The sequence below is a fragment of the Aquila chrysaetos genome, chromosome 17 (genome assembly GCF_900496995.4).
Source record: "Aquila chrysaetos chrysaetos chromosome 17, bAquChr1.4, whole genome shotgun sequence".
NCBI classification, from domain to species: Eukaryota; Metazoa; Chordata; class Aves; order Accipitriformes; family Accipitridae; genus Aquila; species Aquila chrysaetos.
In genome coordinates, this window is record NC_044020.1 from 25994505 (window position 1) to 26282862 (window position 288358).

Consider the following 288358-nt stretch of genomic DNA (forward strand, 5'->3'; position numbering starts at 1 on the left):
TTTCTAAAGCTGGAAGTGATGCAGGAAACTCCTCCTTCTACCTCTCCTTTTCTATTGCATTTTTAAAATCACTTCATTTGTTATGTATCATAGCAAGAGGGCAAATATGGGGAAATATACCCGGTGAAAAGATCCTTCCATAACCTTCCCTTCAACAAAGAAAGAGCAAAACCACAGACTGCGCCACCTTGGTCCCAGTCCTTGAGGCGGTTCTCTTTGCATGTCCCGAGCAGCGATCGCGACTGTGACCGTGCAGTTTCACGTGCCTTTCAAATCAGGCATTAGCGCCGGGCGACGCAGGCTGGCATTCACTTTATTTTCGAGATTAACTTCCAGATCCAGAGGGAGCAGCTGATACTTAACCGTTCCTTAAGCTTGCATCGCCGAAGAGTTTGAGCGCGAAAGCTCACCTCAAATGGACTGAGCGCTCAGCCCTCTCCCCGTCTTCCCGCTCCAGTATTTGCCGTGCTCCTCCCCAGTCCCGCAGACCCCCCCCCAAGCCCTGCTTCACCATGAGCGGGAACGGGTCACCTCTCTGCTTCACACCCCCTCACAGGGCGCCCGCAGCGTCCACCAGCAGCCGGCTGCCAACCTGGAAGAAAGACAAGTCGCGGCGTTTCGACACGAGTGCCAGAATCACTCGGGTACGCCGAGTTTTTCTCCTACGTCATGGGCTTAACGCTCTGCACTACCTTTGTGCTCCGTGCAGGCAGAGAGGGCAGAAGTTAGCGGCGAGGCGAGGCGAGGCGAGGCGAGGTGAGGAAACCCTTCGGCGGACGCCGGCGCCGCCGCTTTCCCGCCTCAGCCCTCAGCGCTCCCTCAGCCGCAGGCCCCGCCCACCGCCTTCGGTTTCGATTCCTCCCGAGCCCGCCCGGGCGGCGGCCGCCGAGTCCCGCCCCGCCTCCCGGGCTCGTCCCGTCCCGTCGCTTCGCGTCCGGCTGAGGCGAAGGGAGGACGATGAGCGACCCGGCGGTGTGCTGCTTCCTCACCAAGACCCTGTGCGCCCATGGCGGGCGGCTGGGGCTGCCGGAGCTCCGAGAGCGCATCGGTCTCTCGGCGCAGCAGCTGGAGGAGACGCTGTCGGCGGTGGGGCCCCAGCGGTTCCTGGTGCTGCGGGACGGCGGCGGCGGCGGCGCGGAGGTCCTGGCCGTGTCGGCCGTGCGGACCTGCGTCCGCAAGGAGTGCTGGGGCTGCGAGCGGCTGCACCTCTGCAAGCTCCACCTCATGGGAAGGTGCAACCTGGGGCCCAGGTGAGCGCCGGGGCGGGGGGGGGCACCCCCACACCCCCACACCCGAACCCCGCCGGGCCTCTCCCCGCAACCGGCCGCCCCCGGTTCTCCCGCTCACCGGGAAGCCCCTTCTGCCCCGGCTCCCCGCAGGAGGAGAGAGGCCCGGTGTCCGTCCCCCCCCGCCCCCGGGTACAGCCCCGTATCGGCGAAGGATGTTCTCGGTGTGCTTGCTAGGAGCCCCAAGCGAGCGCGGTCGGTTTCGGTTTTCGGAAGCCCGGTTTTCTTTGTGTCCTGGGTTCGGCTGGGATAAAGTTCGTTTTCGCAAGAAGGGACGCAAGCAGGATGGCTGACCCGAGGGGATATTCGATACCATGTGACGTCATGCTCGGTATAAACCGCGGGGGGGGGGGGGAAATCGCAGCTCGGGAACGGGCTGAGCATCGGGTTCCGAGCGGTGAGCAATGGTGCTGTGCATCACTCGCTTCATATTATCTTTTATGGGTAGTATCGGTATTGTTTCTTCCCTCCGCGTTGCCCTGTTGTACAGTCCTTATCTCAACCCGCAGGTTTTTACCTTTTTCTTCCTGCTCTCCTCCCTGTCCCACTGGGGCGGGGGGGAAGGAGCAGTGAGCACCCACATGGTGCTTAGTTGCCGGCTGGGCCTAAACCATGATGCTTTGTCAGTATGATGTGGGGGTTTTTTTTGGTTGGGTTTTTTTTTTTTTTTTTGGTGTTAAAGCCGCTTGCCTACCTATATTTCTCTAGTAAGAAAAAAGCAAAGCGCTAGTGTTGTCCCGAAATGGGGTTCCTCACCCGGTGCGCGAAGAGCCTATTACACACAGAGCTGAGATATTTATGTCATGTCTGCGCAGAGGCAGGTGCCAGGTGGTGACTCCACAGATCTAGCACACCTTGCTGAACACGCAGCAGGGTTTAAACGTTCAGAGCAACAGTTACCAGTACTTTTACAGTTCCACTTTGTCACCCTTGCTCCTGGTTCTCGAGAGCTTGGTCTCCACTTCCAAGCCGCGGCATCCTCCTTTTTTACTGCTCGTGTTCAGTGAGTGTCCTGGTTTCAGCTGGGATAGAGTTAATTGTCTTCCTAGTAGCTGGTACAGTGCTATGTTTTTGAGTTTGGTATGAGAAGAATGTTGATAACACACTGATGTTTTCAGTTGTTGCTAAGTAGTGTTTTGTCTGAAGTCAAGGATTTTTCAGCTTCTGATGCCCAGCCAGCAAGAAGGCTGGAGGGGCACAGAAGCTGGGAGGGGACGCAGCCAGGGCAGCTGACCCAAACCGGCCAAAGGGGTATTCCATACCATGGGACGTCATGCCCAGTATATAAACTGGGGGGAGTGGGGGTGGAGGGAGTGCCACTCAGGGACTAACTGGGTGTCAGTCGGCGGGTGGTGAGCAATTGCATTGTACATCACTTGTATATTCCAATCCTTTTATTATTACTATTGTCATTTTATTAGTGTTACCATTATCATTATTAGTTTCCTTTTTTTCTGTTCTATTAAACTGTTCCTATCTCAACCCATGAGTTTTACTTTTTTTTTTTTTTTCCAGATTCCCTCCCCCAGGCCGCTGGGTGGGGGGGAAGTGAGCGAGCTGCTCTGTGGTGCTTAGTTGCTGGCTGGGGTTAAACCACAACAGTGAGGAAGGGGCTTCTGTTGGTAGGGGGCTTTCCCTACCCAAGGATGGGGTTTTTACTGTTAATTAGGATAGTTCACTCAAAGTTCAAGTAGCTGAACTTGATTTTATCAGTAGTAGAGTACCCCTTGTGCTTATCTGGGTGCTCCTGTATGTCAGGGCTCCTTTACTCCTTACAGAGGTGAAGTAGCATTCTTTTTTTATTTCTTGCATATCTCCAACATTATCATGCTGTCTGGTTTCCTTCTGGAAAGTTATGAGCGTTTAATTTTGCTGCAAGTCACTGCTCCACATACAGCCGTTTCTCTGAGAAGCAGTGTTTAATTTCCCATGTACATCAGTCCCGTTCTCTGGACATACAGAGAACTCGTAGGAAGGCTAGGCCCGGCAGCTTCTCTAGGCACAGACTGGCCAAAGGGAGTACCTAGATTAAAAAAATAACGATAAAGGAGGCAAAAAAACAAATGTAGAAGTGAAAACCAGAAGCTTTTCAGTGACAATCAACGGCAGCAGTGAGCTCTGTTGGAAGAATTCACAGTTTAAGCCCCGAAGCCGCAGGTCTTGCGCTGTTGCAGTGTTAATAAAATGCTGATACCCCACCAGATTCTTCCTCTTCTGCCCCAGCAAAATAGCTCGCTCTGCGCTTGGGTCTGAAAAACATGGAGGGGAAAGGCCACATCTATCTCAGGTCCTAGCAAAGTATTAGGACACTAGGATTTTCTCACTGTTTCTCTCTTTACTGACGGTACGATAAGCTTCCATGTTATTCACTGTTAGAAATACCTTAAAATGCATGTAGGCACTTGTGCTGGATGACTCCATGTGAACTAAAATGTGCAATGAGGTGATTCCCTTTGTAATGACAAACGATTCTGTCCTCTCAATAGCACTAAGTATTTAAAATCACCTTTGTATAGGCTAATAATTAATAATTATTTTATAATAATTTTATAATGATATAATTGCTATATATTACATTATTGTTGTATTATAATATATAATATAATTATTATATAATTATTATATACTCAATGAGTATGCCTTTTGTGGGAGGGAGGTTGATTAAAATGAAGGGGCAGAAATACTGCTAGGTGGACCACATGGATCAAGACAATATTTTTTAACTGATAAGATAAAATCTAGCCTTGCTTCCAGATCTTGCATCTTTTTTGTTTTAGAATCTCTGGAAAGATAAAGTGTCTGTGCAAGTTACTGGGGTCTTCCTATTTAGTGGAATCAGGATTTTAGTCCAGTTAAACCTGTTTTTAACTTGTGTCTGGCAAGTAACTTTTCACTGCTTTTTTTTCTAAATGTGTTATTAAACTCAGCTGATTAGTTATCATTGTATTTGTGGACTGTTTCAACCTTTGACTTAGAAATACATGCTCAACTGATGTAGATCACTGTGTGCCTGTTGGTGGAATCTGAAGTTAACTGTGGAGGAATGCTGGTGGTGGCTCCCACCTCAAATACTCTGTAGCTCACCTACCTTCATAGCCATTAATCAAGTGCCTACAGAATCTAATATCCTTAGGATATTGTTTCTCAGGAGCAAAGATGGCACACTTCTGCCCTTCAGACTTTGCATTCTTGTTTATTTGCTTACAAAGCACTGTGTCCAACAGGTAGCAGGGGGTCGGGGCGAAATGACTACACAAGGGCCTGTACAGAAGGATTGGATCAGACACAGCATGAGGTAAAAAAGCTTTCACAAGGGGAGTTTCAGGAGTTAACTAGAGGTGAAAGGGATAAGGGGAGCAGAGACCTGAGTCTGATAGATTAACAGGTACTTTTATTGGTTGAGTACCTCTAGTCTTAAGGCTGTATCAAATCATGCTTTTGAAGAGCAAGATGTAAGGAAGCTGTATTTTGCTGCGTTGATTCATGCACAGGTTGACTATGTTTCTCCTCTTATTATTTATTTGCAGTATCTTTTCAAATAGATGCAAAAAAAATTGCAATCTCTCTAGTTCATACTCGCTTCAGACATTTTTCTTGGGTTAGTGGCACCAGCGTCTTTGCTATTGTCATTTAATTGCTTTTTTATCCAAAACTCAGAAGTTAATGAACTTGGGGTTTTAGGTCTGGTTTGTTTTCTTTTGTTTAAACTTCCCTGCCAGTAAAGATAACAAATTGTGTTGTTTTCAGCTTCATTATCTCTCTGTTTTGTGCTCTCAGATTCTTGCATCTTTTTTTACATTCCATCTCTGGGGCAAAAACCTTTTACGTTCACAAAATCAAGGGTGCTGCAACTTTCACCGTTATTGATGTATTCCTCTAAAATTAGCTTTCCCTCTAGCTGTTCTGGTCGTGTCACTTGACTTGCCTCTTACTGGAGGGGAAGGAAGTGTGGGGTAGTCAGACTTGGCTTCAAATCTGTGCTGCTAGCTTTCTTAAAAGTGGTCTGGCCACATTAATGTTTAAAATGGGGATAATAATGCTACTGTATTTCACAGAGTTATTATGCTGTTTGGTCCATTTTCTAGCTAATTACAGAGATGTTCACCGGGACTTTTGCCAAACTACCTTTCTCCCCATGGCTTTTCTCAAGTTGCATGTTATCTGAGGTACTTCTTTAAATCAACTTGACAGAAGATGTAAACATTGATATTTCTGTGTATTTTCTTGCAGATCTTGTAAGTACTTGCACGACATCATCAATGCGGAGAACAAAAAAGTTCTAAAGACCCATGAGTTGTCTGGCCTTAATGAGGATGAGCTGCGAGTCCTGCTTCTCCAGAATGACCCTTTCCTCCTCCCTGATGTGAGTTGTACTGATTTCTTAAGAGAAGCTTTTGTTAATGAGGAATGGGAGAGGGCGAGTGAGAATATGGAGTTCTGATCTCAACTTCAAGCTGTTAAGATATGTAACAGTAGTCTGAAGTTTAGTCTGAATGAAGTATGAATGGGAACGGCTGTGTGTGAAAGCACCAGAAGAAACAATATAGAGCCAGAGTTGTGAAAGTGCTGTGTACTTATAACCAAAAAAATAACAGCAATAAAACTGTTAAACACTGAGAATTGAGTTGCTTACATAAATACCAGAAGGCTTGCACCTGGATAAGTCCATGTCATCTCTGACTTGTCAGCAGAAGACCTGCTGTCTGACAGCAGGCAGTGGACAGCAAGGCTACAGCCTGTTTTGCGTGCCATTCCTGTTATCCCAACAGGATAGCCATAAAGTTAGTCAAAACAAGCGAATAAAAAAAGTCAGCAACTTCACCAGAGATTTACAGACATTGAGGTAAGCAAGGCGTAGGTGAAAGATCACAACAGTTGTACATGCTTACAGGATAAAAGGCCTGACAAAAAACCAGTTTGTTGGCTCTTCTCCAAGAGATGATGGAGACTTGGAAGCAGGGCCCCTTTCCTTTTCCAGCCTATGTAGGTGTCGTGGTTTAACCCCAGCCACCAACTAAGCACCATGCAGCTGCTTGCTCACTCCTCCCTCCCCCTGGTGGCATCGGGAAGAGAATCAGAAAAAAAAAAAAAGTAAAACTCATAGATTGAGATAAGAACAGTTTAATAATTGAAATAAAATATAATATAATAATAATAATAGTAGTAGTAATGAAAAGCAAGATAACAATAGGAGGGAGAAACAGAACCCAAGAAAGACAAGTGATGCACAATGCAATTGCTCGCCACCCGCTGACTGATGCCCAGCTAGCCCTCAAGCAGCGATGGGATCCCCCCAGCCAATTCCATCCAGTTTATATGCTGAGCATGATGTTCTGTGGTATGGAATATCCCTTTGGCTAGTTCGAGTCAGCTGTCCAGGCTATGCTCCCTCCCAGCTTCTTGTCTACCTCCTCCCTGGTTTGTGTCCTTGGCTTAGGATAAGCACTACTTAGCAACAACTAAAACATCAGTGTGTTATCAACATTATTCTGGTGCTAATGCCAAAACACAGCACTGTACCAGCTACTAGGAAGAAAATTAACTCTATCCCTGCTGAAATCAGGACAGTAGGCCTGCACATTTTGGTTCTTGAGGGTAAGAAAAATCTGTAAGAAAATGACCAAGTGACTGCAGTCAGTTTTGTGTAAAATCTGCCCCTTCCAAAGTGCACTGAGTTTTTGCACACTAATTTTCTATGAGGCAGCCTTTGTCTTGTTTGTATGCAAGTCACTGATTTTGTTAAATTAGGCTGAACAATCCATTCTGGTTCTGCATGTGTGTATAAGGGCAATGATATCTTCAAGATACGGCTGTTTCAAAGCCATGAATATTCTGTTCTGGCTACAGCTGGTTAAGAAATTACCAGAGTACTGCCTGTTACCCTTGTCTTTTGGAGTTTATAATCGCCACAGATCTGTTGGCATAACAATTCTATTGTTTTCTTATTCCCTGCTGCGACAGTGCTGGGCTTTGACAAAATAGATTTTTTTTTTTTTTTTTAAGTGTTTTAAAATATGTTGTGCTGGCAGATTCAAGTAGTATGGTGGTGATGAGCGAGGAGGGTTAATAATATCTTTGTCCCGCTCAGCTGTATCTAAAACTTAAGTGTTTCTTGTTTAATTACTCCCAATAATGAGCAGATACCAACCGTCATTGACTGGTATTACTCTTAAGCTCTTATCTATAGATCTGTTCAGCCCTCACTGCTGGCAGGCATCATTAATTAGCTCTAATCAAGCACCTTAACTCCTATTATGGAGTAACATAGCAGAAACAACAGAAAACAGTGATTTATGCAGGCCATTTATAAACGTGAGAGCTGGGGAGAGGGGTGTGAAAGCTGACTTGGCTGTTTCTTGCTTAGAAATGCCGACTGGCTGTGTGCTGACAAATAGCATGTATGAAGTTCTCAAGCAAGAGGAAACTTTGGTCTTTTGTGACCCGAACTGGGGTCCAGGGTGAGAAAAACACAACAGCACTCCCAAATCAGGGGTTTTTACACTTTCTCTCACCTTCTTTCTGGCTCTCCTTTTTTTTGTTTCTTGGCAAATGCAAGGGGCAGTGTGCTTTCTTGATGTAGCTAAACAGTGGATTCCTTATTTAGCTGAGGCAGCACTTTGTTCTGGTTTGGTAGTTTATTCTGATGCTCCCGTGTAAAAATTTCATCATGCATACTAATATTATCTTTTAATGCATCTTCCTCTAGATACCCTACAAAATTGCTCTCAACCAGATTCAGTGTCTAAATCTCTGGGAGCTTCACTTTGTAAATTAAGTGGCTGGTATCTCCACTACCCTAAAGTGACATTTTGTGTAATGGGTGCCCCAGACAAAATGTTTGTATTTTTAGTACCCTCTCAGCTTTTACCCAGTTCTGTATTTTAGTTGCTTTTTTTTTTTTTTTTTTTTTGGTACTCTCTTGAGCAGGAAAATGGAAGCACAAAAGCAATTCCTGTGCTCTGGCCCCCCAAACCAGTGTCTGACATAAGTCTTATGCTTTTTTTGATATTTCTTAAACCAGCTTCAGGCTGTGTGACAAACTATCCTCTCTGCTTCTGGTTTTGATTAGTGGTGTTCCTGGAGGAGAAAGTTTCTAGAAAGGAGAGGATATTAAAGTTAAGGGGGAAAGTCTGGGTTGCGGAAAGACCTATTAAGGAAGCAGTGATTTTAAGTTTTTCTAGAAACACCCAGACAACTATATTATTCCTTCCAACCAAGGGACTACTGTACAATTTTGTATCATAGCCCTTAGTTTGTGCTTGATTGTCTGTCTCTGGTGGGTGTTGGACTAACTGTTTCCAGCTCAGTAACTTGAACAGTTATCTCCACTTAGAGGGTGGAAAAACAAATTGCATGTTTAAAGCCTTAACTCACTATTCTTGTTAGGTAGGCACTTAGATAAGCCATGTACGTTTTAGATGAAGGTAACACTTTGAGTGGTATCAGGCCCCCAAGACAGAGCAACATTCTTCAACTGAGGAAGACCCTCCCTTGGCAGTGATGTAAGATTTGAGTTCTTTAGTGACTGAAGTTGCAAAACATCTCCACAAGACTGTTTGTTATTACCTAGCACTTGCATTTGGTCTTGATACATAGATCTTAGAGGGCTCTGTAGTCGATAAGCCTTTCTGCATTCTCCTTGGACAAAGTTGGGACAATGAAGGAGAGAAAAATGAAGTGACTTACCCAAAATTCTGGAGTCAGTGAATAATTGCTTTGCGTTGGCAGGTGCAGGTACTTTTGAATCTCACTAAGAAAGGCACATGATGCTTAAGATAAATAGCTTGTTATTACTAAAGGTTATAATGAGAATAAATATTAGGTGTCCCTTCTGATGTCATGGGAACCCACAACAATACAGCATCAGACAGAACTATCCGGTAGGACCATGGCTTGCTGTGCAGAATTCCCATCCATGTTGAGGTTCAGCACCCTTGCTGTTCTTCACATCTTTATAATTTTTTTTTTTTTTTGGGGGGGGGGGAACAACCCCCCCCAAAACTCCTCCAAAAAACCCCAAAGCTATTGGTCTTCTATCCATATAAAACTGAACATTCTAGATGGTACACCGAGGTTCACTGAGAGCATTATGCTCTTATGCATCTCTATAGGAACAAGCTCTTACAAACAGTACATGCAGGTTGTATTGTTAAAGGCAGTTCATGCTAATGGCATGGTATGTGCTTTCATTATGTGGCTGTCACTAATGATAATGTATGGGCCCCTGCAACCGAGGCCTACAGGTAAACTGGAAGTCGCTGTCTTCTCATTATGTTTTTCACAGTGGCCTGCTACATGAGCTGAAAATAGGTCCAAAATTAATTTTCCAAAATTTATTTTCCTAATACAAAAGAGTGATTAAGCTACTGGAAGAGGAGTTCAGCAAAGTGCCACTCAGATGATGAAGGGACTGGAGCATCTGTCACATGAGGACAGGCTGAGAGAGCTGGCTCTGTTTAGCCTGGAGAAGTGAAGGCTCGGGGATCTCATCAATGTTGACAAACACCTGAAGGGGAACGTGTAAAGAGGACAGAGCCAGGCTCTTCTCAATGATGCCTGGGACTAGAGATGATGGGCACAAACTGAAACACAGGACGCTCCCTCTGAACATCAGGAAATGCTTTTTTACTGTGAGGGTGACTGAGCAGTGGCACAGGTTGCCCAGAGAGGTTGTGGAGTCTCCGTCCCTTGGGAGTATTCAAAAGCCGCCTGGACACAGTCCTGGACAAGCAGCTGTAGGTGGGCCTGCAGGGGAATCTCTGCTCGGGCACCTGGAGCACCTCTTCCCCTTCCTTCTTGTTACCTTGGTGTCTGCAGGGCTGTTTCTCACACTTTCCCCACCCACTCCCCCTCACTACTGTGTAGCGTTTTTCCCTTTCCTAAATATGTTTTCCCAGAGGTGCCACCAGCTTGGCCGATGGGCTCAGCCATGTCCTGCAGTGGGTCTGTTGGAGCCGGCCGTGTCCGGCATGAGGCAGCACCTGGCTTCTTATCACAGAGGCCACCCCTGTCTGCCAGCACCTTCCATGGGTACCCAACAGATTGTAGCACCACTGATAGCATTTTGTGATGCAGTTAAGCTTAAATATATAAATAATAGTCATAATTGCAAGGGGTAAATGGAAAGTTGTGATACGGTTGCACAAACAGGGTGCAGGAAAACATGTAGAAGTAAAACCTGCAAGATATCTGATAGAACTAAAATCCTGCAGAGCACGCAGGAAGGCTATGTGATGGAAGCAGAATAATCCAGTAGAACAAGCAAAACTAGAACAAGTCCAGATCCCAAAAATAAGATGTCAAAAGCAAATGAGAGCATTCTTTGGGGTGTTAAGGGCAGAAAAGCAAGAAGCACCCACAATGAGAGAGGGAAGATGGGGAAGAAAAAAGACAACCCCCTTCGGTTTCTGCTTCTCTCGGAGGCTAAGAATCATCAAGGATAGTAGCCATCAGTGCTCACTGAAATTATATCAGTTCCATGGCTTTGTATGCTCCCACCTAATTTAGAGTAAGTTTGTGAAGGCTAATTGTTCTGTACATGATACTGACAGATAGCGACGATGAACTCACCTTTGGCAATGGGTATCATTAGTGAATATGAATCCAGTAAAGTGTTGTTTTGCAATTGAAACTGGCCTGATGTTTCAGTCTTTTTAACACTGCCATCCCAGCAATCTTTAATTCCCTAGTTGACACGTAAATCTATATATATTCAATAGCAACACAGCATAAAACCTGTTCCTGTTGCTTGGAACAGGGTTTGGGAGAGGATCTGTGACAGTTCTGGTGCGATGTTGAGGCAGCCTGCCAGGCAGCTGTGTGTCCTCCTCAAAGCAGGTTCCTTGTTACGGGCTGCCGCTCTGTGCTGCAGGAGCAGAAGTGTTGCTGTGGTGCTTGGTGGACAATATGAAGGAGTTTTTGGTGTGTGATTTGTTCCCTGGGTCCAATGCACTGCATATCTCTTTTTTTGGTGAGTAGAGGAATAAAGAAGTGTGTTGCTTTTTCCGTATGTACTCTAATCTCAAAGCGTTCTTCATACCATTTTTAGATGCCCAAATCTTCAATGCGGAATGAGCTTTACAAATAAGAAGTGCAAATGCAGTTTCAGCTCCATGAAATAATACCTTATTTGACACAATATACATGTTTTTATGGAGACACTAGTTCTTTGCTCTTTGTTATGGTTTTGGTTTGAGTTGTTGTTGGTTTTGTTTCTGTTTTTCTCTTTTTTTAATAGAATAACTGTAAAACATTCAGTTGTTATGCAACTGTCTTGCTTAGGAGTGCCAAAAATGAATGCTTGTTAGATTGGCTTTTCTTTTTCTTGGAAAAAAAACTCTGCACAACTTCAAAATTGAAAATGCATGAGTCAGCTGAAAATGCTGGCTCTTCTGTGCAAGAAATTGGAATTAAAGAAGTCCAGATTAAAGAAGTCACAATGAACACATGCCTTTTAGTCACCGTTTTTCTGCTGTTAAAGCTGCATGCCTATAGAACAAAGAAAAAAATTACTGATTTTAATGTGCTTTTCCATTTCGTGTTGTATCTATCCCTCCCCACTTCTAGGTCTGCCAGTTTTACAACAGAAAAGATAACACCTGCAGCCAGCAAAACAACTGCAACAGGCTTCATATTTGTCGACACTTTCTCCAAGGGGAATGTAGATTTGTTCCATGCAAGAGGTCCCATAACCTCTTGGATACTCATGCATTGAGAGTGTTGGAAACTGGAGGTGTCGATAGGAATATAGCTTCAAACATCCAAGCTATATGTGATCACAAGCATGTGGAATTCAACAAGGAACTCAAGAAGGGGAAGAGTAAGTTGTAAGAAACACTGTTTAAATAGGATTCTGAGTTTGATAAGAGGTAGAAGCTGTTCCTGGCTTACCTCACAGCTAAACCCCATCATCCTTTCTATGCTTTCAGTACACAATTACAAACCAAGAGAAAATCCATTGAAAAAAACGACAGTTAGCAGTGTTAAAGATTCGATGATGCATTTGCAGACAGTGGACTCCACACTGCATGTGCCACCTTCAGAAGGTAAATATCTAGATAAGTACCAACAGCTTCCATGTGGAACCAGCTTTCCTATTTCCTCTCTTACAACATGTATATATCTTTTCCCCTTCTGCCATTGATCTGCTTTCAGGAATGGAGTAACTCATGGCTGAGTCATGTGGAAGGGAGAGCTGCATTACTGTTGTCTAAAATGCTGCATGCAGAATTGCTATTGAGTGTGTGCCGGTAACAGTGACTAGCTGGGATTTGTAACTGTTACTGCTGATCTTTTGTATCAGCAGTGGAGTACCAGTGGAAAATTACATGTGTGATGGACATAATCCTCAACACACAAATTGGGATGTTGCCAGCTAGCTGAAGTTTTGGTCTAGCAGTGCTGTTCATTCAGTCTTTTCATGCAGGTCCCAGTAGCAATGTACCTGGTCAGAGCCAACACCAGTTGCCAACAGGAGCTGGAAATAAAGACAAAGGTATGGATTGTTTCTAACCCTCCAGTCTTGAGATCAGTTGTTGTCACTGGGATTTGGTTTCATACAGCCCTAGAGCTCCCTGTGGCAGTTGGAGTGCAGTTTATGTGCTTACCCTACCATATGCTGAAAGCCATAGTACCAGACGGCCTGCAGAGGAATGTTGAGATTTCTGCCCAAGCATTGTGCAGCACAATGGGGAGTAGTCTGGGATTGATCTCTGTACTGTTCTGGACACATTGCTTCCTTCCTGGGAAGGAGATAGAGTTGTATCCATGCATGTAATACCTCTCCTTGCCTTCTGTCCCCAGGGAATAGATATAGCTTTGTCAGTAGAGCAGTTGTCTTGCTATTCACTCACTGGAAGGTATATCAACTCGTAAATCTCCTGTCCTCCTGGGCAGAAGGGCCTTAGCTTTAAAGCCTGTCAGAGTCCAATACTCTCTGAACAGGTTCTTTTAGATATTCCACGCATGGAGGGTATAATGTTTAATATCAAATTTACTTATTTGAAGATAGTTGATGTTACCTCAGTGTTGTGGGTTAACCACGGTGGGCAGCTAGGCGCCACACAGCCACTTGCTCACTTCCCCTGACCCCCAGTGGGACAGGGGAAGAGGAGAGAAAGAATAAAAGCAAGAAAACTTGAGGGCCAAGATGGGTTGGGAGCAGGGGCGGGAAGCAAAGGGTAAGTGGAAGAAGAAAGAAGAAAACAAAGCAAAACAAGTGATGCAAAGGCAGTCATTCACCACCTCCCATGAACAGGCTGAAGCCCAGCCAGTTCCTGAGCAAAAGGTAGCTAACCCTCCTAAACTTTTATTGCTGAGCATAATGTTATGTGGCATGGACTATATCTTCGGTTAGTTTGGGTCCTCTGCCCGTTGTGTCCCCTCCCAACCTATTGTGCACCCCCAGTCTATTCATTGGAGGGGCAGAGAGAGAAACAGAGAAGGCCTTGAAGCAGTGCAAACACTGTTGAGCAAAAGCTAGGGCATCACTGTGTTATCAGCATTGTTTTGGTCAAAAATGTAAAACACAGCATCATATGAGCAGCTATGAAGAAAATTAACTCTATCCTAGCCAGGCCCAGTACAATGAGATTTCTGATGTAGCAGAGTGATGCAAAGTACACTGGAAACAAAATAGAAATGTTAAGTTACTCTTGCCAAAATATAGCAATTGCAATACACCGTTCAATCAGAATACCAATGTGATTCCCATTACAGGTCTGTGTAATATGCTCACCGCCACGATGCTGGGTGTCCCCAGTCCCCAGGAAGGAATACGTGTGTTGAAGCCAGCTCAAACCCGTTGCTCTCTTTGAAATTCTTTTGTTAGCTGTTTAGTTCTTATACCCTTGTGTTGACCTGAGCCCTGCATTCACTGCCCCCATGCTGGTCTGGCTAACTGTGGAGAAATGTTTATACCACCGGTTGATCCACTCAGCTGACATAGCCAGTTATCTACAGCAGAGGCCACCCTCTGGTCCCCTTTGTGTTGAGACCAAGTCAGCTTCTTTGCAACAGCCATGGTCGGTCACAGCCCGCATTACTCTCTGAGCTTCACGGGCACATTGCCCTTGGCCTTTGCCCTTGGCCATCTCCACTGAGCCTTCTTCCATTGTAGGGGTTATTGGTCAGTCACAAAGCCCTAAATCATGCAGTGGGCTGTACAGGGGATAGTCAGATCGTGAAAGTGCTTGACTTGGCTACTGCAGTCAACTCCTTGTTATTTCTGGGATGAAATACCAAATGCCATGTCTTTCTTTTAAAGTTGTATTTTAGTAGGGCCAATAAGGACTCATGTGTTCCTTCCCATAGATAAGAAAGACGATTCCTCTGCTAAAGCTTCAAAGGATAACAAACAAGATAAGTGTGATGAGATATGTGTGTTCTATGTCTGGAAGTACTGCAGACATAAAGGTAAGCTTTACAAAAAGTAATGTTATCTTCAGAGAGCAGGGTCTGCAGAGGCACTCCCTGCTCAATGGCTCAGGCTAGTGGTGGCATATAGAGTGGCAGTGGCAATTGTGCCTTTTCGCTCATTTGCTTTGTTTCCAAGTTACTAATAAACACCGTCAGAATTACAAACATAATCAGAGGAAAGTCAAGTGGATACACTTAAACCCTTTCTCCTCTAGATGATCCATCTATGGCCTATTTCAACCTTTTTGATGGGGGCAAGCTTTGGGTATGTTTCTGTGGCAAAAACCCTTCAAGTGTTAAATGTTACACTTTCTGTAACTATTAGATCAATTTAAGAGCTGGCCTTATGCTGTCATCATTGACAACTGGTAACAATATGTCATCCTTTGTTCTTGCTGTATCCTATGTACATCAGACAATAGCCATATTCTCCCCCATTAAGTCCTTTAAAAAGTGATCTGAGCTGTTAAAATGTCTTAAGAAAACAAAGCAGTTGTACCAGCTAAGCTAAAGATAAATCTAGTCCATCATCTGTCTGGCAGTGGCCAATAACAGAGGTCTGGGGGAAAAATCTAAGTATAAACAATTGTATTCAAGGGCTGTCCCTGAATGGTTGCTTAACCCCCAGGTTAGGCTTTTCCTTGGTTATGAGGAGGTACCATGAGATTTTTTCTTTCAGTGAACTTGCCCAGTCACTTTCTAAAGGACTATTCCTTTTCTGACCACCTGGTCTTGGTAAAAGATCCACTTAAATTAGATCAGACTGTGTTTGCTTTTGCTTAGGATGTAGATAGTAAGTTGCCTCAAAACTGTTTGGTCTGAAATGTTTTTGTGTATTTAGCATTTCTGTAGTGGGTTTGTGTTCTGGTAAAGATGCAGTTCTCCAGTCAGAAACTCCTTTTCTGAGAGGCAGATGAGTAAGTTACTTTAGGGCTTGATAATACCTCTTCTTAACCATTACTTTGAAGAGAGACAGTACTTTAAAAAAAATAAATTATTTCTTTTATGGCCATTTTATGGATCACAGAAATGAAATCTGGCCGAGAGAGACCAAGTGTGTTTTGTCTACAGCTTTTCAAGTTAATTTAAGCACAGTGCTTTCAAGACAGGGTGCACTCCAGCCCTGTTAACAAAAAGAATGAAAAAAGGAGTGAATGATACTGTCTTCATAACTGGGGTTAGTTTCCATATGATCTGTGGTCAGATACATCAGGGGGCAGGAATGGTGAAACTCCTTTTGGCTCTGTCTGTGCAGCAGCTACTCCAGCCTCGTGTCACATTTCTCAGACTCTCTGCTTCTTTAGGGCCAGGCTTGAGGCTTAAATTTATGAACTTTTGGACCTTCATAATATCAATGTTGTACCCAGGTGCTAACTGTGGAGGTCAGGCTCAAAGCAGCTCTCCTGTGACCACCAAATAGCCAGACTCAAATAATGGTTGGAGAGTTAGTGTGCTTTACCATGCCATGTTTGGCTCAAGAGTTGTAAATAAGAGGTTTGGTCCATACTCGGGTGTGGAGTGTACATCAGCTTCCCCCAGCAGGGAGGCCTGGAGGTCAGCTTCTGCCTGTATCCAGCAGGATGTACACATGCAGGGGTGTTAAGCAGGTCTGGGCTCAAACATGCAGACCTACATGCATTGAAAACATAGATGATGTAAAAAAACCCCCACGAGTCTTCCTCTTCCTGTGTGAAGTGTATATAGCACTGCTGCAGGTCTTGCACACAAGGCAGTTGAAAGTTGCTCCTTCCCATTTTCTGAGAAGTGAAGCAACAATTCCAATAGTGCCTAGCAGTGTTGTTAGTAGGGCAGTGTGCTACCTGTTCAGGGGTGAGTGTAGGGTCCCTCTTGGGGGATGTTCTGTGGAGTATTGCAGTCCTTTATGCTGCCTCATTTGTTGGGCTGGACCTAAAAAAAAACATTCAGGCCTTGGTAACCACCCCATAAAGACTAAAGGAAAGAGAGAACCAAATCTATCAGAGTGCTTATGTGACATGTAGACTAGACTTTTTGCAGCTGAGAAACATGGTGGTGTGACACATGGGCACACACTTATCTGTGGCACGGCTCTCCCAGCTGCCAATGTTGTGTATCAGCAAAGGGAAGGTTGTGGTTTCTTTGAAATGTGTTTGGCAGTATAAGAGCTTATGCTGCTTTTCTAGGTAAGGCTAGAGAAACGCACACCCCTATTGTTCAAACATATTTCTATTTTCAGCACTCTGTCTTTATTGCTTATACCAAAGCCCAAGAGATAAAGCCAGAGTGTAAAAAATGCTTCTTCCTTTTTTTTTTCCTTGTCTTGCTCTCTGTGTTATGATTGCAGAGCTCTTGATTATGTCTGATCTCATTACAGATAAATGCAGATTTGTTCATTACCATTTGCCATATCGATGGCAGGTATATAATGGGATCACCTGGAATGACCTTTCCATGACGGAGGAGATTGAAAAGGCCTATTGTGACCCAAAAAACAGCAGGTATGATGATGCTGGACTGCTTGCTTAGAGTACTGTGGTTGAGCCCCTGAGGAAAAACTCTTGTTTTCTTCCTAAAGATGTCTGACTTCCATAACTTCTGATTACTGAGCTGCTCAGAATCTGGGAGGATGTACAAATGAGAATTTTTCTTTTAAAAAAACCCAAAAGTAAAAGTGATTGCATGGAAATATCACCCCATTCTTGTCTTCTAAGAATAACACAGTATCTTGCATTTAAAACTCTATACAGTGTAAAAAGAAATGGGTGGAATTTAGTGCTTAGAATATTAGTATATCAGATAATGAATCATAACTTATAAATAATAATTAAGTTGGGCCTTTTAACAACAGTTCAGAGCTGGTCCTTCTCTAGGCTGTTCCTCTCCTAATACAGCTAGCATCTATAATAATACTATAATATAATAATATCTATAATGTGCCTAGGTAAATTTTATTAAATGCCCTTTGTGTAAGCAGCCCATCTTTTTCTTTTTCCTTAAGAAAGTGCATTTTCCCTTTAACTCCTTTCTGAAAGCCCCACTGTAAGTCATTGGATTTGTAGGGGACCCCAAGTATGGCCTCAATAAAATGGTATAGCTGTTTTGGCCCATGCCTCTTCAGTCAGCAGGTGATTTTGATTTGCAGCTTGACTAGGCTGCTGGATGGTGCAAATCACAAGCAAGATTCCCAAGAGGAGGCTACTTTCAAAGTCTTTCTGCCTGAGAGTTAATTTTCTCAAGCCTCCCAGGAGTAAGAGCCCAGGTGGCTCCAGTGATGAATCCTGTTTACAGAAGTCACAGCTGTGATTGCATCCTCTGTAACCACAGAAAAAGAACAAAGTTGATAAGCTGCAGGTGCTTGCTGGCAAACTCAGTCAGGTACTTACCAACTTCTATTTTTGTACTGAGAAAAACTGTAACCATGCTTATTTATTGCAGAAATACCTCTTGCCACATTGTACATGTAGCCCCAGACTGTCTGTAAAGCTGGCAGTGCAACATCTGGCTAGCGACTGAGATGGCATTCAGTGTCTTACAGGTCACAGTTCACTTCTGAAGACTGGAAACAGTTTTCAGAGCTGCCATGCATGCGGTGGGAAATACTCTTATTTTGGGCCTAATTAAGTTCAGGCAGTCACATTATATTAAAGAAAATTGCACCATCTTAAACTGGGGATTAGAGGATAAAATATATACTGTTAAATATAATAAACCTGAATTTGTCCTTACAGCATACCAGCTAAGAACATTAATTTTCAGACAATGACATGCTGTTCTTCTTCGCTTCGACGCCTCTCTACACCGTCATCAGTCACAAAACCCACATTGTTATTGACTACACAGTGGATTTGGTATTGGAAGAATGACCAAGCCCAGTGGATTGAATATGGGCAACAGGTGAGTCCACATCCTGTGCTTTGAATCACTTCTGAAGAAATGCTTGGAGCCTCTCCCCCCCCCCCAACTCCCCTTTACTCAGCAAGGTTAATTAAGTAAGTGCTTGTGCCTGAGTTTTACAGTGTCAAGTAAGGCAGTGAAGCTACAGATGTTCGTAACAGATGTGATAAAATGTTGACAGGCTGGAGGGGAGGGAACATGCTTTATCTCCTTGCAGTGAGGTTCAGTACGAGTGATTGTCTGTCTTTGTGTCTGGGTGATTTGTTGTAACTACTTTCCTGACAAAGATCTTGTTGGCAAATACAGGAAAGCAAAATTCCTTTTTTTCAGCTTGTGTTGATCAGGCTGTTTTTGACGATGCATGCTGGCTTCTCTAGTCAGATTCCCTTCTGGAGTTGTCCATGGCTTCTACACAGATTTAACATGTATACACTGTCCTTGAGATATATTGCCTTTTAAATTATTCAGGAAGTAGCCTTGCCTCTCTTCTAAGCATTGTCCTGCTTCCTTGAACGTGCAAGGACTGCTGTGCTCTCTCAGATCAAATGTTACCTTTCTCCCTGGGTGGCCAAATCCTCTTTGAGAGAGTGATCTATGTGAAAAATGCAGCAAAAGAAATAAATAAGTAATCTCTCCTTCCCCCAGCACAGATGAGTCTTCCCCATGTGGTTTACAGTGTAGCGGCACAACTGGCAGAACACAAAGGTGATCCAGGGATGTGGAAAAGTACGCAGGGAAAGATGATGAATATAGTGGCTCTAGCAATGGTGGGCTTTTGATTTCAGTAGGCAGCTTAAATGGAAAGCATCTCCATCAACATACCCTCATATTTTACATTATTTTGTACATTAGAGAATTATACTTGCATCATGGTTTAACCCTGGTGTTGCAGAGCAAATTTAGAATCTGCTGACTACACCAGTTTGTTGCGGGGGAGGCTTTAGACCATTTAAAGAACCACCATGAAAGGTAGCAGCAAAAGTAGTTTGAAGTAGAATGTTGTAAAAGTGAGACTTAACAAAGTCTGATGGCAAGGTTCACTCTATTACTTATTGCACAGAGGATATAATAATAATTCAAAGTTACCAATACAAAATCTCGGTATACTATAATACAAGGTTATGCATGATATCGATCACTTACCAAAGATCTGTGATCGGTAAGGGGTGTCTCACCCTCAAGGAGTAACGTTGAGAGGTGTCCCAGCTCAAGGGGAGGTCACCGCTGTGCAGCCCACACCTTAGCAGGGATTGCTAAAAAAAAAGCTCACTCAGGCTGTCAGATTTATGGAATGAAGTGGTTGGCTCATAATCAAATTGCACACGGTGAAAAAGGTAAGCATGAGACTCCTTGTACCCACAACTTCCTTTGTTCCTTGACAAATTAATCTTGGAAGAAGCACTGGCTATTCATGTGTTAATCACATGATCGGTGTTCCGGTTTCCAAGCTTATGCATCAATGCTCACCATGTCACCCTGTTCTTGTGGGGGGTTTCAGAGAACAGGTTGGAACTAGAGAAGTTCATGGCCTGGTCTTGGCCTAGGCCTTTACTTCCCTGGGAGCCTGAATCAAACTAACACTAGTTTGGTCAAGGAGTTGAGTGCATCCGTCACACCTGGCCGGCGACTAAGCCCCACGGAGCCACTCGCTCACTCCTCCACAGTGGGATGGGGGAGAGAATTGGAAGAGTAAAAGTAAGAAAACTCATGGGCTGAGATAAAGACAGTTTAATAGGTAAAGCAAAAGCCGTGCACGTAAGCAAAGCAAAACAAGGAATCCATTCACCACTTCCCATGGGCAGGCAGGTGTTCAGCCACCTCCAGGACAACAGGGCTCCATCACACTTAATGGTGACTTGGGAAGACAAACGCCGTCACTCCGAATGTCCCCCCTTCCTCCTTCTTCCCCCAGTTTTATGTACTGAGCATGACATCATATGGTGTGGAATATCCCTTGGGTCAGTTGGGGTCAGCTGTCCTGGCTGTGTTCCCTCCCAACTCCTTGTGCCCCCCAGCCTACTCGCTGGTGGAGTGTGGTGAGAGAAGCAGAAGAGGCCTCAACTCTGTGTAAGCACTGCTTAGCAGTAACAAAAAACATCCCTGTGTTATCAACACTGTTTTCAGCACAAATCCAAAACATAACCCCATACTAGCTACTGTGAAGAAATTTAACTCTATACCAGCCAAAACCAGTACAACTTGTTACAGAACTAATGGGATACATGTGTGTCCGTCATTACTAATTATGTATTTGTGTGTATGTTATGTGCGTCTGGTAATCGCATTTTAGGCCATGATAGTTCTGGGTAGATTTCTTCTTCATCCTACTCTTTGCCTCTTCTTTCCCTCTACCCAAACTAGTTATCCAGGGTTTAGTCCTGTTGTGTTTACTCATTACTCTTCTTTCTCTTTTTTTCCTCTTGCTCCCCCAAAGGGAGAAGGGAATAGTGTGAACTCGCCATCTTCTGCTATTATTGAGAATTTGTATCTAGCAGATCCAGATGCCACCATATCTTTCCAGGCTGGCTCACATCATTACCAGCTCAATTTTAAAGGTACTCATTTTAAAGGTTCTCATTTACAACTATGCAGTGCTTTACAAAGACTAACCTGCCAGCTATCCCAGCTTTTAGAAGCTATGACTTCTTTTACTAATACTACCAGATTTACTGATTGGAAGGGGAGGTGAGGTAGTGATGGCCCAGAGGAAATTCCTTACAAAAGTAACCTTCCCCCTTATTCCTTGACAATATTCAGACTCACATTGGACCAGAAGTAAAAAGACTTGTAGTCTTCACATAAAGTCATAGTAAACCTTAAGTAAAGTGAGTTAACCCTATGGATACTAAAAATGAAAAATCAGGCATCTTCCTGTGCTGCTGGAGCAATATTTAAAGAGCATGAATGACTTAAGGGAGCAAACAAGGTAGGCACAGGATAAATACCAGAGTTACAGGAAGGACAAGAACCTTAAGTAGGCTTTGTGCAACTATTCTTCAGCAGATAGAATTGACAATGAATATGCACTTCTCATTAATGAATGACTCTCATTAATTAATGACCCCATCTTGTAGACTTATTCATGACTTTTTCTTTTGCCTTCTCTTTTCTCCTCAAGAAATGACCCAGACAAACATCTCTTTTAAAACTCGAAGAAAGGTCTGCAGGCGACCGAAGTTTGTGTCTTCTGAAGATGTGCAGAAGATAAGGAAAGGGTAAAAGATTCTCTCTAAGTTGTTGTGTTTTCGTATTTCAGAAGTAATTATAAGGCAAAACAGCTGCCAGTGCTGGCAGTAATTGTGCAAAGAATGCAGCTGTTGCTAGAAGAAAACATATCCATTTGACTGAACAGAAGCTATATCACAAACTGCCAGCTTGGTGCATCACCTGGTTTCTGTGGTACATGTTACTCCAGATACCACATCCACAGGACTGGTGCTAGACAGTTGTTTCTTAAAAAAGCAAGTGAAAGAGGACCGTGGCAATTGAATGGCTGCATGCAAGGCCCAGCTCACAGGCTGAGGCTGTTTCCCAGTTTTTGTGGTTTATTTTGTTTATTTTTAAATGTAGGAATTAGCCAAAGGGGATGCTGCCAATTTGACTGTTCAGAGCAGTACTGGAATTACTAACAGTTTGGTTTCTGTCTGTTTGCAAACAGCCAGAGGGATTCTTCTATTCCAAATCAAGTCTGTCCTGTCCACTGGGATCAATCTGCACTGCCTGACTTGGGATACAAGGTATCTTCCCCCTTCTCCCCCACCTCCCCCGGCCTTGTAATTCTGATGGAAAGGCACGATTCAAAGGAGGAGGATGCTTAACTGAAGCAATTGTAACTGGGTAGATGCTAAAAAGCGACAGGAGTGTTCTCTTGAGTGGCTGTGCTAAAGATCTAGGTGATCTCCCAAGAGCTCCTGAAAAAGGTGCTAAATTCCCATGAACTTCATCTGTATTTTAGGCATCTATTTACACGCAAAACCAAAACTCACCAAATTCAAGACAATTTTTGTTTTTTTTTTTTTCTGTTAAAAATGAAAAAATGGCTTATTTTGGTGACTTAGTGGACCAGTTAAGCAAGGGGCTTCTATGAAGCGTGTATTTCTTCTGGGCTGAGACAAAGCCCTTTCTGTGTAGGCTGTTAAAAAGCCATCCTATAATAATACCATCATGGCTGTTGGTGGATAAAGTTTGGACTGGAGATTTAGGAAAGGGGATCTCTATGTGCTCTTTCAAGTCACCCAGTACTGTCACATACATCACAGATCTGAGCACAGACCATGGCCTCAAGGAATGGCAGTAATAAAGAGTTACAGCTAATAATATCAAAAAACATTTGCAGTGATCTCTTCAACAAAACAAAACAAACCCCTGTCAGCCCAAAGTCTATGTTCCTGTTTGGTCTACCAAGACCAAAAATGTGCAGGTGGTTTTTAAATTACTAGGTCTAATGGTATTAAGCAGCAGTCCTTCTGGAAGAGCAAAACAGACTGTGGAAATACTACAGTATGCTATAAAAAAGGCTTTTGAGTGTTATACTTGTCTTTGTTTATAGTGGCTTTGACCCTGATTAAGGAACAGCACATAACGTGGAGCATAAGAGGTTTTCCTTGTTGACTGTGTCACAGAATCTTCTGTGATGCTGACCAACTTGTATTGGCACAGATATCTTGATGGCTAGGGACAGGACAGAAGTAATATCATATTTCCAGACTGGGAATTCTTTCTGGCTAGTTTCAGTTGACAGAGAGCTCCATTGCTATTCTCACTCTTTGTATTTTATTTTCCCTGGTGTAATTACATTGGCAGTGGCAGGAGAACCAAGTATCATGTCTCTTAGTTTCCGTAGGCTGATTCCTGTAATTCTGCTTTGTGCTGAATGTTTCATTTTACCCTGACTACCCTCTTGTGTGGGATTATGCCTTACTCGGTGTAATGCCAGTATCTGGCCATGCGTGTATATAGCAAATTCATCTACAGTTCTGATGAAAAATCAATGGATAAAATTTAAGTCAACTGCTCTGTACATTAGCTCACTTCAAATAGCTGGTTTTCACAATTAGCAAAAACCCCTAGTTTTTCAAGTCTGTAAAAGTGTCAGGTGTCCAGCACCTGCTGAATGAACTAATAATGAGTTTGTGTGGGAATCTGGCCGCCAGACCTTTTGAAGATTTGGGCCTGTGATATTTTGAGCTCTGTCAAAATAATAAAGGGTATAGCTAATCAGCTCTTCCCTTGGCTTATCAGCAGCTTAACTGATTAACATAAGATTAAATTTTTCAAAAGAATGCCGGGAAGACAGGTAGCTCATTTCTCTTCAGGCCTCGGAGTTGCATGTACCTTAACTGCTTCCCTTATTTACTCTGAAGACTTCAGTCTGAATTTTAGTTGAGTCTGTTTTTTCAGGTGTTTCTGGAGTCACTGAGGTGATTGTGAGAGGCTTTGGAATGCGATGTGCAGATCCATGGTATCGCTGGTGGTACTTGTGGGGATGTGTGAAATAGAAGGATCATCTTGTTCCCCAGAGCTCAGTTTGCTTGCTGAGTTGGCACCTAAGAAAACCATCTCTTAATTTGTAAACTGAGTGCCTTTCATAGGAAAGGAAAAGTTAATTCTGTACCTAAACAGTGACAAAGCCCATAGTACCTGTTGGTGCTAAAAGTGAAAGCCTGGTCTAGATTAAATATTTCTGTGGGGTCCTAAGCTCAGTTTTTTGCAGTAGGTAATATTGGCACTGGCTGGGATTCTGTATGCATGTGGTGACCATTGTAAGATCTGACAATTACGACTTGATGAGTTCCCTTCTCTTTAGACATTGACGAATAATCGTGGCAAAATTTGCTGTGCTGGAAGTGATCCATCTTAAAAAGGAACACCTATATGAGATAGGGAGGAAGTCATCTTTGCTTAAAAAGAGCAGCTCTGGTTTGGTAACATTGCTTATTTTTTGAGCGTTGCAGTGTCTTAGTCTGTAAGTCATTTAGAATCATAGTTCTATAGAAAGTAGAGTGTATGAAATGCACAATGGAAATTGGTAACACCAATTGGAAAGTTGGTGTGAATGTCTTCTGTCTTTGTTTAACAGAAAAAGTGGAATTAGTAGTTGGTAAGCTTTTCAAAGGCAAAAAAAAAAAAGAATCGATACTGTCTTGGAACTTCATGCTGGGTTTTAAATTGTATCTTTAATGTATGACAGAGAAATGTGTGCAACGAATGTGTGGTTTTATGTCAGAGGATTAGTCTTTGTGTGGCTGCTATGTTGCTGAATCCTGACACGCATGCCAAAGATTGCTGTTCTGTAACAGGAATGGGCACTGATGCAACGTGAAGAGTCTGTGTACTTCATTAGTTCTGGCTGAGTCACTGTCACTAATACAAACTATGCTGCTTCCAAAACCTAAGTTAACCAGAGATCACGGTTTGATATCACAGACCGCTGTTCTTGTACAGTCATGCGCTAATAGAAATTATTGTCAGGGCTGTGATTCTTTCTCTGCCTCAGAAACTCCACTCCTTGCTAGTGGGTTAGCAAATGCTTATGCTCTCTAGGAATTTTCCTTTTTAGGTCTGAAGATGAAGAGCTAAAGAAGTTACGTTGTTACGAAGCATCAACCTGCAATAGCAATGTGGTGTTACCCTTTATTAGTAGGGGAAGCCTCCTTGGGGAAATAAGGACAATCCCACAAAGTTTTCATTCAAAAGAGAACTGGCTTTGTTGCTTGGGAGGCCATCATATGATAAAATAATTGAAGTACCTTTCTTACAGGATTAGGCCTTGTACCATGTGGCTGACCCTCTGTTTTACCCAGAAAAGTTACGGTTCCTCAGTAAATAGATGCAGCATAGCAAAAGCATAGTTGTAGTCCAAATACGAATTGTTTATGTATAAATGAAAGATGTAGTACTGAAATACAGTGACATAATTTTAATCTTGTAGGTGATGGTGAGCAACTTGAGCTGTGGTGTCACAGAGTATGCAGACAATAAATACTTGCCCATCCAAATTGTTTTATGTGTTGTAAAGAAGCTTTGGAAAATACTCTTGTATTAAGACATGGGAAACTTCATTCAACCTTGTAAAAGCTTTTTAATAAATTCAAAGAAATAATTCTTCCTTGTGCAGCTGACTTTATACTTAATCCCTAGAAGACTTTCCTATGATAGGCCTCTTCGTCAGTGAGTACTTAATGCACAAGTTGGACATGGTATCCAGAAAAACACTTCTTTATTTATATGCAGCTGTGAAATATAAGTCCTATTTTATCTCCTCGCTAAACTCAGCCTTCTAAAATGTGGAGCTTTTGCCTGACAGATTAAGATGTTGGCATCATATTACCTCCTAGGATGACCGCAGCTTTCCTGCTTAAAACACATCTTTGATATGTGGAATGTTGAGTATTTCAATTTAAGTCATTTTGAGTCCCCACTAGGCTTAGGCAGCAGTAAAGTGGAAAGTATTACCAAGTGACCTCAGTCTGCCAGCATTATGCATTTTCAGTCAAGTTTATGGGAGATAAGTGTCTATTCTAGAAGATTAAAGACAGATATTACTTTGGAGAAAAAAATGGAAAATTTATGCATGACATAGGCAAGTAGAAGAGCTCGAATCATGTTTTATGTTTTGCCTTACCTTTTCTTTGGGGAAAAATGTGCATTTCTTGATGGATTTTTAAACACAATAAGCATGGATAAATAGACGTTGTTTCCTTTAGGAAAGGAGGAGATGTATTTGCTTAAGCAGGTATTTAGTGTAACATTCCTATTAGAATCTTAATTGTTCTCTTATGTGTAGAAATGTAGCTTTTTTTTTTTTTTTTCCTTAAGTCTGTATTTAAGTGCAACTTTCCAAGTTTTAATTTGGAAAGTTAAGGAGCTACGATGCTGGGTGGTTGTATGTATTTTGTTTGTTTCATCTTTAGTAGCTGAAGCTCCCTTAAATGTCTGGTTACAAATGATACTGTTATCGTAACATCTTTTGTTCTTGATCAGCTTTATATATAACACTGATATTATCTGCAGTAATCAGTCAAGTTTTCTTTTTTTTAAATTGCCGTTTCATTGAGATTTAAAGTTACAAGTGTCAACTCTTACTTGGAGATGTAAAACATTTAATTGATCCTTTCGCTTTGAGCATCCTTCCTGAAGAGAGGTGAGGTGTCCTTGCAAAGCAGGAGTGACATACTGATTTACATATTAAGTGTCTGTCCTAATTATTCGCATAGTCACGATCCAAAGCATTAAATTAACCTTCGCAAGTATAGTTTGGGGACCCTTCTGAAAGTGTATGTGCTGTAATTAGGCTTCTGCATGTTATGAGCTAACTGAAGGCTCATGTCTTCTTTTCCTTTTTGTTTCTATTTTATAGGCAGTGGAGGTCAGTAATACAACCTCTGAATACAACAGAATAAAGCAACTGTTTCATCAGACTATGAAAAGCTACAAGGTCCTTAAAATACAGAGGATTCAGAATCCATCCCTCTGGAAAGTGTTTCAGTGGTTAGTATTTGTTTCCACATCCTTATGGGGAGGGAGTCTCCAAGAGCTGGTGTCCTGTAGCTACTTCCTAGGAAAGAAAAGACTTTACCACCTCTGCTTTAACATGACTGGTATTTCCTTCTTAGGAGCAGTTTCAGGAGTGAAATTAAGTGTCTAAGGCCTTGCAGAGAATGAGATGCTCCTGGGGGGGGGTTCCCTTTGCATGGCTCCTTGGAAGATGGGGGGAGGGGTATGGACAGAAGGACATGAATGACGCAAAATTGGGATGAGGATACCCACAGTAATGTGAAATAGTGTATTGATTGACTTGGGGACTGAACAGTAACTGCCTGCTGCGCATATGTTCTGTCTGTTAACAAAAGTTTATCCATTAGAACATATGAAATACTTGCTAAAAAAGAAGTGGGCAAGGGTAAAGTGTGCTTGGGTCTGTCTCTCTCTCTTTTTTTTTTTTTTTTTTTTTTTTCCCCCCCCCCCCAGTCAGATTTATTTAAGGCTTTCTCAAGAGTTTGAGTACCCTTGCTGAATTAAGTCAGTATTCACTGAGAAAGAGTCCTTGTGCTTTAACTTAATGGTCCCTGAGTACCTGAGCTCCTTTCTGGTTTTTAACATCTGCATCAGTGATACTGAACTCCAGGTACTTACACCAAGCTAGATACCAACAGTTTTGAGCTGGTGCTATTGACAGTAAACGACCATGTTCAAGTTACTTTGGTAGTAGATTAAGGTGTTGCATAGAACAGTTGTCTAGTTTAAAACAAAAGCAGATACCTAATAGAAGTGTTCAAGGAATGTATGGAATGGTAATGGAGAAAAATACTGCTCAAATAAGTACTTTCACCTGTGAAGTGACTGAAGCCAGGAAGCTATCACTAATAATTTCATAAAACCTCTTCATCTAGCAAAACTTAAGACACTTAAAAACATGTGGTAGTGCATACTCTTTATCCTCCTCCAAAGAGATAATTAAGCTAACCAGGCAGAGTTTAACACTGTCAAGTTCGCAATCAACAAGTTTCAGTTCATTGCTCCTAACTTCTCATTTATGCTGTTTACAAGTTGGAAGGATTCTCCCCTCTCCCTGGCTCTGTTTACTTGGTAGCTGATAACTTCCTGAAGAATATCACTGTCTTATCCACTTTGACAGCTTCTGAAAACCTGCGGGATGTCTGGATGCTGTGAAATAGTGATGGGAGGTACTAGTTGAGCCTTCCGTTACGATTCCTCTTTTGACACCGGTCATAGCCCAGTCTGACTCTGGCCTCAATCAGGAAGGTCTTCAGTGGTGAGGGAAGGCTCAGTTTCTCTCCTGGCTCTGTCTCCTCGGCTGCACTGATCTCACCGAGGGGCAGGAGCTCAGGGCGTGTGGCAGTCTGGGTTCACTAGGGGAATGAAGAACAAGCTGCCTCTAGTGCTTACCCACTGCTGGAGCGTGGAGGCTCTGCGGTTAGTACAACCTCCGCTCCCCAGAGAGTTTGGGGCTGGGAAGGGACAAGAGACATTAAAGCAGAACTAGTAGGACCCTACAGAAGAGCAAAAGGTTGGTACAGTGGGGGCTGTAATAGTGTCAATGCTTACTTAAATTCACTGAAGAAAGCCAGAATGACCTAGAATTGCTGGGCAGTGGTATCAATATATTGCTCATTGTGTAATTGTTCATCATACTGCTAGTCTGTTTCATCTTCCAAGCTGAGAGAGGAGAAAGCAGACTGGAAATCTCATCCAGCTGATATTTACATGTACATTATATCCTTTTTTTTTGAAAAAAAACCCTTTCTCCCTTTTCTTCCATGGCTCACGCTCTTCTCCCCTGCATTTTTCTTTTAGGCAAAAGGAGCAGATGAAAAGGGAAAATGGAGGGAAGGAAGTAAGTGAAAGGCTCCTTTTCCACGGAACCAAGATCTCCTTCGTGGAAGCCATCTGTGTTCACAACTTTGACTGGAGAATTTGTGGAAGCAATGGAACTAACTATGGAAAGGGTATGTAGGAAGTGACTCTGTGTGTTAGATGTCTACTTAGACTCCCCTGATACTAGAGCAATCAAAGTTTTGAAGTCTTTAACTATAGAGGGTGGGGAAAAAAACAAAAAAAAGGCAGGAATTGGTATTATGATCTTCCTTCCCTCTGGAGAGGACAAGGATTTGCTTTGTGCAGGGATAAGTCTTTTCACAAGGTGTTAAGAGAATTAATGTAGTGATTTGAAAAGCCTCTGTTGCTGTAGGTGGGATCTTCTGAAGGCACAAGGTCATAATTTGAACTTGCTGGAGAAATAACACACATACCTGTAGTGTTTTTATGTTTGGGTTTTTTAAAAATTATTCCTAAAATAGCAAATTCTGAATGGAAATTATGAGGCAAAATCCATTCTCTTGTAAAAATTCCTATGGTATTATGTAAACTGAGTAAGAGGAGACCTGAAAGTTGGGTCAAATACCTCCTGAAAAACAAGGGGATGCTCAGTTTTTGCTGTGACTTTATACATATTCCTTGTAACCATGTTTTCATATCATTTTCTAGGAAGTTACTTTGCTAGAGATGCTTCCTATTCCCATGCATACTGTCAGCCTGCAGTGAAGACAAACATCATGTTCGTGGCTCGTGTATTGGTTGGAGATTATGTTAAAGGCAATGCAGCCTATGTTCGCCCCCCGATAAAGTCCGTTGATGGGCTTCGGTTTTATGACAGCTGTGTGGACAATGAGTTAAATCCATCCATTTTTGTTGTGTTTGAAAAATACCAGATTTACCCAGAGTATACGATAGAGTATAAGGAGGAAGCAGAAAAATGCATTGTATCTTAGAGGGATCAGAGCTGTTTGTATCCCTCATCTTATTTTCCGTACTGCAGGTGTTGTCATACTTGGCGACTTCTTTCTTTTTAACGCAATCCTTTGGAATGTTAATCCAAAGAATTTCTGTATTGTGGAGGATTGGTAAAACAGATGTTACATCTGTTTAGACTAATTGCCTTGTCTTCTCCTCTTCCTCTCTTAAATGAAGCATAGACATTTGGGTAACCATAGCAGAAAAATCAGAATCGTGGGATGGGAAATTGAAAGTTATGACTTCTGTGGGCAAATAATTGTAAATGCATTTTCTTAGAAATAGAGTAGAGAGGATTTCTCTTTGCAAACAGTTCAGTTAAGAGAAAAATTAGCAGTACAGTAGTTTTTAAGCAAACTCTCAAGTTTTTAGTAGTCAAAGATTCTTTTCAGTGCAGAATACAGCTGTTCTTGACCCTATCACAATTCTAAACAAGTCAGCGTATGTAAGAATGACTTGACTTAGTTTTCAAAGTTAACGCTTTGCTTGTTAATGCTGAAACTAGTTTCAAGTTTAAAATGGTAAAACAAAAAAATAAAAAGCTTATTTTAAATCCATGTTGTAAGTGCTCAAGTGGAGAAGTTTCATCTGTACAATGGCAGCTACTGTTTGGATCAGAAAATTGTTGGATCAGAAACTTTTTGCAGATCCACAGTAACTTGCTGTGTGACCTACACAAAAATAGAGCTCAAGTGAAACTGTAAAAGTCACAACATATGAATAAGCAGGTACTAATATTTGGAGGTTTGGCTGCAACTAATGGCCGTAAGTATATAAAAACTGTGTCACAACGAGCCAGACTTTCAAGTGAATGCGGCCACGTATTTTCTCAATGTGAGCATTTGCTAAGCAAATGCTATAGGACAGGAGAAACATCTTAATCATTGATATTTTCTGTCCTATTTGTATACGTTAATTTTCATTTTTCCAGAAATATGATATGACTGGAAGAGACCAGTTATGTTCTCTCGAGGCCAGTGGTAGAACTGCTGTCCTAAGACACTTTGTGTATGTGTTTTGTTGCCCACATTGTGCTGGGCAACTCTCTGAGAACTCACAAGTGCAGTTCCTCTTCGTGTTTTGACGTCGCTGTGGGTGGTCCTGGATACTGCTTCCCTGGGTCTGTTTTTTTGATACACTTGCTTTGTCTTTGTCAATGATGTACAAACCTACTAACAGTGGTTAAGTTCTTTTTTATTAACTTACATGCTTTTTGTTGTCCCAAAAAGAAAATATAGAAACTCTGTGAGAGTTTCTACTGGATTTTAATACGGAGTTTGTAAGTTAATCGAACTGAAGACCCTCTGTACAAAGATGTCTCATTCAGGCAGCCTAGCTGTTAAGAGGGAAACTGTTGCTGAGGACAGAGGAGCAGTTAACTTTTGCTTTCAGAAAAGCTTTACAGTAACACAAATAGCCTCCCAATTATTTGCATCTTCGATACAAATCTGTCAAACACTTATACTACTCAAAGTTTGCAAGTTACCAAGAAGATGGGGAAATGTATGAAACTAGGAAATCTTATTAAAATTACTGTCGTAGAACTAAATGAAAACGTAAGTCAGTAATGCATTAAAAGATGAAGATTTTAGCACTTTTTAAGATCTCTCTCACTTTTGCTTGCCTATAGAGTTCCTGAATCATTGAGTTTTGCCATATTTGCAAATAAAATGTTTTCACTCACTTTTTGTTTGTTAGTGTGCAGTTTGTCTCCATACATAAACTTATAGCACAACTAAACAGACCTAGTGAACTAACCACTTAATACATGTGCTGAGTGTCTTCCTCCCACACAGTGCTGCACTTCCCCCCACCCCCGTAAGCTACAAGACAGGCAAGTGTACGGAGAATGCCAGTGAGATGCTGACAACTTAAGATCAGTCCAAATCACAAAATCTAGAGGAAGAACAAGGGAAGAAATGGCAACTCCAGTGATGTGCTTCGCACTGTCAAAACTGCACTTCCATAGGTCTGGCTAGGGGTACAACTCTCTCGTGCACAGGATATTGGCTATTTAATTGGTGGCCGGGTTGGACTGTAGATGAGAGCTGCTCTGGGGAAGGAAGACAAGAACTTCAGTCTGGGTAACTAAGCTGAAGAGGGAAGAAAGCTAGAAAAAACATACTGTGAATGCAGGAGGATGGAGCACAAAGGAAAAATGGTTCTCCCACCTACTGGCACTTCAGCCTCTTCCTAACTGATGCCAAGAAAAACACCTTGCAAGAGAAATGCCATGCTTGCCACAGGCTGACAGTAATCCTTTGCCCTTTGAGATGGTAAAAGGCATAGTGTGTGAGAGGAAAGGAATAAATCCTTGTGTGGCAGCTGTGTAGCCACTGGGCTGAATTATGGTTCCAGTTGTTGCTGCAACAAGCCAGCTTCAAGGTAAGACCAAATCAAAGTGTGTTTTCATGATAACCAACAGAATTTTGGAAGTAATTTTTTTTCATTCCTAGTGACTGAGCAGAAACCATATTGGCTTTTTTCTGACAATCCTAGCACTGCATATTGAGACTGCCACTTGTGGGCCATGTTTTTGTCTGAAATAATATAGCCTATGTGTGATAATAGCACTTTGATTTGTCACTGCTGATGCTTTTCTTGGATTTCTGGGTTGGCTAAAAGCAGGCTATTGACTGCCCTGCTGTATCTGCCTCACTCACTAGCCTTATATTATAATCTGATTAATGGCTTTCAGGGAATTCAATAGATGCAGAACAAGCTTGTTCAGAAAAGGCTAAAAATGCATTTGCTAAGGGTACATTCTGTATTTAATCCAGTAACTTCACCTTCTTCTAGGCATGGCATTATAGGGGCTATTCATGAGCACAGATACTGCTGCTCTTGACTTCTGGATGCCTTCTTTTTGTTCCTGTCTTTAAACTGAGGGAATAACTACTTGTCATGTTTCAAGATACAGAAAGAGTTTAGAGAACAGCACCACAGAAACAGAATGCGTTATGAGCAGCACCACTGTAAATTTTTTATTTAAAAAAAAAAAAATCTTAGCAAGTTTGTTGCACTTTTATCTCTGAATATAATTTTTTTTTTTCCAGTCTTCCCCTGTGAGCTGGTGTGCCAACCAGCTAGTTTGCTTACAATGAAGCATAGGCCAGATGCAATCCTAGCAGTCAGGTGGTCAGCAGCTCTCTTAGTTGTGTCTCCTCCCTCCACCCCGCCCAAAACCCTTCAAGTATTAAGAGGGAGAGTGGTTTGAGGTATCTGTGAAATGGAATGCTGTGAGCAGAGTTTCCTAGCCCCTGCAAGGCTCTGAGGCTTTGTTTTGCTTCCCGGCTCATTCAAGCCTCTGCAAAAAAAGATGCCATGTTGGCAACGGGTCTGAAGAAGCGAAAGCTGTGAATGCGCAGCCCTCTGGCACAGCTGCTCTTTGGGTTCTTGCATCTCAAAGACGAGGCAGCTGCGAGTGGGAGTCTGCAAGACAAATGCAACGCCATTTTTCAGGAAAAAGACTTGAGGCCTCAGAACAAGCCCGTTCGCTGCTGCCAAGTGTTGTTGTGGCCTGTGAGACTGCATGGTGGCTGTACGCAGGTAAGCACAATATCCTCTTGAAAGGCCTTGGTCAGTAGCTGTGCACACAAAGAAGGTATCACTTGCAGAGGTTCCTGCAGCTGACTGAGGCCTTTATTTTGTATTTGAAAAGATCTGTACATATGCCTTTATCAGGAAAACATGGGTTGAAAACTTGTTGAAAAAAACATGCTTCGCCCCGGGTTAATAAATCTGGTCTTGATTTGCGAACAAAAAAAATGACTCGAAACCAACATACCTGCTATGGTAGCTGGTCATGATACCACTGATGCTGTGGTGCGCTTTCTTCACCAACAAAACTAAGAAGCTGTAGTACTGGAGGGCTTTGGGGTTGAGCGGCAGGAGCCTAGGCAAGGCCTTAGATGATGGGTGACAGCTGTGCTTTCACAGCAGCCTCCTCCTACATGTACCACTGATCACCATGGTCGGTTTTAGTACAGCTTAAGAGCTCTAACAGTCTAAACCAGACAAGTCTTTAAAAGAATTGTTAATGGGTCCTAAAAGCTAGACCCACTGTAGCAAAGACTTTCTAAAGAACTTTTTGGTTCAGCTTGCTTGATGTTAACAGAATTGTTACAAATACTGCAGTACTAGGTCTGACAGTAGTGAAGTCCAACAGAACATCACCAGCCCCCTGTTTTACTGCACTGAGCTACAAGAAACAGCTAACGCTGAAGAAGCTGTAGAGGTAACTGAGCTGATGGTATACATGGTCTCAGCACAGATGACTTAAGAAAGCAGTTCAGAAAAGACTTGTAAAGTGGGAGTATTGCCCTTGCAGCCACGCTGGGGATCATGCTAAAACACCGTTGAAGTTAAAAGTAGATGTTTCCTGATGTAACGCTGGCAGGGAGTTACTGCCCAGGCTCAAATTCTGATGCACAGCACAAAGGACTATTACCTACCTCTGCCCCTCTTAATCCAGAAAAAGAAGTGCCATGGAGGCTGGGAGGGATGGCCTGCTAACTTTAATGGGTGTGGCAAAGATAGAACAAAAGCAAGGACGGGGCTGTGTTTGTATTTGCACAACCTGTGCAAAACCAGTATCTCTCTTGTAAGCAGCAGATGTTCGTACAAAGTTTGTATCAACTGCTTTTCAACTGCTCTGCTTAGATATAAAAAGGTGAGCTTTTAGGAGTCTGCATGATCCTTGGTCAAGTCTTCCTCTGCTTGTTGTTCTTCTATTGTTCTTCCCACTGAGCCACCTGCTTGTTAATTAGTTTCCATAATGGTAATTGAAAATGAGTCAGCATAGCATGGTGAAGCAAGACAGAATGGTTTGAGTATTCTGGATAAAAATAAGGGGAAGATACAGCAGAAAACTAGAAGTTCTCATTTATGGGCAAAATGTGTAGTACTAGTTGAATGAAAAAGCTTCTAGTCACATTCATGGAAGCAAAGAGAATGTATACTGTTATGGGTTTATGAAATTAAGCTATTATAAATAATCCATTTAAAAGCTTCATCCATACATGCAAAGAAGTCATACTTGCTCTCAACTGAGTACAGCTTTGAATTTATTGATGTAAAGCAGGCAAAATTCTAAATCACATTATATCAAAAGTACTACAAATGTCATTCTTAAATTTGTGTAGCAATGGATCACAAACTACGTGCTTCATAAACAGCCAGCGGATTTCTCAGGCTTTTCTCAGGCCCTAATAAGACTTGTTTATATTCCTTGAGTAAAAAGGTATCCCTCTAAAGTCATTGCTTGAAATGCACTGATTAAAAATAAGAGTAAAAATCTAGTATAACTTTAGCACAGAGTGAGCCAATCAATCACGGTCATGGCTGGACAGATAAAGCAGTGATGAAGCTGAAGAACAGGGAACTCTGTCCGCAGGATTCAAAAGGCTGCAGGCAAGGATGCAATACCCTTATCTGGTTTCACAAATTATCGCTGATTTAAAAGTAAACTATTTTTTCCTCAAGTGAGGGCTAGGGGAAGAAGGGTGGCAGCAAGGCATGTCCATGTCTTATTCCTCTACGCAGGAACTCCAGGGGCAGTGCAGGGGCAGCTATGAAAGTCAAAAGGAAACTGTATGTGGGATGGGGCTGCTGTGGGACATGGGGAAGGGCCTGAGCTGGATGGGAAGGAGAGGCAGGCATGTGTGTGTCTAGGAGAGCTTGCAGATATGATACCAAAGCCAGAGCTTGGGCAGTTGAAGAGTGTGGTACTTCTCTTTGAGAAGAAGAGGAGGCATTAGTTCAGTTTTGGTTTGAAATATCATCTTTCCCTTCACTAGGGATTTCTGGATTACTGTTGCAAGACAATCCATTAGCTCAGCTATGCTGCAGGAATCCAGAGGCACCAGAACTTCACAGAGGTACATGGCTCGTATTGTGCCTCATTTGCAGCACCAAAGCTCGTCACATCACTTGTGCTGGCACAAAGCTTTGTGTCAGTTCCCCTTAGCTCTCTTTCTATGGTGGAAGCTCCCTTCCAGTCTTCACCTCCTCTGAGATACCTCTATAAAGTGTGTGCTTTAACATTGGTTTCAAACTCTGCTTTGCTAACATGCAGGGACTTGTGCTATTGAGATGGTAGTAAGGCCTGACTTCCCAAAAGCTCAGATAACCACAAAGACACCAGTCCAAACTACCATTCAGAGATGGTACTGTTTTAGTTGAAATCCAGGCTGCTGCTTTTTTTCTGAAAGATTTATAGGTGCCAAGCAAGTACCTGTGTTAGAATAGTTGCCGTCAGCTATTATCCCTCTCGTCTGGTTTCATTCACATAGTAATTTCAGAAAGCTCTGAGTCACTATACTGAAAAGAAAAAGTTTAACAATTTATGAGAGGGAGTTTAAAAACAAGTACCTGGAAAGAGATCCTGAATGCAGACAAGGCAAGATCTGTAATGCCAGAGTCTGTGACCCATGCCTGAATGGACTGGAAGCTTGATATGGAATTCAATTTATGCCTTGTGACCCACACCTGAATGGACTGGAAGCTTGATATGGAATTCAATTTATGCCTGTATTGGCTCTGGCCCCATACTTTCCTGTTAGCTAGCTTAAAAGGCCCATTTGAATTACCAGAGCAGCTTACTGATTATTTAACATATTAACAAAGTAACAAGTTGGGCCAATGAATGATTGAAACCCAGGCACTGTTACTGTACTGTATATAATCAGGGTCAGAGGGAACTTTCAGAAAAATATACCAGAAAAGCAGTGTCCCAGGATGCTTCAGAAAGCTGTGCATTATCAGCAGGTTATCTTCTTCCCTTGTGAAATCATCTAAGATACAACCTCCTGAAACGCAACAGCTGTATATTTTTTTTTTAAGGAAATTGTCACCAGATCTCTGACTCATAGGGTACTCTTACCTACTCTGAATTTCTAGCACAGTTTACAGCACAGCACCCCTCCACTCCCTGCACCCAGACTTTGATGACTGGTAAGCTTATTGCTATTTCAGCTGAAGCACTGAGGAAAGACTTAGGCCACTGAATGAACGGCTGCTGCCTTCCTAATAAGTCGCTCCGTCATTGGTGAATTTGGTCTCATCACATCACGTTCTCTCAGGAGGCACCTGAGAAAGGAGAAGAGGTAGGAGAGAAACGGGAACGTCATGAGTACAACATCATTTTTCCTGTGAGATCACCACCAGTATCCTTGTAAGAGGAGGAAAACAGTACGTAAAGACCTGCTCTTGACGTGCAGGTTTCCCTTACTGGAAACATTTGGCCTTGGCAGTAAGTTTAGGCAGAACAGCGTTGTTTTCAGTCCTGACAGGGACTGAAAATGAGCACCCAGAGATCAGAGTGCATAGAAGAATCATTTTGATGTTGTATCTAATTTTTATGTTTCAAAGAGGCCTCAGGAGGGGAACAGGCAAGGCTTCATGCTGTCTTAGGATCCATTCTTTTAAGTGCAGAGGCAATACATTTCAACAGAACTCAATATGGGTGAATAAGCAACATTTATGATTTCTACCAAACGAGGCTCTTGTGATTTGTACTAAGGCAAGCTCGCATATCACACTCTGCAAATCTTATTTCCCAACAAAGCAGATGTCATCATTAGGACAGATTTGCTTTTCAGAACTTCACAGAAGTTTAGCAGTCCATCAAGTACACTGATGAACAGGCAGAAGGCCACATTTTAAGACAGAACCATTTGAAAATCAACTGCCCTTGAACAAATACAGATCATTCATCCAGACCACAAGAGTGTACTTTTGGAATTGGAAGCTATTGTACTTTTTATCCTAGTTAAATGTTGCCACATTTAACACAACTGCTTGCATATAATTTTAGCCATAACTTACTGGTTTTAGTATACTTGCTGCTACTTACTCTTAGTAACAGTACTACTTCCACAAATATTTATCAGGAAAAATACTCACCTTGCAAGATTTTGTTTGGCTTGTGATTTAGAATTTAAAGCAGCATGAATCAATAACTGGCTGAAAACATCTCTCTGAAAAAAGAAGTCAGCAAAAATACAAAGTAATAAGTAACTTATTAAGTATTGCTGGTTACAATGTCTTGTTTACCAAATTATTAAAACCATTGAGGAAGGAAACATATTGACAAGAAAAATTAAATAGCCAACACTGCTAATAAGTGTTTGCAAACAGGATTCAGTCAAAAGCACAGTTTAACTTTTCACTTTCTAAGAAAGAAGGGTTGTTAATACTGTAAGTGCCTAATGAAGGCTACTGAGAGAGGATTAAGTTGCATCAAAAAGTCTTTTATTGATCTCCTTTACCTGAGCATTACTGCCTCCTAGTTGGATTAGTTGATAACGGATCGGGTACAGGAGGTCTACAGCTTTGTCACAATTTCCATTTTCAAACTCTACAAAAGCCTGGCACAGTGGCAACCCCAAACTAGGAGCCAGGGAAAGCTCATGGTCTTCACAAGGTGCTCTGTAGAATGAGAAAGTGGTTAACTCCCGTAAGAAGTCAAATTATAAATACGCATATTTCAGTCCCAGTCTGTCACTGCCTGCAGACAGAATTTTGTTTTTTTTACCGTACAAAGCCTGATGTTTCAGGTACTTTATTTAGATAATATCCTTTGGTGTGGTTATGTTACTTTCACCTTTTTGTTACCCATCAGTCAATCAGTTTTCATTCTTCTGAACATATCCACAAAAGGCACAAGCCCAACCCCTCCTGCCAGTTTGGGCTAGAAAAGTGAGAAAACTGCACAGTTTCTCTTCTGATGATCTCACCAGAACATCCTACTGCTAGTTCTTTGACTGTCCTTATCTCTGCCAAAAGTGGCAATCAGTCTCTTGCAAACAGCTTCAAACAACAATCTTGCAAAACAGCTCGCCACACAGCACAGTGCCTCAACCATCTTTGTAATATAAACTGCATTCCCATGGACAGCTCTGAAAGTCTGCTCTTTTATTCTAACTGTGACAGACTGCTTTTAGGCCCACAAACAGCAATGGATTTTAGCTAGCTCTTAAGTTATTTTTCTTTTCTTTTTTAGTGCTTGTATCCTAACCCATCTAAGAGTGGAAGAGGCTTATAGCATGACAATATGCCTGCAGAAGAACGTATACATTCTAGCAGGCATCCTTGCCAATATTAAAAAAAAAAAAAAAAAAAAAAAAAAGTAAAAGTGCAAGTAACCAAACTGTAGCTCTTTGGTCTACAGGAAATACCTGCACGGGACAATGTGGAATTGTGTTTTTCCACTGCTACAGAAGAAGCTGACAGTGATGGGGCCTTTGGGGAAGTGCCATTTCAGTGCCAAAAGGGTGGTTGGCAATAGCAGGAGAGGAAGGCTTTCTACCCCAAGTAATAAAAATTATTCCTGAGAATACAGAGCACAGTTTGATGCTATAAATTCCATCTGTATTTTTCTGTAAATTTTCCAATTAAATCTTTAACATTGAGGAACCTTAGTCACTGACTTCTGTTTTGAGTGCTTGCAACAACAGCCAAGAGTCACACTCCCACACTAGTACCTTAAATTTACCAAAGACAGACCATATTCTGTGCTCTCCTTCTTGAGTCAGTATTACAAATTTCCCATTTCTTCCACTAGGTCAATGTTGATTTTTCAGTATGCAGCGTTGCCCTATGTGTTTGTTTAAGGAATGATAAAATATGGCATCCTGGAGAATTAGAAGTGCACAACAGATGTGCATTTTAAGTAAGTAGTTTGAGATAGTTAATGATAAAAACCATGAAACAATTCTTCATTTAAACATTTGTTCCAGCTCTCTGAGATATTGCAGAGATGGAAGACTGATTTTTTTTTTTTTCCCTTTCTCTTGCAACTGATCTGAAGTACGGATTCATGAAGAACAACGTATCTTGTATCTCTTGCATGAACTAACATTTCTGTCCATGAAAATAAGCATGTGATACCAACCACCAGAGAGCGCCATGGAATACTTCACAAAAAAAATTCTTGTCAACTTCACATTGCAAAGGCTAGGGAAAAATTTCAATGAAAAGCCAAGAATGACTATTGTTTGTGCCAAAGGTTTATGACTGCTTTTTTAACAGATACAAAATGCATCTTGGGTATCATTTAGCTATTACATATTTGTGATACACATAAATTAAGCCATTAATCCAATCATTAATGTAATCCCTTCATCTCACAGTATTTTCTCAAATAATAAAATTAAAGTTTGTAATACTTCAAACTACAGCTAAAAATGTACAGCTGTATTACTACAAAAGGCTGAACACATAGGCAAAAGGAAGCACTGGGTGAAAGGATAAGTACCATATGTTTATTAAAGCTTCCCTGAAGTGGTGTGCATGTGCAGTTTTATATACTTTATATATACTTATATATATTTACATACTTATATAAAAGATATTTGCCTTTTCCTACTTTAGTCAAATCTGACATGCTTAGGCTTGACTTGACAGTTTTTTATTTTCTTAAGTATTCTTAAAAATTACATTTATTTTTCATTATTTTTGATTGATAGGTATTATAGTCAGGAACAGTGACAATTTCAGGTTCTCCTTCCTTCTCTTTTAAGGCAAGGAAAGCAACAGATGCTGGAACAGAGTTAAAACAGGGTGTGGGAGGGCAAGAAATTGCATTTAAAGCATCTATATATCAACCCCTTCAAAAAATCAAGGCAATTTACAGTCATTTAATACATAAGGGAACACCAAAAAACATTATTTAGATAAAATACTTAAATATTCAAATTTGTCAAATAGTTTAATTTGAAAGCAAAATATTCTCTATTATTACTTTAGCAGTACTTGAAATTCAATTTCCTGCAGCGGTACTTCACAACACATCAAAGAGTAGCTGTTAGAATATCACTACCAACTAATGCTCTATTATTAAAGAACCTTTTAAACCAGAGCAAAAAAGAACTACCATAGATAGCTGACATATATTGTAGAATGCCCTCACTAATATACAGGTGAAGTACTTTATTCATTGTACGTAACATAGCTTAGCGTGAACCCATTAAAAGGAAATATACAGCAACTATTCAGTTAGTGTCCATGACCTCAAACATAAGAGATTTCTGCTTAACAAGATCAGAAACCACTCTAGACATTAACTCAAAAAATAAATAGAGATCTCCTAACTGGAGATTGGCCTACTTAAACCAGACATGTCCCAGTGACGTGCTAAAGCAGAGAGGAGCGTGTTGTAGTGCCTCGGCAAGCCAGAGACATTATTGCCTTGAAGTTCAGAGGACAAAATATTTATTGAATGCAATACTTTAATTCACTTGCTTACTTGGCAGCTTCCTGAAGAGTTGTTAAAAGCTCATCAGTAGTTTTGTGGTCTTTGGCTCCAAGTGAGGACATCAAGATGTGTGCATCATTGAACAGAAGAATGTGATCTTTGGTGTGCTTCTTTGTAAGCTTGAGAACATTGCTCCACCTGTCTCCAAGCTTTACACCTAAGAGTAAAAAATATTTTTCTCAATAAAAATAGCACATGCAAAAGCATGACTTTGCAATATACTTTCAGTCACCCAGCATAAACAGCATTTCTACTAAACTCAAGAAAACATTCCCTGATATGGCAAAATTTATACAGTAATGCACAGCTGCAGCCTGCCGTATTTGGGCAAAGAGTTTATTGACTGTCAGTAATTCATCATCAACATTCTAGATTGCATTATGTGAGGTTCTGGCTTTATTATGAGATTGCTCATGTCTTCTTGGAGATGATGCTCACAATGAGCCATCTGTAGCAATCAAAAAACAGAGTGATAAGATTGATTTCATAAACAAACACAATGCATCATTAGTGTTTTAGCAGAATACCGTGAAAATAATGTCCATCCATCTTCCCCCCACTTCATGAACTCTAAACACTAGCTTAAAAAAGTTACGGAAAAATGCCACTGAGTTAGCAGAGTACACAAAAGCCAGAGGCTAATAGATGTGTACTAGCTATTTCAATCAGTATCAAAATAGAAAGTTAAGAATCTAACTTGAAATTTACTTCAAGGAAGCTCTACAGCTTTTTAGAGGCTTATGTACTTGATTGTTCAGCCTCAAATCACCAGGGACAATAGAAGTGAATTTGTCAAAAAAGAAATATGTGACCCATGCAAGCTTGAGCTGAATGAAATACCATACTGGCATGGAAAAAAACAAAAGGCCTTGGGAAGAAGAAAGGTTATGGACTTTATTATGAATTTCACATTGAGGCTTTTCTCAAGAGCAAAATTTTCTTCTGTAACAGAAGATTTCTTCTGTAACACTGACCAAACTTGCTCTGTAAGTATATTTAAATACTTCTCCAACATGCAAGGCAGGGGAAGGGGGGAGGCAAAAAGAAAACTGTTCCCTTTACAGTTTTAAAAAAAGAATGGCAGGTGGATATCCTACCTTCCAGATGAAGTCTGTACAGCATCGAACAGTTGTCTACTACATCCAGCATGCTTCCACTTGACAGACACCGGGGAGCAATCTGTAATCACACGTATTCATACGCTGCCCAACGGATGTGCTACTGGGAACTTATTCAGATAATCAAGCTTATTTTCACAGTACAGAATTAATTTTATCTCTTTTTTTCATTCAAAATACCTGTTTTGCAATAGCCCTAATTGCATCTTTCCTCAACACAGCAATTTCCAATGACTAACACTTATATTGCTTCATTTGTGGTGTTTTTCCTGTTTTAAAGTTAAACTCAGTAAGTTATGGAAAGTCACCAAGGTTGGTTTTTTTTTTTTTTTTCCAAAACAGTGCCATAAATATTACTTAATTTTGCCAAGTTTAGTAGATAGGAGTCTGCCCAGTAGCTTTCTTAATGCTTGCATTATTTTTATAATCCTTGCAAAGATATGTTATCTTATCTAATTTGATATTGCTTATTTACAGAGATTGTTTTGAAATCCAGACAGTAAAGAACTATAATAAATTAACTAGGAATGAAAAGACATGCTTCTGTTGATTTAGTACCTAACATGCAAAATCAGTTCTTTGTAAAGGTAACTTGACTTTATCAGAAAATTATTTTACATCCTTTTAAAAAGCATGAAAGAAACATGGACAGAATGGACAACAGGACCAACAGTGCTATTGTAGCTCTTTCAAGCACATGTGTAAGAAACACTTGAACTATATAACACGGAAGTCTTTTGGGCATCTTACCCAAAACTGTTGAGAAACAGTTTCCCTAAAAAACTGTAATAGATGTAAACAATATATATACATATATGGCACACTATGATAGGTTTCGATCTCGTACAGAACGAAGAAAGCATGTATCATGGTCTTAAGCACGTTCTCAGTAAAGAAAAAAAGGCCCCTACTCACATGATTGTCATAAATTGTCAAGGCAGCCTCATATTCACCCTGTAAAAGCAAACGAGGACTACATGATTAACATTCAGATACAGTAACCAAAAGTGAATGGTAGTAACCGAAGATATACGTACAATTAATAGACGTCATAATACTACTTCGCAATTGCTTCATGACTTAATCAAAACAAACCAAGTCAAAGAAACCTTGAGATATTAAAAGAAAGAATGGAGTTCAAGATAAACCAGGATTTTCTAAGCAAAATAATCAGTATGTTTAGGTTTCATTTAATAATAGGTACCAATACTGGTATAAGTTATGCATGAAGGAGAAAGACAAGGTATTACCTCTCATTCTAATGTTCCTTTCAGGGATTTTTGCAAAAATTAGTGCATCCCACGGTGTATGCAAAGAGGTAGGAAGAAAAATAATTTTAAGCAGGCTACAAAAGAGTTGTATAGATAGAAGGTGGCAAAATAAACAAGCTGTTAAGACTACTATCGAGAATTACACTCATTCTATGTTAATAATACTGAAGACAAGCAAGTTACTCTGTTTTCTGACCAAAGTACACTGCCTTCTCAATGATGTCACATTTGTCTCCCTGTTGAACTGAACCCCACAAGGGCTAAGCATTATTAAATCCAAGGAGATTCTGCATTGCAACCTGACAGGTTGGGTAAAATTGCAACCATTTTTTAAAGGGTTTCAATAATAAGAATTAGTAACATTAATAATTAATAACATTGGTGACCAAATTTAGAGCTTACTGCCTTTTTCTTTTAGTCAGCAAATTTTTGGGCCAGCAAATGAGTATTGAATTTGAAGATAATTTTGTCTAATTTTCATCTGAAAATTAGAGATCCAAGTTTATCTTTCTATCAAATAACTTTGCCAAGTGTAATTAGTGAGACTATTTGATCTTCAGACATACAATAATCTCACAGCAATTTTTCAACATTCTAACAAAGATACTAGAACTTTGACCAACGTAATCAAATCTTCTCAAAATAACTGTAATACAGGACTAGCTTGTAAAAATGGCATTGTGCTATTTTATAAAAACATCCCTTTAAATAACTGAAAAAAACCCTACAAGTGTTCGGTCTGCCTTTTAAATAGCATTAGGTGAATGATCTATCTGCACCATAAAACACCTATATGAAAATATCTCATACCTTTTCAATGAAGTATAAAGCCCAGTGCCAGTAATTATGGCAAGCAAGCATATCACTGTTCTGGGGGGTGGGGAAAAAAAAAAAAAAAAAAAAAGAAAATATTATTTACAAAATAACTTCCCATGTAAACTTATGTAGTTAGATTTCTCTTTCCTTTTTCAGCAAAACTGATTATTTCATGAGACAGAAGATAAAAGAACTTTAAATCAGCTGGCCAGGATACCTTCTCATTTGATACATTTGTCCTTGCAGCTATTCAGGGAGACACCTCAAAAACAAGGTTTTCCCCCACATCATTTTCCAGAGAAGAATTTAACTTGGATGTCTCAGAATTCACCTTTCTGCAGCACTTCTTTTTTCTTAGGAAAATAACCCCACATCTATAAGAAGAGTAAGATTTGTCTCATCTGAAATTTAGGCGTCTTGCCTAAAGTAACCTGGATAGATCATGGAGAGAGATACCCACCTTATGAGGGCCATTCATCCCACCCATCTAGACACCTATCTCAGACAGAGAGGAATCACTTCTTAAACATACGTTTTACTACGGACTACAGAAGCTGCACTAGATACCAAACACACTGGCAGTTCATCAGATGAGATGAGTATTTGCTGGACTGTACCAACTTTGTACTGTCACTTTCAGCAGGCACCAGAACTTCAAATACTCTTCCCTAGCCTGCACTTCAAGACAATGTCATTGCGGTTCATTTCTGTGAGTGCATTGAGAATAGACAAACAGGAATATAATTCCATAATCCTGTGGTGAAAATTAAAATACCAGAAAGGTTCTCCCCTCTCCTCCCGTTCTCTCCCAGTGCTGTAGTTAAACTTAATGTTCTCACAAGTGGAAAAAGCGTCTTCATTTTCATGGTGACAACAGTAACACCCACTTTCAGGAAGCACAAAGGTTCCCAGTGAATGTCAAAGCTTTATGGTGCTAAGATAAACATTCTGGTAATCTTTACTTTTTAATATTAAATCACAAACCAAACCTGAGCAACCGAAGTAGTTAAGTGCTTGGCATAAACCTGATAATACCAAGTTTAATATCATACTACCATTCCAAATGTCATACAAACAAGAACATGGGGTTACCACACTAAATAAAACAAAACCTTTTTACTGCTGCCGATTTTGAGATTAAATTGCTAAAGGAGAAGTGGGCTTCTAGGTAACTAAAATAAACAAAAGCAGGCTATGGGAACTCACCACAACAGCTCAGGAGAAAAACCATTGCCATTTAATAACAAACAGCACTGCCAGAGAGGTCCCCTCTGGTAAGATAATTCTTCCCCTTTTGATTTTGTGCTGAAATATACATAAAAACCAAAAGGCATCTGATTTTTTTGGGGGGTGGAGGAACAAACAAAATAAAGTACTCTGTAAAGAAAACCTGTACAAAATCTTTGCCCCTTTTATTGGGAGGGAGGAAGATGAATTAAAAGCAACAGAAGGAGCCTGAATACTGTGGCAGTACAAATAGAGATCCTGGTCATTAAAGGAAAATAAATAAAAATTTCAAATCACCAGGCCAAATACAAGTAATTTTACTAAAGCCCTTAGAGAGACCTGCTTTTTTGCATGCGCTTACAGTTTAATGCTCTGTGTTCATGATGTTTAAGATGAAAAATACTGCACAAAAGAAGTGATTATACACATTATCATTATGACAATGTCAGCTGTTACAAATCTTAACTATACTGGGTCAGGCTTGAAGGTACATTAGACAATTCTACTTACTAATCTAGCACTTTATTTGGATAAAGGGTACAAATCACAGAGGCATGCAACTATTTTAAGAAACAGAGTTAAAAAATCGATCCAAAAGTCACTGATGGGAGGTTTTTTTAAAGTGTCACCCAAACTGTAAGTCCCCTGCATCATTGTTTCATTAAAACTAATATATTAAAGGACAAAACGCTTTCTGGGAAATGACAGATATGAACCTCAAGCAAGGGTTTTCTGCCTGCACTTCCAAGCTTGATATCTGAATGCTTAACTTAGAAAGTGCAAAATAAACAGTCCTTCTAGTCTCATTATCCAGCCCTGCTCTTTGGGTGAGGTGGAATGGTCAGTCTAAAATAGACTCTTGTGGGTTCTAACAAATTCAAACCTCACAGCCTTCTGCTCTGAATATAACATACTTAATCATTGGGAAAACCCATGCTGTCCAACACAAATAAAAATTAAGTTCCACTTACAGCAAAGGACCGTATAACAGACTAATTAACCTGTTCAATACTCTGAGAGATACTCGAATATGTTGGATATATAAAGTAACTTCAGTACACTAGAAAAGAGACAAAAGCATAATTTCTCTTTTCCTTACAGTTGACCTTTAAAAATCCTTCCCCAGCCAGAAGCAAACAAATATTTTATAAGTCTTCTAAAACATTTGATTTGACTGTGTCATTTCACACCTCATCTTAGGTTCCCATGAAGAGAATTAGCCAGGTTCATCAACTCTCAGTGCTCATCTCAGTCTAAGCAAAAAGCTTGTGAAACTATCAGCAGTCACTTTACTTTTACAACCACTCAATAAATCACATATATATAAATCACATATCAATAAATCACAATTTTCACATCTGACGTTTCGCCTGTCTGCAACGGCCATGTCTTTATGAGATGTAAAATACCTAATCAGCTCCACCAGGAAAAAGAAACTGCATGCACACATACAAATCACACACTTGTTGAAAAGCAGTATTTATTACAATATTCCCAGCTAAAATAAGGCAGTGTGAGAGGACAGATTTTGTGTGAATCCTGGCCTACTGACACCTTTGTAATCTCAGCAGTCGTAGTAACGATGACTTATGAGGGACACATACTGTGGACCACTTTTAATATCCAATATTTTCCTGCCTCATGCTTCAAAAGTAGCATGGACAGTAACAGCACCTCAGGTGATGGTTTCTTCTACTATGTAAACTCTGCATTGCTTGTAACATATCTGCAGATAGGAAGGAACTGCATGCAGAGGAATCAAGAACTTGGCTCAAGGAGATAAAGAGGACCTAGAAAGAGCTTTTTCAGACATGCTACAAGAATGTTTACCTTCCAGTTGGTTTCCGTTTCCTTCATAAATTCTAACCCTTTCTTCACCTCTGCTTTCATTTCATTTACGTGAGCTATAGTATGAACAGACCATGCATCTGTCTGATTTATAGCCAAAGCCTATGAGTGAAAAAAGGGAAAACGTGATGAAGCTTACAAACTTGCAAATAACAATATTTACCACTGCTGATACAGAAGCAAAAGACTACTTTTTACTTGCTGCATGTTAAGTACATCTCTGTACCACTCCAACTAACCACAGCCAGGAAGTTTGATTTGGACAGAAAAGGAAGAAAATGTTTATTGGCTGACATCACTTCCCACCTTCTACTGCATAAAGATGAACACCTGCAAAACACTTTAAAATGCAGGCTTTGATGAAGATTATCAATGACATTTTCTTTCACAGACATGCATCAATATCAGCAATGAAAGAATTGCATGCACAGGCACAATATATTCCAGGACATAGTGCCTTGCAGGTAATCATTTCTTCTTCAAGAACATGGCCAGCTCTTGAGTATTCAGCAAATTCCTCTTTCTTGCTCCAACAACTCCCACTAGCTTTTAGGCGTTTTGTGAGGTTAGTCACTAACCTAGTAAATGTTAAATGTTAATATTTAGTGTTTGTTGTCACTTTCAGCAATTTGATGTAACAGAAGTTTGGCAAAAACACCCATTAGAGATTAATTGTATCCAAGACTCCTGGACGACAGGGATAATCCTAAGGACTGGAGAAAGTCAAGTATAATTACTATCTTCATAAGAAGGAAACAGGTCAGCTAATATGGATCCCCAGGAACATTGTACAGTTAATTGTTCAATAATCCAGGAACAGGCTTCTGGGAACAAAGGGAGGAGGAAACTAAACAGGATGGATTGTCAAGAGCAGATTACATCACACCAATCCAACATTCTTTCGCAGCAGTAAACAGCCAATTATACACGGGGGAAACAGCAGATGGGATAATATATGGATTTTATAGGGGTGTTCTGAGACCATCTGACAAGGCATGCTCATAAGCAATTGAAGGAGATACAGTCAAGATGAAACTGCCATGGTATGGCATAGATGTGGAAATCCTTCTAAGGAATAGTTATCAATAGTTTCTTATGAAAGTCTGTGAACATTTCCATGCTGAGCTTTATCTCTTTGCTACTACTAACAACTGGGGTGATGGAAAGAGTCAGTTCATGGCATTCGTGCAAACCACCCCCTACAGATAGGGACCATGTTTAAGAATTCTAAAACTTTTTAGCACCAACAGCAGGCAGTTTACCTCACGGGCAAGCTCCTCAGCACGATCGAAAAAGTTTGTTTCCATGAGTCCAAAAGAGTAGTAGCCCTTCACATAGCTAAACAAAAGGGGAAAAAACAGCACGTCATCCATTTAGAACTAGATTTAATCTAGGACTGAAAAACATATTAGAAATAGCATTTAACTCAAAACAGTCCTTACAGTGCAAGTTACAATGAGGGTTCAAGTTTGCAGAATACAAGTTCTTAGAGGAAATGAGAGGCCTGAGACACCAGCATGGGAAACAAGATGCACATCACCAGGGTTTTGAGAACTGACATTTACATCTTTGGGTAAGCTGGAACTAAGAGCTGCACAGAACAATCTGCTGATCTCCATTACAGTTGCAAGATGCAGAATCTGAAGGTTGGAAGCAAGACAGTGCTGTCACCAAAGTTATCTGAGCGTCTTGAAGGCAACACAAGTGTAGCCTTCTGCACTTTCTGCAGTGCCCACAAAACCACAGGAGAGTACTTTTATATGAAGTGGCCCTTTAAAACTGGTTGTAAAGCATCCCCACTAAGACATAAAGGTCCAAAGTAAAGGGAAATTAGGGATGTTATATGCTCTTACGCACATAGTTGATGCAGTCATTTTAAGTAGTATTTAACTGCTGTTGTACTTGCAGATTCATAAATTGCAAAATACCACAGGATATGTTTCTGCTTCTCAAAATATCTGCTGGGGTTTTGGTTTTAAAATCCTAAGGCAAAGGAACTACTAAAACATGTGGGGTATGTTGCAACTGATTTATTTCATGGATTGAGATGAATAAAAGTTGATTTTTTTTTTTTTTTTGCCAACGTATCAATTCAAGTATAACTCTACACGCCTGTAAGTTTGAGGACAAGGGGTACTTGCCAGGTTTTTATATTTCAAGAAATGCTTGGCTTACGGGTGTTTACTGTTGCTTTAGAATTAAGTGGACAACAACCTGCACTTTTGTAGCATTGTGACTAGAAAAATTTATAAAAATGCAGTCAGAACTGCTAAGTTGTCTTACTTCCCCAACAAATGAAACCAGCATATTGTAGTTAAAAAGAACTAAGGGGTTTAGATTTTTCTGAGTTGAGGTAACACAGCTGGAAAAATGAGACTCCTGACACTACCCTCTGTGCCATGAGATTGTGGCGTACCTAAGTTAGCTTCACTATTATGTTAGCATTCAGTCTGTATTCTCTGCACTGTTTGTGGAAGAAAAAAAGGAGACAAGGTTGTGCTGGCTATGGAGGTACAGTGCATTGGTGTACAGCACCATTCATAAAACATTCAGAAAGTTATGGTTGCCTGTGGATTGTCTATTCACCTATCTCTAAATGTTAAATGTATGTCTTGACTTATAATTTAATGTTAATTTTTACATAAAGTTAAAAGATTTCAAATAATTTAGCAGGTCTTAAAAATAATCTTTTAAATTATCCCAAGTTAGTTTTTATTAACAATTCACTTGTCAATAGATTCAGACTATCCTGAATTAACTTTGGGAAACTGAAACTTTCAGGACTGAACTAAAGAAATTTTTAAAAATTCTACCTTCCTGTCAGTCTTTGCTGCACCAGCTGTTATGGTATATCCCTAAGTTTTATTTCACAACTACATTTTGGTATTCCAAGTTACAACTCCTTTCTTCCTTCCACTGATGTGCTCTATCACCCACAACGTGAGCCCCAAGTAAAAAACTGGACCCATAAAAGCCTGAAGGAGTTTTGCCACCGCCCTCAGTGAGGGCATGGTTTTATCTTGTGTGTTACATGCCATGTGCTATATTTGACAGCAAAATTTACTAACTAAGCCACAGCTCACTTAAGAAAAAATCCTCAACAACAGGGTCAACAGGGATACAGGAAAGATGTTCTAGCTGTGGTCAGGTTTGATTCACTGCTAAGCCCTTGATTTTGTCTACATGTCTGTTTCCAACAGATCCTGTTATTCAGATGTGTCCAAACTTAAAAATCACAGAGTATGTGCACACCAGATAAAAAGCAATTTTCAAAATGAAGCATGACCCACCTGCTTAGTGGTATATCAGGTGTCCAGAAAGGATAAACCCGGGCAACAGAATCTCGCATCTGTATATGATATCCGAGGTAGAAATAAGTGTCCTGGGAAAATTTGAGGGCTAGCAAGTCAGTTGGGTAGCTTTGCAGAATCTGTTCCCATAGATCACAAGCTTTTGGAAGCCGGCTAGAAGTAGAAAATTATTTTGATTGCTGACAGAAGGCACACTTACCTGCCTCTACTGTTAGTTCTAGACTCATGCTATTCTGAAAAATAGAAAATTCAACATCAAATGATGTTTTCCTTTTTCCTTGAAGGAATTTCTTAGTCTTTTTTAAAGTAATGGCATTATCTTCACTGAGCACCTTTTGGGAAATCTTTTGAAAGAAATGTCCTTGGGTTACAACAAGTCACTGTAACACACAAGGAAAATGAAACAAGCTTACACCATATATCTAAAGATTTTCCTACAGGGTTGAACAGTTTTTACAGAGACCTACCATAATTAATCTAACTTCACATGCGCAAAGACACCTTCCCTCTCCTCTAGTGGGAATCAAACCCACACTAACAGGGCTTCAGTAGCTTCCTCTTTACTTTTGCTAAGAAGTATGTGAGGTAAATCCATGCTCACCTTTTTGTTTGACAAACAAATAACAGAAGTGAATCATTAGCCCATACTTTCTGCAGTGCACATAAATTCATCATATTGAATGGAATGGTGAGCCTCTACAGCACTTCTGACACCCTGCTATCTCCCTGTTTTACAGAGGAAATAGGTTTTGACACAGGGAGGCAACAGAGAAAAGAAAAGCCTGTTTGTAGCTTTGCTTCTGTGGATCCACGTCTGTGTTATATTGGACCTCACTGTAGTCAAATACTTAGTTTCCTAGTTCTAAACCATATATTCCACTGATGGATCTATGACAGGTTTAAAACATGGAGTGCTTAATGATACAAAGCGGTGGCAATAGGGCACTTCCCCTCCTATGGTGCTGCTCACTAACTAGTCATGGAGCTTCCAGTTTGGAGAGATAAATTCAAGAACAACCACTGACATCTCATCCTGATCCTTTGCTAAATGTCAGCTAACGTCAGGCAACACTACTACCAACTATCGCTTCCACCTGTGGTAGCTAAAACTCTTCACAGTCCTTTAAATGGGATGACAGTGGACTCACCCACTGGCAAACATGTCCAACGCTGATACATGAAGCCTCTCCCGCTCAGTTAGTGGCTGTGATTTTGAAAGCATCATCATTGTTCTCATCGCACTGTCCAGCTCTTTGTTGAGCCGCACTGAACTTCCAGTGCCAATCAGCTCCAAACCATTAGCAATGACATGTCCCATTGCTACAGAAAACAGCACATTACAGGTTGAGCTGTACAGCATTACATTCATTACTATATAAACACAAGGGGGAGTTGTTTATTTTAAACAAGACTGACTTGTAGTCACAGGGGTCCAGAAAGTCTCATAAGCCTGAAGTTCTTAGAGGCTTTTCATGACAGCCAGTTAAAAAGAATTGAAAAGAGAAGAAAAAACCCCACACAAAACCATCCCAGCCTGCTCTAGATTCTGAAGAAGTTTTACAGAATTCTATAAGCCACCATCTTCCCCTTGCATAAACAAAGTAAGTTAAACACCAAGACACCAAGTATCATCCAGCACTTTCCATGCTGAGAATTAAAGGTCGTACGCACTAAAATTTGGATCTGCAGCTTTTAACTTGGAGAGACATCCCTCAATACCTCCAAGGCTCTCATTATTGGTCCAGGTTGCATACTGTAAGAGAGACAGAGAGGGAGAGGGTCAGAGGAATCCCCAATAATGTTGGGCTTCTTTTTGTTCTCCCAGGCATTTAAAATTCAAAAGTAACCAAGGCAAATGACTAAAAGACAAACATTGCATTCAGATAGGGTTAGCGTAGTAGGAAAACAGAAAAACTGTTTTCTTTAAGATAGTTTAGCCTCCAGCAGAGCTAATAACCCTGGATTTCTATGTGGTTTATGTCAACTGGTTGATTCTCCAGTGTCAAGTAGGATGAGCATGCTGGCTGAGGTCTTCCCCACAGCTGCAGCATCCGGCATAGCCCTCTGCTGCAAAGGTTTTCTGCTGCCTACTAACAGCTGAACTCCTGTGGCAGCCTGATTTGAGGCTCTCCCAGCTGCTAAGAAATTTAAGTATCAACTACAGCAAAGACTGTTGCATGCACCAGTCCCTTCAAATCACATTTTCTTACACTTTTCAGTCATACCTGCGTCAGTGCAGCATCAAATAGTTTACAGGCTTCATTGCTAGTCGTAGACAGGACAAGTCCAGCATCCTGCCAGGCCTGCACAACAAACAAATACAAACCTGCTCATTTTAAGCACTCATTTTCCAGACTATGCCAACAGATTTTCAAATTGATAGTGTTCTGATATTTTTCATCAGCTATGCTTTTTTTTTAAAAAAAAGGAAAAGCTGGAAGGACAATGTGAGCAGACACACAAACCTTTTGTTCAGTGTAGTTACATCTGAAGACTCAATTAGTTGGGGCTAGCAGTGGGAATAAAGCAACAAATTATAAAGTGTAATAGAAGATCTTGATGGCTCACTCACCTCATAATGAGAGACCCATTCTTAATTCATTACAACTCAACTTTTGGCTAGTCCCTCTGCTGCAGACACACCTCATGTGAAGTAGAGACATGGTAAAATAAAACCCTGTTCATTTATAACTGAAATCAATACCTTAAGTAACTTGCAGGCTAAACAGCCTGGCAGAGCAAATCCACCAAGTTGCTGGAGTTAAACCAACAAAGAACTCGGACCACAGATTTGTACACAAGCCTTACAAAAAGGAAGAACACGGGCATTTGATAAAGCTAAAATGCAAAACTTGATCAGGCTGCCATAGTTTCTTAACAAGCTATGTCACACTGACTGAGGTGCTACATCTCCTGGCTAGCTGCTGGAGAATGAAAAGAGTTCATGTGGCAGATATGCAGTTTACTCAATGGTAGAATTAAGCTGCAGCAGCTACAGCACCCTGGTTCATGGCTGTCTCCACGACTGCTCTCTTAAGTAACTCAGGCAACAAAATGAAAAATCCAATCCCTCTTTCAAAATGCTTAACTTATTCATGTGGGTGTCTACAGCAAACAGGCATGTAATCTCTAGTTGCTTGCACGGGATAGCCACACAACGACAAAGCCTGCCATCTCACAAGCTGAGGTGCTTCCCTTGGCAACCTATTCAGATATTTTTAGTAACGTTTGGGTTTATTTCTACTAATCACTCTCCATTCAGTGTTCCTATACTGCACCCATCATTGCCTCCAATATTGTAAGCTTCTCAAGCACAGATTAATCTTCAGCACAAAATATTCATTCTTGTTTAAGCATAAACACATTTGAGGAGCTGCCCCCATCACTTCAGCATCACTTTTATTGCAGTACACAGAAGGTACAGGATAGACATAAAAAAAGACCTGGGGCAAAGCCAATTCAGACTCCTCCTAATGGGGGATTAGTCCTTGCGGAAGCTGCAAGAATTCAGCTTGTCTCGTTTTACACTTCAACGTATTTCCTGATTCTAATGACCCAACTGTCAAAAATTTTAAGTAACCAGGCAAAGACATCTTTGTTAATATATCCTAAAGCTTTCCTACTGCGATTGGATTAAAGGCTCACATTCCAACAGCTCAAGCACTTGAGTGTTCAAATTACAAGCCTGAAAGACTAGACCTGAATATAAAATTACAAATTTTCTTTACAATTCATACTATACCCAGAAATAGCGTAAAGAGAAAAGTTTAGAGGGTAACAAGGTTAGGCCTGCTACTTACAGGCTACCTTTCAAGGTGCCCTGCAAAATAGGCCAGGAACCACTTTCATCACCAGTCATCAAAAACAAGCTCTGTTTGAAGCAGCTCTCTGCCACTGCCCGTTTTGCACAAAAGCTTGAGGTACTTGCCAAGTAGAAAATGTCATCCCATTTTGAGGACATTTGTTAATGCTATGATTCACAGGAATGAAAACATCTGTGTGTAAGCAGTAGAAAAAAGAGCAGAACAAGGGTTAGTAAAAAAGGCCTGCATCCATCACTAAGGACACTGCTGATCTAGTTGAGGTACATACTATTTCTATCCATTCTAGAAAGCCTCTGCTCTGCTAAGGCTACAGCCCGCATAACTCACTCCTTACTGGAAGATTCCCACTCTGGCAACAGGAGGATGGCAGCAAGGCTGCATCACATCATGTATGCCACCACTCTTCCTGTTAGCACAGCAGGACAATGGGCTACAGGGAAGAACCACCCCATAACAGCTGCTGACTCCTAAAAGACATAAAAGATCTGCTCCAAACCTAATGTGTTGCTCTCAAAGGAACCAAAGAGCAACTGGGAGCACAGAAGAGCCAGCACCCTTTGTCCTCTGGGTCGTACACAAGTGGCCCTGCCCAGACTACCTGGGACACTCATGTCTTGGGGCCTGTCTGTGCTTAGGTATCAGACTGTGACTGAGGAAATCCACAAGAGAGGGAATGTGATCAAGTAAAACTTAGCCTGGAGAGTTTGTAAAACAATTATCACCTCCCCTTCCCACAGAGGCTGCCTTTGAGTTCTGCTACACTAATTTCCCACAACCTTCCTCTCTAACTCCAGAAGAGACTCTTCTCTGCGGTGCCTCTCAGAGGAGAGCGCCGTGGCCTTGGCTCTTCTTACTGGTTCTTGGCAAGACCAAAGCCTTGCCCTTTCTCCTGCTTTAAGATGAGAGTTTAGTCACGGGATCTGGTGACTGTTCATTTGTAATTTTTTTCCCTGCTAGAATCCCAGCTGGCTCTGAGAAACCTGCTCTTTGCGTGTTGTTGTTAGCACATCCTCTGTTACTCCTGTGGCAGCTCTCCGGCACTCATGAACCTATGACACTCTCACAAAATCTTCAAGAATTCGTTTTTACCTCCCCCTGCCTAATTAACCAAAAAATAACAACAAAAGGAGTGACAAGAGAGAATGAACTTCATCGGGAAGAAAGCACGCAAATGACTAATCAGTAGCTAGCTCCTGCAGACAGATTTTGAACCTTTGGACTTGAAGGTGTTTCAGAGTTAAGAGCAGGCCTGACCCACGTTTGAGGCCCACAGAAAGGGCAGGTGAGCACCCGTGGGCCCAGTCTGCACTACGAACAAGACCCGCAGATATTCAGACACGGGTGTGCCTCCCTCGTGGGAGGGCAGGGTGCGGAGACTCGTCCCCATTTCCAGCCCCCGCCGAGTGTAAGGTTACGGGGGCGTTAAGGGAGGTGAGCTCCCAACAGAGGCCTCACCACACCGGGGCTGGCTCTTCGCGCCCTCCCGGCCGCCTCAGCTCCCCTCCCGCCAGCAGCCCCCCCCCCCCCAGCCCGGCTCCCGGCCTCCCCAAAGCCGGCACGGGAGGACACCGCCCGCCCGAAGGACGCACACCCGCCGGCCCCGGGCGCCCGTCAGGAGCAGGGGCGGCGGGCAGAGCAGCCGCAGCACCCCGCGCTCGGGTCGCTGCGGCGGGGCCGGGCCGGGCCGGGCCGGGCGCCTCACGTCCCGCTCCGCCTCGGACCAGCCCTCACCTTGCAGTCCCTCAGCGGCGCCATGACCCCCCCACAGCGGCTCCGCTGCCGCCGTCCTCCGGGTCCGCGCCTCCCGCCCCCGCCGGAGGAGGAGCCGGGGCCGGGCCAGCGGCGGGCGGGGCGGCAGGGAGGGCTGGGCGCGGGTCGGTCCGTTGGCAGCGGCTCCCTCCCGAGCCTCCGGGCTACCGAGGGTGGCCGCGGTGCTGCCGACGGATGCGTTTCGTGTAGATTATTGGCCCCGAAATACTTGTTTCTTGTGGCAGCGGGCGCATCCGCGCTCGATCCGCCGTTTCTGAAGTTCAATACCTTTCTTACCAGCTGTGCCGGGGAGGAGGACGGCGAGCAGGCTCCCGTCTCCTCGGAGCCCTTCTCCAGCAGTTGGGAGTCGCCAGCTGTCAGCCTCCGTCAGGTTGCCCTACAATGGCTGCGCTCCCTCCGCTCCTTCAGCTCCTACAGCCATGACAGCGCTTCACCTCCTCCTCCTCCTCCTCCTCCTCCAGCCGCTCGGCTGCTGCTCCCGAGGCTCGGGGGCCTCCTCTCCCCGTCTCCAGCCACCACCCCTGCTGGTCACCTGCTGGGGCCCTCACGGACAAGTCTCTCAACGGCAGGACAACGAGCGTTGGGTCTCATGCCTGTGGAACAGCATCATGAACCTGCGTTACCAGCCCGCCCCAGGAGCAAGACCAGAGGCAGAGGGGAAAGAGGGGCGGCCACCACCCCCACCCCACTGCTTTTGGTACCTGAACTCGGCCCGGGTGAAGAACACCTCGCGCTGGTCAGGCCAGGTCACGCTGCAGACAGGTCTCCTACCAGGAAGCGCTCCTCCACCCATGGCCTCCAGCCTCCTTACAGTGCAATGCTCGTCTGCTTCATGCGCCGCACCCGAGTGCTTTCACCACAACGTGAGCATCGAGGTGTCTGGGCAGGATGTGCGCCTGTTCGTGCTTTGGCCACAGACGCACCTGATCCACGCACGGCAGCCAGTAGAGCTGGGCTGGTGCGCGCGCCTCAAGAGTGCCAGCTGGCAGTACCGCTTCAGCAGCCAGGGAGGCAGCCCCTCTACCCTTCTCCTTCCCAGCAGTCAGCATCAAGACACGCCGCCGACTGCTATCTACCCAACAGCCGAGCTGCAACAGACCTGTGCTACCTACTACAGCTACCGCGTGACTGTGCGCTACAGGCAACACGGCCTCCATGTTGCTTCGGTCAGCATCGAGCAGATGCCTCAGATAAGCCTCAGCCTCTCTCTCAAGGTAGAGCCTGACTTGCTGCATATCCTCAGCGTCAGCTCCAAGCTCCTTAGTTTTCCTCAACAGCCCCTCAGCCTCTCCTGGAGGCTTCAGCCCCTTACCCCAAGGACACTGGCTTACAGACTGGTGGACATGCAGGCTATAGGAGGTTGGCTCCGTTCCTACAGTTCCTTTACTCTGCAGAGCAACTTCTGTGCCATTTCCTCACCTCAGAGCCTGGGTGAGATGGTGGTGGCCAGCATTTACTTTCACGTTGATGGAAAGAGGTTCGAGGAATTGACGGGAGAACTACATCTACTCAACGGTACCCTGAGCCTAATTGCAGGAAGAGAAACTCCCACCCGTGTCAACCTTCACCCAGGGAAGACCAACAGTAGCACTTACATTTTCAGGTACAACCATGGAATGTTTTACACAACCAAAGAAAACAACAGCCCTATTTCCACAGATGGCCCTAACACACGTACTGTGTTCTACCAACACAAGGAGCTCTCCTACTTACTCTCCATAGAGTTTGTGGCCTTCCAGTGGTACAGGTTCAATATGTACCTTTATATGAATCAGAAGAGAGCTTTGTTTAGGTCTCTGGCAGAAAGAGACCTTGAAGTCCATGTTTTCAGCAGCAGTCATCCTTCTTTTCTGCAGAGCTTTGCTTATTTACTGTGGTTTATCCCTGCTCAACATCCGATGCTACAATGCGAGTGGACCTTCCATCTGCAGCTTTTTGGAACACAAAAAGACCACCTTCTCCAGAATAGCACGTACACATACAACGATCACGTAAGAAATGCCACACGTTTTGTCCGTCGCTCTGCTTTACCATTTGATCCAGAGAAATACACAGGGTTTGTGGCAAAAGTGAACTGTACCAGAAGTACACTAACACCGGCTCTTTTAAGAGTCAGAGTCAACAACTATGCTGCAAAAACCATAGAAGCACCAGTGTCTTGCCAGAAAGAAGCCTGTTACATAGACACCGTGCAGATTCAGAAACCTGTTCTTCATACCTCTGTCCTGCGCCAGAAAAGGGGGACATCATTTTACCTCTTTGTCAGATTACTAGTAGACTGCAACGTTGGTATATCTATCAACCCCCTGTGGCGAATCTACCCTGTTCGGGACACAACAACTATTCCGGACTGGACAAGACCAATAAACTCTTCTTCGATGTATGGCGTAGAAATGATACACTTAACTGTTCCCAGTTTTACTTTAGATTATGGGTTGTATCTGTTTTATTTCACTGTTGCGATAACCCCAATTAGGACCACAACAGTCCTCAGGGGCTCAGACAAAGTTTATGTTCAGATTGAGAGCACTGACCTAGTGGCAAATATTGCAGGAGGCACATTCCGCACAGTGGGTTTTTCTGATAATTGGACCCTTGATGGCTCTGCTTCCTATGATCCTGATTCACAGGAAGGACTAAAGGGAATCACATTTACTTGGTACTGCACTAAAGAGGTATCAGACTATAAAAACATGAAAGTCAGCCCAGGAAAGAGATGCCATCCGGCCCAGAGGGATTTGAAATGGTTAACATTCTCAGGTCCAGTTCAAGCAATGCCACCAGAATCCCTTCCAGGAAATACCGTATACTACTTTCGTCTAGCAATTCAAAAGGATAGAAGGAGGAGTTATGCCGACCAAACTGTAGATGTGCAGCCTGGCTCCCCACTCCTTCTGGACGTGGCATGCCTTGAAAACTGTGGTAGCACTCTAATTCCAACAGAGAGATTTACCTTGTCTGGAAAATGCCTAAACTGTAGAACAAACAGCCAGCCAGTCTACTACTGGTCCCTTTTTTCAGAAAACTCTACAGAAATTAGCTTTGACTGGTCTTCCAGAACCTCAACGGGGAGGTCTGGGTCGTACCTGTCTATACATGCTCTGACTTTTACAAAGACTGCACATCGATCCTACATACTTCTGTTAAAAGTAACTACCTGGGATGGTAGGTCTTCAATCTACAGACACACATTTAAGGTAAATTCTCCTCCTAGGGCTGGCAAGTGTACCATCAACCCACACCGGGGTACAGCCTTTCTGACAAAATTTGTTGTTCAATGCAGTGGATTTTCTGACAGCAATTTACCTCTGACATATAAAGTGATAGTAGCTTCCAATGTACCCAAAACTACCAAAATAACTTCTGTGGAGGAAAATACATTTGGCACAATTCTGTACTTTGGCTATCAGCCTAAAACTCCTCCATCTTTTCTCCCAATTGGAGTGCCCTCTCAGAAGTACACCTTGACACTTTACGTTCAAGTCCGTGATTCCCTTGGGGCGTTTACCCAAGTGAGTTTATATGTCCGTGTGTGGAACCCAGTTAACAGTCGACCACTAGCTGTTGTGTTTCATGAACTGCTGGCCTCAGTGAGCGGTTTGAGTGCACCGATGACGTCTTATCTCCAGACTGGAGATTATTTTAGCGCGGGTTATTTGGCTTATCTGGCAGCCTCAGTCTTAAACTATATTAAAGCCCCGCCAACTCTCCAGCTCCCTAAGGCTCAGTTTCGGGAAAGCCTGATTAAAACAGCCCTGAATATTTCAGTTGAGAGCACAATGGAAATCAACCAGGTAGTTGCTTCTCTTTCTCAAGTCACAGAGGAAGCCAATGAAGTGAACGTTAGGTCACAAGACCTTGCCATTAAGAAACTGACAGAAGTAACTGGAGTGCTGAAGATACAGAGGAATGAGAGCCATTGGTCTGAGCAAGCAGAAATTCAGACCAGTGGAATACTAAGATGCTTGTCCAACATTCTGAGAGCTGCTCTTCTGCATCGCAGGAATGTCAATGTAAGTGGAGTTAAACAAGCCTTCTCCATCATGGAAAATTTAACGGAGATAGTTTTCCAGGGCAAAGTCCCTGGAGAAACAGAAACTCTAATGGAAACAAAACACTGGAATATCACTCTGAAGAAAGATGAAACCCGGAACATTGCAAATGCTTTCTCTACCAGAAACGCCTGCAGGAATTGCTTTTATCCATCACTGAAAAAGGGAAATTATTCAGGATTGCCCCATGATGCCGTGATTTCCACTGCCCTTTTTGAGTTTGATGAGAACCCCTTCCCTTGGTTAGGTTACACATCAGAAATCGCAACAATGGTCTTGGGGTTTAAAATGGCAGAGACCAAGGCTAATGGGGATCTACTAGGGATCGTGCCTGAAGGAGCAGAGATAACCATTGCTAGGAAAGATAAGGAATCTTCAACTTTTCAGTTAGCAATGGGACCCGACAAAACACAAGCTTACACAACTGGAGGATTTAGTTTTGAAGTCAGCAGAAATACCAAGAGCGTATACATCCAGATCCTGACAAAACTAAAAGTTACTTTCAAGTTGCTAGTGTTTACAGGTGCCAACGTCACTCATGCTCATCCCATAGCTTCATTTGCTGCTTTTCACAATATGCCAACAGTTGCAAGCAAAAATGAGACAGCTAGCGCTGACTGTAACATTAAGGCTCCCTATATTATCTGTCTCCCAGAGTCATTGCTGACAGCCACAGGTCAAGGAAGCAGTACAGACACTCATAACATCTCCATTGTCTTGCTGACACCCTATGTTGTAAGGTATCAAACCCAGAGACTGGTAAGCATACACATTTTTAGTGATCAGTGCTTATTTCTGGATGGAGTTCAAAGTCTGTGGAGGGAAGACACATGCAGGCTTGGCTCCATGACCGACTGGCAGAGGGTACATTGTGTCTGCAATATGAAGCGGAGTCGCAGAAGCCTGTCAGTCCACACTGCATCAAATGCATCCACGTTCGACATCAGGTTCCTGGCAGCCAAAGTAATAGTTACCCCCAACACAGTAGATCTAGGAAAAACCCTGATAGCAGACATACCTAAAAACCCAGTGACCCTCTTAACAGTGCTCTTTATTTTTGCCATCTACTTTCTTTTGTCCCTCTGGGCCATAAGGAAAGACAGGGCTGAGAGGTACAGCAAAGACAAGATTATAGTTCTGCCAGACAATGACCCCTTTGATAAAGTGAGCTTTTTGGTCACTTTATACACAGGCAGTCGCTGGGGAGCTGGAACCAAAGCAGATGTCTTTCTTCAGCTCATCGGCCAGAATGGCATGAGTGACGTCCATTGTTTACAGCACCCAGATTTTCCATCTTTCCAACAAGGAAGCACTGATTGCTTTCTGCTAACTACTAAGAAAGACTTGGGAGACATTTGTTCCTTCAGGGTCTGGCACAATAACAAGGGCCCATCTCCAAGCTGGTTCTTAAGCAGAGCCAAAGTTGAGAATACGTCCACCAGGAAGACCTGGTTCTTTATGTGCAGGAAATGGCTTTCTCTTGACAAGGGCGATCACTTACTAGAAAGGACATTTGCTGTCACAAATCCGAAGACACCTCTGCCCAGAATCGACTATTTTTTGATTAAACTTGCCAACAGCCTGACAGAGGGCCATCTGTGGTTCTCGATTTTTGCTCACGTTCTAACTGGTACTTTCAGCAGGCTCCAAAGGTTGTCTTCATGTTTAGCAATATTATTATTAAACTTGCTTGTTAACATTATGTTCTTTAATGCTGGCAAGAAAGAAGAATCTCCAATACACTTGAGGTATTTGAGATCAATAACAGTAGGAATTGAATGTGCTTTGCTTACCATACCTGTGGAAATGATTATAATTGCCTTATTTAAGTACTCCCTGAAGGACCCTTCTCCTCGTGGTGTGGCTCAGATGGACCCAAAGCTAAGTTCACCCCTCCCGTCTGGAAATCTTAAGAACTGGAAGGAACCTTTGCAAAAATTGTACCTTTCAGAAACTTCAGCACAATCAAGGAATTTTAGTCCCTCAGAGAACCTTCCTGGTCCCAGCAAATCACAGAGCCCACCATGTTCCAGAAAGACAAGAAGCAAGGGAGCTCCCCAAAACTGGAGTAATTGCACAGTTTCTGAAAGAGATGCAAATGTAATTGGAACAGAGGAGCAGATGATAACCGCAAATTCCCCTCCAATGGCCAAGGCTTGCCCAAGAAGACAACCATCAAATTTCAATTTTAGTAATAATCACGCAGAAGAAGGGGGCAACTTTCAGAAAGAAAGGAAACCAGGCATTGCCTCCACGTCCTTTCACAAGAGACCGCACGTAGTTTTTTGGTGGTGGTGCGTCTATCTCTCATGGGCACTAGTTATAGTTGTCACTGGGCTATCATCATTTTTCATTGTGTTATATGGTTTGTCTTACGGCTATCAGACTTCACTAGAGTGGCTTTTAGCATCTGCAACCTCCTTTATTGAGAATGTGTTTCTCCTTTCAATTCTAAAAATCAGTTTCTTCTCAGCTATGAGTACAATTCGTCCAAAGTACTGTGAAAACATCACATGGTTAACTCAGAAAAAGTATCCTGAGATTAAGCTGGCTAAAGAAACGATGAGTGCCGATGAGATGAGAGAGTTGCACTTGAAACTCGCTAAAGTCAGAGGCACCAAGCAGTATAAGCCTTTAGAAGCTGATGAAATTGCAAACATGCTGAAAAGGGCAAAAATTAAAGTCAAGGCATTTATTTTCACAAGAGGTTTCATCAGTCACTTTGTCTTTTTAACTCTGCTATTAAATTTTGCCTATTCCACTGAGAATGCCAACAGTTTCCACTACAACCGATTCATCCATAACCAATTCTCTCCACGACTCTCCACTGTAGATAAGCTAGAACATATCTACGTGTGGGTGAAAGACTTATTCTTGCCTTTGATCCACAATGACATTCAGCCAACCTTTTTTCCCGAGAGCTGGTCCAAAATCATTGGTTTGCCTAGAATGAGGCAAGTGCGGGCTAAAGGTACTGAGAAAAAATGCTTCCATCCTCACAGCTATGTAAATAACTTTGTGATCAGTAAAAGCCACTGTCTTCACAAATATGGCAGTGACATCCCAGAGAAAGGTGACTACGCTGGCGCTTGGACAAAGGTTACCAACCAGTCCGTTTCCAAGGATGCCAGCAGTTATGGTGGGTTCACTTATGAGCAAAACAGGACTCTGTGGACGTATTATTCATACGGAGATTTGCACACATATGGACCAGCAGGATACACGTTTTACTTTTTCCCTGAAGAAGGAAGACCTAATTCAACGACAAGGCTGGATGCTCTACAACAGAGCAACTGGCTTGATGAAAAGACATGGGCTGTGATCATTGAACTAACTACATTCAACTCAGATGCAGCTCTCTTTTGCACCATCTCGGTCATATTTGAAATGTCTCATTTGGGGATCATAAAACCAAGTTTGTCAGTACACTCTTTTGCACTCCCCATTTTTCATCAGCAAACTAAAGCTCAAATGTTTGTGTTTGTAATTACTCTTGCCTTTCTGTTCATTTACATTGCAGATGAGCTTTACATCATAAGCCAAGAAAAAAAAGATTATATTAAAAGCATTTCCAATATAATCAACTTTGGCTTAAAATCAGCATTCCTCCTTTTTGTTTTTTTAAAGGTCATAAAGTTTAAGGTGGGAGCAGATATAGTGAAGTTTTACTTACTTCATCCAAATGACTTTATTCATTTTCATGCAGTTTCTCATTTAGACAAGATTTTAAGGATTACTATGGGCTTTTTAGCATTTCTTGTAGTTTTGAAAACTCTAAAATATTCTCAATTCTTTTATGACGTACGCCTGGCACAAAGATCAATCTTGGCAGCCCTTCCTGGAATCTCCTCAATGGCCCTCTTAGTGGTGGTGTACTTCTTTGTATTTATGGCTTTTGGCTACCTTGTGTTTGGGCAACATGAATGGAATTACAATAACATGATCCACTCAGCTCAGACCATATTCTCTTACTGTGTCTCAGCTTTCAGAGATACCGCATTTTCATCCAACAGGTTGCTGGGTGGTCTTTTCCTAGCCTCTTTCATGCTGGTGATGATCTGTGTCTTGATCAATCTCTTCCAAGCTGTTATTATGTCTGCCTATGGAGATATGAAACAACCTGTATATGAAGAACCATCTGATGAAGCACAAGCGGTTACTTTTGTATTGCAAAGGCTCAGAAGTATATTTTATCTTCTGATCTGTAAAACATCCAAAACCAGCGAGCCTGATCTTTTTCACAGTGTACTCTACGGGCAGCCTGACAGAAGACATCAGCGACATTTGGGGCTCAAGAACAGAAAAATAAATGGAAAAAAAATGGTTTATCTTGTCATATAAGCAAGGAAAGATTTTGTATTCAAGATCACCTTTACTCTATAATACCTGCATTTCAAAGACGTGCTCATAAATAAATTATTTACTTTTAAGACTTTTTAACGTTCAACCACCTACTAGTGATTGTGTTCAGATTTCCTCCAGACTATTTTGCCTCAATTTCAGTGGCACTTGGCTGTCATGGTATGGTGGGTTGACCCCGGCTGGCAGGTAAGCCCCCACCTAGCTGCTCGCTCACTCCCCTCCCAGCACCATGAGGAGAGACTCCAAGGGCAAAAGTGAGAAAAAAACCCCCGAGGGTCGAGATAAGGGCAGTGTAAGAAGTGAAGGGGGGAAAAAAAACCCCAAACCCACAAGCGATGCAAAAGCGGTCACTCACCACCTGCAGACGGATGGCTGCCCTGCCAGTCTCCGAGTAAAAGTTACTTTCAAAAAACTTTCCTCGCTCCAGTTTTCTTGCTAAGCACGACCTTCTAGCTGATGCCATTACTAACTCCACGCCAGCCAGAGCCGGCACACACAGGGACTGATGTCAGGGAGGCGATGCATAAGGAGTTACCTCAGGATTCTGAGCAGGACTCTCGCCTCTCGCTGAGCGCGTGTTAATATAAGAGCAAAACCGGCCTGAGGTCTGAAAACGCTGGAAAATCCTTCCTACGCGGAGCGCAAGGGGTAAAAAAAGGGTGTCGCCCATCGGCCCTCAGTCCCTTGCTCCTCGCTGCAGTGGGGCGCAGCGGCCAGGCACGACCTGAGGTTTCCAAAGCCAAAACTCTATCCCGCCCTCCGAGCACCTTGACCTCCAGGGACTTTCGGGATCGGAGGAGGAGGAGGAGGAGGAGGAGGAGGCGGCGGAGGAGGCGGAGGCGGGCGGGACGCCGCCGCGCAGGCGCACAGCGCCACCTGCCGCCGGCGCACGGCCCGGCGCGGCGCGGCGCGTCCGTCGGCGTCGCGGGGCGCTGGCCCTTTAAGGAGGGAGGAAGGGCGCCGGGCCCTGCCGCCGCAGCGGCGGGAAGCGGGAAGCGGCCTGGTGGCGGGCCGCTGACGGCCGCGGCGGCCCCGGGGGGTGCCGCGCAGTTCGGGTGGGTGGAAAGCCGGGGTTCCGCGCCGTGGCGGCCCGTGGGTGGCTGTGGCTGAAGCGGGCGGCGGCCTTTCCCGCCCTCCCCCCGGGGGAGGAGCAGGCGGGCCCTCAGTGTAGAGGCTGCGCGGGAAAGCCGAGCTCCGGGGGAACGGTGGCCGCTAGTAGTTAATATTATTCAAAATAAAAGGAGTGAATCTTTAAGCTCTCCTCAGCGGACCGCCTGCCCTGGGATGTCAAAACGGTTTTTCTTTTCTCCTGACCAGCCGGGATCCCTCTCTGGAAGCCGGTGTCCCTCCTGAGGACAGGACGCGCGCTGGCTCAACCGAAGGCGACGAGTCGACGAAGCCTGGCTGCAGAGGCGGGAGAGCAGAGTTCAGACCCCCGCTTTGCTGGGAGCGGGAAGGGTTTAACACCCGCAAAACCTGCGCTTCCCGCCTCCGGAGCGCCTTTTAAGTTATACTGAGTGGAGGGACCTTCCCCTTGAAACCGCAGAAGCAAAGGTGAGAAGAGTCCGGGTCACGACAGAGCGTGAGGGTGTTCTGCTGACCACAGGGGCTGCTTAACGGGAGACACTCATGATTCTGGATCTAGAGCCAAAGCTTGGTTCTGATTTTTTTTTTTTTTTTTTTTCCTGCGCAAGGGTTTTAGTGGAAAGTATATTCTTTGTTCAATTGAATGTAGCGGCCACAGATTGCTTTTTCTGAGGTACTTTGTGAGTTGAGATTGGAGCTACAGGATGCAGCCTCGAAGGGGACTGGGGAGAGGATTCCAGGGAAGCTCAGTGCTGTTTGAGGGGACTGCTTTTGGACGCACACAGAGAAGGAGCTTTAAGGAGTCTAGGGAACTTAAGGGAAACCCTTGTTTCCTGTCATATGTAGGTATTTCCAATATGAGGTTGCACTTGAACAAGGTGGTGGTGGGATCACAGCTTTGGACTCATAGAGCCATGGAAACAATCAAGAACTGAACTCCTCTTGAAAAATGAGGGGGAGGTAAGAAGTTTGCAAGATGTATGAGAGATGGGATACCAAAGTTTCTCTCTGAATCTGTTCTGAGAACCCAAATAAATATCTCTATCTCAGTGATGCTAGAAATGGCCTCTCTGCTTAAGGAGAGAGGTTGATCGTGTGGCTTTTCTTCACACTTAATCCAGGCTTGCTCACTGACCTATCAGTTGTCCCTAAGGCACTTGGGTGGTAGGAGTCTCTATAAACACTGCAAAATGCCATCAAAATAAAGCCAGTTGTGCCTTGGGCAATCTATCTCTTGAGCTGTCTTCCATGTCTAGGCTTCTGTGAGTCAAAGAATTGGATTTATGTACTAGCAGTTAGTTATACCAGTACTCATGTGTTTGTGCATTGGTTATGGTTTTTTCCAGTTAGGGTTGTTCCCCTTCTGTAATGTTATCAATATACCACCTTGAAGGGACCACTAGAAGTATATCAGTGCAAAGATACCACATGCTGATTAATTTCCCTTAATTGGTATAGTTTACAAGTTGTATTGGTATGAACCCCTTTTTGTCAGCATAACTAATTATAACATGAAAATGGTACACTACTTTAATTGTATCCTTACAATTGAAATGGTATGTTTTATATAAACAAAATTTAAGAACTCATGCTTCTGGATCCCATGCCAAAAAATGTTTTCCTCATGCCTTAATTTCCCACGTAAAGGGAGAAGCTTGCCAGGCAAAGTAGCAGTTACAATGAGAACATTACTTTATATCTTGTCTCACTTTTTGTCTTGCCTCAAATAGAGTCAAGATGTACATCTGTCATCTCTACAAATATGACAAGGTTATATCAAGAACAGGGGAGGATCCCCTGAAAGGTTTATTCTGCACAGATGCAGCATTCTGGGATTCCCTGGAGGTGTACTGACCAAAGAAGGTTTTTATTTGATGATAATGGTAGGAAAAGATTTGGATCCCGCTGTTAACCTGACTTGGCACGGAGATTTACTCCCCAGGCTTGTTGAGATGATAAACTTTCTAGCCTGTACGTTACCTTTGCACTGGCCTGTTTGCTAAAGTAGTGCTTTTACTGGCACAAAAATCAATAAACCAAAAAAGCTATAAAGAGCCCCAAAACTCCCAATAGATAAGCACAAACCTGAGAGTTGGAGTAAGAAAGAAATTAGTTATCTGTGTGACTGTAACAGTTTGGGGTTCTTTGTTTTTTTCTCTAGGCCAGGATAAAGCAAGAGAAGGTCAGTGAGTGTTTTGTTATGTTCCTTTTCTCAATGCCTGGTGAAAGCATTTTTCACCTGCCCTTTCTGTTTTTTTTTTTTACTGGCCAGCAAACACATGAGCAATGCTGCCTCCTATAAAGTCTCCTTCTGCCTACATGCAAAAAGGAAACATGCATTTAAATCTGTAACAAACATCACAGCGTTCTTAAGCCTTATCTATCTCTATAGCTATAGACAGTACTTTTAAAAAGTCTTAACGTAAACATACGGCATATAAAACTTGTATCAAGACCCCATCAATTCTGCTACTTAATTAGCTCCACTCTGCAGTCCACAATTTCCTCTTGGACCTCAGTGAAATCTTAGTCAGACCCATCTATGCTTGCTGAACAGACAGAGATCTGAAGCCAAAGGAAAGTTACTTACTTAAATATCTGTGATGCATTGAAGATGCTGCTAATTCTGACTGGATTTTGAGCTTCTTGGGCAAAAAGACAGAACTGCAAAGATTTTGCATGTCTGCCCTCCTAGCATATGACCCAGTAGGAGCAGTCCACAATGGTTATAGTGAATTCTAGGATCCACACATCTCCAGCCATGATTAAATTTGTCACATGTGAAAAACCCACCTTCTTCCTGTTTTACCCATGATAAATAGAGCAGTAAATTTGTCCAAAAGAACTTCTGGAAGGAAACAGCATAAGCACACACACTCTGGAGAACAGACTGTGCAGAGCATGAACAAAAGAAATGGCCTGTCTATGCTAAAACATGTCTCCAGCTGTCTAAGAACAAGTATCATTTCTCTGTCCTACAGAAAATTATGGAAGTGGTTCTTGTATATGTGCCTTGATACCTATTTGATGAAAGTATAAGGTGTTGAAAGAAGTAAGTGCAGCCTTAGTACCTGCATATTTTTTAGGCAAAGTAATCCAAGTACTGGTTGGGAAGCAAAGTCTTTCTGAGAGGAGCAAACAGACTAACCTGAAAATGTGCTAAAAATTCACAGTGTTTGTGCCTGGCTGAATTCACATTATTTCATATTGCTACGTGGCTAGAAAACAGAAATTTACCATATGGGTAAGTCAGGAAGTCTTGAAGCTGCTAGCACCTGACTGAAGGACTAATTTGCACTCTAAACTGTAATCAAAAGGGCAAAACCGAAATGACCTCTGTGTGAAAGTGTGAAACAAGGCACCTATTTGTAAATTCTTGTGACGGAACTCCCAGCAAGTGCCCTGGAAAAGAAAACTTTCTAAGGGTTGAGTGACAGTGGACTTCTTTGCTTTATCAGCCGTGCTGGAAATAACCTCTTTTTGGTGTTTTCTTGTGCTCACTGTTCACAATAGCTGGGATAACTTGAGGAACATGTCTTTCAGAGGAAATGGGCATGCCTGTAAGAAGGTGTATGGGGCTATGTGCATGAGAAAGTTATATCTATAGTTGGTACGGGTCTTTCTTTATTCTCAGGCTTTCTTGAAGCTGACGCTCTTTACCCCATACCCTCCACCCCTCCAGTAGTTTTGTATTTTCTTTTCTTTTTTGAAGGTTTTGCTTTACTTATTATGCAGTCTTCAACCTGAGCTCAGTCCTAACAAACTGAGAGCCTCAGTCACGCTTTACTGGAAAGAATTCTCTTCCCCAAGTATATTAATACTGAACATCTTGCTGGTCACAGGGGAAAGTAGGCACTGGCTGTCACAGCAAGGACATCGTAACATGCAACCCCACATAGTGGGGGCCGAGTATTTCCTTACACTACCGACTTTGCTTTCTGTAGGGAGATAAATCACTGGAGCTGTATTTCTTTCTTTAAGGATTATGTCAAGTTGCAGTGTCTTATTTCCCGAAACACTGTTAGCCTCTCCTCATGTATTTCCACAAAATCTTGGTGTTCCTATTTTTAGACTCTGTTGGAAAGTGTTGCACTAAGTTTAGATTGTGCTTAACCAAGCTGATACTTTCAATGGTAGACGTGTGGCTCCCCGTAACTTTTCTTAAAGGACAACTTAAAAGGAATCATCATCGCTTATATATTAATAGAGCCTTACTGACTTATTCTTCCCCCCTATGGATATTAGTCTAACAAAGCTATTAATAGGGAGCTACAATTTGGAAGGAAGACAAAATCAGTTCAGAGCAGGGGTAACCTATGGCCATAGCATGCTTATTTATTGCTGCTATACCAGAACAGAGATTTAGTGAAATCAGGTCTGGTTTTCCCCGTTTTGGCAAGGAATAACTGTAATCCAGAACTAATGTTCACTTCAGCAAACACTTCAGCGTTACCTCCTCTCCAGTAAGTCCCTGTAACTGTGCTGTGAGAAGAGCAACAAGCTTGCATTGCCTTCCTTTAATTTCTAGGTCATTTTACGTATAGAATGTTAGAATGGCATCGTGGATGGTGATGTGATAAGCTTTGTACTCTGCTTAGGAAAGCCTGTTGGAAGAGAAGGAGAAGAAAGAGCAATGAGGGGGATCGAGCAGAAAACCAGATATGAACATAGATACATTTTGGGGGAAGGAAAGGAAGAACTAATGACACTGTAGTTCTCCCTCCTCTGTCAGGTTGTTGTTCTGTTACACAGCAAAGACATCCACCATTGGCTGTGCCTCTGCAACCAGACATGGAGATGGCCTCTACTATGCATGCTTGGGCAGCTTGCTTTTACTTTCTTCTGTCATTCAGTCTTACTGTGTGATCCACTTAGCTGGGCTTTTACAACTGAGTCACTCTAAACAGCTGAGGTGCTGAAACAAGAATTCCCTGCAGCTAGTAAGTGATACTGCCAGTCACCGGGGCTGTACGGGTCCGATGTGTCCACTAGAGGACAGTGGTATACACCGGTTAATGCCTTCTTGCAGCATTCCTGTGTGAAGCTGTTAAATTTTCAACTAATTTGAGATTCTTCGTTATGAAATGCTGTCATATCCAGAGCTGGCTGCCTGCCATATTCAAGTAAGGATTACTTGGGTTAGATTTTATTTTTAAGTGTTGGTTTCTCAGCTTTGTTAAATCATGCATCTTATCAATAGATGCCTTTTTGAGGTTCATCTTGTGTTCATAAAGCCTTTTACCTAAGGAAGGATTTTGATTTGCTTGTCTGTATTTCTCTTTCTTCTGACACACCCTGTTCAAACATTCCCTACAACTGTTCAGAAAACATGCTCGCTCACATCTATGACCACCTAGGCTGTTTATCCTACTGTGACGGGGAATCCACATAAGCTGTCATTAAAAAGCAGGGCTTGGGGCCTGCTATATGACCCATAGCTAGAGAGAAGCCTGTGTGCTGCAGTGATCTCGGTTCCTTCAGAGCAGAGAGAGCATAGCAACACCAGCACAATCCCCCCAGCCTGAAGGGAGGAGTTGCTGCAACAAGTCAAGGTTTAATTCAATCAAGTGATCTTTGGGAGAGGTAATGCAGGTAAAAGTTCCAAATGACCATGCTTGGTGAAATTGCATTCCTGGGCTAATTTGTTATGCTGAACCCAAGGTAACCCACCTCAAAGGAAGAGCAGGGAGGCAGCCAACAGGTGACCTAAACATGCCTTCAGGGCAATAACATGAAGGAACTGGAGGGAGAGAGTTGTTCAGCTGGGGATTAACTAGCAAGTAAGAAGGTTCTGCTGTTTCATCTATTACCTGAGCAATTAGGCAACAGATAATTTTTCTGAAGGAGCTGAGTATATTCCTGGTGCTGTAATGTATTTAAATTTATATCACACTAAACACTGCAAAATAACTTGGCATTTACCAGGCTATGAACTCAGTGGCTCCCACCCTTCTATTAGAGAGCAGTCCTTCCCATAGAGAATCAAGCTGTGAATATTTTAATAGGTCATCCTCATCAACAGTGGATACTGCAGGAAAATCTTGGCAGGTAAAAGAAACAAGGTTTAATTGGAGAGGATTAAAGGCGTGTCAATGTTGGTTTTATCTGACACCCTTTCAAATCAAAGTCTACGTCTGTTCTAGGCAGTTTGTTTCTTACATAGTTTCTCTAGTTTATCAGTGACTCAGAAATACATGAGTCTCCTGTGGAGTATTAAGAGGGGCTTAACCTATGCATTGTAAAGACTTGTGCTAATGAGGTTTGAAGCAAAGAAAATCAGATTACTTATCTGTGCCACTACTTTGCCACTGACCCTGACAATTTAATGGTGATTTATTATTTCTGGCATGCCTTCCAGGCCTGTTAGCAGAATGCTCCGAGCAGAACTGCCCTGAAGTTTTTAGGAGTCCCCAGAGAACTGCACTGAGAGCCATTTCCCCACATCCATATCATGTATCAGTCACAGGCAGCATGGAGAAACACTCTTATAGCACTATCTAACCCGCGCCTTTCTTTTACTGCAATTATTTCCTTAGTATGGCATTCAAATCTGTGTGCTATACCTTTTGCCGTGACACGTGGGCCAACCTCACACACGTCCTGCAGCATTCTGGGCTTGACTTGGCAGGTTTCTGCTGAGTGTGCTAGTTCAGTGTTTGCTTCGTAATCAAGCATGTGTGGGTAGCCCTGTTCTTTTCAGAAGGGCTATGCATGTGCTTAAAGTAAGTATGTGTTTTAAGTACCTTGCGGCTTCCAGCCAAAATGGCAAACACTTGGGCAGAATTCAGTTCTAAACAAGCTGTTCTAAAAGACTGCTTCAGTACATACCAGCCAGCCAGATATTTGACATGTTACTGGGACATGGTGCTGCTTCAAAGCTTTTCAAGGAAAAGAGAAAAAGCCAGTGGTAGCACTGGGGATGATTTGAGTCACTTGAGGTCACAAATTTGCCTGTCATTATTATGAAGGGATTAGTGCCCTGGACTTTTATATCCTCAAGAGATTCTTCATCCTGTTGTTGGTATGCTAGAAAGAAATGAGTTCTCAGTCATGCTTCATATGTCTGCTTGGAGGGGAGGCAGACACCTTGTCATAGTTGTCATATCAGGCAGCTTGCTAAGATGGTGTACAGGGCTAAACCAATGAGCTTACTTTGTGATAAAACCACAGTCGAGACAGACATTGGTTTATCCCAGAATTGCTTCTGTGCATTTGCTATCTGACATAAAGATACAGTTCTTTTAATTGCATACGAGCTTTCCGGAAGTACAAGAAGCTTTGTGAGAGAGTGCATCTAGGACTCGTCTGCTTGGTGGTTTAGACTAAAGGTGTGAAGCACATGCATAAACTAAAAGCTTATAACATTTACCATTAACTTTCTTTCTTCAGAAGGAAAATGGCTTTACTTTGTTATATAGCAAACTTTAGTTCTCAGTGGGAGCATTCACTCTGAAATCTGTACGTTCCTTAACTTCACACCTTGAGTTAGTGACCTTAACTTTCCCAGGTGCTGCTATGTAGACAAGCTCTCAGGACAAATGATGTTCCCAGTGAAATAAAACTTGGTACAGCTGATATCAGTGACTTGTAAGCTGGGAGTAAAATGGAAGGCATCATAAATTCATCTGTGCCTTGCAGGGAGTATCATATGCTTTTCAACTGGCATAGCCAAAAACCTGTTTGTACATAGATATCATTCCTTCCCAGTGGTAGTCACTGAACAGATTCTGCTCTACATGCCAATGGTCTATAAGACAGCAGGTGTTTCTATATCTAACGTACTTCAGCTCTGAACCCAGGGCTGTTATTTTGACTTGGAATCAGGACACATTCATTCCAAAGTGTATGATCCTTACTGCCATAAATACTCTTTTTTGTTGTTGTTGTTCTTAGTGTTTTGCATTATTTTAAATAAAAGATCACCATGATGGTCTTCTCTATTTGATTCAAGTGACTTTCCATACTCTACCTCTGTGGGGTTAATTATTTCCCCTTTTTAAAAAGGATTGATTACAAAAAATTGCATATAATGTTCTGGACTGAATCTCATTCAGACAGGTGGGTGTCTTGGTATTGCTACTGACTACCTACAGAAAAGATAAATTTAGGTATGTTTGGGGGACTTATCTGGTAATCCTAAAATGCAGGGTTCAAAAAGCAGGCTTTTTAGTTGAGTTTGTATATAGTTTGAAGAATCCCAGTTGTAATAAACAGGGAGAAATAGGTAGCTTGTATATGCCTTATATCTAAGTGAAAAATCTGAAAGCACTTTAGTTAATTAAATTCTCTCAAGTGTCCCTGTGAGGTAGGGAAAATACATGATATCTAAGGGTTACATCACTTTTGAAAAAATGTAGTTGCCTAAGGTATTCACGAGTTGGATTTATTTATTAAACCAGTATGCAGCCCCATTTGTGTTACATCTGAAGAACTCCCTGTACTACTGAAATGCCAGGAATGGCAGTGGAAAGGCTGATGGTGAAGGAATGATGGGGTAAGGGAGATTATTCCCAAAATTAAGTTTCAGGATTTAACAGGTTAGGGCTTTCTGAACTGGGTGTCTGTTATGAAGCCTCTGTAACCTCTGAGGATCTTGGGGCTCCCTGTTCTTCTGGAACATTAGATGACAAGTCATCACAACTCTGCTTCACCTTGCCCCTAATTCACCTTAGCAGCATATGTCTCTAAGGATTCAGTTTCACCACATAGGGTGAGCAGAAATAGCAGCTTACTGTCATTGAAAGAGGGAAATACAGGTCCCTCATCTCAGCCCTCCCTTTCTCCTGGCTGTGCAGTTTTGCCTCTTACCTTGTACTACTGTTAGCAGTTGTTGGATTCCTCTGCAAGCCAATTTAGTTCCCTAAAACAAGAGAAAAAAGACATTGGAAGGCAAAAAAAAAAGGCTAGTTATTTTATTTGTTACTACATTAGTAACTAGTGTGATGCAGTAAGAGTGAAACCACAGACCAAGGTGTTTGATGTTGGATACCAGTTGCCCACTCTCTGTTTCGGGATGTTTCAGCTTACCTCTGGTCCTAACCTGTAGACTGCATGGCCATTAGTTGGGCATTCAGGTTGGAGTGTATTAGGTGTGCTTCTGGAGCGCACCTTTCAGTTTAGTTTCATCTGAAACTGTTGGGTTTGTGTGCTTTAAGACTGCTCCATGATGCAAACCAAGTGCGGTAAGCGGGGCCAGTCAGGCAATTTGTTCCCAAAGAAAACCCCTGAGCTGAGCTAAAACATAAATAGAGACATGGCCTTAGTGAACTGAATCAGCTCTGCCAGGGGAGGGTATGGCTGCAAAGCTAGAAGAGTGGGAATGACCTGCTGTCCTTTGGCAGGCTGTGTATCTGCTCAGCTGTGAGCACACACAACCTAACAGCTGAGATATTGCCCAAATCCAAGTTCTTAGTGCTCACCTCCCTAACCGCTTGATGCCAGCTCTACTTCACTTAAAAAAGCTGACAGGTTTGCAGCAGAAAACTGCATGCCATGAAAAGTGTGAGGGCTTTTAGCTAAAAGATTGAGTTTTCTTGCTAACTGCACAAGAAAATGCTGCAAGTGAGCAAAGATACTGAACTTGCAAACAAGCCATCACATTTCATTCATGGATGGGTACAATTTTGAGGCATGTATACGGTTAGCTGTGTTTGATCGGATCGTGTGTACATACCAAAATCAGTCCTAAAAGCATACTTGCCACACCATGCTTTTTGAAAAACTCAGGGTGTGACTCTCAACTGAAGTGGTATTATGAAGGGTAAGCTCCCAAATGTAAATCAATAGCCAAGATTTTAAACAAGTCATCTTGTAAGCACCAAAGCTGATGAAGCATGGCTTCCTATGTTTTGTATCTCATGACTGATGGCTACACCTTCGTAATGCGTGTCTGAAGTCTTTCAGACAGATGGACAGTAGCTTTCCTATGTGCAGATTCTCTGATTTATAGAAATATATGGGTATCTTCCATGAGGATAAAGCAGAGTCTCCCTGTTCAGCCTATTTTCATAAAAGTTATAGGACCCAAACTTTTTTAAAGGTACCTCTTCCTCTGTCCTGTGTGGCTCAAATGGGCCAACACTCTATCTAGGCACAGGGTGATTATGTCAGCCTCATTTCCATAGGAAGCCAGATAAGAACAGGGAGCCAGGGTTAAGCTTCCAAAACTCTATTCGAAGGTGAACCAGAAGCAAAGAAAAGGATGTAGTAAATCAGTGCAACACATACCTTTCTGGTACCTGCCTCCTGAGCGGGGTCCCAGACCCTTTCACGGCTCTGTTTGTAGTTTGTAGGAAGAGACAGGCATTGCAGAGCTGGATTGGGATTCTGCACAGCAGATAGGGAGGTGTTTCCTGGGAAGCACTTGGGGAGCATAGGCCTCGATTGAGGACAGGGTTTGCCATATCACAGCCATGTGCTTCATTACCTAAATTATTTTACGGATCAAGTTCCAAATTAATAGGTGAACTTTATAGTTAGGCTACCAGGCTGCAATTTCTAAACGTATCTAAGGAATTTGGAAATGTAACTGGGACATGGGAAACCAACTTGATTTGGGAGAAAAGATTTACTAATCAAGGTCTGCAGTGGTCAATTTTCCATTGGATTTTAGTTTGCATAGCCAGATATCCCACATCAGTTTAATCTTCTTGTGGGCATGTTCCCAGTATTGCATTTTGGAGCTGAAAGATTTTGTGTTTCTTGTAGGTAGCTTAAAGATGGATGCTGCCAAAGAAGTTCAGCCCACAGGAGAGTTCACATGTCAGCTATGTGGCTTAACAGCTCCATACACGTACTATGGGCAGAAGCCACCGAACACACGCTCTATTGTGTAAGTACAGTCTTTCATATTACGGACTTCATTTATGCTATGAGCATTAGAAGCCTTGTATTGTGGAACGACATGCACTGCATGAACCCAATAACATGCCATATTGCCTCTGAATATGAGGCTTGGTACTTAAAGTGACCTTCTTTTTCCAAAGGGGAGAAATGTTAAAAATTGTCAGCATTGATAGGAAAGACAAAAAAATCAACTTTCCAATCCTGCTTCAATACCATGCAAAGATTTCTATTTAACCTATTTCCTAACCCCACTATTTACCTATACCATTATTTTCTTACTAGAATACTGTTGACTGTCAGCCTAGCATTTCTGGGAATAGCCCTTTCCTCACAGCTGTGTCAGCTGGGCAACTTGTAAACACTGCATGAATTAAATACGTATGGTAAAAACAGTTCTTAAGAGCTGTTTGACATGACATGGAGTTTTGAACAGCAATGCTTTTTTGCATGAATTAGACAATTCTTTGGCAGATTGTATGCCATTGAAGTATGTGGAAATTTAGTACATATTTACATTTTGGTAGAGCAAAGCCTTTTTCATCTCCGTTAAGTAGGGATGGTTTGACCAGAAACTATGCAGTTACAACTTTGTCTGCAGACATTAAACTCCCCATAAAAGAAAGCACTTTTAGCTTTAAATCTGTAGCTCTGTTGAGGCCATCCTGGTCAATGAACCCATCAGGCAAACACGGTCAGGAACTTACTGAAACTGGAAGTCAGGCATGTACTCAGCATTTCACTCCACTAGGACTGCTCAGTTTCTTATAAAATGGAAACAGCTGTTGACCACCACACCTGCCTGGGCTGTTTTCCTTGGGCAGCTGTATTTTTATCATTCCAAATCCCATGGTGCTACTGGTTTTCCCTCTTCTACTCAGCAGAGCAATGGCCCACTTTTGATCAGGTCCATTCCTAAAGAGCCTGAATCGAAGCTGAACACGAACCTTAACTTTAGGTTATCCAAGCTCAGTGTTAACATCTCGGCTTTATTTGGATTGCTGACACTCAAAAAGCAAAACAATAATCCTGAAGCACAACACTTCTGTACGTGCATATAAGAAATAGCTTTACACACTATCTTTATTGGCTTGCTTTCTGGCCTACTCACATGTCCTAAATGCAGTGCTGCAGGAAACATATGCCAGACATGAAGGCTTGTACGGTGGCCAGGTCTCTACTCTGATGATGACTACATTAAGACTGTGAATCTTGCAAGGGAAACTTTGCAAAGGTAATCCAGTCTTTGTACACTAGCAGACTTGTTGACAAGGTGATCTGCCATGTTAAGATGCCTGATCTTTCCTAACAATGGAAGCCTTGAGCTATATCATTTTTTTGTTTGAGTGGAGAGGAAAAGGAAAAAGGAATACACTCATAGACACACACATATGTGTGTGTGTGTATGTAGACAAGGAGAAGGCAGTATGAGTTAAGAGAATACCTTTTAAATATATATTGTACTCCATATTACTACAGAATCCAAGTTTACGTCCAAGAATAAGCCAGCCTTGCAGGGTGCCCTGTGCAGACACCCAACTGACTTCTGTAATACTTTGCCTGGAGCTCCTTAGTCTTTCCCAAGCAGGTTGCCAAATTATTAATAAATGCACTCCCTTAATACCCTGGGGCAAACAGTACAGTCTGTGACATAAAGTAAGCATATTTCAGGTCACGGCAATGCTGTGGCAGTAGCTCCTGCTTTCAGGAGGTGGGAACCTTAGCTTTACAGCAGTGACATAACGAAGAGCAATAAAAACTTTTTATTTTATACTCACATGCACACAGCTTTGGAAGAGAACTTCTAATTAGAAGCTGTGCAACTGAAATGATAACTTGACAAGGTACTGAAGCTGGCCATGCTAAGGAGTGCCTGTCATAAAAATGGAAGATAAAAAAATACTTTAAGGTAGAGCACTCAGAAAAACCTAGTAAGAAAACATTGAGAGGATCACCCATTGCCGTAATTTTGGAAGATAGAAAGTGCAGTATAGGACTGAAGGCAGCCACAGTGTTGGTTTTGAAGAGGAAGGGAGCTGCATAGCTGCTACATTGCTTCATGTACAACACCAGGCCAAGCAAATCAAGTAGAAAGGGCTGATACCTTTTCAGCCTCTACAATTTCCCCACTTTGACTCCCCCCTACTGTGAAATCTACCCTTAAAAGCCTGAAATTATTCTCTTATAGGCTTTTGGAAGAAAGCTATGTCATGAAGGATCCTTTCACCCCTGACAAGGACAAATTCCTCATCCTTGGGTCTCACTGCAGTTTGTGTAGAAGATCAGTGTGCGTTGGTACAGTAAGTAACGAGCAAAACAAGCTTCTTGAATCATTTCTTTTTGTTCCAGTCCTGGTGACATGTTAGAGAAAGACCAAACAGCAAAAACCCAAACAGCCTATTTTTAAGGCAAGCTAATTGTATGTTCTCGTGGATTCCCCCAGATAAAGCTCTTTTTGTATTAAATGAAAATGATCAGCAACTTTAAGTGTTCTGTTTACAGATAAGCACAGCCCAGCCTCACAAACACAATGAGTGCTCTTTTCCACTTCCCTAGCACAAGGAAATGCAAGGGAGATCACATACCACTTCAAGACCTTTAAGGTTCAATAGATCCTACTATACCAGCAGTAGGTTTTTTTTTTTTCTGTAAAGGAAATATAAATGTCCATGGATTGTTAGGTTTGCATCCACAGCACAGGGCTGCCATCCTATTTGCAAAAGCTAATGTGGAAAGTGAGCAGGGAGGAGAGTGGTGCAATGCCATGATAGCTCTCTGAAAAAGAATGAATTTGAGTAGCAGCTGGTAGACAACCTTAAAACTATGAAATCTGAGTGCGGTCTAGAAAGGTGGCATAAAATTACAGTTGTTTTAATTCCTTCTACTCAGTGCAGAACTGGCCCCTTTGTTTGCTGTGAGTTCAAAGCAAAAATGAAGACAAGTTATTATGCAATTATCAGTGTCTGGAGGCTGTACTGTGCTGCTTTGAGGCAGTACAATGAATTGAGGAAACTTAGGTTCCACTCCTTTCCCTCAGCAAGCCAGTTCTGTGGTTGAAAGAGACTCGGGACTCATGCAGCAGTCAGGACTCATGCATGACTCAACCCATGGGGAGATATCACCTGATTGATTGTTTACATGGACAACAGCATGTATTTGTTACACCAGACACCATTGCCCTAATATCAGCCAGATCCTGGCCCTCTCTTTCAAAGTGGTTGTTTGCTATCCTAGAGTAACGTGCTTAAATCTAGAGTGCAGCTAATAGCATGAGCTATTAGCAAGAGCACACCTTGGTCTTAAGTGTCAGCTTTAGCAGTTTTCAAATTCAACCTTTTCAGCCCATTCTGTAATCGCAGTGGTTTGGGGCCAGCTCCAGTGACATGATCCTTACTGCAAGTAGCTAGTAGAGGGAGTTTTAAAACAAACAGACCTGCTAAAGACTTGGTGAAGATGCAGAATTTTTTTTCATGTTTGGTGACCAGCTCTAGTTCTGGTGGGACAAAGTAACACCTCTGACCTCCTCAGAGCATGAGGTGTGATAATCTGAGCAACTGAGACAGCTCATATGCCAATGCCAGACAGTTTCTGTGTGGGGACTTGAGGAAATTCTCTTGAGCAAAACAAAGCGTCAAATTACACTGACAAAATTTAGAGGGGTGGACAGACACAGCCAAAAGGAAAGTGGCACACTTGGACAAGTTTAGCTGCTATTCTGACTTGCAGGGAGTTAGGACCAAGGATGGATTTGGTCCACTGTCCTAAGAGGAGCGTGCAATAGCACCTTTCTCCTGATTAGGTTTGTTTCCTATTTCTGAAGTCTCTTCTGTCATTTAAATGAATGAAAATCACAAAAAGGTCAGACTAGGGCTTGCAACTGAGATTTTTTTTTTTTCCTTTCTGGAACTACCTGAGGACTATGTGGGAGTCAGATGAAGTGCCAGTGCTCTCTGGTTACATCTTTGATAGCTGGGCTCAAGTTTCCAGAGCAAAGTAGCTCAAGGCAGTTGTGTGGAGACAAAGCTCACATGTGAGCAAGATCTTCCTAGTGACAATGGCCCTGTCTTGGCTGGTAGTTGACTAACTCCCACACATAGCCAGAGGAAGAGGCAAGTGCAGCTAGTCAGATAGTTTGGACTTACTTATGAGCTTGATTCCTGCCCTGACATGTCAGGTTTATCCCTCCTTTTTAACAGCAGAGGATTAGCAACTCAGACACATTTTGGGCAAACTTGAGCACATTAAGCTATTTTCATTCCCAAATGAAGTGTCTTGAATTTATGAAGGATTCAACAGATATTTCCAAGTCTGGCAGTTACATCTGTCGGAAATACAGCATTTCAGCCTCTCGGTATCTTTCCACACAGTGTGCATTTCTGAATGAAGGTGGGTCTTTTTCTTTTAAAAGATTTATTAATTGTTTCAGTTTATCTAGGGCATGGCAATGTAAAGAGGATATTAGCAGTGAGCTAATAGAAGTCTCTTCTAATCTTTTTGACATTCCTGCCTATTGTGGAAATATGTCAATCATTTACTTCTTGTTATCTGAGTCTTCAAGATTCCCCTGATGGTATCACTCAAAGCAAAACCTTGATTGTAAATAATTAGAATAAATTTCTTACCAAACTGGCCAGGCCAGATAGTGAATCACACATATGACTATGGTTTCAAAATGTATTTAGCAATACAGCTTAGGTAACATTGAAAGAGATCTGCAGAAATGATAATTAGTACTTTAAACACCCACACCACAAAGTAGGTAAACACATACTATTCCTCTTTCATGTAGGGAAAATTAAAAATCCAGAGGAGTAAAAACTTATCCAAGGCAGCAGAGAGCCGAAGTTAGGATAATATCTCTGTGGATTGGTTTTGGTTCGGGCTTGTGCCTGACCGAAATAGATCAACTCAGGCCTGCACTGACTGTTTCCATAATGTTACAACATAAGAATTGAAGCTGAAGAAAATCATGCTTTCTTGGGCCCCTTTGGCAGTGAAGCTAGACCAATTCACTGTGAAGTTTTCAGTGACTTCAGTACTTTCATATTTATGTTAATTGAAAATAGTACTAGACTAACCTGTAGCAAAATTAAGACTTTTCTGACCTTCGATTTGGCAAAGGAATGGGATTTAATTTGCTAGCTTTTGTATCTAAGGAGACTTAGATACAGATCAGATTTTAAGCTTTCATGAGACAACCCATGCTAGCTGAAGTGTCGTTCTTTTCAGTTGCTGTGCCAATAAGAGTCAGGACTTAGCAACCGTTTTGTATAATGCTCGTAAACTCACTTCAAACATGCTCTTAAGTTGCACTCAGTTAATTTACTCCAGTCAGCTTGCAGCGTATATCACCCTACTGAACCAACCTTTAGTACAGTGTATTGGTAAGTGCCATTATTTCTGTTCCAACTGGAAATAATTCTAATTATTATCTGTAATATCTTAAAACATATCAAAACCCCACAAAAAGGAAGATAATAAAAATGCTTTTTAGGAAGGTTGAGTGCCCTTCTTCCTGTTTCCCTTTCAGAAAAGGCAAAAGGAAATTATATAATCTGACCATATTAGTCATTTAAAACTGTTATTTCTTTTTTATTGCAACACTTACTAAACATAGGAAAAGAAAAGAGGTGGTTTTTGGAGAAGAAAGGAGGAAAGGAAGCAAGTTTCATCCCTTACTACTCACCTCAGTAGAAGGTGACTAAACACTGACCTTGGATGTGATTGTGGGTATTAAGTGATAAACGTAGTACTACAGCTACTTTCCACTCAACTTCCAGTCACGCGCGGCCAATCCTGGACATGGTTAGGCAGAACCTTTCCTTTACATAGTTTCCTTTACAAGTGTGATAAAGATACCATCCCTGTACATATTACTTTCAGACATGATCCGTGTCAAAATAAAAATAAACTCTGGCAGCATACTTTGGCCGCTCAGTTTTGCCTGAATTGGACTATTAAGTTTGAAATTGAAATGGCCTCCTCCTGCCTTCGTCACAGAAGGGGTGAAACATATTAAAGAATTATCCAGTTAAACACAGAACCCTATCAGGATAATGGTCAAAGAAGGGCTTGACTATACGAAATAAGTGTAATTTGTAGAGCTTTAAAACGACAACTAGGCTGAATAATCCCATGACAGGGAGGAGGACTAAGGGTACATGGAAATGGAAACAGTGCCCAGATGTGCAATGGTTCATATCCATGATTTGCCTAAGTCCCACTGGCCAAAATCAGCAAAAGTTGGCTACTCATTTCAGCTAAAAGAATGCAAGTTGAGCACCTGTATATATGTGTGAGGAGCTACGTCTTAACGTCAGAGTTCCCCATCTGCAAAACAGGGGGAAAAGCCTCTCCCCTCCTTTGCCGTTGCCCAGTGGTGCAGTGTCCATCACTGTGGAGGCGTGAACTTAACCTGGGTGCGGGGGGAGCTGTGTGCCGTTTTGCAATACAAACAAGAATAGCAGGGCCAACTTAAACTCTAATCTTCCCTTTTTAATTGGCAGCTTAAAGTATTAAGGATACCAAGAGACAAAAAACAATAGGCTCTGGAGGTTGTGCAACTGAAATCCAGTTTCAGGGCTTTTCAGATACCAAGGCCTCACACTAGCTCTGACTATGGAGGTGCCTGGCAGTTAGTGCAGAAAAGGACAATAGATGAAGAGAAGCTGTTCCTCAGGCTTGAAAGTCGCACAGAAGTAGGCCGATTGTGATTTTGATATAATCATCTGCTGAATCTACTGCTGAAGTCCAGATAGGGACATGGGAAACAAAAGCAAGAACAGAAACACATAAATATCCAAGCCAACCCCCAGAGAAAGGCCAGCCACAAATGACCATGGCAAGAGGAAAACTTTGCTATTTTTAGTTAAAATGCATGGAATCCATTACTCCCCAAAAGATGTCCTGATCCATCTAAACTAATGTCTTTATTCATGCTTAAATCCCCAAGAATAATCCATCAGCAATACCAGCTCCAGCTTACCCATTAAATCCTATTTGGAATTTAGTGATCAGCACGCCAGGATAACCATGGACTTCAGTCTCACTGCAGGGCAAAGGAATAATGCATTAATAAGCTTCTCTTCCAGTTGTCCAAACTCTACTGCAAATAGATTAAAACATTCCATCAGTTTTGCTTCTTCCTATTCAATAACTAGTATCTGGTTAGAGCTAACTGGTTGAAAAATAAATATTGGGTCTGTAACACTTGCTAACCAAACCAACTGTGAACGAAACATGTCAGATCATAGTGTCATTCCATTTCAAGGGCAGGGAAAATACCTTCTTTGTGCACACAGCTTTTGTACTTTGCCATCATGAATTCAGAGAAGAGACATCAGCTCAAGCTTTAGTACCATGTGTGTTTTTAGGTTTTAATCAGTGAGTACATTTATTCAAGGTAAAGGTGGGTAATGGATGAAATCTCAGTTGAATTGTCTCAGCTGAATTAAATTCATTTAGCTATTCTGGTTATTGGACACCTCTCTCATATTGATAGTATATTTATACTTTTCAGTATTCTCCTAGGGGAATAGAGGCACACAGATTAATAGAAAAAAGAGTAGGTTTTGGGGGAGTTAGAGAAGAAAATGCAGCTAAAGTCTGTGACAGCCTACAGCCCCTTGCCTACATTCTTTGTACTTGTGTTGGCCTTTAGGCCATTTTTGCGGAGATTGGCAAGGAAGAGCGTTCTGAGACTTCAAGTCTCACATACCAGTGCAGGAACTTGGAAGATCCTCCCAGGAGGGAGAAATATTTGTAAGCTAAGACTTAGCTTTAGAGGAAAACTTCACTATTTAGGTAAAACCCATGGAATCCATTACTCCCAGAAAGATGTCCTGATCCATCTGTACTGATGCCTTTATTCATGTTTAACTCTCCAAGAATAATCCATCAGCAACACCAGCTCTAGCTTACCCATTAAATCCTGTTTGGAGTTTAGTGATCATGCCAGAAGAACCGTGAATGGTGCTCAAAAGAGAAGCCAGTTGTAAGGAAATGTGTTCCTGTTCTCTGTAGCAGTGAGCTGATGAAGGTCACTTCTTTAAAAGGAGCAACATGACTGTTGATTTGGTTAGTGATTGTTACAGACCCAGTTTTTATTTTTCACCCAGTTAGTTCTAACCAGATGTTAGAATTACTGAACAGGAAGAAGCAAAATTCCTGGAATATTTCAACCTAGAAGAAGAATTTAATTTAGAAGAATTCTAAATATAAATGTGGTGTAATGAGACTAGAACTTAAACAGTTCCATTTTGTGTATCCCGCTAATAATGTTATTTTCTTTACAGGAATGTAGTCTGTTCTACTCCAAAAGGTTCTGCCTCCCCTGCGTGAATGAAAACCTAAAGGCCTTTCCTTTGGAAATACAAGAAGATATGGATAAAAGGAAGCCCCAACAAAAATCCTTCCCCTGTAAAAAAAAGGATTCAAGAACATAAATACTTGAAGGACCAAGAGAGACAGTTCTTTGGCTGGGGTTTCTCCTCTCTCCTTTTGGAGACTATCATGTTGCTCCTTTTAAAGAAGTGACCTTCATCAGCTCACTACTACAGAACACAGTAGCACATTTCCTTACAATTGGCTTGGCTTCAAACATCATCGTGCAGTGATTGCAGTGCCAGCAGTATGGCCTTAAGGTGTTGAAGAGCCAGAAAGAAAGGCAGACAAGCCTGTTGTCACCACGTAAAACGCATGTAGTAAAAAACTAAACAGCATATAGCATAGGAACCATGTCCAAATTTTCACATTTGTTATTTTAATGTTTTGTGTTGTTCTTGACACTCCTACAGTGTTATGAAAATCCAAGACAGATTTATCTGGCTTAATTTAGTATACATCCAAGAAAGTCAGTATACACCGATTGTTAACCTGACAGTGCTGTCCTGATAACATTACAGTAGGCAAGGAATTCAAAGCTTTCTTTTTAAGTCTAAAATAAGAATGTTATGAGAAAATGTCACAGATAGCCACAGAAATATCTAGATTCTTTAAGATTATAATCTCAATACTATCACAGCATTAAGACTTCTGAAGTTAGGTGTTATAGTAAAATACCAATATAATAAAACAAAACAAAACAAAAAAAAAAGATGCTTACAGGTCACTTGCAGTCACTTTCCACTCAATCTTCCAGCCCATGTCAATACAGCAACAGGAGAGGACCCTTAATATGTATAGTTCATTCTTTAAGAGTAAAGCTGACTTCCTTTTCACTGTCATGTCAGTTAGTTAATCTGGAAATAGAAAAGTTCAGTTAATAAGCTCAATTCTTTGCAGAACTGGACGGTTAAACTGTAGCTAGAATAGGGATTTCAGAAACATAGTTTCAGTCAAAAAAGTGTAAAAAATTGTTAAGAGAAACAGCAGTTTGTTTAGCTCAAAAATTAGCTTCACAATTATCTGTGTTGACTTTGTCTTAATTACAAGGAAGATTTAGGTGGCATTTGTGTAAAACTACTTAGTCACACACCTTAAGGATATGTCTAGAGTGATCCCTAATCACCAAATCATGTTATTTACTCAAGCTTTTGTTGGTCATTGGTTCAGAACCTGTTAATGCCTTGATTAACATCTCCTCTTTTCTCAACTCTTCCATCCATATCATTTGTCATATGTCAACATCTAAACTTGATCATTTTAATAGAATGAACCATGTGTCTGTTAAAAGAAATCAACATTATTTCAATGAGTTATATTTATTTCTTTAAGACATTTGAGTGTCCTAAAATCGATCTTTTTTTTTTTTTCCCCTGAACATAATATACTGGTGTCCTCTGTTGAGGACTAGAATTTCTTGCAGTTACTAGAGGAGCAATAATGGACCCATTAGTATCCTTTTCAAGCTCTAGGTGCTTTACGACATAAAATACATATACATCTTTAATTGGGGGGGAAAAAAGATATGTGTTAGAAGTCAACATTTCAGATTCCTTTTTGCAGTAAGGAGACTATGCTTTGAAAGAAAGTGATATTAAACTTATTTAAAATGGGTGGTATTAAATTTCAAGTTTCATGTTAGACACACCAACTTTAAAAGCTCTAGTGTATCTATCTATCTGCTCTGTACAAACAACAGAGGCATATCCTGTGCTAAAACCACAACTGTAAAGAAAATGAGAGATGCTAGAAAGAGAATCACAGCACTTTTCCATCTTAAAATTGTAGTCTTATAATCAAGCTGACAAAAAGCAACATAGTTATGTGAGATCACATATTATGTTTATACCAGTAAATGTCTTTCTAAAAACATTTTATTTCCTGTATTTCACAATGTTTGCAACAGATTTTAAAAGCCTGGCTAGTGCAGTGCCCATCTAAATGAGAATGTCCTTTTCAGTTTTATGATAGGCAAGTCTGTCTTGGGACTGGGAGATGCACCCAGTAACATGCTGGGAAGGATGTAGTGTCTCTGAGCTGTTTTCCCTCCTGTTCAACCTCCTCTGTGCCCTTTAAGAAAAATGCAGTTAACTAACTCATTTATTCACAATCATTATCTTTGCCAACATGCCATGATAGAAGAATCATTTAAAGGCCTCAGAAATGACCCTACCTTTAAGTACTTCTTAAGTTGAGCCAGAGGGGGAGTAGACTCAGTATTAAAAGGGAGCAGAATTTGTAACTACAGAATTTTTAATCTGGCCCAGTACAGCTCATTTATTTATCTTGAGTACAACAGAAAAAGCCAAGTTAAGGATACTCTGCTTCACAGTTACCTGGTTGTGCATACCTTGCAGGTGAAGAAAAGCATACTTCCAGCAAGTACCACAAGGTGGTTTAGTAGCCCAGGGCCATTGGATGTGTTCCGTCATCTCTGGTCCACGCTGTAGGGAAAGGAGGCCGACCTCTGTGCAATTTGGTATTTCCTGGAATGACGAAGGATTATTACCTGTGCCCAGCTGTTAAAACTTATGTATTCCATATTCTCATATTCCCACTGAACATAAGCATTATGGTCTCTGTACCACAATGTTTTGGTATATATGTGTTTCACAGACCAAATGCCATCATGCCCAAACCCACCAGCCATCAGTCCTGCTCTTCAAGATATGCACGGCCTTTACAGCTTGGCTTCATCAGGTGCTCCGAGTGCTTTCTGCTGCTCAAAATCAGGCCTTCGGTGCTCCTGAGCTCAGCTGATGCAGAAATGCAATTCTTTATCCTCTGCTGTAATTTTCACTTCAGCACTCTTTTACCAGCTTAATAAATCCCCGGATTCTTGAAACAAAACAATTATCGGTGACATACCCTCCCAACCAATTTAATTGCAGCCACGCTCATGGAATGAGTTAGTATGCTACACTTCACATAGAAGTGCATTCAATGTTTGTCGAATTCAACACGTCTCAAGCCGGTCGTACAGTCAACGAGAATGGAAGGACACAGCAGGATGGTGGGTCAGCAGACAAACTGATGAAATATATATATAAAAATAGATATTATATATGCAATGTATATATGTATGTTACACATTACTAATTTAGACGGTGCGTCTAAAGTAAATCTATAAGCATCATCACTTTAAAGATGCTTCAAATATCATTCCACCTTTAAAATGTCCTTGCAAGACACACAACCTATTATGCAGTAAATGTAATACAATTTGTTAACAGATATTTGATGCTAACCCCCAGAAAATCTGGGCACCAATCCCACCAAAGGTTGCTTGTCCACTCTTGTTCACTACTAAAAATCAGCATGATTACTCCCTGGTACAAAGTTAAGCAGCTAAGTGTTTTCTGGAGCAGGGCTTTGTATACCAAATTAAGGCAAATCAGGTTAAGGCAAAATCATTCAAGTTCTTAATTACAGTAGAGCAGCACAAAACACACGTTCATGGCACTGGTACTATTGCGGAAGGAGCAACGGGTGTCCCCGTTCCCAGGTGCGCCACCACCCTGCACCCCCCAGGTCCTGATTCTGCAAACATTTATACAAGCTATCAGTTGAGATCGTTAAGTGGTTGTACAAGAGCGCAGAACAGAACTACTTTCGTGTACATAAAAGTTACTCGTGCGTGCATGGTCATTGAATGAGGGACTCGGTTAAGACTTGGCAGCTGCTTTGGATAACGTACAAGAGGCAGCCAGCAGAGGGTAACAAGTATGTTTGTCTCAAAACCGTGACATTACAGTGCATTACCTTCCTGGAAATAAAAGATCAGCAGAAGTCATTACATTCACTTTTAAAAATACTTTATTTTTTTAAAACCATTAAGGCAAACCCATATTTCAAATTAACTGTGTTTACATTCAATCTTAAAGGATTACTTTTTTTTTTAAAGCACATAGGTTCCTACCAGTCTCTATACAAACACTATGAATTCAACCTCTGATTTTTAAAGGAGACGGAAAAAAAATCAGAATGTAAAAAAGAAGAAAAATGTTTAGTTCAAGTTTTTTCATCCTAGATCAGTAGGCTGGTAATGTGAGAACGCATCATCATGTTTAGCTATATGTAATTTTTACATTCACAAGTGCAAGAGACTTTGTCTTTCCTATAAATCCCTGTGAGACCAGGGCTTCCATTCTTCCTTGAAAATGTCATTTGCATTGTTCTGACAGAAAGAAACTTGGGAACTTGGCTTGAATTAGTGGTATTTTGCTGGGAAACAAGCATTCCATGAGAATTAGGTTTGACTACTCTCTGCAAGAAATGTTTGCTCTTTGTAAGTTCTGTATTTACTGTAATAAAACGTACCCCAAACCTCCTAAAAACATAGGTGACTGGAAATAATGATCTGGGTTTTTTTTCTCCTTAATATTGATATCTTGATTTAATTAAACACTTGTTAGCTCTAGTGATTAGGGTTTGGCAATGTTAACAAAAATGTGCTTTTTTGTGTCATATCAGATAACAGACAATTTAAGATGTGACAAAGGTTTTTAACATCATGATGTAATTAAACTGTTGTGTTACATTCCTAAAGAAAATTCAGCGCAATTGTTTGTAAAAGCTGTGAAATAGCAGGAGCAATATGAAATGCAGCTCATCCGAGAAGCTGATAAAACAGACTTTGTCAAACAGTTAAGATGGGTGTTCTTGTTAAAAATCCGTAATATTAAAACGTTGATTAGATTTGTTGTCACTAAAGAAATAACTAAACCTATAAATGTTCTTCTACTTCTGAAACCAGAGGAAAGTATTTGTGGCTACTGAGATGGAGCCATGCCTTCGCGTATCCCCCTATCCCACAGGATCCATTTCCCGGGGGAGAGGGATGAACGATTCGATTAGAAGCAGCTCCCTCCCACTACCTGCACGAAGGCCGCCGGCAGAAGGGCCGCAGCAGTCTGCTCAGGAACCGCCTGCCGAACTGGTGCCCGAAGATGCCCGTCTGAAGACGCAGGCGGCGCGGCCAACAGCGCTCTTCCTAACAGGAGGGCAAAGGCACCGTGTCTCCGTGAGGGCTACCCTACCCTACCGAGCGGCAAAATAGACCGAGAGTATCTGAATGGGCCAGAGGGAACGAAGCGTGGATTTGAGTAGCACTCTACGTGGTTATCTGTATACGAGTCAGCCACCAGAAGTTTTCCTAACCTTCCTACAGTTCCTGTTGCACATCACAAACAGATTTTGAATGATTTTATACTGCGCTCCTACACAGTAGGAGTAGAATGCAGTACTTGCATGTTGCCAATATTTCAGTTGGTTAGTATTTTCCCATACCACCAATTTTTTTTTTTTCTTTCAAGTGTAAAGAATGCCTTGAAACTTCCTGCATTGATCATAAGACTGGTGTCTTTTCCACAATAGGGATTACTGTACCTGCATATCCAACCTGAGAAAATGCACCAAAATACTTAAAAACAACTTTAAGTACCTTATGCTTGATCTTGCAGTCCTTATTTAAGGCCCAGCCTGTAATCAGATTAATCTCTTTTGTGCATGCAGCCTATTCCCTGGGCAGAGACAACTCGTCTGAAATTGAGGTCCTTGCAATTGGAATTCTGTTTTGAAACATCCTTGCAATGGAATCTGACAAGATCGACTAACACAATAAAGGAGTTCAAGAACAGAAACCCAAAACCAGCTTCAGAAGCCAAAAAAGATTTTAAAAACCTGTCAGCACGTTAGAGAAAACAAGAGAGGAAACCCCCTTGCCCTAGGATGGGTTTAGTTAACAATGAATTTGTACCACGTATTTACAGTGTAAAGTGACATACCTGTTAGTACCTTTTACAGGGTTTTTTCGTTGCCGCCTATGAAACTGAGAAAAGAAGTAGCTGTAGGTTATCACAGGAAAGTCCAGTAGAGCTTTTACAAATAGGACACAAACGTCTTAGCAGACAATATCAGCAGACACCACCTGTGTGGTGATACTGATCAAGTGAAAATTTCAAGTTGCAGCGATTTGGGGAAATAAAATTTTAGCTATTAGTAAGTATAAATCATTGCTGGAACATTTGTAATATACTGTGCTTGTACTAGATGCTATGTTTTGACTACAGCAAAATAGAAGGTACACCTTTAAAAGGTAACTTTGTTCCTATATCAGGATTAGTTAGCAGGAATGCTGTAAGCACAGATTGTCACACCTGAATCGCAGGACACAGAATCCCTATGAACAGATTCTGAATTCATCTCTACTTAAAAATCATAAAGGGAACACTCCTATAGAAAAGCCAATAATGGCATTTCAACATTTTGTTTTGCACTGCCAAATTATGTGTTTTAAAATACATCTATAAAAACTGCAGATCGACCTCAGTGCAGGTAGCAGGGAATAATCCTGAATACACATTGTTATTTCTAGTAAGCCACAAGTCAGTTCCTCAGCAAATATGAGTAATGGAGTACTAACAGAATGTAGCTCTTTTTAGCTCTCTTTTCAGACTTTTAAGGAAGATGAACTACCGTGCTGTAAAGCAAGGATGAACTTAGTTCTATAAACTATCTTTCATATTGATGAACTTGACTTAACACGTTACAAATACTAACTCAATTTTGGGATTACAGCTCTTCCTCACCTAGACTTACTTTTATTAAAATTAAATAAAAGGAAGTCTATGTTCTGTGTGAAAATATATTTTAAAATTTTGTTACAGTTGTCAATACAAAACAGTGAGAAGTTGCAGAATTTGTGATACTTCTTCACAAATGATACAGTAATAAAGACCAGACTGGAATAAATAGCAGTTTGTCTTTGACTTCAGGCCCATCATCCTTACCCCATAAAAGTAAATCTTTCCTCACTGTACAAAAGGGTTCACAAGATAAAGTACGAAACAAATAATTAAATTAAATAATTTACATATTTTACGTAAAGCACCTCTGTAATATAATTTAGTGAAAGTTTATACCTTGCAATCATAGTCTTGTATTTTACAAATTGAAACATGAAGAAATGGTATTACATTAAGTTAAAAAAATCCCACAATACATTACAACATCAGTAATCTTAGATCAAACCCACATATAATTTAAATCTCTAGTAAAAGAAGGATAACAAAGCTGATTAAACCTAGATAAAAAAAAATAATTATATGCAACTGATTATCAAGAAAGCACTTGAGATATAAGCAAGCAGCAGATACCACATTACCCCTTACATTTCAACACTTACTAAAGGATTGGAGTTTTCAGGGAAGGACCATTACTTGTAAGACCTTATGCTTAAGCAATATCACAACAGCTGCAAATGCATTTGTTAAATGTAGTTGCAGATTTTCAACTAAATAACAGGGATGCTTTTAAGGAGAGTCAGAGCTGAAATTGCTCCTCTTCAGACACAGTATGGGCAGCTACGGTGTAATCTTCTCCAACTGCTTTGTCTGAGATGGTGTGTGTTGTCCCAGCTTTCCATTAGAAATAAGGAGGAAATTCAAATTTAATAGTATGTGACCCAGCTCTCGTGATGAATAAATCTCCCCAAGTTTTAGCAGTTTGAATAAACAAACAAATGTTTAGATGCTTATTATAAGCTCTTTGATTTGCAAACTTGTGCTAGCTCTCTCATGAGAACGGACTTAGTGCAACTGCTGGTATTTCCTAAATCTGTGCGGGCCAGAAATAATGCAAAAAATATGCTCTTTGGCAACACTTCAGCTTTCTAGCAGCTGGCTAGAACCAAAGCACAAAGGCACGTGGAAATGGCAATTAAATAAAAAAGAAGATTTCTTTAAATGTGGAGAAAGATTCAATTTCTGTAAGTGGAAATACTCCTATCTATTGTCTGTCAATTTGTTTTTAAAAGTGGCATTCTGAAATTTAAAAAGGTACAAAGTAACTTTTTTTTTTAAATGGCAGTTCTGTGCTGTTATACTGAAGACATTTTCTTTAAAGAAAATATTTAAGAAGGAGATAAAAATGAACATCAGATTTCCCTAACACTTGGCACAAAACCTTCCTTTTTTTTTTTCTTCCCCTTTGTCGAAGTACCTAGGGCATCCCAATAAATAAATAAAAAACCCCAACAACCCTCAAAAAAAATGAGTAAGCTGTAGGTTTGTTGAAAACTTAAGTCATACCATTGTTTCCTAGGATTCTTCTCTATCCATCTGCTGTCTCTTGTCTTAAGCTGTTTGTGGGTACCTGGTGGCTAACCAGAGTTGTTCAGTGCTATGACAATAAAATAAGTTATGTTGAGAGAATCAGACCAAAATTATACCTAACAAGCCAGTAAATCTTTAATAAATTTTTAAACCTAAAATCTGATCACTTTATTTCCCTCCATAGAATGGGTATTTTAAAATATTAGGTGATCTGTACAAGGTGGAGATGCTGAAGGCCCCTCAGTAATAGATCTCAAACTAGTTCAGATTCCAAACTTCTAAAAAAATGAACACAAATTGAGTCATTTTGAAATCTTAATTGGCAAAAGCCTGCTGCAGTCACCTACTGAAGTAGCGAATATACTTCATTAAAAGTGTGATGTAGAAATTAAGAACTTCTTTTGCCCATTAACACTCGGGAAGTGAATTGTCTGCCCTGTGTCGTTCTTTGAAGAAACTGTGGGTATGTGCACAGTGCAGCAGTGTGGGCAGTGGAATCTATCCAGAATTTTAGGCTATGTTAACATCTTGTTCATATTTCTGTAATTCAGAGATGCATTCTTTCCATTTTTTTTTTTCATTAAAGGTCTTCAATTTAATCTAAAACAGAAATCAAACTTCAGTGTCCAAGGAGCTAGTAAAAAAATGCTTGCTGGTTTTCAAATAACAAAACAAAATGGATCTGGAACAGGAAAAATGCAAATTACGCACTTCCTAATGCCGATAATAGAAACCTGTTACAAGCAGCTGTTAATATTAGCTAAACATTATGCCTTCCACTGAATGATGCTGGTTTCAATTCTTTATAGTTTTGCTGAGAATTTAAGTATTTATTATTAAATTCTCCATGTTTTTTAAAAGTTTCAGTAAAGTCTTTTAGCCACTTTTGAGAACAAGAGCAGGAAAAATAGTTCTTGTCCACACCAACTGTCTGATTTTCCTGAGAAACTTCAGTACAGCCAAACTATGGAACACAACTTTGAAATTTGCCCTTTGCATAAATCTGAGCTTTGGGGGAAAAAAATTTCAGCTCATACTTTCTTTAGAAGATAAACTTAAAACAGTTGGCTGTTAGAGTTTCAGTATGCCATCACAGGATGGCTGATACTCTGACAATTTTTTTGAGTAAGCAGTATATTGCGTATCAATTAGTTCAATGCTCAATGTCTTATGCCTAAACCCCACAGTTCCTTAGTGAGACACGGCTGACCTCAAGAATAAAGCAGCATCATTGCTAAAATCCTCTTGTTATTTCTGAGGGCATACTACGTACTGCTGTAAGACACAAAAGACAACCTCATCTCATCTGCTGTTTCCTGGTAAGGCCAACGATCTTCTCTTAATGAAGCGTTAGAAGTAGCTGTAACGTAAGGCTTATTCTTCCTGTTGCCGACAGGGATGGGGAGAGTTTTGTGCACATGCATTTATTGTTTCTATCCTGCCCCAGCTGGTCACCAAATTTGAGGCCCACGCTTCAATAGTTTACACTAAATATATCTGACACTAAAACCTCTGCTAATGACTATCGCCTGGATAAATACCGAATTGCTTTTAAACCTGTAATTTATCCAGTGTCTAGCCATGCCAGCGGGCCTGTAAAGAAACAAGCGTTGTGACTAAAGTAAGAATCATAGTGCGATGCTCTCACTTTATCAGTCTTACTTAATTCTTGCAGTGAAGGTTTAAGATTCTGAAGTCTTCAAACATGCTACAATAAAACAAGTATAAAGTGTCCTCCTGTGCCACTGAAAGCTTAACTATTGTGAAAATGCTAAGACTGGCTCCCGAGATCTTTGTGTTATGAAACAAATAGTGAAATAAAGAAATAATAATGTGAAGTTACCATATTAAAAAAATGAAAAGAACACAAAATAGCACAGTGTCTTGCATGCAACTGACACTTTTGTGTAGTACTCTCTGATAAAAGATCCTGTAAAATGGCAAAGTCAAGCAGTTTCCTTATGGCTTATTTTGCATCAGGAATAAGTACTGTTGTAAAATCAGAGTTTGCTCTCAGGAACGTGATAAACTTACTCTCAACTGTGCTCTCTTTCATAGTGTTACACAATTGACATCTACAAGCCCTGTTCTTGGCAATACTGTCACCTTATCCACTATGGCTGTATGGACAAGGACAAAATTTGGTGAAATAATCTAGCTAATACTTCTATTGACAAGGCTGAAGAAGGAATAGAAATAAATATATCCAAGTGGATAATTGGAAAAAATGAAACAGTATATTAATCAGAAAAGTAACAGGTCCAAACAACTCCATACCACCAAGATACTTGTCAAGAAAGAAGGTGCCTTTCCTATACAATCATTTCTTCAGAGTAAGCTATCACTGCACTAGAATGCTGTGCAGTTGAAATTCTTTTTTCTGGGCTAGGGTCAGATTTTTTAGTCTCTCCAAAACTCTCGCTAACTTGAGCTATTACAAGTTCTCCAAAATACACATGGTATGATATATTTTTCCTCAGGGACATTTTCGTATTTCCTTAAAACACTTTTGAAAAAAGGGTTCCATTGCTTTATCACATTTACTCTTCAACAAACACCCGAATAGAGCATCTCTGCTGTATTTTAGATAACTCTTCGGATTTTACTTCGTTTCATAAAAGAACCATCTTTTAAACATCCTAATCCCAAGGTATACCAATATAATACTGTATGAAGCTGTACTGCATTTCATGGAATTAAAGCAACACCGGATCAGAGGTCTTTCAAATTTTTTAGAAGTGTATGTACAGTAATATCCAACCATTTGATACACCTAGACTGAAAAAGTGTTAGTTGGTTCTCAGCAACTACCATTAGCCAAAAGTGCATAATCTTTATGATTGTGCATAGACCTGGAAAAAATTTGCTGAATTTGTTACATTAATTCTATAATGACTAAGCCAAGAGGAAATACAATTTTGTTCATGTCTGTTACTTAACATTCTGATTTATTATACAAATATGTATTCCTTACCAATCTTCAAATTTCCAAATAAAAGAACCATTATAAGACACTTCATGAGCACTATGATCAGTATTTTTCTGTAGAACTCTTTCAAAAGAAGACAAAAGATCCCAAACCAAAAGAAGTGTAACACTCCAGTTACCCAGCTTTTAGATTTTTCATGCTCTGGGCTGAGTGAACAGCAGATAACTGTGCAAGTAGTTTTGCTCCCATCTGTTATTAGTATTGCTCTTGTCTTTAAATATTGTGGAAAAAAAATACTAAAAGTCCTTAATACATATCCCTGTAGATTTCCTGTAGTAAAGGGTGTAAATGTGCATCAGATTCAGTCTTCTTAATTATCTGAACAAGCTGAGCATGCTCTGTGACAAGTTGTCGGAGGTCAGCCATTTTTTGGAGAAGTTTGGGGAAGAGGAAGATGTCATCAGGATGGTTGGTTTGCAAGTGAAGTTTCAGTACATGCACAATGCTCTCCTGCATTTTTTCAATGTGTCCTACATTTACAAGACCAGGACGATCTGTTCTCAAAACAAACAAAAGAATGCATGTCATAATTTTATAATTATTCTTTAAAGTAGGCTACTTTATAGATTCTATATTGTAGGCTACAGTGTATATTTACATTATACACTGAGGGAAATGAGGCTCAAAATGAATCTTAAAAAGAGAAAAGAAGAAAAAAAAAAAAAAGTAGTCTTCCTTATGCCTTGGCCAAATTTTTGTCAATGCCCACAGTTATTTGAGGAGAGATTTCATACTACTAAATACAACCTGTGCTACAAAAGAAAAAAGCCACATCACCCTCTCACCCCAAAACCCAGCAGAAGTATCCAGCCTAGGAATCCAGTTCTAATATTCTGTATGTCCTGATAATAGAATCCAAACAGTAAGGACAGAAGAAAAAGCCTGTGGCTATTTCTAGAGTTCTTGAAGTTTGGTAGCAATACAGCAAGACATAAATAACAGGCTTTCACTCTTGGTTCCCACATGTATATTTCCATAGCACAAGTTCTTGACAGGACATAGAGAAGCACCTATTAAGGATGTTTCACTCTTTCCAGTATATGATCTCATTTTCATGTAATACCTTCAAAGACTCTCCAGACCAAACTTCTCTGTAAGAAGTCTGGGACAACAGACTAAATATGTTTCTTGAAAACTTAAGCTAGTTCTACGGAAAAGGATGGGGAGGCGGGGACGGGACCAAACCCCAAAACATTTTGCCTGCAAAGAACTCTCTTGACTTTTGGAAACATCAAAATACCAACTTATCGTGCAAAAGTAATTCAAGATTTGATGGGAACTTGTTGTCTAAACTAGCACATGAAGCTTTTGACAGTCTACAGATTGTATCTCTCTTCTTGTAATTGCTGAGGATGCAGCCAGAGCAGTGAAACATCCTATGAGTTTGGCAGAATGCAAAAAGGCAAGCAGGAGCAGTTGTTGGAACTTTCTTGATCTTTTATTTCCCTTTCTCAAAATGCTTATGGATAGTTTTGAATTTAACCTTAAATATGAATGTCCTTACTTTCTGGGTGAAAGAAAGGATTATAAATTTTTATTATATTTGTGTTCCTTTACTCAAAGAGTTCAAACAACGGGCATTTAAAAAAAACAAACAAAAATCCCCATATCCTTAGGTACTATGAAATATTTTTTAAAAATACCATCAGCTGATATTTTTTTAATTAGCTAAGTAAGCTGTTTTTTTAAAACAGCCTGTGATATTAAAATCAGAACACATCAACAGAGCTGTGCATTTGTGCAGAACTCATTACATGATGCAATCAGCAAGCGTCAAAGATAAGCAAAGCTATAATCTGCACCTGCCTCCAGTCTCATTACATACTATTTTTCTGCCCATTTGGCAGATACAAGTACTGTTTCCAACCCAGCCTTAAACATAAAAAAAAAAAAATCCTCCAAACCCCAAACAAAAAAACCCACCAACACTCTTCACATCCCACTTTTAAAACCAGAGTAACTCGCCCTCTCTCTAAGGGAGGCTAAACAGTGATTCCAAGCAAGTCTACAATTCTGCAAAGCAAAATACAGGATTAACACTGTTAACAGTTACACAGTATCTTCCATGAAACATGCTAAAAGGGCAAATGACATTGTTAATGGTAGAACTGAATCTTCAAGAAATATATAAGCTTCTCCATTAAAATTATTAATTCACATGAAGAAAATTTTAAAATTTACTACCTTAAAGAACAAATATGTAATGCTTACCTCCACAGCAAATGATGGCAGCAACAAAAAGGGATATATCGCTATCATCCAATTCTAGTGCATTGAATTTCATTGCAAAATCAAATTTCGGCTCCATTATATCACAGAATGGCTTTCTCAGGCTTTTTAGGAACTCCCGGGTTATAAAACCATTTCCATAGGCTACCAGCATCCCGTCCTTGTTCATCACAGATGCTAGCATGGCAAATATGGCTTCATAAACTCCGTATTTTAAAAGTGTCACTTGATCATTCAAGTCAAGATTGGAGAAGCCAGGAATAGATTTGGCAAATTCGGTAAGTTCTGTGACAGTCTCTACAGATGTACACTGGCAGCAGTGGAAGATTCGAACTTCTGCTTCCTTGTTCTGAATTCCATTGGCTACCAATTTTGCCACCAGGGTCTTCTCTGCCATACACAAGGTATCCATATCATGTATAACAAATGGCTACAGAGAAAAAAAATACTAATTCAGTTACAAAATAATGGTTATTAATCATTGGTCTCCTAAAGAATAGGAATTTTGATAAACTTTAACTTTGACGCTAATCAGTCTTCAACTATCAATAAACCTTGAGTTCTTTCACATTTCTGCATAAAGAGAAGCCACGTATTACAGAACTACAAACTGCAATATCTAAGAACAAGTCTGCTCTGCAAACAACAATGCAAATAGTAAAATGTAAATATGTATGACATATCTTTAATCTAGTTTTATGTAGTAGTTATAGTGAAGATCCAGAAGTACTGTGCTTAGTATGCATATATCCATCTCAGAGCAAGTCCCAGAAGGTTCACAAAAGACTTGTATTACCTTCTCCAGAAGTCCAGGTTATTCTGCCTACACTCCTATCGATTCCTAAACTAACTACACTTGATGCACATCATGATGCTTTCCTGAAGTATCCTAGGGGGAATACAGACAGTCATTTAATTATAGGACAGCATATTTGCACAAGAATGTGAACCCTGTACTACTCTTGCGTTTTATTATAATATTATTCATAGACTACGTCCCAGCTGATCTACCGCAGAAATTCAGCTCTTCTTTCTAGCTATAGTTAGTTCTAAGTCATCTCTAAACCCAGAATCCCACTAGAATGTCAGACAATACAAAATTTCAGTCTTGATCATGGTCTTTTCCATAACCCCCTTAGTTTAAAAAGGTATGTCCATTACAAACTGATGAGTCGATCTCTTAAAACATCATATAAAAAAAAGCATTCAGACCTTCTTAAGAACAATCAGAACTCAAAAATATTTTGATACATATCTGAAGAGCAGTAAACAAAAGAGAGGACAATCCACTAAAGAAAAACAACAAAACCCAACGCTTCCCAGCCTACCAAAGTCATGGCAATTGACCTTGAACATAAATCTAGTTCCATAAATGCTAAGCAAAGCACCTTCCCTGTGCTGTTTTGCTCATCTCAGATTAAATATCATGAGGAACACTTGGTGTTCTGTTAGAAACTCATAGATTTCACGCATTTCACATAGAAAACATGCTGTTTTCCCACAGTTGTCCACTTTTTAAGTGCTTATGGCAACTACATATTCCATCTCACTTCAGTACTCAGAGTTATACAGAACAGAACTTTCTATGTGCATATGGATATGGGCAGAAAGTGGCAAAGCAATAAACCCACCACATTTCTAAACCCTTTAAAAGATGTAGACTATCTTGTAAACCTTTTTGGAATTTATCATCATTTCACTATGCAGAAAATAGGTATGGCCAAGGACATAGGAGCTAAATTTAAAAATGATACCTTGTCATCATGAAAAATGCTAGTTCATTCTGAAGTGAATTATAATCGTGACAAGAATTAGGATTCGCTGAAATCAGCTATTAACACGGTGTTCAGAAACAGATGGATTACTAATTACCACCAACAAACCCCTCTTTTTTTTTTTTTTATTTTTCTGTTAAAAAGTCAAAAGAAAATTAAAATGTTTGTTTTCCCAAGAGATGATGAAATATCTTAAAAAAACTTCTCCTCTCCCCTGGATATTGAAGAATGAGGAAGCAGCCTGTTTATAATGTACTAGGTCTGATTCCTCATTAATTTTTACTCGTAAATTCACCAAGATACATGCAAGCCGCTATTAGCTAGTCAATTGGATGACTATAATCTGAGAGCTTTGATCGCATAAAGGCAAACACAAAACTTAGGGTGCAGTGATCTAGAATCCCTGCATGTATGATACATATTGTAACTTATGATTCTGACATGTGGTAACAAGCTTGAAAAGGATGTTATGCAGATACCTACTTGGTGAGGTGTTAAAGCATGGTATTTACTGTAGGCTTATGTCAGCTTGGACCCCAGAAAAAGTTTAAGCCTGTGCTTAATTTTAAGCATCTCTTTAATCCAGTGAAAAAGACTGGGATTATTCATATGTCTCTCTTTTAATGTAGAAGTCTCCATGCTTGGCTAGAGTAGACTATAATATGCCAAATTCCATAATTTAGAAGACAGCTTGCTTACAATTTTTATAACACTCATCCCCACACTCACATGGTTTTTATTATGGCATATGTAAAACCTCTTCCCTGCAAATTTTTACTGAAATTAAAATTGTTGGTAAAATAAGATACTTATCTTCTACATATAATTAACATAAATCACAACAGAATTTTTAAAAATATGCATAAAGTGAAATGAGTCAGTCCTTACAATGGTTATACAATTTCATGTGCTACAAAACAAAAAGCAGTTGATAGCATTAGGTAGACCTTGGCTAAATTATCCTGGAAGAAAAATAACCTCTACAGCATATGCATCTTCACAACCTTGCTTGCTTCTCCCTTTCAAAGTAACCATACAGTAAAGACCAGGAAGGCTGGGTGAGGAAATGGCCAGAACTGTAAACAAAGAATTACAAATTCAAGTTTTCTTTCCCCTTCTGGCATTAATATTGTTGTGATTAAAACAAAAGTCATACAGAGCTCCTGTACACCCTAAAAGACAACAGTATTTATCCTGGCATTTTCACCGTCATAATAGGAAATTCATTTTGAACCATTTCCCCCACCCATACCAAGAGGTATTCACATTCAGATGCCACTTTTTTTTTTTTTTTTTTAAGAACTAATTTTCTTTCCCTTGTGTGTCTACTATAATTTAAGGTCATGAGCTACCATTTACAAGTTAATCACCTGGTTTTCCTAAAGCTTCCTATTATTCTGATAGTGGCTAAAAGCAACCATATTTACTACAGGTATTCTTCTTACATATTTCATCTCTGTATTAGCATGATATTTATTTTCTAAAATATTTGCTTAAGAGTTTAACAAATTATTATAATCACCTTATGTACTAGCCAGCTTTACCTTAAAGTTACAGCAAAAGTACTTACTGGGTTGTTATTAGTTTTCCCTGCAAGGATGATTCTGGCTTTAACCTTGTTCATATTGAAGTTTTTCAGGTAAGCATCATGAATTCTTTTGGCAAGTGATTTAAGATCTGCCATTTCTGAATCTTCTACATAATTTTCACCTGTTAGAATTTCTGCTTTCAACTTGGCCTTCTCAGACCTTGGCATTCGTCCAAAACGTATTGCTGATGGGAAGACATAATTGTAAAACAAAAGTAAGTTATACAAAAACCTATGCCTTTTACCATTGCTGATTAGGGCAGTAAGACTTCCTGTCTAGAACAACTGAGGTACAGGTAGTATCTTTATTATGATAAATGCATGAGTGAAAAAGTCTCATCCTTTCCAACATAGTGACTAATTATCAAGACAATATGCTAAACTGAAGGTAATCGGATGTTTCAAAACACAAACTGGTATCTGCAATGAGCTAGAACACATGCCTTTTTCCTTCTACATTACCTAAGTAGTTGTATGTTGTTTTCTCCTTATTGTGCTCTACAACTCCCAATGTGAACTCAAAGTCCACCTTGGGAATTGTAAAAAACTGAGTAAGCTCATGTCAGGAGCTTGGCAGAGAACACACGCACCAGCTGGAGAGCTGCCTGGGGAGTTCTTCCACGGGGAATGCTGCAACGGAGTTGCGCCTGAATCCCATTGCTGATTCTGAACCTGCTGGGGCATTCACTTGTTTATGTGCTGAATGTTCAGTTCAACATATCTGTACTGTCTAGTGAGAACAAAACAGACCAGAGACCCGGATTTATGCTCAAAGGCTATAGTCAACAAAACCTCCTCCTAGGCCCAGCATTTTATGCTTCTTTTTTCATTAGATTAGCCCTTCAAGACTGCAAAGGATGAGAATAGATTTTGAGTATCCAATCTAGTCATAGGATATTCTTTTGAGAGGCAGGAGATGTGAGTTCGAAACACCACTGGGTATGGAGGTCTCCCAGTTCTTGGGCAAGTGGTCTTGCTATTTAGCAATAAAATAGGCATGTCCACATCCTTCTCCAGTTTCAGTTTAAAACTAAACCAGCTCCATTTTAAAAGCGGCCTTACTCTCTGATGGTGTGCAAGGTTTTGAGATGGCTGATACAGCTGGTTACTCTTACTGCATTTCAGCATCTAACCAGTGAAAGGACAGAACCTCACTGCTTAGACTAAGCAATTCAGAGCATGTGCAGAATTAGCCCTTCAACATGCCCAAGGAATTTTCTCATGACATAAGGACGTGTCTCATGACATAAGGAGGGGACTCTAGGTTTGATCTGAAATACAGTTTTGGACTTCAATGGAAGTCCAACATGGAAGGCCTGTTTGGAATCTGGTCATGGGTCTATTGGAAAAGTGGAAGAATATCTGCTCTAAACTGAAACTTAAAGTTTTAAGGTCATGGCTCTAAATCTAGTTCTAGCTCTTTTCCTGAGAAGTATCACCTGGAAGTTAGCAGTCATCTCCTTCCCCCACTGCCTTCCAAGTGTTTGCTGCAGTAAAACTGCTACTACTCCCTTCAGCTGGAGCACAGGTGTCCACAGCATTTTAGTAGGATGAAACAGCTTCAAGTGAATGTTAATTCCTGACAACCAGCACAGCTCCCTGCTCAACATCCTGCCCCCGAGATGCTACTTTGTTGGCTGGCACACTCTTCCAAATCTGCCGCTTCAGGAAGGTTATCACCAGTCTTGCAGAGACTATCAACCTTCTCCCAATGGACCTTAATCTCAGTCAAGGCTCACCACAAGGGAGCCAGACTTCCCCAGAATCAGAAAGTCAACTCTTCCATCGTCTCTTGCTAGCACTCTAGACAACAATGTCATAAGCAGCTTCCCCAACCACGTCCCCAAGCCAGCTATCGTGACTGCATAGTTTCCTTAGGAAGTTCTTCTCCTAACCCACTGCTTTTCACCTAGCCCAGCATTTTCACCTACTTTTCACCTAATCCCAAATTGCACCTGCTCCCAAGTTTAGCCGTGACACTATCAGACCTACACAGGGAAAGCAAACTACTGTCACCTGGCCAACCAAAATGTGCTTCCTCATGGCTTGGCCTCTCCCTCTTTACCAAAGTTGCTTAGCAAGCTACATACTGTGCATAAAACTGCCTTGTGGGTTGAAATTGGCCTGTAAGCCACAGGCCTACCAGCCTTATCTTAAATCATTAACACAAACAATAACATAATTTTTAAACTGGATATCTAAACGCTCTGAGTTTTTACCATTCCATTTAACGAGCAACCTACCAGATTCCTGTTCCACAGTCAGCATAGATCTTTTCCCTCCCCCCACACTCCCTGAACCATCTGCCCAAGAGCTGTTGCACTGTAATCTGAAAAATAATGAAGTCTGGTTTCCTACCAATTTCTGTCCTACATCATTCCCTTCCACAATGAGCTAGTTGTTCTCCTCCTACTCCTCTACAATCCCCTTGATCAGAATTCATCCAGTACTGAAACTTGTTTCAATGGGAGTAATGGTGCCAAAGTTCTGGGTGAAGAAAGCAACTAAATGAACATTCATACGGACAGACATCCAGTGCAATTGTGTAGAGCTCATAACAGTACATTTGGCAGCTGTGTATCAACTACATTAACTAGTCATTAGGGAAACTGGTGTCCCCCGCCACAATCTATACTGTAAAAATCTGAGGTTCAACCCATATGTATAAGCAAAAACGCTATCCAAGTGCCTGCTTCCAGAAACAGGCTCTGGGTAGGAACAAACATATTATTAAGGGCACTCTTACCTACCATTATGTGACATTCCAACTGAAAGGCACTTTTGAAAACGACAGTATTGGCACTTATTACGATTTTTTTTCTGAATTTTGCAGTTGCGATCACATTTATCATAGATGAGTTTTAACCGAATTGTTCTTCTAAAAAAACCCTATAAAAAGTTTGAGAAAACAATATGTAATGTTAAAGAATATTGACTACTAAACTTCAATCATACAGGTAAATTTTTTTCTTTTATTGTTTATTGATGTTGCTAGCAAAACAATACGTGAAGTATAACCTGTCCAAAGGTAAGAATCTATGCAGTGAAGTGGTGTGTATGAAGGCATGTATAGAATGGAAAACACGAAAGGAGAGAGTAGCTCTCAGCCCCTCTTTCTTGGGAGAGGACCAAGAGCCCAGAGTACCTGAGCAGATTTGCTCTTAAGGATTAAGCCAAACAGTCACATATTGCTTTTGTACGCATTCTCTCCGTGTCCTCTGTCAGAAATAACCTTCATCTTTCATACGTGTAAGTCACACAAACACACAGATTTAACACACCTTTTCTTCAGCAAATGTGAGGGGTATGACAACACAGCACAGTGTATAGAAAAAGCCAAGGACACAAAAATGAGCATTACAGAAAAGCCTGTAACTCAACAGATCTTACTGTGATGTTTCGATAATGGAATGTAAGGTTAGTCTCATACTACGAAATCATAGGGTTAGCAAATTTAGAGACATGGCAACATTTTGCTTGACATGACATAACAACAGGTCGTTTAAGACTGTGGGATGCAACTGACTATGAACTGGCTCCCCATCTCTAATAGATATTCTAGCATTATTCTGTAAGATTTATATTGGAATTATCATATTCTGACACTATGCATGAAAGAAAAATGTATACATATATAATTATTTCTCTCACCTTACATTATAATGCAGAAAAAAAATGGAAAACTAAAACATTAGAAGGAAAAAGAAAAGAATCTTATAATTCACGGGCCATATCATCCCAAAAATTATACATTAATGATAACATTAATTTGCTCCAGAGACATGCACTGGCCCCAAAACTACAAGAGGTACAATAATAAGTGATTCAGGCAAAATGTGGTGGAGATGAGAAATTCAGGATTTGTTAGTGTTACAATGGAAATATAGCAAACTCTCATGCTTCTCACAGCCATACTCCCAACACAAATAAAACACTAGTGGAGCAAGTAGGCTTGGCTTTTAGTCACAGTTTAGTGTTTTAAGTTGTTTTAGTGTTTAAGTAACTATATCCAGAAAAGCAGCATTAAAATTATCATTGTGAATTGCCCCTGCTTGATGAAGGTCTGGTATTGAGTTATGGTATCCAGTTACGGTACCCGAATGATTTATTTCAGAAAAAAGATCACAGATATGTTTATTATTTAAATAATTGTAATGGCTAGAATTATATTAATTAAACATTTATATAACAAATGTTTATCTTCATATAACCCTGTAAATAAAGCAACATGATTTAGGTTCTTAAAAAGAAAATTACGACTGTACCTTACAACCTTCACAAGCATGTACTCCGTAATGGTAGCCTGAGGCTTTATCCCCACAAATTCTACATTCAATGTTTAATGCTCCACTGGGTGATTCATCTATGCTACCTGGAGCTGTGGCAAAATTAATGGATGAAGGACTGGATGCTGGTGAAAGGGTGTCTAAAAGAAAAAGGAACACTTCATAAATACTATACTATCAAGATTGATACCATTTCTATACTAAATCCACACAAAAATGAGCTTATTCTAAAAAATAATCATGAGTTAATAGTCATTAAATGAACTAATAATTTGGCCATACGTGTTTGAAAAATAAGTAATATTTATATTAACAGTGCAAACACACACAACATACAGGGTGTACCCTGCTAATTTTGATGAGACGTATAATGTCAACAAACAAAAAGCCTTACCAAAGTAACCCTGATAACAAGAACTAGAAGGGTGATAATGGTTCTTGAGGTTTCAATAAATATTTGCCACACAAAATAAGAGAAAACCAAGCTTTTGGGGATTTTCCTGTGTTCCGTTTTTCACTTTGATTTTTTTTCAAATCTTTCTCAATTTGATGTGAACATGAAATTATTTTATTCCACAACTTAAAATAAGTAACTAAAAAGTACTGAATTAGTATTTCTTTTAAATCAAGGAAATTTTCTTAACCATAAAAATGCACATACACCATCTTCACAAAGGACATAAATTTTAAACTGAAAAGCAGTATTCAACATATATCTACTGCTCAAGACAAATAGTACAAAATATAAAAAGAAAAAAAACCCACCACAATGAAATGGAACCCCCCCATGACTTCAGTTGTGTATCACAACATCCGTTCAACCTGTCACTCGCTCTTTCCAGAAAGGTTACTAACAGCTCATCTTGCTGTTATATCTTCCATCTCTTGTGCTGTAGTGTCGAGCATCACAGCATCTATTGCTATGATATGACAAGAGACATATTCCTAGCTCATGCTGAGTTACAGTTAAGATACACTTGAAGTCCCCTTGACTTTTGAAGAGCTACTCATAGTTTTAAATGATGATCTAAACTGAGGCCTAACAAGCAGTTAGACAGCTTCTGTCTCTAAAGAATTTTCTCAAAGTGAAAGCATGCTCCTGCACACCAGTAGAAACGTCGAACAGGTATTAAAAGGAAGGTAACACAAATGTCTGCTTCTAAGATAATCCAGCAATAGAAGCCTTGCTTGGATATTTTACCTTTTCATTGTAATGGGAAAAGCATTTCTGAATTGTTGTACGATGAAATAAACTCTCCAGACATTTTACTACTAGATGAACACGTTGCAAAATTAACACATTCCAACTGTAATTATTTCAATTAATATTTCCACCTTATTTGAGGAAAATATTTTCTGAGGCCAGAATTTCTTTTATCTTCCATCTTGCAACTTGCACCACAAGACTTCAGCAAATTGATGGGTGTGTTATTTTAACAGAATGATTAAGAAACACTCATGAATGTAGGTCAGCAAGTATTATGTTGGAAAAAGCCTTGGCATAGAACTCAGTCTGCATTGCCAGCACTGCCAAGCCCACAGGCATCAGAGTCATCAAGAACAGCCTAAAACCCAGGATTTTTTCGAAGTGTGATTCTCATTTCTTTTTACTTGCCTTATGGAATTTGAGCCTTAAAAGTTTACAGTTTCCATCTTCTCTAACAGCAAAACTAGAACATTTTGCAATGAACACTCAATACTCAAATTAGAATTTGATGGTAGAAGCTGATCTAGATTACTGTAGGACTTGTACACACACACACACAATTAAAAAACCTCATGTCTTAGAAGGACTACGTTATAAACGCAGCACATAATAACTTTTCCTGTAGAAGGCATCTCTCTAATGTGAAGGTCTGCAACCAAAAGGGACCCAAATCGTATTTCTACAAACATTCCTTTGGGCAATAGTGCCAAGAGGCAGGTCTCCCTTCTCCCTTCAAAACTCACACTATTGATTTCAACCACTTCAGCACAGAGGCACACCTCAGTTGTATTACTGCAGTTTTTGTAAGGTAAAATAGTGATCACAGCCTGTGAATCAATTTAAAGTAAGAAACCCCCAAAACAAAACATAATGTAAAACAACCAGAAAGTTAATCATAAACTGTTTAAAATGTCTCTACTGCTATAAGATTTGTAAACCCATGGTTTCAAAAGGAATACCTTACTGACATTATTGCAGTGTCCCATACTACTGCAGTTATTTCCATTTTGATCTCTCAAACAAAGCCTCTCACAAAGATCTTTTGACTAAAGACTGTGTAATGTATTAGCACTCTGAGACTGTTACTTTAACCAGGGTAGGAGTCATTACCTGAACAATGCTAGTCTTGAGAAGGGGGAGAAAACAGCATGTTCAAAACATCAGTACACTGAAATATACTGGAATTCTAGGCGAGTTTTTAAGGGTTGGATTATAAACTTTTGGCAAACATTTCACAGTACTTTTCAAATATATGTGATTTGAAGAAACTTTAAAAAATGGGGAATACCTTTAGTGCAATATTGTGACTTCCTATATGACTACAATACACAGTAACTTCTTTGCTACTAATAGCAATTTTTAAAAGTTATTTTGAAAAAGGTGTTGATACTAATGATAATTTAAAACAGCAACTTTATATTACAGTAATTTTTCAGTGACATTTTTCTACTAAATTAACTTTGGCCTTAAATATTTTAAGACCATGCTATGATCATCTTATATATTTCTAGTGTCACTTAGTCATAAACAACAATTATCACATTTTAAAAGTTTTTAATTTCTATCACTATGTATTTATAAACAAAAGTTTTATGGTAAACTAAAACTCTCTTACCTGTTATAACTGATCCATCAGATGCTGGACCATTTCCCAGTGACTGGAACTCTGTTAAACTTAAAGCTCCAGAGCTATCATCACCTAGAGACCGAGAGAGGTCTTGAATGTTCTCCATATCTTGTAGGAACTCTCCAGATAAAGGGCTGCCTATATCATCCTCTTCCAAAGGAGTAAGGGGATAGAGCTGGTTTTCAGTGTCCACCATTTTGATCAAGTAGAGCAGTCACTTAAACGTCTTTACACTGGTGAAAGAATAATTTAAAAAATCCCTGTATTTACAGTATCAGAATATTACTTTTTAAAAAAATACTTCAATCAGTTACAGCACACTGAATACATAAATTATAATCCAATAGTGAAATTATACAACATTCTGTTCCTCCAGAAGCTTTATGCAACACAAATCATCAACAGGACATGGAAAAAAAAAAAAAAAATCCCCAAAATACTTCAATATGAATTAAAGTTATGACAAGATCCATCTGCAGATTGTTGTTTTCTCTCCTTTGCTGATAAAAGTTACATATTGTGTTTCTAGAGCAGGCATTATGCACTTCCCACCAAAATTTATAGAAAAATAACAAATGTCAATATGCATACATACTATGTTTGAGCAGTCTTTGCTCACCTTATCTAACAGCTTTAGATACGCTGATTTGGTCCTCTGTTCTCATCTCTTTTAAATTTGTTCGATAGGTCTTATGACACTGCAGAGAACAAAATACTGTCTTATACTAAAATCTTTGTAGAAGTGGGCCAAACTAATACTTTTTGACCTACTTTGGTCAAAGAACACCTTCAGCAAACGTACTCCAGCATATATAATCCAATATATCTGTAATTCTTAGAGTTTGTTTTATTTCCTATAGTGAAATAAGTTTTTCAAGTTGCCTTCAAAACGAGCCACCAGAGTCATCAACTTTGAGTAGCAGCACAGATTCCTAAGAAAACGTCACAATTTTAATTCTTCTTCTATTGACTTGTCAGGTAAGGAATTAGTAAATGTACTGCAGAATGTTACTACTGCTGCACAGATATACTTCTGCTAAAAGAAACTCATCTTCTACACTGAGTAACTAATACTTGTGTTACACTCAGTATGCGTACAAACACATACTGCTGCAGTCTTGTCCATGCAATGAATATGCACGGGCAGTTAGAGAAGCTCTGACTGTTACTGTGGTTACCACTCAACACTGGCCTTTGCAAAGAACATGTGTTCACTGCAGTTTATTGTGAAGCTTGAAACTGCCAATAACTGGCTATTTGGGGATATACAATTGCTGATTTTACAACAGAAGTGCTATGTTATGATTAAAAAAAAAAAAAAAATCTTCCTTGATGTTATTTAAAGTTTCAAATACCAACTACTTTGATACCTACAACACTAAACATTTTATATTAAGAAATCAATCCTTTTCTTTGATTATCTGTGACAGATTCATCCTATGAAAATCAGGCATTTATTCTAGAGAAAAAAAAATATTTTTTTTACTATGTAATTGACCAAAAGGGTACAGTTAAAAGTAATACGAAGTGCTGACTACTGCTTTACATACTAATGGCAAAAGACAGCCATCACTTGTATTCAGTTATATATAAAAAAAAAAACAAACAACAAAACCCAAAATGTTTTGAAGCAAGATATCTACAATCAAGCCTTTTATTCCCAGGCTGATGGCAAAAGTCTGCCTTCAATTACATTTGCATAACTTTACAAGGTATTACACAGATGTAACTGAGGGCAGAATGACCTGCTCTAAAGACTAAAAGTTATGCTTATAACAACTTGCAATGCACACACAGTTTTAAAATTATTTATTTTTCCAGGTGCACTTATCAGGGCACACTCCTTTCTGTTACTTCATGGAAACCAATGATGCATATATATCACTCCTATAGTGTTTTCCAATGTGTTCATTACATGACTGTAAGGCAAAACAAACAATTTTAAAAATAAAAAGTCTGTATTGCATAAGGCTTGCTATTCCACAATTTGCATCCTTCCAGCCACTCAATGTTATTTAATGTATATACATTAGACTTGGCAAAACTTTCCTTTGATTTTCAGAGTATCCACATTTTTTAATTGTGATACCAAATGGCTGTAGTGGTACATCCTATGTACCCATTATTCATTTTTAGCCAAGTGAATAGACATAAAAATGTTAAAACCTCAGGTACAAGGGGAGATTGAAATTGTAGTCTAATCAAACTCTGATGATTAGAACAAAACAGTATGTTTTATATATCCTTGGGCAATTCATTACAGCTCTGTGCATCATTGTACCTGTTTTTGAAAGAAACTATTTTGAGGCTAAAAAAAGAGGTTACCTAAACAGTGTCTAGTTAGATTCTTTTTCCTGCAATTCATAAAAAGAATAGTTACAGTATTTAGCTTGTGAGACACATTTTTTCCAACTCAAATACCATTGTAGAGCAAAGATACAGATTCCACCCCCCCACCCCCCCCAGTGCTATACTTTACCATATACCTGGAAGGATAGAACTAAAGGAGTAGCAGACACAAACACACAGCAAAATCCAGAGCTTCTACTCATTTTACTCAGTTCACACACTAAAATGGAGTTCTTTATGAAGGTAAACACTGAAGATTTCAGGATCTGTCCAGCATAACTGAGATGGTAAAGTTTTCAGAAGGTTCATTGTATTTCGACTATTAAAACCAAGCCAAATACAATAGTCAGTTCTGAAGGCTGAAGACTGAAAGGAATCACAAATTAAAAGAATCATCTCTCTAAATATCTGATGTTATAAACCAAATGAGACAGAATTCCACTCTCCCTTCCCGAGCAGGAAAAAAACCAGACAAGGACCCTTAGTAATGATCCATTTGCCCAATTTCTTCAAAACAGGATAGTTTTAACTAGAAAAGGAAAATATGTTCTATATCACATGGTGTAGCAAATAAGAATATCCAGGAGACTAAGAATGGGAATTTATCCACAACTTCTAACACCAGTTACAAGACAACAGGTATGTTACTGTTGATTTTACTTGGACGTGTCACATTGCTACTCTATCACTATGCACAGCTTGGCTGTATTTAAAAATAACTGTCAAATTAAGTTATCCAATTGGATACATTAAATACTCATTAGGACATTGCACCAGATTGCCAGCACTGTAATAGAATATTTATAAGCAATACAAGAGTTTTCATCCACATCTCAACTTCTTTCTGAAGGGATCAGTTGAAAGGCTGGCACAGCTTTTATTTTAAGAGCATCCAAGCAATGCTGATTGTGATGCCTAATTATGTTACAATGTAACAGAACATTATATTGGAAAACTGAAACAAAATAACTCCTTTCGCATAGAGGACTGAAGTGTAATTGCTATCAGTTATAGTCTCTGCCAAACTTCCATAATCTGAAACTCTTTAGTCAATTGTCACTTTCTTTTAAAACTCAACAGTTGTCCTGTCTCCAAGAACCACTTTTGTTTCTCTTATAAATCCTACCGGCTTGTAACCTGACCAAATATTAAGAAATTTGATACCCATAAGCCTGTCAGAAGACATAAAATAGAAATTAAAATGATTGTAACATACATGACCATAGTCACTGAAGAAAAAAATAATCAGAAATTATATGAATGAGGACTCTAAATAAAAGACTACTTAAAAAAAAAAAATTAAAAATTGCCCTAATGCTTTAGGAATCTATGGTCACCTACCACAGGAAAACAGCACAGATCATTGTAGATTATCTGACAAAGATTTTATTGCTAAACCATCTGGATGTATTCAGAACAACACTTCCAATCTCATGAAGACTCAAGATGCAGAGTAATTTTGCAGATGCAGTGCCTTACAAAACATTACTTTCACAAAATATGAAAGACAAAGAATCAACTGAAAACATTTTTGGTTAACATCATTGGTTATTCTCTGCCAATACTTTCAATCTTGAATATCTTTGCACAGTTTCTCTGTTGAGGCAGCATGAACCAGTTCAGTAACGCCTGGAGCTAACTGCTGTTTGCTGTTAGTTATCCAACAGAGTCCAAAACATTACACGATGCACCTGATATCCCTGATATAACTGGAAGATAATATACTCCAGTTGAGAAATGAGAAATCACTTTTATTTATTTTATTTCTGAAAACAATGTTAAATTGCTATCCCTGTGACATGGCTATTTTGTGGTGAGGCAAAAGAGTAAAGAAACCTTGATGTACATTGTGTTTGTAATGATAGCCAAGAATAATAACAACTGTTCTCTGGCAATCCAGAGGCAGCTACCAGATTTGTCTCTGTAAGGAACCATCAACAAAAAAGGAAGAAAGGAATGGCAGAGCATATGATCAGCACTGCTCCTCCAGTGTGCTCTTCATGAAGTTCTCCCAGGCTAAAACAGTTTTCACGGCACAGAAACATTATATTCCTCTGCAGATAGGTAGCACAAGTACCCTGCCCCAGGATAGCTAGGGAAGTTCCAGGAGGCACTAGGCTCCTTATACCCAGCGTTACTTCAAGTTCCCTACTGAATCACGTACATCTCTCCAAGCATCACTTCTTTGTCCGGCACAAGTATTTTTAAAAGATAAAGTGAACACTGAAGTCTACCTTGAAACAAAACAGGCATTGTTTCACAGGAAAGCAAAGGAAAGGCTTGATAGCTGAACTCTGAACATGGCAACAGCTCTTTCAGCAGCATGCCTCCTATTGCCCAAATTGCACCATACCTTTCCACTTTTACAGTAAGTATTTAAAAATCAGCAGTCTTTTCAGCTGAATTTATATAAGAACAGCCTAACAGCTAGTGAAACATAAATGAAGTGCTTATTGTTTTAACTATTAAATTACATACCCTGTTGTACCTTCAAACACTACTAGTAAATTATAGCTGCTTAATAATTACAGCTCTTGTCAATGATTAACTAGCTACCTTAGCAAGCATAGCCATTACATAACCATTTCTGAACACTGTCAAAATATACTAATATTTTCATTACTGGAAAAGTTATCTTTAAATTTTTTTTCATAAGCACAGAAAACCTTGAAGTAAAATGTCTAAGTATTCATGCAATAAACCATTTGCCTTCTGTCTTCTCGGTATTTTTTGTGTGTTTACACATGCATATGCTTTCATTGGCAGGTTTCACTTAATATACATTGATCCTTGCTTCTATGAATATAAAGCTTCTAAAATAGAAAGGGTAATGAGTATGAAGTTCCTCTAAGTAATATTCACAGAGAGTATTTTGCTTTACAAAAAAAGCTGTACATGTTACAACAGTAGATGTGGTAGCTGCAGCATGATGATTCCACTCAAGCATCTGCATAAGCCAACATTTCTTCTTACTTTTAAGGCTTTAGAAAAATTCTGTGCCACAAAGACATTGGCAGAGGATTTTCTCAGTTTCCCATACAATATTTTAGTCTCCATACCCCCTTTCCTACACCCACATACAAACACACGCGAAGTAAACTGAAAACAAGAGAGTATGACATAGAAAAATAAGAATACAATTTCATGTAATTATGATTTTAGGGATAAACAGGTTTTACTGGTGCTCTCTCACAGCCTGTTATCTCTAAAATATTCCTATTTTCAGAAGTCCTCTTTTCCCTCCACCACACTGCAAATGCCCAATGAGTAACTTACTTACCTATAAACTTGAAACAGGTCTTAAAGAAATCGCAGTCAGATTATCAAAGAAAAATACCTAAGCACACCACGATCGGTTATTTGCTTCATTTTTGGAATGGGATGGTGGGAGACTAAACCCCTGGCCCTTCCGCATTTAATACTGGCCACACTAGGCATAATCCCTGTAAGGAAACAGGTCTCTCAGATGCAAAGGTCTCTGAGAAGCAGTACCAAAGTCTGGATTTACTGCATAAACAAATTGATCGTGTAAAGGGCTTGCTTGCAAATATCAAGGTTAAAGTTGAAACAATCATTACCTCTAGGTCACTTTGAGAACATTGTGGCTGAACACAGCACATTTAAAAACTAACTACCAGGTGCAGTAGATTCTTTTAGAAAACTTGGGTGTATAGGAAGAACCTGAAATATGTAAACTACAGGATATTTCCAACACCCTGATTCAACACATAAACAACAGAAAATAAAACTAACTGAAAATAAAATTTGGCACCTAAAATATGAAGTCCAGTCTCCTATCTCAGAAAGGATGCATGTTGTCTCCTCTATCCTGTGACATTTGATTCAGTTTTCATACTTTGTAACCTTACATACTAGTAACATTTTATATTTTACAAAGTATTAAGAACCTAAGACAAAGAGAATTTACTATGCATGAGTTGAAAAATTTTCATGAGCCACCTCTTCAACAAGCCTGCCAGTTGCACCCGCCCAAAAAAAACCAAAACAGAAAAACTCTGTTTTTTCCCTCTACACAGTTGTACTCCAAGATATCATATGCAACTTACAAGCATACTTGCCTTTTAAATAAATCAAAATTCACATACCCTAATTTTGAAGAATGATACTAAAATTGCAAAGTTAAACTCTTAAAAGTTATGTAATGAAAAATTCTATGCAACCTTGATTATGCTACCTTATTTTTTTATGCACTGTGGTGGAATGTACCTATATACTTCTCGATGTTCTTCTTTCCCCAAATCACTCCCATTATAATTAGGCAATGCATTAAACAGAAGTGGAATTACACAGCTTGTAAGGCAACTTTGCTTGTATTAGTCTGTAGCAGGAAAAAAAGCTGTTAATTTATTGGTTTGTCAAAAAGGAAGAACATTCTTTGTCTAAGCAAAAAGGGAGAAAAGGCAATCCTGTTTCTCTGATCCATAAGTACTTGCAGCACTGGAGGAACACTAGAGAATTTCCTGAAGGAAGAATAAAGGCCACAGAGGCAAGTCCACTGGCTTCAGAAAGTGGGGACCATGATGAGTTTTACTTTCCTTCCCTGAACACAGTTCTCTAATTGCATCAGAAGATGCAGAGATAACACACTTCTGATCTCACACGGGAAGAGTTGATAAAGCTTTGAAACACTGCAAATGTTTTGCTGGTTGATATTAGAAGTGGTAAAAACAATATGGGAATATTTTTTTGGTTTTGCATTACTCAGCCAAACCCAAGCAGAACTTGCTGAGCCAGGCAGCAGCATTTCCTTGGTCCCAGGACTTTCCATCCTGTTGGATTTTAAAATACATGATCCAAAAAGAGAGAGGAAAGGCAAGATTTTCTTATTGAAAATTAACAATTTTTAGCAACTTTTCCGTACAAGTAATTAGCCAACACCATAAGCAAGTACCTTCAAAGACAGGACTAAACCAGATGAATTAACATGCTGTCAGCAGTAAGAAGATGCACACAAGAGCAGTGCTGATTAATGACAGGTCAGGCGGGAACAGTACCACACGAGCAATGGACTATATGTACATTAACACTAAGCAGAACTATTCTTCAACTAGATGTACTCTGTCAGACTGTCAGGAGCATATACGATTCTTCTGTGTTGCAGCACCAACTCCTATTAGCCCACCACGAGTCAAAGAAAATGTAATGATAATGCCAACGTGGCTTATTTAGGCAAAGTGTCTAGATTTTAAAATTAAGTTTATTTTGTGGCATATGCAGAACAGATATTTTCCAGCTGCATAGAAAGGTATGGTGGTGTTGCCAGAAACTCTTGTATCATGCAATATACATGATATTTGGCATGCAGGTTCCCACTAGTTTAACAAAAATCACAGTTCTTAGAATGTCACTGTTTTGTTAGTTGTTCAGTTATTTTTACTTCGAAAAAATAAGGAAATGACTTAATAAAATTTAAAAAATGTAATTTACAAGTCAGTGTTACAAATCCACACTTTTCCTGGTGCGAATCACTTTTAAAAGTAAAAACATATGTAAGGAAATACAAACATAAGCAACACCTGTAATGTGGCAAGAAGAGTATTACCAACAGAAAAGCATAAAATCAGGATACAAATTCTGTAGAGAAAACAAACAAGGGTTGTCAAAGAGGAGGTAACCATACTAAACATGAAAGGTTCCTTACATATTATTCAAGTGCCAAGCAGCCATAATGCAGAATCTGCATTAATAGAAATTTAAGGCTCTAGGAACATCTGTTTAACATTTATGTCCCTCCCAAGCAAAAATCTAAAACCTCAATCTGTATGATTATAAAAACAGTCAGTTAAAGGCAAGACTTACAAAGTCATCTTGGATTGCTAGACAAAATGCTACCATATCACCTTATGAAAGAGAACTTTGAATTACTTATAACTGCAGTATATACAAAGACACAGTTAAAAATTGAGTATTTCCACCAATATCACAACCTACAAAGACCAAAAAGCCCAAAATATTTATTGAAGTGATTGCTTAACACTGCTCAGCTATGAAAATTTGGGCAGACCCTACATAGAAACAGACAGAAAAAGACAGCAAAAAAGCAACTTATCACCCAAGGAAGTGGGGGGAAGCAGACACTGAAAAAATACAGAGAACAATGACATAATCGCTAACACTCATTATTCAACTACTTTGCAGTTACTGAGCCAGCTTCAATCCCTGTTGGCATCTCCCTCTAGCTTCTTTCCAAGATTTAATGGCACAGGGTAGAAGCTACTTCATGGGTCCTGACTCTCTGAAGTGGAGTCTCATTGCCTAGAATATATTAAAGAAAGATAAATGTCTCTGAATGGGGCCCCTCATCCCCCTTTTAAATGCAACATTTCTGCTTTAAAGCTATGCAGCTGCTTTCTATACCTTCATAATTATATATTCACGATTTCCTCCAATGTTTTCTTTCAATTACGTAACACATTCATTATACTCTAAATAGTTCTAAAAATTGTTTTGCCAAGATTACTGTTTAAGAAGTAACTAATAACAGGACAGCAACAAAACTATTCAAGAGGTAATTAAACTATTCATCCCAAATATCATACCCTCTCACTTTCATACAACAGATGCAATTACTAATGGAGAAAAAAATTACAAAGCAGAAATTAATTTTCACCAAACAGACATAAGAGGGGTATTCATCTCACCTAATGTCAAGCACCTCGCTTACGTGTTTGGGTTGAGCAGAAATCAATGGGACTTTCCAGAGCCATGACTGATCTTTGAGGCCACGATTACAAATTAAAAAGCGGTACTTTTCGATCAGATCATTTCCCTGATCCAGTTCACTGCAAAGCCTTACAAATATTTGTGCTTGCTCAATGGAGGGAGCAGAAATAAGTGGTTGGGGAGAGGGATACACGTGCTGCCCAGCCAACAAATACATGTCTTATGTGCAGCCTGAATTCCCTCTGAAGAATCCAGTGATTGTATCAACAGGCTGGGCCTTTAAACCAGGCACTTGCATTGCCTGAAGTAAAGCAGCCATGGCTCGTAAGTCTCTGATGAGAGCTGAAAACTGCTCTACAGATCAAACAGCATCTCTATTAGATTAAGCAGTATCATCTTTTGACAGGGCCATGGCACTGTCATATAGGCTGGGGAGATCATGCAGATCCTACAGTTATTCATCATCCTTCCAGCAGTAAAACTCCCACAGAAATCCAGTAAATGGAAGATACAGGCATTTACTCTGAGTTGAAACAACATGCTCCAATAAATAAATTAAATAAATAAAATAATAATTCCAATGTTGGAAACTCAAGCTGAGAGTAGAATCTAACTCAAAGAAAGACTTCAGCTGCTTGTGAAGAATAAAACAACATTCTAGCATCAAAAGGCTTTCTAATGGGAAATTTTAAATTCAACAAGCTCCTCAAGAACTTGGTAACTAGGAACTCAGTTGAGAACATTTTACATTTACATACATGACTTTTACACTGACTTTATATTAGACCAGAAAATATATTTCATCATATTTGATCCACAACATTAGACTACTCAACCTTTAGCAGACAGAGCTCAACTTAAGATGTAACCACAGTTCTAGGTTATCAGTACAATGAGATCTGAAGCCTGTCTTTAAATTAGCCACTGCTAACCCCTTTAACAACAGGAGCCAGATTTGACTTCATCAGCAATGGGACATAAAGGTTTTGCAACCTTTGCCTTCAGGCTCTAGAGACAAGACTTACAGGTCTATCACCTCAAGTTTACATCTATCTGAAGTCATGCTTGCTTTCTTCCACACAAATGGACATCAGATGCATCAAATGTGACATTACTCAAATTTGCAGCAAGGTCCTGCTAATAAAAGAAAAATCTATTTTTCCTACCTCATTTCAGTAAAAAGAGTGCAGATTGGGTTGTTGGCTTGAACTGATGTCAAGCTCAAATAGATTCAAGTCTGCATAGAACACCAATATGACATTGAGATTTTTTTGGTTTGTTTTTTTCTCCTCTACATGTGAGTTTTCATATCCAAAAAGTGGATACTTTGGTGGTTTCTGTAATTGGGAATAGGAATACTGGCATTTCTTTCTAATGAAAGCTGAACTGAAGCAAAAGTCAGAAGTACCTATATGTCAAAGTAAAGCTTTCAAATCCCTCTTTCAAATCTATGTCTGCTGAATCCTTTAAATTCTTGTAAGAGTTGACTAGTCAGGACTTCAGTATCAGTCAACAGTAATATTAGTTAACAAACTATATAATATTATATTAGGTTTATTGGTAACCTACAATGTTCTCCTTCACTTTACTGTTTTCTTCAAGTGTTTTAGGTGGGGTCTTTTCTTTGTTGGGTTTGGGTTTTTTTTTTGGTTTGGGTTTTTTTTGCAGTTCTGGGTTTGTTTGTTTGGGTTTTTTTTTTAAACTACATTATAATCCAGTCTGATGTCTAGATGATTCCTGACTCTAAACCAAGCGAGCACTGTCAAAGACTTAAGTGGAAAACTGTGTTAAAGTCTTCAGTCTTGCTTCAACTTTTATTGTCAAGATGCCTAGAAATCCTGAAAAACTGGCAATTTGTAATTTTTTTTTTCTTTCTCTATGTATCCTGCCTCTGTTTCCACTTTTGTAGTAAATAATGAGCTCTGACAGATGGTTGAGAATAGACTACAAGCTTAACCTATAGAATAAGCATACTATTATTAACATGACATTTAAAAAAAAAAAAAATCAGCCTGAACAACAGTATGAGGGAGGTTTATTCAATTTATTACATTAGTTATTAATGCATGCAAAGCAAATATTCAGACTGGAGTTAATAATATCCAGTATTTTTGAGGCATGATCAATAAAGCAAGTATATTTTATTAACAAGAGATTCAAAAGAACAATAGGATTTTTTTTTCTGCAAGAAACTAAGCCATGGCAACATCTTAGCAACCACTATGTTATAGAGTACTCTGGGTTCTCAGATACGTGCTCTCTTTCAAGTTCAAATACAGCTCCACAAGTACTACTTACAGTTCACCACAGCTTCTAATAAAAACCCCACTTCACTGTTACATATACCTTTACGCTTGCGACACACTCTCCCTTTTTCTTTTCCTCTCTCCAAAGAATCTCCACATTTTGCTCTTTATCCAGTGTGTTTCAATGTCAATATCTCTTCAAGTCACTGTCATATTCCACTCAAATTATTCCATACTTGAGCAACATTCAAATGATTACACATGTTAATCATAGCAGCCATAGCAATTTGTGCTTCAAACTTTTCGAGATTCTAAATCATTCATGACGGTATCTTGTAGGCAATGAAGCTAAAACAATATAGTGTATAGCACACAGATGCTCTGTGTGTTTGCTGAACACTTAGATGTGAAGACCACAACTACTGAGAAAGAAAGATTTGATGCATTATTTAAGAGGATGTTTTCTTTATATGTACCTTAAAAGCTAGGATTTGATTTATAATTGATATTTGAACCAATGCAAGGTCACATTCGGACAAACACGACATTTATGTATTTGCTATTTGATCCAAGGTCACGTTCACACAAATGTGTCATCTGAGTATTTGCTATATTTTTATTACTGTGTAATGAACTCAAAGCTCTCTTACTTTCCCCATGTGTCCCAAAACCCCTTACCCATTTATTTGGAAGTCACCTGTTTTTTCTAAGTTTTGCAATACTCCACAAATGTCTGACAAGCTAATTACATAAGATTTTGAAGTGATTAACAGTTAGGGATACCTTGACTTCAGAAATCAGTGCTCAGTTTAAGGCTAAATCTGGTGGCACAGTATGCCCAGAATGAAGAGAATTTTTAAAAAAGGAAAAAAACAAAAACCCCACAAAACCTATGTCTTATGAACTGCATGCACATATTTCAGATGTCTTAAACCATTATCCATTTCTTTTCTAAAAATAACATGTAAAAATAAGTTTGAGTGGTGAAGTCGAAGTTGATTCTGATGTGTACAGCATTTACAAACAGCCTACACATCTGTCCTAACATGCTGCTCACTGGAAACTAGATCCTCAAGACCAAATTGGAATGTTGTGATTGTTTCCTTACACATGTGATCACGGCGTCTCAGATTATGCAAAGTGGCTTCTCAACAATTTTCCAACTATACCCTGATAGTCTACAGAGACTTCATTTGTTGAAGAATAAAAATATCTGAGGGTAAAAGGCAAATACAAATTGCATTTTAGTGTGGTGACTAAATGATTATCTCCAATATAATCAATTTTTGAAGTAAATAAAATGTAAGCCCCTTGCTAAGTCTCCTGCAGAGTACATTTTCACTACATATGGTAAAAATAAACTTCAGAGGGTAACAAATTAAAGACATCTGTGCAACTAAAATTGTCAATTAAAATTATAATCTAATACATACAGAGGCAGTGCCAGGCAAAATTTTTGGCCATCTTCCATTAAACATATTGACTGTGCTATTACATAAACCTCTCTAACCCAGAAGTTTTACTTGCTCACATGCTTGTTAAAAAAAAACACAACAAAACAAACACCCCCCCCCAAAACAAAACCAAAAAACCCCCACACCACAACATATATGTTCTATTCTATCCAGAAAGACATAACTTTTACAAGCAAAGCTGTCCAGTAACTCTTACTAACAAATGTGAAATTTTAGACACACTATATTTATGAAAAGGAAGGAAAACCAATTGTCACTAACTTATAGAGTCAAGCAAAGACTTTGACGCTCTTTCTAAAACCCTGATAATATTTCAACAATCTTTAGGGTTCATGTATATCTGTGGATACCTTAAAATGTGTTCTTATAAACCAGGATATAAGAATCTCTTTTGTTTTATAGCCACAGATCTTTATGTGTGATAGCAATTGGTATATATTGTCGGTAATTCCTTATTGGCAGGACTGGTAGTAACATAATACACTTTAGAACTTAAGACTCCTTGCTGTGTTATAAATAAAAATACCTGCCTTAAGTTTATATTTATAGTAAAATGAAGGATAAAAACCAATTAACTAATCTTTTGTTCTGTGAGCATATTTATTATTCCCATATGATTTCAACCTTGCTTACTCTTTGACAGAAGAGCAAAGGAATGTTCCTGTGACAAATACTTCAGTAGAATACAGCCTAAGTCAAATCCACATATTATATATAATAATAATATATTATTATTCTGCCAGATAATCTAATATTTTACAGATACCAAATAGTTTTGAGTTTGTTGACTGGTAATGAAATTTTTGAAGTTGTCTATAATTTTGTGAGTTTAAATAACATAAAAGCTTGACAGCATTAAGTTGTGACAGTACTCAGATTTGAAAGGTAGAATTCATATCGGTTTTTACTATTACCAGCATTAAAACACTGGGAAAAGGGCAACTTCAGGGAGAAGAAATGAAAAAAGCTTTGACTTCTATTGATTTGCTCCCAAAGACATAAATTTTTCATACCACTGTCATTCCACATGTCACCCCGCTCTTTCCTCTTGTCACTACACTTACAGTTCGCCCTCCTCACGCAGTGTCCCTGAACTACTGACTATGCAAACAGCAAACTTGCTGTAGCTGGTTCAAAGCTACATGTTGCAACTGGCTCACTAGTGCTCCTATGCTGATTGGGAATTGACAGGCCAAACAGATAATTGTTGAATTCGTATTGCATCATTTCCTCAGTAGGGTCAATAATGTGTTTTCTTTTCTTCTTTCTCGTCACCAACTTTCATAAAAATTACAGAACTTTAATGCCTTTGCAACCACTACTCCTCTGTCAAATTTGACAAGACTTGCAGTTTCAAAGTTAACGGGTAGAGGAAGAGGACAGCATACCATACTGCATATACCTGACTTTCTCAGGTATCTAGACTAAAAGAGATGAGAATACAATCCTGAAAACGGTTTCCAGTATAGCAGTTTTGGAGCATAACTCTCTTCCGAGATAGATCTGGACTTTTGCCCCCCCCCCCCCCTTTTGGGGGGGGGGGTGGAGGATGTTTGCTTTCAATATTTGCTTTATATTTACTAAGGTCTGTAGAACACAAAAACAGTACAATGGGTGTCTGAAGTTATGTCAGTACTTGGAGTATTCTACAGTTTTCCAGAGTCCCTCACTTTGACTCCTAATCACATACTTTATTAAGAAAAAGATAATTGGCTGTCCTTGAAATAGTGGTTAAATATTCACTTTGGCTGAGGATTTCTGAGCTGTGGGCAAAAATACTAGTTCTTACAAACATCTTAATGGCAACATTCTTCCTGAATAAAGAGCTATTGTTTTGGAACGATACTTTTAATCTAAAAAGAGAGAGAAAAAAGAAAAAGATATCTTAAATTAAAATTACTTAATACAAAAAGTTGAAAGATGGTTTGGACTTTTTAGCATATTGTTTTAAGATCACGAAAATCTTCACTTGAATCTTACCTGCCCTTCAACTGTAACCTAGGCCTTGCAATCCCCCTTTTTTAGAACACCTAGTCAGACACAACTTCTCCACCTGGCCAACCCCTAAATTTTGCCACCCCGGTTCCATTACACAGGTCCTGCTCAGAACAATTGAAATAAAATCCCCACAACTTTGCATCTGTATCTGTTACTACAATAGCTCTCCTACTTATGACCAGCATTCCTTTAAAAGGAACATGAAGCCTTTTAGTTTTCTCTTTTCATTTACAGCTTAAACTTCCACGTGTAAGCTTGGTGTCCTTCTTGTTTTGGCATGGGACAAAAGTCCAGTTACTTTGGTATCTGATGCTGCAACTTTTGCTTCAAAGATCAACAACAAGCAAAAATATCTTTCTGCCTCAAGTATACCTCCTTTTCAGTCTCTATCGTTCTCCCCATCCCCAAATCTCACATTTCAGTTTTGGCTTTACCCTGGCACACTCAGCTTCCATACACTTTCAGCTGTCCTACCCTTCTCTTTCATAAGCCATGTCAACCCATCCTCAAATCACCTCCTTCATCCCCTCGGGTCCTCTAGTCTTCTATCTCCGCCCCTCTAGAATCTGCACAGCTGCACTCTTCTCACCATCTGCAACCCCTTGCATGATTCATCACCAAACATAACAGACCATGATTATTCACTATTTGAAAAGCTACAGTGGAATTTACATCTGTTTCTGGAAGAGATTCAAGAACCCTGAATTCGCCTTCTTAGCAGAGAACACCACCACTGTGTATTTTCGGTGGGTTTATTTCACTGATAAACTTTATCCCCTTGCCTAGACATAATAACAAGACATATTTGATAACCTAAATTCAGCTTAACAGAAGGGTTTATATCCTATAAAAGAAAATGACCCTCAAACAAGATATTACAGATTTAGGCCCGTTCTGCTTGTAAGTATTTTTTTTGAAAATTAATTGAGTAATACCAATGGATTAGCTTTCAAACTCTTCTACCAGTAGAAAAAAATCTAATGTCTTCTATAAACAGCACCTGGATTTGTGTAGTTTACTTATTCTTCAGTGTATTTTTTTTTTTAACAGGCTCTTGTTGCTCAGCCATTACATTTAAATAAATAAAAACTGCTAAAAATAAACTAACTTTGATTTAATGGCATGCCACAACTCAGAGTACCCAGAGTGGAATGTGAAACAGAATTCTTTCACTTTTTGTTGTTGGTTTGTTTGTTTGTTTTTTTAAGAAAAAGGCCTTCAGTTCTGTTCCGGTAATTTAGAAATTCCTACCTTAAAAAGTTTTTCTTTGTGATAAATGTATCACAAAAACAAAGTTTACACTGAATTAGCATTGCTGACAGGAGTCTTGGCAACAGGTATGAATGCAATGAATCCACATTTTTTGGCAAATGGACATCAAGTACTTGTACTTCCAAGCTACTGACATGTCAGATAGAGGATATACTTGGGACACATGACTTCACAGTTCTAAATCAAGTCACTCGCTACAGTATAGAGATCACAAGCCTCATACTCCTGCATGATCAAAAACTGTCAAAATATAACCAATTATTTTCCTGACATCTAAGCTCTCTGCTCATCCTTCATATGACATGAGGGGTGTCTACTTACCTGTTTAACAGCCCCATATTAACAATAGTATCACCATTGCTGCCTGCTTGGCACCCCACTTCTCCTCCCCACTTCTTTTAACTAAGGAAGCACCTGAATTACAGAAAGGTAGAAGAAAAACAACAGCCCAATGAAACAGCCAGGATAAGAAAACCTGTTTAAAAAAGTCATATATGTACTTTCATATACCAGTTTTAATTCACTTTGTAAGGCATTTTAGCTGACTGAATCAGACTTTTGAAAAAGCAATTATAGGGGGACAGCACTCGCAGCCCTCTCCTGAGCCAAACTGAAGCTGTTGGTTGCAAAATAACATAACTCGTTAAGGGTACAGTTAGACAAGCCAGTTTAAGTAATGTAATAGCTCCCTGACATCAAAAGGATATCCCTTCCATAGCTCCCTGACATTGTCAGCCCTGCACCTTCCCTCTCCCTTCTTCATTTCCAGCCACACAGCTCCATCCTGCCTGTGCTGGCTCTCGCACTTGTCTGACCTCTCTGGCCACATCTGCAATAGTAAATAAAACAGGGCCAGAGCACAGGCTTGAGCCATGCTGTTAGCGTCCTCTCTGACACCATTTTGGCCCATACCAACTTGGCACTCTTCCAAATGCACAGGCACAGCTAAGGGCACAGCACATGCAGAGCAGCAAATTGCTCTCCACTGGCAGTCTGGATGCGACCATGCTGTTTCAAGGGGAACACTGTTAGCTGTGTGCAATCTTGCCACTTTGTTCCGGGTCCAGAGAACAGTCCCTGGTATATTTTATTCCCTAGTGTAGACATAGCCTCAGTGAAACAATTCAGCTTATTAAGCCAGTAGAAATGTAACGCAGGAAAAACATAGCTAGAGATAGCTGAACAGACTCACTAAAGGGGCAGCAAAAAGTAAGGGTAGAAACACCTGGATGACAGCAAAGGAAAGAAGCATGAAGAGGGAGCCTGACCGATCTTTTAACAACAGTTGCTAGACCAGGTCAGGCCATGCTGAGTAACCACACCTCTTGCTGTAAGCCTTATATTTGCAGGGCTATCAGGAACAACACAGAGAGGGGACACCCTATTCTATTTTTTTTTTTTTTCATATTTGTGTGTTCACTCATATATATATCTATACACACACACGCATGCCACACAGAAGAGAAATAAAACATGATAGCTGCAAACTGAACAATTCTATATGCTTAAAGGATAATCACTATTACATTTCCATGGGATTTATTACAGGATTTATCATCTTGAGAAAACGCAACTCCTTGTAAATTTAGTTAGAATTATGGCAGCTCAGTATGCTGAAGATCAGGTGCCCAAAACATATATTTAAGTTGAACGTTTGACAGCTGTTTGAAAATATTAGCCTATTTATGTACAGTTACTTCTCTATGGAAGCACAGTACACAAAATGTACAGCTGCTGCTTTTTTCAAAAGCAGTATCCTGTGCTGCTTGTCTCTTAGTTACATATATACTGAAGCTGCCACCTGATTTGCTTCTAATCAGACCGGCCTGCTTAACTGCATACAGCACTCTTTTGTCCTGAGGTGGATAAGGATAAATAAATTTTATATAAAAGAATTAATTTCAGAGGTAAAAAAACAGTCCAGATTTCTTATGTGCTCTTCTCTGTGGGCAGCTATGTGGAATACGAATAAACACATTACACCATTTTTAAATTTCACATATATACAGCATAACAACCTAAGTCTACCTTACGCTCACAAAGCAGATTTTCCAACAACCAACTGGTCAGAAACGACCACAGAGAGAACATTCTCCTGTTTACATAGCTCTCTCATAGTGAAACTACATCCATACAGCATCTTACACTGACAAAAAACCCACTCAAAACTCCCTCACAATGCAGCACACTTACTCCAAACGGAACATTTACCTACAGACTAAGAAAAAAGATTTGAAAACCCACACTTAACCATTTTCAACTTTGCTGAATAAACTTCAGTGTCCAATATTCTGGGCATACTTGCATTGGCTACTTTTAAAAATTATTCTTAGGACTCCTAACCTTCATCAAGAATCTAGTTCCAGCCTCTATTAGAAACATAATTTTTATGCTAGCAATGCATAGTTCTTGTAATCTTCCCCTGAAAATTGCCAATAAGCCAACAATATTCACTACAACCTGCTGGCTGCAATTAATTTTATTTTATTTTAACATCACAGTGGGTGAATTTATCGATCAGTGTAATAGAGTATTCATCAGCCCTATTGTAAAGAATGCCGTCAAGCACTGCCTGCTAATAAATCCAGGAGTCTCCAAAGCAGCCTGTTGACGCAACACCCACCCACCTTCCCCCCCTTCCTTGCCTTCAAATTCAAATGGTTCCGTATTATATTCTTCAGCCTTACTACTCCAGGGAACATTTTCCACACATGTTGATTAAAGATGCAAGGTTTAGTTTTGTTTAATATGAACCTGCACCATGACTCCAATGCCATGTACTTTATAACTTCCTTGCTGAAGCAGTAACACTAACAGGAGGCTAGGAAATGTCAACAGTAATTCAAGTCTTCATTTTCAAATAGATTTTGCAAATAAACAAAAGTTTTTCTTACCATCTGAACATTCATATTCTGGTTTAAATGCAGTGCTTTCTTCTGTGAATTGTTGTATCGAGCATTTCCAGTAAATAATTATTTAAAACAAAACAGGCATGTAGCACTCTTATTTGCGTAACAAAAAATGAATGGCAATACAAGTCTATATGCAGATAACAGAACTTACTCAGACAGCGTACCTGTGCTGGATACATGGATACATACAACAAGACAGTAAGCCCTGCCTCCAAAACTTAATCATAGGCTGTATAATAGTTTCAAATGATCCATGTTTTTGTTAAATCTAAGTAAGATTAGGATGGATTGTGGTACCACTTTTCCATGCAAAACACATCAAACTCTGAACTATTCACAACAATAAATGCTCTCAGCTCCAGGATATTATACAGTCATAGATGAGTAAGAAGTTACTCAACCAGCAGTTAATTTGCACACCAAACAGCAGCTCTGGTTTCCTTTTACATACTTATCAACAAGCTGAATATAGACTAATGAGATACGAAAATATGAAACACAAAAATATTGGACTAACTCACTTTCACATGTATTTCAGCTGCCTGGAAACAAATGCAAAAGAACCTTACAACTTCAGTAGCTGCTAACTACTCTGAGTTCCTCAAGGCAGACACATCTTTGAACAAGTTTCTTTTACTATTTGGAAAGATTAAATGAATAATTTCTTAGTTTATACATTTTTTAAAAGCCATGATAGTATATCAGCATTTCTAGAAAGGGATAGGTAATTTGCCAAATGCTTGCGAATCTATCTCGTACTGTTAGTGTTTCCACAGGCCTGAGACAACTTAACTTAAAACAATAAATTTAGATGAATATAGTACCACAGAACAAACTATGCCTGTTTGGTAGTTCTCATCTTTCAATCTGCAAAGTAAAAAAAATTTCTACAGTTTATGCTTACAGCATTTTAAAACACAGCAAACAACCACATAAACCAGTCATGTAGCAACTCAAGCCTCAGTCAGGATTAGAATACCAATTAATTGTATTTTATAATTTGTATTAATCTGTACACAAGAAGCCCTTCACTGGACACAGAAATTATACTTCCTAGATACTTAAAAGACACATGCAATGCACTTACAAATAAATATTGTTTCATAAGCAGAAACTATGAGAACTGGTATGAGGAAGTGGAATCAGATTTGGCAACATCTCAATTCCACATGCAATCTGGTCACACAACAATCTCCTCATATCAGTTTAATGTTTTTAAAACATGCCACATATCACACTCTTTAAGATTGAGAGATTTTAGTTTTATGCTGAGGACAGTGATGATTTAGAGCCTAACCTTACTGGATAAGTACTTTTTCATTCGGTGAATATTCAGCATTCTACTTCATAAAAAGTCGTTCAATATTTAATGTGAAATGCTGAGCACTCCTAAAATATTAAGAATTCAGAATTCTGCTGAATAACATCTTTATACAACTTTTACGCAGAAGTCTAACACAGCAGTAGATATCAGAACACGAGGAAATTTTACTTACTCTGTTCTCCTGACTGTGCTAGTATTTTCAATTTATCAACTATTTGTTGGCACTACTTGCTCAGATTTCTTTCCTTGCCAGATATACATTCCTATACATTAATCACTCTTTACAGAAATTCTGCTTCAAATGTTTTTTTCTTATCTAGTTGTTCAAAAACAATGCCAAGATAGTTCCCAGTCCATGTATGTACTCACCACTTCGTGCTGCATCTTGCAAGGTTGAAACAGAAGCTGTTTTCTGGAATCTGTTTCCTTTCCATTTCATGTGCACATTGGCCATAACAAGTAGTGCTTCATTAATAAAAAGCTGCTGACATTCTTTCTTTAAAAAAAAAAAAAAAAAAGAAAAATCAACAAATTTCCAAAAGCTTACTATTCTAATTTTATATTGATATCATGTAATACAATGCTTTTTCATATTTCTTTATGCTTCTTCAGAAGAAAACACTGTCATTTCACTTGGGCTATAATTATTTTTTTAATGACTGAGGCTTTTAATACAACACCTAGTTTTACAGCAGGACTACACTGACATCTAGCTAACTAGGGTATATAACTGGTACACCCCAGTATCATTCTGATCTTTTTTCTTCATACTAGAAAAATTCAAGAGCACTCAACTAAGACCACTACAGTGAAAGCCTTGTGCTATTTTAATTATCTCTTATAAAGCAAAATATTTTTACTCATAAAGAGCATTCTCCCAAATGTCCGAGTCTTTATGTGGACAAACTGTTAGAGTAGTTACAGTTTGCAAGGTGCATACACACATGCGCCACAAGATGTCTTTGCAATTGGCCTTTTAAGTACCATTTATACCCCAAAAGTAGAGATTTTGCTTTTATATACTTTATAAGGCTTGTTAAAAAAAAAAAAAAGCATACATAGCTAATGGTTTGATTGAATTGACTCCCCTGTCCACTCAACTAAAAACCAAACAAGTTAAAGATTCAGAGAGATTTTGCAAAAGCTGTCAGATTAAATTAAAAAAGTTAAAATTCAAAAATGCTGTAAGAAAATATGTTTGTACTTATAATAAATATGAATTCAACTTCATTTATTTTCCAAGACAAGTATGGTGTTCTCTTTTTTCCGCCTTGCAATAAATATGCCATGTGCAAAAGAAACAGAACTCAGAACTCAAATCTTAGCAGGTAAGCTAATGCAAAGTAAAGAGAAAAATAGTGCTATTTGCAATTTTGAAGTAAGAGCCGCTTCTAAAAAAATACTAAGAAAATTTACATTGCCCTCCTTGACCACTTTGGGTCAACAGTGAGCACTATAATCTATTTTCTAGAACAAGATTAATATCCTAGGCCATGTAACGTACTCTCCTGTAGGTCATTATCTTCTCTAATATTTTTATAACACTCAACACATATTAAAAGCATAACAGCACAAAATCACAACTGAAATGCAACCCTTTCTCCATGGTTTAAAATTCATAATGCCCTTTAAGAAGACTACAGTATTGTGGGGTATGAATAGAAAATGAAGACATTAAAGAATGACTGAAAAGCAAGTGAGAAAACCACAAGGTTTTCAGGATGTACGGGTTTGTAATAGGTAGCCAAAACTCCCTATGCCACCTGATTGTAGAGGATGACAGTCAATATAAGGCATCAGCAGATTGATAAGAACTTTTTTTTGGACTATGCCAAGTGTTCCTTCCAAACATGGGAAAAGAAAGGGAGCGTGCTGGCTACGCAGTTCTACAAACCTTGATAAGGTCTGCGCACACTCTCATCCTTCTGAAACACTGCATTGCCCTACTTAAAATCCCAAAAAGTTGCCACTACAAGTAACTAAGAGCCAATGGCTGCTTGATAGCTCATGCCAAATAACAAAGGTTATGATACTGGTTTAGCTTTGAGTAGACTTGTGACCACATCACATGCACCACAACTGCCGTCAGTTTCAGCATGAGACCAGGTAGCCTCAATATTGAGCCAGTGATTCTGAATTTATGAAGGAAACCACTTTTTATAGCATATCAGTTTTGCTACCTGCAAAGACCAAGCGAATTTCAATCCAGTAATCAGTGCTAGACGCCAACAAGAAAGTCTGTGCATGTTCTATAATACACGTACAGTTTGATTAAAACTTTCCTTCCCAACAAAACTTATGCAACGTCTTTATTTGTGCAGTACTACTGAGGCTTCCAATGCCACCAAAGTGCCAAACATCATTATTGCAGATAATCCTGTCTGACGAATCCTGTACTCACACTTCTTCCATCAGAGAGCTTAGGAACAGCTACTTGTGTCAGTGAGACTATGCTGATCTTAACAGGAATACAAGGCAGTACCTTTTAGCACTCCTTCCCATTACTTTTTGAATGCTCTCTCTTTCACTTGCTTTTGGACAGCCCCGTAGGGACAAACAAGAACATATTTTTCTCATCAAATCACAAAAGCAAACAGAGGGGGAGCTCCCACTGACCCATTCCTCACTCCAAGGATACAGGACTCTCCTCTGACCAACCGACTGGTAAAAGCACAACCTGCCTGACCAAGCCAAGCCAATAAAGATAACCTCCAAGCACGTACTTTCTGCCTAGCGCCCAGGTCCCTTTCTCAAACCAGGTTAAGGACAATTCACGTGTGCTGCGTTTAAGAGACACGACAGCTGCAAAACAGCACCTTACCTGACAGGACATCGTCTTCTCCTCTGTTCCCCCCACCACCCTGAGGTCTCCCCACAAGGTTTCCAAGATCGCTCCTTACCTACAAACGCCAGGCTCCGCCAGGGCCGGCTCTTGCTCGTCCTTTAGCCCCTCTGACCCCGGGCTGCCGCCCACCGCGGTCCCCGGACGGCGGGGCAGCTGGCGCGAAGCCCGCGGGCAGCAGCAGAACAGCTACAGCATCTCCTCAGGCCAGCTAACTCCTTCTCCTCGCCTTTGCCACCGCCGGAGTTTCGCAGAGGGCTTCAAAACGCGGCGACGAGATAAATAAATAATAATAATAAAAAATAAATAGAAAGGGGGGGGAGGAGAGAAGGGAAAAGGACATTCGTTAGGAAAACCGCCACCGCGTTAGCGAGGCGGGGGCGTCACCCGGCCGCGTTCCCACCGCCTCCCCCCGCTCGGTCCCCGGAGCCCCAGCCGGGACACAGGCAGCCTCCGCACCGCAGGGGACGGGGTCGGGTGGCCCCTGAGGCAATACCGTGCATTACTGCCGGCCCGCGGGCAGGCGGAGAGGCCGCTCGGCGCCCGTGGGCGCAGCGGGTCCGGGTCCGGGTCCGGGTCCGGGTCGGGCGAGCACCGCCGCGTCCCCGGCTGCGCTCCGCCGTCGGCCCCGCGGGGCGCCGAGCTCTACTCGCCGCCAGCCTCGGCCACGGGGGGCAACAGCCGCCCGGCGCTGTCAGGCCGGCGGGGCGGGGGCCGGGCCGGGGAGGGGAGGGGAGGGGAGGGGAGGGGAGAAGTACCCCGGTCCTGCGCCTGACTGACTGCGGGCGGCAGGGTGACAGGTACCGGAAGTGAGCTCGTGGCACACACCTCCCGCCACGGCCGCGCGCCATTGGCTGGGGAAGGGGAGAGACCGGCGCGGGCCGGGCGCAAGCGCGGGGGCGCGCGCTCCCTCTCCTCACGCGCACCCCTCCCCCCCCGTTACCGGCGGCGCGCGCGGAGGCAGCCCGCTGCCGGCCGTTGGGCTGAGGCGCCGAGGCTTTCCGTTTCGAGGGTGAATAAAGCCCCGCCGGGCGTGAGGGGACGGGGTGGGAGAGCAAAGCCCCGGGTCGTGAGGGGACGGTGCGGAGGAGCCGTGGCGGACCCTGTGAGCGGGGGTTTCTCCTCGAGTGCGGCCGGCTGAGGGAAGCTGTTCGGGATGTTACTGCGGGTCACGTCTACAGAGCAAAGCCCGAAATCCCGAATAAAACCCAGCAAAACCCCTGAAGAAGGCTTTGTAACGGACCTTTGGCTTCCCGAGGCTCTTAAATCTTGGACAGGTAACCAGAAGCATAAATACAGTGGTTTTAAAAGGGGGTCAGCTTCTCCCCTACCTCCGTTTCTGCTCTTTGGCTGCTTCGTGTATATTACATTTCTTGATGATCCCCATGGTTGTGGTCATCGCCGTACAAAAAAATACCACCAGCCTTTTTTAATCGTATAATTGCATTTCCACTTTCACGCTCTCACTCCATTTGGGGGGGAAAACCCTACAAACAAACACTTTATTACTGACCCGAGTAGTCAATAACACGGGTGCCAGGAAGAGAAACCTCCACGAGCTATTTCAGATGTTATTTTATATGTACCAAGCACAAACACACGTGCAGCTTCTGCTTATTTTTACTCAATGGAAACCTAGTTTGTGGCAGTTCAGAAAGACGGGCCCGGAAGGGAAGGAAGGAGAAGGCTGTCCTGGAGGGTCAGCCCCCACTGCAGCGAGCACCATATTTAACGCCATACGTTTCTCAACCTTTGGGTTAAGCATGTGGACCTGGACACTGCAGCACTCCATACAGGAACAACAGCAACGGTAGAGGCTGAAAAAACGCTAGAAAGCATGCCTCAATGTGAACCAATAAAAAGCAGTATTAATGGCAGAAAACAGAAGCTAGTGAAAGCCCTCACATTCACAGTATTTTAAGGCTTTTTCGGACTATTTCAAGCCGGTTCCGGTCACAGCCCAACTTTTCCAGAGGTAGTGCTGCTCCAAGGTCTGTCCCGAGCCAGGCCAACACCCAGTGCTGCAAGAATCGGCTGATTTAGAAAGTTAATTCCCAATTTTAATACCTACCTATTTCCTCACAGCCTGTGTGTAACAGAGCTCAGCTGACAACAAGGATCAGGGACTATTTCCATAAAAGATGTTATCTGAGCAGATGAGCTTTTCATTCAGTTTGGTTTTCTTTCTTTCTTTCTCCCCGTACCCCAAACATACCCAAACAGAATAAGCTTCTGTGCAGTTACAAATACACATTGGTTTTCTTTGGGGATGTGATCAGCAATTAAATCTGTTTCACCTCTTGTTTGTCAAGGAAGCTGTGGAGAGCGAGGACGCTTGTGTTTGAGTTTCCATATTGAACTTTCAGACTGGATTTAGGAAGTCTCTTTGCACGTGTGCTTGTATTGCTTGTCCCGGAGGTCACATTATACAAGTGCTGCAGTACAATTCTCAAAAGTAAGATCTTGGTATGCTTGCAGGCTTTTGCCTTGGGAATTCACGCATTTTGAGGGATTCACGACATCAGGGCTTCGTTGTTGCCAGTGAGAGGCATGCCAGGCTGTCTAGGCTTTATCCTAGCAGTTGAGCTCAGCTAGCTTTTCTGAGGGGCAAATAGATGTTTCATACATCTTGTCCTGGCTCGCACACTAACACTGTCCCAAAGGCAGTAAAAACACAAAATATTTATTGGAATTTAAAATGAGTTGTGGGCTGTTTCCTGTTTATGAGCTGTGGGCTCCCCATCCCACGCTTCCTGATAACCAAACTCCTAGCAACCTCCGTCTACAGTGTGGTCAGTGAAGAGGACTGTGTTATCCCAGACATGGAGAAGAGCTGCATACATTTTGTCCATAAAAATGGCTGGTGTTGCAGAAGACATCTGTAGTGAAGGAGGAGAATGTATCCCGCATTTAAAATATTTACCCAGGAGACCGTATTGATTTCTTTTGTACCAAAAGTGCTTTTTAAGTGTAGATTACTGACTGGATTGCGTAAATTTGTATCGCAGTTCAAATCTTAATAACATACTAAATATCATAAACATCCATTAGCTATTTAAATGTGCAAGCTTTTAGAATCAGAAATTAGATTATTTACTAGGCTTTTAGCTGGAATAAGCTTTAATTAGTGTTATATTCTATTAATATGCAATAACCATATTACTATTGCCTAACAGCTCGACGGTTGTGAAACAAGCAGCCAGACTTGTGCAGTCGTTGATTTTCCATCTTTCCAGTAGCCAGCTGGCTTTGTCAGAGGTCTCCACAGTCATGCGCAGCATTTCTGTCACAAAATGTTTTCATTTGCAAAACAAAATTGCCTTTCTGTTTATTTAAAGGCCAGATATAGAGTCTCTCGTAACACTTCCGTGGAAGCAGATGAGCAGATCCAAGCCAGCACAGACTCATTCAGAAGTCTGGGAAACGGACTATACCAGCAAAAATTGGCAGTGCCTTCGCCACCTCCTACAGCTATGGGTAAAATGCAGGAAGTGGGCTAACCCCATGCTCAAATATTTGCTGTGGTTTCTCTTGCTGATCTGATGATAGAAATTTTAACAGACAACGTGCCTCATTTTTGCTGGGTCATCATGAAAGACTTCCCTAACAAAGTCGATATAATAAGTAAAATACAGCCTTCCCATTTAGCTATTTATTTGAACAGGAACTGCAGAGACCAAGCATCGCAGCCAGCATTTTATAAGCTGAAATAGTATACATATGGTTCTGTTTCTCTTTGTGTGACTACTGAAGTTTTACTGAACTAACATATACTAAATGAAAATTATTTTAATATTATTGATTTACTCTTCTTAAAAGAATAGAAGTGGCCAGACTGTCAAAAGACAACAAGTTTTATGAACAGAGGTCACTAACAGAAGTATAGAAAATTATTCGAGAGTAATTTAAGACTTTTTGCTTATAATTTTGTGCATGCTGAATCCTGCCCATTTGTGCCTGGTCAAAATAAGTCAAAGCCAACAGTCCCATGTGATAATGAACAGGAGATGATTACATCTGATTTAAGTTAATACGTGGGTTACGTGCATACACTATGCAAGCTATTGTTAAAAGAGCAGTTCTCTCACCAAATCAACCCCCTTAAAAAAAACCACAAAACCAAGCAAACTGGTGAAACAGAGGAGACTAGTGAGATTTATCTGTCCTGACCTTTCATTATGAAGCTCTGTCCCAGCATAGCAGTCTTGGTACAGAAACATCCATGCTACTTCGCTTTGTTGTTGGTTTTAGGGCAGGTTCGTTTTGAGGGTTGGTTGGTTTTAGATGCACATCTCTCTCCTGGATTAGAACGAAGCTCTAAGGCTAAAGGTGATAAATGAAAACATTTTAAGATAAATCATATGAGGCTCATCTGCCTCATTTTAATATGACAGGTTTTGGATGGAACCAGGATGCAAGTTACAGGTTTACACAAGTCTAATGTTCCACAAAACTATTTAGACATCACTGGATATATTTTTTTTTTTTTAAATCCAAGCTGATATTATATTGCCCAACAAAACAAGCAATTAAAGTTGTTATTCATATTTAATTTTTGTTAGAGATCTTTACCATGCCACCCCATCAATGTAAGGTATGGACTCAGTTATTCAGATAATTTCTATCCATATTTGAAAGTTACTTTGCTCGTTACTCTTTACTTACTAGTGAAATAATTCATTATTTGTCAGAGTGTCAAGATCAAACATTCCAGATGTCTGTACATTTCTTCCTGTGTCAAAAAGACTAAGAACAGTTGCATGTAAGATCATGGTGCTTTAAACTTATCAATTAACCCTTAACCCAGAATATTTAGAATTTCTCTAATAACCGATACTCTTTTTATGCTGGCGTTGTCATCATCGCTATGGGTAGCTATATGATTGGCAGCAATGTTGAGAATTGTTGAATTAACATTTTGTTAATGTGACAGTTGTGTCCCCCCCCTCATTATTACTGTCAGTTTGCTTCATTTCTCCATTTTAGTACAAAAGTTCTTTAAAGAAAGACTATTAGCAGTGAGCAAGCACCTTTCTTACAGTAATGCAGGATGCAGCATTAAGGGTGAACTGAAAGAGAGGGGGAAAACAGTACTCCCCCCAAGCTTTTTCTGAGGGGAAGCCCACACTTGAGCCTTCTGCAGGATGTGAAGGAACCATAGGGGAAACTGACAACTTGAAAACAGTTTATGGGAATAAAACTCAACTGTGCCGTTCTTTTCCAACATGCCCCCCCCCCCCCCTTCTTATCTGAATTGTTTCTTCCTCCAGTGTAAAATTCCCTTTCCATACATTTATTTTTGTACTGGACACTGTATTACCAGATTCAGCAGGATTTAGCAGATTTATTTATGGTTTTATTGTCCCTGAGAACTGCTAAAAAATCAGTTAGACTTAGTGTAATAAAATACACAATTTCAGAAAACAAATCACTGCTCAGGATCTTGAATTAGGGAGAAGATTTGTTATTCTGTTACTCGGTTTTTTTGCTCCTTCCTTTGATGCTCATGGTACTTGCCATGATGTGTCACTGAAGGGATAACAGTTTCCTCCCATGTGTAAATTTTTTTCCTATTATTCTTGGAAATAGAGGTACTCCTAATTTAATTAATTCTTCATTTAATTGCTTAATGTATTTTAATTTATCAATCCCTGTATTTCTATTGAAATACTAATTCTACTGAAATACTATTTCTACTGAGTGCTCTTTGAATGTTTCCTATTTCAAAGAAAGAGTTCCTTTTCTTATCCAGGCTTCTCACTTCTTCCTACTTTTGCTCTGTTGGCTCAATGAAGTCTTTGTTGCCCCTTTTTCCCCAATCTCAGTTTCACATTAGGTGTTTTATCTGTCTCACTGAGATTCTCTTCCTGGGCGACATCTTTAAAATCTCTCCCTGTCATCACCACCGTAACTGTGATTCATATCTTATTCATTCTGACTATTGCAACACCTTTTCTGGCCTCCATTCTTCCGCCTCTCCAGCAAAAGCTATCTTTTACAGTTCCTCTCAAGTCTCTTTACTATTTACATCAACTCTGTACCTCTCTCTGATGTCTGCTTCCAATTCCCAAACCTTCTTTCCTGTAATCCCCTGTGCTCTCCCTACTGTCCTTTAACAATCATACAGAAAATCTGCCCTTTCCCTGAAGAGCTTGTATATTACCAAGACATACTGGAACAAAAAAAGCAAGAAAGAATATATGGTGGTACCTGTTTCTTAACACAATTATTAGCAACTTCTGCTTGGTTTTCTTTAAAATGTGTCCTTCTATACACTTCTGCAGCATGTATGTGCTCCCTTGCATGCCTAGATTAGCTTACGCTGTAACTGGTAAATTCTCCCTGCATACTTCGATCAATACTTATTTATTCTTGTCTGGCTTCAGTTGTAGCCTTAATCTAAGCATCAGTAGTTTCTGCGACTTTGCTCATGTTTTATGCAGATTTCAAGAAGGAATTACCATGTAAATGTCAGCTTGCTGTGATCTCATCTCTTTGTAAATAATTCAGTCCAAGTGCAGAAATTAAAACTGAAGCTGGAACTTATGTTTGCCTCCATACTAGGTACGTACACTTCAGACAAAGTTCTTCAGGCACCAAAGGTGTGAGGATGCTTATTTAGCGAGCAGATGCAGTGATTTTAAAAGTTGTGTTATTGCCAGAGCACCCAAGGAGAGTCAGTGTGATTCACGTGTATGTATATTTGTTTTGGTGCAAAGTCCAGTGGCTTTTGAAGGTGAGTTAAAAGCTAAGCTGTTTTGTTTTTTTTTACTGAGGCAATTAAAGGGAAAGTACAGGTTGCATGCTGCTTTCAGAGTGGTAGCACGTGGTGAGCAGGTAGGATACCCATGGGGCAGCAATGGTACTTTGTATCCATGCCAGTACATTTCCCAGAGCTCATCTAATCACAATTTTGCAGTCCTCCAAGATCGTTAATGCAAGCAGTTTCTTTTCCTGTTGGCTTGTACTACTGCAAATGCAGATTTATAAAGCCCCTAAGATTTTTTTTCCCCCCTTGGAGAAAGGACAAGTATTTGTCTCATACTATCAAGTAAAAATTTTGAGTTTGGGTTCTAGGGTGTGTAAATCTGAGACTTACTCAAAGCAATTAGCTGAGTAACTATTCAGCTTAAATTGTTTTCCTACCCTGTTTCCAGGCCATGACTAACACTCACTGTGCTACACCCAGTCTTTTTCAGCATTCACTACCGATATACTGAGTGTATGCTAGAACCGCCTTGTATGAAGAACAGTCATATATTTCATTTCTGGGCTCTTTGCTCAATCATTGCATATCTACAGGTCAGATTTTTAAACAAAAGCAACACACGTATAGCTGGGCTGATGCTTTGCAGGTACCAATTTTTCCTTCACGCTTCAGCTGTCCATGTTATTGTCCAAGTATTTCTCGCTGTTCCTAACGCTGGTTGGCTTTGCTGTGTGAACAGGAACAGCTCGTAACTAAGTCCTACACAGATTTTTTTTTTAAAGCAAGACTGTACTTCTGAAATTGTTTAAAGTGTTTGATAAAATAATTTGCAAACAAGACGTTAAATAACACAGAAGAGGGAGGTCAGATGGGATTTGAAAACTCATGCGGATTTATTGTGCTGTGATATATTTACAAGCCTGTTACTTGCTAGAAATTGGGGGAAGACTCATCTCAGGCCGGTAGCAGAAAGGCCACAGTTTTCTGATCCTGTGGCCTCAGAAACATCGCAACAACCAGTTCCACCTTTTTTGTCCTCGTGCAATACTGCACCACTCCTCAATTCTCCCAACTCCACCTCTTCGCAGGGCCATGCTGTGAACCAGATCAGGGGACCTGTTCCACTGAAAATAAATAAAATAATAAAAGTAATAAAAAAGAGCAGCAGGAAATAAAAATTATTTCCTCATCTAATTCACGGCACACCCCCCACGTCCTGGAGAGGTGGCGTGCTGTGACGAAGGAGTGTTGGCTGAATTCTTTCCATCTGCATTACCTCTGATATCAGCCTGGCATCAAACCACAGTCAAGCCTGACCAAAGAAACAGAGAAGATGACTGTAGCGGGTGATCGAGGGATAAGGAAAGAGAGTAAAGGGATTATTTTAGTTAGAAGGTGGCTATAGGAATATAGGGAATCCTGGAAAAGGGGGTGATTTTCAACCGGATCATGAGAAGCAAAGCTAGAAGATATCTGTAGGACTGGAGCATGGGCAAGTCCAGGTTGTTTGGACATGAGGAATGTAAGCAACAGCAGGAGCTGTAACATTGAAAGCCTTCTGAGCTTGGAGAACTGGGGAAGGACGTCATTTCAGCAACACGAAAGCATCAACTACTAACACTGTATTTATCCAAACCGTAAAGAACAATTTTAAATAAGAAGAGGTTTCGGAGCTGTGTTTAGCTGGAAGATCTGTGTGGGAGAGGGGTGGATACCTTTGGACTTTGTTAATAATTAAGTGGAGGAGTGTGTTAAAGCCTATGGAATGGATAGCATGGTAGTAAAAATACCGTGACTCAATGAAGTTGCAGGTTAGCAAACAGGCAGAAGTAAACAAAATTGCACATGACAGATCCTTGTGCAGCTAGACCTGTCTCTCTTTAGGGAAACTGTGCCTGAAATGCTTCATTCACTTCTTGAAACCTCATGGAAATAATTTGATACCGAACCTGCAAGAAATAAAAAATTGTTGCGTTCAGAGCTGGATGCAAATCCAGCATGTTTTCTAAAGCTTTCCTATAATGTTTGCAATATTCAGTGTATTTTCCAAACAGTTTTTTTTCTCATAATAATCCCTGAGCTAATGTCTTGCCAGTTAAAAAAAAAATACACAAAGAAACTTTCTTTTCTCAGATCATTTCACTCACTCCAAATGCAGCGACAGCCAGAATAAAAATCTGGATATATGTTTTAAAAATGGCAACAGCAAGGACTTCTGAGCAGCAGGCCTTTGAAGTCTGCTTTTCTGCATAATAGTGTCACCTGATGTTTAGTTTTTAACTGAGTTATTTTAAAGGGCTTCTCCCATTTTTTAAAAATTATTATTAATTTTGCATATATTAATTCCCTTCCTTTCTCCCTTTTTACCTCCTGTTTATGGCTTGAGGTAACATTCAGCCTGCTGCTACATTTGGCTCTAGAAACTGGCAGACAAAATTCATAATGTTTGGAAGTAAAGCAGCAAATACTCCAAAGCTGGTCTCCTGCCAGCTGCCTACCTCTCAGGATTTGCATACTCTTGTTGTCTGCGTTCCCTGCTTCGACAGCCATAGCTGGAGACCCCAAAGGTTCCCAAACAGGACCAGGTGGATCACCAATGCTGGTCCTCAAGAAGCATCATATGAGAGTGTTTAATTAGAGCTATATCATAGAGTTTTTGCAACCATTTTGAGTCATGCTACCTGATTCCAGTTTCTTTGATTACCTAAATCATCTGTGTGTAAACTCTGCAAATATTTGACAAAGAACACAAAATATTTGCTGTTTATCCTGGAGTTCAGCATTACAAATGATTGTTTAATGTCCAGACTGGGATTTTCAAATGTATCCAATAGCTCAGCATGCCTCTAATTTATTTCTATTTAATCTAGAAAGAAAAAAATTTTGACTGTATACCTACCCTGTATGTCTCATCTTGAAATGTTTACATTCTGGGAGTTTACTTGTTGAAGCTATGTAAAAGATAAAGCACCCTGCACTCTCCCACATGTCAGCAGGTTTGTACACACACACACACACACGCACGCATATGCGCGCCCACACACACACACACAGAGCAACTTTAATGCAACATACATCGAGCAAGCTACCCGCGCCACTGAAAAAAATGGGGTGAAGGCAAGGCACTGTTATGTTATTATGGGGTAAATGAGGCTAGATTAACCAAGGGTGTGAGTCTGCTGACATCACCTAATTATTTGGTAGTAGAATTACAAGTGCTGTCTCTCCACTTCAGATTTTACAGTTAGATTAACTATTACATATTATTGTGCTCTAAGACAAGTGCTTTGGTGTAAGTAAAACCAAACCCAAGCCTTTTTATTTTGACACAGTAAAGCTCTGATAACAACACAAAGTAAAAATGCATCTTTTTTTCTTATAAAGGGTAATGCCATAGCCTACTTTTAAGACTGTAAACTGAGTCAGGAAGAAATCCTCAAACCAAGGTGTTGCAGGCTACAGAACTGTATCTTGTGGGATAACATCAATGTAGCTGCTCATCATTGCTGAAAACAGAAAATTCCATTCTCCCTCCTACCCCTTCCTTCAGGCCGTGCTCTACCATTTACCTTCTTTGGGCTTTGGTATTTTTTAGACCCCTTAGTGAGACTCACTAACCTGCCAGAAAAGACTGGATAGTTTTCTGTAGGTTAGTGAGTTGAGTTGACTCAGCCGGGAGCGACCAAACATCAGAGCAGGCACAAGGGCAAGGAGAGGACCTCAGAAGAGGGCAGGAGGAAGTGAGATCTTCCCCCTTGCAGCTGTAAGGTGTTACATCAGTTTGTTAAACTACAACTTGGAAGAAGGTGGTAAAGGCCATTCACTTTGGATATTTAAAGGTAGATCAAGGAGTGGTTGAAATCACTATTGGGTTGTTTGGTTTCCCATAGTACCAATATTAGTTTTATTCCTCTTTTCTTCCCCCCATCTTCAAACCCCTTGACTGGGGCAATGTCCCTTTTCATAAGCACCCACTGTCCTTTCCTGTCATCTTTATATCAGTCCTTAAACGCCTATTTGTTTTGCAAACTTTTTTTTTTTAATTAGGCATCTCTTCATTGACTGCTATCAACATAATTATCCTAGAATTCTTGCTCCCATTTACCTGAGTATTCAGTTCTTTGGGGCAAAATCTTATCATTTCACTTAATTTTGTAGAGTGCTCTTTGCCTATATGTAGCTAAAGATCCTAAGACAATTTAACAACTTTCATTTGCTCTTAGAGAAAAGACAAAGACTTGAATCAGTCATTATCCCACTATCAATCCCATGAACTATATACAGGGAAATATGTATTATTAAGAAAACAAAGGTGAACTACACATTTTAAGAAATCAGACTGGAATACGGGAATAAAAATGTACTTAATCCAAACGCAATTAATCTCTGATTAAAAACAAAAAATTAATACGATGCTGATTTTTTTTTTTAAACTCTGTAACTCCTATAAGAGTCCAGTTGGAACAACTAACCTTTTTCATTATTTTTTCTGTTTCTAGCTCTTACATTGGCTTTTTCACTCCAGAAACAGAAACTTTACAGATGGTATGTATATATATTACACTACTGATGTTTTGATTTAGAAATATACCTAGAGATGTTAAATTAATATAGTCAGATTTTAGTTACCTTTGAGACCTAGCTACAGTGTTTTCTTCTGGAAGGTATTCACATTTTATTTGTCCCCATGGTTCATGAAAGTCAGGCTGTCTTTGGATAAATTATGGTTGATTTCTTGTTTTTCTCAGATATCCACTCATGTCCATAAATTTGAAATATGTGTGTTTTACTACCGGACAATGTACTTTGAAATCAGTTTTAGATTTGGTTGCTAATCTGGTGGCCCTGCTTTTCTTTTCTGTAAACAATGTTAAATAGTGTCCAGTGGGCCTGAGTCCAGCAAGGCTGTTCACTAAATAGCCTCCAGGTAGAGTTACTCCATAGTGAAGGGACAAACCCTGCATTAAAAGAGAAGTTCGATAATACAAACGTATGAAAATCTACACTGAATGCTTCTTGCAATATACATCTGTTTGCAGCTTTCTGAATTTGGGTAGCTAAACTGGGTATCGTTCCAGTGAGAAACAACAGGCTGTACCCAGAGCAGCCTGTACCTGATACGAGGTTTCTGATAAGCTCCTGGATACCAAAAAGATTATTGAGCAAATATGTTTGATACAGTAGTCTACTATTTTATATTGGTTTTCCATTCCTGATCAGAACTCATCATAGGACTCATAAAAATTAGGTAATTCAACTCTAAGGCTTTGTTGCTCCAGCAGAATTAAAACTTACTTTTAAAAATTATTCATGGGCCTTAGGAAAAAAACACCATCTTTATTCGCTGGATTAATCACTTGGGGCAATGTGCTAAATACACTGAGCCGTTCTTTTTGTGGAACGCGAGGATCAAGCCTTCATTCTTGGCAGCCACGTCTTTCATGCCGTGCATACTGTAACCCACCGTTGTTAGTTATTTTTTATTCATCACGGGAGAGCAGAGTGCTTTACAGCAAATAAAGGGATAGCTCCTCCTGGAGGAGCTTATGCTACAGCAGGAGATAATGTCCAGCAGGAGTAGGGGAACACAGGGGTCACAATAAAGGTCACCATAAAAGCTTGATGTGGCACATATGTTTTGTTAACACTACTTTGGACTTGGCATGCTTTATCAATTTTTATGGGTGGTATTCAGATTGAGGCTCAGGAGTGGGAAGCTGGTATAAGAAAAAGGAAAATAATGTACCAGATGCAGAGATATCGTGGAGGAAAGAAATGGAGACCTTCAAATTGTACTTTGTTGACAGTGAAGAACTTTCAGTGGAGCCTGCAGGCAGGATGGCTATCGACATTTATACCCTTTAGTCTGTATTAGTGTCATGCAACCTGTCCATCCCATACCCTGTGAGCACTTGAGCAGAATGACTAGGTTTTATCTCTTTCTTCAGGGGTTCTGTGAGATAAAAGCGTTGTGTTTATTTTTGCCTTGCCAGATGCACCAGTGTAGAAGAGAGACAAAACCAGAAAGTTATTTTAAAAAACCTAACAAACAGCAAAGTTACGTTCTCGTCTTCCTCTCATGTCATTACTAAAAAGTATCAGTGGTCAACACAGCAAAACTACAGCCTATAAGACAGCTTATGGGAGGTCAGTTCTCATGCAGACTGCATAACAAAGACAGTTATAATTCCTCTCTCAGGGGTAACATATATGGATGCATATATTTCTTATATATATTCACCCTTTAATGACATGCCTCCAAAAAACTGTGCCAGAACTTATAGAGAGATGAAGGCAGAAGCACAGAACACATTGCTTTATACTAACCTTTCTAGTATTAAATGGATTAAAAAAAGCATTGCTTTTTAGAATAAAAACAAAAAAAAGCAACCCAAAACCACTATCTGCAGTGGCTCAGCTTTACAAAGTGCAATCATCTAGTGTTAGCAAATTTATTCTTCCTGTTTGCCAGTATGCACTGAAACCTTGCACTGCTCACACTCAGAAGTGTATCATCAGGGTATAGTCATCCTCATAAAATCGCTTTTAAGAATTCAGTCCTGCAGAAAACAGCAGAGCTCGCCAAGAACACTGACAGGTCGTACTCAAGAGTTTTTCAAGCCATACCTCTAAATATTAGTCAAAGTGAATTTAGCTACTGCAGGTTTTACAAGGACTGCAGGTATGGAATAATTAAAAAAAAATGAAAAAACTTTTGTGTTTACCTCAGGCAAAATACATCCTCAGACCCCACATGAGACAGTGCACAGTGAAGCCTGGATGGATCCATAAGCACATCTTTTTCAGCCCTACAACATGGATGGAAATTACATCCATGGAGCAGCAAAAGAAACTGTATTGTAACATACTGCTGTAAGGACATTGCCATACTCTCCACAGCACCTAGCAGCTGCACAATACAGGAGCTACGAATGCTCTAATAATTAGGATATATAGCTTCTCTTTACCTGATATTCCCTAGGCTTTACCTTCTGCTGCTTTTCAGAAACTCACAACTTTGCCTCCTTCCAGTTGAATTTGTCGTGCTTATCTATCGCACGCACTGGGTTTACCTGTGGTGTAACAACTGCAGTTCTTCCATAATCTTCTCTGTATTGTTACTATTTTCCTTGTCCTGGCACCATAAATGAGGTGGCTTTTTGCCACTTTCTCTTTCTTAACTGCTCTTCTGTTTGGATACAGAGAAGATGTTGGTACTGTTAAGAAGCAAACGGAAAAGTTGTCCACGAGGATAAGCATTTCTTGCTATAACAGTTCAGGGCATACCAAGGTGTTTCAGAAGCTAGGAAAATTTACTATTTAAAAAAAAGTAATTAAAAACCATGCACAATATGTATTGAAGAGATTTCAGGCCTGATGACAAATTAATGGGAGTTTGATGTAACAGGTGATATTTTAGAATGACTTTTTAACATTCAGCATATTTACATGACTTTTCCACAAGCACCATCTGCACAAAACGAAGATGAGTGCCTACCTACTGAAATTATATTCAGACTTGCTGGAAAGCACACAATGACTTTCAGATTTAATAGAACCAGTTTTCTCTCATTTAAAAATATTTCTCCTTGCATTTGTCTTACAGAATTACAAGAACACAAATAGGTGATTTTCTGTAAACTAATTTTTTTTTTTTAATCCTAATAAAATTTTTGCTGTACAAATAACAAAGAATACCCCCCTGGAAATTATTTAAACCTAAATATGAAATATTTTCTGTTTAAATTACTCTCTGGTTGCAACAAAATGTTGCAGTCCCTCTTCCGAGGATGTTCTCAGAAGCAGACAAAGCTTTATGGCACAGACAGCAGAATCTGAGCAACTTAGTAATCAAAACCAGTTTTAGCAAACCATAAAGTAGTATTCTACAGTACTCTGTGAATAGTTTCATATTACCAGCAGCTGGTTTAAAATAGTAACACGACAATTGTGCCATCCTCTGAAATAATGATTCCATCATAACAAAAATATTTGCATGAAGTAAACGGACATTGAGTAACTGTGGACTTTTGTACCAGTGATTACGTTGCACCAAGCCATGTTGAAAACAAGGTGGAGAGACTAGAAAAAACTGGACATAAAACAACTTGCACCCTTTTTCTATTCTGCTGCTTATAGGAATATCCACTTGTCCTTTGAACAAGGATGAAAAGACTTTTACCAAAAAAACACCCCAAACCCAACCCCTCAAAACCCCAATTAAACACAGTTCTTCCCCACTCCTAATCCATCTGACTGATACTCCAAGCTTTGTGATTTTTATTCTTTCTTCCAAAATCATCAAAGAGACTTTTGTAGCAGAAAAAGCAACAATCCATCTCTGATCTTGTTTGCAGTTTGTCATATTGGGCAAGATCCTGAAAGATGCTCTGAGCCTATGGTGTACTTACTTTCCTGAATCATAACCCCTAGAAGAAAAATTGAGCATATCTGTCTCTTGAAGAGAGGGGAGACTAACATGCCCCAACACAAAGAAATTTAGGATACAGTCTCCCCATGTTCAGACTCTGAATTTGGAGCCATGTGGATTTGATGTCTTGATTCAGTTTCTGCAATTTAAAAATCACTCTTACATTCCTTTCTGGGACTGTAACTCCAGGAAATGACCATCTCCAGGGGTTTTTTTGTGTTTTTTTTTTTTTTTTTTTTTTTGGGGGGGGCACGTGTTTTTTTTTTTTTTTTTTTTTTAAATGAAAAAGGCTTAAAATCTGTAACAAAATTCACAATTCACCTGTGAATATGCTTGATTTTAGTGCTGTCTCTAAAGCTCACTGATTGGAGAGATTTGGTGAATATAAAGGCTGGCTGAATATTCACTGTATTGTTCCTTTTAAGAGTGCAGTTCCATTTAAAGTTAAAAAAGAAAAGCCAGACTTTCAGATAGATGCAGTATTGAATCAAATAGTCATGGTGGGCCTTATCTTATGGCAGAGCCATGCTCTTATAACACTTTTTTCCTCTCTGTAAAACACTAGTGCAGTTACAGGAATCCTTTTACCAAGCGAGAAGAAAATTTAAAATATGATCAGGTAACTTAGAAGGATCTTGAGCCATCAAGGGAAATGGACTTCTGCTTCTGTATGTTCCCTTGTGTCACAGCGGCTAACAGCATGATTACAGGTTTACCTTTTAACTACTGGTAATCTGAATGATGTATCACAGAGCTCCCCTGAGCTCTAGAGCAGCCCTGAGGTTAGTCAGGTGCTGTGATGAATGTTTTGAAATATATATATATAAAATGGGTTTGCAAATAGATTCTGAAGTGGCCTACATTTCTGAGAGGAAAAGTGCAATTTTTGGAATTATCGTCTTGAAAATGATAAAGGTTTGTTTTAATTTCTGGTCTGTGGCTTTCCACGGTAACTTCAATATGTCTTCCATTGTTCTGGAGCTTGATTATTAATCAAAATGAACACAAATCAGGAGAAAGTCTAGGAAGGAGAAGAGGGTAACTGCCTTGAGAAGAGAGTAAGGCCCTTTAAAAGCTGGCTGTTTAATCAATTATTGTGTTTGTTTAATTGATAATAAAGTTGCATCTCTCCAAAATTCGGAGTCAACACTGAGTTTTTCAGTGATGCAATTTATACCACCCCTCAACCCATCTGGGTTCTAACACATTGCACTGAAGGTCCCCTGCAATTTTGCATGGAGGTACAGATTAAATCACAAATTCAAATTATATATTTCAAACACACCTGGAAATATTTTTAAAACATAGTGATGACAATGAATAAAAGACTGTGCTCTGGGACATATATAATGATTGCTGTTCCCATCACAGAAATCTTTGTAAGAGAATTTACTGCATTCTGAAAGAGGTAGTGAAGGAAAAAGTAAGCTTCGAAGATCATCTCTGTGCAGTTTACACAAGATATTCTGCATATCAGGTGGAATACTTTTTAAAGAGAAGCTGGATTCCCTCCAGATTTTCCTGGGGAAAAATGTCTCCAGTGAAAAGCTAGCAAAACCAGAAGTTTAAAGTGCTGGACTGGCAGTGATGCTTGGCTGATTAGCACACATCCAAAGGGCTGCATCCAGATAGCCCAGAGCTCTTTTTTTACTACTGAATGGTTTCTGACAAAATATTGAACCCAACTGTTTTATTTTACAAAGGAAGGATAGCAAAGGTGATTTTTTTACCTCTTCCATAAAAAGCAAAAAACCTTCTCTTGCTTAGATCTGTGGAACAGGGGCATGTCATGAGAATAGTTTCATGAAAGAGAAGGCTACGTGGGGAGTTTCTTTCATTTTCCTGAGCTGTTTTGGTCCTTTAAGAAACACCATTAATCAGTTGGATGTAGTCTGCATGTGTTTCCAAGAGACTGTAAAGCTGCTTACTAAATACCTGTTGCACAGGCTATCGCATGCCATTGGCCTATAGATGGCATCACCATAAGATCTTTTAATGAGTATCGCTATGGAGACCTGGTGTTGGGAATGCAATAGCATAGGTGGAGTTCTGCAGAGCTAGATACAACTGCAGTGATGTCACCGCCTTGTGCTGTTTTAGTTAATTGATTTAAAGAGCATCTTATTTTAACAAATTAAATTCCTGATTTTTCTTAGGCACTTCTGAGCAATTGATATGCTCAGCAAATCATTATGTTAAGAACCTGTACAAAAATATATATATGTTCATGATATGTGAAAAGATTATATATTTGGACCTGGAATGACTGTTCCATTCGTGATAGTCTGTATGAATATTCACAGCATTCATTGGGAAAGACCAAACCCAATAAACTTTTTACATTCTTTGTATTTTTATACAAGGTAGTATTACCGATTGTATAGTTAATAAAGAGCTTGGGAGCAAGCTGGAAAAATTAAGGACTTAGTTTAGTAGAACTATTTCTATATATACATTCATTGTATGCATGCCAGAAAACAAAGTTTGATTTCCCATGCATTTGTGTGATGGGAACATCAGCTGGTCACCTCCTCTCCCCTAGTTCCTTTAGCTCCATGTCCTTTGTTTTCAGCCCTATGCTGAACGGTACTTCTCCAGCATCCCTCATTTGGGGGCAAAGCAGCTGATTTGTTCCTATGCTTGTGCTGCCTGCCCAGCTGGCTACTCGCTTTTGCAGTGGTAAGAGACCAGATCACTAGGCAAACACTAATCTGTGTTGCTTTTGACTATTTGGTTGCCAATTTTTAGGTAATTTGTGAGGACTTGATTTCTTTGAATCTAATAGCCCTCTGGCAATTTTGGTTTAAGTCAGACTGTGGGGTCTACATTGCTAGGTCCACATCATCTCTCTGTTCACCTAGCAGAACTCAGTCTAAATGCAAGGGACAGGAGCATCTGTCACCAAAAGCAAAGCATATTCATTTACTTTGGGCTGGTACAAATTACTGTAAAAAACTGCTGTACACGATTCAAAAAGTGCAAATACTACATCTAACAATTATTTTCATCACCACTACCAATGTGCAAACTATAGCTTCTCTATTATTTTTGTACAGCAATAACTCAAATCAATGAATGTTTCTTTGCATGTTGGGAAATTTCATCTTTGTACATAGCACACTAAAAACTACAAATTTCTTACACGAAATTCTAACAATTTTAAGTACTCTGATTTCTACGGAACACAAACTTAGTGTAAATTCACAATTCATCTTTGGTCTGATTTCTCATTTGTATTTATATCTGCATATAAATGACTAAGAGAATAATTTTAGGCAGTTTGCAGTGATGTTATTTTCAAACTCTACAGCAGTAATGGTTATTAATGACACTAAAGAGAATGATAAACATCTGACCTCTAGTGGCAGCTATCTCACGAATAACTGTAAAGCATACTTGATGTGGAAGAAGTGCGGGAGTTGGAAAGGGGAAAAAAAGTGGTTATAGAGTAAGCTGGAATTGTGGAGTGGAGCCTGAACTTTCATTAGTTGCTTTGTTAGTTTTTGTTTAATTATCTTTTCTATCGAGATCCTAGTTCAGATTCCAGGATATTTTTGCTTCTGAAACTTTTATTCTTGAATCTTCAGAGTTTATTACTATGTTTAAGAAGTGTATGCATGTTCTTCCAAAAAGAGGTTTTCCAAAAGAAATACAGCAATATTCTAACATGTTTTATATCTTCACATAGGTAGTTTTTGGTAAGTTTGTCGCTTTGGTTGTTTCCCCTCCATGCACATACGGTTATTAACCAGCACATTTGGATCCTCATTAGACTTCATTCCTTCTCCTCGACTGACACATAACATTTCCCCAGTGAAAATACATACTTCACTATCAGCACTCTGTACATCAAAGCTTTCATTCCTATTGGGCTAAAAATACATAAGCTATTCCATAAACAAAGGTCATAACCTTTCTAATCAAGTGGTTAATCCAAATAGTAAATCCCCTCCATGAGAAACAACAATCTTGTTTTTAACCCCCCATAAGATTAAATTTCAAAGCAGTAGTTTATGCAAACTTTCTCCTAAACTGAAGACATTATCTACAAGCTAAGGTTAAACCTACTTTTCATTACAGCTTTGTGAAGCCTTCAGACCACTGATACAGTCTTTTTAATGTGATGGTGACAAATCTGCAGGAGGCCTGGAGAAATATCAGTTTCAAAGGGTCATTATTTTTTGAGTTGGAGTTAGAATAACTTATGCTTATTTCCTGAAGCCAGAATGAAAATGAAATTACGTACGACTCAATTTTGTACATTAAAAACAGTCGGTACAACTATATGAAGATACGATTTCTGTAAAAACAGGCATGATAGCAAATATTTTAGCCCATTTAAATGATCAGATTAATTGGGACATAATAGGGGTAAATTTGTGTTTTCTTTATGGCTGACAGGCGCTGATTTGAGAAGGGTATAGACCAAGTACTATATTGTTTAATTTTAATGTTTCTCATAAAAAAAGTTAAATTATCACAGTTATATTTAAACATCCTTTTATGTTTGAGCCATTTATATGTTTTCTTTTTGATACAAAAATTTCTGTAATCTAGAAGCCTCTGAGAATCAGATTTTTTCTTCTGTCTGTTGAGACTAGTTCAAAATCTCCTTCCTTATCTTCAAGGTGCTTTGGCACGAGCCTAAGATACCCAATGGCTTGTCCTACACAAGATGTCAAAGTGAATTAACAAAAAAAGATGCGAATTTAACGTGAATGTAACTCGAGCATATATAATTTCTCTATGGACACTCATCTATAAGTCAGCTGGCCATAATTACCTTAACTTAATTCACGCTCAGAGTGAATTAAACTGAAGCGAACTAATGGTTTATCAACATAGAGAGACACTGTACAATAAGCTCAGTGTAAATTCACAATTCATCAGCTACTTTGCTCTGACTTCCCTTGTGGAAATACAGCATGCCCTCAAGGTGCCTTTGTATGAGGTAACTTAATTTTTTTAAGGGAAAAAAAAAAGCTATATATGGAAGTGTAGGCTGATTGATAGCAGGTGCAGAAGTGATTGTATTTCAATGGTGCTACATGTAGAAAGAAGGTCACCGTATATCATCTGTGCGGTTGAAGTTTCTCTACTGTTTTGTGACCATAATGGCACTTTCTATGCTATAGGGTCTATTTTGAACTGGAGAAAGCCAAATAGCACTTTTGGTGTTTCCATAGCAGGGAAACAGGCAGCAGATTAGTACTGAGTACCTGGTGTACCATCAATTCATATTTTTATTCACTGTTCAGTAACTTCATCCATGTAGGAGTGTAGAGAAGCCTTAACCATTTCTGAATGAAAACATCCAAAAGCAGTTATATACTTCAAATTTACACTGTTAGCCAGCTTGGTTTAACTTTACTGAGTATCTTGGTATTAATTTTCCCCTAAATGATTTTCCACATTTCTTTATTCATTAGATTTAATGGTATTTTCTGTTAGCATAAACAAAGCAATGCAATAAGGAATAGAGAGAAATATCCCTACTCGCAGTACTCCCTTTAAATTTAATCAGAATCGTCAGGCAGTCTCTGACATTACTATCCAGTTATGAAAACATCCCCAGCCCTATTCATTCAGCCATTTCTGCTCATTTTTCCAGGCGCAGAAAGTTTGCGCCATAGCATGCCTTGTCAGATTTGGAGCCCTTCCAGTACCTGATGAGCATATTAACAGTGCTCCCATTCATAGACGAGAGCCTGCCAGTTCTATCTAATTTTAGTTAAGTTGCTATTTATAGTTAGATCACTGCGTTTTCTCTTGTGAAAGCCTTGCAACGGCTAGGCGCGGAGGGAATATATTTTTGTGCTGTTTTAGTTGGCACACAAGAAGTTCACGGTTGTAATTTACCTAAGTCCAAAATACTCTGCAGTCCTCCCAAAGTAACAGCAATGCTCCACAATAACAATTTACACCAAAAATATTGTGGCACCTTTGGCTATTTCTTTCTCAGTCTACCAAGATGCTTACTGTGTCAATAGCATAGGCGACCCAGAAGTCAGATGATAGTACGAAATCATAGTCTTTGCTAACTATTACTCTATGCAGAAAGGTTTCAAGTTGCAAAGGATGGGGGAGAGAGGAAGAATTTTGGGTCAGATCTCTCTATGCTCTAACACCTGTAATACAGGTCAATTGAACTGCATTCTTTCTGCCTTGTTTCACTGTATAGGAAAGAGCATATTAATAACAGTAGTAATAATACCTACCTTTTCACCACAGTATTCTGTGAGAATTTATTCACTAACTTTGCAAGTAGTATTAAATGCCAAGAAATGTTATGGGGAAGAGATTCTCTGCTGTAGACTTGGTGGTCAAATTTACGTATATAGGTTTTTACAACTTAGGTATTTCATTAATGTACCAAGAATTTATGCTCCACTATGTATATATGTACATAGGTGTGTGTATATATATATATATATATGGGAAATTGAGAGACAGCTGAGAGGAAATCAACATTACAGTTCATTTTATCTTGCAGCAAAACATGCATATGAAAAGTGAGCACTTCAAAACTATTTCAGTTAGAAATGCAGTGCTCAAATCATATGTAGTCTAGTGCCGCAAAGTTGTATAATGAACCTTGGGCAAACACAAGTTGGCCTCTTCAAGTTAAAAAGGCATGTCATTATGTGCTTTAGCAGTTGATAATTTGTTCCCAGTTTTGTTGAGATGACAGGATGGTGGTTGAAAAAATTAAATTTATTTTTTGTAAGTTGAAATTGGGGTTCATCTCATCTTGGAATTTCAAAGTGAATTCTGACCTCAGTAGAGGGAGGTTGGGGTCACAGAGTTTCTGTCCAGATTGGAGTGTTTTGGCTTCAAAACACCCAAAGTTGATAGTGTCTACTCTTGTTTTGTCTCTCTGTAGGCCTCTGATATTGGTAATATGTGTCTCTCTCATTTGTACCTGGTGCTTGCAGGGGACGTTTATTGTCTTTCTGATGTCATATCTTGCTTACATAGAATAAATACCCTGATCATCCCTCATTCTTGCTCCAATAGCCATGAAGACTTAGAGGTTGGAATAGATACGACTATGAGAGTCACAAAAAGCCAGAAAATAATCTTCATACTCATCAATCTTAATTGCATTCTGATTCCTAGATAATACATGTATCACAACAAGAAAGGGGCATTGAACCAGCAGAGATTTTGGTTCAGCCGAAATTTGTATTCAACCTGGCTGAGCTTATGCTGAGGCGGAGTTGAACTGGAACTGAACCAGAAAAGTAGTTGAAGAAAAAAATAATGGCATAATGCTGTGGCTAATGTGGTTCACAGGACAAAAAAATTTTTTTTCTCTATTAATTTGTAGCTGCTGACTGCCCCACATGATAAAGCCTATACCCACCAATCCAGAGGTCATGGGCTGGCAGCGGACTGTCAAAGTTTCAGAGGCACAAATGTGTTTTAGCTGCATGGTTATATCAGTAAGACTGTACATCTCCCTCCCTCTTCCTCCAGCTAAACACAGATGTTCCAGATAAATGACTGGTTTAGATGTTATTGCAGATAAAAGCTGCAGTGTTGCCTAATGAGAACTGCAGGTAAAGCTGTAGCACAGCTTTAAAGGGGCCCTAGATTAACAAATATTTATGTTAGTTTGAGCATGATTTATGGTGGATGAGGATGCTCCCTGTGTGTTACTGGCAGGATAACATTGAGAAACCCGTGCAGCTGCAGGCGTATTTGGTTCTTTTTTTTAGGGGATGTGGAAAGAGAAGTGACACAGCACGCAGTAAGTAGAGGTGACAGCATCAGCTGAGGGCTGGGAGTGCAGAGGGTTTCAAGCTCTCGTGTCACTGACAGACCCAAACATCTGTGTGGCGTGTAAAGCACATACATGTGTGCTTGGCAAGCCTGTGGTTGGCGTCATACCTATGTCTCACTGAAGTCCTCAAAATCTTAAATGGGACCAAGACGTAAGCAGCCCTTCTGCCACATGCCCACACCACACGTTTCCATTTGTGTGGTCTGACAAAACAGCCATGACCTCGTGCCTCAGTCAGACCATGGCTACAGCTCCTCCGGCAGAAATGCACCCCTCCTTGCAGCCTGTACGCTCTTTTGGCTGATACCTGGGCACAGACATTGCTTTTCCCTCCCTCTACCTCATTGTAATAGATTACTAACCCTGTTTTATAATCACAAATCCAGATTTTTTTTTAAATGGACTTATTTCCTAATGCTTTGATTTAGTCACTTCTGACAACCTCCTTCAAGCATAGCTTTTCAGAAAAAAAACTCACCACAGTTTGAGAGATTCATTCTTACTTCACAGGCTGTCAAATCTCCCTCCTTGCACCACACCAAGCTACGTTGTTTGCTCATCTTGTGTTGCTTTGTGGTCTCTATTAGGCAAATTAATTATACTGTCCTTGTTTGCATTACTGTACTTTATGTGTCTTTGCAGCCTTCCCAGAGAAAGCTGACACATTATTGCTACTCTTATTGCTACTTTCTCCTCATCTATCATGCTACTCCCATAAATTGTACTTTCTTCCATGTTCTCTTGCAACTCATGGAGACATTATGCAATTTTTCATCATTAGATTCAGGCCCAATGTGATTTCTCTTCATAAATGCCTCTAAAGAAACCTAATACATCATCACCTGTTGCTCTACACCCTATAAAAGAGAGTAAAAAAATGGCATGTGGTGACCAGCCATGGAAGTTTCTCCTGCCACCACCTAGTGGGTTGGGGCTGGGTTTTGCAAGCACGGAAATGCAATGTCTCCATCCTTCTTCTTGGATTTTATCTGACGTTCATACTCGTGCTCATCCCAGGCATTTAGAGCATTGATAACCTTAATTACAGTGACTTTATGGAATGATTTTAAAATAATAACCCAATATAAAATTGGTGATGTTTTTCATATGCCAGCAGTACTTGAACTGCTGGCAAGTTTTCCTTTATGGAGAAGATCTGGCTGATAGCAAGGCAGGGATAATAACTTTAGGGAACGCTTTTACTTACGTGCTAAAATAAGACATCTTCCTCTACAGCTAGTATTTGCCTTAACTAGTTATTTTAAGGTAAAGCAATCGCTTCCATCCTTCCTATCCCCACTCCACTCCAACTCTTTATGTTTTGGGTCTATTCTAGTTTAGTGTTCCCAAACCAAGAGCAGCAGAATCATTCTACAGAGTCTTGACTGATGCTGTGTCCCTAGAAAATTTAAACTTTTATACTAATAACCTTCCACTCTCTCTTATGGCACTCATTTTTGGGTCTGTAAATGCTAGCATCTGTATCCAAAGTAAAGCAAAATTTGAAATACTGGAAGGACCCAGGGCTCCACATGAAGGAATCTTGACAGCTTTTAATTTCTTGACAATCTTTTCATTTCCTTTTGCAAGTTCCTTGCTGCTGCAGTTTCTCTCTGCGTTATGAGCCAAAGCAGTTGAGTTTTTTTGTTCTTCCATACTTCTTAGGACATTTTCTGATCAGTGGCAGCTGCCTGGTGGCTTTATCTATCCATCTTGTCTTTCTGAACTGGCAGCATTGCAGCTGGGCTTCCTAACTACCCAGACACTGTGTAGCTGCCCCAAAGGTTTTATCTCTTCAATTTTATGTCACCTGTAAGCTCGTCTTGGGAAGCTACCTGCTGTTACTTTAAATATTTTTAGAAAACGTCTAGCTCTTATTTAAGATTATTTTGATCTTTTTGATTTTTGTAAGACTGTCAGAGTTTATTCTCTTTAGCTGCAGCAGTTAATCAGCTTTCAAAATCTTGCATGTTATTTCCATTGGGAAGACTAACTGATAAAGATACAACCTGTACTTAATTTTTTTGTATATATATAATCCTATTTATTTACAAAGAATGTACTCAGAGTTCTCTTTTCCCAAAAACACCTCTGTGCTTGCATTTCTGCTTCTGGCTTTTATCTTGGACACACTCAACTCCACCAAAACAAGGACCTGGCTCCCACATCTGCTTTCAGAGTCAGAAGGTCTATTTTTGAGGCTTCAGATCATAACCTACCCCAGTATTGCCACACTGATTTGCAGCTGTCATGGTAGCATCTACTACTTCAGCTTTCAATAAATGAAATGGATGAAAGGAGCTGTGATGTCTACAAGTTTCAGTGAGGTTTGTGGCTTCCTAAGGATCAAAGACACACTACTTGTAGGAGCTAGCCAGCCTCAAGCATAACAATTTATTACTGCTCTAAAATATGATGCACGCTCTTGGTACTAAACAAATGACCACAGAGCATTAGAAGATATGACAAAAATTAACTGTAATACTTACAGGGTATTCAGTATCATGCTACCATGAAGAGCATTGCTAAACATCCCAAAAGCAAGGTGGCCAGTTCAGCAGACTATGTTCTGGACATGCTATTTGGAAGTCAGGAATTTTTGTTCTCCCTGTGCAGCATTTCTAATTCCAGTCTGCACATGTAGTTCACCTAACAGGCGCACCAAATGACACTCTCCAGCCCCTTCCTTGTTGATGTCGAAGCCTGTCTTTTTAATTTTGCCCACTCTCTTTTCATGAAAGCACATTGTCTTTTTAGACAAGAACATCAGTTCTGTAACATTTTTCCCAACGAAACTCGTTATGCATTTTTTCCATGAGCATCTAACTGCAGCTTTTAAGATTTCATGCTGTGTAATTCATTTGTGAATAAACTCTTCCCCTGAAAAGTTAAAATTAAACCAAGCAGCTTACTGCTTACATCAAAGCCAATACAAATAGGCCTCCACCGGGGACTGAAGGAAGCAGCTCTGCAACTCAGATCTTGGGGGGAAAGGAGCACAAAGTTGAAACAGAAATATTTAGAAGTGCCAAAAGGGAAAGTAACTCTTCTTTCAAAGAGCAGCTTTATGTTAAGTCAGTAACACTTGCTGCAAAAGAGTTGAAACTTTGTATAAAGGCACTATTGTACATGGAAAACATGTTAAATAAGTAGGAAGCGAGGAAGGAAGATGTTAAAAGACAGATTCATATTGGGGGTTTGTAAACCATAACTAAAGTTTCAGTGCTTTTCTTCATAATTTCTACTGCTTCTTTATGGATTTTCTTAAATAAAATTTCCTAGTATTCTGGGTGTCTCAGTTTCTCTCTTTTGCCAGGGAGCTTCATGTGCATATCCCAGAATCTCAGATGAGTCTAGCAGCTGAAGCCCTAACTCAGATTCCCAATGTTTGGAAGTTGAAGTCCTCATTTTATATTTCTGATGCATCTATAAACATAATACTTCCACACCCCTGCTGTGATCACTGATGCCCCAGACTGATCTTTCTCCAGCCTCTCTTCAGATCCAGTTTATTTCATCTTAATGTGTTATTTTAATCCAGGATTTCATTTTTTCATCCTTGCCATCTTTAGTACACATACTGACAATTTTGACAGTGTTGAAACATTATCTTTCTCAGCAGCTTCCGTGTTTCTCTCCAAGTCCTCTCTGCCAGTTCCCCACTACTTACTTCAGTCTTCAGCGGACATTTACACCTGCAAGTCAATAACAGTCCTTCTAAAATCTCTTGTCCCCTGACTCTTTTTTCCATGACTCCCTCTTGCACATTAGGAACTTAAAAGCTTCAACAGCTGCTGAATATTGAATTGCAGGAGATCCTTCTGGCTCTTGCTTGGCTTGCAGAATCTCACACACTTGAGAGTTCAGATATTGTTTGAGACAAGCTCTCAGTTTGAAGACCAAATCAAATGGAGTTATTTTAATCTAATGTACACTCCATTCACTAGATGATGTCCTTTTGAGCAGGAAGAATTTGCATTTTGAAAAACTCAAATCGGATTGATCAGGCTCAGCTTCAGACTCTCTGCAGCATCAGATTTCTATCTCCTCACTAAGCCAACTTCTTCCACTACAGGTTCATTTTGCCTTCCTCCCAGCCCAACTAATTATTTTTCCAACCTGATCATGTTGCACATATGCAATCTCAGTTGCATTTTCGTCACCTGTTGAGTCACTCCCTACATCCTCCCTTCCTCCTGCTTCTTGTTTTCCATTTTCAGGATTCCTTCCTCCTTTAGGAGAAAATGGCAAATATCATCATATTGGCTTTCAACCTTTTCTTGGCTTGCAGTACTTTTAGCCCACTAAACAGTTGATTTAGCATCAGGCTGGACACATTTCAGGGCATTAATTACAAACACAAATCCATTAGTGCATATCCAGACCTTATTCTGCTTTTCAGGAACTCCTGTAATGTAGTTAGTCTATGTTAGATAATGTAAACTGATAAATAAATAAATAAATAAAATACTTCAGTACATTGACTCTATCGTTCAATCAGAAGGAATGTAAGAAGAGACAGGTAGCATTTTCTCCCAAAGATTTTTATTAAATGTTGTATTCTACAGCATATTACTATGCTTTGAATATTAGGATTTCTTACTATAGGATTTGAACTCATTTACCCTGCTTTATTCTCGATGTCACCCTGCTCATGGTAGGACAACTGCCATGAATAAGATGAAATAGGCAAAACAAGTAAGATGAAAAGGGCAAAAATTGCTTTAAGGCCTATGTTTTGATGAAATAGCTGCTATTCTTTTGTTGTTGAGGTCTCATTTTTGTATTAGTATCTTGCAATAAAAGTGAGTTAATCTATGATTCTGAACTTCTTTTAGTACAGGAAGAAATTAATTCTGTATTTCCAAGCTGATTTTAGATGTTTTAAGTTGAAGTCTTTTATTTATTCTACACATTTGGAATTTTACTAATCCATATGAAAACAAGCTTGAAGCACAGGTGAAGATAAATCTTTTAACTGTAGACTGTATCTTTGGTTGCTTTGATTTGTGCAATCACTACTGCAGTAAACAGAGCTTTAGTTAATGAACAGATATTCTAGTGGTTTTGTTTTGTGGTGGTTTTTTTTGTTTTTGTTTTAAAAGCCTCCCCTTAATACAAAAGGCAGTTGTCTCTTTTGGTTTAAGAATAGCTGATTAGCATATCCCCAACTCAGTAATCTTTTGGAGGTCTCCTAATACATCTCTGAATGCACGATTTATCTTATTGATCTAGCCAGGTACACATGGGCAACAGATACATTCCTGTGTTTCTTCAAGAACGCAAGAAAAGTTTTGGCTATGAGGACTCCATTGTTCACTCTCCTTTAGCAATGCATCAATAGAGTGCATAACAGTCAAAACACTATATGGATGTAAATCAACAAAGACCACTATAAATAAAATGAGATGAATAGATTAGTTTTCGCTCAAAGATATAAGGCATTGTGATTTGGTCCCCGATATACATGACCTCTAATTTTTGAGAGCAAGTTAGAACTATTTATTTCATGTTGTGTCAGAAGCTGTTTTGCCTCTCGAATACATTTTATGCTGAATTCATTAGTGTCACATAGACTTTTTACACATTTTTATTTTCCAAGAAAGCAAAACCAAGACTTGTATTATTCCCAAGTCCCATAACAGTTGTCATCCTGCTCCTTTTCCAGGTTCAGAAAAATCAGCATCAAAATATTGTTGGTCCAAAGTCCCACAAACTGCCAGTGTCTGCGTGACCATACTAATTAGGCCAGCCAACGTATATGTAACTCTGCTCAGGACTTGTTAGGCTACACCTGGAATGTAATGTCCACTTTTGGCCCCTAAGCTCAAGACATTGAAAGACATTGAAAAACTGGAGAGGGTCCATTGGAGGGCCACCATGATGATTAGAGGGTTGGAGAACCTGGCATATGAAGAAAGGCTAAAGGAAGTGGATTTGTTCAGCCTAGAGAAGAAAAGGCTCAGGGTGGATCTAGTCAGTGTCTCTAACACCCAAAGAAGGTAGTTGTAGAGAAGGTGGAGATACTGTCTCCGAAAGGATTCCTGGTGGCAGGACAAGAGGCCGTGGGCACAAGTTGCTTTAGGGGAAATTCCTTCTGCACAGAAGAAAAAATTAATTCTTCATCCAGAGAACAACTGAGCATTGTAATAGGCTTCCCAGAGAAGTGGTGGGACCTTTCTCGATAGAAATATTCAAGACTTTGCTTGACAATGCCCTGGATAACCTAATCTAAAGTGCTGCTTTCAACAGCAGTTTGGACCAGATGATCTCCAGAGGTACCATCTAACCCAGACTTCCCTGTGAATTAACTACGGGGCTTACAGCATCATGTCCAGCAAACAGCTACAGTGCATGGGGGTACGGAGGGAGAAGGGGTGAGTTCAGGCTGAAGAGTGTAGTGCTAGGATAGACTTCGGACACAAATCAACAAGAAACTGCATTTCATTAAATGTTTATAGAACAGCTTGTCAAACATTGCTAACATGAGCAGAGCTTGTCTGGTGCTAAAGCATCAGCAAGACATTTCCTCAAAGTTGCCAAGCTTACTTAAAGCCAAAATATAATCTATTGCACTAGTGCTGTCATACCCATTAACTGCCAAATGTAGTTCCTCCTAAAAGTTCAGTGATGCCTGGCTATTTAGAGCACAGGAAAATGTTGCTGAGTCTCTTAAATTAGGCAAATAACTCAACAGCTGATACGCTAAGCATGTAAAGCAATGGGAGATCAATGCATTTAGTTAACACAAAGTCTTTATGTAGTGTGTGCACAGAGACTCGCTGGATAGCATTAGTTGAGAAGCTTCTTAAGTGAAATTGAAGTCTAAATCATCGACTGTCTCCAGGAAGAGGCCTATATATATAGTTTCAGATGCAAGAGTGAGAGATTGCGTCAGCAGATTTATATATATCAGTTTGCTTTTAATTAAACTTTTTGCTTGGCTCTGGAGTCTGCAGCATTTATTGCAGCTGGGGAATTGTGGTTTACTACAGCCCCTGGTTGAGATTAAGTATGCTATAGAGCCAGAAGAGTGTTTACAGGCCTTCGTTATTGATTCATGGGTATTTTCTTCTTGTAGCTATGATGTAGAAAACTAAAGCTATATTGAGGAGTTTTTGGTTTTTCCACATTTAGAAGCTGGATCTAGATTTGCCACCAAAAGAAGAACGAGCATTTTCAAAGTTTAGAACTCATCAGTAATTTCTGTTATTACTTTATCAGCAATACAGTCTATATTTGAGTCTTTGACTGCATAGTAAACAAGAGGCTGTGTTCACCTGAAACTGTTAAGCAACAGTAACTGTAAATGGCTCAGTCCCCTCCACTGCTCTTTGAGAATTAACTACTATCTGACAGTTGTTACAACATAGCCTAGCCATGCTAAATAAAATCTTCAGGTTTTGTGCCCTTAAACTTGCAGTAAGTCTCGGTATATAAGCATCCAGTATTATCCCTGTTCTACAGATAAAGACATCATGTGCCCCTTTCTATGGTGGTGCAGTATTTTGACCTTTCTTTATTTAAATATGCATAACACAGCCCAGCAAGAAGTGCAATACAGTTTAAGCTATGACTTTATACTTTCATTCTATCATAAAATCTGAGTTATGTGTCCCTCTGGAATGGTTATAATTGAGCACACAAATCAGGTGCAAGGGCAAGAGGCTCCTGACAGGAAGAACAGAATCTGAGAAACATCTTCATGGCTCTTGCATAAGCCAAGTACATCATATTATAAAGGTAGTGAAACATAATGCAAAAATTATTAACTAGCAAACTAACTAATTACCCCTCGCAAAGTCTGCTATCAACTTGAGACTGCTTTCAGCTGGAAGTCTACCCCTGGCCAAAGTGGGGGACTCACACAAATACAGCAGCTTTGAGATTTAGCTTAACCATGTTTATCTCCACAATGTTCTTTTCAAGCCAAGTCACTACTGCAAAGCAAACATATCAAAGAGAAAACTATCTAAATGAAAGCAAGTTTAGTACTGTGGCAGCTTCTTGCCAAATCTCTTTGGAGCCAGTGCTCCTACCATAAGAAAAGCCTTTCACAATTTTTAAACTTAAGTGAAAAAGTCCCTTCATTAAATTAGACTCTGTCCTTCCAAGGATCCATCCTTAGCTGAGACAGGAGTGCTACATCTGCTGTGGTCATCCACATACACCTCTCACTCTTACTGCTCTTTGAGCTGCACCATGGTACACTCAACAGAAAAGATCTCCACTGTTTAACTGTAACAGCTTGGGGAAAAGCATCTCTTTTTGATCATTTTGAATGTGCCATTCCCTAGGTCTCTTACTGCATGAGGCAGGACACAGTTGTTCCCTGCTCACCTTTTCCACATCATCAATAATCAAAGACTAAGCTAAGGACAGCCACTTAGCAAATACATGGGATCTTCTGATGAGTAAAGTCATCAAAACATTGAAGAAAAAAATTAAAAGGAGGTAGCATGTTCATATTGTATGAGGTCTTGCCTTATGTCATGTTATTAGTGATATAGTATATTCAAAATACACAAGAACTGACTGATCTAGATATTACATTTAGGCACATACTGCAACATTAACATTTCCAATACATATTGGTTTTGATGTCATGATAAACAGCACATATTGTAAGCACATAGGCATGAGAAATTCAGTAATCAGCTGAAAAAAAAGAGAGAGCTGGGGAACACGAGGATCCCAAGGTTAGTGGGAAGGCACATATCTCCCCCTTCCAGCAAAGTTATGTCACTCACCCTGCTTTGGATGCCATTCTGGAGACAACCCACAGCTGTGACCTTCTAGGGCAAAGCCTCAGGCTTTGAGGCACTACACCTGGGGAAGAAATGGCAGCGGTGGTGGGTAACTGAGCAGTGTAATATACCTCATGCAGATTATTTCCGATAACTGGTTTATTTGTCTTTAAAGATATTCTGTGTTGAAAACTAAAGAGGTGCTGCTAACTTTATAAGCTTGAGTCACCTCTGGACTCAGGTAAACAAATTTGTCTGCAGAGGACCCCAGGCAGGCAGTTTTGTGTTGACCATCAGTTCTGATGTCCATCTTGCATCTTATGAGAGTCCAGACTCCCAAAGAAAAGGTGCTTCAGATGTGGCCTAATGGCCTGTGGCATTACCAAAGGGCATCTAGGGCCCAGCCTGTTTTAACTTTCCTTACTTTAGAAAGGGCTCACAGCGTGACCAGCGTTAAGCAGCTGGAGAATTGGAGAGTATGTTGCTCTGGAAGCTAAGTGCAGGTGGACTATTATTTGGACTGTTGGGTACCTTTCAAAAAAAAGAAACAAACTAACAAAAAGCCCTCCAAAAACCACATACCATGGGAACGTTGCTATAGCCCTGGGCTGTATCCAGAAGGGAAACAGATTTCTTTCCTCAGATCGAGAAATAATGATAATACATCTGAGTGAAATGGAGCACACCAGAGCTTGTCTTATTAATGAAGGGAATGATACTATAGCTGGAGGGGATAACAGTACTCACCTAGAGGGGAAAAAGCTCCTGTTCCTGGCTTCTGTTTCAAGAGCAGGGCCTCAACAGTAGGTGTTGGCTCAGGAGTCATTTGTTGGCTGTAATTACAGCTTTCCTCCCTCTTGCCAGCTGTTTTGCTTTGCATCTTGACGTAGAGTGTTTAATGCAGGCTGTGGTCCCACAGGTGATTCCATGCAGCTCTGCCCTTGTGCTCGTGTCATCCTGCATGTGCTGTAAGGTCTCGCATTATCCATCTGCAGGGTAAGGGCAGTGCCTGTATTTTTCCTATGAGCTACAGTTTTGGAATAATTGATGAATATCTGTAAATAATGCTATAAAGTAGAATTACTTACAGCATTACTTTCCTCGTCACACCATCACATTGATGAAATCAGCCGTGGCTTTTGCTCCACTTCTCCATGAAAGACCATCACAAATTATTCTCCTTCAGCACCAAAAGCAGAGGAGCTCTGCAGGACGTCATTAATGTAGAAAAGCACAGGTCGGTGCCATGGTAAGAGATGGCACACGATAAAAAGCCTTTTGAGATAAATGTGGGATTCCTACCTACCCTGATGCTATGCGTCTTTCTGGCATTCTGTCTAAACTTCATTTAATTCACCAATGGTATTTTGGGATTTCCTACGTGTGCTAAATTGTAATAAAAGATATCCGCTGATGGCGAAGTGTCTCGGCTCAGTGGATTACAGACTCCTCCCCAGCCATTGGGTAGCGCCACTTGAGACAGCCAAAATCCACTTGAGATTGAAAAGGTGCGAGCAGTAAATAAAAGGAAATCCTGGATCACCGTATAGTGTTCAGATCCCACACTTTGACCTCCTTTGGTCCCTTCTATATTTTGTTAAGATCATATTTCTTTACTTGCTGCCTGGCTTAAAAGCCATCATAAATCTGTGGCGTGCAGTAAGAATAACAGAGAAGGCACCGTGTAATACAAGGGGCTATAACTCCATCCCAGGCACTCGGAGGGAGTCGTAAATCAGCGCGGCGAAGCTTCAGCCGGGAGAAGCGGGGGCTGAGGCTGGGAAAGCAGCAGCAGCCTGGCCCCTGCCCGCCGCACAGCAGCCACCGGACCCCGGCCTCCCCTGGGCTGAGGTGAGCCCACCTGCCTCGGTGCTTCCTTACCGGGGCGAGGGGAGAGCAGCCGAGCACACAAAAAATTAGTTCCTAGGGTTCTCCAGGCTTGGACAGCGATAACGATGTTTTAAATATTTTTGGGGGAAAAGCGCACCTTACTACCTTTGGGGGAAATAACCCGCCGGATGCGACGTACAGCTGCAGGTTTGTGCATCGGCGGGTTGAAGCAAACCCCAGACAGCGCTCACGTCGTGCGCGCTGAGGTGCTTACCTCCGCTTGGCATCATCTGTAAGAACTAAGTCACCACGTGTTTGGGCTCACATACGGTCAAACCGCATCTTGTCTTCCAGCTGCAGGCTCCGAGCGTGGTTCAAGTAGCTGCAGGCAGGAATACGCCAGCAGCAGCTGAGGGCGGTTTCCTTTTGTTCGTGTTTTAGCTTCAGGTGAACAATGACCATTTCTTATTGTGTGTTCACGTACTCATCCAACTAAGGGAGACGTAGCTCCTCCGTTGGAAATTTGGAAATAGCTTGAGCTACGGGTATAGTACCATATACCGGATAACACAATACTTTTTCTTTGCTCCTAGTGTGAAAAAACCTTCTTTCAAGCGTGGACACCTTCTAAGGGAGATTTTTCTAATTCTCATTTTGCTCAAATTTTAATAAAATTTGGGAATGATTACTTTTTTCCATCAGCTAGTACAACATGATGAATGTCTGAAATATATTTATAACGTTTCTTTTTGCTATGGTTAAGGTTTTAAAACTTCTTAAGCTTTGGAAAAGCTACTGAATTGCAAAGGGGAATGAAATGGAAACTGATTTGTCCATTCAAACTTCCAAAGCGACTCTGAGTTTTGGTAAGATGGGGAAATAAATGGTAAATCATTAAATCCTGGGCCATCAATCATTTTATTTTACCCATGGTAAATAGCAAAGGAAGAGAAAAAGAAAATATAACCAAAGTTTTGGACATGTTGAAAGTTTAGAGGGAAAAAAAAAAAGGTTTTATATTGTAACCATGCACATCACATGCCTAACCTCAGCGGAGGTCACTGAAATGAGCCAGCGAGCCAAGCCTAAATAAAAATAGGACCTATGGGATTCCCCATCTGATTTTCCAATAGTCACTGCTGCAACACCATTTGTCAAGCTTGCAGGGTAGCTTTTTAACAGATGTGAGGCAGTACCAAATTCAGGTTAAATCCAGAGAGAAGAGCGTGTATGTGTCCTCATGGGAACAATGTACTCAGGAAGGACTGTAAAGACTGAGATTAGGTTGAAACCTCCCAGACCCTGCAGTGCTGCACACCGTGTTTTACTCTTAACAGTTCCACACAAAGTGAGATGTTTTCATCACCGAAAACGAGATGGTCAAAAGACCTGTCTTGCTGTGTAAAGGAAGGATTAAGCTGCCATTTTTCACAAAAGGTAAATGCCAATTTACCTTATCAGAAATTATTTTATTTTCAGTTTAGATGTTTACATGCAGAAGCACTTTTGTTTGTGTTGGTTCTAAGTGCATCAAGTGTTTCTTGCTCTCTTCCAAGTGTTAACTAAAACCATATACTAATATGTAAACAGCTGCACACTTTCAGCTGATTGAGAGACCTTTTTAACACACTAATGCCTTTGTTTACATTATAAAATCTCACTTGGGCTCCTTGAGGATGGAAATATTATTGTTTACATTTGCATATGCAAGCTGGACAGGGAAAAATCTCGAGTAAGAGCCTCAGGCCCTGGCTGGAATACAAACATAAGCCACATCAGGGAACTTAGTTACAGCTTGGTTGTCTCTTAACCTGGTTACTCATATGGTTTTGATTTGTGTTGGAGACTAGGCATGAACTGTATTCCACAACCAGACAAAAGCCTTTATACCATCAAATGCTTAGCATGACTGGTAATCATTACTGTTAATTGTAAAACAATTAAAAATGGCAAAGTGACTTAGGAACACAGATCTATTTGAAAATCAGTGGGTATTTTGGCCTAGGTTTTTTGATGTCTTTGTCTTGCTCTGTTAAGCAGTGCTGGCACTGATTCTTTTGGTGAGATCTAGGCATCCAAGTCACTGAATCCCAGATCCTTGTAGACATCTTCAAAGGCTCCCATCTCCCACAGTTTTTGTAATGGAAGTTGATACCTGGATATCTTCATGGATGATTTTGAGTCACATGGATCAGAGCCATGCCAATATAGCTTTAAAATGTTTTGTTAATACTCCTGTCATTCAAGTTTGGTGTGCTGCTCTTAGGACTGGGCCAAGTTTTACTTTTTCCCACTGATTCCACTTCTCGCATCTGCATTGCAGCAACAAAGATGTCTGCAGCTCAGCTGCTCGCAGCTCTCCCAGTTCTGCAAAGCCCACAGCGCTGGAGGCTTTCTAGCAGGAGCCCAGATTTGCTTCCTTGATGTTGCCTCAGTGAAACTCCAGCAAGGCCTAAGGAGAATAAGCCAGGCAGACATGACTGTATGCTTCAGCACTGCTGCAGGCAGGTGTAGCCAGGAGCCTGTAATAAAGGAGCCGGGCTGTGCTACAGCCCAAACCTGAGCACAACTTTGGTTGGGTGCGAGCACTATGGAAGACAGCTGAGGTTGTATTTAATCAGGGCTAAAGGCTGTGCTTGAAGGCCCTGGAGCATATCCTGGGTGGTCCTAGGGGAAATCCCTCTCTGCCAAGAAGAGACATACCCATCTTGATGTCAGTGCAATTGTACCAAAGGTCTGGCTGGGCTGGGGGCTCTAAGAGAGGGGATACGAGCAGACACGCTCCTTAAGCTGATCTTACATGTAGTTAAACAGCCTTTTTCAGTGTGAACTACATCACCCCCCTACCCCCCCCCCCCGCCAAGTTGCACCTGTGTAAAATCAATGGCATCAGCAGGATTTCCTAGGTGCAGCCAGAAAGGTTGTTGCCTTCTTAGAGCTAACAACCTTGTGAAATCTCTGAATCTCAAGAGCATGTTGTTTGGATTTTTTTCTACTAAATTTTTCTAAAGTTGGTGTAATTCTTTTTGCTTCAAAAATCTTCCAAGCATTACCAGTGAGTGGGGTACAATTTGGTGCATCCCATTATTGACTGGCCCCTGTACACGCCTAGGTGGGCTTCAAGCTCTCGCACTTCACGTAGTAATTCACACCAACGCAGAGAACTACAGGGGAAAAGCCCAGCAGAGCAAACACCTCTCACGCAGAGAGATATTTGAAAATACAAACACTTCTTGGTGTCTGTAACGCTTGCAGTGCTTTGACGTTGCTCCACTCCGCCTGCAGTGACGCAGCGTGTGCGGAGAGCTGCTTCCTGCACTCCCGCCATGCAAAAGCACTTGGCGGACTCACAGCTGGACTGCTTCTTTCCATCTGTCTGCCTGGTGGAAAAGTCAATTCAGTGCAAGAGGCGGCATCTTCCTGCTTGCATGATCATTTGTTGGTATTCCTGGGGTTTTTTTCCCTAAGCATTTGTAGTTTAACCATGAAGTCCTGCTCAAATTCCAGTTTGTATAACCACCACCCTGCTTCTACCAGTCCCTTTTGCAGTTTTAATCCAATTCTGTACTCTCGCTCCCTTCCCACCTTCTACTTGCTGTTGCATTTCATGACAGAAATGACTTTATTTCATCGGTAATCCTGATACCCATTATTCCCATAACTGGTATGCATTCATATTGTGAGAACTGCATAGCATTAGTTACAGCCCACTCCCCCCCCCCCCCCGCCCCAAGCCCAAACAGGTTTTAGCTACGCCATCTCTAGGTAACTGCTGTGCACAATCACATTCATGGCAATTAGCAATATGCTCAGACCTCCGATTCTCTGAATGGTGCATGTTGGTTTACCACAGACGACTTCTGCTAACATTTTATTTTGTTCTCATTTAATAGTTGTCTCCCAGTATGAGCACAATCCTGGGACCAGGCCCTGTGTGGGGAACCTTTCCGAGCACAAGGGAAGGCAGGCGTCTTTTCTTTCCTGATGAGCACCAGCTCTCTGCAACCACAAGTGCCACTCCTGTTTAGCAATATGCGGTGTGTCATGTTGCATCTGTACCAGCACGGACTGCCATGCCAGCTACGGTCTTAACTGCATTTTTGGATTCTCTCCAGTATGAATCCCCCTTTGTAATTTGCCCTTTCAGTGGAGTGCCCAGGAACCACTTCTGGTGTTCAAGGTCTTTGCCCTCTCAAGAGCAGCCGTGGAGAAACAGCCCCAGCAGCTGGCACTTCATGGTACCTACGTATAGTCGCAATGCTGGATTTTCACAAGCGGGGCTGGTAGCACAGCCTGTTATTAGGATTGTCTAAAAACATTTGCCTTTGCTTTAGTGTTTTGCCAAATGAGGTAAAAATTTTCGTGCTGGGCATCTGGTTTTAGAGAACATGGAGGTTTGCTCACATTAAAAAAAACCAACAAAAACATAACAGCCTTGAACGGGATCAGAGAAGAAAAGGTATAATGCTTCCAGCATCCATGCAGCAGAGATCTAAAATTCAGCAACAGTGGCTTTAATGTCAGGGATCTGCTTGATGTCTTTTTCGTACCTTGTCGCAAAACACCGCATACTTTCTCCAGGGCACAGAGGGGAAACCAACAACTGAAATCCTGGCCTCAGAGAAAATCCCGCGCCCACCAATTTTCACCTGGTCTGTTATAAGCAAATGTACAGGCTTTGTTCCAGCAAGACGTATTAAGCTTCTGCTCATTGATTGATACTGCTGTTACACTAAAAAAAAAAAAAAAAGATGTTTAAGCAGACACAGATTATAAAAGCGTATGTTATGATATACACTTATATGTTGTGTTATGCGTACTCATGATTATGCCTCTTCCTCACACCTAACGTGTGCAACACAACAGCGCATGACCTCAAGAAGAAGTAATGCTGACTTGAGTTTTAAAAATCAGCTTGTTTTTCATCATAATTCCAGCAGACCAAGCTACTACTTACATTTTGATACAAACATTTGCAGTATACAGTTCTGGAAAAAAATTGGTACCACAGAGTTGTGCTTTAAAGTTTCTATTGGAGTTCCCATTAGCTCTAATGACACCTACTGCTAAGGACAGACCTGATTAACTGCAGGCTTGCCCACTGCTAAATATAGGCACAAGTTTTTGCATTTACTGTAGATCCTAGTGAAGGGAATGCTATGCATTTTTTTGGCCCTTTGTTTTAATGGGATTGCCAGAATGACTAGAATCTGAAAACTCACAGCTCATTACCAAGAACAAAATGCTGACCCAGGCAGAGGCTAAAGATTTTAAGACGACTTCAGAGATGAGATCTAACAGGCTGTTGTAGAATGTAGAGAGCGTTTTCCCTCTGTTCACCCCTTTCTCCCATACAGAACGTTTGCTATGTATTTACTGAATGTAAGACTAAGCTAGAAATTTCCAGCCAATTTTGTATCCTGGAGAGAAGCAGCATGTTTTAAGCTACACACAGTGCAATCACTACTCACACTCATCCAAGATGTTTACACTGCAGCTCTGAGTCTGCATTTTCAGCAGAAGAAAGAGAGTTCAGAATCTGCAATGCATGTCCCACAGCCCTTGAACATGGCCAGCATGGTAAGTATCCTTACAGCAGTTTTAAATTAAGAGATCCTCTTTAAACAGCAAGAAGAAAAGAGAAGATTAAAACCAGCCACAGTATCGCCTATTGTCCTGTTTTTCAGACACGCAGCAATTTTTCCTCTTGTACCAATGGCCTTTATCCCTATGAACACGAGTCAAATAACGTTCCTAACCTTTCATTAAAGGTATTAACAAAAGGCCCTGTTTTGAGGTGTTGAATGACCTCAAATACCATCTGAGTCCAGATACGTGTGATATTTTTGGACCAGAGAAGCAATTAAATACCCAGTTTTGCTGTCGAATATAACATCAGTTTTTTCATACCTACAGATATGAGGGTAATGCTTTTTACACGAGCAAGGCTTTCTTTTGTGTAGCATGTGAGACAGGAATAGAGGATTACGACTAACTTCAATTTTCACTCCAGTCTACAGTAATGAGATGCTGTATAATCAAAATATATACAAATGGTTATACATAACCAGGCTGATACCTTTGGTCTTAAGGTAACCTTAAGGTTTGCAGGATTCCTATTTCCTGCTATATTTTGCACATGGGAGAACAAATTCTATGTCTACAACCAAATCCAGCACCTTGTTGTCATAGTCCCTTTCTTCCACAGTTTTTTGGTGTAAGATTCTATAGTTTGTATTCTCAAAATGTCTTTAATGGACCTAACATTTTCTGTCCATGGTATTCCAGATGCAATTTGTGCCTTTTAGATAGCAGAGAATTCTCTTCTGGGGGCATTTAAATGTCATGAAATGAGCCTGGTAGGGGAAAATGAGGGACCAAATCAGTGCCTGTTTTTGCTTTTATAATCTGGTCCTTGATTTTCATTGTTACAGCTTTTTATTTACAATAAAAAGCTGACCTGCTGAAGAATGTTGTGTGACTTAATCTGGTATTATTAGTAAAACACTGGAAGATTCCCGAGGGGGAGGTAAGGTTGAACAAAAACAGTGCATTGCGAGTAAAATTTGTTGCACTCAAAACTTAGATGTCAAGGAAATATGAACATCTCGAATGCAAGTTCACAGCATTTTTGGAATCATTTCCCATGTTAACTTCATTCCACTCAAATGAACCAGAAACAAAACAGATCAAGAACAGACAAACTTTGAAATAAGCAAAACTTCTTTAATTCACTTTTTCATGATAAAGACTTTGAAAAAGATGATTGTTTTGCAGGCAGTTATTAAAAATAATGCGAGACACTAAATTTAGAGCTATTAGGGACAGGATAACAACAATTGTATCTAGACTTACTTTGCTGGTCTCAGAAGTACATTTTAGCTTTTGTTTTTCTGTGAATTAAGACACTGATGTTGTTATGCTGCTTATCAGGGAAGGCAGTAGGTTGTATAGTTATCTCCTGATTGGGGCAAAATCACTACCCTGAAACCACACAACCTACTACCTCATCCTGTTAGAGCATGAAGGCGCATCTTCTGAAGGAAACTAACATTTCATCATTTGCAAGTAAGATTCCCTTAGCAATTTCTAGCCCACATATTTCTTAGCCTTAAAAAGACCGTAATTATGTCCTGTCGGCCCTTCCTCACAATTCTACTTGGAAGTCACTCAGAATTGGTGGGGTGACTCCAGAGACGTAAGAACCGTACTGGCAAGCACTGTCCCTCCCAAATTAGCATTATGTAATAAAAAAGCAACTTAAATCAGCATACAAAAAATGCTTAAACAAACCTCTTTATTTAGGGCTCAAGCATTTACCCGTTCCAGGGCAGAACACGAGCAACTGGATGACATCCTCTTTGTTTTTTGTCCAACTCATCACTTCGTAGTTTCTCAAACAGCCTATGCAAAGTGGATTTAAATAGCTGCTGAATCAAAAGTGGCAGTTTCCGGTGAATATGAACACAAATGCCACAAAGTAATGGAGAAATGGGTCAGCTGTTTCCAGACGGCCACTCCCATGGCAGTCCGAGAAAGCTGAGCGTGAGCAAGCCCATTGCAGACTGGGTGGTACCTCTGTGCCCTGTCACTTACACCCCACCCTCTCTGAGAAAATGACAAAAAGGAAATTGCTTTTGAACCTGAATGGGAAATACAGGAATCTAAACACTGTAATGGCATTTGTGTACTTCCATAACCCTGCTACAAGAACCAAATCCAACATGTAGACAGAGCCAGAGAATGTTACAGTTGAAAAATATTTGCTTTGTCTTTTGAAGACACATCCAGCGATGATATCACAGCCACTTCAGGAAAGACAGTAGATTGTATAGTTATCTGACAGGCAGGGCATAACCCTAAAACTATACAACCTACTACCTCACCCCAAAGGACAGTCAGACTCTGATCAGATGAAACACAAGCTGTATTCCCAGACAGCTGGATTGCTTTGTGACAACCTAGAAGACAAAAAACTCTGGAGACAAATATTAACACTCTTGAGTCTGAAACAGTTTGCTATATACCAGTTGACATTTTGCTTAATGAGCTCTAGTTTCATGTTTGAAACGTTTAATAGATTTGCAACTTGTGAAGTCATGTCAGTGACAAGATACACAAGGGGAAAGAGGATACAACATTCATTTTTAATAAATGCACTTTTGTACTTCCAGCTCTGACATGACTGCATCTTATCAAACCAGTTTTGTCACTTCAAGAAAGGCATCGCTACGACTTAGAGAGTGGATGCTGACTTAGAGGGACTGTTTAACATGCTTCTAGATATTCTTCTATTATCCTAACGGGGAAGAGCCGAGTTTCTCAAACTGAATTTCCCAAGTTCTGCATGGGAAAATCTGTAAGACTGAACAAAGAATTTGTCAAGACTGTGAGGAAATGTTATGCCCTACTTAAACAATATGCTACTCCTCAATGAACAGTAACCCAGCTCTGAATCAATGGCCAAACTAAACATACCCTACCGTACTACACAGACTTTGGTTAATATGACTGACAAAATTGCCACTAGTATAATCTACTCTAACCTCACACTTATGCTAGAGTTTGAGGGGATTGTTATTCCCCACCACCTGGTTTGATGGACCACAACACTTCTCGTTCAGGGCAGATCTAAAGAAGTGGAAATAACTGAGATACCAGTCCATACTGTAATATAAATACTGCTTTAATAAATAAGCAAACTTTTAAAGCAAATACCCCAACTTAATCAGCTCACTTCCTTTTTGTTAACTGTTAACTAAAGAAAACAATAAATGATACATACATCAGCCACACACAGATAAACTGAAGCGATGTTCCACTATAAAGCAGATGTCACCCCAAAGGCAGTAGGTCACATTTCAGGGTAACTGAAGTGATCTGCCACTGTTTTCAGCATAATTGATATGGGGACCTAAAAAGAGAGGAGCAGGAGAAAACACATACAGATCAATTTCATTTCACCGCATACCAAAACAATTATAAGGTGAGTGAGAGCACACACAAAAGCAGAGCAGCTTCTCTGTACATTTTCTCAAGGAGAACCATGCACAGCACCAGCTTTCTCATTCCGTTGTTACTACCACAATTACACCATGGTCCATGGGGACCCCCAATTTGAAAGACACAGGCAAGAGACAAAGCGTAGTGAAAAAAAAAAAGGTATTTTTTGAGATTGACTTAAATGTTAAGAGCATTGCAGAGACAGGCAGAGAGACATGTCAGCTACCTCACCTTCGAGAAGCAAACACACTTCTAAAGGAAGCAGAGAAGGAAGGAGAATGCAAATGTCTGACCAAATTAGATATCAATGTGTTAATCTATAAAAGGCAATGTTACACCATCAACTTCAAAGATAATTTCACTGTACTGGACTGGGACCACATGTAGAAAGAGGTTACCGGCTGCTGTGAGCTGTACATAGTGAATATTTGTTGCACAAAACAGGAATGGTGCAACTCTGTCCATTCTGAGACCACTGTATTGGAGGAAATACTGTACAGATTTCACGTATTCTAACATCAATGCCCTTGTAGGCCAAAAAAGATATACATTAAAATATTCTTTGTATACTATACAGAAGGAATAGCGTGAGAGATTTCAACATCTCATTAATGTAAACTGGTAAAAACTGGTAGCAGAAGCTGCTCTCTAACCACCATCAAAGAAACCCATTTGGAAAGCTCTGCAGCCGAAAGCATGATAGTTTTCTCTATGTACTTAAGGGTTTTAAATATCTGCATTTTCTGAGTGCCAGCTTTTTGGCAAGGTCAATTACTGTCTGAATAATCCTCTGAAAAATACCCTACCCTGTACCTCTGCTTTTTAGACAAAATATTTAAAAACAAACATATTCTTTATGCGTGCGGTCAGAGATCTCAGTATTTTTCCTAAGAGCCAAGAATTTGTATTGGAGCTTTGGCTAAAATTCTGTGCAGACGTCAGTGAATTTTAATAACACTGGGTGGGTACCTGTGTCTTGTGCAGTCACCTCACAGAAAGGTCCTTCAGTGTAAAATAAACCCTATGCTTATACAAATATAACAGCGTTACATAACATAATTGGAGGAAAGCTGGGTATTGTGTGATTTACTTCAAAGTGAGACTTTTGTATAAGCATTTGCTTTATAGTGGAAGAATAAAAACAATATAACCTTTCAGTGTAGCAACTCCTTATGCTGGATGGTCCAGTGAAAACAGTTAAAAGGACCGGTCTGCCATTAAAAGGATGCTCTCACAGTAGTGAAAAGCCCAAATTACCCCACAGACTCAAACACCTCCAACAACTGGAAATTTTGGCTGAAGAACCTACACTTACAGCTGATTCCAGTGACTCTAAGAGACAGAAGTGAAAATACAGATCCAAATAATGGCAACATTTTGGAAAGCCTGAATATGTTCTAGGGATTTACATTGCCTGCCTATCTTTAATACATCTTAACTTCACTTCCACTTTTAGGTGCCGTGCTAGGTGGGAGATTGGAAAATGTTCACCCTTGTTGAAAAAATGGTAAGCTTTTATTAACCATTTCAAAAGGATTCTCTTACTTTCTACGATGGTAACAATGTTAAAGCTTCTTTTCTCTACGTGCAGTTCTGATATAATGTTACCTTAATGTACATTTTACCACAAAAGTAGGAGTAGTTTGTTAATTCACAAAGATATTGAGATGATTATTTGTAAAGGACCATAAACTTTGTGCAATACTATTTTCTATAAGATCTGTTATTATGGGTATTAGTAGTACTCATTAGCAGACAAAAATGGAAAAGAATGGGCTTTATCCAATACCTAAAATTAATTAATCTTCTGCTCTCACAAGCTGCTCATAAACTTACATTAATTGACTAGATCACCAAACAAGGATGAACTTTAAAATACTTCATGAAAGAAAAATGCATGTCTGTTTTCTTTCTATGAAGAAGACATGCATACAAAATAACTATCTGGCAAGAGTTATGTTTCTAGTTTAACAACTGTTTAATACTAGGAAAAATATGACATTTCCATATTCCAACTCTCACTGCTCACTGAAAAGTGTCTTGGAACTGATGTTAATAAATACCTCAGCGTCACTTTTAAAAAGGCACAGGGCCAAGTCTGCTATTTCTATGATGTAACAGGAAAGAGGACAGTCTTAAAGTAGGGTTGTTATATAATTAAAAACCTTACTAATTAACAGACTCCAGGACAACACAGAACAAGCATTTTGCAATTTCAGAGCACCTTCCACCCAAAACCTCAGGATGATTTACAAATGCAAAACCTCACCGGGTTCCCAGGAGGAAGGTAAATGCCCCGGGGGTGGGCTCTAGGTATTGCACCATGATTACACCAGGGAAAGAGATGGCTCGCTGGCTGGCGACAAGGTAGGGATATTCCCCAGCAAGGGGGAGGATCTGGATGCAGGCTAGATCAGCGGTTTCCAACATCCCTCCATATCATGATTATCTTCTGGCTTCCAAAGTGGTGCACAGTCACCGCTCTGCTCCTACAGACTACTGACTCACTATTAAAAATGTCACAAAAGTTTGCTGGCAAGAGTGTTTGTAGAGTAAGTGGCTGAGGATCTGCTACGGCTGCAGCCAAAGGAGGCTTTCTGACTGAATTCAACAGGACCTGGATCAGGCCCTGGCAGGAAACTGAACTGCCACATCATTCTTTCAGGGCAGGGCTGTGACAGAGCAGTACCACGGCAAGAAACTTTCCTAGAGATTTCAGAGAGAAATTATTTGGTGGAGGGAAGGATTCAGTTTCCTGGGATCTATGTATGACAAACTTCACACACACTATTTTAAAATACATTTTTAACTAAATATAACAACGACACACTGCCTTTGTATAGCTTGCATCCTTCAAGAAGTAAAAAGTATTCTATAAACACAGATTTCGTGACTCCTGTTAAGTATGACGTATATCGTGATTTTACCCATTACTTAAATACAGCTGTTTCTAAAATGGCAAACAACAGCTCTTTCCCAAGTCGTGAAACTTTACTGTAATTTAATAACACAGGACAGATTCTCCCGGAACTTCAGGCAGGCACAATGCAAAATACTCACAGGACCGAGCCTCCACAGCCTCCTACCATCTCCAATGGAGATGCACAGGTTTTTCTAAAATCTGATTCAGTTAGGCTCCTGCTCTAGACAGTTCTCTGTAAAAGTGTTTGTCTTTCTCAGCTGGCTACAGAAGAACATTAGCTTGTGTAAACTAATTTTTTAGTATCTTTAACTAGGCATTAGTATAGCCAGGCTGTAACTAGGAGATCAAATTTATCATTCTCTACCTTTGTGATAATGTCCAAACGGGTGATCAACTTTGGTCGTGATGTTTGCACATCAGTGAGGTTACTTGGTGCTATAGTTCAGGTGTGCTGTTCTGGTTTCTAAAAACCCTATTCACAGTTTTGTATGTAAACATTTTCCTCAAAGTCATCAGGAGACTTTAAGAAGGGGAGCAATTCACACACTGTTGAAATCAACAGTACACCTTCACTTGGCCTCAGCGGCTTTGAAGAAAGTCCTAGTGATCCAATACAGCACAAATTATGAGGCACGGAAGTTAAAGGCATCTTCTGGATCCTTAGTATGCTTACACATCAGAAAAGAATTTAGGAGCCAATAACTATTTGCATTGAGCAGTAATTTTATTAAAATCAGTTATATAATTTTTGTTCACCTCTGTCTACTTTCTTTATTACACAGAACATCATAGGTACTGTGACATGGTTTTATTTAATAAATAATTTTACATATTCACTGAAACCATTGTCATTATCTAGCTGTTTGCAAATATTTGGGAAAAAGGAGCAGCTGTGAAATGAGTCAGAACTCTGGCTAAATGTCTCTGAACTCTGCAATAATTTATGTATGTTTCTAAAACCTCAATGTTTTATGTACAGGGTGGGGTGGGGGGGGAAGGCAAAAGACAAATATGTTAGCTTAAATAATTCCATCTCACATACTGTAGCCTGACTACCAGCCCAGACCTGCACAGGAGGTTCCTTACTCATGTGGACTCATGCTGAAGTCAAGAAAATTCCTCCATAGAAATGACTGCTCACATAGCATGTTTCAGAAAAGGTTTACAACGGTATCAAAAAATGGGACATGCTTAATGATAGCTGCTTTAACCTACTGAATGGGTGTATAGAGATCTGACTAGTAGTAAAGACAAGGAGCAGGGGATACACGAAAGGCGTTCTGCACCTTCACAGACACGTTCTATACATACATGTCAGGCATTTCATAGCCTTACTGTTGTAAAATACTTTGAATGTTAAACAGATGCTTCAAAATGGAATGTATTAGGAAAAAGACAGTTCCCCATCAAAACAACACCTGATTTTTCTTGGATGTGGGATCATGTCTTCTGCTTAAGCAAACTGCAGTACCTACACTGACAAAATTTTTGTTTTTCTATTGCATTTATTTCTGAGTTTTGCTTATGTGATACTCTGAACGCTAAAAACCCTAAAAGCTAGTATTCAAGAGAATGATGAAAACACTCAGAATCTCTCAAAGCTTCCACAAAAAGAGAAATTAAACCCGTGTTAATCACTGGCTGCTCTGGATGTTGCACTTGTATTCTTAAGCAAATAAATATTTAAGGAGATACATTTTTTTAAAATAAACTCCAAAAGGAATGCAGAACTGTTCAGTGTATTACGAGCTACTTGTTTTGTAGGACTTAAATATTTATCTTCCGTGTTTTCCTAGCATAATCTTTCCGTCTACTTACTTCCCGGCCGAGTTGCTGTGTTCACCCCGATGGGCTTTCTGCCCAGGTCTAAGATGGCTGCCAGGCATGACACGGATGGCTGCGAGAGCAGCAGCAGCAGCAGCAGCAGCAAGGGACTCACGCTGGGCTGCGTTTCTGAGCTCTCCGTGGCAGAAATGACGATTACCAGATCCAAGTGCCCAGAAATCAGGGTGAGGCCAGCGTCCTGGGGAGATGAAACCTGTGTGAAGATGGCAAAGCCACCGGGGGCAAGTGAGGTACGTCTTACGAAAAACAAATGTTACGGGTACTCTTGGTATCTTACCATGCCTAAAAGCAAAAAAGCAACGGCTGGATTATCTGGGAGGTGAGTGTCTGCAGTAAAAGGAGACGAAGCTGTGACAAATTAGAGATTGTTTCTTGTTAAGAAAAGAGCTAAGAAAATGTGTCAGTTTTATTTTCTCCTGTCAGAGATAGCTAAGAATAAAAGGGGCATATAACACCTTTCTTACAATAAGCATTTCCTAAACATTCATAATTTATCTCCACGCTCTAATGCAGATTGTATTCATGCAGATGACACAAAAATGAAATATTAATGACACCCCACCCTAAACATTTGCTTATTTTAGGATGTTGAACATTGGACCTTATTTTTGGAAGAGCTGAACTTGCGTAACTCAGCTGACATTACCTGGATTTGCTTAACAACTTTGAACACAAAATTGGACACGTAAATTGAGCACCTGTATCTTTGATTGGATATGTGATGTCCAAATCTTCAAAACTGTGTCTTTCCCACTTCCCCTCAAGCCCCGTGAAAATAAAAAATGCAACTTGGCACACTCACTGATGCAGAGAACAGTCAGGATCTCAGTCTTCCAGTCTCTCTAGCTAAACACTCAGCAGTCCCACAAGCAATTATTTGAGTAATGTTTTTTAAGCAATTTTGGATGGAAAAACCCCTTACTACACAGATAATCTTAAATAAGCCATTTGACTTTTAAGTCAACCAGATTTGGCTTTTTAATATGTGCAATTCATCCAGTGTCACACCTACCCTATCAGTGATACCACTGATAGAAAGTATTACTTATTTCAGTTCCTTATGTAAGCTAGGAAAATAACATTAACCAGAGTTACAAGATCGTGAAAACAATATTCATCTGACACCTTTTTAAAACCTGCCATCTCCTATCTCAACCCACAAATTCCTTTTTTGGAAAATGGAATTTTCGCTCTGGAATGGATTTAAATCCTTGGAAATGGTTTTCCTTTTTAAAAGACATGCATGTATGTGCAAGTCCTAACTTAATTAAGCACCAAGAGGGAATGTCTGTCAGGGTATGTTCTAAGCCTCAACAAGAAACTAAAATTCATTTTGCAGAAATGCAGCTGTGCCAATAATTCTAGTTGGTAGAAAAATGTCTTCTGCCCTTTGCCCCATAAGGCTTTCATTCTAAATTTTAGCCTTTAGTGAGACCAAGCAGCTGACAAGTAGGAGCGAGGAAATGAGTAGTCTGGGATCCAGAATTAGACCAAGCGTCTGCATAACCCAGCGTTACATGGATTTAGCCTAAAATTCTGTATTTATATCAACGCACACTTAGATTTGCAATCACCACAAACAGGACAAAGTTACTCGAGTGCTAATGAAGAATAAGCTTTGTATTACGGCAGACAAGCGAAATCCGTCCTTTACAAACTGTTACATTCGTCACGATCGCTTTAGACCTGTAGCATTCAAAATCGTTCATAGCATTATACGAAAAGCCGGCATAAAATCACCAACCTACGTCGGACGCTTGTTTTAAAACATTGTTAAAAGCTTAAAATTCATTTCCGTTTTAGAACGGCGTTCTGAGGTCTGGACCGTACTTCGGCTCAAGCCACCAGGCTCGGTTCAGCCTGGCGGTCACGAAGCAGAAGCCTGGGAGTTTTCGTACGTTAAGAGGGGGAAAACACGCGCACAGGCCTCGCGAACCAGAACCGCAGCGGGCTGTTTATTTCTGGTTACCCTGGGGGGGGCGAGGGGGGGCGGCAGCGAGGGAGCCTACGGGCCCGCTCAAAAAAGCCCTTCCGCGAGAGCGAGCGCTGCCGCCGGCCCCGCCGGAGGCTCTCAGGCCCCGCCAGGCCTCGGCCCACCAGCCGGCAGCCAGGGGCCTCCGCCGGCCGAGGGACGCCCCGCAGCAGAGGCCTCTGCCCAGCGCGGCCGGGGGGGCCCTGCCTCCGCGCTCCACCCCCCGCCCTCCGTCCCCTGACTCCCGGGGACCAGCGACACGGCTAATTACCGAGATCCCGTTTTCCTTTGGGCTGCTGGGGTCGGGTTTTGGGTTTTTTTGGTTACCGGCAGATGATCTCTGTGCACAGCAACAGCTTTGTTGCCACCCTTCGATACCGCCTCGAGTTGCGTTATGATTAGAAAATAGATACACGTGTGCTTTTGTCACGATTGCTTTGCCTCTGCTCCGATCGGTTATTTTCCGTTCGGAGCGCTCCGTGCTGCGGGCACAACAAAGACACCGAAAAGAAGGCTTATACACACACTCGCTGCATGAGCTAATGAGATTACCAGCCTCATTAGCCATCCAACGCAAAGCCCAGTCCGAGTCCCAGACCGGGTTTACACAGCACAAGCCTAAAAAAAGCGAGGGGGGCAACCACTGAAAATGGCCGTTTTCACCACCAGAGCCCGATTTGAGCATTTCCACCCGCGCGCCGAGGAGGGCGAAGGCTTTCGGAGTGCCGGGGGCGCGCGGGGCGGTGACAGGGAGCGCTCCTCCTGAGCTGCGGCGACGAGCTCGGGTGGGCGGACACGCCGTGCTGCCCGTCCCAGCTCCCTCTGTACGATCTTTTGTTTTCGCAGGTGACCGGGGCTTCTCCATAGATTTACTCTAGTGTAAGTCTTTTCACCTGAGACTAAAGCTTTCGCTGGTTAAACGTTCATTCACGGACTTAAAGCGGGGCTTCAGGTGGTAGCGAGCGAGCAGACCTTTGCCTGAGCTGGATGGTGTCTTAGACTCTTTGTGTCCATTATTCATGACGCTGTTGCTACAGGCCCTAATTTTACATAAATGAAAGTCACAAGAGAACTGTTAGGATGAGCGACTAGGAAGAGCACAGGAAAAGAGCGCCTCGTCAGTCGGTATTAAAGACACAGTTTCGTATTACATTTTCTGATTCTGAAGCCTCTTGGGAGTGGAAATATGCAACACATTTTCTCTGAAGAGTGACAAGCTGAAACCTAAAATCTTGAAGACGGTCTTTAAAATCAATTTCTTTATGTCCTCTGCACAACTCCATTCCAATTCCCCACATATGAAAAATACATAACCTCTTATCTCCAAATTCATGTGCCTTACAGTTCCTTTTAGCTCCTATTTAAAAACTACTAAAATCTTATCTTAGCTATCATGTAAGCTATTGTTCTGCGCCTGCTCTGGGATGACGGAAGATTTCAGAAATTAAAATCTGTCGGGCAAGGAGCATATTATACTTCCTCTGAAGATAGAAACACGCACACTAATAGTATCAGCCCAGCAATACAGCGAACAGACTTGGTGCAACTGAAATAATTAATTCCCCTCCCCTTATCAACATAAAAAATAGAGTCATATAAAAATACCTACTTTTCTGTCTCACAGCATTTACAGCAAACATACTGGACAGTATTTCAACATTTTCCTGTAGGAGAAATGACTTTGAATTGAGCTTTAGGCACAGAATCCATGACATGTAAATTAAGATATACTTCACAAGATATATCTTAGTTGTGAAAGTAGGTCATGCATTTAAGGCATTTCTAGACTCTGTTTCTTGATGTAAATATTCTGAAAACATTCTTGTGTGTATAGAATAATATTTTAATTATTTATCAGATTTCACTCTCTAAGAACAGTAAAGGAACGGGAATTTCTAAGATTCCTCATAGGATAATAAGTATAAGTACTTTTTTGAAACCTTTTATAACTTTATGTAGTGTATAGTCAATCCCTAAGGGAATTGCATGTTTGAAGCACACCACAGAAAAGTTGATACAGTAGAAAAAGTTGACATGTGAAGATCACATGCTGCACTTGTAGGGAACCTGACTAAACAATATAATGAAATTTTCAAATGTTTACTACCTTGTATTATTTTGAGACTCTTGGAATTTCCTCAAGACTGGTGTTGGGTATTTGTTCACCTAGCTATGAGCAAGTTATTCCATTAGCAAAGCTAAAGAGAAAAAAAAAAGGAGAGAGAGAGAAACTAAGAAAGCAAGAGGGTATGTGTTTGTTATGTGAATTGAGTTTCCAGGCCAGAATGTCTATCAAAAGAATCTAAAAAAATGAGGAAATTCAAATCGGCACTACTATCAATTTATCCACTAGGTGTCACAAAATAATCATACAACCAGATGAAAGGCAATTATACGTAAAATGTGTCAGTGTACTACATCAATGAAGTGCTGTTTTGAAACGAAATTTGTTATAAGAGCAGATGCAGGAAAATGTCATGAATCTCATGAATATACATACTGTCAGGAGTGTATGGGAACCTGAGCCATGATACACAAAAGCTGTTGCTAACCACGGTGTATGTCATGTAATGGATTCACATACAAGCATATAAATGTTCCATTAAAAAAAAATCTTACTAAACCCTAAAAGCAGTATTACCAGTTCTCAGAATCGCAAGTCTGATGTTTCTTGCTTTTTAATGCTCCAGCTACTGGACTAATGTATTATGTCAGATTCTCTACAAATATGTAAAAATTCCTCATGACTACAGGGAAAATGCTGCAAAGAAAACAAGTTCTGAAGGCTAAAATGTATGAGGAAAAGAAACAAAAAATATTATTAATATTACTATAAAATCACAACAAATGCCAAACATTGGACTTGGCAATAACATGCTGATAGACACTCCTTAGATCCAGACTGTTCTTATGGAAGGGTATATTATGAACGTGAGGGTAGAAAATCATCAAATCGTTCTGTAGCTGTTATTCACAAGAAATTAACCTCTACATTTGAGGTATTTTTGTTCTTAAATATTCCTGGACCATTCTAAATTCATAATTACATGTACACCTGCACTCATCCAAAACACTGACTGCATTAAAGGATCAAGGTTGGGCTGTTAAAACAGGCACTTTTTGTTTCCAAAATGGTTCTTTAATAACAGTAACTTTTCCTCAGAGTTGCATAAAATTTTTACGGGCCAAGTAGACTCCAGTGTGAATTTATCATTATCTGTACTCACACATAATCCACACAATTAAAAATACTGTAATCAATAGTATATGCAACATTATAAAGTAGAATAGGCCGGTTAGATAAGAGGAGGAAACGTACCCTGGACATTTTTTATCATAGAAATGTAACAGTAGTAACAGGGCTATATACACTCTGCTGACAAGTGCCATTTCATAAAGCCAGCCTAAGCAATGTTAAAAACCCTTCCCCCTTTTCAGAAATGCAGTGAAGGAACATATGACCTAATACTGCACTGTATGTTTATACTGCATTTTATATGTTTTATCACAGTTGTAAAAAGCAAGCATTTTCAGAGTGTAATTAAGCTCACATGATAAGGTTTGGACTTTTTACATAGTCTTTCTTTATAAGATGTACTTTCTAAATGTCAGAGCTGGCCAACAGTTTCCAAAGCTTTGAAATACTTTCTAACTTGGGGATTACAGGAAGGAAGCTTTCCTTCCCTCCAATTTTCCCTCCTTTTTTGAGCAATTCATTTAAATACTTGTGCTTACAGGAACACAGGTACAAAGCTGAGAGAGAAGTACTGGTTTTTTGCTTCCAATACTAGCATAACTTTATCTGTATATGCTAAAGGAATCTGGTAGTTGCGAAACATACTTTCAGAAAAACAAAACTATTCTCTGAAGTTCTCCCCACACTAAAACTGTTATCTGACTGTAAAGAACCCTCCTACGATCTCCATTTAAGCTGACAGAATTCAGAGCCTCATGAAGTCAATGAGAATTTTATCTGACATCAGTGAAGCTGTGATTTCATTTTAGGCAGAACCATACAGAAGAACTGCTGAGGTAACTATTCATTACATAAACCCCTGACTCTTTTGATGCCAGAAGGTGAATTGATCAGAGGTACAATACTATTAATCCCACTGATTTTCAACTAGTTGTTCCTTTTTGATCTTCCCGTGGTCCAAGTCTGCAATATCATTCTTGTTTTAGTCCTTGTTTTGATAGCATCCAAGAACCACAGAGTAATTCAGGTTGGAAGGACCTCTGGAAGCATCTAGTCCAACCTCCTGCTCAAAGCAGGTCTAATTAGATCAGGTTGCTCAGGCACATATCCAACTGAATCTTGGACACCTCCAAGGATAGAGAACCCACAACCTCTCTGGGCACCTGTCCCAGTGTTTGACCATTCTTCGGTAAAAAGATTTTCCTTGTCTCTGACTGGAATTTCTCATGTTCCAACTTGTGGCTGTTGGCCCGCGTTCTACTGCTGTGCACCTGTGAGCAGAGTCAAGCTCCATCTTCTCCTTACCCTGCAATCCTGTAGCTGCAGACAGCAAGAAGGTCTGCCTTTTGCCTTTCTTTTTCCAGCCCGGACAGACCCAGCTCTCTCAGCTTCTCCTCACTTACCACGTGCTCCAGCCCTGCCTAGATTGGTGGCCCCCCACTGGGCTCATGCCGGTACGGCAGTATCTTTCTTGTGCTGGGGTGCCCAAAACTGGACACAATGCTCTAAACGCAGTCTCACAAGTGCTATAAAGAGGGGAGGATCGCTCCTCTAGAGCTGCTGGCTGTAGTTTTGCTAATGCAGCCCTGGATGCAGTTGGCTCTTTGCTGGAAGGGCACACGGCTGGCTGACGTCAGCTTGTGCACCAGGACCCCCAGATCCTTTTCTACAGAGCTGCTTCCTATGCAGTTGGCCCCCAGCCTGTTTCGTTAGCATCTCACTGATGGCAGTATATACACCATTTCTCAAATTATCAGTATTAAAACTTTTTTTTTTTCTTTTTTTTTTTTTAATTTGAAAGCTCATCTATCGTAGGCCTCACTTGGCCTTGAAGTGCCATGAGTAAAACTGCTTAGGAATGTGAATGTAGAGCAAATGCGCTTCCCATTAGCTCTTAATGCCATAAATCTAAAATCCTTGATACTACTGCTAGAGCAGTGCTTCCACTCAAATCTTAAAGAAGCTTTAGACAAGATAGCAAGTCTCAACAGCAGCATACAAAGACACTTACTTTCGCGCAGGACAGGCTTGTAAATGCACGTAGTTCAGAGGTCCTGCCCTTGTGCATCAGTATTTCACTTACAATGGGATAATTTTAAATTACATTAAGAACTATAATCATATTCTACTATCATTTACTTTTTTATATCCTCTGCCACTAGAAATAAGCTCGAAGAAAGACATCCAGCCCCAAGTGCGCTATTCTGGGAAAGTTTAGGTTTAGATGAGAATATTTATGCTCATAATTACATGATTATTTTTAAGCTTAATTCAATACAAATAACTAGTTCAACTTGGTTTCTGCTCATTAGTGAGCAGTTGGAAGGAACTGGTTAATCATTGTTTGCCATCTGCTTTGGAGAATCAACGCTGTACAGAACCTTTTCTGCACCCGATGTAAAACCACAATGCACAAAGAGCACTAAAGGAAAATCCTGTTTTCAGCTATGTTTTTTTTTTCAGTGCACACTAAAAGGGTAAATATTTTGTGGTTAACCCCCGCTCACTCTTTGACAGCACTTTCCTGTGGACAGTGGTCTCTGTGGTACATACCACATCATTTAGCAGTCCCTATAAAGGTACAGCCATAGTGCTGTGGAGAAGCATTAGTGGTCTGCTCAATAACGACTTACTCATGGAGAGCCAACCTATCAAACCAAAAGGTCACCTTTCAGGAGGAGGTCAGAAGGCTGCAGGCCACATACAAGATGCCACCTGTGGACTTTGCTGTGATTTGCATTGTTATAACACAAACCTAGAGAAATATTAGCGACGTTATTAGTTTCAGCTTCCCCTGCTCCCATCTTTCTTCACATATGAACAGTAAACTGCTCCTGTGCACTCCCCATCAGATTTCCTGGCCAAAAATGAAGACAGCCACTTTCAGATATTTGCAGTTCTCTCAGGAAGGCTCTGAATTCTCTAAACCTCTCCAGGCTGTTTTACTAAAACCAACTCTAAGTTCTTCTAAACATACAGGCCAGGACTTAAAATGCCATATTGAGTCAAAAGACGCATTTGCCTCCTCACAAAAAAAGTGAAAATGAAGGAACAAAATTGGTTGACTATCCATGCTACTTTCTGCCTCATCTTCCCCATCTGGTGGGACTGACCAGAGCTATGTCATAATTAGAGAGGGAAGGAAGGTTCCGTTTTCAGATTAGGTTTGGAATCCAGAATCTTCCTCAAAAGATGCATTTTCTTCAAAACGAGGAAAAATATATGTGAATGATGTAAAAATGTTCCACTTAAACATAGAAAGATTGCTGGGAAAAGGCACTTCATAAATCAACATTTTATTAAAATATACATTGCTAACAAGTGGCAAAAATATCTGAAGAAATGCTGAGCATGAGAAAATCAATACTGCCAGGCTCACTCTCCTATCAAAGATCTAGCACTGGGGGCCATAATTCAGGTTATTAAAGTCTTTTTTCAAGATTGATTAAAGTTCATTTTAGTAACATCAGCAGGGAACCCTGACTCCAATGATCTTAATATTGAGAGTGCTAAAGACTGCAGTCTTCCAGCAGAAAATAAAAGTGTGTTCCTCTAGGCCTTCTTGCAAATACAGAACTCACAGTGTATTCAATCATTAGAAAGGCCTGTCAGTGAAAAATATTTTTCCTTTAAAAAACCTCATAAAAAGAACACTGGGAAATGGTCCCTCTGACTTCTTCTTACTCAAGCCATAAACTTTAATCATCCTTCTTTTCTTTGCAGATTTCCTGGGATATGTAACAACTGGGGAGACCTACTCTCGCAGACTTCTGAGACCTGCCAATGGTTTGTAATTTGAGGTAACCGGTACCAACAGAAGTCTTTGAAGGAGATCATCCAGTAAGCCTCCAGAGATTTTAGGGTTCAGGACCCAGTATTGTCTAATGTGCACTATGGAACTTTCTGAGAGTACTGTTGGGAGTCCCCCTCTACTACAGCTTGCAGCAGGAGAAAGAAAGATTTGATGAGAACAGTTCACAGAAGAGCTGCACTGTCTTCCAAAAACTCAGCAAAAGAAGTCTTTGGAACAGAGACGAGAATAAGGTGGAGGGAGGAAGGTCCTTTGGGTATGCAGAAATAGGAGAGAGCTGGATTAATTTCACAACGGTACCACATATTTCCTTCATGATCTCAGGCAAATACTTTGGTCAGGTTTTCAGGAAAATAAGTTCAGTTCTCCTGGCTTCTTTAGATGCTCAAGTAACTAGTCAGACTTTCAAAGGCAAAGTGCAAGCTGGCTGTTGGTCTCCCTGAAAACGTTACAAGATGAGCTGACCCATGCTGAATGCTTTTAAATATCCGGCCTCAACTGTTGAGGCTATACATCTGAAAGTATTCACATCTGTGCTTCACTTCCACACCTGTAAAATATTATGTTCCTACCTCTATGAGCTGAGAAGAACAAATTTGTAATGTCCATGAACCAGCTTTGAGAATCTTCAGTGATAAGATTATATAAAGTACATAGACTGATACAGGGAATCTCTTTCCTGGGGACCCATCTCCTACATCTGGCTTTGACAAGAAGAGAACTGTGATCCTACAAACCCCAAACTCATGATCATGAGATGCCGCAGATGCCAGGGTAGGTTGCTTTAAACTCTGCAGGGAGTCTGGCCTTCAGGCCAGGCACAGGAACGAGGAGGGCACTTTTCACTCCTTTCTTTAACCAAGACAAGTGTCCCCTCTACATTGAGTTCAGCTGTTCAGTGTGCAGGTTATTATTATACAGTATCTCATTTTAAAGCAGAGATACTTAGATCAAGATCTGACTTCCCTTCCTTAACTCAGCAATGTTCTTTGACAGCAACAGGATACTTAACCAAACAATTCAGATCCTGGTTTTGAGAGATTAAGACTATGTCAATACAGACATCTTCATATACCTTCAAACTCCTGAAGGTGTCTTAAAATACCCTGCATTTACCATAAAGGTCTCTAGCTTGCTTAAAATTTAACTAAAACATTTGGACTTGGATGCGTTAGGATTCATGGACTCACTCTCAAGACCAAACTCCTGGCGTTCCAGATCACCCCTGTAGCGTTCCCTTAGAAGGAACACAGTGTTTCTTGAACTTATTTCTCCAGAGCAATTTGGAAATACTTTAATTCACTGCTCATTAGGATAAGACTGGCACAGGCAGTGTCCTGAAATACCTGCAAAAGTTCTTTCTTTCATCCCTCAGCTGGGTCCAGCAGAAGCTGCAAGTCAAAGGCCTTGTCAGCAGGAATTTCAGACCAACTGACTCCACATTCTGCAGCCATTTTTTCTAAGAAATTGTTACATTTAATAAGTTTGATTTAAAAGACCCATCAGGAAGACATAACAATAGTTTTCTCCAGACATGTAAGAGTAGAGGGAAAGCAGATTATTAATGCTAAAGTATCACCCTTAAGCTGGGCAGGTATCACGCACAATAAAACATAAGGTGTGGGCAAGTACTTTCAGTCTTTATCTATGCCAAGACACAGCTATATAGGGCTGCACTCTTGTAGACACAACCCAAGACAGACATAAGAATTCTATGCTCTGATTTTTTTCCTATGGATATATATGCACATGAACGTCTTTGATTGAGGAGCATGTATTTTTTATATACATTTTCCATAAAAATCAACAGCCTTTCTCTAGCATTCAACTCATTATCCGCACTCCCCACAACACCACATCAACATTTTATTTAAGTATCAGTGATAGCATCCCATCAAAATTTAATAGCCACTTTCTGTAATTGAAGCGTATTAACTCTTGGTTTCACCTATGCTAAGGTTTATCCTCCTTCTTTTAAAATTCTAATGATATTAAAAATAAAATACCTTTCTATGGCATGACTCAGAAATGCATAATATTCCTTTCTTCAACTCATGGTAAAGGAAACAGAAACAAGCAAAAGCAAAAGACTTCTCTATTCCAGTTTATAGCTTTATACTGAATCTTGAGTGTCAAACGAACAGGGCTTTTAAGGAAAATGTCAACAACTGTAACAGTTACATAAGATATAGTTAGAAAAATATTTTGCAAGGAAAAATGACAGTTTCTGTCACTTGAGAAGATGATTTATACTTCACTTTTAGAATGCAAGCAGCCAACATGTGACCTGACATTTACTAAAGAAAATCAGAGAGACGTTCAGCAAGATTACAAAAGGAAAAGCATTAATCGTCCTATAGCAGCAGCTCCTCTCTGTAGTACAGAAAGACCTGCACAGTCTTCCTCTCAACACTATGCAAAAAAATAGAAAGAGAGGTCACAATAACAGATCTCCCTTTTGGCATTTTGTGCTAACTTGCTCAATTTACGAAGGCCATCTGGTGCTGTTTATGCTGGCCTTTTTGCATTGTGTCTCATGTTGTTCTTTATGGACAAGCATGATTCACGGTTCACATTAACTGTGTGTTTTAAGTTACTTTGCAAGAGAATTAGATGGTTAAAGTTGGCATAAAGAATGTATAGCTGTTGATGTACACATTCCACACATGACAGAACATAATGAAAAGGATACCAAATGCAGGGATGTTCAAATAGGAAGGATGGCAGGTCAGGTGAGCAGGCTTTCATTGCTGGCTCTATTATATACTTCCTGTATGACTTGAAATGATTACACGAGCCCTTTGAGGCCCAGTTTTATCACTTGTTAAATGGAGATCATAATTCCCTATCTCACAGTGATAGTGCAAGGCTTATTCATTAATGGGTTCAATTCAATGCTGGGCAGATGGTCAATACAAATTTTATGCATCACTGCAGTAACATTTAACCTCAGAACTTAAGTGGCATATAGCCTTGTGCCAGTCTCTTACCAGTCACTGTATAAATATTATACATTCACATTACTGAAAATATTTGAGAGACGTGAGTTGTTAGTAGTGCTGATTTTGCATTCCTCGAGTTACAAATCTACAGGATAACAAATGTAAAAGAACGTATTCTTTAAATGCAAGGTGAAACAGGTACTAGCACATCTCCTTCTAATGATTATAAATGGCAAAGGAAAGAGAAAATGGTACAACTCCTACACTGAGTGTACAGTGATTTAAACGAATCCATGAAACGATTATTTTAAAGTCTCAAGAATGACCACTGATAGCGTCTGGAGGAATTTCAGTTTGGTGTTGGGAGAAGGGTTGTTTTTACTGGCCTCTGCCAAAAAAACAATTCATGCATGTGACTGCCATTTACCTGTAGAAATACAGCTACAATTCAGCATAGTAACAAGTTCAAAGGTGTATCTCAAAGATATTTATACAGATATAAATACTTGCTTTCCTTACTCTGGCAGTCAAACAGCAGAAAAAAGTTCTTTTCAAAACATCTTTTTCAAGGTTTCTGAGGACTATTTTTAAACTTTATTGCCAGAAGTAATCTACCATGAAGACCTAAGCACCAGCACGAAATGAATCTCCAGTGTGATTGCTATGCATACCTTGTCATTTCCTCTGTGTAGATGACCAATCTTCACTTCTTTCATCTTCTAACTGGGTTCCCCAGTAAGTCATTCTTTTGGTTTCAAAAAAGAAAGAAGAAAAAAATAATAAAATTTATATGTTATCATTATGAGGGGAAAAAAAGTGAGAAACAGACATAGAGATATTAAATGCAGGCCTTCCAAAGTCTTTTCTGCAGGTGAGGAATGTGCTTCAGTAGAAGGCCAGTGTCCCACTTCAAACTTACTTTGAAAGCCTTAATCGAGGGTAAGTGGGGCATGAAAGGCACTTTGTAGAGGGATGACTTTACCCTCAGGGAAGCACTATGACTTAAGATTTCTGAGACTATTCAATTTAGCTGCCACAAACCTTGAAAGCTTCAAGTAAAAAAGTCTCCTCTACTTTTACAGCCAAGCAATTTTAAAGAAAAGTTACCAGATAAAAATATTTCAACCTTTACTCCTGAACATCAGCCTTGTTTTCAGTCCTTTAAAATTACTATTTTTAGTATTACTGATTGGTAGTAGCAAGATTAACTGTGCTCAGAATAATCAACCAAGCATGGACATCAATACATCAGGTGTTAAGTTATTAATAAAATGTAGTATTCAGCAGTTTAGTCTCAGTAGCCAGTGACAGTGACCACCATAATATGCAAGTGCTTCAGAACTCCTGTTGAATGCCACCCTCCCAACCTCACAGTAGAAAAATTATTGCCTTCGTTTATAGAATAGGAAGATAAAGAGACAGAGAAAGGATGCAGCTCACTTTAACTGTCTAAATTAAGATGACAGAATCACATATAGTGTCAGTAGATACAGGGTCCTTCAGAGAGAAATCTGTAGTACATATCTAACATAGGTACCCTGAATCAACCCCTTAGGAGCCTCTCTCTTTTCCTCTCTCCACAGCAGCAGCTTAGGAATAACAATTACCTATACATGCACAGAAATTAAATGCAAGTGAATATTCTCTTCGCTGCCAAGTCTAACAGCAAAGTCCTATAAAGACTTAAGCATCCTAAAAATTAGGTTTGGGTTACCCACTGTGAGATACCTGGCCTTGGAATGAAATACAGCAAGGCATCAGAGTTCCCCACACAATCTACAAGGAGAGCTAAAGACTTCAGACTGATATTCCCATGCTTGGATATCAGACAGGTCTTCATACCAACGCCTATTCACTCCTCATTCCAATCCTCTCTTTCTGTGAAGATATCAATCATGTTAATGTTACGGCTTTTATAAGCCTGTTTTTTTTTTTTTTTCCCTTTTTTGTTTTATGTCCCAAACTGATTTTCTATTTTTTTCACCACCTGTTTCAGTATTGTTCTTCACTCCACAGTATACCTTTATACTTTCCCCATATTTTTCCTTTGGTAAGATTTTTCTCTCTTTTGTTGCTGCTTCCATAGTTCACCTAAGTACTAGAACAGTCTGGCTTATTTTTCCGAAAGCCACCGTCTTAGCACTGCTTTATTTTGCTTCAGTGGTCAGAGACCAGCTCCTCTTCTTCTGCTCCTTTGGTGACATAATACTTCGCTCTCTATTTAACTTACTCTGAAATGTGCCAGTACATCTGTGTACCATTCTGAACAGCTGAAAGAATTTATTTTAAATTGTCACTCAGTTTATTAATAAAGAAGAAAAATGCATGTGTATATTTTCCCTTAAAATAGAATATAGGTACTGTACAAAAATGTGCACGAAAATAATCTTTAGCCTCAGTCAGACATGTGGCCAATGGGACCCACAGGCAGAAAAAAGTCCAGACACAAGATGGGATAGAAATGCTACAGATAAAGAAACTCTTCAAACCTGACTGCCTTAAAGCTGTATAAAGAATATGTGTTGATACAGTGCCATATTGAGATTTTATAGACAAGGTTTTCAGACTATTCCATTATTACAGTAGGCTACAATCCTGCAGATGTTTAGACATGAAGAACTTTACTCAGTCATGTCAATGTTTTCATGACTGGGTCTTAAATTCCTTCTCCAGAGAGTTAATAAGAAAACCCTCACTCCTAGATTTATCATAGAAGAGCAGGAGTTGCCAGATATATTTCTGTTGAAACATGAGAATGTACAACAAAGAGCACCATATTAAACTTGCATCCGTTTTCTGAAATGCAGTATGCCTATGCTTCAAGGGCTTCAAGGACTTACTTAAATCTGGAATTCAAGTTAAAGATGTGTTTATGTATTGTTCTGAATTGGGACATTACTGAATGTCAGATATATTGTTCCCCAAGCAACAAATATGACCTTCTTTAGCAAGAACTGTATTTTAACATTGTGAGTAAAAGCAAAAAAAGAAGGCAAGCAGTAGGAGCGTGTTAACTACAGTATCTGAGGCAGCAGTGATACAGCCTGAGAGCCAGAGAACTAACGATAATGCATTTCTAGGACAGAGAGTAAGATTGTCCTTTGTACTTAATATCTACACACTGAGATAGTTAAGCAAGTCTACATCTAGTTTTAGCCAAAGTCACAGAGCTGGTGGTTCCTCACTAATCCAACGCACCAAAAAAGGGTGCTAAAGATAACCTCAAGGATTAATGGCTGACAGTGGAAATCAATGTACCTGTTTTAGCTTACCCTGAGTATGTATTTTTGAAGGCCAATGGGATAAGCCACCCTCTTACCATGGCAGGTTTCAATACAACAGGATTGCTGTTTTAATTCATGATTTTTTAAATGTAATTCTTACAAATAATGACAGTAGTGTAACGCAAAATGCCAAACGTTGTATAACTGACACGTTAATGTCCACTAAAATGGAAAAGCCACAGTTCACTGTATAGCAATGCAAGACATTTACTTTATGGAAAGAAAGGAGAAACTATCCTTCTAATTGATTCAAACCCCCCAAAACAACATGACTGACTGGAACCCCATTGCTGGTTTTTTTTGATCCCTTGAACAATAGCATGCAAGTATTTTTTTGAGGACTTGCCACCAAGAGCAGTAGGTTTGAATCTACATTACCTCTTATCTGACTTCCAGAAAGTGGAATGCCACTGCCTCACTTCTACATGAATTATTTTCCTCCATGCAGCAAAACATTAGTGAGCTGTAATTTACAGTAAGCCTTAACTAGACTATTGTGCTAATTTTCAACAACTTATACAGGTTCTCCTTCCCTCCTCCTCCTCCCAGTACTGGTCAGACTGCTGACTGATCTTTCTTGAGGAGTTTTAACATTTTTCCTCTCCGATATTCAAAGAACCCTGTGTACGCCACCTGATTGATGGGCTGAAAATATTTGCTTTTCTTAATTGGAAAATCTGAGATCTGAAACTAGCAGCAAATTCCTATGAAGAATTAAAGGCACTTGCTCTGACTGGTTCTCTTCAGGGACATGTTTCCTTTCAGAAACATACTCACAATACTAACATAGCTTATAGCAACTAGGTTTCAATAATCTAATATATCACATGAAACTTTCAAAGAGTCACTTCCTTGTTGATTGTCTTCCCATAGCAAAGTCTTCCTCCAACTAACTACTACTAAGAATACTAAAAAAATTCCTGAACTTACCCAACTAATAGCACTCATGTAAAAGAATCAAATGCTCATTTCTGTTTCACGTGGACTAAAGCATTTGTTCACTGAGACATACTGTTAAAAAGCAACCTTATCACGACTGGAAGTACAGGCCTATGCTGCCCATTATGGAGATGTCACCTCTATCATCATGAGCAGACGAGATTTATTCCTTTAAAATGGTTAACTAATACTTGCTATGTTGAAACAGGAACCCGATTTAACAAAAACTGATTTGAGCTCTAAATGGTCCTTGAACAATCTAGCATCCTCAGTGTTAGCTTGCTGGGTGTGATACTTTTATTTTTTAACTTTATGGAACTTTATTCAAGAAAAGAAGCGAGTATCTCCTAAATATATCTTGGAAAACTGTAACTCATTTATGCTTCCCCTGTTCAAGATAATCTTGGTGGAAGTAAGAGAACATATGAAAAGTATAAAATAGCATTTGTGGTCAAATGCAGTTACATGACTGACACTTCAGAGGTGAATCCTACTAAAACACAATGGATAAGGCTGAAGTAGGATCTCCATGAAATGGCACCACTAATCCCATTTTAGGACAGTGTTGGCTATGAATCTTTTTATGAATAATTACATCTTTGCCAAAAGACATCCTAGGTGTGGTAACTACAGCTTTTTCCTATGCTCATAAGCTCCACAGCCTGACTGTGCAACTTTACTAAAACACTTCTATGCAAAATGCAAACTTCTGTGACATGATGCCACTTCAACCAACAACAGAAAATTGCTTCTACAGTTGAAGTCCTCAAAACACCTGCAAAGACTAAAAGAATGGGTTTTATGCTGAAGTAATAGGGAAACAATCAAGGCAAATCAAAACCATTATGTAAAGAAGCAGGTTACTAAAAATAACTAAGAGAAAGTTAGTTATTGGTTGTATTTGAACAATCTTGTATTTACTGTCATTGAAGATGAATGCTCACACAATTAGATCATTTGCAAATGGCTGGAATATGTGGACTTAACCCCAAACTTGTCCGGTGTTTGACAAGATGCACTGTGCAGGCCCATATGCTAAAATATGTTATTGTGAATCCAATCATACGAACTGCAGGTTTTAGCATAAGAATGCTCTGGACTATGGCAACCATAGTCCAGGGTGATTTTCCACATGCAGTGTGACTAACTCAAATAACCATAGTAATCACTGCTGGAAACAAGACAGTAGGCTGGCCAGACCCTTGGTCTGGTCCAGACTGTTAATTCTTAAGTTCTTAGGATTTTTAACTGAGGAGACTGTGTTTCTCAAAGTTTTGTTTAATATACATGCATGTTGAAACTGCCACACACTTCTCAGGCTATAATAATTCACAATCAAATGCTGCAACATAATATGAGCAGGAAGAACATCACTGCAGATGGAGAAGTGCTGAAACTCAAGTATAGCTAATTCAGTTCTCCAGTGTGTCTCTCTGATTTACTGCAGCACATCTCACAGTAGAACTGCTGGCTACTGTTAGCCATCAATATCTACCGCTAGGATTCATACCTTACTGAAAATTTCCATGGAAAAAGCTTTGGAAACAAAAATAAAACAGAGACATTATCAACTGTGCATTGTGAAAACAATTATGAAAACTGTGAATGCAATAGCAGATATGCCTGCTTACAGAAATTTTGCTCCACTCATGATGTAGCAGGAGCCACACACCTACCAGAAGCGTGTCCCCCGGGACCGACCTGTGTGCAGCTAAGAGCGTGTTGCCGGCTTCTGGGCGAGAGCCTCAGAACATCACCGCTTTGCAGCATCTTTGGACCTGCTTGGGGGAACGATATACTTTCCTTGAGAACTATGCGAAGCAAACTTACTGCTCTTTTATGCAAAATATGGCAAGGGCCTAGATGAAGTACTGACAGACGTGATTCCCAACGCATTGGTCAGGAAAACCAAGCTAAGTAGCCAGAAAATACACAGCTCAGTGGGTATGCTAAGGTTTTGTTCCTGTGCTGAATCAGCAGTTGTATCTGATACTGCTTTTGATCCTTTTTTTGTCTTTAACAAAGAAGATATGTAACTTTTGAGGTAAACCCATATTCTGGAATGTGCTGAACAAATATTTCATAAAAGGGGAAAAGTTTATCTTAGAGTCATTTTGTTGTCAAATGATTTATTAGAACTCAGAGCCAAAACAGGTAAACGCCCTAAGGAAGTGCTGTATCTTTCAAATAATTCAACTCTAAGAGGAGTTAAACTTTATACACGAACAGGAAGGTTGGTGTTTGGGAGGAAGGTGAGGAGCAGAGTTTTGCCAATCAAATAAAGATTTCCCACGCATATGTCAATGCAATTCTCTGCATCAATACCTGAAAAAGGAGCAGGCATTGAAGAAATGCACACTTAAAGAGGCTACTAATGAGGTTACTTCTGTATCACAAAGTCTGGATTAGCCAATGAATCTTTCAAACTATCTAACTTGAAAAATAGCATTTGGCAAAGTCCACTGACATCTGCCACAACTTTATTTAGCCTTCTACATTCCCTGGAGGTACTGCATACGAGTTGCTCTGCAGTACCACACTAGAGCAACTGCAGACAGAAGGGAATGTAGACAGACATGCAAAGTGTTTAAAATAGGAAACACAGGCTCTGTGCTGGGGGCTAGTATAACAGGTGTATATATATTGGGAGCTTATATTAATGAGGCTTCTGTTACACATGTACGAGGCTGCCTGCAGCCTTTTCAGAAGTAGATGGGTATTTTGGTTAAAGTCAGACAGAGTAACCTCGTAGTAACCTCTAGTCTGGCTCACAGCCACCAGGGAGGACTCTGAAGGACTGTCCCTTGGTGCTGCATTGATTAGATTTCTTCCCATAATACATCCAGTGTTTTTGCTCAGTAAACCTTACTAACAATTGAATCAAGAATAAAGAGTGAGAGGGGAAATAAAAGCTGATCTCCATGTGAAAATGGGCTATAAAATTAACAAGGTTCTCAACATCAAGTAATTCTGTCTGCTCTGTTGTGGCCAGAAAATCAGAGCCTGTAAAATACGTAAGCAAGCAAGGAAAAAAAAACAAAACAAAAAAATTCCAGAATTTATACAACATCAAAGTCGAATATTTAAACACACAACACCTAAGAAATCTAAAAGCTTAACTTTCCCTACTAACATTTAAATATTTCCTTGTCCATATATTGTACACGCATCATTTTTGGATACTAGTTACGTTGGCAAACACGCATTTTCCACAATGTTTTATGGTGCTGTGGAAATGTTAATATACATGTTTCCTAATTTCCATATCTTGCAGCATCAGCAGTGCATAGAAAGCACCTTTACAAAAACAAACAAAAAAGCCACACACTCTTAAATAAAATGTTGATGATGAACTGGGACATAACAAGTCTAATTCTAGGAACATTAGCATCAGTGCACTGAGGTACTATGATCCCAGAGTAGATCTAATCCAGTTGCTGGATACTGAAAGTGCACCGTTGTCAGCTGGACTGTGGGGCTGATTTATTTCAATGAAGGCAGACTGAGCCTGTCCAGTAGGAGACATTTTGAATGTAAAACACTTTAATTACAATTGTAAACAAACTTTCACAGAAAATTTTCATGTGAATGAGAATTTGCAAATGCAAAGATTCAGCACAAAACTTTCTCAGACTTGCTGAATTCTTTAATGACATTTCAGTCTTTTGCCTTTTGCGGCATGTTAATCTGCCTCCTCCAAAGGTAGCTGATGTTGTTTATACAAAAGTTGGGGCTGGTAGAAAACCAGGAACCTGCAAAATTTGGTGGTGGATTACCAATATTTTTTACTAGAATGATCCTTAGCTGCTAAAAAAGAAACCAAACCCCAAATTATCATCACTGGAAAGACAACTGTAACACTGAACATTCCAAATAAACAGCCCATTCATTTAAGAAAGGAATACCACTTTCTATCAATAATGAATCATCTAAGCTCTGAATAGTAATTATAACACTCACCTACTTAGTAATTCATGTAAGAAAAACTATGATCTTTCTAACGTAAACATAACCTACTACCAAGTATTAAAATAGAAAGGATGAATAGGATTGTCATGACTTCAACTATCCACACTGCATGATAAATGATAAAGTAAACTACACATTTGGCATTATCTAGAGTAAGATGGGATTGCTTTAATAAGGCATGTAAGAATACACAAATAATTCACTTATACCTTCTCTAACAACACAAGTGCTCTCAGCACGGTCTGTTGTCCAAAAATGATCAATACAGATAGGAAAACCTGTATAGCATGCAATGGAATTTTTAAAGGTTTATAGCTGTATCTGGATACCAGACTAGACCTTTAGTGTATCTACTCAAGCTACACATGTTATCATAACTGGGACCTGAAAAAGGAGAAGAAAAAAAAAAGCTTCTTGCTACATGAAAACAGGTGTCTAATATCCCAGGGAAACAATGGTAATGACCTTTAAATACTGGCATTTGTTTGACGTCTTCTCCCTGAAATCTTTTAAATGAATGACTCTGGTAAAGTAATGTCAAAAAGCAATAATCAGACAAAAAATAGCCAAGTAAAAAGTCATCACCACAAGAAGCCTAACAGCTGATGCTGAATGTTAGCCAGCCTTTTTGCTTCTGGAAATGTGGGCACTGCAATTTTTACAATTTTGTTTAAAAACCTGATCTGATAATTTCTGACCCTTTGACATTAACTATGGGAAAGGAATGAAAGCTGGCCATTCACCTGGCACTAGCTTACATTCTTAGCCACTGCTAGTCCTTTTGAGTGTCCAAACACTGTGCAAACTAATTGCTTGCAAACTACTTGCAAAAACTTGCAATCTACATTCAGAGGAGAAAGGTCTTACTTAAAAATAAAGTAAAAAAAAATCAATTATAAAATAAGCCCAAGCATCTTCATGAAAGACAATGAGATTTTTCATGGAGGTTCTTTATGTGTTTTGGAGCTTAAAACAATTGTGTGGTAAATATATGACACATTTTGCACAAATGGCACTTCAAATATTGAAATACAACTTAAGTTACTGAGTGCCATGCCCTTCCTATATCCAACATCTCCTTTTTAGAAAAGGCTCAGAAAAGAATCAGGCGCTTGGTATACTCCACCGTGATAGTCTGTCCTCTACCATTCAAACAAGCAATGCAGGGAGCTGCAGGGTGAATTCCAAAACATACACTAACAACGTACCCTGCTAAGAGGCCTATTAAGTCTCTCATTTATGCCATAGGTATTTAAGTACGATGAACTAAACCCGTATATACCTATAAACTTATCTGACATATAAATGTGCAGTAAGTTACAAAAGCACAAGTTATCAACATCACGAAAAACAAGCTGCTTCTGCAAACCTCTGAGAAAGGCAGTTTTGTACAGAAATGGAGACTGCAAAATGTTGCAGGGAATCTACGCAGTTTTTCATCCTCTCCACTGCCCTAGTGTTTAGGGAAACTCTAGGCCTTTCCCTGGCTTTGGGCAGAACAACAGTCATCAGCTCTTCTTAGAATTATTGGAAAGCTGCAGACCTCAGCTGAGAGATCCCAAAAGAGAGTTACTAATCTATTCAGTTGTAGGATGCATTGTTCCTATGTGTGCTCTGCTGGGGGAGTACATCATGTCTGCTATTTTAGAACTGGAGTATTCTGGCCAGCATTGTCCTCCAAAGTTCATTATATGCTCCCATGTGCCATGAGGATAACAGAAAGGACAGTGCAAGCCCCACTTTCCTTTCAGTTTCTTTGTCCGCTCTGAATAGAGTTTGTGGCATTATACTAATGAGATGGAGGCAGGTCGCAGAAGGCACCTGCAGATAACTCACCCCCAAGCACTTTCATTACCACACAGAGAAGTCTTCCTTTCTTCTTGGAGTGTCTGCCTACAAGCCGCACTCCTGTGGCTGACACAAGGTAATCTGATGGACAAGAGTTCAACTAAAAATAGATGGCAATAAAGTTCTGTGAAAAAGAGGTGTCTGCTCTGGAGCATTCCACCAGCAAATGGTGTTTCCAAAAACTACGTGTGGAACCCCGTATGGCTGCTTTCCAGATGTCAGCATCTCAAGGAAGCAGCGGAACATTCTTGCTGCCTGTTAAAATGAAACATGTAATGGGAAGGGACCTAGCGGACCAAACACAAATTATAAACCCTCGTTATTGCTACTTTAAAAAAAATCCTTTGAGATATTGCCTAAGATATGGCTTATCAAACCTGTAAACATTGTAAAGAAGTCTTGGCATGAATGCTTGTATTCTGCTTGCTGAGGCAGCTGTCCCTAGGAAGGATGTATTTACATGTAAAAATCACAAAAATACGCTACTACAGTTATGAATGCATAAGGCTAGGAAGTACTATCATAAGCTGCCTTGTAGTTCCAAGGTGTTTATTTTGAATTACTAGAAAAACTCTTACTAATCCCCCAAGGAACCTGGATTTCAGACACTGAGTAAAAAATACTCTTCTGTAAGAGGAAAGCAAACCTTATTAACTCCTAGTTACACCTTCAGAGAATTGACTGGAAATCCAGATGTCTTATCTCTGTAACCTATGATCTGAGTCCAGATCATCTGTGCCTTTGTCTCCAATTTCACCTCAACTAAACTTGCTCTGCATCGAGTTATTTTTTGTTAGATAAATACCTATTTGTGGAGGCTACTGTTAACTGAAACCGAAAATCTCTTTCAAGACTTCCCCCTTTATTTATTGTTGGGGCAGCAAGAATATTTGAAATTAATTCATAATTCACGTGAAATGATTTGGGGCATTTTTGGTCCAATGCAATGGTCCTACCAGTTTGATGACTGAAAACATCACTGTTTCTTGCTGATCCTTTAAAAAAAAGCAAAGCCTTTGATCAATACAATAGGTGAGGATCAGTCTCAGAAAATGAGTGACCCGAGAAAAAGCTCACTCATGAGAAAAATCCATGTGGAAGTGAAAATATAGGTAATACAGAATTATGCTCTCACCATAGTTGGTTATTTGCTGGAATATGGTGCTGACACTTACATATTCAAGCCGTGTTAATACACCATTAACGTGACTGAGTCACGTAGTTCACATTTTTATCACTAAGAACAGTGATAGGTATATTTGTAGCATATTGGAGGAACTCCGAAGTAATTTATAAGCAGTAATGATAAGGAACGATTAATCCTTATTTTGCAGGTGAAGAACATATGTACGAGACACTTCTGTGCTTTTGTGTGAATCACTGCAGCAGAGGCAGAAACTGAACTTGAATTACCTACAACCTCTATTACATCTATATGAACAGCTTTCTGAAAGAACATGGTAGACATAGAAGCTGTCCTGAGAACAAGACAGGAAGAAGCAATTTTCAGTGTAATCCTCTTAAAAGAAAGTCTAGCACCGGTATGCAACTCCCGCCTCAAAAGCCAAAAGCAAAACCCAACAAAACCCAAGAACAAGACAGCACGTGCTGTATTTCTAGAGAGAACTTTAGTCAGGTGCAGCAATTTCTCTGTCCCTCCTCGCTCAGTCCGTAACAGCAATTCCCACCCGGCAATTGGTCTTGTTTGGAGGACTTACTCCCTGTTATGTAATTCCAGATTTTTCTTGCAGCTTTGAGATTTCGCTGTACATGTATGGGTGAGAAAGAAAGGAAGAACGACTCTACAGAAGGAGTTTCAGATGCTTTATTTTTACTGCCGTACACACCGTTTTCTGAGGTGTTTGGCACTAAGGGCGCAATGTATTAAAATGATTGATTGATTGCATTTTAAAAATAGAAGTACTGTTCTGATACTGGGATTAACTATTATCATTAAGATATGGCAGAATTTTAAACAGCTTTGAAGCTGCACCCTACTGTGAATGTAAAGCGTCCTTCCCCATCCCCCCTTGCCCACGTTATACACACAAAACAGTTTTTCATAAAGGAAGCAAGTAAATGCCACTAACTTCACTCCTCACACAGCGAGTACTATATCCATAGGACCACAGTAACAACTCCATAGTGTCCTTTCAATTCCTGTCATGCATTTTTAGTTTGCTTTCAGCAAACTTGTAGCCTCCCCCCTTTTTTTCTGAACAACGTTTTGTGTTGCTCTATGGGAGAAGCTTAATCATAGCTATTTTGAAGGTTCTTATTTTTAAATATCCTATATATTCTAGATCAAATCTTAGTTATCGAAGGGGCTGCAAATAATATTTGGAATCCATGGCATAATTTGGTGGCCCAGTACAGTGTAAGCAGGTTCTGATTCAGAGCTGGGTGAGCGACTGCAGCTACAGGGAGACCCTGCCAGCAGCACGTTCGTGCCAATAGAAAAGAACAGTTGATGGCATCTACCCAAGGTCAGCTCCTCAAATTCGGGAGCTGGTTTTCTTCCAGACACTGTAAAGTCGCTTGTTTAAATGCAGCCAGTCGGCAACAATTAAGCGTCTAAATAAAACATGCAGATTTTGTACTCCTTTTGAAATCTCCTCCATGCCACGCTGTTTATTTTCTATTTCTCACAGTCTTCATTATCCAACAATCAGGCTACAAAATGGCGGTCAGAGTGAGGCAGACATTTTGTAACTGTCTCATTAAAAGCCTAACAGAACAATGAAAATGCGCTGAATGAAAAGAAGCAATCGGAGGAGCCAAAAGGAGCGTGTAGCACTACGACGACCGAGCTTCTAAGCAAACCCTTTATCTTATATTGTAGCAAAGTTAAACCAAAGCCGCACTGAGAAGCAACCTGACAGTATTTTACCCCTGTGCAGGCAAAATATAGTCTAGGGTGGCCCTTTTCAAACACTTTCACTTCGGCGAGTGCAGCTTGTCACCTATCTGAGCAAAGACTCTTCTGTGCCCCTGTCTACTGTGTGCCATATGGACTCAAGACCACCCATTGACAGTGACTCAGTTGCTATAATCTTAACCACATTCTTCCCTTGAAAGTCCAGACACTAATGTTTTCTATTACAGCTCCAGGAACTTCACAGTCTTCAGCACAGCTTTTAAAGCACTTGCAGCAAAATCAGCAAACGAACATTTAAAGAACGGAGCCTACCTCCATCTCTGCAGATAGCTTTTCATTCAAATTTAACTATCTAATGTGTAATAAGCTAGGGACAGCAATAGCAGAACAAAGTAATACCATAGCCGAAAAAAGCAAAAAGTCCCAAGAATTAATAAGCACGTTCCTTTTTTTTAATTGTGTGCCCACCAGACTGCTCGTAGAAGTATTAGCAACTGATGTATCCTAAGAAGCAAATATGCAAATCTTTATGAAAAATTGCAAGGCACATGCTACTCATTAAAGATTTAGGTACCTGCCAAATTTCAGGTTTAGAGATTCAGACATTTTTACACTGTTCCCTGAGGAAAAAAAAAAACCCAAACCAGAAAACAAACCTACAACAACTTTTAACACAGAAAAACTATGTTTTTGTCACCCTCCTATAAATAAAAAATGGCTGAGGGGATTTTGCTTACATTTTTTAATGATACAAAATGAGCAATGTGGCTGGGCTAATGTTACATTTGAAAAGGGGGATACGGGTTTAAAAAAAAACCCTGGAATTATATAATGAATAAAAGAATCATTATTAATTTTAATGCAGCTCTGATTCTCAGGGACTTGTAATACAGAACTTAAACCAACAAAACAGGCAAGGACCAATTACACAGGCATGCTGAAAACACAGGCATTATACAGCTACACTGACATTAGAAGAGATTAGGCTAAAGCAATGCATCTCTGTTGCCTCTTTTCTTATGAAGACTCACACTGCAGTGTGATGCTGCTACTTGATATTCAATGAACCAGGTCATGAAACTGGCAACTGAAAAGGAAGAAATGGCTGGCCCTCCGAAGCCAAGTTAGGTAACGCTTCCCAGAGTGCAGGTGGCAGAGTGAACCGGCTACCTGGAAAAACAGCCTGGAGAAGCTTATTTTGAAGCTTTATCTCTTGGTGGTAAATGGAAGAATGCTGGTGTGCCTGACTCTGTTGAAAGAAAACTACTCGGAGCTCCCAGAGAGAGCAGTTAAAATGTTCCCGGAAAAGGGAAGAATTTAGCCTATAGTTTACGTACGACTGCGACACATTTGCCAGTAACTCTGTGCTTTTACACGTGAGAAATTTCCAAGCTACACACTGACCCTTCCCTTACAAGCAAGTAAGAGATACAACAAGTGAAAGGCGATTTGTTTGGGCCACCTCGACCTGTAGTAGATATAAAAGGACAGGAGGAGAATTATCACCACCGCCTGTACCCTCGGCGGAGCCAGAGCTGCCCAGGACAGGCACACGTGCGATGCTGGTAACGCACGGCGGAGGTCCCGCTCCAGACTGTGCTAGAGCAAGCCCTGAGAGAGACGCGTCTGAAGGGTCCGGCTGCTGAACGACCCCTCGAGCGCTCGCGTGGAGGCTGTCTCTTACAACACAATATAGCCCTCTGTGTTTTATGGGAGATGTTATTTCTCGAGACATGTCTTGCAGCGTCCCGTGTCTTTGCGGTGGGGCTAGCGATCTGCCGCACTGCTGTGACAACAGGTGGGGCAGCTCTTTCAAAACTTGAGCAAACCTGCGAAAATCCCGATGCCTGCCAAGCCTACTACACAGAGGCTATGTTCAAAGGTTACGACCCATCTCTAAAACCACTGATTTAAAACTAATGTCGATTACAGTTGTCCTTTGCCTTTGTTACAAACCCCCAAAATCGTGCAAAGAATTCCGAGTTTTGTTACAAACTTAAAAACAGGCCAAAGTTCATGAAGAAGTTCCCTAAGGGTCATGATCCTTCAGAGTTAAGCTAACCCCAGTCCGAGCTGGGAGAAAAAAGCTCTAAGTTAACACAAGGTTTCACACACTGGAAGTGTGGGAAACTCGCGGTTTGACAAGATTTCCTTGCAAAGCCAGGTGAAGTTCAGTGGTTTCTGTGATATTTCACAAAGAATGTCTGGGTGCCTTTGAACTTGAAACTCAAAGCAGAATCCAGCAGCTGCAAACTTAAACACGGCAAGACAAAGATTAAGAAAAAAATGTTTGCATGAGCTCCTGGGAAGAATATACTGAGTTTCACCTTCTGACACTTGAAAAAGCAAAAGTCTACACACCCTACTGTTCAATTTAAATAAAAACATTAGGGAGATATGGCAGAGGCACAGTTGCATTACACTTTTGACTTACCTAAGTCAGGTACCTGGGGGTGGACTGCAGAGTCCCTGTTAACATTGCTGCCCACTGCTGTTCTTGCAGCTACTCGCACTGATTTCTAGAAGTTAGGCAGTGCCATCCCCACAGGCTGTATCACAGCCCCTCTTCTAGAAGCACCAAAGCTACCAAGGCTTACTTTCAACGATCAGGAGGGAATGAAAGAGAAGTTGGTTCTAGCCCTTAAATTTGGAGAACGGGAATTAAAAAGACAAAACAATCACATGGGTTTAAGCTTTGAAGCAGTATTTTTCTTCAAACAGCACTTTTCAGTCATCTCCTCTACATCTGCAAGCTTTCAAGGCTGATGAAACAAACGGCTTGGAGTCACTTCCATGAAGGGTATTATTTTAGTTCAAGACAGTGTGAATCTCTGTGCTATTTGGCATCTGTTAGCTAGCTGATGCAGAATACTTTGAGCATCCCCAGTCTTCTGGTCACAATAAAGAGCAGCTTGTATGCAAGAGAGGGAAACCGGTGTGGAAGAATACCATTTGCATGGGCACCAGTGGTCTACAGCCATACAACTTACCAGCTTTGGTTTGCTGTACGTTAGAATAGGAATAATCGTATCCTGTAGGGAATTTATAACATATTATATTTTGAAAGGGCTTTTCTTAATACCACTGAAAACAGGAGAATCTACACGCAGCACATACAGTTGTAAGGGAAAAAGTGAAAACTAATTTAGGCATGCAGGAAACAAAAGAAGAGTAAAGGACTGTAAGCAGAAAAAAGAGAAAGGTAAAATAGGAAAGGAAAAGCGAGATGATTACAGACAGATGAGAATAAAGATTAAAAACCAACCGGCAAAAATCGGGAGAAAGGTTTAGAAATCATACTGAAAATCAGGTAACAGGGATAAAAAGAATAAGCATGTTAATTATGGCACACTTCTTTGACATATTTTTTTCTTAAGTGTAGTAAACTTTCTGAGCAGTAAAGAAATATTAGTATTGTTTAATTTTGATTGTATTGTTAAATCACTAGAGAAAGAGAAAAAATCCTAAATTTTGTCAGCACAGTTTTGGTCTTTAAGGTTCCACTTCTTTGCCGAACTATTCCTTAACCACATTTGGCTTTTTATTACATAGCTCTGCGTCCATTTTTGACAAATCTATTTGCTAATGGAGGATCTTAATAGTTATAAAGGCAAGAGAGAGTCAAATTGATACAGCTGTGAGCGTACAAGTGTTGTAGTTTTTGACTGTGAAAATACTGGATAATTTCTGGATAATACTAAAGTTGTAAAAATCATCTGTAATAAAATGAACTGCAGCAACAACAAACCCCAGGGTGCTTTCTTGTTAGTTTAAAAAGGACTGGATTTACCATTATGACCTAATGTATCTCTTTATATACATTCCTCTTCTCTTCATCATTTATGTAAGACCAGTTGCCGTGACAACTAAAAGAATTGTTTTAATAAAGCAATGTCCCCCTATATTTTACATACTGCAGGTTCCTGAGACAAAGAAATCCACCCCACAACTCCAAAGATACAAAATAATACAACACAAAAAGAAGCCGAGGAAAAAACAAGGAGAACCCTGCTTAATAAATGAATTTTGCATGGAAGCGGTATTTCTGGTCCCCAACTCCAAGCACAAGCTTACTGCTTATTATAAGCTTTATTACCGATACCTCCTACATCCATAACTTCCTTCTGTGTCCCCACGGCAAACCAATCAAAACTTGTGTCTCTTAATTGGACTCCAACAAAATAAGCGTAACACAATGCACAATGCAAGTATTGCGAGGATACAATCTTAAATGCTAAGAGCTCTATACCTACTGAGACCAAGGCATCAGTTAAAATCTGATGTGAGGTAGTGATGAAAGGCTCGTGAGGTGCCAAGGGAGAGCAGATCCTGTACATCTGAGCAAGCAGTCTTCAAAGACGACTACACAGATGGCCCAAAGGAGGTATGTCTTTGCAGGATCAGGTCCTTGCAGTGTAAGCAGCAATCCTAAAGTCTACCCTTAATTACAGAGACATGGAAGTGTATTGGTCAGTACAAATGACCAGAGCCTGGTGGGAAATTCTGGGAAGGAGAATGTGAACATATCGGTTCACTGGAGTGAAATGCTAACTCTCCAAATTCTCCCTGCACATTGGCATTCTTCAGATAGGGACTTCTCTGTGCTTTGTGCTGGCCTGGAGTGACTTCTACCTATTCCACAAAGTTATCCAGACCACTAACAGTTAACATAAAATGTACAAAAGAGAACAATCACACATTGTCAAGGGAGATGAAATTAAATATCCCAACAGACATTCCTGTTCATACGACATTCTGGCCAACAGGCTTCCTCAGATACTACAGTGATAACAATGCAATTAGTTTCATTATTAATGCTAATTCAATGGGAATTTAATGGAATAAATAGTTCAAATCAGCAATTTCTTTCAGGAATTCTGGGCAGGCAACAGTAACATCTGTCTCTCTGTAAAGCGACAACAGACAGCTTAAACTTCAGGTTTGCCTCCTCTGCAACATTAGGCATCACATTACTAACCCGGAGCTGGGTAATCATTCTCCTGCCAACCTTAATGAGTTTTCAGCTACCTAAGCGGGCTTCAAACTAACGAGCACAGGTAGCATTAGCAGCAGCGTACCCACTGCAGCATGGTGTTCGCAAGGGACTGGTTTATCTGCCTTAGAAGCTGATCTCTTGCACTGCCACATCCAGACAGCACCTGGCACCCGGACCGGCCAGCCAGAAGCTGGTTCGGGTACGTTCTGCTAAGATGCAGCTCTGACATGGGCTTCAACCTAGTTCTTACTTGTGTGACAGTGACTGCACCGAAAAACAGCACTTGGACTACCAGGATGATTTGATTAGCGGCACAGCATGACCGGATTAGCAGCTGATGCACTGTGTTAACTCAAGTTTGAAGTCTCTCGCCACTTCTCTATTGCATTACCAATTTAAACATCGGTAGCACTTGTTCTTCAAAACAGACTCCCGAAGGACTAGCTGACTCAAGTGAAAAGCACCACTCCACAAAACTAGAGGTTTTTGTGGGTGAATGATGTTAAGGTCCCAGTAACATTTGAGTTGGGTATGTAGTTAACACTTCAGGGAAGACAGATCCTTATTTTACACATGCACACTCAGAGTTTATAAGATTTTTATGCTCTTTTTTTTTCCCCCCATAAAGTATTTATTTTCTGAAATACTTTTAGAACTGTGTAATTAACACCATGTTTCTGATTTTACATGGGAGGCTGCTTTTAAAAGATACTTTGAAGCATAAATTCTGCACAAACTGTTCCATATATGTTTTTTACTTTTAAAAGCTTCCTTCGGCCACGTTACGTATTTCTGAGTAGGAATCACAGATTACCTAGTTTAGAATCATTGTTTACAGGAGTTTTATGTTCAAAGTTTCCATCTTTTATTCCTTCGCAACTGTGAAAGAGTTAATCTCACATCTTAATGGGAGTTTGCCCTTAATAAGAAAGCATTAAAGCAAGCCAACAATAATAAGCTAAATGAAGGCTATTCTTTTGCCTTTTGTCAATATTTTCATAGCAACAAATAGATCAAACACAAGATATTTTTTAAGGCTTTTATTTTTTCCCGCTTTGTAAATCATAAATGCTGTGGTATATTTAATTTCAAAATGAGTTCCCTGTGGATTAGGCTAACACGACAGATTAAAAAAACCTTCCCAAACCCTGCTATATCTTAGATGGAAAAGTACACAAAATGTTCTTTTGCTATTTCCCCTTGCTCATTTTCTAGCTGTTCCTCTTCCCCTACACCTAAAGACCAAGCTGTCTGCATTAATTGAAAAAGTTTCGTAGTCCTACTCTGAGACTTCAAAACACTGCAACATTTTTTCTAACTATATGAAGGATTTTAGACTATATTCAGAGGAAAATACTCAGGTGCCTACATATTTGCTACACCACACAGACAGACATGGCATATTTATGTGGGAAGAGATAGAAAACTCCCCACTGCAACATGAACTCAGCCCTTGAAAAGCAGAGGGAATACCTGCGTTTTGTGAAAATCTGCACAGGCACTACTTGCTGTCTGGTTGTGGGAGAAGTGTCTGAAATGTGTTTACAGACCCAATGGACTGTTACTCCTGAATCTGTACCAGTTTTAAACCTTCCTAAGTAAGGTCAGAAGACAATTCTGCCCAGTGACAGGTATTTGTAAGACCTGACTAACTTCTCCATGCAAGGGCATTGGCCCAGACTCTGAAAATATTCCTCTGCAATACTTGCTTGTCAGAGGGGATTTAATTTGCAGACTTGAATGTCCTTTCTCCTGTCCTTCTGTCCTTACTGATTATATATGACCAAGGGCTCCTCAATGAAATGTAGAGTACAGCTGTTAACAACTGCTTTAACATATGGACAGAAGCCTTCTGTGAATGTAATAGGTTGGGGCTTGGTTCCCTGCCCCCATTAAATCTGTTTGATGGTAAGTCCTTTTCCTGCAAAAAGCTTCTGTAGAAACTGTGAACTCTGGTCCAGCTGCGGACAGACGTGAAGGCAGCAGCGGCACTGGTGGCCGTGAGACAGCCTACGGATGGGGTTATACCACGGCCTCCGCGCAGAGGAGAGGTCCAGGCTGGGCTGCCTCCTCCTTCATGCAGCTGAATCTGAGAATGGAGTCTTAAAATTAGAAGCAAAAGTGACCGAACAAGCTTTCTGTTTGATAAATCATCGACTCTTCCAGCTGGTCCTAGGCAGCGGTGATGCCTACCAGCACAAAAATTGCCCGTCAGGAGAACCCCATGAAAACCACCTGGGATCACCTCAGGTGTCTGGTGCCCTGCCTGGCCCTCATCCAAAGTGAAAGTGTCCCCTCTAAAAATTTTGCAAGAGTGGTAAAAGTAGTGACAAATTACTTACAAACGGCATCCTAAGTTTTAACAAATTTCTTTGGAGAGAGAGGCAGGCATGCAGCGTGAACACAAAATAATGAATGCTAACTCTCAGAGAAACAAAAGTCCCAGTTGCAGCTCCAAAAGACTATGAATTTCAGCTTTAGCATGGACGCAGTTTTGGTTACTTACCACGTATTTGAAACAATTGAAGTGGGGTTTTTTTGTGTTTATTTTGGAGCCAGCTATTTTTAAGGTCACAGTCCCTGCTAAGGGAGGAAACTGTCTCTCTAGGGTATTGGGAATTAAACAGAGGAAAGAAAAAGGCACAGAGAAAGTAGCTGCCTTACAGAGAGAACTCAAATGTTTTGTTTCCTTCCTTGTTCAGTCTGCAGTCAGAAAAGAACTTTACAGTAAACATTAACTCATGTGTTTTTTTAAAAAAACGAACGCAATTCTGAATTTTACAGGAGTTCTTTTTTAACTTTTCCCCTCCTGGAATCCCTTCTGATAAACTGCAATATAAAGGGACATTACCAGTTGTCAATCAGCTTTTACAACTTCAGAGTTAGGCTTACCACTCTCTCGTCTGTGGTGAATTATGTAACAGCACCTACGTCAAGCCAAATATTTTGTGCAGGCAGTGTTCTGACTTGGAGATACAAATGGGGAGGTGCAGGGAAGGCAGCAAATGTTCTGAGAGCCTTGGAAAAGCCAATCAAGACAGAAATCAGCTACTGCAGAGGGCACATATTGCACTGAGACCACAGCAGACTTCTGTGCCAGGAACCAGAGGAAACCAGTGCTGACGGAATGGTGCGGGAAAGGACGGGAGCGAGCAAACAGAGAGGCTGCGAAGACAACGAAGGCAATTCCACCATAGGGAAGTGCAGAACCTACGGCTATCAGCCTGCAGTCTGCTCTGTCCCTGCTCGACGTCACGCGAGATGTTACCATAGCAAAGCTACACTCCATGTCTGACAAAGGGAATTCACTCCGGAGTCTTAGGTGTTAAATAATGCAAAGAAGGATCAAAGCCAGCAGCTATATGAAAAGAGGCTTCTTTCATAACTTAATTGCTCATTTGCAAAATACCAATGTTATTTATTTAAGCAACTATGACCTTTTTTGATGCACTGGTAATGTAAATGCTCATGTGTGGGTGTCAGAAGAACATCATGATAATAAAATACTAATACCTTAGGTCAGGAGTCGCCCAATTTATTTTGCTGGGATAGCATCCCTATAGAAATAGAGCTGTATTGTACCTCATTGAGGCAGGAGTTACAGCTGTTTCCAATTCTGTCCCAGGCTCTGCATTTGCAGAAGAGAAATGCATTTGGACACATTTTTCAGATGTCTTTTTCTCATGTGCATACCATGAGAAATACACCAAGATTTTGGGAATCCCTCCTTTTAGCTAGCCTCTGCTCTTCCTGTCGTATGGTAGATGTCAGGTATGTTCCTCCAACTGTAGTGCCAAGAAGCATTATTTTGAGGTGCACAAGATGTCTTCCATGGCTCTAATTAAACAGATAAAGCATGTACAGGCAGGGAATGGCATGTGCACACCAGTCCAGAGGACATGTAATGTCAACCAGAATTGGTTAGGGAACAGTGGGACGAGAACAACATCAAGAAGGCTAGAAAGGAAGGAAGGACACTCCTATGTCTTAACAGTGGTACAACACTAGACGTAATCTGTTTCTTACTTACAAAGATGTCAGCAGTCAGATATAATGATTAAGGGAAAGTCTCTAGTCTCCAGTTATTACTTGGGCCCAACTGGGATAAAGAACACTAAGAAAGTGCAGCAGTTATTGAAACAGCAGATTATAAGAAACTCTGGGGAAAAAAAAGAGGGGGAGGTAGATACAAGAGTTCTAAGAGTGGAAGAATAAGGAAGAATTTATCCAAATTATTCTTAGACTCTTATTTTGCTTCGGAAAGGGCGCTCTCTGTTTCACGCCCAGGCATTATGGTAAGAAACTACCTTTTGTTTCAGTTAGGATTCTCAAATTTGGGACATTAAAAAAAATCAGACAGGAGCCCATGATAATATAAAATAATTTTCTCTTCAGATATTGTCTTGTAGATGTATATGCAATTTATCTTTAGGTGATATCTATGTGTTCATAGGCAGCCTGAACTGAGTAGTGTACATACCTGTACCCTACTTTCCAGTGACACAAAAAAGCCACACAGCTTTTTCTTTTAATCACCTGCATAGATATTCTGTAATATACATTAATGTAAGTATGTAAAAAAACAGATCAGAACTGACTGCTACTGGTATGAAGTGAAACTGTGTGACCTCTCAATCCCATTTAAATGTATTAGTAAGCTTTAATAAAGTCAAGCAATATTGTTAGCTACATTAGCACAACTAAACAGTCCTTGAGGTATAAAAGAACTGTATGTGCTAGAATGAGAGTATCAGTAAATTTAAGAACTAACAGTATTAAAGCCATATGGTTACTACATTAAAAACCAAGCTTTTAAGAGTTCAGGAAGGAGATTAAAAGCCTGTAAAGCATACTTAGATAGTGAATACACAAGAATTAGGTGTGTGTTTTGGGACTTGTTTTATTTAAATTCTGTTGTAATCAATACATATTTTGGAAGGCAATGAGAAACTCCTCAAGCAGATGATATTTTTCAATGGAGTTTGAATATGAGAATATTCCTTCTGACATGCTGAGGGAAAGTAGGCTTACCAAGAAAGATGTTCTAACTGAAACACGTGAATAATTAACTCTGAAAGAATGTGAAAGCTGCATGGATAGGAAGAGCACTGTGTTACACTTGACTAAAACCAGAATGCAATGCTGAGGGACTGCAAAGCTTTCCAGAAGTTTAGGCTGTGGCAGGATGTTCTAACTAAGCATACCTTGCAAGAAGGTACTGGTTTTGATTTCCTAGCCTTCTGAAAGCACAAACACTTTCCAAAATGTGAACAGCCTACTGTGTTTTTAGCAATGTTTCTTAAAAGCATATTTTAACTACAAAGGAGCAGAAAAAAAAAATCTGTTCAAGTGAAAGATCACTTTCTCAACTTCTAAATGTACATTAGGTGACTTACCAAAATACTTCTTTTTTGAGTCACACTACTTCTAAATCTCCCTTGTTGTCTTTGACATTGTATCTGGAACAGATAACGGTAAGCAGACTCTGGTTTGCATGTTATCAGTGAATCTGAAATAAAGAAAATAATTTTGTTCAGTATGACTTCTATTCTCCGTGCCTCAAGGAACACAAGCACCATCAAACTTCAGGACCGACATATCTGAAAATCCCACTGAGCTGTCAGAGACAACGTCCCAACTCATTAGAAGCCAGCACCAAATGATTCCATACAAGATGGATCTAAGTGAAGGCAATTTTAAATTTAAGGTCTCATCTACAAAATCTTCGTACCCATAACGCTTATTGGTCAGCTGATGTCCGAGAGCAAGTCTGAAGCACACTTAATTTTTTCTTGTTAGGTCTGTTTTCAGTGGCATGCTGCTCAAAATATGACCATTTCTTAAACAAACTGGAAAATTTTCTATTTTGGAGTCTCAGATTTTCACTGTGACCATATAAAAAACTCTACCTTATGAAAGAATGCCACATTCATATTTATGAATGGCATGGCTCATGCACTTTCATACTGATTGGAGTACTTTAATAAAAGCAAAAAGCTTTAGCTTTTTGCAGCTGAATCTCATGAGCATGCAACGCAGCAACCCAAAGTATCAATCTAATTAAGCTCCATGGCCTTGATTTTATATATTAATAATCTGATCACTATTTTTATCAAAATCAAGAAAAAGTCCGATAATAGAATAATGAATCTCTGTCACTGCACGGCAACGTCAGACTGCATAGAAAGAATACAGTATTCTGATGATCTCTGCAACAATGATGTAACTTACACCTTCTGGTTTTCATCATTGACTCTTTCTCAGTTGCCATAAGATCCAGCAAAAGTATGTGAAGCAAAGAAATCCTGTTGCATTGAATGCAAGAAAGTAACTGATGGAAAAAAATCATCTACCTTTTACACTGCTTTGTTACCTAGGAACAATCCCAAATTGCCCCTCAGGACTGGTCAAAGGTTGTACCGGAGCTGTTCAGTGCATTTAACATTACATCACTGAGCTGCAAAATCCAGTCATGGAGATAATAATGTTCGCTATGTTTGTAATTACTCCAAGCATTCCCGTACCAAAAGCAAAAATACACCATCTTCCTTTGTTAGAAAGATGTTGAGAAGGTAGTTTTAGCTTCAGGAAACTAGGACCACTCCTGTTAAGCAGGACGCATTATAATCATGGTCTTTTCTGTCATCCTCAGATCTGTAAACTTGTTAGGAAAAAACCCTCCACAAACCTGGCTTTAAAGAAGACCTGGTGCCAAAATCTACACTGAAAAATTCTAACCATCTTCTGTAGAGATTAAGTTATATTCAGGACATGATGCGTTCCTTTTTCAGTGGCTGAACTCTCACTTTATACCTCTTCAGAACGTTATGCAGAAATATGTTTCCCCATTCTTCCTATGCAAGAGCTGTGCAAAAATCTACTGCTGACACAAGCAGCAGCATATCCAACAGTGAAAAAGCCTGTAAATGTCATTGGCAAAATATCTTTTAATTAAGAAGGAACGCACGTCCATGATGGAATCTGATTTGTGTCTTACTGCTTTTTAAACTTCACAACTTACTAATTCCAAGTAGTGATGTGCCTACCATTTTGTTAAGAAGCACCAACTTTTTAACATACCATCAGCCAGCAGTACTTGCTGTATTATTCACATGTTCTTTCACCTTTCCCAAGGTATAGCTCATTAAAAAGAAGTTTTGATGGGGCTTGCTATCTTGAAGAAAAAGGTTAAAATAATACTACAGCAACAAAATATAACTTCTCTCATATTTCTGCATTTTTAAAGACATAAAGTAGTATTAATAAAATACTCCTAATAGTAGCTGCTGTAATTATTCACCAAAACAGCAGAAGAAAAAAAAAATATGTTCTGATACAGCTTAAAATGTATTAAAACCATTCACAGTTAGCCTGGCTGTGTAAACCAGGAAGCTGAGTTCTAAGGTATAATTCATGATAGTTTTCATTAAGCACCTGCTGCCGTAGGTACTGAATAGGCACAACATTTGTTATTCTTCAAAGTACTGCACTGAAAATGCACATACAAATTAAAGAATCATACAAAGTTGTGAGTGTGCCTAACACACAGAGAGATATTACTCTATTCCTCACCCGGACTCTGACAGTTGCCTATGGACAGTTACAGTTTGGCTACAAAGAGCAAAACTCTCTGCAGGGTACTTTACTGTGATTTTATTTTTAAAGGAGGAGCAGTATTTAGTCTTGCTAATGACATTTTCCAGAAACCGCTTTGGATACCTTCTTTCACTCCCCAAAATTATTTTTATGATCATCAGTACAAATTAGGCTCCCAAGAATAGACTATCTTCTTACACATACAATGTCAAATTGAACTGATCAAAATCTAATCTATTTTCTTTTCTTCATAGATTTTTTTCTACAATGGATATATATGTATTTGTGTAAATCTGTATTCCAAACATTACTCTATTATTTTAAATAATAAATACTATTTTTAAAAGATAATGTAAAATAAAATAAAATAAATAATAACAACTTCTTAAATTATAAATAATAAATTAAAAAGAAAACCAATACTCAGCTTCCACCGTCAAATCTATCACTTCAAACTGCTCTGCTTCTATAAGGAAATTAAAGTTTTATGCTGCCAGTACTGAGAATCCAATATGAGCCTGATCCTTTGCACATAAGATACTTTGCCTTAGCTCTAAACTCTCACAGCCAGCTACGTTCTGGTTATCTCCTTCACATCCCATATGTGTCCCACAGCACATTAAGTACCACAACTTCTTGCCTCCCTGAGAAAAGGCGGTGCCAGCCGTATTTTGCATGCCTACACACAGCAAGTGCTAATTTCACAGATTAAATAGGTTTTCGCTAACTGTAACCACAATCTGCGTATTGCAATGCCACTAGGGATTTCCTTCTGCCTTACTCGATCCAGAGCTTTACTGTATCGCTAACCATTATAACTGATGTACATTTACTAGGCACTTACATATCCATAAAATAAGATGATACGTTCTATGTTTTTTCCTCTGAAATATGATTTAAGGAATTGTCTTTGGTGACAGTCTGCGCTTTTGTCTGTGCATTACCAGCAAAAGAATAACAATGCTCAATGGATTGCAATCAAGAATTAACAAGAGGAACGAAAAATATTTTATGTAGTTCCCTTTCTTCATATGCACAACTAAATCAGGCGTGTCTTCTCAGTATTCGTGCAGATAGACACTGTTTTCATACAGTTATAAATAATCACTGAGATTATCATCACAGAAAGAAGTTAGTGGGGAACAAACACATAAAAAGGCTTTCTGGTTTTGTTTATTTATACACTGTATTTCACAGCACTTTTTCCTATCATAAGTCAACCAGTTAGACATTGCTGAAAGAAACCTTGCCCAACAACAGCAGGAAAAGAACAGAAGCCTTGGAATTATTTTCTCAAAGAAACTAAAAGCAAACCAAAACAGGGCACAATATTCAAATGACATTATGTAAGATACACCGGATTTTACCAGCTGGGGGAAAAACGGCAAGCTAAGCATATCGCTTTAGCTCTCCCATTTTGTTAATTCTTCACTAGTGCATGTACCTACAAAAGACTTCAGCTGAATTCCAGTTTAATCTCTCCCTAGACTATCCTGGAGACATTCTATTTAAATATGTTCTCATTTTCTTCATGTCATGTTATGTGTTTCTTCCCTGGAAGTGCAGTGTACTGTCCTGAGAGGGTAATACAGGTAACATTTAATATATAATTGCGAAATAATAGTAGCATTTATCAAGTCTGAATTCCACCGGCGCTGTTAATTCTCACAGAATATACCCACATAACTGAGGCCACAAGCTCTGGGACTCCAGAACGCTGCAAACCATTTCTAGCTCCTTCCCTGGAAGGAAGAAAGTCAAGAGAAGTCAATTTGCACAAAGACCAGTGACTAAACCAAGCCTCTGTCCTGGTTCTGACAGTTGCCCTTAGAACTTTCTCTCACTCTCCCCAAAATACAGTGTTTGTGTAATCACAAAGAAGCAAGAAAAACCATCCATAAAACATACTTGAGTTTCCCTTTCAATGGCATCTAATTTTTCAGTTGCAGTTTTGCACTGAGCATTCATTAATTCAACAGCAAAACAGTGCAATAACCACAAAGGCTAAGAGGAAGTCTTTTATTTCAATTTACTTTATCTAGTCATTGATAAATATATCCTCAGAGTAGACACTTACTGGACACTAACAGATCCGTATCTAGCTCCAAGGATGTAGATGAAATATGTGAACTAAATGATGTACCAACTAATATGTACCACTAATTCAGGTATAACCTTAAAAACCACAAATTCTGTCTAAAATCCAGGAAAATTCAGTTTACAGAAAGATCACCACCTTTGCTTTTTACTAGCTAGTGGTATACAGTGCTTTCACCTGAAATATTGCTGCATTTTCCAGAATCCTACATTGAATTAAGTGGCTGCTTTACCACATCCACTCTAACTAACACTGTTTTAGCAAGTGTCACTGGAGTAGCGCAATGCAAACAGAACTTGTATTCTCACCTCTACTTCTAAATTGCACTCCTGGCCTGAAAAAGTAGAATGCACGTGACAAACGCAATGCACTTTGTACTCTTCAGCAGTAACGCAATTCAGGAATGACCTGTGAAGGTTAGGCATATGACTGAAATTATGCATGTGAGTGGTTCTCCACATGTCAGAGAAGCGTACACTGACCAGTCACCACAAAACCACCGAAGCCTAGTTAAAAGAAAAACAAATGTCCTTGTGATGAGCGTATCCGTCGCCCAAATCCAGTTTCCACTTCCATCACCAAGAAAAGCTAGCTGTGGTGGTGCACATGCTGGTCTGTATGTAAGAGCCTAGAAAACCACATCCTCTTTGCCGCTGTTTCTCTCAAAGGCTGTGGATTATCAGCACGCTGCTTAAAAAGCTGGGTGGCGGGAGACCTGCGGCTCGCGACCTGCGCCGGGCGGCCCAAGGGGGACACAGAAATGAGATCTACGGCAGGTGGCTCAGCGAGCAAGTTCATGCGTGCTGGACAGAAACCCAACCTTTCTAAAGACCTAAGAGGATCTAAATACCCACTCTTCTTTTGGAATTTGTTTAGCAGTCACAAACTTTAAAAGTCTGAACAACACTCCTTTACACAAAAGCTCATCAACTAGCACATGCGATAGGACGCTCAGGTTTTGTCACTTCATACTCCCAGGTTAAACAGCTTAGTTGAGCCCTGACAAAAAGACTTAAAGAAAGCCTTCCTGTAGTTGGATGCATATTTTCTTCCAATATTAATAAGTCACTCCAGAGCAGTGCAACATGGATGAACATCTGAAAACAGCATGGCTATGTGAAAATGGTATGCCTGCATTTCACACATTTTAATTTTATTTTTTTCATTTTAATTGTCAAAGCAGAAAGAAGTTTAAGTATTGAAGGTTATAAGTTTAAATTCATTAAACTTCTAAGTTTATTTACCTAAGCAGAGAAAAATCAGCAAACTGAAGAATGACTGAACAATATTTTCAGTAATCGGAATGAAGTAACTGACATTAAGTAGGGAAGGGAAATTTGTATTTTGTTTAAAATGCAATTTTAATGTAACACCTACTTAGGATAGTATTTGAGAGTTCACATAAATATTTTAACACTCTAAATTGCATCTTTACTGAGCTGTACATAATCACATTTATTATTTTTATCCTTTTCCCTGAAACAGAAACCTAGTAAACATACATTTAATTTCAGTACCTTAAAGCAACAACAGAGCTGTACCTTTGCCTGCATTCTATGTCCCTCTTCGCTGTGCCCAGGACCGTTTTCAACTGCAAACGATTCTTTAAGCTATAAATGCGCAGTAAGATAAATAACTGGCTTCATGATTAAAATGGTCTCCGGAAGGAGGATGCAAAATCTGAACTGTCACCTCCAACTCTGTTTCTCAGTGACACCAAGGCAGAGTTCCACAAATAGCTGGGAAGTTATATTAAGAGGTTGTGTGATGTCCTGCCAGGGTCTTTACTAGACTTCTAGAGTACAAAGGTCATATATTATTTATTTATAGAGAAGGAGGATACTGTACAAACCATATGAGGTTTTAGGAAGCTTGTACTTCTAACCTAAAGGATTCTGTGATTCTGTGAAATAATACAAGGTACATCACATTTTGAGAAATGGCATTAAAGTATGCCTGTAATTGAAAGGTGTCCTCTTTAACTAATATACGGTCTTGCTTCAAGAAGAAAATCAAGACACGTGCTTAAATCTTGCTCAGCTGGGACAGAGCTTACCTTGTTTTATGGTTTTAAAAGAAATTTACAGGAGACTTCTGTCTCTTGTAGGTAGTTAAGACTGAGCAGTGTTGAGATGAGGATTCCTCTTATTATGTGTTCGTAGAGCATTTAGCACAGCTGTATCTTTTTTCTCTACACAAAAAATGACTTTCTCTTCTGCATTTGCATAGCACACTGTATGAGATGTTGTAAGTACAACCACTGTGAGTCCATCCTCCTCAGCCATAACATACATCACTTTATAATAAAGGGGTTGGTAAGATTTGATTCTCACCCCAGTTCTGCCATCTAGTAACTGCAGTCGCTTGGTGAAATCACTCCTGCCTTGCCTCTGCTCTCCTGGGACCAGGTAGTAGAGTGCTAATGTTTGCCAGACAGCTGTTGTGTGGCTTAATTATCTCTACAAAGGAAAACAGAATTACTGCAAATTGTTGTTCAATGACTTGAAATGCATGTCATGTCTGTCAATAATATCAGCAAATCAACCAGTATTTTGAGTACATACAAATACAGGCTGTTCTGTAAAAAATAAACACCTTTTTCCTCTCTTCAATTAAAGAAGCGACTAAAGTAGCCTTCAGTCCTGTGGTGAACCCTGCTTTCCCTCCCACTCTTCACTTATTAACAGGCTGGAAAACTAAAGCATATTGTGCCTCTCTCTCCAGACACTGTTTTTATTTTAACATTACTGATTTTCAAACTTGACAGAACCTTTAATAAGACATAATAGGAAAGCTGAATGTCAGTCCCAAGAGTCAGAAAAACACTCCATTTTAACCTGTCTGAAATGCAGCAAACAGCTTCAAGAAAGAAAATGAACAGACAGAATTACTTAAGTCTTCTGTGTTGAGATACTTCTATTGTATCAGTATGAACCTTGAGTATACACAAGACATATATGCCCTCTGGAAGATGTATAAAGTCACTGATTTTAGAAGTTCATATTTGAGATTTTTTGCTTAGGCTGCACGCATTTTGATTATAAACAATATTCTGTCAATTCAAATTAGAAATACACTGGTTTCCTACCTTATCTGAAAAATACAGTTATTAGTGATCTTCCTAATACAGCGAAGCTGGTCATTTCCAGCCCACACCAATCTCATAATGGTGGGGTTTACACTGTCCTTTTATTATGTCTTGATGGGCAGTACCATTTTCTGAATGTATTGATCCTCAGTTTCCTTCTGATTCCTGCTCAACAGGAACACTTTGCAGGAATAGTAATTCCCACTTTTTACCTCTTCTGGCATCTCAAGATACTTTTGACATTTCTTTTGATGGGTTCCACTTTTCACTGACAGCAACGTACTGTCCATGGCATTTTCTTACACCTTCTCTCCTGTTGTCTTTATTCCACTCCATTGTTGTGAAGGCTTTTTGTTCCTTCTGTTTCCTGCCCTTTACCATCTGCCTCTTAAAAAAACCTACCAAAACCCAGAAACTTGTTTTGTTTAAAATACTGGATTAAGCTTGATCATCCAGGTTTATTTCCTGCACTGAAACAGATTTTCAAAACAGCTTCTCTATTTTCCAGTGCTAAAAGCCCACCACTGATGTCAGATTTTCAAGCGAGCTCAGCATCAGCTAGTTCCTGCTTCAATTCTTATGATCAGATATTTGGACTAGCTCAGGGCCAATAGAGCTGAGCATTTTTGGAAGACCAGCCTTTTGTTCTGCTGTCTAAATAGGACTTCACAATTCTGGACACTCTGGTCCTAATCTTTCAGTGCCCCAGTACGTCATAGGAGTCACACCTTGTGACTTCTGGCAACGTCCTAACTCATTAACCACAGGTGTGTTTATAAAACACTTGTTCTACCAGGAGAGAAAAGGTACCATCAAACTCTTAGAAGGTGGAAAATTTGACAATTTAACTCTTAACGTCTTTCTGATCTCCTTTGTCTATTTAACTAATATTTAAGCATTTATTAGCCCATTCTATGCAGATCTTGTGTCTCAATATGTAACAGACTAATGATTTCTTCCTATCTTCATTAAATGGCAGGGTTCCTCATGCACCTTTCCATTCCTCTTCCTACTTCTCTCTACCATTCATCCCTTATCACTGGAAAGCTAAAAATCACTGAACACGTCGATCTCAGTAATATCTCAATTAGGATCAGTGCTCTACACAAAATGAAGGATATCCAACACATATCACATGATAGCAAAGTCAAAAGCATATGGTGTTTATCAAGAAAATATTTTAAATATATATATATATATATATACACGTGTTCCAGCAACATTAAATTTTAGAAGTAGAGAGGTACCTCAAGAATAACACCCAGACTCAGTAAAGTACCCTAGCATATACTTAGTCTGAAACATGGCAGTGGAGTTAAAACATATGTTTAAATGCTTCCTTTAACTGGAACTTCTCATGAGTTTTTCTGCTGTTACCAAATATGCCCATGCTTATAATTGATATGGCTGCTAAGACACAATTCCTCTTGAAGTACAGACCTTTGAGGTTAGTAGTTATTTCATTTACAAGGCTACAATCCTGTCCTGGATTACTTAACTGTGTTCTATCTACCACACTAATCTAACTTCTAAAAACGAATCACGTTTCAAAAATATAATCTCAATAATCCTTTACCAGCTTTGCTGTCAGATTCCATAAAGCATCCTTCCATCTTGACCTAGCAGGAGGTAGTTTCAAAACAAACAAAAAGGAAGTGGCTCTTCGTAACAGGCATGTTAAGCTGTGGGACTCCTCGCTACAGAGTAATGTGGATGCTCGGAGTTTGCAGGGCTCAGAGGGAGACCGCGCAAGTTTACAGAATAGAAATCCACTGCGGTTACTAAATAGAAAGAAACTATGCCCGGCTGCGTACATCTCTGGGATGGCCGAACACCAAGAGATTACTTAGTCGAAATGCGATACGCAATTTCCTTGCTCTTACACTCTTCCTTAGGCATTTGGTTGTGGCCAGTGCTGAGGACAGGTGACAGTCTGAGCGGCTGGACAATCCACCCGCTGCTGGACGAGCCCCGGCACCAAGCTCACGTGCTCATTCTTACGCTCAGATGTTCCAGCCCTTCCTAAAGGGAACTCCTCCTCCTCCTTGCACACTGCTGTTGAGTGAACGATCAGCAGTAGGTAAACAAAATGTAAAATATTACAGACTGAGACTTAACCAAATCCTGTTTCAGCCTACTGGCTCAACTTGAGCAAAAATGTTTCAGCATTTTTCAATTTTCCTGCTGTAAGGATAAAAAACTATCAATTTTTCTCAGCTCCACCCAAAACTAAATAGCTCCAGGTACAGTTTTAGCATAACAGAGGTTTCATGAATTTTTAATGCAGTTCACTTTTATATTCAAAATTAAATTTCAAACAAAAAGTTAATGACATTCAACACACTCAAAACTGCTTTATAGATTACCTCAAGTTCTACCCATCAGTTACCAAGTTTAATGACTTTTAATTCAATCTGACCAGCAGCACAGATGTCCCCTAGTATTGTTGGCTACGACACAGAGCAAAAATGATTGAATCTGTGAGAAACACTCTTTTGCCTCTTCCCAGTTCCCATCTATTCCTATCAGAATCAGTTGTAAGAAGAAATTCCACCAGAAAAGTTTTTCTCATGAGACTGCCAACTGATTCTGCAGATTCAGCTAACTAACAGACTTCTGTGCACTTCTCTGAATAGATCCTCCTAATCACTCTTTACAGGATACGAGAACAAAATTAGAAAAGGGGCGGGGGACACAACTAAAGTAACACAGAAACTTCACAGATCTGTATGTGCCATTTAATACTTTGTGAGCAGCCAAGTATTTATTTTCATCTTTTAGGTGGAAATTTTAAGATGCTGAATCTTGAAATGGATTATAATTGTGCCAACTGAAATTTCATTCAGATAGACTTGGCAATCAATTCCACCACTTATAATCCATAAGAAGTGCTTTGGCTGCAGCGTAGCACAAAGGACGTAGTTACTTGGAAACATGCTTTCAGTTTCAGGACTGAAAAGGCAAATTTTAACGTTTTAAGAAAACTACTGCATTGTTTAGATCGAAGGCGAGAATTTTGCCTCCTGTCTTTATTCTAAGCAATGCAGCAGTTTCCTTAAAATGCTGAAAATTGCCTTGCATTACCAAAGTTGAAAGCATGTTTATGCGATTTTAGCTAGGTGGGATTACCATCAAGGTGCATGGTCTCCACATACTGTTGCAGGCTCAGAGTCATCCTAACTGTCGTTTCTTTGTTTTTTCAAGTGTAGCGAGAGAAAAATCAAGCCCCTCTGAGGTTTGGGATCTAACCCATCTTTATATCATTTTAAATACTAATTTTCCTGTGGCTTAAATCAAGCCTCCCACTATCCACAAGAGGCCAATGGGATCTGTCCTGTGAACCCCCTCTCCTTTTCCCCTAGCATATTTCTTCGTGATGATCTCATTCTCCACTCATATATCTTCACATTCCATCTGTAGGCCGATAACTCATAAATCTGCCCCTTCTTTCATGGCTTGTCTCATTTCATCTCATCCTGTCTCATGTCTCTTCTTGGGTGTTTTGTTGTCAGTTATGACTCATTATAACACAGGCTTAATTCACATCTGAAACCCTCTTCCCTCCCCACATTACTGTTCAATATATGCTACTTAGGTCCAATGAATGCCCTGCCTCCATAAAAAAAAAAAAAAAAAAAAAAAAGGAAAAAAATCAATGTATGTTTTTGAACATTATCAAGGAAACCAAACTTTTAGACAACAAGTTCAGGAACTTCCAACATGAAGGCTGTCAACTAAATCATCATCATGTCTTACTTTTTTTTTTTTCTTCCTCCCCAGTGTCTTTGTTTCATTTAGATTTTACAGCTGACATTCACCTAACCACTGCTACCTAGTCTTCATTTTGCAGTAGGAGCTGCTCATGCCTGGGCTGCATAATAGGTGCAAAGCTGTCATTTTGAAACAAAGGCATCTAAACATCACCATCAACTTAACGGCACCCAGACATCACTGTCACCATTCAATGCAGAATCAATGTTCAAAAAAAGTAACCGATACTCCTGCACTTTCTGAAACCATTGCCTTGGTTACAAGAAGCAGCAAACAGGAATGAAAGAAGGGGTTAACACAATTAACTGGAATAATCCTGTATCACATTTTCTATTAGTATTTTGATACTGATTCTTCCTATACTCAATGCAGAGTGTTTTGGAATGAGAAGGGCTAGGGTTTTGAGAGTTTTGCAAAAAAAGTTTTCCAATTAGGAAAAGTTCCTTTTTAAAATGCCATTATCTTCTAGAAGTACTGTGATAATACACCGATTTCAAGTTTTTCAAGTCCCCAAATTACACAAAATTTGTGAAATAGAAGTACTCCTTCTGTGAAAACCAAAACGAATTAAAATCTCCATCTCTCGAATACAGCTACACTTGTAAGTAGCTTTGTTATATTATAATTGTGATTTATTTAGAAAATAGTGTATTGGAATAGTGTTAGAAACATGAAAGGTTTGCAATGAGTATTAAGTGTAATTTTTTCCCCCAAAGAAGGAAAAAAATGTTCCTTTCTAAAGTAGCTTGTTATTTACAGTTATTCAAATCATATATAGTTTGAAATTTCTGAGAAGAAAAATCTGACTTTCAGATTTTTCTTATTTTGAGGGAATTAGAAGTACTGGGATGATCACAACCTGAAATTCTAAGTTAAGCCTATTTTCCCCATAACTATGAGTTTTTAGCACATTAAGTAAGGTCAGTAATTCATATCTAAATTACTGGATGTTTGATTTGACCTCCACATTTGGGTACAGAATTAGTGCTTAATTTCAGGTTATAGAATGTTCTCAGGCACTACTCTTCCTATTTATTGTCAATAAAATTGGTGTAAGGCTCCTTTCTCCTGTCTTAGAGTGTTGACTTTTCCACAGGAACTGCATAACTGAGTAGTTAAACACTTTTTAATCTCCAGTGTACTTATTTTCAAAAGGCTTAAAAGTCAAAATTATTTAGATACCATTAATCTTCTTACAGTAAAATAGTATCAGTCTTCAAAGTTGAAGAGAAACCTTTCCTAAATCTACATTAGGAGATTCTGACAGCAGTTTCCTCTTCTTACAGAGAAAACTGTAGCTCCAAAGAGAGACTGAGGGTGTTTCTGAAGGCAGATCATCTGACTCAAGGTTCAAAAACACTTGGAAGAAAACCAAGAGTTTTCACCACTGACCTTACATTTTGCAATGCCACTGCTGGCAACTACTTGTATCAGAGGGCCAACGTTACAAAAAAACAGCCAGTGAAGATAAAATACTGAAATGAAAGGTACTAACAATGCTACACCATCATTCGCTGGTCCCATGTGTTACATCTGCATTATGTGTAGCAAAACCTGGTGCTCTGGGAACTAATATCAATTTTGCATATGAGTTATCTAAGGTTCACTCAGATGAAGCAAACTGCACGAAGCCGAAGCAGCAGTTTAGTAGCAAAATCTGAAAGAGTACATCAATGCTGTCTACGAATACACTGCCAAAGCCACGGGAATGCACACATAATAAAATACAAACTTGAATAAATATCTGGAAGCTGATACAGTGTGTAGTTTAGGAATTAAAATAATATTCAGAGTGCCTTTGCTGTTTACTCATATTTGATTTTCAGACAGTCACATATGGTATAACATTTAACAAGAGTGGTTTTTCACATATTAGTGACATAACTGTTAAATATATACCCTTAGGAAGTACCTCTGCTTTTGTGCTTTTGTTTAAAATACTTAATTATGAACAATAGTTTGCAACGTTTATCATAACAATTTAATGATTGTAATGAGATAACATAAGATTGTAATGACTATACAAGTAAAACATTTTCTCCAAATGCACTTTGTATTGATGCATTCTGCAAACACAATTCTTACCTTTACGCCTGCTAGCAATCCCATTTGCTTCACTGAATTAATCAGCTATAAAGGGACCTAGCTGTGTACAGTCAATATCTCCACACTATTATCACAATACAAAAACGTATGTAATTACTTGTTGCTATTAAGTTATCAGTTTGCACATCTATAGCACGTCTGTCATCACCCGCTCACAAGGAGCTTTGAAAAGTAATCACACAATTGTTCTCCTTGCTTCACAGACACATAACATAGACTAAACAGACCTGTACTACTTTTCCCTGTATGTACTTGTAAAACAAAAATCTATTTTCCTATAATCTAGAAATTCACAATCTTTCTCTAGATCGCCCTTGTTATCAAACTAGAAAGTCCCATTTCTGCACTGGAAAGAACTGCAAATGCCTTATTTCCTTTCAGCTGCATACAGGACATACACATGATTTAAATCTCACAAAAATCCTTGAGGCCTGGCAAGAGGTACACAGGACCTTCCATCATCTCTGGGAACCAAAATGAATTTCACCTTCCCTGTAGGCCTAACCCAGGGCATACACAGTTCCCAGGATCTAATTCTTGAGGTCACTGGGAGTTCTATAGTGCCTTAGCCCATCAGCAGAGGAGAGCATGTTCACTTTGTTCCAGTGAATGTCAGAGAAGAATCCGCTTTCTCCACTGTTCCTTGGATGGCCATCAATGCTCTGAGTAGTAATAGATGGTAAAATCTGACTTAGCTAACAGATGTGATGGAACATCCAGAACTGTCAATGTGTGTTGAACTTCGAGCTGCAACTCTCGACACACTACCTTTTCAACCCTGGCTTCATCTTTAAATTGCATGGTGCCATTCTGACTAAACAGCATTAATCCTTCTTGCAACTTTTTCATTTATTTGATGTTATTTTCTCACCACTTTGTGTAAGTTAATAAGAACATTTTCCTTCAAGTGCATGAGCTGCATGCAGAGTACCCCACATTGTGTACCAATTACTGGTATACATAACGAAAGCACAAATACCTGAACAACTTGCAGATTAGTCTTGAATGTCTTCTCTTTGTGTGTTTGGAGTTCATTTTGCCAGATTACTGCTTCATCTTTTCAGGGTCAGCCTGAGACAGATACACTGTAACAGCAGAAGAAGAAGCTATCTGAGTATGAATTTCATCAGAAAATGCAGAATAAACACAGTGAAAGCCAAAACATCATAAACATTTAAGTACTGTTACCCCCTACAGCCTGTTTTACTGATAAATGTGACATATCATGCAGAGCAGATAAACAAGAAACAGTAAACAAACCATGTCATTTCATAGAAAAGGATGGAAAATATTTGCACTGTTCCTTTAAGCAGCGGTTTTGAACTTTTTTAACTGAGCCGCACTCAAGACTACTGGCAGTGCTCGATGCTTTGCTGGATTTAGTGGCTTCTTTGCCAACCCCTCTCCTTCTCCTCTTCTTCAGTTGAACCAGAAAAGCGTATTAGCTCAAGGACAACATATCCGTTACAATACACAGACACCTCACTGGCTTGGGACTACTCACCCAGAGTATACACATTAGAGAAAAACTACACTCAAAACCTAATGAAAACTTTCCCTCTGTTGGTTACTCAGGAATTGGGAGAATGAGAAACAAACCATTTGTTGTACACCGAGGCCAAATCATCTGCCACGCAAACTGGCATAAGCTTGCATTGAGTAGAGTGATGCCGTGCCAGTTCATACAAGCAGAGAATTCAGTCGCTGCATGTGTAAAAAAACTCTGTGAATATCTTTAAATTCATCAGAATAAACACCAGAGAACCTTCTTCTCTCCAGGCCAGTAGGAAAATGTTTGGTCTATTTTTGTGAAAGAGTCACTTCACTGACATTAACAGAAAGATAAATCAACATACACACACAAATACTGCGGCTTCAAATAGATCTGGATGAGAATGAAAATCTTACAGATGTCCAAAGTATACCTCAGTTCTTCTTCTGTGTTTTCCTTGAGTCCACTCATCTTTCAAAAACCCAAACAAAAACCTGCCTTCCCCTCTAACATCCTTAGACCTCAGGCCACTGTGAGCCTCCCCCTGGCTGAAGCAACTTGGATATGGCCTCCTTAAAACAAAATTTTGAACATCACATAAAATGCATTCTCCTTCTCACTGCCTCTTCCAAAGATACGGAGTACATAGTAGACATACGTGGTGCAGGACTGAAACACTGTCACTGGAGGTCATCTGGCTAGTCCAGTTATCACATGTGTATCACAACTGCTTCTAGTCTGGTTGTGTCAATTTACCTATATCAGCAGTTAATTGCTGACACGCTGTCTCGATGTAAGGTTCAGCTTTATGGTAAAAAATAACAATTGGTATGATCTGAATTTTAACACTTCTTACTCTTATATCTACTGCAAGTGATCGCATCATTTTAAAAAAATACATATTCTGAAGTACAATTAGTAGTTGTGTACAATCCTTAGTTTCTTCTACCTTCAGAAAACATCTGGATGGAAGTTAGTGGTCACAGACGAGAAGCAGCCCTACCAACCAGATGCTAGCATGGGCCCGTAACAGGCACAAGTCCAAGTCTCCACTACCCCCTGCTTCTTCAGGTCTTTACCTCTCCTTATCATTAGATACTAATTACAGGACATGGCAGACTGATGTGTTACGTGGTCAAAGGTCACACAGCAGCATATAAATCTAATTCAAATCCAGTTCCAGTAGCAGAAGACTGACATGTTAGTTCCCAGTTTCAAATACTTCTGTTTGCTAAGTTTTGCCTTTCTGGTAACATCAGAATCTACACATACATTTCAAATGGGTTCTAAAATGCATCTACTGCGCATGTAAAGTACTTTCCATAAAGGTATTCTTTCATTAAATATCGCTGAGCTTGGATCTCTCATGAATATTGATGCAAGCCTTAAGTTTTCAAAACCTGGGGCAATGTGATTTTAGAAGATGCAATCTTCCCTAACAGCAATTTCTGAAGATTTTGAGTCCCTTTGAAGATTCCTGAAGCTGACCACCCAAAATCACTAATTATTTTCCAATCTTAAGGCAAGGTATATTCTGAAAAGTGATAGAGCGGCCACTATTTGGCAGAGATCAGATGATTTACACATCAGTAACATCCCACGGAGTTCAAAACCACGTCCTTTCCTGGTAACCAAATTCTGCCATTAGCAGCAAGTATATAATCTCACTAAAGTAAACTGTAAGGCTAGAGTGGAAAAGGACAGATAAAGAAAACTCTGTGCACTGAGTAACTGCAGGGAGTCTAAAGCTGAGGATCTAATAATTAGTCTTATCTCTATCAAGGTGCAACAGAATAAGCTGAGAAGTGCAAGAATGGCCGACAAAGCCCTAGGGCTCTTCACAGCTGCAGAGAAGCCTCATTGTTCTGGAGAATTTTAAGGACAATTTCACGTGGAGAGAACATGAGGAACTTCTTTTTCCTGCCATGCTGCTGATGCAGGTATCTGGAAGGTACATTTATCTACGCACTCCTCCCTTCGTACAAGCCACAGCGATGCCAAAGGTTCACACGTCTGCTCAGGCACGGCGAGCAGTAGGTGCACAAAGAACAGCCTCTGGGGCAGCCAAACTTCTGCTGTCTTGTGGTGGGGAAGCCCAAGGGAAAACTCACTTTAAAGAGAGAGATGTCTTCCTTGAAGTTCTTACATTTCAATCTTTGCTTTGCACAAGACGTATTCAGGATACTTTAGTTCTTCGATTCAAATATTTAGATTTAGGGATTTATGGGTGATTATTACACATACAAACAGTAGCTGTCACTTCACCTGCCAAACCATTTGCAAAGGAAATACCCAGGAAAAGAAGGTGGTCCCTCCTTCCCTATGCTCTGCTACAAACTCAAACAAAATACTAGCAGGTCGGAATGCAGTCACACACTTCACGTCTTTTTCATGACGTGTAAGCGCCTGAGTAACAGGTTTACAGGACTCTTCCTCCAAAACCAGAGCGGTTTCTCCCTGAGACGTGCAAATGATATGGCACCAAATTGATAGGGATCATGTATCTCTATCAGTAAGATTTAAGTTTCATTGCCCTTCTGTTTTAAGGCATGGTGTTAACTAGAATAGACATGATATGATTGTTTCTTCCTAATGTTCACAGTTGCTCCCCTTTTCCATCAATGTTTTGCTGAATAAGCAGGGCAAACGCTTTAACAAGTGAGTCCTGACTGCAACGTCCTACACAGCCACTGGGCTAATTTTCTACAAACAGCAAATTCTTCTTTTACGGGGCATCCCTTCAACTGTCTGGAGGAAGAGCAGTGTTTCAGCAGTCCTTGTTACAGCTATTTTCTGTGACCAACCACTTCCATATTCTCTGAAGAAAATAATCAAAGAATTAGTTATACTAAAACCAAAAGGGAATGTATGCATTTTACATTTGCATGGTACTATGGACTCACAGCTTTATACTACTCTGACAGAAACTGCATCGCGGGTCTTTTGCAAATTCCCATTGAAAGCAAGTGGAATTTTGCCACTGGCTTCAAGGAGAGCTGGAACGGCTTTTGTGTTATTTTAAAGTGCAGCAAACAATATCCTTATCCTTGGGCAGCATAAAATACTGCACTTGGGATATAAAAACTTGTTTGACTATGAAAAAGGACCCATAGCTTCTATTTTTAATGCCCCAGCCCTTTCAGTGCCTACAGCCCTCCAGCCAGCTGCACTACTTTAACAGAACAGCGGTGGAAGAGAAACTGGAAAAAACACCGTAACTGAAATATAAGCAAATGACCTAATCTACAACATGGATCTGTAGCAAGCCTGATTCCACTGCCAGTGAAGTCCAAGACAAGTTTCATCTTCAAAGAAAGCTGCAGAAGATCTTTACTCAGAATAATAAAGCATGAACAGTTTGCAATTTCATATAGTTAAAACACCTTGACCATAGCTGGGTCAAGAGAGTGGTTACACCACATGGGTTATTTTCAAGTTTCCTAATGCTCCCACAAGGTCCAGAGCCTTCATTTTGCATTTTCTGAGAGAAACAAAAAAGAAACAGGGCCAGAGAGGAAGTAAATGGGAGGTCTGGGTTACCCAACACCTTCCTCTCTCAAGCGGACGACAAATTTTATCCTTCTTACTTCATGATTACGTTTTATTACCTGGCATATTGTTGAGGCTTTCAAGTCTAATTTAATTCACCCCAACATCAACTGACAAAGCAAAATCAGACCTTTATTTACATAGCCTGCAAAAAAGTGTTACTGGCAGGCTGAAGGACACAGACAAAAGCCAATACCTTTATTTGTTTCATGATTTGTCCAAACACACCCTCTGCAGCCTCTGGTGCACACCTAGCAATTCTGAAAATCCAACAGCTGCATGGTACCACTCATATTTATACTAGACTGGGTGATGAAATCCACAAGGAATACCATTTAAATAGAAATTCTGACCCATAAAGTGACTATCATACTCCATAGATCTGTTCTCTGCCAAACGCAAGTGGTCCAAGTCTGCCATCACGCGTCCCATCTGCCTTTCCAGTGATCCTGTACCGGCAACCTCATGCAGATAAATCACCCGAGGAGCTTGTTCCAGGAAGGGCCTCTAACACTGCATGTGGAGAGGGCAGATGGGATTTGCAGCAAGCCACAGCTTGATCATCCTGAGAAAACGCCACTCCTTCGCCAGCCCCTTGCCTGTAATGTAACACATACAAGGGACCTAACCGTAGCCATTTGTCTCCAGTCCATAAAACAGAATAACAGTACTGCTCTACCTCACAGTGTACTTTCAATGGCTTTAAAGGCTGTGAAAAACTCAAATGCTACATGAATAACAACCAAGAGCCATAGGCACAGTCTTCATTAGCGCTGAATGCAATTATGATGACGATTTGAAAAAGCCAAACTTAGCATTTAGAATCTGATGGAAGGGATTTGGACCTGACTGGAGAGTTTCAGTTAGAAGATGTACCTTACAATAACCCCATCTAGTTGAATGAGACTGTCTATATCAAATCAGTATTGCTATTTTTATTTCCACAGTGGAACTGCACTACCAAAAATACTGTCTTGAGATGGCCACAAAGAAAACATGCTAGCAAACACTATCCAGAAATAATTTTAGCCACATAAAATGCCTATTCTGCTCTGGCATGTTCCATCAAGAAACAGTTCACAAGATTCTGCCTTGAAGGTTACACTTAATTACTCACATGTACAGAAAACAGGACTTAGGACAAACTGTCTGTATTTTAAATACAGGGGACTGAGGCATGGGAGAAGAAGAATGTTCATTCCCTCCTAAGAAATAGTGCAAAAGACTATCCAAAGTAAATAAATAATTTGTGAACTATTATGCATAGGATTTTTTTTTTTTCCTGTTAAACGTTTCTTTCCTAATCCTTTTAGGACTAGAATATCATTAGTCCAACTCAAGACTACGTGCCTTATTTCCTCCTTCCTCCTCAGAACAAGGCCGTACCAATCAGTGTGTGTTAATCTCGCAAATCAGAGTCTCCGAACGGCTTGCTTTTCTCAGCAGCTGTATGCTGGCTTCATCACGGAGCTGAAGTCAGCTGCTCTGGTACTTGCCACTAAAATGCAGAATGTCAACCACTTGCACTACTCATGAGAACTAGCACAACACAAGTCTAATTAGAAACGAAACACTGTGTTATCTGCAATGATTCGGAGATGGAGTAAGTTGATGCATGTTCTAGGAACCTTTCTTGCTGCACAGTAGTTCATGATAACACCCACCTCACAGCTCATTAGCGAATCAAAATATTATACTGTATAAATACTACTTTGCTCTTTTACATTTTACAGAAGCCCCAGGTCTCAGAAGCCTCCATTACAGAGTATATGTGATTTAGTTATATTGGAACATTGTAGGAAATGGAAAGCAGCCCTGACTGTCCAAAAACAGCAAAATGGAAGCCAATATACTGTATACTTTGGTCCTCTCTCTATAGAAATAGTCCCAACCAGCCTCAAGACATTTTAAACCGAAATACATATTGGCAGAACACAAAGAAACTATATACTGTATGACACTGTACATGAATTCTCAGTACTTCTGTGCTGGATTTCTTTCTTTCTCTCGCTCTTTTCTGCAGAAAACAATGTAACCCACTATAAATCTAGACGGCACTACTGCAAGTTTCAACCAGAAATCCAAACGCAACGAGGGGGAAACCTGGCAAAGAACTGAAATCAAAGATGTAAATGTTTAACAGCAAAAGAAGGCCATGAAAGGATATGCAGCTGTTTTGCTGCACGGTTTCTCAAAATGGGAATTGGAGAGCACAAACGTAGACCACGTTCTCACTTCTACTTGAGATAAACATTTACAAGCTATTCATTTTAAACAGGAAGACATAACATTAGGACACGACCTTTAATTTCACTGAGTCTGTGAAGGCAAACCACCACAGCTCTACTGCAATGCAGTTAAACATCCAGGAAGAGATGCATACTATTCCACTGCTTTGTTATTACAGGTGTACTTGATTTTATATTCAACGAGGAAGGTGCAATTTTATGGCTGTGTGGAAAAATCTTTAAAATGCTTGCGGGTGGATGTCTAATGATGCCAGACTGGTGTTGCAAAACATAATATGAAGATAAAGCATCAAAGAAATTGTCTTCATGCCAATGAACGAGCATTTAGGTAAATAATACTAAACCATACATGCACAGATTTGGTGTCATTACACTATTATTACAGATGTGTACCCTGCTTTTGTTCTTTTAAAAGGGTGCAATTCTGATGCGCTATCATTAGCTTTCTAGCTGGAAGCTGATAGAACTTGAAAGACACCAACAAAAGATAGTGGAAGATTAATTTACAGAGAAAAGCTGCAGATTTTGAAAAGCCACTATCTACTTGTAGCTTGAAAGATGAAAACACATTTCTTGTTTGTATAACATTCCCCACGTTTCCCATATAGAAATACGTGCAGGCAATTTTTTACTGTGGGAAACTACTAAATATGTAGGACATCACTTTGTATTAACGGGCAAGTATATATGTATAGCGTTTTCTTATAAAAATGAAAGTAGGTCAAAGGCTGAAAGGTGACAAGTTTGGACTTTTGTACCCCAACCTGAGACACCTTATAGGTGGATCTCCTGTGCAGAGCTGAATGCTCTGAAACCTTTGGAAGGGGTATCAGCAGGGTCTCAAGTTTGGTTCTCCAACACTGACATTTCCAGAATTACTAGTAATTTTTAAACCTTGGCTCACAAGCTTTAAAAAAAAAGTTTTGTAATATCCATACAATCCATTATAGAATCCAGTAATTCTGTAGGGAAAAAAATACTGTACGCTATATTAAGGGCAAAATTCTTCCCCATTGTATAACTGGCTTCTCATCATTAAAGTCCTTAAATAGACCCTCTGCTTTAGCTTACTATTACTTTCCATCAGGAGAAGACTGCGGATCCCTTCAAGAGGTTTATTTCAGGCTTAGAAAACAGTTAGTTCCAACACAGGCTGCAACAGAGTACCAAAGCTCTGGAACATGCAATTCTGAAAGCTTGAGAAATTTTATTTTTAAAAAAGCACTAAACACAACCATGGCTTAGAAATACGAACTAACTGTACCGAACCAGAAAAAGTCTTTTGCGTTACTTAATAACCTGGCAAAATGCTAATGCTGTATTTTATTTTTAAAAATTATAAATACTATTTATTGAAAGGCAAGTATACTATTTCCTATGAGGCAAACATACAGTGCTTTGTGACGTTCTATAATTTTCAGATAGGTTACTCATATAAACATTATTTTTACTAGTAAGTTTTTTTTCATTCTAGAATACTTTTATTGCCATTAGTTTTCCTCAATAATAACATGTGCGAAACAAACATGTCCTGTGACTCTAGGGACTGTTTTGGACATTGAGACCGGGACTGCAATCCACATCCATAACACACTGGACCGAAATCTCTGATCCTAAAGCATACATTAACTTGACGAAAATCAAAACCAGTGCTACTATCTCACTAGATAAAATGCCAACGGCCTTCTCGCACATGATTTCCCAACGCATCGTGGGCAGCAAAGCACATTTAGGAGTGGTATTTTATATTTCTATCGTCTTCCACCTGAAACGCCTGCGTGCTCGACAAACATTAACAAAGAGGCCTTTCACACGGCGGCAGTGTATTATGTGATGGCGAAAGGAAGGTACGGGGAGACGGGCGAGGTGCCGAGGCCGTGCAGGACGGCTGCGGCGTAGCCGGGAGCAGAGCCCTCACCGCCCCGGCGCCAGCCCTCTGCTGTCAGCCCAAGGTCGGTCTCCCTGGTCGGGGAAGCACGTAGGAGGCGTGACAGAGAAGTCTTCTACCCCACCTTTCAGGTACGACAGCTGTTTGACATCTTACGAAGAGAGAAAACCATGTTCAGCTCTTACCAGGTTTGGTTGCCAATCTAGAACTTGACGAGACAGTTGGGAATTAGGAACATGTTTTAGAGTACCTGGGCGGCACCTCACTGAAAGCTGGGGTGCAGACTTCTAACTTCAAATAAAACTCAGTTTTACACAATTCTAAGCAGGCACAGGAATTACCTGAAAGCTTCTGCTAGTTTTCAGCTGAATTCCAACTGAGAACATGGAATAACTGAAATTACCGAGCTTGCCATATCCTACCTATGAACATTTGAAGAGAGCATATTTCTTTGACCCGGGTCTATTAAGGGACAAAAATGAAGACAAGAATCCAAATCTAAGCAACACTCAAGTGCAGGGAAACTATTTGTAAGCATTATGACAGCTAATATATCAGCTTTAATTTATGGTTAAAAATTCAGGAAAAAAAAAGGGAAAAAAAGACTTTGGGAAACACATAAAAGTCACCACATTTGCCTTATACTAGTTAAAGAATGGTCCTGGCTGGCATTTCCAGGCTCTGTAATGGGACTGGCTTGTCTGATTTTGCTGTAAAATTCTGATTTTATTTTTGTTTCATGAAATTTACTGTCCTTGGTTAAAAGGGTTTTTTTCATATGAGATTCACCTTCTATTTATATGCAGATGAAAATGATCTAATTTGAGATGGATTAGTCTTATGAATAGGGCCCAGAGACATTAAAAAAATGGGGGTCTGTTTTGTGCAGAAAAACTAGTACAGTCCATTTGCAGCTTAACAAAACACTAGGATCTTGTTGCAAGGTGTATAAAGCTAGATTATGTTCTTTTAGTTCTAGGACTGCTTTCAGGTTATAAACATTATGAGCTGTTTTTTCTGAAAATTAATTGCTATAGATCCAGGCCAGTGTGGTCAGGTGAAAAGCAGTACAGGGCAAGACTGAGTAATAAGAATTTCAGTTAAGCCTCGAAACACATTAATAAAGGCAACATCTTAAAAAATATGTACATACATACATACATAATTGTATACATGTATGTTTTAGATAGTTCTGTATTTCTGGTAATAACTGTGGTTATTGCACAGAGAACAGTAATTTGTCCAAACCAAACCATAAATAATTAAGGCCAGGATTTCGAAATCGGATCTGTGTGGGTGGATTTTTGCACCCCCGCGGATTCAATGGCAGGATCAAAGATTAGGAAAGCCAGAAATACACTCAGAATCTGAATATTGCTGAAGTACAGCACCTGGCATTTCCAGTGCGGGGAAGGGTCTGTTTTCACTGCCACCCTCCCACCCGAATGCCTGACAAACAAACACTTTCAAAGCAGCAAACAATCATATTCTTGTCCCACCCTCCCCACAGTAGCCAATTCCTACAGCATCCATTTCTTTGAGTTATGAGTTAGAGCTAAGGAAACAACAGAGCTGACATTCTGAGTTTCACTTCTTATTATTCTAATTAAAATAAGTTTAGCTTCAACCCCTCTTCCCAAGCTATATATCAAGCACTGATTTTTTTTTTTTTTTGACTTTCTGAAAAATAAAGTGTTTATTTTTATTTCAGCTGTTCTGGAAGTCATCAGAGAAAAACTACACCCATTACTAGTGGTGATAGTAGGGAGCAGGGGCAGATCTGCTGGCTCCTGCTAAGGAAGTTGTTGACAGCTGTCGCGCAAGAAGTCACTTGACGCTGACAACTGGACCATAACTGCCCACAGACTGAACTTCCACTTTTGGACAAAATTACTGAGAATGTGGTCAGGTTCAAGCGTATGAACAGAGTAGCTCTATTTGCCCAAGCTGATCAAAGGACAGACGCGGAGAGATCAGAGCGCTCTGTTATTACCCTGGTATCCTCCCGAGAACTTGCGATGGTCACGCATTAAGTGATTGCAGCACATCTATGAGCTTTTAACACTGGTCATCAGGAGGCACTGCAGACACTGTCCTGTCCTCTACAAATCTTAAGTGTTGCTGACTTGCTTTTTCTCTTCTAGAAATCTGGAAAAAAACCCGCTGCTGTTCTCTTCGACAAGTCTTGGTCACATGTTGCTTCTCCTCCTGCTCGGTATGTCTGGGAGGTAACGAAGGAGGTTTATGTCCGGCGGGCATTTATGTGGATGATGCTCAGTCCCTTTCAACTCAAATATGTCTGTCAAAAACCCTAGCAGTAACTGGAAGAGAAACAGGCTATGAATGAAGGTTATACAGCTACAACTCAATCTCACTACAAACGAGGTGGGTTGGTTGTGGAAACTTAAAAGGTAATCGTGACGATGACTGCAGCTGTCCCTGGGGTTTTTTTGAGCGTGTGTATGTTGCCAGAGTGTCAAGCATGTGTGTACATGTCATACTATTGTTTTTTTGCATTTTTGGTAAATTTGTTATAGTTACATTTGGGAATCTTGACTTAAGTCATCACTGGAATACAGTTCCCATTTATATGGGATAAAAGGGAGAATACTGTGGCCAACATTATGGACAGAATCAGCCTAGATGATGTCCCCCAGTTGCCTTCATTTGTGGGAGAAATTCAAAGCTGATCAACAATTCAGCTGATTCCATGGAAACAGGATTTCAACTCATGAATCAAAATCGCATGAGGGCCAAAAATGCCAAACACAGATTATAAAAATATTTTTCCACACTGGGATTCTCAAAATAAAAGGCAAATAGTCAAGCAGAACAGGAATAATAAATTCACAAGGGACTAGTTTGTCACCATCCACACTATCTTTGCTTTGTATAGTGCATATCTACCTTGTATCTACACATGTACATTCTTTGAATATTCCAATAAATGCCCTAAATATCAACACATGTTCATGATTTTAATATCTTTAATGACTTAAAAGCTGAAAGTACCTATATGTGGAGAAGACATATCAGCATTAAGTTTAGATCAGCACCTCACCACAGGCCACCAAGATCTGGACTTAAACTTTGCTTAAACTTTGTTTAGGGGAATAAATATGTTTTTAGTGTGTTTCCCAGTGGAAACATTATCAATAGCATTCCTTGCTTCAGAATTATCACTCTTCTTGAATACCCCCTAAAAATACATGATTATTCCTCTGGAACACATTTTGAGTATATAATTTCTTTAAGCGAACAGAACTTACTGTTATACTTTTGTCTCAGTAGTAACTGGGGCTCTTGCAATAAATACTTGCAGTAATATTTAACACTGGCAGTGACAAAGCTATGTAGGAAATAGCTTATTTCATAATTTTCAGTATTGCACTGAGGAGGTTTTACAGTCCTCTTTCAGTTTACATCATTTCTCATAGTCTACAGAATAAAACCAAATCTGCAAATATCCAGTTCAGCTCCAAGGATACAGAACAGCATGGGGTATTCTGCATTATACCAAAACTGCTTAATTTGTTAACATCTTACTGTCCAGGAAGAACTTTTCCAGATCACATAACTTGGAGAAAATTTTAAATCTCTATAAAGATTAAGTAGTGTTAAGGACATGACACAGCTCAGATTTTAAATACATGAAAATAAAGAGAAAAAGGTTAGCAACTTTTTTTTCCCAGCTCTTAAAATAATGAACAGATTCCCTTCCAAATTGAAGAGTAGGAAAAAAAAAAAATTCATTCAATAGCTTTGACTGAAATTACTGGGAGTCCTTCCATTCCATTCAATGAAAATTTTATCTGGCACAAAGCTGGTGGTTTGTTCATTTGTTTTTTCTTGAAAATATCTTTATTATTTGGTCAGATCTTTAAGATGGTTGAATATTTTTCCATTAACTTTTCAGTTTTGTGCCCAATTTTCTTTTCGAATAAACCACATGTACTGCAGATATATAATGAAACATAGCAGAATACTTCAGAACTGTGTATTTGTTCTGCTATGGTTTATTTATTCTTTCTACATATTCCTGGGTTTTAGAAACCTTCAAAGCACTACCCAAAATAAAACAGCAAGGTTATACGTAACACTTTAACTCAAGGATTCAGAGTTTCCTAAAGATAGCTTCTAATGAAAGTCAGGGTTGGTTGTTGTTTCTTTTTTTACATCACCTTTACTGATGCAGTTATATTTAATCACTGTTAACAGTCAAGATTTTTAGCAGCTGGGTGAAGTATACTGTATTAGCTTAATAGCCATATCTTTCTCAGACTTTTTAAAACCTGTTTTTCTTTTCTATTGGAGCAGAGAGCTAGGGGATTGGAAACTTCCAGTGATTCTTCCGTAGAGTGTAGTGGTTTAACTGTGTCTGCTCATATAAGAAGACAACTCTAATTCTCATGGGTCAAGAAAGAGAACAAACAAAAACTACATTACCTTTCTACATTAGCCTGAAGCACATATTCTCAGAAAGGAAATGGGACAGAAAACATTAGCTGCTGTACCAAAGATATACAGGCATAAAATAAAATAATTCAGGAAATTTGAGACCCACATCTCTTCAAAGTTTTTTGAAAAAGAAAGCCCATGAATTTAGAGCTAAACTGGATGAATCCATCACTTGACTCAATACCCCAAAGAAAATGTGGCACATAGTATATTAAGTTAATAAAAGACAAACAAATGTACAGCTAATAAGTCTGAAAATTCAAACCTTAAGTTCCTCATTATAAAAGCCACAAGCGACTTTCTAAGCAGAACTACCCAAACCACTATGCTGTGTCCCTTGGGACAATCAGTTTTCCTTCTCATCTTCTTTGCTGCTTTTGTACTGAAGCATAAAAGTTTAGTTGTCTGGGGCCCAACCATTTTCAGGCAGCTTTGAGCAGTCACCAGTCTAGTGATGAGATGATCATACGTGATGAAAGGACAAGGTTAACTCACAATTTCTGAGTTAGTGTCAGTGTTTCATGTACCACATGATGAATAACAACATGAGAGGCCCCTATTCTTCTAAAATATAATTGGCTTTTCTTTAGAGAACAGTGTACAGAAACACAAAAAATGGGGGTAACATTCAGGTCATGCTCAGATAGATTAACTTCCTGGTGCCTCTTTCAAACATTATCTTCCTACTTCTCCTCTCTCTGGACCACAGACGGGTCACCACGACTTTCCTTTTGACAGCTGTCGTGCTTTTCACGCAAACATTTGGTGACTAACTAGAGGTTGCTAACCCAAAGACACCTCCAGGCTGGCCTTCACTGCCAGCCCACTTGGACCACTTTGATTTCACATTCCTTCATACACGTTGAGCTCCAGAACAGCCTCTTCTTTCCTGTTCTGCTGAAACAGGACTTGCTTTCACCTTGCCGAAGCCCCGTCGTACTGCCTGTTGGTCTCCTTCTGCCTCCTCTATCTCTGGCGGAGGACGGGAGAGCCCACGAGGCGTCAGCCAGACGCACACTGCGCAGTCCTGCTGCTCACGACCGAATTAGACTCTTCTGACTCTGTTCCTACCAGCCCCCGACGTTACTTTGCTTTCGTGCAATGCTCCCAGTCTTCATCTCACCACTGGTGCGTGACGGCTGCCCCTCCACAGCTCCATCGCACTCATCCTGCCCTCTGCTTCCCAGCGGTGCCTTGCTGTGCGTCACTGGCCGCACCAGCGCTGCCGGCTGGCTCCACGTCCCCGCCGCCATCCGAGCGGCTGCCGATCCACCAGCGTAGCGCAAATACAGTTGCTGCAATCAGTAGCTGAAAACATACGTGGTGACCGCTTTCTGCAGTGGACACGTGCTACAAGATGTTGAATTTGCTTAAGTCTGGCTGTAAATTTCCTCCCGTACCTTGGAAATTTCTCCGCAACTTGAAGCGCAGCTGCTTTTTCACAAAAGAGGCTGCACGCAGCACTGAGACCTCAGGACTGATGACTTCCACACCCCTTCCAGCACGCGTTCAGAGGAGCGTACCAGCACACTACCACGCGGGCAGCCCTCGTGAGCCTCTCTGCCCTGTTTCCTGGATTCATTTTAAGCGTAGCCTGTGCGTTGCAAGAGTGGCCGTCGTTTTTGCTCCTTTCCCTGGACAGTTCAGCTGCTCTTGTTCTTTGATTCATTCGTTTAGGGTTAGATATCTTTTTCTCAGTAATTCCTCCTATAAACTGGAATCACATGTCCCACAAATGATCCTGTCTCTAATTAGGAGATCTTTTATGTCTCTAAAGTACATGTGCATGCCAGAATTCTCAGCAACATGATGCAAGCATCTATCCTCTTCTCTGCTTCTTGCTTTTGGGATTTAGAGAAAAGTATCCCTCTGCTACCTCATGTATATTTCCTCAAATATTTTCCTCAGCTGCTCCAGGGTTTGTGTATTCATTCCTGGCAATTTTATTTCACTCCTTCGTTTTTTCCTGTGAAAATGTAAAAAAGCTGTACCTTCATTTTGTCATTTTTATTCCCTTTGTCAGGTTCATATACAGACGCAATTCTTCCACATATGCATGAAATCTTCTTGGCCTGGAAGTTTTGCATTCCTAGTGGTCTGGTTCCTTGCAGGGGATTAATTTGCCCATTTCTAGGTGCTGTTAATCAGATTTTTTTCCCTCTGTGGGTCTCTCTCAGCCTGCCTGATGCTAACCATGTTTCCATGCACAATATGCTAGGTAAATAACATGAGGGTTCCATATTTTTGCAGCCAGCTTTAATATGGGTATTCAGGGAGCTTCACCACATGTTATAATACATAGATATTTCAGTCAGGCACAATGGGAATAAAATATGCCGTTTTTCAAATTGGCAAACTATACTCCTCTTTCCAAGATCCAGTTGGGTTGCCACAGCCACAGTGACAGGAGGTTGTTCTGACAAGCTTGGCAGGCTCCTCCAAATCTTCTGAAGTATTCTTCCTCACCTCCCTCCTGCCTAAGTAAAGTATCACATTTCTTTTCCTAGACTCCTAACGGCCATGTTTAAGGAAACTACAGCATTCTCTAATGGAGAGTTTCCTAAGGAGCGGTGACTGGGTCAGTCCCAATTGCAGATAAACATTCTTGCTTGAATGTTTCTGGAAGCACTGCCTGAACCTAACAAATACAAATCACCTAGCAGAATGATTTTTCTCTTCTGCAGCACAGCTCCTCGACTCCGTAGCAGACACAACCCGCCTCCCCATTAATTCATGCCTCTAAGAGCTTCTCAGCTCCGTAAGCGGAAGGCAAATTACGTTTTAATCAAGTACATAAGCTCTGAAAAACAGTCAGAGGCTCTGCTCTGGGAAGATGCTAAAACCCGTAGGAAGAGCGCTCCGCGGCAGCCCCCCCCCGCCGGGCTGGGTTGCCCTGCAGGTGCGGAGTGCCGTGCTCGCTGCCTCGGGCCGAGCGGCTCTCCTGAGTTGGAGCCACGGCGTCCAACTGCTCCCCGGCCGTCCACCCTCGAGCCGTGGGCGGAGGTGGCCGCTAACGTTCACCTGACAGCCAGCACCGCAAAACGGGTCACGCGACCGGCCCCACGGCGACTTACGCAGTAAACCAGACGCGGCATCCTTAGGTCAGGTACGCGAGCCACACGGTGCTACGCTTCAAAGAAGCAAAAACGTTGTTTAACGTACTTTAGGGGAGTAAATGAAAATACTGCAAACAAAGATGTGAGAATTGAAATCGGTTTGCAAGGTTACCTTATGCTTAATTTGACTTGGCCGTAGAGAAATACCATCAAGCCACACCACCAAACAACGGCTCGCATCCAACTGGTCTCCTCTCAGCAGAACAAAGGTGCTGGAACTCAATCTGCCGGTGCCCTTCTTGGAAGCGTTAAGTGACAGAAAATTTTAAGGGCTAAGATTTGGGATTGGTGCAGGCCTTTCTTTTTGCAAATGCGATTTTAAGGCTCCATGTAATTGTTGCTAAAAATAAGATAATAGAAGGGCTCCAGTCTTGCACTAATAATGAACTGCAGGCTCAGTTGTTTGAAGAAGTAAAATTGCATTGATGAGACTGGATCAAAGACAAATGAAAAATCAGGTATTTCCTCTTGAGGGTAAAAATTTTAGGAGGGTCATGCTTTTTCAAGTAGCCCATACTGCAGTTTAAAGCAGAGAGATCTTGTAGTCAGATTTGCTTTGTTATCAAAACAACGGCAAAAAAAGAAGTGGGCACGTGAAAACTCCAGTGTCAGAAAACGCTCAAAGAAAACCAAACGTAGCAGTTCCTATTACCAAGTGGAACATGCGACCAATCTTGCTTTGTTTTAGAAAATAGCTGCAACGTAGACAGCAGAATGCCATTAGTAACAGCTACAACTGTCTCCATCCCCAGGCAGTAAACCTCCTGCAAAACTTCAGAGGCACCACCATTTTTAATTCCTTGCCAACATATATCCTTGTCATGATTGTTGAGAGGCCAACCATTTCACAACAGAATCCAAACAGCAAAAATTTTTAATCCAGGGAATACTCAGAGCGATTTACGTCAGTCCCAGTGCCTCATTCCAGAGTCTGAGAATAATATATTGCACAGCTGTTACAATTAAATCTAATATACACTTAAAATTATTTACTCTTTCATGCCTTTTTTTAAATAAATAATTGTTTATCGTGGCCAGTTTACTATATATGAATTTTGTGGACACACTATTTCATTGTCCAATAATACTCTGGAGAACTGAAATTTTTAAAAAAGAGCAGAGAAGCCAGATAATTGCTTGAACCCAGGCTGTACAAAACCAGTTTTATAGATGTACCTTCTGATTATGTCAACCATCTTAGTAGGCCTAGTCTCACTTGTGATTCATGGAGCTCTTCCACAGAGAGCTGAGTGGTCAAACGGCATTGATTAATTTCATGTCTAGCTGCTAAACCGTATCTAAAAATGGGAAAAGGACAGACACACTGCACCGTCTTTATACTATTACCCCATAATCAGTATTTGTAGTCAGAGCAGTAGTGCTGCATGAACCTATGAATTTAGAGCAGTCTGTGCACCCATGACCACAGCAGTTCCACAATTACATTAGAAATAACATGCCCTTAAATTTGCTTTTCAACAACAGTGTGCACTCTGGAGTTTTCATATAGCAGAAGCAGTTCTCTCCCATAAAAAAAGAATTCATTTAAAAAAAACCCAACAAAATGTAAGAATCATATCCTGAATATCACATGCTTAGATTTAATCAAAGAATACCAGATATACCCATAAAGGGCTCCAATATCTTCCAACATACCACCTTCTCCTATTCTGCTATCAATCTCAAGAATTGCTACAGTCCCCTGATAGGCACATCAGGCTGGAACCATCTAAAGTCTTCAAATACATGAGACAAGAGAGATAACGACCTCAAAACTAATGGGGTTTTACCCAGCATCTCAACCCAGTTTCTTAAAAGCATACCCCAAATGTCCCTCCTCCCAGGCCAGCTGAAAAGACATATGCTTCTTCATTCAAGGTCCAATGTAAAGGAAAAATTAAAGACTGGCCTCTAAGCAGTTCTTATGGGCCAGATTGTCTGAAGCAAGTGTCAGTGCTAGGCACCGACTGGTAAATGAGAGCAAAGATAAGGTTCCTAATCAAACATCTCCATGTCTGCGTTACAGCCCGTCTGGATGCTACGGCCACACTCCGACCAGCCTGTGGGCTGCTCCGAGTCCTAAGGCACTGCCTGAGAGCACGATTTTAGACCTCTAGGAAACAGTGAAATTCAACGGCGAGTTTTAAATCAGCTTTAATAGTCCACCTGATCTGTGTTCTGCAGCAGTAATACCAGTGTTGGGATCTGGTTTCATACCTGTTACTTGTTCACACAAAACTTGCCATTATCACCCAGCCGTATCACTGAGCATGCCTATAAACTACTGGGGCATGGCTGGAGAAAATGTTGGGAGCCATAAGAATCATTAGATGAGAGACTAAACTGTTAATGAAAGCTGTGCAGTCCATTCAACGGGATGTACCTGAAGCCGGTTTAGCACTAATGCAATACTACGTCTCAAGCACGCCGAGGCAGAGCCGAAGTCACGTTGAGATACGAGACAGCAAGCCCCACAGCGTGCCAAATACCTAACAGGGGAACTCCTCACCGCAGAGCTAGGTCCGGGACGACTGCATTTACAATTGTGGCTACTTCGTAGGCGAGAAGACAGCAGGCGTCTTTAAGATCCATTTATTGATTCTCTGAGGTGCGTTTAATTTACGAAAAAAGGCACGCTTCTCAAATCCATTTCCTTGAAAGTATCAAAACCACACAGAAGCCCAAGACTGAGTAACGTAATGTCTGATACAATGAAAAGACAGAATTGTATTAATGGATTTGTCTGTCGCTGATGAACTGCAATGTCATACTAACATTTCAAATGAGAGTACTGGCACCTTTTTCACATCCCCTTTCTACCCTGATTTTGACCACTCTCTGTAAAGAAATAAATACACAAACACATATGCATGAAAAAGAAAAACCATTATGTTAACAAATTATGATACTTCCTAAAAAGATAAAACTGACTTCCAGTTTTTAATCAGCTGTTTTAGCAGAGACAATTAAAAAAAAATTGCAACAGAAGTGAATCTGCCACCCTGCTATTTCAAGACCTGCTCCAAGAGGAATAAGCTGAAATACCAATGTGTCTAATTTAGAAATAATATGGATGTCCATGGTGAAAGAGCGTTAGGTCCCAAAATACAAGAATGACTGTATGCTTCAGATTTATACAGCTCTGCTTCCACTAGTTGGTTGAGGATGCTTTGCCATCAATTGCATACACAGGTACAAAACATGATTAGCAATCACCCAAGGAATTTGATCTCCAGTGTGGCATCTGTCAGGAATAGCCACATGTTGCTAATGCTCTTCTGAGCTGTAGTGATTAGGCTGCTGGTGTAAATAAAAATACAAAGCTTCAACACCAAAACTCTGCAAAATTCAGCACTGACTGATGTGTCTGGAGTATATGACGACTTTATTTTATTTCCTTCAATGTCAACATTTTTAGTAAAACCTCACTGATAAGGTTTAATTTTGATTTTCTGCTTCTATACATTTAATAGTTTTTAATAACTAGGCCATTCTTATTTCTGACAGTGAAATGAAGAAATTTCTTTTTATTAGAAAGAATAATTCCTGATGCATTTTGCAAAGCAAGAACACAGAAGACACTTATGCATGTGACAGACGTGTCCTGAATTCTCCTGTTAAAAGCAGCACACCTCCTCCCAGTCAATTTAACGGGCACTGGTTCCAGTCCCAAGCAATATGGGTGTGTGGGTCATCTCCTGTGACTTCAACCTGCTAGACACTGGGTGCCCAGGAGCGGGCACCCGCCATACGTGACGAAGAGGATATAGGCACTTACAGAAACAACCCTTCCATCCAGAAGAGGTTTTTAAACTCGGTGGGAAAAATCACCCATCTCATTTCATCACCTACAGAGAAATTATGCTCCTAGTGCTTTAAACGTAGGAACTATCAACTTATTTGACGTCTATCTGTCTCAGATATTGCTTTAGCTGCGTATGTAGCTTCCAATGATGAGAATTCATATACACTACTCATTGTTTAAAAATTCAGTTTCATTGATTACTAATATAAACAAGTTACTGGAAGTGCTCAAGTAATATTATGAGACTATGAAAATATTCGGTAACATGTTTGGTAATTTGTAAGAAAATAGTATTTATGGAAAATAAAGAATATGACTTATACCAAAATAATAGAAATATTATGACTTACCCAAAATACTCTAAATTAACATTACTGCCTTTCTACCTTTCTCCTGGTTATCCAGGGAATTTAATTACTTTCTTACACTACTCCTTGCAAGCTCCTTTTGTTCCTTAAATCTTCAAAACAAAATTTCTTTTTTCAATGTTAGTTAGAGTTGAGCCACTTTTTCTTACAGGACTTCTTGCACAGGAATTATGTACAGAAAAAAAGAGCTACATACTGAAGACCACTGCCATATTTATTGAAGCCTGTAGACTTTTAGAACCTTTTTAGAACCTATCAGAAAAAGGTTTGAATTACAAGGAACATACACTCATCTCACAATCACTTTTCAGCTGGAGATTCAATCAGCCAAGTGAGTGTTAGAACAAAGTTTTGTATTTAGAGGACTGAATAGAAAAATGTTGCAGTTAAAGCATAAAGTCCTCAAAATTTAGAAAACGCCAAAGGTAAGACTGCCCTCTTCTCAGAAAAAGCTAACTGTTTTGACTGAAATTGCCCTACCACAGTAAGTCTGAACAATATGCTCATCACTGGAAGTTCATCCCAAATATTTTAAGTTGGCAGTATTCTGAGGAACTGATAACAATGCAAAGATGAAGCAACCAGCTGCTTCTACAATTAGCTTTCCCTGCTTTACTACTATCATTTTAGTTGGATGGAGAAAGTCAATACTTTTCCAATGAATTAACTAGCTTGAGGATATGCCCTAATCTTTATGTTACATACTGTATTTCTATTCCAGCACATTCCTTCACTTAAAAAAAAAAAAAAAAAAAAAAAAAAAAAAAAAAAAAAAAAAAGGATTATCAGTCATTTCCTGTGGACTGGAAAGAAATCCCAACTTGAAAGGCTTGCAAGAGCAATTTAATATTGGAGCAACTGCACTGTCCATTTTCTGTATTCATTTCTCACCAGCCGAGTTAAGATCTCCAGTATACAAGGGAATAAGCTTTTCACAGGTGGGTCTAAAGCTTTGGTAGGAAGTCCAAATTACTCCATTGCTTGTGGAATTACAAAGAAAACTGCAGCTGAGAAAAGAAACCCCACAGAACCAAACCTCTTTCTTCATCTGAACACATGTAATTAACTTTCAAGAAATGTAACAAGCACCGTGTCAGCCTATCCCCTCTGCTGGTTTGAGGATTTGCAAACACCATGCTCCCTTGGCCAGAAACTGAGAAATTAGAAATAAGCAAACTTAATTTGAACCTGTGTTTGCACCTGGTTTCAGAATGCTTCATTTCTCAGTTTGCAACAGGTAAGACAAGGGTGGATTTACTAATTTCTCTTTCTATTTATGTCTGGAGCAATGCAGCATCAGCTGACAGAGTCAGCTGCACATATCCAGGACACGGGAAGCATGGGAGAACAGTTTCTCCTCCCTCTGAGAGTATCCAGAGCAAGCATATTTGAAGGAAGGTTTATTAGGTGTTAAAAGACTTTTAAGGTAAGTTCTGAAAAATCCTCCTATGAATACATAAGTGAGAACCAACAAAATGAGAAAACAGTAAGAAGAGTATTGAATGTTACTTAGCTCAAGACACAAAGGTTAGTTTTTCCAAAATAAACGATATTATTACTGAGAAAATTGTGAAACAACATAGCAATAAAAAGAGAGGCTAGTATTTACTGTATACATTGAAGATGTTCTGACTACAAATTTATTTTAATTAACTATTTGTGATAGTATCATTGTGCATTACCTGATTTCATTGTTAGCTGGGTTTCCTCCTCAAAAAAATGACCTTCAACCTGCAGAGACTTTAACCTTAACAAGACTTTGTACCTTAGAGTTTTTAGAAAAGACTACTTCCTTAAAAATACATGAGGATCAAGTTTTAGAAAATTTTAGTTTAGTCTCTGATCTTGCAATTTATTCTGAGGTCTAGTCCTAAAGAGATATATGTATTACTAGACTCTGTACATCAGAGGTAGCAATAATCATAGGATCATAGAACGGTTTGGGTTGGAAGGGACCTTAAAGATCATTTAGTCCAACCCCCCTGCCACGGGCAGGGACATCTTCCACTAGATCAGGTTGCTCAAACCCCATCCAGCCTGGCCTTGAACACTGCCAGGGATGGGACATCCACAACTTCTCTGGGCAACCTGTGCCAGTGCCTCACCACCCTCACCACTGTGGCGAGGGTGGTGAGGCACTGGAATAATAACTCACTATTTTCTTAATACGAACGACCGCTTAATCAGAGTGATTTTTCCTCTCTCTTCATTTTTTGTAAGAAGATTCTTATGGTGAGCTATTTATGTTTTAAATTCAGCATAAAATATACAGACACCCAAATCTCAGCTTTCTCACACTACTGGCACATAATTAAAGACATAAACCAAGAAAAAAATCAGCAAACTGGTAACATTTCATCAATGGAAGTCATTACTCTATATAACTATTTTAAGGCCTTGAAACTCACAACCCCCCAGTACCTTTCCAGTAGATGTGCACAGCCCCAAACACATGTCCCTATTTGTTGCAGAGATAAAAGGGCCTCATAGCCAACAAATAGACACTATTTTGGACCAAGCTGTGAGAGGAATCAAATCACAGACTCAAAGGGCCCTTAGAGAAACTGTGTTGCTGGCAACTCTCTTTCTTACACACCAGTGACCCTCCAGGGCTGATATTTCAGCTGATCTCAGCTGTCTCAGAACTGCCACAAAAGATGACCAATCCCTTAAGTTCAAAGGTCCATCACATATAGGGCTTTGTCTTCAGACACAGTAAATCCAAAACACTTTATATATTTATACACATGTATGCATGAACACACATATATTGACCCACATATATGTTTCCTATGCAAAACAAAGTAGTATCATCCTATGCCAGGTTTCCTGTTCAGCTTTATCATGTTCTTGATTTAATCCATAGTTGGACCATGCAGGTGGCTACAGATCAGTGCAATGGATTAATCAGCAAAAGGCTAATTTACACTAGCCATTTCTAGAAATAAGACACTGATGTAATGGCTATCTAAGTCTTTGCACGTTTTCATTAATATCTCTGGTGGTCTTGGGTGTGCACAGAATGAGGTATCAGTGTATAGCTATCATTTTTAGCTACAGCATTTGAAATAATAAAAAAAAAAGTATGCATGCTTTTCCTTTATTGAAGATACACAGACGATAGGGGGATAGGGGATAACCAGATTTAAAAAATAAAATAAAAATCTGCATGCTGTTGACTCTCCCACACTTATTACCGACTGCTATGTCTTCTACCACAAATATTCTCTTTGATGTTAACAAGAAAGATGAGCCACAAAGGCTGCAAGATTGCTTATGCCCGTTACTGTCTTAATTATAAACTTGTCTGACTATATACAAATGAAAAATAAATTGTTTGTATGCCCTGGCCAAACTCCTAAGGCTATAAAGTGAGCATTCCATTATTTGTCACAAGAAGCATTTTATATTGCCATGAATGTAAACACCTGCAATACTAAGAACTGTACCCAGTACATTCAGACAACAAGGTCTTTGGTGTGAATTTTAGTTATATGTATGACTTGAAACAGAAGCAGGAGAAAAAGATTCATGTATATGAGGAAGTACTGTTATCCTTTGGAAAATGCTCTTTATATGAAATACTATGACTACAGTCACAGAGAAGGCATCCTGATGACACCCCAACTACCTGTACTGAATTGATATAGCAATAAGGAATTAAACGGGAATAATTTAATTCACCACGTGTAAGATAATGGATACCACTACTGAATACAAAGCAAAAACACTAAGAACAAGGCAACAACATTAACTACACACAGTGCAAATATTTCAGCTACTTCTCAGAAGCTAAGCAAGCCAAAATATATTGTACTACTCAGCGATTCATACCTTCCATACTTACACTAACACTTCTTTTTCATAGTTATACATTTCTGTACTTTGACATACATTATCAAAAGAATAAAGAACACATAATAAATACTTTCATTTTCAAATAGCAAACAACTTCTTCAAATATATATATATTTATCCTGGTAGTAAACTTGGGCTTATTGTTGTTTCTATTTTCATTATTTGAACAAATATTGCATTGAAATTTTCTTACATGGAATTGCTCCTACAGACATTTCAGCATAGAGGTTAATGCACAAACAGTATCTTCTCTGCGCTAGAATTATACCTTCTCCCTTCATACCAGCTTCTACTTTACAACTAAGTTGTTTGTTCTTTTTTTTAATCTTACCCCAAGTTTCAGAAGAATCTTCTAGGAGTCCTTCAGACAACGTGATAGAAAACTTCTATTCAGCTACTTTCATCCTGCGTTTTGAATGATGATGGTTCAGATGAGGAAGAGCTTTTTCAGAACTGTAATTCTTCTGGTGTAAATTTCACACTCTTACAGGGAAGATGCAGGCTGATACACTGAAAAAATAATTAAAAAAAGAGAAAATCTTTCACTACGCAGAAACATGTAAGTATGCAACAACTGAAGCAGCAAACGTTTGTAAGGATTTTCTTTTTTCTGCTTTTGTAACTCTTGGGCGGGATCATCAATATTGGCTGTAAAAGAAAGGATGCCTGAACCCTGCACTTAGATCTCAAACATACAAAGAGGTACGTACAGAAGTGCGAGTCTAAAAATCAAAGTTTTACAGAAACACCCATTTTTAAAAAACGGGTCCTATATTGGAGTATAGGCAGGGAAGAAGAAGACATTTTTAGTGCACATATTTTGACTTTGCAAGGGCAGCAATTCTCAGACAATTCCCCATTCAACGATTTTATTCTTTTTGTGTCCTTTTTATCAACACACTGCTAGATACTTCTCTATCTTAATCCATTAGCTTCACGATCACACCACACAGAACAACACTCTTTGTCAGGAGACTGCACTGTACCACAAGGGAAAAGCAACAGATCGAGCAGCATGCACACATATTTCCAACTGCTCTCTATACAGTGAGACAAACTGTAAAAGAAAAGAAGTTATCTGCATTGTAAAGCAGGACAGCAGTATTGTTTTGAACTGTATGCCGCATGCATTTCGGCGATGTGAAAAGGACAGACACCTGCTTTTTGACTTACAAGTCACGTAGTCTGTAAAATAACAGAGTAAACCTGATCTGATGAATTGTCCAGTATAGAAGTAACATTAACGGTTTCTCAAACATCTTGCAGATTACTTATTACAAGGCGTTTCTAGTATGAAGAGTAATCGTGTTACAGACAGTGGCAGTACCTCACTTCGTAACTGTACAGCCTGTAAATTCACACTGGAGTTTTCCTAAGGACACTGTGCAGTGTTCAGGAAGCCAGAGACGGAATCAACATCGCAAGCTTAAATCTAAGACAAAACTAATTAATGGCTGAAGAATTATCATGCTTTTTAAGTAGAGTAGGGGCCTCCTCCACAAAGCTCGTCTCTCAGTAAAAACCCGTTCTGCAGTTTGCGAGAGAGGGGCCAAGCCTGGTGTGCTGCAAGAGACTCATCCCCATCTGCAGTGTGTATGTGGAAACTAGTCATCTTGGATGATTCAAATCTTGCAGAGAGGAATTCCTGTTGCCCTGCTCACACAGATGCTTGTGGACAGCTCAAAGACTCCTTGAGCAGTATTTGAGTATCTTGATTAATCAATCTTCAGTGGTTATTACAGTGCAAGATTTACCTTTAAAAACGCTTGCCCCAGACAGGTTAAATATGTAAATAAAATCCCACGTATATTTAATAAATTAAACGTCTTTTTATATTTAAATTATAGGTAATAAAATTAAACATATGAAATATTAAATTTAACTGTACCCATGTAGAATACACAAACACACAACCTTCTATGGAAACACACATATGCTGTTGTACTCAGCAAGCAATTTATACAGTGGCAGGGTGATTAATTTCAATCCATACTTCTAAATGCATGTCTTAGAGCATTAGTGTATACTTTAATTACTGTGCCAAGCAGATGAGCACATAATAGCAGCTATCATTTTAGAACTTTACAGACATGGTTCACTATTTGAAAAAAAAACCCTTCTTAGATGAACATTTGCTTTACAAAAGCAACAGACACTTGAACTTATCAATGTTGCTTAATTTTAAAATCAAATCACAAATTTCACGATGTTTCAGTATTGTTCTTAAAGCCTTGGCTCCTGGAGTTATGCAATTACAAGACACTTAACAATTTTTAAGACTAAGTATATCTCTGACCCTCGTGTTTTATGCTTAAAATGTGTATCTCGGCAGCTCGAAAACCACCCAGCAAAGTAAAAGAAACCCTACAGTGTTTTAACGTCTTACAGCATTTAAACTATGTCATGATTTTTGAATCCAGGCTAATATTTTTCTAAATTAATACCTGAAATTAGTAACGCCACACTATTAACCCAGGAATCTGCTGCGAAGGCCAAGGCCAGGCCGGGCGACAGCATTAGCTCCTGGCAGCGCTTCTAGCTGGTGCTCAGCAAAAATACCCGTACGCCTCAGGCGAGCCTGGGGAGAGCAGCAGGGCTCTCGGGGAGAGCAGCAGGGCTCACGGGGAGAGCAGCAGGGCTCACGGGGAGAGCAGCAGGGCTCTCGGGGAGAGCAGCAGGGCTCACGGGGAGAGCAGCAGGGCTCACGGGGAGAGCAGCAGGGCTCACGGGGAGAGCAGCAGGGCTCACGGGCAGCCCCCAAGCCCGTCCTGGACACAGCCATCCCGAGGACCTGCACCGACAGCCCCCTGGAGCCACGCGGACCTCCCGCGTCCCTCCTCAGCCTGCCGAGCACCACCGCGACGCAGGCAGATCGTGGAGGGGGACCCCAAGGGGGTCGGGCGGCCGGAGCGTTAGCCCCGTGAGAAGAGGCTGAGGGAACCGAGCTTGCTCAGCCCGGAGGAGAGGGGGCTTCGGTGACAGCCCCTCCATACCTGAGGGGAGCTCACCGAGAAGCCAGAGCCGGGTTGTTCACAGTGGGGTGCGGTGGGAGAGCGAGAGACAACAGCCCGTTAAGTTCAAATATGAGAGGTTCGGGGCTGGAAATAAGGAAAAACTTTTCTGCCGTGAGGTCAGTCAAGCAACGAAAGAGGCTGCACAGAGAGGTTGTGCGGTGTCCGTGCTTGGAGGCTTTCACCACCCAGCTGGAAGAAACCCTGAGCAGCCTGGTCTGATCGCGCAGCTGAGCCTGCCTTGGGCGGGAGGGTGGACTGGACATCTCCCAAGGTCCCTCCCAACCTGAAGGACGATCCTATGATCATTCTGTGCTGCTGATCACTGCTGCCTAACTGGCATGTTCTCTGGAGCGAGTCTCTTCTCACAAGATCTTATTTGCTCTGTTCACTCCTTAGAGCCCATATTCTGACACCCTTCAGGCCCCAAAAGAGTGTCTTATCTGACACCAGTAGGTTCTTTTCTCTAAGAGCCAACTATTATTTCAGGCACTTGAATCCCAAAGTATTTTAGCAAATACTCTGAAATCCACGAGTTGATTCCAAAGTATTGTAGCTAATACTCTGAAATCCACGAGTTGATTCTGGACTGTATTTGTTACTCTCTAATGAGTAACCCTCCTACATGCAAAACAGAGAAGGAACAAAATCCAACTCAGTTCAAGACATTTTTTCCTTTATCTGTTCAAAAAACACAACCCCATATCTGACCTTGACGTATCCTTTCTCATGGGGGTCAAATCAGCTGCTAAAACTGCCAGTATAAATGTATTTCCATTATTTTTTTCCTGCATATGTTCTACATTTTCAGTTCTCAAAGCATACTGCTGAGATGAAGAACGGCCCTGTGCAGGCAGGCAGCTTCCACACATAACAGAAAATCAAAGTACATGCACAGCAAGACCCATGAAATAGACCTCCACACATGTACCTGTTTTTATGACTACTATAATACAGAGTGTAACGACATAAATATGACAATATACAAAAGGAACCGCGAAGCAACAGTGTTGAGCTACCTAGAACTTCAACCATCTGATGTTTGAAAATGCTCACTTGGCTCTTACGTGAGGTCCTGGTACATTTTGGTACACTGAGTTTATTATTCAAGTCTAAAAATAGTGCAGAGTGAACTCACTGAAAAAAACTTACTAGGAGTAGTAAGTTGTAACAGGCCACCCCAAAGCACTTCTAAAACACAGTTAGCACAAACTTGCTATACTTTTATTAGAAGACCACCTTCCTAAAGCAACCGATTTTCATCAGTTCCTGGAGCGCTTTTGCTTAATTTCTTTTTTCTTGTCCAGCTGTGCCCCAACTTCATTTTGCTAACGTAAATAATTTTCCCTATGAAAAGATCAAGTGGACAAATCAGGTTCCTGCTTCTGGCACCAAGATATTACTGAGCTCCATAAGCTATTAAAGGGTTCCAGACTATGGCAAACAAGTCCCCCAAGGCTCACTTAGAAAAAAATATAAAAACACAGGTCTAAGCTTGCCAGAGTGTCTGCCTCTTACATTCATAGAAACCTGCCTCAGAAGGAAAAAAAGAAAAAAAAAATCTTTATTATGTATGAGGTACAGACCATCTGCAGTGGGCTCCGAGAGCCAACTTAAAAGAAGTGGGGGGGGGGGGGGGAGGGCAGCGTTCCCAGCTGCATTCACAGTCAGCAAAGAGCCTGAGACTCAGAAGCTGTTTGTGAGTAGGAAAGAGATGGTGGATTAGGATGAACATGGATGTACAAGACCCGTCATTGTAAAGGATAGAAAAAAACATTGTTACATACATACTGTGTGTAGGGGTATACAGAGAAGAGCAATCAGAACAAAGAAAACCTGGTGAAGACAAAAAGATCAGCCCATAGAAAGTTTTCTAGGAGCACTCTCTCCCTGTCACTGTGGTAGAATGAGCATACAGAAGGTAAGAAGGGATGATAATATTATTACTCGGGTTGTAATATGGACCACTGAACTCCTCATGACGTGGGAACTAAGAATGGCAATGGCAGTAAACTGGTAGCAACGAAGAATTTGGGGAGGCTTTCTTTTTTACTCTTTCTTTTAAAAAATTAAACGCATCTTTCCATATTAGTCTTCTAAATTTCCTTAATTCTCTTGACACCTCTTCTCAGTAACTGCCACTACACATATCCATATTAGCTCTTTACTATTATGCATGCCATACAGCTCAATAATGTTTCATTTCTGAAAAGCAAAAAACCACCTTGTTTTTTAATTTTAACCACTGAAACTGGAGTTACATTTAACCCTCCCACCAATTAAAAAAAAACCCATGAGAACATTTTCTAACTTCTAGCAGCTTGCTATGCATTTATGTGTTTGCAGTTCAATAAACAGGAGATAGTTACATTAGCTATAAACGAACTGTGACTAGGTAAATATGAGTAAACCTTTCGAAGTGACTGTTGCTGATTCTGTCAGGAAACAGATCTATTTACATCTCTGTTCAAGCCAAAATCATCACAAGTATTTGTCCTGTTCTGTAAAAATTTGCTGGCTTTTTAAACACTACCAGTTAAACCCTGGTTTCACTGATATCCCTGGCTAAAATTCCACTCACCTCTCTGGGGCCAGGATTTCACCTGGAATTTGAGTCTATATATGGGCTGATCCTGTAAATACTTACCCGTGATGGAAGGGGCACTGACATTTGAGCTCCGGTGAATCAAGCCGTCACACACTGAAGTCACTTTTCCCAGCTGTCTGCTCCACCTAGCTGCTGGAGATTCCGGCTCTCCACGCTGAATCAGCAAACACAGACCTAAGGCATGCTCCAGCAGCTTAGCAGAAAGTGATGCATTTCGAAGGGTTTGAGCTGAACCTGTGGGTTTTGCAATGAAGCAGCCAAGGTGCGGGCACACGGTCCCTTCGACGAATTCTGCTAAGGAAGCACTAATCCCCAGTAAAAGGGTGGAGCAGGGAGTTTGGGGCAGTATCAACTTAAACCACTTCAAGGAGGTTTGCCAGAGCTTGTCTGTCGGCACTCGAGCTTTACTCCTGTAAAGAGTCCTATTGACTTCAAAGGGACTGCGTGCACCAGCGCAATTAGTGACATCCACGCTTGCAGAGAAGACTGAAGCCTAATTAAAATATGTATTTTTTAAGTGTGCACGATGACATCGCTTGCACTTTGCTAGAGTCCTACAAATTCTGGGAGAAATAGCGCAAGACCATTCTGCTTAATTTTGCTTATTTATTTAAAATAAGGTCAATTTTGTATACGTATGACAATATCCATAGAAAACTTACTAACGGTACCCCTGCAAATCTATGCTGATCTGTATATGCTAGCATAAATTACGATGAGCCCTTGCTATAAAAATGCCCTTTTATCCACGTACCTAGGAATATGCTTATGCCTAAGCAGGGAATTTTAAGTTGTTTCCCAGACTGTTCCTGTATCCAACTGCAACCTGTTTATTTTGACCTCAGTTCTTAGAAACTGTTGATGCCACGGTAGAAATATGCTGTGTGTTCCAACAGGCAACAAACAGTCCTAATGACAGAATACTCCATCTGTGCTGCCAGAGCATACAGCCTCAGTCTATAGCTCGTATATGCTCTAGCTGAGCACGAATCCTTGAAATGGGGAGAGAGCAGGAACATAACCTGCACTGCAGCTCATATTGCAAGGTACATTCTGACATGACGAAACTACCCAAAACGGGCCTTTGTAGAGAGTCCGAAGTCAGCCAGTTTACATCAGTACAATCCAAATGCACCAGCAGCACTTTTATTCTACCCTCCCTGTTCTGATTTTATTAAGTACAGGCTTTTAGGGTTTTTAAATGTTTCAAAACTACAAAGTAAAGAAAGCTGACTTAAAAATTGTCCAGTGCTATCAAAAGGTAAGAGTTAAAGCGTGCAGAACATATGGCACTATTTACAGCAGGCTAACACACTGAATTCAAGGGAATTTTCCATCAGCCTCGTACTCTGGAAAAGGTATATTACAGAAAAATGCATGTGGGGATCCTTTAATTTTTCTTGCATCTTCTCTTCTTATATGATGCAGCTGTGGAGCAACACCCACTGGTATTGGTAGCATGAAACGGCGATCCTTTCCTTTTACCAAGGTCTGGTACCAATTACCATGGATTTAGAGGCACTATATAAAAGACAGTGCTGATTTGTTTCTAAATTTGTATCTTGATTAAACTGTCAGACTATAGCACAAAAACAGAGCTTACCTGACTTTAAAATGCTCCTACAATAAATTATCTAAGAAGTGCAGTACAATTTGAAAATGCTTATAAATGGATCAATACTACACTTTATGTTTAGATTTTAAATTTTGGTCATGCCAAAACAAATGGAATAGAAGCAGCACTTTATATTCAAACTGTAAACTCAGTATGTTCCAACTAAAAACTGCATGTGAGGAGAGATTGTGAAGCAGGATTTTAAAAATCAGCAAGCTGGCCAAAAGAATAACAACTGCATTATTATTTTCAAAATTATTTTTAACTGTATTTTGGTACACAAAAAAGCAAATATGAAAGGCCAAAACTCATATTCTCAGGAGATGTAAACCTCCATGGGTCAGACTAGTGTTTTTCAGCATTTACCCCTGTAAACAGAGCAGAATTTGGTCTTGCCCCATTAAAGCAAAGTTTTTTTCCCTCAGAATAGCTTCAGTGATACTGAATATCTTTTAACTATCTAGAATTCCAACATCTAGGACTAGTGCTGTAAGCATACATAGGAATTGCAGTCTAATGAAGGAAAAAGTCAACATAAACATGGTGAAGGAAAAGCAAGATCAGCCATGCAGAACTTCCAAAAAGTAGTTCAGGAATTAGACTACTGTTACTAAAGCTACTGTTACTAAACTATGGTTATTAAAACTTTAACAGTATACTGAGCCAATCTGTATAATGCAAATATTACCCCAAAAATATATTCGTTTTCAACCATGATTACAAGCCACTGGTTTTCCTAAAGCTTCTGCTTTTTTTGCCAATGTTCTTGTATGTCCTAACACAATTTTTCTACTTACTTTTACGTGGTATCCATGTAAGAAAATAGCTATTCTAAATTAATTAATTAGGATGCACCCTTCCAGAGAGGGAATAGATGATAGAAGTATTACATAGTGAAGTTCAGGCATATTTTTATACCCTCAAAAGAGGGCAATTGATCCTCCCCTCTCCCTAGTTTCAAATGTGGAACTTGGCTGCTATGGGTTCTTTCCCACACAAATCAAGCCTTAGCTCTTTTGAATTGAAACAATATGGGATGATTATTGTGGGAAATTTTTTACTGTTACTGTAATTTAAAACTTTCTGTACCCAATTTTGCATTTTCTATAAATCAAAAACCCATTTCACTTAGGGCTACAATTAAACAGAGGAAATCAAAGACTAACTTCTAAGCAAGTCTTGCTATTAATCATAGGATGAACTAGTAGTACAACTACTTTTACTGCAGTTTCTTTCTGCCGGAGAACTACATTTTAATCTAAAGCTTGAGCTCTTTAGAAGAGACTGTGTCACAGATGAGACAAATTAAATAAAGGTATACTAAATGGTATAGCATTGCATGCTATTTAAGATGGAAGAAAAAAACCAAAGCATACCGACTTCTGCAGTAACTCCAAGAAAATCACTAGCTACAATACAATCAATCATGGTTATTTATAGCAGCCTCTCTCACCTTTTGACACAACAGAAACCTGCTAAAAAGTACAGCGCCGGCAAAGTTTGCACCATTACAATGATACTACAGAGACAGCTACTCTGGGTCTGATGCTGCAATCACAGAAGCTATCGTGCTTTTTCTTTCACCAGAGGAAGCCATGGAGTCACGTCTTTTACTTTACATATCTGAAATGAAATATATCTTTTTCTCCTTTTTAAATAATAATTTACAAAAGCAATTGATTTCAACATCAAAATTTAAATTTAAAATATGACATACAAATGCAAAATTAAAATACTAGTGAAAAATGAAACCGTGTGGAACAGGTAAAGTTAGGGTTTCTGTTTTTTCAAATTGGAAGTCAAAATGATGCATTTTTATTTCCTAAAAAATGCATCTTGATTGCCACACAAAATAAAATACGAACTCTTAAATCAACAGAAAGACACATTTCACCCAGCTGTCTTTATTTTTTTTTTTCCTCTGTCTCTGTTTCTCCAAAAGAAATTTTTTATGTCATTACTGTTTTTCAGTGTCCAGATATTTTTAGGGAGATGTTTAATGCCTCATGGTGTTACTCTTTGCAAAACTCCTACAGAGGTACAAGTCACCACATTATTTGCAGCAGTACATCCACAGTAGGAATAAGCAATAATAGTAATTTATTAATAAAATATATAGTCAAAATAAAAATTGGCTTCCAGTTAAACACAGTCTGTAATGTGTATAGTCCATGCTAAAGAGGAACCTTCTACTGATTGCGAGGTAAAATTAAAATGTATCTTGTAAAAATCCCCCCCCCCCCTTTTTTTTTTAAATCAGACACAAAGAAAACAGCTGTGAAGAGTTTTGGGAGATATTGGAAGGGCTTCTTACAAAAACAAAACAAAAATCTTCCCAACATTGACTTACTATTCAAATACTTACTATTCAAATTATTTCAATAAAACACCAACAGAAAAGTTTTCACCTTTGAGAAGAATTAGATTTAAAAAACTAAATGACTTACTGAGAGTACAGATTGAAACACTGTTTTACTATTGATTTTCTTCCTAACGAAGGTTTCTAATGTACTTGCAGATCTCATTATCTCTGACAATGAACTCCTGGAGCAATCAACACCTCTGTTTCTCAAAAAGTGCATTCAAAACATGTCAGTTCATCTGTGACACAATGAGTTCCCAGATCTTTGCTTCAGTTTGCTGAAACTTGCTCATCATTTTGAGCATACCGTTTACCGAGCTGAAGGAAAGGGGAAACTTCTCATTTTGTCTTACTCTCTGATCTGAGCATCAGCCAAAGGCAGGCGCTGACTACACAGGAGATGCACAAGCCAAAACAATTCCTGCAACCATAGCCTTGCCTACCAGTAATTTTGGAAAGACTGGATGTGAATTGACCTAAAGGGTAAAGAAAGAAAAAGTGGTGAAAATCCAAAAATCAAACACAGAAGGTTTGAAATCTTGCGCAAATAGCATGAAAAAACTGGAGCACTTACTCCATTTAGATAGTTACAAGCCCTGCTCAACTTAACAGTCCAAACTAGAACATTTGTCCCTTCTCTTTTTCTCCTCGGGTTTATCACACGAATTTCTCCCATTTGATCTCCAACGATACTGTAAACCGAAGAGGGAAACGGCCTGCCCTGGCTAGCTTACACTCCTTGGTGCTCAGGACGCCTACAGACAGCTGGGACCAGGGGTGCTCTCACACCACAGGTAACGCGAATAGAACAAGACCGGTTACCAGAAGCACTCACGGGCCAGTTAGAGACACCTAAATGCAAGCACTAGAACACACCTGGGGCCCGGCAGCACGCACCCGAAGGTTTTCAGAACCATTAATAAACAGGCTGTAAAGCACTCAAATTGGGCAGAGGAAACATTTCAGAAAACTCTGGCTGTAGGTCTCCTGTAGTGTCACTTTGGGTTCAAAGCACTGTTTTTCACAGAGCCCCTTACCAGCTGCAGATGAGAGGAGAGGGGAAGCGGTGGTAGGACAGGGAGAGGACACGGAAGCAACACAGTCTGGGAAACGTGATGATAATCCTGCTTATGAACTTCACTGGACTACCAGTGGGAGCAAAGTAAGTCCTACGCATGAGCATCTGCAGGATTTGATCATCGCAGGCACACTTATTAGAAAAGGAAGAAAAAAAAAAACCAAACCATGTTTTTACAGTATTTATTAAAACACAGTTGGCCTTCCACAGTAACTAAGGCAGTACAGCTTTAGCTGGCTTGAAGCTGTCCACATGGTGGAACCAGTGTGGCTCTCTGTGCTCAGTCAAATCCTCGCCTGCTTCCCAACTCTGTGCATCACGTGTGTGTCTGGGGCACTCTCCAGTGTAGCTCTGCTCTTGATGAGAATGAAAATTGTAGACGGGGTGACTGAGAAAGCCTGCTCACTTGAGCCGACTGTAATTTGCTACACAATGCCAATGCTGCATGAACCAGGCACGCTTGCCTGTCTTCCAGAAACTAAACTCTTTTAGTACGAACAGAGGATAGGTTGGTGTAAAAATAAATAAATCCTAAACTCAACTACATTCAGGCAAGCAGTAGGATAAAAAGAATGGAATTATCAGAGAAAAAAGTCAGTTAACAAAAGATTTAAATTATGCCAGTGCCTTTATTTGAAAAAATTCCCTCCCAGTTTGGTATTCTGCAGGGAGCACATAAAATGTTATGATTTGTAAGTTTTAGTGTCCATGGTCGGTGTTTAGTATTCTATATAGGTTTGGGTTTTTGCTTTTTTTTTTTTTTTTTTCAGTCAATGATCTAATTAACTTCCCCCTGCAACCTTAAGATGCTATCAACATATTGGATTTTAATTACTTGTACAGCAGAATTGTAAACTGGAAGGGCAACAGACCAGGCAATTTCACAGCGTCTTTCTATTGAGCTGCTCTGATCAGACTTAGACTTTGATTTGGTGTATATCTATGCAGATGCTGTGTGTGTTGCAATCTCTCCTATTACTTATGAATGCATAAAACAGAGCAACTAATTTACAAGACAGTGGTGATGAAAGAAACCTCATGGCAAGTAAGCAAGGGAGCACATAACCTTCCACTTCGGTAGAGAACACTACTGAATTTTGGGAGGCAGAGGAGTCACCTCCTAACGCTATGAGTGAAAGTCTCCATGCAAAGGAAGTCGAGGACTAGAATAGCAGCTGCAACACAGATCTAGACTACGAGATGCCGCCTTGCGCAAAGCAGTATTTAACCCCTTGAATTCTGCAGGCACTGCGTTTCAAAACTGTTCACAACTTCTCCATTCTCAGCTCCACGTTCTCCACGTGTATGTTGTACGTGGTTTATTCAGACATCAACCGTTTCTCACAGAAGAAATCTCATGGGCAATGTCAGAGTTATCTCCAACTTTCAAGGGGAGGTGCTGAGGCAGAGGAGGAGGAAACTCGAAGAGACTCTTACTGTTACACTCAAGGTTGAGTGCAAAAGAATCTCCCAACTTCTTACTCGTTTTTCCAGACAAGGGCACCACGACTCCCACATATGAATACTTCATCAAGGCCTAATTTCTGGACAATAGCATGTCTAAGATGCATATTTTACAAATTAAAGGATATTTATATTAAAGGGCAGAGGAATGACTAGATAAACTCTTAGGACCGCAGATTATTTTAATCAGGAAGAGTTAACCCCATTGATTTTGATGGCACTATAAAAATTATTCTTTGTACCCAGCATTTCTGCCAGTGGCTTCTACAGTAGTAGCTCGCGGTACATAAAGGACAGACAAAAGCTCTGTGCTATCTGAAGTGGTTTGAGTGGGACTTAAACTCTATGCAGGCCTTGAACTAGTCACCTGCAAAGAGGTGAAATACACTCTGTGAAGAATGCCTTTACTTTTTTTAATTGCCATTAGAAGTAATACCCACTAGACAGCAATGTGAAAAACAGCCATTGATTACCTGGATAAACGTTTTCATTATAAGCGTTTTTCAAAAATACTCATACAGAGCTGTAATGAAGTCTGCAAGTGCACTGTCAAAGTAATTTTTCAGCTTGATCTTTTGATGTCCATTGAATTGTGAGACTTTTCTATTTGTTCTTCCACTATTTGCAACTTTAAAACTAATATACACAGTTAAGGCATAGGCCTGATTTTTCACAGATTGATCTTCAGGAAAGCCTGTTAGTTCTTCCTGCTGAACCTGCAATTAGTATGTGTTTTAGGTTAGATTGTATCTCAGGAGGAACACAGGGATGACAAGAAGAGTTACAAAATTCAGGGATTTGATACTGGCTCACTCACCCCCCTTTTCCACCCTGAAGTTCAATCCACCCCCAGGCGGGTGTGTACTCTTTCATGTGTTCAGCTCGGCAGGCATCGAAAGTTAAAAGGCTTGCAGCAATTATTTTGACAATAATGGCATTTTAGTGCTTCTGTGTCCAACCCAGAACCTTATATGGGTACAAAACAGCCATATCCAACTGACAGTGTAAAGAAATCTATTTTGGGAAGAGAATTATGCTCATAGTTTAAGCTCCTTCGAACTTGCTAAAACTGATTGCAAGATGTGGACTGCACCTACAGTACCTTCCATAAGCATGGAAGTATCTTCACAAAGTTATAACTATTTTGTTGTCACTCCTGACTTGAACACTGGCCCACTCTTTGCAACAGGCACAACTACCTTTCAGTTTGCTTTTCTCTCCCAAATCAGTCCTCTTTTTCTAGAAACTCTAGACCACCTTGCTCCCTGCTGGCTCTTACTTGCTGCCAAGTGCTATTCCTTACCCACTTGCCTTAAGCAACACTAAGTTTTGACTCCTGAAAGCATTTTGGGGCAAAAAATACAAGCACCTGATGGATACCATTTTTATCCTGTTAAACACAACCCCCCGAGAGCATTTTATGTTACAGAGAAGAAAGTAATTGCCACTCTAAATAAAGTACTAAATAGCATCTCCGATGTGTACACATGAATATTACATGTTCAACTTCATTTTTATTTGCACCAAATAGGAGTGCATCCATACAAAAAATACTCTGATCTCATAGGTGAAACATATCTATTGTAGAGTGGGTTATACTTTAAATGAAATAATTTTATAGACGTTCAGAAGGCACCAAGGAGACAGTAGAAATAATTGTTTTAGTATAATTTAAAATGTAAATGTCATGTAATATGTAATTTAAATGTAAATCTGCACCTTAAACCTTCAATCCATCAATGTAAATCTCCATTTAAGAAACAAAATTTCCATGTGATCATGTTAATTCCTCCTTCTATAATAATTATAGAATGAGAAATCTATAACCTTCCATTAAAAAACTGGTAACTAACTATCTTCATAACAGACTGAGTTGGAAAACTATTTAAAAAAATGGTTACTAATAAAAATAGATTTAAAGATGTAAATGGTTTATTCACGTAATAACTAAGCAACACCCCCACCCCCCATATTTCACACTGCATTAAAAACAAAACCAAACCCCATGATGAACCCTGGCAGCAAAATTTATACATGGGTGCCCTTTGGGCCTGTAACAGAGCTTCCATCCATTTTGGGATAATATGATCAATTCCTTCCCATGCACTCTGCAATTCATAAATGCCTGCTGGAGTAGGCAGAATACCAATGCTGTGTCCCTTAAAACAAGCAAGCAAGACTCTGACACTCCTTGGTTCAAATTAGACAAAGTAAGAAGGTAAAAAAGCTAACTGCTTAAGTCCATAAGGTCATGCAGAATGTAGCATTCTTTAAATGCACTTTAAGAGTCATTCGAGTTCAGGCTTCCTGTATCAGGTTTTTAAATTACTGTTACTTTGGTTTGAGAGTATAATCCAAAACTTTCTGCTATCTGTGGGAGACTTTCCACTGACTCAGGACTGGATATACTATTTAGTTTCCTATAGACAAATAAGACAATACAACTCATCTGCCAAAGGTAACAAGAATATCATGAGAACTCTTCTTTCTTTAAAAAAAAAAAAAAAAAAAAAAAAAAATCTGCAGCCAGAGAGAAAAACAAATATCAAAAAAAAAGAGAAAAAAAAGGAATGATTTATCAAAGAGTAAAATCTTCTGAAAATCATACTTGGTGTATATACAAATGTAGAAGTAAATATACCAGAGCTCTTTGTGTATGGGTAGCAAAACAAATACAGTGATCAAAACCTCTTGGATGCAGTCAAATAGCTTTCCTACCCTTTTGCACACTGAATTCCAATAAAAAGCAAGACTAATTCTGAAAAGATTGCCAATGCATTTAAAAGTCCATGTCAAAGCTTTTTGTTCACCAACTCGGTACTTCCCGAACTGAAGCAAGTAACTGTCCATCTAAAACACTGTAAATATTTGTAACTTCTTTATGGTTATTATATCTTGCAGATGAAAATGTAAATTAATTCTTCTACAGCTTTATCTTCTGGCCAGAACAAAATGTTTTCTATCACCTATCCTACTGCGATTCTGTAAGACCAGTTAGTGTGAGCAATGTATTAGAAAGAATAATGTAACTTGTGTCAAAAAATCAGTACTAAGTGTATTGCCTTTACAGAAACCCCAAACTGACCTCTCTCTCTGATGAATTAACTTCAGTGTGAAGTATCTTGGCCTACCATGGTTGTAAAACACAAAAATGCTATCACGTATTTCTCTAAGCTACTCAGTGCCACTGCCTGCCCCCTCCAGCATTAAAATAAATAGACTTGATGGTGCTGCTTCTTGTTTTCTAGCTCCTGAGATCAACTGTTGCCACTGTACTTTTCTATATTTGAAATTACCTAAAACAAGCAAAAATAAAATAGAGAAAAATAAAGAAAACAAGACCAGTTTCAAATAATGCTATTTTTTCTAATTTGGCATTCTAAAAATATTTGTGTCTGTAGTTATAAAACCACGTGCACTCTTTTATTATTAAAATTGAAGCTGCCTTCTCCTTCTGGAAATGTCCACTTACATTGACAAAAGAATTTCAGGAGCTGAATGAATGCCACAGTAAACATATCTGTATGCAGGTATCTGAATACATGGGCAACATGCTAAGTGTACCTCAGATTTGAAGTGTTGCAAAATATCAGTAGCAATTCAAACACAATCAATCAAAGGCTATAGAAAATGATGACTAAATTAATATTTAATAAAGGTATATTGGTTATTATAATAATAAATTCATTTTTCCTTAGCTCCTCTTCCTTCCCCTTTGCAAAATCTTCAATCGGTATCCAAAGCAATTTACTTTTCTATTTGTGTTTTAACAACTTTGAAAAGAGCAAATCACTTTGAAACTCAGAGAGATTGGACAGGAGCTAAATGTTTTCCTTGGCAGATAACAGGATACAATGGTGAGGTTAATTTAAATTTACGTGTGTAAAGATAAATAAGTACATTGCCATCTTAAATCTATAGACTCCATCCAAAAAGACTGCCCTAATTTAAAAAAAGAATGCATAAGGTAATGCATCAACTACATACCAAATACGGAACCAACATTCACTGTTTTTTTATTCATAAAACCCTCATTTGGAGCATCAGTGAGATGAAGCTCTTTGGAGGCCCCCTCCTTTTTTTAAAACAAAACAACAAAACATGATCAATGCTTAGACATGTATTTTGGACTATCATGCCTGGACAATTTTCATGAGAGTTTTGAAAAGTTTTGTGGAAGACCCTGAAAACCACTATAGCAGTCAGATCATTATTGCAAACTATTATGTATATAGGCTTAATCCAAATGCCATTTGAAGTCGATGGAAAAAGCCCCGTCGCCTTCAGAGGCCTTTGGATCAGATCCTTTGTTTCCAGAGGTACGGCATAGCAAATTTCAAATGTATGCAAGAGGGAAGAGTGTACAACTACTAAACAACTGGTAATGTTAATCTTCTGTGGAAAAAGACTGTTTTTACAAAGGGCAACTCAAAATCATGAGCTCTTACATTTGACGGTATATATTTTTAAAAGACAAGCTGCAAAGGGCCTGATTCTGGGCATTTTATTCCTGCCTATCCACCTACAAATCAAGGCATCTTAAACAGAATTACGTTCTGTTTTGGAGTCAAATTTTAATGAAATCCTATTTGTACTGGGGTCACTAGGAGATTTAAAATATTGTATGTGAGTGCAGGAATACCTGTGGACAAATTTCTGCATCGTTCCTAGGAAAATCACAAATTGGTTTGCTCACTAGTGAGAAGTTATAGGCCAGATTTAATACTGATTCCACAAATATGTATACATACTACGTTAGTGAATATCTGGGTAGAAGGGGCTTGCTCCAAAGCCTATCAAAGGCAACAGAATTCACCCTATCGTGGATCAGGCACAGAGTCAAATGAATAAACAAGTACAGATTTGCACAGCCAGTACAGTTTACAGTAGTATAAACTCAGGACTTGCAAAAGTGTGCGTGCACTTGAAAACATCTACCCCGCCATTTTATATCTACTGGGATCACTCTACTTATGAATGTCTATTGTGCTGGCTACAGGGATTTCAACTTTTTGTCTTCTGGCTGCAATCATAAATCTAGCTAGCTGCATGCATACTGAATAAATGAATACCTATCTTTGCAAAAATCAAATGCATTGTAGAAGCACACACACTGTATGAACGTGTATGTAGCTATGAAGAAAGGTTCTACAGTATGTCTTATTTGAAAAACAAAGACGTGCAATCACATTTCTAAATTATTTTTTTTTTCCTTCTCAGACAGGTACGGGCACCATAAATCAAAATTAAAACTGTATGGCAGTATTGCTTTGTTATATAGATTAGACCTCCACAACAACCACCGTTGCGGGGGGAGGAGGAGGGAGGGCTGATTACCTGCACCTGTTTCAAGCTGAGAGCAACTGATGCAGTTAGCAGGAAAAATGCCTAATTAGAGCACATTTCCATTTTCTTGAGGGAAGGTGTCACGATCACAGGCCTGCCCGTGCCCCGAGCACCCGTGTGCACAGGAGACTTTGAACGCTGCCGTACGAGGTACAAGGCCCTGCCGCGGTTTATCATGCCACAGGAATATGTGGCACATGGACGAAGGCCGATTACAGTGAAACCACGCTGCCTGCAAGGGAGCTACTGAAACACTGGGTGGATATGAATTACAGCCACCTCCCCCCCCCCCCCGCCAAAGAAATTTTTTTGCAAAAGAAAACTGGATGAAACAAGGCATTCTTTCCACTCCTCCTTTTATTTCTCCTTAGCTGCTACAAAATGTTTGTGGATACTTGGCACACACTAGGAGAAGGCAGTGCTGTACCAATACAGCCACACAAAATGTAATCCAGCCTCAGAGTCTTACGTTATCTCCTACATTCAGTGAAGACAAGAACTCCGGACTGCACCCACCTCTGAAAGTGGTGACTCCTGCTCCATTCCCTTCCCCTTTCTTCTCTCCACCTCCTCCCTCTTCCCTCTCCTCTACCCACAATAAAATCTCCCTTAACCTGATCCAAACCTGGCAGCTTTCATCCAGGGAAAAATTCCAATTAATTCCAAAAAGTTTAGCCTGAATAAGGACGCCACGCACCCCATTTATTATCTCTGAAAGCAATCCCCACATCGTAACCCACCTATCTGTGTAAAATGCTGTGGACCACGCTCCTCTTGTTTCACTGCAGGCTGCTCTCTGCCTTGCACGTAACAGTGCTCTCTGTTGAGCACTTCGTATTACTCACGGGCCTAGAACATATGTACCTTTCCCTCGTGTTCCCCGCTTTCTCGGCGTTAGTAGCATTTGGTAAAACCCGTATTTTTAGTCAGGACAGGTGGGAGTTTAAGAATAGACTGTTCATTTATCAGCAATGCCTAACATATCCTTTTGGAGGATAAAAATCCATCGGGGGGGGGGAGGAGAGGGAGTTTGGAGCAAAACCAGTGCATCTTAGATTATTTTCACTGTGTTTCACTCTATTATTATTATCTGAAAATACAGAAAACTTCATCCTAGCCAGCTATAAAAGAATTCTTTTAATTAAGCAAAGTATCGTCTATGCTTTTAATTTTTCATTCCACGCACCAAACATTTTGTACGAGAATCTTGGCAGTCCAACACAAAACACTTTCAAAATGTAAATGCTCTAGCTCATGTGCATAATTCCTGAAGGCATTCATCTGAGGGGCTGAATACTTCTATCAGCAGTTATATTTCAAGTTACAGACTAAAAATAATTTTAAATCCAAAACCTGGAATTCACCAATCTAATGAACAGATTTTAATCCTTCTTCAATTAACATACACGTGATCTTTATGCACTGCTATGTTCATTTTCAGCATGCTTATAGAAATCCTCACTGTGAAATAAACCAGTAATAAGGCAATTCTGCTTCTTTTACTTTCACGGAGATCATTTCTAGCAAGCCACCACAAAATAATGAACTAATACACCAGAAGCAATTTTATATTCCTTTAAGTGCTAGTCCTCAGCAACAAACCAACCCCAACAAGTATTACAACCTAAGAAAAAAAATCCTCTTTAGATAAACAGCATCATTAGGAGCAGTATCATTGAATACTCTGAAATTTCTCAGTGAGGAGTGTTTAGCAGTTTGTGATTTTATAACAACAACTCCAAGTTAAACCCCTCAACTAATATGGTATTTGCATTGTACCATGCAGCTACTACAGGCCTCTAAAAAGTAGTTTGAATAAATTAATTTTAACTATCACCAAGCCATACGTTCCTAAATTCCTTTCTTAGTCCACACAGTTCACTAAAACATTCTCTACTTACTTTAAGCTTGATCGGCCAATAAATACTGCTTTACTACTTAAAGTTATGAGTTGTTTTTCAGTTTATGTTGCCATAAAACAGTTCAAATGCAATGCCAATACGGAGATGGTTTTGATACAATGCTGTCAATGGCCTGAATTTAAAACTATTTTTGTACAGGTCACTAGGTATTTTCTAATTATTTTGTGGGGTTTTTTTGTGGAGAAAAAAAAAACCCAAACCTGTTTGGATTTGTTTTGTTATTTAATTCCTGGAAATAAATAAAATTAAAGGGAAAAGATTAAAATATTTTACATAAGCGTCCCATTTTTTTCAGTGTAGAGGAAAGCATTTTGTTTTAAAAATATACATGAAAGGACTAGGTTCCTCATAAAGTGTCTTTAAAATATATTTATTTCCAGATACTTTAATTTGCACATGCACTTGTCTATATAAAGAATACAAAGTAAGTATTATAATAGGTCTAGCAATTCCATAGTAGTAGTAAATCTTTAGTGTATAACACTCTGCCAAATCGTGCCTAACTCGGTACATCTATATCCACACGCTACTTTGATCTATAAATGGCATTACTCTAATATTTAAGTATTATACTTAAAATAAATTCCTTCATTAACACCCGAAGAGCAAGAGAAAGAGAGTGGGAGTGTGCGTGAACATGTGCCGGTGCGCACACGTAAAAGATAAAGAAGAAAATACACTTACAGCACTTATGGACATTTAAAGGCCACAAAAAATACTATTTTTAAAATAAATGATAAAAATGGTAATTATAAACTAATCCTGAAGAATTCCAGGTATTATTAAATTTAAATACGAAGCCTGAAAATATTTATGTCCGAATTCACGTTGCTAAGACAATCAGGAAACGTAATTGTAATGAGATACAATTACTGAAGATCATCACATAGTTACCTTAAAAAATACTAGTCCAGAAATGTGAACACGTACCCTCGTGCATACACACACAAATGGCATAAAACCCTACGTACTTGTTAGCAGCTGCGTTAGAACTGCTCTGCACATGGATGTTTAATAATGTTTCAAACGTACTGAAATATTAAATAAATATAAAAACTTGCACCACCCAACTTTGTTTCTTTCCTTGAGCTTGCTTCTATTTATTTAAAAAAAAAAAAAAAAAAAAAGCAAAGGGGGGAATGCCATTCAAGAAAGGAGCTATATTGTAATCAATGAAGGCAAGACTGGCACAAGTCCTAGAACATTTGCATTCAGAAATAAAAGCTGTGATCGACCTTTGTCTGCTAAGAAAATGAAGCTTGCTGGTTTTAAACAGACTAGCGAAGGGAGGGGCAGACTTGATAGAGAGGGAGAAGAGAACCTAAAAAATAGCAACAATAGCAAATATTAGTATATCACATCCCTAATAGCCAGCAAGCGACCATCCTGAAGGAGCCTAAACCTCACCGGGCTAATAACGTACTACTGGTTAATAATAAATTAACAGGCAGACGCGAGCCAATTTGCCGATACCCGGGTAGTTTTCTGAAACTTAATTTTCCCACTTGGCAATTACTCGCCGCCCGTGCCATCGTAGCGGTACATAAACACGAAACGCTGGCGCACGTCAAGGGGGGAGCAGGGAAAGCAGCTTACCCTGCGCGGGGTGGGAAGCCAGCCTCGGGGAGCCGCCGATGTGGTGGTGGTGGTGGTGGTGGTGGTGGTTCACCTTGCAGCTCTGCAGTCTCCTGGAAAAGCAGGCAGAAGGCACTGAGCGAGCTCTGTGGCATTTCTCGCCCTTGCAAGTGCACGCAGGCCTGGGAGCGGAGGGGAAGGCGGTCCTTACCTAGCAACCGGCGCCGGCTGCTCCTCCGCCCGCTCCCCTGCCACAACTGCCCCCGGCTGCCAGCGCCCGGCACCAACAATGGGCGGCTGCGAGGGGTGGCAGGGAAGGGAAGGGAAGGGAAGGGGCGAGGGGAGGGCCTTTCCTTCTTTCTTTCGTCTTTCGTTCCTTTCCTTCCTTCTCCTCTCTTTCCTTTCCTTCTTCCCTCTCTCTCTTCTTCCCTTCGGAGGGAGGGGAGGGGAAAAAGAGAAGCGTGTTAAGCTTGTCTGGTAGTTAACAAGTCTTGAATGAAGAATGTTAGCAAACAGACAAACAGCATGTCTGATGCATGCTAATAGTCCTGGCTTCACCACTGACACTATGAATAATTCAGTAGAAAGGAGGGAAAAGAAGGGGGGGGGGGGAAGGCACCCTCCACCCTCCCTTCACGCTTTCAAACGTCTGCAGAGAAGACGAGAATAAAAAGTATGCCGCAACTTTCTCCTTTCCACCCATCGCTAAGAAAATATTCGGCAAAAAGGCCAGTTAGGCACCATCGCTCTCGCCAGTGCTGCCTCTCAGAGATTTTCGATTCCTATTTTTGTTGGCTATTAATTTCCCCCCCCCCCCCCCTCCCCTCTTTACCGCCTATTTTACTTCTTTTGTCTAGGAGCTGGCACCTGTCCCAGAGACGGCATTTTACTGCACATCCCCTTTTCCCTCCTCAGCAGAGAAAGAGGGGGGAGAGGTTTGCAAGGACGAAACAGCCTGTGCAGCCCCTACCCCACACCCAGCCCCTGGTCCGTCCCCCCCCCCCAATATTTCCATTTCAGCCATGGTCAAATTACATGGGGTTTGGAGTGCTATCATCCGCCCTATTTCACATGGCGCAGATACCTAAAGCCATTAAAAATATATTTCTATTAAAGAGAAAGAGAAAGCCGCGAGAGCAAGAGGCTTGTTCCATAAGCAGCACTGTGCACTGATACTCGGGGGAGAAAAATCACAAAAAAAAGCCTTCATTCTCACAGCATACAAACTAGCAAAGCCCGATTCATTGCTCAGTCAAAGAAATCAATTTCTTTAACGGAGGAAAAAGAGAGAGAGCGGAGAGAGAGAAAAAAAGGATCAGCGGAGGGGAAAATACTTGGAGCTTTAACCTCAACATTGCGATATACAGTACAGCCGAGCACAGCGCAGGAGAGACGGAAAAGGAGCCCGGTTCTTAAACGCTGGAAGAGGAGGGTTAAATAAAGCAGAGGAAAAAGAAGATCCTATTTGCAGCATTTTTAAAAGTTCTGCTCTGGCAAAGGCCGTCTGAAGGGGAGGCCCTTGCAGCAGGAATGCGAGCAGCGGCAGCAGCAGCAACCTTTTTTTCAGAGTCCAGCCTCCCCCTTGTGAGCGACTGGAGCAATCTGGCTAAGGAAGAGGAGGAGGAGGAGGAGGACGTGAGCTAGCGAAACGCAGAGGGCTAGAGCTGATGATGAAAGAGAGGCACGGCCCTGCGTGAGCAGGCTCGTTTTCATCATACGCAGGCACACACACACACACACACACACAGAGAGACGGCGGGCACCCCGCACGCATGCACACCGCAATGAACCAAGCGCCCTGCCCGGCAGCCACCGCCGCTCCGGCCCCGGCCCCCGGCCCGGGAAGGGGGCTCGGTCTGCGGCCGGGCAGCCCGGGGGTGAGGATGGGGACGGTCCTGCCGGGAGGGGACCCAGAGGGAGAAAGAGAGCAACTGGGAGGAAAGGCGCTGCGCTGGAATGTAAATGCACCCACGCTATGGCAATATTGCTTGACAGTGCAGGGCGGCTAATGAAGCTTTTAACTGGGGGGGGGGAGGAGAAGGAAGGTCCTACGGAAATATCTTCCGGGATTAAAACGGAGAGAAGAGGGCTCCTCTTTGTATTTACACATACCTAGACGTCTCTCTGTAGCGAAGCAGCCCGCAAGGACCACGAAACTGCAGCACGCACGCACACACAAAAACCCCAAACCCACAGAGCTGAAAATGGATATTTGAAAAAGTAAATACTGCATGTGACAAAAAAACTTCGTGATTTTGTTTTCTCATGCCCTTACTTCTAAACCAGCTGCACAGCCAAGCTCAGGCTGCTTGGCCCTTATAACTATCTTGGCACCGAGTCAAAAGCTGATAAGCATTTGGGCGAGACAGCTCAACTGCTGTGCTGGAAGAAAAACAGCTGCCATGATTGCTGTTTGATTGAGAGCGCTTACACACACTCACAAAAAAACATATCGGACTGCAAAGACGGGCCACAAATGCCTGAGGATTCAGCTTCAGAGGATCAACACACATTTCCTTTAAAAAAAAAAAGAAGTTTTATATAGTTTCTCCTCCATTCCTCCTCCCCTTTTTTAAAGAAAACGTACTGCGTTGACTTGCTTTTCTTCTTCCCATCCCCCCTCCATAACCTCAAGCAAACTCAAGGAATTGTGCCAAAAGTCCCGTTGCTAGTTACCAAGTGCATTTTTTTAAACGTCCCTTTGATACTTCTTTCCCTCGTGCTTGCCATGGAATATGCAAGTAAGATAATCTTTCCATTACTTACAAGAAGTAATTAAAAAAGAACTCCTAGCTCCACGTTCCTTTCTCTTTTTCTCTCTTAAGGGGCAAAAGGAGGGAAACGAGGGGGAGAAGGATGTTTTTTCTCTTTGCCGAGTCCAACATTTGGCTTTTTCCATTTGTGGCAGATCACTGTAACGCTATTGTAAAACAACTTCCTGCCCCTTTTGGCTCACGTTCCAGAAGCTGCTAGGCTAAGTTCATAGCACAAACTTTTTTCCCCCTTGCCGAAGAAGAAAGACAAAAAAAAATTTCCTGCAAATTATTTTCCCCCTTTTCTGGCTAATGGACTCACGAGGTGAATTGATTGCAGCTCTTTAAGAATGTTACACCAGAGACGTCGGTATCCCAGCTGGATAATTCATAAGCTGAAAAGGTGGGGTCATTATAAATATATGTCTGTCCGTGTCCGTGTGTGTGTGCATTTTAATTTTGTAATTTTGAATTGTAAGTCTTAATACCATCAGGTGGATAATGAGCTAAGCTGCTTCATCTGTCGTACTAATTTGTGTATCTATCATAGCACAGATCATTGGCTTAGTATATACAGCCTCCTACTTCCCAATTGCTTTTGTACTCTAAGGTGACCTGCATCTCGCTCGTCTTCCTCCCCTCCTCTAAACGCTCAGTCTACTGAAAATACCCACCGAAAGCTTCTAAATCCTCCCTGCTAGAAACGGGAGATGCTGCAGTCTCTCTGCTGTAAGCCAAAAAGGAAAAAATAAGGCCTCCACAACTTGCTCTCTCACGATCTCTCTCTCCTTCTCCCTCTCTCTCCCTCTGTTTCTCTCATAGCAACAGCATTTCTTGGTACGCCTGCTTTGGCATACATCAGCATTTCTACCCGTCCAAGTGTCCTTTTGCGTCACATCTCGCCATTTCACTCAACCAATGAAATCTCCTTGTTGCAATAAAAATATATATACTTTTTCTGTTATTGGTATATTCAAAAAAATTTTTTATGTGCTTTCCTAACAAAAAACGTTGTCAAGCATTGATTTGCCCGGGGGGGGGGGGGGGGGGCGGGCGGGGGGGGGGGGGGGCTGTACGGGATTCAACCTTGAAGAGTCGTCTTTGTGGAAAATATGTTACCATAAGAAAAAAGGGATTACATGGCTACTTAAGGGAAGTCATAGTTGTCCCTCTCATTTAATATTTATTTTGCTTATGCTATCATTACTTTCCTGATGTACTTTTAAAACAGCTAGGCAGTTTCAACTAATTGGAAAAGTCAATACCATGCGTTTCTAAGACTTTGTACAATATTCTTCAGGAAAAAAGGTATTAATTGATGTTTTATTCCTCTAAATATTGATTATAAAGTGATAGAAAAAAATGCAATGGAAAAAGAAAACGGGTAGATGTGAGTTTCTATCCCTTGCAACTCTCTCATCCCATCCAAAGAGGCTGCTCTCCAACCTCTGCTTAAAAACGCACTATCCTGCAAAATGGAGCAGAGGTCTTTAGAATCATAGAGGTTTTTTCCAAGATGCATTTCCTTCTTACATAAACTCACATGATTTTTAAAAATGCAGTATTTAAATGATCAGCTGTGGTAATGATAGTGACAAAGACTTAATACTATTTACAATATACTATAGCTTGTAATACAGCCATTCCAAGAGCTGTATGTACTCTGCCTAACTGGTAAGACTGGCAAAAGCAAACACCACTAAGAATAGTACGTACTGTCTGTGATGGAACATACTTTCTACCTATACATCATCAAGTATATGAAAACGCATCTCATTGTTTTCAGGCCTGACTTCAATCACATTTGCTCTATTAAAATGCAGAGTATTAGCCAAGTCTAAAAAGTACAGGGTGGCACATGTGGCTTTCTCGGAACTGGCTGGCTGTGCCACATCTTGAACGACTACTGCAGTGAATATTTAAGGAACCTCTGTTACACATTTTTATCCACCCTCAAATCTCAAGAAAATGCTCAACCACTGGCATTCTGAGGAGAATAAACATTTCTTTTGTAAGCCAAATATATGTTTTATGGTTTACCCTTACCAACTTTTTTTTTTTTTTAATGGTGTGAAACCACAAAATTTTTTTTAATATTTATTTTTAGGGAATTATAATAAAAGCGTACTAGACATTAACAGGACATAACTGACAAGATATTTAAACAGTTACTTTCCCACAAATTTTTATTTCAGTAAAATGACACCTAGTAATTCTGACCTATTCTAATAACTTTTGTATCTATTGCATACAGACTGTGGATGCAGAGGATGTGTATGCATAAATTCTGGGTGGTTAAAAAGTAAAAGCAAGCAAAATTTCTGGATAAGAGACTTAGCAGCAGCCAGCCATAATGTCCAGCTAAAACTGTTATCATTTTTGTTTAAAAATAATGGCATGACATTCGTGATAGTATTTATTTTAACAGAACACGCACAGATGAGAATGTTAACCCTACACAGAAAAAAAGACATTACATGCAATAGTGCATTCAACAATTTTTAATGCCAGTGTAATGTAAAAGACAGACCTGTTTTTTAGGGAAGGATCAGACTCAAGTATATGAATAGCTTAGTTGATAGTGTTTTACTTGCATTTAATCGGTTTTCTGAATGACTTTCTCCTCTTTTTTCCCTCAGACACTATGTTTAGCTCCTTATTTATTTTTGTACTTTCTATATAAAAATACAGATCTCCTTGTTCTTTACCCTCCATACCTATCCATTCCTTTCTCACCTTTTGTATAAGTGTGGAAACAGCTGAGTTTCATCTCTGCTTTTGCCTGCCTCATAACTGGGATAATTCTGGTGCATTTGGAGGGTTAAAAGTGCATCGCCTTTACACAATTATGGCTCAGATTCATTCATTGAACGTTATCCTTCTTCAAGGAGATATATAAATGCATTATATCTGTCAAGATAGTTGTAAAATATGATTGAAAGTCATCTGACTTTAGGTTACCACAGTACTAAAAAATAAGGATTCAGGAAAGAGAAAAACAATTACGTGAAGTCCAACTTGTAAGCTTCACTTAACAGAAATGGAATTCCAAAAAGGGAAGTGGAGGAATTATTTTAAGATTCATCATGCCTGAATAAATTCAAATTATGTAAATAGTCGTAAGCCAATATTTTCAACTGCAGTTTATACCATTACATAATTTTATAACCTCTCTCTTTCCCCTTATCACAAGTTATGTCTATTGGAAACTCATTATAGATACTCCTACTATACACTAATTCATTTGCTTACATTTTAACTCAGAGTGGTATCTCTTGTTCTTTCATCTCAGTTTTGTGTGATACAGACATCAACGCTAAGGTCAGCTCTAAACGGATCGTAATTTTTTTTCTTTCTAAATAATACAGCTAATTTTCAATATGGGGTGGTTTCTAATCTAACAACCTCCAGAAATGTTTAATAAAAAATGACCAGGTACATGATTTTTTAAGAAATAATCCAATCAGACATATTTCTTTTTTTAGGATTAAGCTATTCAGAAAAGTGTGAATTCACATTTTTGGATTTTTTTTTATCGTATCATTAAAATAATTCCAGTACATGTTATAAAAAACATCACCAAGATTAGCCTTACTTAACATTTAGAGAGCTTTTCTTTTTAAAGACACTCTCCAGGGATTAAAAATAATAATTAAAAAAAACCCCAAACATAAAAGCAAAGCAGTCTTGTCCATCGTTCCCTAAAGGAACTGAAGGTGCTCTGTGAGATTATAGCTGGTGTACGCTTCATAGAAAGGACAGTAATTACACATTGTACACGTTACTTGGGAAAGTTCTATTCTACTGTTGAATAACTCGCATTAACTCCAATGGATCAGTGGCGTATTAAATTATGGGAGAAAAACATTTAAATACCAAATAAAGACAATTTTGAAGTGATTTGAACTGTAAAGGCAAGCTGAACAAGGATATATTTCCTCATTCTCCCCTTCAAAACATAATGAAGCATTTTGCAAAAACACTTCTTTCAGTACGCTGTATTTTAACAGTAATGTTTTATAGCAAACTTGGCATTAATCTGGTATCAACATAAATGAAACTCTGGCAGTAGGACAAGTGTTTTGTTTTTTAATTTATTTTTTTTTTTAAAGAAAGGAGGCATTAAACAGTGCATTGCATTAGCAGTTTTTTTAATGATGTTACCGACACGATTTTGTTTATCTTGCGACTATTATTTTTTCTTTTTTTACTGTACAGAGCTGTACGCTTGAAACTGATGGTATTAATATTTTGCTTATATACCATTCTTACTGATGAAAATTTACATCAGCGGCAGCACATGAAAGCCCAAGACAAGATTTTATTTACTGGCTTCTACCTATTTATCATAAATACGCTGCACAGTTCCTGGACCCTGCAGATACCTATTTGCAAAGGAGGCGCAAGCTGGAAACCCAGCCATGGCATAGTTTTCACGTCTAGTTTTATGGCCAGCTAAGCAGCAAGCTCCTCAGCTGTAAAATACCACAATTTTATTTTACTGAAAAAGTAACTAAACTTTACAATACGCCCAGCTTCCCCTGGCGCTGTTAAGTCATGCTCTGACAGACTGTAATTTATTCTTCACGCAGAGAGCAGACAATACAGCTCCATGCTCCGGATCACCCTCTCTTGTTCCTTCCCGCTAGCCCACGCCACGCCGCGCCGCGCCGCTCCCCCCCGGCCCCCGGCCCCAGCCCCGGCCCCGGCCCCGGCCCCGGCCCCGGCCGGTGAGGGGCTGCCCCGGCGGCCTCGGTCCTCCCGGCTCCATCCAGCACCTTCCCAGGTCCTGGGGGCCGGGAAGGCTCGGAACCGTTCCAGGGTGAGCACAGCAAAAGCTGCAGCTTCCTTCCTCGGCAGCGCTTCCACCTCTGCCTGGAGACGGGGCTCGGGGGGGGACACGGCGGCGTGAACGCTGCGCTGCACTGGCGAGAAGCTGACGAGCTAAAATACTAAGAGATTTTTACCATCCGGCATTTCTGTACCTTCAGCAGTGACCGACAGGTCTAGGTCTCCCGCTGTAAAGACTCTGTCCTGGTAATACTCTTCTCCTGGTTATCACTAGGAGCACAGAGTTAAAACAAGCTATTGGATTTTAAAACACAGCCCTCTGCTTAAAAGTGGATGCCTCACTGGAGGCGGAAAAAAAACCAGTGAGATAACTTTAAAAAAAAAAAAAAAAAAGGAAGAAAGAATGGTAAATAACACATTGTAAAAAAAGAAAATGTTAATTTTTAGAGAACGATAACCTGCAAAAAGCAAGCAAATGTACGTGATGAAATCTGCAATGAAAACTTGAAATTTCTTAGGTCTAAAAGGGGATTAAAATACCTTCATATTGTAAATTACTTAGAGGCTTTTAAACTAGTCGAGAGTCGTCCAGTGACCAAGTTCTCTGATATTAAGAGTATCTATTTTGTAATTACAACAGAGTGCTACAATCCCGAACAAAGTGAATTGTAATGGCAACAAAAATGACATACAACAGAAATTCCTTAGTGGTTTTTTGGTAGTGAAATGTTAGTAAAGATGAAAAGTTTGCATAAATCATAAGAAAATGAAAAGGGATGTCCATTATGGTAACATACTCATAGTATAGTTGCAATTATTTAGTACACGCAGAGACACTTAATCCAAAATGGTTGTAGATACAGAATTCACAGGGATGGGACCTGTTTAATGAGCTGAATATTAGCATCGTATCTATTTTATGTATCCAACTTCAGTTTTACAGTTCAAGTTAATATTTCTCTTTAGCCCATTAAAGATAAAACATATGGTACATAAGGTGCATCTTACATTGATCTATCTAGCTTGGCTATCTAAAATATCACTGGAACGTCACAATGTAACAGAGCATATTGGCACTGGTAAATTTAAATCCCTCTTCTTGAAAAAAAAAACAAAAAAACCAAAACCACAACAAAACCAGAATTCCTAACATGAACGATATTGACACACTATTGTTATTATCATAAAATATAACATCAAGAGAATAATGAACCTACTGAACGTATTCATGTATTTATCTGGACAGATAATACAGGCTTCTACATTCTTTGTATCAGTTGCAGGTATAAATTACAGTTGTGAAAAAAGAACACCATCTTCAATTCAATACTTCATAGAATTTGTGTTTCATGAGCTGTTTTTCTTCCCGTCTGTCATGTTATACTTACTAAAGTTGTCACACTTGCATTATTAAATTTCTTACATTTTGAAGGGATGCCTAAATCTACATATTCAGCTTTAACAGTATTCTGCTACTTCTCAGTTTTAGTAAACAAAATGTCACACACACACGGGATTCTGTATTTCCTTTGTCCAGAAAGACGTATTCCTACAGAGAGATCCATTTAAGCATTCCGTGATCTATACACACGCAGTTCACATTTGGCAAAAAACGACAGAATACGCAGAAAGGACGTTAGCAAACGCGAAGGGACAACTGCCCGGCTCCCCAGTACAGCCTGTGAGCAAGGCACGGCGTTAGGCAGCGTGCACCAGTAGAAGTTCGACCTGGCTCCACTACCAGCAGCTGCAGTGGTGGAGTGACGGCTCTGGGACTCCAAAGCAGATGCAGCAGCAGCAGCAAGGCCTCAACTCAGAGCATCACGCTCTGAAAGGAACCGTTTCTGTTCGTGTAGGAGGAAGAGACCTTTACGTTTCACTATGTTATGTTACATGGCATGTAAAATGGTTTTTAAAAAGAGAGGGTAATTTCGGCGTTGCCAGCAGACCAGAAGTTTATTGCAAAAAATCTTTTTTTTATAATTTCCCATTTTGCTTTTTAAAAGATGAATCGGCATCTATGCAGATTAAATGTGTGCCATAATCTAATAAAGATTATTTTAATGAAGTTTATTACAACCTGACAAAACAAATACAAACACTCTTACAAGGAAAACATTCAGTGGAGTTTTTACTATGCACTGTCTCCACTAATAAAGTACAGTATGAATGATAACACTGGCATCACCAAAAAAAAAAAAAAGGGAGAACTGAAAAGCTGCTTCCAGACTTATTCAGTGAACTATGTTTTTCAGCTGTTTAAAAACACTTCCTTTTCAGAATACTGAAAATTCCCAGGGGATATCAGTGACTAATCCATGGAAATTTCAAGTTTCAAATTCAACCATTTTTTCCTGGGGCGTAAGTGTTTCACTGGAGATTTTAGATAGATGATAAAAGCACTGAAATGTTAAAAGGTCAACTCTTAAAATTCATATTCCCAGAAAATGTTATCGACAGAAGTGTAACGCAATGATTTTTTCTTGGTCCACCAAAAATTTCAAGAAAACTGCACAATGTTTTTTCCAGTGCAGACAAGTAACTTAATAAGAAAATTGTGCGGGGAAAAGACGACAGAGATACTTTTTGCCTCTTGGCAACAGGACAGTGAGAGTTGGTTCGAAATAGAGAACTCTCCCTGCCTCAATTAGAAATACATCTGCTTTTCAAAAACTTTTGAAGCCAAATACCAAAATCAGAGTTGTCATCTAAAGCCCACATTACTTCCGTCATTTATTTGTAAGAAAATTAAACAATCCCCCCTTCCCCCAACAACCGTTTTAACAAAATCACATACTTCATCTCTTCTGCATGTGTGTGCCCACACACATACGTGTGTGCTGTGTGCAGTATGGTAGACCTCTACACGAGATAGCTATGTATGAGTATGTATGCATTTATGGTCTTATGTTACAACAGCCCAGGAAGTATGAATACTATTCAAGTAAGACTGTAAATTAACATTCAGTTTATATAATACTGCTCAATAGAAATCACAATATTTTAGTAATGCAGCCTAAAGATTACTAACAAAGGGTTACATTTGAATTATAACAGGAAAACCAGAGAAGACATGGTTCAGGACTAATTTTGTTTCCTAGTTATACAAATAAACACATCGTTTAAAAAATGTTAATATATCTAAAATACAGTGCAAGAACTATACAAAAGAAGTCAATCACAACAGCACTACATCACCAGCAATTTTATCCCTTCCACATTATCGTAACAACTCATCACCACATTCAGAGAACACGAACACTAACTAACTGCTCCGTGACTACCTGAATGTAAGACCTCGCTCCTGTACTAGACCTGAAACAATCAGGGAGACTGACGTAAAGATCAGGGATTTCGTCTAATAAAGCACTGCACACATAGACCAAACTGTTGTTCCGGCACTCAGCTGGCAGTGCTCTGAGTTTTCAGCACAGAGGGGAAAGCAAAATAGATACTTAAGATTCATTGTGGGGTCTTGCAAAACACAATTCTGCTTTAATACTGTACTTACACACACGCTCGTATAGCAAATGGGTATCCCATACGTACAGGGGAAGATTTTTATAGGAATATCAGACTTGCTGTATTATTGTTCAGCTTTTACTTGGCCAGCTAATGGCCAAAACCTTAATCAGTCTAAGCAATGTATTGGAAATCTATTGGAAAAGGCCATTTTGTGCTGGAACTACTATGTTATTCCAGCTTTCGTCTTTGCTTTTCCCTAACAGAGAACGCCATTTTGAAGCTGTCATGCATTTTTCTTTCCAAAGCGGATAATGCCAGTGGAAAACATAAGGATGGTATCCTTGTACTGCAGAGAAATATAGCAACGCAGTTTCACAGAGAAGTAGCATTTTTATTTTTACAGGTGCAACTGCAGTCTGTCTTGTATTTTCTGCTCACCCTAATATTAATTTAAAAACCAGACACACGTAGATGTATGATATGCAGCTTTCTGTATCCATGTAGCATTTTGAAATTTTCACAGATTTCTTTTTATTCAAGTATTCAATGGAAAGAGGCAGAAGAAGCGATTTCACCAGAAGACAAATCGGGCAAATAAGCATTTACTTCAAATGAATTTTGCTGAGTTACCCTGGGCCTAAATATATATCCAGCAGCCTGGTGTTTAGAAAAATGTTTATCTTCCAACAGTAAAGAATAGACTCAGTCATTTCCATAGTACATCTGAAGCCTGACCAAACCCATGTTCTACAAGACTATTTTTTAAGTTTCCATTTTTTTTCTCCTTAGATAAACTGACACATTGCAAATTATTGTCCAAAGGATCAAGGAAATCAACGGGCTAATAGAAATGGCTTAATATTAAAAGCGGAATAGACAGTTGTACAACAGTTGCTTAACAGAGGAGGCTGTTAAATACGAATGGTTCTTAGTTTTCACTGCAGGGGTCACATTTGGGAACAATTTTGATAGAGCATATTTAGAAAAATAAAACAGAAGTTTGTATTTCTAATTTCAGTAACATCTTTGACTAGGAAATGAGAAAAGTCTTAACCACAACTAAGCTTTACCAGGTACACTAGCTGGAGAAATCGCTGCCAGAAATAGTAATGCTGAGGAATCAAGCTCACACAGTAAAATAGAGTATTCTCTGCCCATTCTATTAACCCAAACTTTGCCAGGGATAAACCTCCTTTGTAAACAGCAAAACAAAAAAAAGAAAAAAAAATCCTGAGAGGTTTGAGTCAGGAACATTCAAAGCAAAAAATTTGCAAAAGGCTCCACTCAATAAGAAGCTTTCAGAAGAGGCAGTGCTACTATGACATCTTCGATTATCATATTGCATGTTGAAATATTTAACACACACTGAGAAAAATTAGTTTTCCTTTCAAGCAGGCATTACTATAGTTATTGTAAGGTTCCAATATCTTTTTGAGGAAAAATAAATATTTTAAAATTTTAATATTGGCTGAATATTTTCCTTTTTTTTTTCTCTAGGCAGCTATCCACATTTTAAGATTCTCCTACAGCTCATTACCTCCAAACAAAGCACAACTGTATGAATGCTTTAAGGCAAAAAACACCCCAAAAATAAATGGAACTGACATTGCCTTGACACTCTCTTTAGTCTTTTAAATCCTGCAGACAACAGAAAAGCAATATTAGTACTGAAGAACACATGGTAAAAGGAGATGGACCTCATAATTAATATGTTTACTAATGAAAATACAACTAAGTAACACAAGGGAGGAAAATACCTATGCTAACCTGACAATATTATTTTTATTGGATAACAGGTATAGTAAATATACCTTTCCCCTCTGGCTTCCACTAAAATCTAAAGCTAGTGGACTTTGGGAATTTCAAGTAACGAATAAAGGACACAGAAGGGTTGGTTTCAGTATTGCTGTAGTCAGCGTCACTTGCTGCTCACGTACTAACTCTGCTCTTCACGTTCGGCTCAGCTTTGAATGCAACTTTTCATTAAAAGGGCACAATGTTTCAGTTGCTTGGCCACTTCTTTTGTTTAAAGAGCTTGTTTTGCTGTATTACAGAATGCACTTTTAAATCTAAGAGTAGGTTATTGGGAATGTTTGTTTAAATAACACAACTTCAAGAAAACTAAGGGAAAGACGTAACATTTTACTTGAAATGACTGGAATGCAAAGAAAACAAATAAAAACGAGGAAAGAGAAAGAAAGAGTAAATTTTGCTGTCTTACACAAAAGAGAGTGAGAGTACTCCGTATCAGGCAAACACGTATTGTGGCACGTAATCCGAAGGAGAAAAAAAAAGAAGGCTTGGAATTCAGCAACAGTTAAAAAAACGTGGCGTGCTCTCTTCTCCAGAGAGGAGAGTCTGGTGCAGAAGGCAAACCTGCGTAGCAAACGCAGAAGGCCACCCCAGGCTCCCTGCCCCGCGCCCTGGGGAAGCCTGGGGAGAAGGATGCGCTGGGCAAGGCGGAGGCCGCGGTCCTGCCCACACGCTCCTCCCAGCCCCCCGGCAGGATCGAGCCACCGCCAGCAGGGTGAAGCCTCCCGCTCCAGAAGGGTGGACTGAACACGAGAGGTGCCCACGACCGTGCAGAAGACGCAGACGGAGAACATCCGTGGGACGGCTTACTGCTCGTTACCGGAGCAGTCTACGAGAAGTCCGGAGAAACACGACCGCCAACAGCACAGCAGCCAGCATCTGCAGGATTGTACCCTAAACCAGCAGGAACGTCAGCCGAACCCACCCTGCGCTCCATTATGCCAATACAGTAGGGTCTTCCAGGGATTTATAGTGGTATAAAATGTGAAAAAAAAAAAAACCAAACCAGTAAGCCCAGAGATACCCAAGTCTGAGAGCTAAAATTTACTGTCATGCACATTTTCACCTTGATCCTGTTCGTGTTGACAGCCACAGAATACTACTGTAGTATTACTTATTTTTGTGATGGCAACACTGTAAGTTCCCCCCAATACGCACACATCCCTTGTGCTCAGTTTTAACCCTGCTGTGTTTTACACAACTTTGCTGTCATCAGCAATTAAGGGCTTTTTTTCTTTTTTTGACAGAAGGAAGAAATGTGGAAAAGCAGTATTTTGACTCAAGATAGGTATTTACAGTTTAACTATTTTATGATCTATCATTGTATTTCACAGATTTTACCACTGAGCAAAGAACAGCATATAGATGAAAAATAATAAACATCTTTCAGTGAAAGGTAATAGTTTTCTATATGCAAGTCTTCCAGGTAATTTATCTCAGCTACCAGGTTTATCTATGTTCCCTGGTCACAGCAACTAAAAATGAGATGCGTCACATTCTGCCACCAGTTACTTCTGAAGCCAAAAAAAAAAAAAAAAGAAAAGAAAAATCAGCATTTTTGCATAAAATTAGTGATAAATGTGAGGATGTCCTAGTTCACTTTGGCTTAGCACCCCACGCTCGGCTTCACAGGGCTCTGTGTGCGTGCGTGCGTGTATATTTACTTGGTGCAACACAAAGAAAATGTTATGAAAAAGGTGATGAATACAATCTGCTGGGACACAGCATCACGTTTCCTTACAGGCTGAGAAACAATGCTTAATCTGAGACCTCAGAGGCCCAGGTTTAATGCTGCAATTGCCACGAGGTTTCTCTCTTTCTTCTAAGAGAAAAATTCTCTAATTTTCACTAGTCTAATGCTTCTTCATTTGGAACAGTCCAGCGGGGGGAAGGGGAAAAAAAAAAACCAAAACAGTTTAAAGGCTGAAAACAGAGCAATTGAATTACTGGCAGCACGAGGGGAAGACCCAAGCAATATATTTAGTTCAACAAGGGATTAAGTGCCACAGCCATTGGTAAGTAAAGAGCTAATAC

At 39.9% G+C, this 288358-nt stretch overlaps 6 protein-coding genes and 3 long non-coding RNA genes across 24 annotated transcripts in view; 5 read left to right on the forward strand and 4 right to left on the reverse strand.

The window, feature by feature from the left end:
* The first annotated feature begins 846 nt into the window (after positions 1-846).
* LOC115352532 (zinc finger CCCH-type antiviral protein 1-like) lies at positions 847-31571 on the forward strand. 2 transcript variants are annotated; one of them, XM_030040862.2, is made up of 14 exons: positions 847-1250; positions 5517-5649; positions 11853-12105; positions 12215-12331; positions 12712-12780; positions 14598-14699; positions 17056-17179; positions 18410-18575; positions 21010-21130; positions 21694-21790; positions 22234-22312; positions 26935-27065; positions 28893-29044; positions 29583-31571. In XM_030040862.2, exons 1-14 carry the CDS (start codon positions 958-960, stop codon positions 29864-29866), a joined length of 2121 nt encoding a protein of 706 aa, XP_029896722.1. In that variant the 5' UTR covers positions 847-957; the 3' UTR covers positions 29867-31571. The 2 variants fall into 2 exon arrangements, with proteins under 2 accessions (XP_029896722.1, XP_040985439.1); XM_041129505.1 differs by lacking the exons at positions 847-1250; positions 5517-5649 and adding an exon at positions 10135-11256.
* Positions 31572-34937: 3366 nt separating this feature from the next.
* TTC38 (tetratricopeptide repeat domain 38) lies at positions 34938-56854 on the reverse strand. 3 transcript variants are annotated; one of them, XR_003927180.2, is made up of 15 exons: positions 56292-56384; positions 52962-53039; positions 52408-52489; positions 51885-52056; positions 50716-50889; positions 48688-48763; positions 47408-47527; positions 44345-44404; positions 43179-43217; positions 42243-42324; positions 41137-41302; positions 38159-38318; positions 37794-37867; positions 36378-36977; positions 34938-36323 (listed from the first exon to the last, which is right to left on the reverse strand). XR_003927180.2 is itself a non-coding variant. In XM_030040874.2 (14 exons), the coding sequence occupies exons 4-14, from the start codon at positions 52052-52054 to the stop codon at positions 36884-36886; spliced, it is 1215 nt and encodes a 404-aa protein (XP_029896734.1). In that variant the 5' UTR covers positions 52055-52056; positions 52408-52489; positions 52962-53039; positions 56607-56854; the 3' UTR covers positions 34938-36883. The 3 variants fall into 3 exon arrangements, 2 of the variants coding, with proteins under 2 accessions (XP_029896734.1, XP_029896733.1); XM_030040874.2 differs by lacking the exon at positions 56292-56384 and adding an exon at positions 56607-56854 and having other exon boundaries at positions 34938-36977; XM_030040873.2 differs by having other exon boundaries at positions 34938-36977.
* Positions 56750-64723, forward strand: PKDREJ (polycystin family receptor for egg jelly). The gene has a single exon (XM_030040860.1). The coding sequence runs from the start codon at positions 56750-56752 to the stop codon at positions 64721-64723; it is 7974 nt and encodes a 2657-aa protein (XP_029896720.1).
* Positions 64724-65668: 945 nt separating this feature from the next.
* Positions 65669-92480, forward strand: CDPF1 (cysteine rich DPF motif domain containing 1). Of its 2 annotated transcripts, XM_030040875.2 has the most exons (5): positions 65669-65799; positions 66062-66298; positions 76538-76661; positions 78861-78972; positions 84967-92480. In XM_030040875.2, the coding sequence occupies exons 3-5, from the start codon at positions 76549-76551 to the stop codon at positions 85114-85116; spliced, it is 375 nt and encodes a 124-aa protein (XP_029896735.1). In that variant the 5' UTR covers positions 65669-65799; positions 66062-66298; positions 76538-76548; the 3' UTR covers positions 85117-92480. The 2 variants fall into 2 exon arrangements, with proteins under 2 accessions (XP_029896735.1, XP_029896738.1); XM_030040878.2 differs by lacking the exon at positions 66062-66298 and having other exon boundaries at positions 65696-65747.
* On the reverse strand, positions 70146-72680 carry LOC115352536. Its single transcript, XR_005934204.1, has 2 exons — positions 72394-72680; positions 70146-70434 (listed from the first exon to the last, which is right to left on the reverse strand). It is a non-coding gene; the product is annotated as an uncharacterized LOC115352536 (long non-coding RNA).
* PPARA (peroxisome proliferator activated receptor alpha) lies at positions 88853-132797 on the reverse strand. 8 transcript variants are annotated; one of them, XM_030040865.2, is made up of 10 exons: positions 132468-132649; positions 132030-132229; positions 129499-129625; positions 109489-109567; positions 108858-109102; positions 106015-106175; positions 104500-104638; positions 101732-101934; positions 98369-98816; positions 88853-96651 (listed from the first exon to the last, which is right to left on the reverse strand). In XM_030040865.2, exons 5-10 carry the CDS (start codon positions 109063-109065, stop codon positions 96404-96406), a joined length of 1407 nt encoding a protein of 468 aa, XP_029896725.1. In that variant the 5' UTR covers positions 109066-109102; positions 109489-109567; positions 129499-129625; positions 132030-132229; positions 132468-132649; the 3' UTR covers positions 88853-96403. The 8 variants fall into 8 exon arrangements, with proteins under 8 accessions (XP_029896725.1, XP_029896724.1, XP_029896726.1 ...); XM_030040864.2 differs by lacking the exons at positions 109489-109567; positions 132468-132649 and adding an exon at positions 132730-132797; XM_030040866.2 differs by lacking the exon at positions 109489-109567 and having other exon boundaries at positions 129499-129621; positions 132468-132648.
* Positions 132798-138988: 6191 nt separating this feature from the next.
* On the reverse strand, positions 138989-165250 carry LOC115352286. Of its 2 annotated transcripts, XR_005934202.1 has the most exons (4): positions 164733-165250; positions 164392-164610; positions 163648-163726; positions 138989-139804 (listed from the first exon to the last, which is right to left on the reverse strand). It is a non-coding gene; the product is annotated as an uncharacterized LOC115352286 (long non-coding RNA). The 2 variants fall into 2 exon arrangements; XR_005934203.1 differs by lacking the exons at positions 138989-139804; positions 163648-163726 and adding an exon at positions 139872-140629.
* A 5551-nt stretch (positions 165251-170801) lies between these two features.
* Positions 170802-181615, forward strand: LOC115352788. The gene is made up of 4 exons (XM_041118212.1): positions 170802-171054; positions 175934-175984; positions 179197-179475; positions 181049-181615. Exons 2-4 carry the CDS (start codon positions 175961-175963, stop codon positions 181613-181615), a joined length of 870 nt encoding a protein of 289 aa, XP_040974146.1. The 5' UTR covers positions 170802-171054; positions 175934-175960.
* Positions 181616-275104: 93489 nt separating this feature from the next.
* Positions 275105-288358, forward strand: part of LOC115352285 — a 15135-nt gene continuing 1881 nt past the window's right edge. Inside the window, exons 1-3 of one of the 4 annotated variants that reach the window (XR_005934200.1) lie at positions 276214-276244; positions 276412-276659; positions 286010-288358. The exon at positions 286010-288358 is cut by the window's right edge and continues 1881 nt beyond it. This is a non-coding gene — a long non-coding RNA (uncharacterized LOC115352285). Of the gene's footprint in view, positions 276660-286009 lie in introns of all 4 variants that reach the window. The other 3 variants (XR_003927082.2, XR_005934199.1, XR_005934201.1) reach the window with 3 other exon arrangements.

What these genes read in the sequence shown, in the direction of transcription:
- CDPF1 (XM_030040875.2), top strand. Translation starts at nt 76,549, where the DNA reads ATGGATGCTGCCAAAGAAGTTCAGCCCACAGGAGAGTTCACATGTCAG. An exon ending in CCGAACACACGCTCTATTGT is followed by an intron (nt 76,662 to 78,860) that starts GTAAGTACAGTC and finishes ATTCTCTTATAG; the next exon opens with GCTTTTGGAAGAAAGCTATG. An exon ending in GATCAGTGTGCGTTGGTACA is followed by an intron (nt 78,973 to 84,966) that starts GTAAGTAACGAG and finishes TTTTCTTTACAG; the next exon opens with GAATGTAGTCTGTTCTACTC.
- PKDREJ (XM_030040860.1), top strand. Translation starts at nt 56,750, where the DNA reads ATGACAGCGCTTCACCTCCTCCTCCTCCTCCTCCTCCTCCAGCCGCTC.
- PPARA (XM_030040864.2), bottom strand. Translation starts at nt 109,065, where the DNA reads ATGGTGGACACTGAAAACCAGCTCTATCCCCTTACTCCTTTGGAAGAG. An exon ending in TGATGGATCAGTTATAACAG is followed by an intron (nt 106,176 to 108,857) that starts GTAAGAGAGTTT and finishes TTTTTCTTTTAG; the next exon opens with ACACCCTTTCACCAGCATCC. An exon ending in AGTTGGAATGTCACATAATG is followed by an intron (nt 101,935 to 104,499) that starts GTAGGTAAGAGT and finishes TCTTCCCATCAG; the next exon opens with CAATACGTTTTGGACGAATG.
- LOC115352532 (XM_030040862.2), top strand. Translation starts at nt 958, where the DNA reads ATGAGCGACCCGGCGGTGTGCTGCTTCCTCACCAAGACCCTGTGCGCC. An exon ending in ACCCTTTCCTCCTCCCTGAT is followed by an intron (nt 5,650 to 11,852) that starts GTGAGTTGTACT and finishes CCCCACTTCTAG; the next exon opens with GTCTGCCAGTTTTACAACAG. An exon ending in AGCTGGAAATAAAGACAAAG is followed by an intron (nt 12,781 to 14,597) that starts GTATGGATTGTT and finishes TCCTTCCCATAG; the next exon opens with ATAAGAAAGACGATTCCTCT.
- LOC115352788 (XM_041118212.1), top strand. Translation starts at nt 175,961, where the DNA reads ATGTTCACCCTTGTTGAAAAAATG. An exon ending in TCACCCTTGTTGAAAAAATG is followed by an intron (nt 175,985 to 179,196) that starts GTAAGCTTTTAT and finishes GTGTTTTCCTAG; the next exon opens with CATAATCTTTCCGTCTACTT. An exon ending in AGCCACCGGGGGCAAGTGAG is followed by an intron (nt 179,476 to 181,048) that starts GTACGTCTTACG and finishes TTTCCGTTTTAG; the next exon opens with AACGGCGTTCTGAGGTCTGG.
- TTC38 (XM_030040873.2), bottom strand. Translation starts at nt 56,315, where the DNA reads ATGGCGCCGCTGAGGGACTGCAAG. An exon ending in CCTGATATACCACTAAGCAG is followed by an intron (nt 48,764 to 50,715) that starts GTGGGTCATGCT and finishes CCTTTTGTTTAG; the next exon opens with CTATGTGAAGGGCTACTACT. An exon ending in TGACAATTTATGACAATCAT is followed by an intron (nt 42,325 to 43,178) that starts GTGAGTAGGGGC and finishes GTGTGATTACAG; the next exon opens with ATTGCTCCCCGGTGTCTGTC.